Genomic DNA, 285,516 nt, shown 5'->3' with positions numbered 1-285,516 from the left:
GAGTGCCAACGAGACTCTCATCACCGGTTGAGTGATGACAGCGTCAAAGCGCTTCGTCTCAAGTAAGAGCGACCATCTTTCGATGTTTATGTCTCCTACGCTCTGAGATGGGCCAATTTACGTCGAAAGAGATATGTTCGAAACCTCGTGTGAATCTTTCGCAGATTTGCCCGCGATCTTAGCGGGGGAGCGTCGAATCCTTATCAACGTGTAGTGTTCGGCGTTCTTGCTGGGTGTGAGGTTCCAATGGACCGTAGTGCTGTAGCATCGGAAATCGAAGATTATCTCTGGATAAAACTCTGTCAAGTTATCTCGTCGACCGCAATGCCGCGCGACAGCAACACGATCACGCTGCGGGAGCTTCAGAGCCTCCTCTCCGAGGAATACGGTGAAGTACGTCACTGATTCAGCCGTTCAAACGATGTCGCATATTCCAAAGGTTTTTTTTTCGAGTGTTCACGAGGGACTCTTACTTTCACAGGCGTATTTCGATGCTTACCAAAGGCCAATCCAGTATGCGTATGTCCTGCTTCTGTCAGCCCAGTTCGAACTCGCCATCGAATTTTTATACCGGTTCGACCCGCACAAGGTGCGTTGCCCCGGTGATCGGCCCCATCCCTTTGGATTGCTCGCGAGAGAAAATCGGAGGGCGTTAGCCGTCTCTTGCCTTCGGCCTAATAATTATCAATGATTGCAGTGTCATGCCGTCCATATTGCCGTTGCCTTGAGCCAGCTCGGATTGATAAAGCACGCCAAGAATGGACAAGATCCTCTCCTTGTGAAAGACGATTCGGGATCGTGAGTTTCTTTTCCTCGATTGCCATACCGCTGATTCACGTGGAGGATGAGTGCTCCGCAATTTTTTGTAAAGGGGTAGCTTTCGAACGTGAGGTCTCCCTTCCACAGATATCTCAATTTCCCTCGCCTCATCACTTCTTACACTCTTCGTTTCGAGCACGATGAGCCGGAACTCGCTCTCGAATACTATTTCACCTTGAAGGACAAATACGAATCCGTCTGGATTCAGTGCGTCAAAGAACTCGTCTTAGACACCAAAGAGTTCACTAAACTGCTCGGTAAGCTTGGGACACCCTAGATTCCTAGATGGAGGATTCCGTGCACTCACACACAGCATTGATTTTGTTGTATGTTCCGTACTGTGGTAATAATCGGCGGTGATCATCCAACGAATGCAATGTTGCTCTTCTCATAGGCAAGCGGAATGCCGACGGTGGCATCCAGAGAGGCGCGTTGGACAAATTCGTCCAGGATCGGAGGGAAATCGTGACGATTGTTGCGGAAGCGGCTGAGGCCCGAGGTCTCAACGAAGAGGCTGTCGGACTGTACGATCTCGGTGGACAGAAAGATAGATGTGTGGAACTTCTCACGAAACTCCTGGCGTTGCAGGTGAGCATCGATGAAACTCTCCAGATTATTCCTTCTCACGGGAGGGTCTCATTCCCAATCTAACTGATGTACGTGTGCAGTTTGCGGAGCACGCGAATGAGTACCGTATACTCATGCGAAACTCTTCCTATGATTCCGCAGGTGACACAGGCTGGCCCGGAAGGCAGTAAACGTAGCCAACTGCAGAAAATGGCGACCCAGCTCGCCACATTGTGAGTAATCTCCCCTGGGCGATCCCCGATCTCCCCCGCTCGGGTTTCACTGAGAATGAGCGGTACCCGGCACCTCCAAACCGTCCATACCTCGCTAAATGGGGAACATTTCTCTTCTTTGCAGTCAATCAACCCCCTGTTTGCTCTTATTGATCGATCTCATGACTTTCTACGATTTCTACTATTTGGAGAAGAATGAAGAGGCTCTGGACCTCCTCCGTAGACTTCGGATAGTCCCGCTCTCTACGGACGAGGTCGACACCATGGTGGATACGTTCTGCGGTTTCAGTGAGCAAGTCCGTCGGGTGAGTAATCCTGAGGATAACTGCCTCGAAGAGTGGATGGATCGATCGAATGATATCCGGCGGTATGAACGTCTGTGGTCGATTTCATCACGATGACAATGAGCACCCGAGAGGGCGCTTCGGCATTTTCTTCATCATCATACTAATATTTCGATCGGCTGATGCATTTGTTTAAGGTTATTCCCGACGTCCTCGTCACTGTCATGAACATACTCACCGAACAGTACAAGACCATCAGACGTCCTAAGACGACAGCTCTGAGTCTGATTCCACTTTTAGGAGGTAAGGCTTTTCTCTCCTATCTCCAATTCGACCGCAGTTGTATTCTGGATTCCGGGTCCTGAAAGTTCGTCTCTGAGACTCTTTGGGCGGAGCACATCAGATGATTCCATTATGTCCGGGGGATTCCGGAGGGTTGGCAGAAAGAACTCCGATTCCTGAAAGTTCGCCAATAACCGGGAATCACTTACAGGGGGCTCGGAGAAGAAACTTGAACTCATAAAATCTCAAGCGAATGCCATCATCAAATACGCCGGAATGGTAAGTGGTTCGAGTCGCGGTCTCGTTCCGGGTCCCGCTACAGAGCCCGAAAGCGAAGAAATCTCCTGGGAGGCGATATCAATCGTGCTGAAGCGAATCGAATCAATTGGAGTCGATTATCAAACGACATCATTCTTTTCGCAGGTCCCTTACCGGCTACCAGCGGCCGTCAACGCCAAATTGGTGCGGGCGGAAGCGAGCATGGCGTGAAGCTCCCAGGATGATGGAGACTGTTTGTATGGATTCGAAGAGTCGATAGCGTCCTCTGGTCTTAGAAGAATGAATCAATAAATGTCAGTTGTCTCCGACCCGCTACGGAACCTCGTCAGCGTGTTAGTTTTAGAGTACCGAGGAACCTGTACCATAAAACTGAGACCCCTCCCATTGAGTTAGAGATCCTTTCCGGCGAAAAGGCTCATAGCCGCTGTTGATCTGTCGATCTGAGCGTTGAGACATGAATAAATGAAAATTTATGTGATTGTAAAGCCCAGGTCCCTCCGACATGTACAATAGTCGTCCTGGAATGAGGCTCTCCCCGCTTCAATTAATACATTGCTCTGATTATACAGCACCTGTTTTTTTCGTCTTTCGTGGTTCGAGAATATGCTGCCCCTCCAACGCTCATGCGAGCGTGGCCTGGAGCTTCCGTGATGTCGGAAGGAAACTGCTCGGCAACGAAAGTTCGCCGAAGCTCCGCAAGCCGCTAAAATGCCGGTAGCTCGTTCGCAGAAGCGACAGGCGTTCGCAGCCTCAGGAGGATTTCTCATTAGCCCGGTTCATTACGGCAGCCATTGTTGTCCTACGGGCAGGGAAAAAGCCCGACGCTGTGATCGGTTAATAATGCCCGAGGATCACCGGCAACAGCGGGGATTACCGGCTTCACTGCTGCGACAAGCGAATTCTGACTTCCTGCGTCGCAACTCACAGGAACGAGTAGATGAGCACGAGCTCATCCGGTGCCTAAGCTCCTTATACAAGACCTATTCCCCTCGTCAACCCCTCGACGGACGTCGGAAGGAGTCATTCTCCTCAATGATATCTGATATCTTCCCGAGGGCGGCATGTATCGCATATGAAGCCGTGTTTCTGAATATGATCGAAGCCGACAAAGGAGTTTTATTTTCGATTCAGCATGGATCCATGTTAACACCAGTGTGAACGCGAGGAGAAAACGCCTGAACGATCTGTCTACGCATAGAATGCGCGTAGGGGCGCCATTCATTAGAACGCACAGGGTTCCGACTCCACAACGAAGTCTTCCTTTCGAAGAGGAAGAGGCGTGGAAAGGGAAAACTCTTCGTGGAACTTCGGCTGTCCCGATGTACGGCGTTGAAGCTCAGTCATTTATGCTGTGTTTGAGAAGTCTTCTCGTGCTCGGCCTCTGGGCCACGGCCTGGGGTAAGTCTGTCCTGGTGCGCTCGACTAAAGCCTCTGATCAATGTTTCGCGGCGTAGATTCCGTTGCCGCCTGTAGTCGCTGAATTCCCTGGAAATCGCTCGACGATTCTTCCGTCGATTGGGGACTGTTTCTTTCGGAACTCGGCTGAGACACTGTAGACACGACATATTGTGGAGATCGGAATCCCATTCATTCTATCGCGAATCCTCGCAGGGCTGCCGCGAAAGCCTCCGGGACCCAGCGACGACGATGGACAGACGTCCCCCGTATCATCCCTGCAGCTGGATTCCGTCGGAAACTTCAATCTGTTCTGGCAGGTGGACCATTCAGCTAAAATGGTCACTTTCGAACTGAAACTCCAACTGCATCCGAGTAGCTGGTTCGCTTTCGGCTTCTCCGACAGAGGCAACTTGTCGGGTGCCGATTTCTGCATTCTCTGGGTAGACAGGAAAGGCGATCATCATTTTGAGGTAAGAAAAGCTCGAAATTGGTTTCCTCGGGAAAATTCCCCGAATCAAGCGTAACGAGTGAAGGAGCGAGAGCTCAAAGCAATCCACAGGGGAAATGTTTTTTTCGATGAGGGAATGCGGAAGTCTCAGCGTGATCGAACGGATTTTATTCCACCACGACGACCTCTTCCTCGGGCAGCTTCGATGTACATATGTGCACCTTTTATCGAGAACGCGCGCGGAAAAAGATGCGAATAAGTCGAGGAAGCATTCGGAGGTCCTGGATAAACCTCCCTGACGATTTTGAGTGTGGGATGCCGAGCAGCCGACAGTCGAGAGACTTTCGTCAATAATTATGCAAATTCTTCCTTCTCACATCTTCCGCCTCGCGTAGAAGGCGTTGAAGCTGTCAACAATTGTCAACGACTCCCAGAGTCGTGCTCCTCTACTTGGGAAAGCAGACTCTTCGCTGTGAGTCTCGAGAATTTCCGACGGAGGAAGGACTTTCTTTTATGGTTAACCCAGATGAGTTCTTCGATGTTCTTTGCGGAAACGGAAACAGGGCTCATCATTGAGAACCTCCGATGTCCGAGCGGAATCTCCAGGACCTCGCCCGGGGCTTTACGGACGGAACCTAGGCGAAGAGCTGTGACTCTCAGAGACACGACGCGAGGCCCTGTCACGAATTACCCTTTGCGCCCAAGCATGGAAGAAGGAATCTCGCTGAACTCCCGCAGATCACCGGCGTTCATCAGGAGGGTTCATACGACATTCCCGCTGCGAGATAACGGGGGGAAAGGATGGCGGACGGCGAGAAACTCCTTCTTCGTGAGCGCCATTCAGAGAGCAGATATTAAATTCCTCGCGCTGCTTCCATTTCCCCTGCACAACGGTTCAGGCTTCCTGATCGATGTCATCACTTTATGAGAGCTGCAATGGAACGTGCGGGGGATGCTCGACAATCAAGGGAGCTCACTGACTCGATGAGGCTTGGGATGACCGATTACCGTTCACGTCAGAGCTCCGCGGTCCAAACGTCTGTCAGGCGGCATTAGATTAAGGAATTATCCTCATGGGTTCGAGCAGGTCGCTCGTGAGCGGGCGCGGCCGATGGGCGCGGAGACAGCCGCCAGTATACCACAGACAAACTACCAAACACTATTGGAACCATTCACTGTGTTTTCAGAGCAAAATACCTCAGCGGAATCGGGGAGGAGAAAATGTCGAGGAAAATCTTCGGAAACCTCAGTTGACATTCCCTTGTTTCAGGATGGTCATACAAACTCGGAAGGATTCCTTTACGTCGAGGAACAACAACATTGTCGTCTCGACTCGCTGAAACGCAAAGGTTCTTCTCTGAGGTCGGTCTTGAGATCTTGGTTGCGTGATGATCCCGCGAATATATACATACTTACGTGATAATTCCGGTGATAGGTGGTTCTGTAATTGTAATTGTTTTGTAATTCTCGGCTGGAGAGCCCCACAAAGAAATTCCATCGAAGGAGTACGGGTCATGATTTTTCAGATTCCTGTTCTCGAGAAGTTTTGACACGTGTGATGACAAGGATTATAAGATCGAGCAAGGAACGGTCCATGTGGTCTTCGCGTCTGGACCTGGACCGCTGAAAAGAGCGGACGGACTCAGAATCACCAGGGCGGTCCACAAAGGTTTCCAACGAACGACCATACTCAAACCGACGGTTGGCGACGAGGAAGAGCCGTTGCCAGAGGACGTGAAGACCTACGCATTCCTCAACGATCAAGTGGGTTTGATTCCATTCTTCAGCGGATTCCATCGCAAGGGCAGTCCCTCCTAGCCCTACAAGCCTGGGCGATTAGCCCGAGATCTTCCGTTCCAGGTCGCTGTACCGAAACGCGAAACCACGTACTGGTGTAAAATGTTCCGGTTCCCGCCGGAATTCCGTCGGAAGCAGCATATCGTTCAGTATGAGGCTGTGATCTCACCCGACAGCGAAGGCGTCGTTCACCATATGGAACTCTTTCACTGTGAAGTGGACGTGCGGGAGGTACTCCCCGATTGGAACGACGACTGCTACAGTCCGCAGAGGCCCCAGATCTTGGGGAAATGCAAACACGTCGTGGCCGCGTGGGCCATGGGTGCGCCGGTGAGCCCAAAAAAGCGAAGCCCAGCGAAGCGGAGCTCGCTGTCGAGATCATAAGATTAGCCTTTGTGTCGAACATGGTCGAGAGAGCGCCAACGGTCTCTGGATCAGTGTGTCGTCTTAAATAATGCGGAAGCTTTTCCCTATTGCAGCCGTTGCGATATCCAAAAGTTGCCGGCCTCCCGACTGGGGGGAGGAATTATTCCTCATTCGTTATGTTGGAGGTTCATTTCAACAACCCGGAGCTCAGATCTGGTAAGAGGCTGACTTCAAAGTTAGCCCGGCCTCGTCGATCAGGAATCAATCTTCGACGAGGAGCTGGGAGGCTGCTAGGGGATACTTGCGCTCTTTTGACTGCTCGCGCCAGACGCGGAATCATTCACCGGGTTTCGATTGGCAATTGGTCGCTGATCGCATTTCTCCTGCGTCGCAGATATCATCGACAGCTCCGGAGTGCAGATCCATTATACGGATCGTCTGCGACAGCACGATATCGGGATCCTCGAAGTAGGCCTGGAGTACACGGACAAAATGGCCGTGCCGCCGGGACAACCCAAGTTCGATTTGAAGGGTTACTGCATCTCCGAATGCACTCGAGCGGTGAGATTAGGAGTGATGTTTCGACTCCTCCTCCGAACATGGGAACCCTCAGCCCACCTATTGTCTCAAGAAATGGAGGACATCGTCGACTAGGAGCTTTTTATTGCAGGGTCTTCCACCAAACGGCATCAACATCGTAGCTGCCCAGCTCCACACCCATCTAGCCGGAGTCGCTGTATGGGTCGAACACTCAAGAGGAGGAGCGTCTCTCGGCGAAATCGCGAGAGACAATCACTTTTCCACTCACTTCCAAGAAATCCGCAGGTTGCCGCGAGAAGTCAACGTTCTACCGGTAATTTTTTCCTTTATCGAGCTTCGGAGCGGCCGATCTACAAAGGCTCCGAACGAAACCCCGAGGTCTTCGATTCCGACTCTCGTTGGAACTATCCATGTTTTCCACTCTCAGGGAGATGCAGTCACGATCACTTGCCGGTACAACACAGTTGATAGAAAGGACATCACTCTCGGTGGGTTCGGAATACACGAGGAGATGTGTGTCACCTACATGCATTACTATCCCCTCTCGAAGCTGGAGGTTTGCAAAAGTTCCATCGATTCCTTCAGCCTACGCTCGTTTTTCGACTACATGAACACGTAAGTGTCTTTCTATATCTCCCTCCGGGGGATTCTTCCATCCCCCCTCCGCGGGCTTTCACGCATTCGCTGGCTTCCTGACTCCGAGAATATTCACAGAGCTCATCATGAGAAAACATCGCGGCGGTACGGCATCAGCGACAACTACAAGTCCATCGAATGGAGTCCGTACAACACCGAGTTGCTGAAAGAATTCTACGCTCAGATGCCGCTCTCGATGCAGTGTAATCGGTCAGACGGGGATCGGTTCCCAGGCAATTGGGAGGGTATGCCTACAACGAACATCTTGTACCCCCTCAGAGAGGAAGACACTTCACCAAGCTGCTCTGACCGAGAGCAAGAACTGGAGCTTGATAGAAAATGAGACTGAATGCAGCCCGACATCGAGCTGGAGAAAACTTGAGCTCGCGCCAGCGATTGCTCATTTTTCGCGAGTCGGAGGTTTCGGCTGCTCCGATCTGGAGAGGCTCCAAACGGGGCGGGTAAGGATTGAGATGAAGATTATGAAGGCATTTGCGTGCATTATCCAAAGAGAAGGACTGGAGATTAGTGCTGCCGAAAGCTGATAGAGCATGACAAAACTATACTATACCAGTAGTGAGAGGGCAGCAAGCACTTGAGAGGTTATCGGAGAGACAATTACCAATCGTAGCTGCAGGAAATATGCTCGAGATCAATTACTACCATATAAGTGAGAGAAAATATGTCCGCGTCGAATATTTCAATATCATGATTATCATTGGTACGTTAGTGATAGGATGGCAACGGTGAAGGCCAAAGCTTGTTCATGCTAAGCAAGAACTCACGAGCGAAACATCTCTCAATAATGTCTCTCTAATACCATGTGTCAACACATACCCCGCGACCACGCGGAATAGTCCACTCGTCGCTCCATTACTCAACAATATCGAACCATACACAGCGGCGGAATCGACGAGAATCTAGAGAGATAGCCACACTATATGTCGAAGCCTTCTCGACGTGAAATTATGGCAATGCCCTATGCGCGCATCCCATCCTCTTTTTCGATAGAATTTGAAGCCAAGACCCGTGAGGAATCATTACAACTCGTTCTAGTGTAGTCGTCGGAGCTCTTACTGGAGATCCAGTGAAGCTCCGATAGTTTAGCGCAGCATCGTCAATAAAACGCCATTCAAGCAATTGGAGCTCTATATCTCAAGGAGGCCCACGGGCCGAATCTAGCCTGGTCGATTCTCTCGTGTCCTGCCAATCCAGCCTGGTGTTCCAGCTTCTATTATCGCAGGCATGTCCCGTCGTTTCGGTTTGAGGTCCTCTGAGCGATTCTTTGGTGCGCCGGCTCTCCTTTGTCCTTTCCAGCACCTATCTGGAATCTACGATGATATGATCGGGGCGTAGTTTGGATCACGAGAGGGATGCACGTCCGGACGCTCAATTTCGTGATTTGAATATTGGCGACGTCAAACATCAAGCCGTCAGGTCGGGGCCCGAACAGGACCAATAAGGGGAGCTCATTTCGGGGACTCGTTATCCGACCGAATGACGGGAAGGTCTATTGTTTGCGTCCCCTCATCGTCCTGAGATGTCAATGATGACAATCTGATCCTGAGATGTCGAGCGTTTCCAGAAACGAGTCTCATACCCGTCAACAGACTTGAGAATTCCGATGATATTGTCGAGTTTCCGAAGATCTAGATCCGCGATTCCTGGACTCCGAGATCGCGAATTCCAGTCGACCGAAAGAGTCCGGGACTGAAGGCATTTGAGCCGCGAGCCGCGAAAATTTTTGTACTCCATGATTGATGTGTTCCGAATGATCGTTCGACCGCACGTGGAGCAATAGAATGAACGTCGGAAGTATGGCTTCGGTATTTGGAAGAAGCGGAGGACAAACCCGAATCGGGGGACGATATCTCCCGATATGTGCGTACCTGCGGTCCTCCTCGAGTCGACACTGTCTGCCCGATTTCTCAGAGAATTGGAGCGCAATGGGAAAAAGTATGACGGAAACCGTCCGTCAGGCCATTCCCTCTAAGATGAGTCCTATTATCCCGCGTCTTCCCTGCAAACGCTCGCAGAGGATTAGTGAATGTCCGAGAGTCTCCGTCTTTTCGAGCAAAGATCATCGCCATCAGCACCGTAAACATTCGTCAGCTGCAGCTCATCGTCGTCATCCTCTCTCCAAAACCGTAACAGCAGCAGTTACCGCGGCGGCGGCGGCAGGAGCCTTACCATCACCAAGCTCACAGACACCGGAGCAGAACGGTTCGTCCGTCAGTCAGACAGTCTGTGGAAGAAGAGAAGCAGGTGATTGTGTTTCTCTACCGAGCAGTCAACTATTCAGTGAAGGCTGCTCGCACGGAATTTCAGCTCCGATTGAGCCTAAGAGCTGAAGGCTCGGTGAGTTAGAAATCGTGGAAGTCGGAGGACGGGATACAATGGGAGGCCGCGGGGAAAATTCCACTCGATCCCGAAAAATTTTGAAAATCGATCGAGTTCTGATGGAGATCGACGAGTCATCTGCTTGAGAGTAGACCACGGAGTTCGGGAGTTGTTTTATTCGTGCGGGACATCGCCTAGAGAACCACTCGTGTTTTGACAACGCTCTTGTTCGATCAAATGGTTGTCGCATGCACGGGCAATGAGGATCACGTGGAATCACCGAGGAGATGACAAGTGGAATCCATTTTCAAGGGCGACTTTCGAAATGGAAGAGGGCCGGACGGCGGAATGAGATGCAGAGAGATCGAGGAACTTCTCCGGGAGGGCGACGGGAGTTCAAGGAAATTGAAGACTTCAGCAATATTTTCCCTCGAGGCTGAGGCATGAGTTGCGGTCTTACAATTGTCGATCGAATGCCCTACTGTCCAGTGTCTAGCGAATTATCGGAATGTTAACCTCTCTGTTCTTCTCTGTGAGAATGACAGCTTCGAACAGCTGACTGTCCGAGAGGTCGGCAAGAATCGCTCTCATTTCGGTCTGAATGGAATTCCAAGGGATAAATGTTCTGCCGGACAGCTGTGAACCCAGCGCGTGAACTTCACGATCGCGACTTCTGGACACATTAATTTTCTCGGCATTGCGTCTAGAAACCTTTGGAGCCGTTCGCCCATGGTGATGGTCGCAGGAGTCGAATTGGTCCATTGCTTTCGAATGATGCAGATAGGACGATCCTTCTTTTTTTTATCTCTTAGCAGCTCCCCCCCCTCCCCGGGGAAAGAAACAAGTCAATAGTGGAGAAGAATTGGTTGAGTGGAAGGTTTTCGAGTAAGAGGTTTTACCTCACCCGATTAGGAATTTACCGAATCCGCTACTTTCAATCCATGCCGGGTGATTCTCTTTTACGCTCGAGTCTCGGCCTCGGAAGGGAGTCTGATCCTAGGACCGGGCATTTAGGGTGATCTTTTCGTATTTTTTTGTCACGAGTCACGACGAATCGTGTCGAAGGCTTCGGAGCGAGCGGCTCTGGAGCTGATAGCAGGAATCGTTCATCTTGCCGACTCAGGCTCCGTTCTGAGAACGCTAGAATTGCGGGACATAGCAATTGTTCCACCCATGCATCCCTCTAGTATTTGTCCGTTGGATGAACTGGCGAAGTGTGTAGCTGACTGGTTGGCTAGTAGGTTGCTCCGTTCTCATAACGGGTGATATCTGGGCTGGTCAGTGATGCGTATCGTTGCGTGCTCGGCTTTTAGACTTGGTCGAACTTCTCGTCATGGAACATTTCGAAGCCGCAACATCTCAACAAAGCACAAATGTCAAGCATTATAATTGATGAATTACTCCGATCGATGGCCGGCAAAGCGATGATTTCGGCTCAACCTCAGTGACACGCCGGCTCTTGCATCGAGACCGAGCGCTTTCCGAAAATATAATGAAAGTTGAAAGCTTCTCTCTTCCAAGACAAAAGTAAGGCATTATTCTCATTATTCTCTGACGAGAAAAATGTGCTAGTTTCTCCGGTTTGGCGCCCGCTTACTGTCGGGAGTCAAATCGCTCGGCGCCTCACGATGATTGAACTTTTCTGTGAGTTGCGCTCGGGATCCCATATGATGCAGGAACAGATTCGAATCCTCGTCTCGAAAAATCGTATTCTTTTCTTCCTCCGCTCAGTCTGCGCTCCCCGGAAGCTTCCGTATATCGCGAATCATTTTCCGTGTGATTCTGATTTTTCATGTTGTCTCCATATTGCGGAGGAGCTCATCGCATCGAGAGCAGGCCACGGAGCGGGAGAAAGATTCATTTTGGCTGGCGGATCGGGTCAGACGCTGGAGCGGGATTTCGTGAGATTGCTCGGTCTGCTATCGGAGCCGATCTCAGTGTCGTGACCGGAAGCGTATCGCTGTGTCACCCCGGACAATTGTTTGCGGCTCATTCTAACCGTCCGAGGTTTTGACCCGGTGGATCGCGGATCGTTTGAGCGCTACAAATACCGCCTTCGGCCTTACCTCCATAATCAGCAGAGCGACCCTCCTATCGACTCTGTGCCACTTCTCGGCTACATTCTTCTCGGAGAAAAGTCGCGGCTGACTTCCTACCGAGCTGTCCCGCTAATTGGAGGAAAATCGATGCACGTTCCCTCTTATTTCCGAATAACCCGACTCGCCGATCTTCCTCGCTTTTGTCCCGCGAAGCGAATTTGATTCATAGCTGTGAATGTTTGTTCATCGGTCACAGGATCTGATATCGGAGACTTGGCGGCGCACTTGTGGGCTTTCTTGCGATTCCAATCCACAAGCATGTGATGCCGATAAACTGCGTAGCAATCTCGTCGAAGATTGAAATACACGTTTTTGTACTGAATAAGGGACGCTTCAGTAAATGATTCAGCCGCCTAGAAGCTCACTGTATACTTCGGGTAAAGTGCTCAATCTGATCCCTCCGATCAGAAACGCAACGGCAGTGTAGGCAGGCAGTGAGAGCCTCGATCGTATTATTCGTTGGGTGCGGAGAACCTAATGACGACTTTTGACACAGTGATTTCTCCGTTCGTACGCTGCAAGATACTTCATCTCCGCTGGAAGATCATCTTAACCTACAAGTTGCTCCGGAGTATTCAAAAAGACGCAACGAAAGCCCACGGATGCGACTCATACCGAGATCCATTGCTTCGTCGCGCATCCGCTCCGACGGATGAGCTGATGGCAGACTGCCGGATGATTCTGACTTTCCCCAAGCCTTTTACGGAGTTTTCATGCTGGCTGCAATCCAACACATGATCCGCGGCCTTCTGTAGATGCTTACGACAGTGCTTACCATCATTTTTATGTCGAACCCGGAGCGCTACAAAGATCTGTTTCAGATCATGAACTTGAACGCTGACCAAATCAATCTGATGCTCGTGCTGGGCGTTGAAATCCTCTATGGCTCCGATTGAATTTCGTAATAAAACGATTCAGCGAACGACCCCTCGGCGGACCTACTTTTTTTCGTTAGTCCGACTCCTTGTTCAATATGAAAGAAAGTCATAGAAGTCTAGAGCAATGTTCCACGCATCCGAAGATCTCTTCGACGGACTGTTTTATTCGAGAACATCGATTTCCCCGTCGACTCCGTACGCTCCAGATCTCTCCGATCTGCCCTCTTTATTCTGGGCAGGAAGAATTTTCGAGAAAAATCAGATCGGCGGTCACTGAGCCGGAGCTGAGTGCATCTTCTAGTCGCTCCTCTGAGGACTCCCATGAATTCATAAAAACCGATCTGTGGTGACTTTCAGAGCAGGTCAAGATGGCGGATCGGAAATTTTCCAGCATCCAGGAGGAGATGGAATACTATAAAAGTCGGTATCTAGAAACGCAGCAAGAGTTCGACGAGTTCCAGCATGATTCTCGGGTAAGTATTACGTCGAATGCATCGCACGCGACGCTCCTCAGGTTGCCCGATCGAATGTGGCCTCTTGGATCGAGGCATCTTCCCTGAATCGAACATGTGTTTCCCCGACAGAGCAGGTGTTAGCTATTAGATTTTCTGTTTGCTCTTGATCGTGAGCCCGTCGCGAATCATTCCCCGTTACAGGAGCTCGAGCAAGAGATGGAAACTCAATTGACACAACTCGAGAAGGAAAATGTAGAACTTAAGAGAAATCTCCAGAAAGCTCAGACGGAACGGGATGTCTACGCGGAGAAGCTGGCCTTCGGAACGAATGAGCTCAAAGATCAGGTGCGATTTTTTCATGACTCCATAGACCCACGATCACGGACTCATTGTTCGAATGCATTCGCAAAGTCGTAGGGAATTCTTCCATCGGGAAGTTCATTTCTCCGAAAATTTTCACCATTGACCTTCCTCTGACCATGCTGCTTTGCGTCGTTTTCAGCTGGAGACTTTAGAGAAAGAACTTTTAGAAGAACGGGATCTGAATGAGAGGCTGAGTCACCAAATTCGGGAGCTCGAGCAGAATAACGACGACCTCGAGAGAGCGAAAAGGGCGCTGGCCGCCTCGCTCGAAGAGTTTGAGAAAAAGTAAGAACAGATCTGATATACAGATACGATTGCATTAGCAAATGCCTCAAGAAATATGAGGAGCTCCCGGTACGCCAAGGAGTAGCTAAGGATTGGACATTTGGCGTTCGGATTGAATTTTCCGTCGCCGAGCATTCGGAACTGCGTTTGATTTGAATTCGGAAGGACTCCCCGTGCTTGTGGTGGCGTCGCACTGAGCGACGCATTTGTTTTCGAGAATTTCTCGAAACGTATAGAGTTGATGCGTAGGAAGCTCGACTCTTTTTTCCAAGTGGAGAATTACGTCTATCCACAAGTCGCTTCCGAACCGAGGCAGCTTAGTGAGTCGCTTCGCAGTTCACTCGGTCGGACGGTCAACGGATCACTGAATCAGTCAGTTGTGTTAAACATTCGAATATGGACATTGTTCTTGACATAAGGTTGGCAGACAAGCAGGTAGACAGGCGTGCCGGAACTTCTTTGTGTCCGAGGCCTCCCGATCCGTGGAAAACAAGCGATTCGCTCGCATTGGGCGTCCGTATGCGTCATTTTCCGAGAGCAAACAAGAGCGAGCATTCCCGCAGTCGACATTGAGTTGAAATACCTGCATCAGTATCCGACGACATATGCTCCCATCCATCGCTTTTCCCGATTTCTTCCCGGAGCCGGCTTGAGGAGGACATTAATGTTGTTGACGAAATACTACCTAACGATCTAATCGGAGAGAGGTTCCAATATCGATTCTTAAAGACGCATACACGTTCTCGCTCCCGTCAGATGTAATCATAATAATGAAGTTTGGCTCGACATTTACAGTGTGAATCAAGCTTTGGAACGTAACGCGTTCCTAGAAAATGAGTTGGACGAGAAGGAGGAGCTTTCGTGCATGGTGCAACGACTCAAAGAAGAAACGAGTGACCTTAAAAGAGAGTTGGCTGTCAGAACCCGTCAGGAGAGACCATCTTCGATAACCAACGCTGTCAACGGAAGCCTATCAACAGGACTGCAGCGGAAAAAGTGAGTGCAGGACGTCCCACCACTATCTTTCGTGATATCCACAAGAGGAGTCCCCTGCTCTGAGAAGCGTTTCCCCTCGAATCTCCTGGGCTAGAAGCATAGAGAACAAAAATTGCCACTAGAGTAGAATCAGCACTGAATTTCGTCCTAAAAAGAATTGTCGTAGTTTCTCGATCGGCGAGAATGCGAGAATCCTGTTTTGCGGCAGGGATGGAAGAGAAGAAGAGTTTCCAGTCAGCACCGCACGAGACCGATCCGCATGGTCGCGGATTTACTCGATGATTTTCTCGGTTATCGTTCCAAAGATTTTTTTACTTTTGTTTTTTTCCCGGTCATTGGCTGGCATTGATTTTTTAATTATGTTCATTTAGCAGCAAGACATCATTGACGTGCTGCAACGTGAGTCGGAACATTTGATCTAGTTCTTTCTGAGGTGAGGGTGGTTCACCAATTGCACTCCGGAACCATTTCGCAGCTCCTCATCTCACAAGTCGGTGTGTCCTGTTAACAATCCTGGAGCTCGTGTATTGCCCCACCTCATTTCCTGAGTTCGCCATCTTCGATCATTCATCTCGTGGAGGTTCGCCGATACACCTTCGTCTGTCAGACCGGTGTGGCACGGACGGTCGTTTGTCCTATAGTCCCCTTCAGCCTGTTGTGTCCTCGTAATACGGTTCCGTCAGCCTGTTTCTCATCCGGGGTTTATCTACGGCAGACTATCAATTAAACTGCGATGAGCAAACCTGCATGAATACGATCCTCGCTTCCTTGATACTTACGGCGTTTCGAATGGCCTCCAGCACAAACTATTCTTAGTGTGATGTGTCATGGGACTTCACTTTGGTTCAATGTCTGTGTGTTTCGTGACCTCTCTACAGATCACTTCTGGATTCCTCCCATCGTGGTTCTGCGGAGGATGTACTCGGAACTCCACGAAAGGATCCCAATCAGTACAGAGAGTCCAATCAGCAACCCAGTTCCCTTCCCCAACTATCGGGAGTCGCAGGGCCTCACCAAATCCGAAAGCAAATCAACCCGCACAGCAGAAGCAACGCTCTCAATATCGTCAACGACCTCCTCAAGAGGGTCGGGGTAGGTTTGCCGCCATGCGGTCGGGATCCGGGGCGTCCTCCTGGAATTCCCCCAGTCAGCCAGATAGGATAAATCATGACCCGGAAGTATATTTCCTCTCGCGAGGCTCATTTCTCCTGGAATTATTGTTTATACGCTTCTTCCCCAGGAATTGGAAACTAAGATGGCTACGGCACAGTTTTGTATGTGAATTCGAGCGTCACGTGGACCAAGACTGGCGAGGAACCGAATCTCCTCTGATCGGGATGGACAGGAGGATCCCGGTGGGAGTGCATCGTGCACTGTGTACTTTAAGTCAGGTCTCCGCGAGCGAGCTGCCATCAACAAACCGGACACGTGTCCGGCGCTAGTAATTTATCAACGTCCCTGTAAATGAATTTTCAATAGTTAGCAGAGAACTCTTGCCGCGGTTGTATCCCCGGGGTGAATTGATTGGATTGGTGATTGGATCATGAATTCTAAGGCGCGAGATCCTGCCGATTCTGTCGCCTGAGAACTAAATCTGATACGCCACTATCTGCCGCGAGGGAGTGCGAGGCAGAGGAGCAGAAGCTGGGAGTAGGATCTATTCCTCGGATAGCTCTGAACTCTCAGCGATGATCTGCACCGACTAGACTCCTTTCCATCGTGGAGTCAGGTTGGAGATGATTCTCTAGACTTCAATTGAATACCAAACAGACGTGAGAACGAATCTGCGAAACAATCTCGATGAAGAGTCCGATTGACCCCAGGCATCGCCGGGTACCGTAGGAGACCACTACGAGAACTAGTCAGAACGTCTCGGCTCTCAATCATCTGGGAAATATTGCTTTAGGAACAAGCTTTCGAATCGTTTCTTTCCGAAATTCCGCTGAGTACATGTATCATGTACCCGTGTACAATTTTGTTCAGTTGTTTTATACATCGTTGTCCTGTTCGAGAATTTTCCCTTGCGACCAACGCAAGGCTCTGAGTCGGAGAGAAGAATGAGCCGCCGTCTGGATCGCTCATGTATAAATTTGATTTTCGCTCCACAGCCACGTGTCGATAGCGAACTCATTTTTCGGATCTGCTCGAGCCATTTCATTAAGAAATATATGATTTGTACTGGCTAATTATAATACAGGCGCCCTGTGACTTGAAGCTTCTTCTCAGTCTAATATTAATGTATCGTCTCAGTTCTGTGATTTTGGAGCGGTCATACTCGGGAAATATTCCTAGACACTATTCTTGAGGAGCGGGGTATTCTCTGAGAAATTCTCAGTAATTCAGGAAGTCCACACCCTGAGCGAGGATAGCTTCCCGTCTCGATGAGGTTCTCGCCATCATTCGAGAATGTGGTCGTGTCTTCGTCTCGGTAAAGAGCTGAGATTCACCCCCGAGACCTCCGTGGAATCATGAGCTTGGAGCATCCCTCAGCCGACCAACATCGGGGCGATGCTTTAGAAGACTCGTTTGTTTATTCATATGTCTCTCAAGAATACCAACGAAACAGTCGTTCAAGGATTGTTCCTGAAGGGTCCGATCAGCCGATTGAGTAAGATATCTCGGAACGTCACGCCCGTCCTCGCCAGATCCCCTGGCTCGCCCGCTTTCTTCTTCGTCCCCGTCGCCGGTGTTGCTTGGCTGAGGAGGAAAAAAACAGCTTGTTTGTGATCACGGATCCGGTCGCAGGCTTCTAACTCGTGCTAGCTAGGACTTCGCCAGAAAAGTTTCTCTGCCAACGCGTCCTCCAAACGACTTCTCTCCCGGTTGCGCTATAAAACTTTTCTAACGTTTGTACGGAAGTCAAGCCTTGCGAGCATGTGCGACGTTTTTCCCGATCTCGGATACGGCGTTGACACATGAGTTGAGGAGTTCCGTCGAAGACATGTAAGTCGGAAGCAGGCGGACAAGTCCGAGCTCCGTTCACTTCCTGTATGCAGAACCTCGAGGAATATGGGCAGGATCCCTCTCGGAACAGTCGACATCAACGCACTCAAAGATATTCAGAATCCAGAACGCACCTCCGTTCCGGGATCGTTCCTGCTCTGGACTGTTCTGCCAGTTCTACCCTTCTTACTCTATCCGTAATGCTGGAGGAAAAATAATTCTTTAGTAGGGATACTCGTTTGCATCTTCCTGTCGAATGCTTAGCAGCCAGTCCCATGAAGGCTCAGGAAGGGGTCTTATGCAGAAGAACGACTTTTGAATCGAAGATGATTGTATGCATCCTCGAGCTCCACATCGCGGTGAACTTTCTTACTCGCTACCGAAAGAAATAGTGCTTTGGTCGTTAATAACTCAATGTATCGCCCAGGGATGCTGAAAACTCACTCCTCGATATGATGAGGTAAGGCCAAAGGCTGTGCGGAGCCAGGGCTCGAGGCAGACGCTTCTGGTCGAACCGTCGGCTGATGAGCTCTGCAGAGATAGTTCGAAAGATTCTTTTCCGTTATGTCGAATAACGAGATTAGCGTAATCCTACGGTGGGAATGACCGACCCATTCCTCGCCGAAAGGTGATCTTCCCTTAGGTATAAAACAATCCCACGAGGTAAATACGTCTAAAGGGCTTCGTATTGATCTCGGGATGATTCGTCGTGGAATGCTCAGAGGAAGCGTGTCAAGTCTACGGAAGGAATGGGGAGCTCACTGTGCCTGACTGCTGGGCTCCGGCAGATCGGGAGTCACCGTCCTCTGACGTGATGACTCGGGCCTCGTCGGCGGCGTCTGGTCTCTTGGAAGAGAGATACGTCGGGATGAAAAGCAGAGCGGTGAGCTCGACAATAAAGAGGAGGACGATTGAACTCCATTTTATTGAAAGTTCCCCCGACCGGTCGCAATTCGGTGGCAGATCCAAAACTCACGTTCCCAAACCGCTCGGCCCCGTTCTCGATATCGGCGTCGGCGGCGTCTGACCTCTGGAGATTTCGAGACATAAGTATCTATGTTCACTCGCAAAAATTTCGGTGAGTGGCATGCACTGTTACATTTATTTCGCAAATTCGTTTCGGTGGTAAATTCTCGGGTTCACTCACGGTTCTCGTTCGCGATGTCCCACGGTTTCGGCCCGGGGTTTTCCAGGTGACTTGCTTTGGGAAAAGTTCATTATCGTATAGAAATCCTCGGGTCCCCGAAGTTTGACGGAGGATTTCCGATAGCCGGCTATGCAACTTTGGAAATACAAGCAATTACTGAGTATCGGAGATGACTCTTACCCCTCGCCATCGTTCGCAGATCCACTCTCCTCCCCGGAGCTGTTCGAAATTGAAAACGATATCAATATATTATTTGGGGGAATCGAAGTGACCATTCGTGGGCTCGTCAGGTCGTCATGACTAGCAGGGGAATTTCTCACCTTTCATCAAAAAGCTTGCGTGGCTTAATCGACTTTGCTCCCTGGGCGACCCTGGTTGACTTATATCTGGGTGGGCTCGGCGTACGGGGACGGAATTTCCTATTTCGTTGAAGGATTATTCGGTTTCCTTTGAGAGATTCACAAAACTACACATACAATATCACAAACTATAAGAGTTTTTTCTCAGGGCGAGACTAAAATACTCACTTCTTCAGACGCCCAAACCTGGCCTTCGGAGTGCTCAGCCTAAAGGAAAAATCATACTCAGACCAATGATAGAATCGAACTCATGGAATCACTCGGTGAACGGCGGCGAGGTGCAGAGAGAGGGAGTGTGGGATAGGAGCAGAACTCTAAAGGGGGTTCACTTTTCATCGGCAGCTGATTTCTCTTCTCCTTTCCGAACGTCTCTTATCTTATCCGCAGCGGCTCGGGACCCCCCTGAACTGGAAGGCAAGATCGGTGAGTTCCCGTGTTATGAGTTTCTGAGGCTCCGATAGTCGAATAAGACTTTTTCCGAACGAAGGAACGCGAGATGTATGATAATCACTCCCGAGAGAAATCCGCACGATTAACCGTAGAACCTAAGGCGGGCGGCAAGATTCAGAATATGGAGTCGAATATTCAGGAGAATATCTAGGAGATGTCGAGTCATGAATAATGATGCGGTGACTCTCGCTGCTTAAAGAGGAATGTTACGTCGAGAAGCAGACTGCAGCATCATCTCGCGCTGGACTCCCCCTTCCCCATCGTGCAAAGTCGTCAAATTTTCTTCTATCAAGGTCCTACCGTTTTATAAGTATCGGACGCGAGAAGAGCATCGCTGTGGCAGAGCTCCGGAGCTGAACCGCGTTGAACCTTCGCCGGGGCGAGGGCACCCGAAATGGATCGTCGAGCGAGGGTAAGTTCCGATGGTTAATCAGAAAATATCGTTAACTACATTGACCGTCGATCTGCTTTCAGCGATCTGCTGGTGGATTCTCAGAGGGGGAAATTGCAAAACAAGAGAGGGAAAAGAGGATGTAAACAAGGCAGTTCTGAACCACGAGCCGATCCGTGAACTCTGACCAGCAGACCCTCGACTCTCTCGAATTCAGCAGGAAAGCGATGCGAGACTTCCCTGCATCGATTGAAGGGAATCCGTACTCCGGGATCTTGCGCATGAACTCATGACCTTCGAACATGGGCCAACTCTTGAGTTCCGGCTCATCCCGAGCAGATCTTCCTGAAAGTTTTCCCTAACCCGCTGATCGGGGATGTGGAATGATAAGTCTCGGTCGGGGTCTCTCGCAACTAGCAAGCTTTTCCCGCGCAAATCGCGCTCGAGAAACCGGAGCTATGGCTTACCCCTTCTTTCTCGCGAGCTCTTCGAGAAATTCCAGCGTGGGGTGGACCCATTTGTTTTCTTCCTCGATGAAAAGCGACACAGCTGTCTCCTCCAAGACATCAATCAATCTAGATGACGCGATCACCCATTTACCGTCGATCGGATTCTTCAAGAGTATGTTGTCTTTGTAATACTCCCTGGCGACGTCTTCGAAAGTCGGACATCTGATAATTCGCGTATCAGAGTCAATTAGCGTGAAACCGGAGCCGGTGATCATCGCATCGAATCTCCGAAGTCTTTCGGCAACATCGTCTCGTACTATTCGTTTCGTCCCATCCTTGTTGAAGAAACCTATCTTGCCGTCTTCGATAGGATTGAAAAGCTTCAATCGTCCTGATTCGTCTCGCTCGATTTCGTCCAGCTGTCGCTTGATGGCAATTATATCGTTGATGTCCTCCGACAGGGGGGTCACTCGGTCGTTTTCGTTTACGTATTTCAAACCCTCGCGGCGCTTATAGACTTTTGCCAGCATCTCCTTGAGCTCTTTCAGGCTCACGCAGGCTTCAGCAGATTCCTCTCCGCCTCTGATCTGGTAAGACTTGATTTTCCCCCGAATTTCGTCGATCGTCATATGTCGCCGGGAACCGTCAAAGTTGACCAAGAATGTAGGCTCCAAGACTTCCGACTTGGATACGGACAACTCGCCTGCTCGTGTCGACGGTCCTTGCTCGGATGGTCCGGCTTTGCTGTCCCGCTCTCTCGATCTAACAGCTCCTCCTCGCAGGTCTGAGGCATCACGTCCTTGCGTCGGGAGGTTCAGCACCAACAGAAGCGCGCATGTGCTCACGGTATAACGGACTAAATGTCGGAATTTTTGCTGATCGGGTCCGCGTCCGACGAGGCGGTTCTGTCGATGCAATACGACCGCTCCTAAAGCAACACTCCCGATCAGCGCCGGCGAAAGAAGGCCGTCCATAGGCGACCTGCGATCTCAAACAGCCTCTACTGGATGATTTCGTTGTCGGGAAATTTAAATTAGTTGGGATGGTTCATAGCTCCGTGGCTCGAATACCCCTAATTTTTGATTCCAATCTCCGGGTGTCCTCTGGGACTGTACCCGATATGAATGGTGGATCGGATGATTGCATGGACACCTATGGAAGAATCCTACCCCAATAGCTCAAGCCTCAGTCTCATGGAGGTCCTCGAAGAATGATTACCTCCTGTCATTACTGCCAGGTGAATCAGCCAACTTGCGCTATCCGGATCGGAGTGCCGCATGAAGAGGAGCCGCCACAGGCTCCTTTGCCAATAAACGGGCAGTTTTCAGAGTGGGATCCCAGGTTATCGAGTCGCATAGAGTTTGAAACTTCACTCGTGGCTACGTCAAAATTATCCGCCAGTATGAGTGACCGGGAGGAGAATGGAGACAAAGAGCAGTCTGAGTCGCGGATCGATGTCGAATTCTATCACCATGCGAAACTCTAGGGTCCCACCCCCTCCGTATAATAGCATTGGGTATTGGGTATATATCGCACCAGAGTACGTTTTGCCGTGGATGATGATTTTTTTGAGGTGGATGACGGGAGGGACGAGGCGACATATCTACGAATGAGAGCACAAGCTCTGCACTTGCTCAGGAGGATTCCCTTATGCGGCTCGCATAGCACGACGATTGATGTCGACGTACTTCGATTACTCGAGCTTCGAAACGAGGAATCATTCGTGATTTGACTCCTCCGCAGCAGATGAGACGGGAAGATCCCAAGGAATGGTGACAGTGCTCTTCCTTGTTCGCTTTCATTTCATTTCGCGCTCGCGAGCGACCCTCGAACTAGACGTGTTCACGTGTTCACTTGACCCTCTGGTCGTCGAATTTCTTCTCCGTCCCTGTTGACCGTTTTGAGACATAGACGTCAACAACGCGCGAAACGTATCACGCACTCACTGGATCGCTACCGACGGCGACGTTCAATTTACGCAGATGTTATGATTCCCGGCTCCGCCCCTGGAACGGTAGATGAATAATCCCCAGAACCGGACTCTCTGGCCGAAAGTTCACGGCGTGGCACAGCCCTCCAGGTGACATTAGTTCCGGTACGTGACAACAAGGGTTGCTCTACGCTTTCACTATCCTACCAGACACTTGCGTAGGATCGAGCTCTGCGCATGGGCAACCAGGGAGATTCCAGATGGGCGAGATTCTTGGGGGTACTGAAGGGAAGGTAGGGAGAAGAGGTAAAAGAGCCATAGGAAAAAATGCATTGACGCACTACCCAGAAGAGTGGGAAATTCAATTGGAGTGTGGGGCTCATGTAAATAATACCCACTAAAAACCTAAGGCTCTTTACCTGAAACCTGAAGGGAGGGAGCGGATAGTGTTGGTCTAATCATGGTCGAGGATCCCTACCAACCAGGCGGCCCATTGGCTACGGAGTGAGAAGAGTTCGCATGTGAACTCGTTCACGGCGACAGGGACCGTTGAGATCTGCGGGGGAGTCTCCGGAGCGAATGAGAGGACTTTGCAGAGACATACTCAGCTCTCTGGAGAGTTATACCATAACTCAAGTGTTGATGCGAAACATACGAGAGCTCGACCTCCACGAGCATGAGAGTCATTTCCGAAATTCAAGCCCCGAGACATCGCACTCAGAAGCGGGATTTATTATCGCCGTTTTTCTTCGAGATACCGAAGACAGCGTCGAGTAGAGAAACCTCTAAATGAACATTAAGGAACGATTCGGAGAGCTCCGGAATCTTTTCGGAGTCCAAGACCCGAGGCATGGAGTTCAGGCTTGGAATTCGGGCAACGAGTTAAACCACTTAATCTACTCAATCCAACGGTGGCTTCCCCTGGAATCGGGAATCGTGGAGAATAGATTACCATTTATCTGAGCTCCGTGATCTGTCGGGTCTTCTAAGTCCACCTGACAAGATTTTCGACGGGCACGATCGAAGTCCCGGCTGTGTCCCCGCTAGCGGCGTATTCGTCCTTATCGTCGTCATTGCCCTCCATATCGCCGGCAGCCAAGCTTCGAGATCGACTGGAATAGATCGCATGAAGCGGGAGCGCATGAGATAAGAAGGAGAACTGTCGAGACCAAACGATGATAAAATTCGAGGAATAACAACCACCTATTCCGAACGCCAGTTTCGTGACGAGGGGTCGAAGGGCAGATTCAGGTCGGTGCTACAGCTTTTCCGACGGACGCCCTCTCAGACTGCAAAGATGGCGCCAGCTTGTTCCATTGCAGAATCTGGACGATAATTGCATTTCATGTGCACTCTAGAATGATGGGATGTCGTGAAGTGTGGGAGACTCGACTCACAGCAGTTCTCGGAACCAGATACAGGGAATATTCCGAAGGAATCCGTCTAGAACCAACCACCGCGTTCCCCTCCAACCTGATAGTCGCCCTCCTCCTCTCTCTGTGTTAGGGAGTTAGCCTAACGTTTTCTCTCAAAGAGAAAGATCAGATCTGAATGCCAGCGGAGCGAGTGACTCATGCTGAGGAGTTTGCCTAAGGAAGTCACTGAAGGTCGACTTCTCCCGGCATTTGAGTTTCCCGCCTGTGGAAAGACAGGGTCATCCGAAATAGAAGACGATTTTAGTCCGAGTCGCTGTTGAAAATTTTCGTGGTTCTAGTCCAGGTGTTATGGAATATACGCACTGCTGGTGTAAATTGACTCCTGGGAAACCATCATTCGACATCGCATGTCTCAGCGGTCGTTGCCGCAGTAGCCTACTTTAGTATTTTCTTCTCCCCGACAATCTCCCGGATTCATGAATCACGTGGCGCCCCTGATTTCCCTGCTCTCTCAGCTAGGGAGACGCATTGGACGGCTTGGTAGGTAAAGGCTACCATCAAAAATCACGGTTTGCGTCATGCGAGATCAAGGATCTCCGCGAAGTTTCTAGATTCCTGAAGCTCAAGGGAAACTTTGCCTCATCAAGATTGGAGACCCACGCCCCAATTTTATCCGCCTCCGTGCTCATCGCGACCGTCTCCTCCATAAATCAGCAGGGGACTCACCACTGATAGAGGGAAATCCTGCTGTAGGCATCGCGCGACAATCCATCCTTTTGACGATTAACAAAAACTGGTACCCTGCAGCTCCTTCGCACCGGAGGAGCTTTCGTATAGTCCCATTTGTTCCTTTCTTTCGACTGCCGAGTACGGCGATTCGCTTCTCGGTGATCACACGGGGAGTTATGCGGTGGCTATCCCACGAGCTATACAGTCGTATATCCGCGGAGTGCCGGCAGGATCTTGTCGGGCTTCCGGCTCGAATCAGCCCGCGGAGCAGAGATTATGGGAAGCGTGAAAGATCCCCGTTGGCTTGAATATGACGGAGCCAATTAGTCGACGACATCGAGCCAATTTTCCAAAGAGAATTCAATATCGACCTGGTACGCTCGAAGATTTTGGAAGCCTGCTTGAATATTCGAGCGATTTTGGGTTCTACTCTCGGTACCTACCGATCCCCGTTTTAATACTTCTTCATAAGACTGGGATTCAGGGCTTTTCCCCCGCCATTGCGTCAGAGGAGCTGAATTTCGCTCTTCATCGAAGATGTCGGGTTTTAGACGTGAGCAGCGACTGCTTGTCATAGCGAGCGACAGCCGGTGGGTCATCGGCATCGAGAGCGCTATCGACGCAATACCCAACAGCGATGACAAACACCAGCTGGCGGTTCCCCCAAAATCCGGGAGCCCCCGGAAGGATGGAACCGACGCCAGGCAAGCAAGCAGGAGGAAACTCGGAAAATCTGAGCGATCTGAACACGGCGCAAGCTGAGCATCACAATTTCAAATAAGGCCCCTCGTCCAATCTGGGTTCTCGTCCGAAGATTTCTGCTCCACGTCACTCTCTGTACGACAAATTTAGCGCACTGTCGTTTCTCGTATCCTCGGGCAAACAGGATCCCGCTGCGTAACGGGCGTGGTAGAGCATGACGCCTCGGAAACCCGTTCCCGTAAGGCGTTCGATTTTGTGATCCTTCGGGAGGTTTCGATCTTTTTCTCTGAACCGAGCTCTCGTTATTCGCGAGAATTAAAACCAGCCCCGATGATAACCTTTGGAAGGAGGAAGTGGATCGCGATGATATTTTTATCGCTGCGAGCTCCGGCAACGATTTATGAGCGGACCGGGTTCTGAGCACCGCGTGTGTTCTGCTGCGAGGCCTGCACGGAAAACCGATAGGGATTCCCCCGAGCTTACCGAGACGGCTGTTTGGACAGCCCCTCGCCGGCTGAGCATGTTGCTTCGGAACGGAAAGTGGCGACTGAGAGAGATTTTCAATGCGGAGGTCCCCTGAGAAAATGATTCGCAAGCCAGAGGAAACCCAACCACCTCGAGCTATTCCAAAAGGACCCTCGATCTCGCTGAAACATTCGATCGCGCTCTCGAACGGATTTCGTTTTTTTTTCCGCTCATTGTGCCAACCTACTGGACTCTCTGAGACATGACAAGGACTCATCGAGCGACCTTCCTACAAGGAGCTCCCATATTCCCGTCCGAAGAGCCATCGAGGCGAACTCTTGAGCTCGTTTTTCAGCGATTCTCGAAACAACATCGACAGCATCAAAGCAAGTCGAGACAGTGCAGCCGACAGATAGCAACCGGTTGATATTAAAGGCTTTTCAACAGCGATAGCTTGTTCGGGACACTTCTCGGATAGCCGCGGGCCATGGACCACTTCGAGATCCTCTCGAACTACATACAACATCGGTTCCACGGCGGCCGCTGGCCTTACAATATCTTCCTTGCTCACACTATCCGCAATTCGAGGAGTCAGCGTATGGCGACCCAATATCAGTCTGCATGGACAAGGATTGCCTTTCGGCGATTTCTCTCGGTTCGCTTCTAGATTCACCCCATTCGCATTGGAGCTTCTGATCCGGAAAATATACGACTTGTCGCATGACGCTCATCCCCGATCCGGATGAAGGTAGATCCTCATGCTCGATGTCAGAGGATTCTCCCGGAATTATTTTTTCTCTCCGCTCATGATGTTCTCTTTATTCTGCTGTCTTTCGCGCACTATTTGTCGTTCGACCATGGTACTGGAAAGAAGGATTTATCTATTGATTCCACTTCTTTTCTCTCCATATCACCACCGCGTAATTCCGAGAAGGTCGCTGCATGCATATCTTGACGGAGCAGCTAGAACGAGATTAGCAGAAGGTCGCGCAGGGGATTCCGTACCGAATCCGTCGCATGGGAGACTTTCAGCGTAACGAGACGGTTCATTGGATGAGCATCGTACTGCTACAGGTTTCAATCTGAGTGAGTCCCGAGGCAGCTATCCTCGCTACGCTCAGTCAGTATCAGCCATGCTGGCGCGACACTCTTAATAGGCGGATACGTCACAGCAGGCGTACCGATTATCCGGGGGGGGGCGGCGAGGAGTGTTGAGGTCACTCGCGATTTTCGGCGACTATCGCGAGACAAGAATTCGGGCGGTGCTCGAGTGGGACCTCCGCGACTGAATCCGAGCTAATACGTGTTTCTATTTGTCCATCAACCTTGTATCCACCTTTCTACAGCAATCGATCCGACCTGCATGAACCATTGACGATCTTACAACGTTTCACCAGGCTTCGCCCCACGAGGCAATCTGACTCTTTGACCGGCTAGAGCGGAATCGACTGGAATTATCATCTGTTCGGTGTCGGCCGACGAAGCGAACATTATTGCTAAGGTGACTGGCTGACACGGATTCCTCGGGACAAAGAGAAAAAGCGTCGAGATGATAGAGTGCGATTCGCATAGCTGAATATGTTATCGTTCGGAGCAGCCTGTGATAAAGTCGCCGGAAGGGTCAGCCTGCCGCTGGTCGACGTGATCCGATCACGTAGCGCACAGAAGTTCTTTCGCGAGATGACGACGCCACGGACGAATCAAATATTTCCTCGAACGGTATTCTTCGGAGCGGCCTGACTTATTCTGCTGATTTCGTGATTGCGTTCTGCGTCAATCATACCGTGATTTTTTTTCGTGAAGATCAATGGGGAATCGCCGAACCCTGGTGCCGCAATCGGAATCATCGAATCCCGGGCGGACCATGACGACCAGCCCCCGTCCCTGCTTCGGCGTCCGCTCGTAGAGGAAAAGTACTCCGAGACGGGCACCATTTGCGATTCCAACTAGCTCCAGCCGGGCGATGGATTCGGGCCGACAACCTCCCAATAGAGACGGGAGACAACGTGTAGTAGATGGGTAAACGTGAATTTGCGAGAGGGAAACCGTCTGCTGAGGTGACTTGGCTCTCCGTCAGCCTCTGTCGCCTCGGAAACAAGGCGGAGCTTCCGAATAGCGCCGCATTCGACATCAGTCCGATCGAGTAGATCATCAAGGGTTGTGCTGTCGAGTTTGACAGCGCTGATTACGGGACCATAAACACTGTTTGCTCCGTCCTCTACTCGGTTTACCGAAAATAACGCGCATAACCTTGATGCAATCTGTGTCACGGAACAAAGTGTAAGGACCTTCGAGAGAGCCACGTCTGCGGAAGATTGTGCCGCTGTACTGCAGGGTAGGTGCTGCGTCCCGGCTGTGTGGAGCCTTATTGTAATTCTTTTCCATCTCAAATTCACAACATTCCACGCCGCGGATGTCAAAGCTCACGGGACGAAACTCTTTGAAGCTGTTCTCAGGGCGTGGGACTGCCCTGCGAGTGTCATCGTGCCGGATTCCCGCCGACAACCACCGCGACTAGCTGATGATTTTTCGCATGTAAACGATCCGAGACTTGGCGTGCTGCTCTCGAAACTCCCCGACGTAACTTCCGCCCGAGTCTTCTCGAGTGAAGAGTCCCGAGTGCGAGCGACGACTGCCGCGGAAAGGCCTGCCGCAGTAAGTTCAATGCGTCGGGTTTGTCTCAGTCAGTCAAAGTTCTAGTTCGTCTCGGAAACGGCGCGCTCCCTAGTGGGTTGAGTACAAGCCCATGGAATGGTCCCCCTTTCGGTGCTCGATCAAAACCTATTCCTGTGGAGAGCCGCCCGGAAACCCTCAATAAAAAAGCGACGAATCGAACCGGATTGGGGTGTCTTATTCTTGCGGGGTCGTTGTCACCGTAGCTTGGCAAAAGATTCCCTGAAATTCTCATCCGCTCTGATCACGGAATCCGCGGAGCTCTGGCGCGATTCTAATCCCCAAAACGAGCGTGCATTTCGCAGCATTTCAGCCGTGCCGCTCGTCAACGAATGAAAATACGTGAGATCGCGATCATATTGCTCAAGCATCATTTTTCCTCCGGGACAACTCACGAGGTTGGAGTCATTGTCCAGACGGAACAAGCTGAATCTGCTGGATTGACATTCTTGCGCCTCATGAAGCTATGAGCGAGTGAAAAATTTGGAGTTCTCATTTTTAGTGATCCCATTCTCTATTGATAAAATCAAAGATATTCTTTCCCCGGAGACCCATTGTGATCGAGGCATTATCGAAGCACCAACCCCGATTTAGGATCTTGCTATACATCGGGTAGCGCTAGACACAGGGTACGGGAATTTCGGGGGCTAAGCTCATTGTCATCAGCCGATATCCGCTGAAGGAGAACTTTGCGCGAAACTACGGCGCGGGGTCTGCTCCGAGAAACTCCGAAGTTTTCAAGGGAGTTTTTTTCTGGTCCAAGAAAGCGAGAAACCTTCCGTCATATCGCTTCCTAAACAATCTCACGAGTGCAAGAGCCGAACTCTCGAAGGAGACCGAGGCGGCGCCAACGAATTATTTCTTTACGAGTGGGTTCAATAATTGCGATAGCGAGTCCGTGACATTCTGAGAATGTTTTGATGCGATAAGCCGCGGTCGCACTGTTGAAGATTCGTTCGCTCTCTCCGCCGTAATCACCACCATTATAACCATAAACTGGTCCTTCTGGACCTGCTTGTTGTTGTTGCCGTGTACTTGAGATCCGGGAGAGCGCTCGCTTGACTCGCGGTGGGGAAATATATTTTTGGCTTATCTATAGATCAACCCTCTCTATTCTCCTCTCGTGCCGATTATTCACCGTCAGTCCACAAAGTGGCGAGCCGGCTCAGAACATTCCGAAGCGCGAGGGTACCTATTATTATAAACACATTCGGTTCCTATGGGGGAGTTGTTTATGCATGCCGGAACCTGCAAACATACAACCTGTCGAATCTGACTTAGAAAGACGAAAGACTGATCAACCTGGACGCTTTGACCTCCCTCCCAGAAGGACCTTGTTCGCTTCCACTGCACACAAAGGCACCTGCAGTTATTAGGGACGCGCAACTCGCTGACATCGATTGGCTTGGAGTTTACATCAGCTGATCCGAACCCGAGTTGATCGACTGACCTCGTGATGAAAACCGTCCCACAGCAGCCAGTCAAGACTGCACTCCTCAATAAAGGGTAAGTCATATTGAGTGTTCCGCCGGATATTGAGTTTTGTGTCCGGGCATTTTTCAGCTCAAGCGATCTTAGTCATTTATTCATTCGATCTAGAGCTTGAATTTACATGGGTCAATTGAGTTGACCCGCAGGCCCTAGGTCGCATTCTGTCTTTCGATTTTATGGTCGACGGTAAGCCTCTCGAAGCGAGGGAATATGCGGACAGTACGGAGTTCATAGGGTAAGCTGTTCCAAACAAGAGCCGTCTGATGCAGCGGCGAACTTTGAGTATATCGAATAAGCAGGTGGCGAGATCGGCGCTGAGAGAGAGCTAGATTCCTCACTGTCAGACAGCGGGATGGGGTTCGGTGGACTGAGCAGAACACGGGGCAAGATGGTCTGTATGTGGAGAATCGCCGTACAGGGAGGACAGCGAAACGTTTGTAAAGATGCGTGACCGAGGTATGAGTCGGTAGTCCGAGGACCGCTGCGCAAAACAACGCTTACGTGAGAGGCAGGAGTTCAATCGCTCCAACGTACGTGCACCATTTCCAAAAGATCGAGGTACCCGGAGAAAAGACGCATGCACAATGCACAACGCAGTCGGACGCTTCAAATCAGCAGAACCCGATTTCTTTTCAGCGCGGGACCCCCTTCGGGGCTCTCGACTGTGCTTGAGGCCCCTTGCGATGTCAATCCAAGAGTACTCGACGGTGGCTTCGCCAGACAAAGAACACATATTTTCCACTCTTGCATTGAGCAAGCCCTCTCGGTATGAAAGAGATTCTGACGCTTTGGGCTGGTTGACAGTCTTGAAAGCTTTGTCAAATACATATTCCCAGATAATGATGGCATGAATTATTCTCACCGACCTTTGGAACCCCCGAAAGCGGCATCTGGGACCCCCTAGAGCCAGAGGTCCCAGGACCCTCTTTGGTGAATCCCTGCTTTAAGAGATCGAGGGCGAGCGAGATCTTCAGGAGCAGTTTCGGTGGAGTACTCCGAGCAGGAACCGAAAGTCTGGGGGGGGGAAGAATACTAGTCCTCGTGCGTACAAATGCTCCAAGCTGCGACAGAACGCAACGCCCAAAGTTTCGATAAGTAAGGGGGGCTTTTTCTTAGGATTAGGGTTTTTTTGGAGAGAGGAGGGAAATTCCTTGGTGCACACCTGGGACGAGTCGTCAGACCCAATTGTAGTGTTGGGCTCGCAGCCTTAAAAAAGGGGATAGGGCTGTAGGTCAGTAGCTGTCAGGGGTATCGTCTGCTTTTTCCCCCCTTCAAGGCGGGGAATACCACCGATTTTTGAAGGCTGAAGGAAGAGGCGAGAGTCGAATAAAGCGATATTCGAAGGAGGATGCATTTTGTAGGACATTGCGAATACCCTTAACGTGGACTGCTTTGTGAAGGAGTTCTTCATGGAGAGAGGGAGCTCGGGAAAAGATGTAGAATCGTTGTACCCGAGCTTAAAGGGGAAGGTTGGAGCGCCGTAAAATTGGGGTTCGGGAATAGCTCGGACGTGGATCAACTTGCGGTGTAGAGATAATCAGCGAATATGTTTAGATGGGCCTTTGAAGAGTTTTAGAGAAAGCATATGCGTAGGGATTGCGGCTTAGGCCCACAGGACGCGTTTATACCGCTCCAAAGTTTCTTTGGCGAATGACCAAAATGAGGGTCGATGCGAGCCGTAAGCCTCGTGCGAGCAGCTGGGAAGAGTTTGAGATAGCGAGACATCGCATATACATGTTTCTCCATTATGTTGACGCGGCTTATAATGATCGATGAGCATCGGAGTTCTATCGCGATGAGGAGCTAAGCCTGATTGGATAACTCCGGAAAATCTGGCAGCTCATCTGTCTCAGTGCTAATCTGGGAAATTCTAGTAGTATCCCCGTACAAGATCGGGGAGCCGCGAAAATCTGAGGCTCGAGCTTCAGAGACTCACTGTTACCTGATATTTTTTGATCCGCATCGTTTCCGTATACCTCGCAGTGCTCAGAGCAATTTGGGCTAGATAGTTCTCCTTGTTCGTGCTTATTTGAGTTTCACTCCGTGAGTCTCTCGTCGGAGGTCAAAAGGAGACGCTCCTCGATCGGGAAGCGGAATGTCGGATTCTGGAGGAGTCCAGGGAGCCCGGTCCGTCCCCGCTCCCCAGAATACATCGACTGAATCCGTGACCGCTCTTCCTCCACACGGTTAGCTTCTATGTCCATTGCCTTTAGAATTCAAACCTCGATCTGGTCGAGTAAATCCGCTCTCCGAATGCGGAAGTCGTACCTCAGCGGCGGTAGCCGCAGGCTCGAATTCTCGTCTTGGATCTCGGGAAATGCTGACAGTAGTTTTCGGATGAAGCTGCGGGTGGACTCCGAGAAAAATGGATTTTGACTTTACTCGACCCTCCATTATGTTCACGGCAGCACGGAGCGCCCTGCAGGATCCGGAGAATATGGAATATTCTTGACTCGATCCTCGAAAGGTGCTGACTGTGTTGGTCGGGGAAACTCCCGGGCAGAATCAGAGAGACCAGACCTGGATTCCACACGACCTCTCGATAGGTACGACGGAGCTTCAGTACTCCGTAGAATCATGTTACTCCACTTCCGGTCCGCTCCTTAGTTTCCACTCGTGAGTCAAGGAGCTCCCAGATCCCACATTCCGATTCGTTGTCGAATCTCTGACGGTCTACAAACCACAGACTGAAATCTCGATTCAGGCGATCAGGGAAGGATCCAGAGGATCCCACCGAATATCAGCGGGGGATCGATAGAGTCGTACAGGGGCTTCTAGATTTAGAAACAGAGAGCTTCCGCTCAGTTCATTGTGACTCGACAATGAGGCGGAAGATCGCGGAACGCAGAAGCAGACGAATGGAAAATCGGAGGCAGAAACGCATGGCGTAAGGGAAGATACAGCCGACAGCGTCTCCCCATCCCAGCACGTAATTGCGCGGCGGATCCGTCGCGAGCGAGTACTCTCAATGTCGTCACTGTCCGATATCGCACTGCCCTCTTTGTCCTTATTCAGTACCATCGGTGCTGATCCCTCGTCGGTGTCGTGAGCAACGTACTGCCGGAATCTCAGAGGAAGGGTAATGAGTCTCGTGTCTATTGAAAATCCGCTTCCACCTGTTCATTGTCTCTAAATCTTTCCGATCGGTGTTCGGAGAATTTCGGGGGGCCTTAGATCAGATACCAGACTATTTGGATCGAGAATCTCATTTCGAGCGGAGAGTTTTCCGTCTTGTACGGAGCGTCTAATCGAACCCTCTCCTGAAATTCAACGACTCGCGCCGACGGTACGTTACGAGTCCCGGAGTTCTCCATTCGATCGATCAGTCCTAGAATCTGCTTGTATGTGAATGTCGACACGGGAAATGTCAGTCTCTCATCTGTGAGTGCGCTGTCGAACGGGTTAACTTCCCCTCTGGGCATGTAAACACGACCTTTCGCACTAGCTCGAATCTGATTAACGAGAAATTTTGCTCTTTGCGACAACAAGTCAGACGACGGCAACGCGGCGTAGTTCGAGTCGAGGCGATGATTACCGACGCGACTGTAAACACGATGAACTCGAGCGTATTTTTGAGTGCTTGTCCAGCGCTGTCCACAGAGACAGCATTATGTGTAGCTAGCGAGCCTGGCAGCACTGGCGGAGGATGAACGAATTTATATTCGTTGGCGCCCGTCACACGGAAAATACGTACATGGCACACCAGCGAGGATTCACGCTGCATCGTCCGCCGTGTTACGTAGCGCGGATTATTCTCATGCGATCTAGCTCTCATTGATGAATCACCGCGCTTCATCTCGAGTTGGGAATAGAGTGCCGGCCGGCTCGCTCCCCCTGGTACTTTGCCAGAGACGCTTGTTCGCGGTTTGCTGTTTCTCCCGCGCTCTCCATCGGAGGATGTTTTCGGAAGGGATTTCGTGACGCGGTCAGCCGAGTCCCTCCGCCAAGCGTGTTTGCCCAAGTAAGTAAAAGAGTGAGCTTGCTAGCTGGCGATCTAGTCGACGTCGCACGATGCTTTGGTTGTCATTCTGCTCGATTCATGCAGCGCGATTCATAAGCGAAGTGGCATGATAATGGAGTCGCAGGTCGCTCCAAAGAGGTCGAGATCGTAACTTGATTTCGAAGCTACCGATAGCAGCTCTCAGATATGGGTTCGCACGCGATTACCTGAGCTGAAGCGGCACGGCTCGGCGGCAGGGTAAATTGGTTGAATGGTCGGACGGCTGCTCTGTCGGGCGGTGGTTAGGGGACTCAGCGAGCTTCCAGTCGCGGAGTGTTACTCGGCACCCATCACGCCGACCACGATGATGATGCCGCCATCCGATCTAATAATAGTTTGAGAGACATGAGCTACCTAAATTCGGCGGAGAGAGAGCCACACTGGGATCAGGCGCTTCCGAAGTTCCCGGGTTTTCTGGTGTGATCTGAATAGCGGACCTTGTTACCTCGGACAATTGATTTCCGACTGTTTCAATAAATCCTTTCCGATCGCTCGCGTTTTGTTGAGGCGGTCATCTGTTCGTCCCAAACCGCTCACGGGAAACGGGAAGGCTCCACCCACTATTATTTCCGTCCGGGTATGCATACCAGGGAAGGGGGGCCTCGAAGAGTCGGTCCCGACGCTGAGGGCTTTAAGCGAGGTCGTGCGAGGCTCAACGTCGTGGTCACCCAGCACCGAATCGTCCTTCACGGCGCGGTGGGGCGCTGGACAATCGAGCAGGGTCCTTTATCTGCCCAAGGCACGGCACGGAGAAGGTCCCTGAGGACCTCGCCTTCAGCTAGCCGTGGTGGGCTTGGACGAAATCGAGCACTGTGTCCGGAGATCTGAAAATGGACCAATCTGAATGACGGAGCGCGGGGCTGCTATACGCGAGCCTAAAAGGTACGAGGAGGAAGTCACCCGTCTCCTACTATATGAACATAAAATGTGTCGTCCAAAGTGCGCTCGCGGAAATCTCCCCCTTACTCGACCGTAACTCTACGCCCCGAAACTTCGCGCGTGACTCGAGAGGCTGATTGACTGTTCCTAATACAATCAAGTCACCCCGCGCAATTGACTCTTATTTGGATATTTCGCGGACTGGGAATGGCTCCGCCACATACCCCGATGACTGGGGATTTCTCGATCCAGAATTTCATATTGGAGATCCTGAAGAGATTCCGCCAAGGTATGAAGACGAGACTGCTGGAAATGCTGCTGGAGGAGGTCTCTACAGGATTGGGAGCACTCGATCTCGGGGATCTACAATTCCCCTGGGTGGGGGCTCTGCTGCCCAAACTACCGAGGTCCTTCCCGGGACTTAGAGCAAAAGGCCTACCACGATTCTCTCGTGTTCCGAAAAGCCGGTACCTTAATTTTCATTTGCGCCCCGATCCCGCCCTCGACAAGACATATGACCCGGAACTCTGAAGGCGCTGCCTCTCTCAATATCAGAAAAGGATTCACTTGGTGTAGGTACGACTCAGATTTATTGAGCCCTCGTCCAGATTCTATGTAGCCGAACATCCCGGAAAGTTTGCACTCTGTGCCACAACTCACTCGCTAAACGAGTTGTCACACAGTCACAGGACATATTATATTTTAATTGCGGCACCATCGTATACGAACAAGAGCTAACACGCTACTCGACGAGCCGACCGAAGGTGCTCGCTGGACTCCGCTCCCCGGTTTCGCGCAAGACCGAAGGCTGCCTGAAGGATCCGATCCCGGAAACTTCGAGCGGAAGCGAAAGACGACTCCCGACCGGGATACAAACGCTCCCTGAGGGGAGAAAAGCAGCGGGCACCGTCGGGCCAGGGCAGCTTTAGGCGCTTCGAATAGGGAATTGATCATTGAATTCTCGAGGTTGCTGCCACAGAAACCGTAAATATGCCCGACGATCGGTACATTCGTTCACTAACTCTGAAGTCGTCGCAGGCTTAGGATTCGTGTAGAGGCAGTGTTACTGCAACGTGACGTCATCTATCCCTGCAATGACGAGGCCATCATTTGGAGATTCTCCAAGTTTCGACACAGACTCAAAAATATAGTCTGATTGAATCCTGCTCGTCAATGGGAAGACTATATCGGGAAGAAACCTCTTTGGGCTTCGAACACCACCGTCCGCTGTCTCCCTGGAACGAGTGCGTTCGTGTCGAGACCGCTCTTCGTTATGCATTGGACTTGCTGACGGGGACGGATGTGTCGGGGTTCCAGGGCGGTGAGCTTGGGATCGGAATCGTCAAACCTCCCTGAACAGCGACATCCCCAGGGAATCACCTCCTTGAGTATCAGATTCGAATCCAGGCAGAAGTGGATTCTGTTTTCGGAGTTGTCCGATTTTTGCGACCATTGACACGAGGTTTCGGCCGGCGCGCGACATAACTAGAGCTTGGCCGGAGCTGGAGGCTGTTTTTCATGAGATCGCAGGTGTGTGCGGAGGCTTGAGTCATTGGAATTTCCAATATTATTGATGTAGCTTGCAAATACAGCATCTGGGGCTCTCGTCCGACATCGAGGATTCTCTTGCGCAAAAGTGCTAACGCAGCGATCTAAGGAAAGCAATTGTTTCGGACGTCAAACCATTCCCGTCGGCACAGGCCTCCGAGCGAACAAAATGGACTTAGGCGTCCCGGAGCATCAACTTGGGGTAATTCTTCTTCTCGAGCACTTTTATCGCCGCCCTTGGCTCAAATGGACTTCGGGCATGGATCCCCTCAGCGCCATTGATCGCTTCCGCAAAGTTGAAGCTACCGCCGTGCAGCTTTTCCATGTCCTCTATCCTGAGCGCTCGTTGAGTTCGCCCTGTTTATCCCGTATATGAGGCTGGTTCTCTTCTATTGTCCCTGCTCGATCTCGACTGATGTCGGTGAGCTGCTCGCTGTTCATACGCAGGTAAAAACCGTGAGTCGAAGCGAAAATAAACTCGGCCCGGTCGAAACCGCTGGAGAGGGAACATATCCCGGAAAAATCCATTCCGGAGGAAAACACCTTTCAAGACATGGACGGGGGCCTTCGAAGGGTCATGGCGATGGTCACGGTACTTTTATTCCTTCCCGTCGAGCTTGCTTTTCCGTTTCCTTCGCAACCCCCAAGCCACTACCGGTGCGGCAACCACCACTGCCAACGCGACCACCCGCGAATCCTGCAGCGCCCTCTAGCGAGTGAACCTCTACTGGGTTCAAGCGGGAAAGCAGCGGGAACCCGGCAGACAGGCAGGCAGGCGGGTAAGCGAGCCAGCGAGTAAGAATGAGAACAGCGCCATCTTAGAGGCCCACTGAGCGGTGGTGGTAAAGGGGGAGAGGGCAGGATTGTCGTCGTGGTCCGCTGCGGTGCTCAGAGTCACCGACAACGACCGACGTGAAGCGCGCTCACCACGACCCGCTCTGTCCTTACACGAGGCAGCAAACCACGAAAACAGAGGACAACTATCTCGTAGTGCTTATCGAGAATCGGAGTCTTCCTGCATGTCGACTATCATCATCAGCGACTATCAGCGACTATCGGCGTCGAGCCCGGTCAAAGAGCGCCGTCGGAGCTCGATGGCCCGACAGCCTGTCACCAGCATCTAATTCTTTTCGATATACACCCGCAAACCGGAGAGCGTAACGTCTCCAGCAATAAACGACGACACTTCGGCATCTGACCCCCTGACCGGCCCATAGAAAAATTGAACGAGTCAATTTCCATCGAGAAAGCGTTCGCGCGGTTCGAAGTTTCGGAACCGACGAGATCAGTGGAGGAGAGAGTGCAGAAGGAACAACCATCCATCTGACGGAGCGACAGCAGCAGCAGCAGCGATCCACCACCAAACGAACGAGCAGGAAGACCGCTGCTGGTGCAGCCGCTGCTGCAGCCGCCGCGCCGCTTTCAGAACAGCCGAGAGGAACACACGAGACGACGAGCACGACTGACTCTCTCGGCAGAGAGGAGGAGGACTCCAAGTAAGCAACAAAAACCGCTGCAAACAGCAGTTGCACTAGCACATTGCGAGGAACTAGTTTACAGCAAACAGGAGTGTGAAGTCGTCTCCATACTGTTCCTTCATTGATCGTCGATTCCGCCGCGGCCGTCAGTCAGTGAGTAGCCTGCCTGCTTGCCCGACCGGCCGTCTGTGGGACACAAGCGAACCGAGTCGCAGGAAAGAAGGACAACCGCCAGTCTCTCCAGTTGTCGTGTCGGCTCGCTCCTCCTGCGAGCATTCGGTCATTCGGTGGAACTGCCGCTATTCTCCCGGTTCATTATATCGCCAGTGAGTGAGCGGGCGACCGACCGACCGGTGGAACAACGACGGATAGATCGATCGACGGACAGACGGACTAGCGGACGAACAGGGCGTACAGTGTGTGAATCGGTGGAATTGAGAACATCCGAAACAGTAGTGCTTATTTCGTAGTTTCCTGCGAACGAATTTCTTTTCAACGAAACGCAGAGGTAGGTTATGCCAATGATCGACTGAGATGAGGCTTCCGTCGGCATGCCGCGCCGTGCAGCTCGAGCCCGGCTCGGGTGACATCGTGGGAAGCCGAATTTAACTTCTGCGAAACTTTGAAGAACGTGACGGCCAAAACCCCAGTCGGGAGTTACCGACTGTGATCAAAACAGTCGCGGACAAAAGAATTCGACCTCGAATCGAGCGCAGTCGATGACGAGGTCGAAATGGACTCCGTTGGAGCCGGGACGCTCCATCGGAGAGGATGCTCTGAGCTCAATGAGAGTCTTTGTTGGAGCGCGTGTTCAAAAGTAGAAAGTTATTTTCGAATACGCTCCGGAGGAATTCTCCGTGTGCCGATTCGTTCCCGCGCGCGCCGAGAGGAGTTCCACGTGTCCGTCCAGTGTTCTGTGGATCCAGTGATGACGTATGAATTTTTTAGGCGCTCCAGCTCGGACCGCCTCAGCTCGTTAGAACGGGCTAGCCGCCAGTTTCCGGCCTCGATTGAACGCTCCGTAATATTCCGACGTTTCCGACTCTATCGGCAGTATTTTAAATGTCTTCGAAATGATGCCGAGGGGACTACACGGGCAGCGGTGAATCATAGCTCGCCCCAAAATTGTCGCTTTGAGGCGTCCGAATGACTTTCGGAGCTCCATAGCGAACGTCTGGCACGAAATGCCGGTCGAGCAACTGTGGCGCTTGTTGCTCGGACCCGTGATTTGAACTACTGTGAATCAATGATGAATTATCAGAATATAGCTGTGACCCTTTCTTTCGAATTCCCCCGTGGTTCCGATATAGACTCCATTGAAATGATACCTTCCCGCATAGTTTCTCATTTGACGTGACGTCGCTCAGCTCGTCTGCATCAAGAGCGAACTCTATCGGTAGTTTGCGGCTCAATGTTGCTGTTCCAGCAGATGCGCTTTTCCCTTGTACAGAGTCAAGTCGACCGAGAACCGGCTCTGGGGGACTCTCACAAAGGGTGTCACCTCGCATTGATTCGCGCGCTCGGTCTCACCACAACAAACACTCAATTGAGCAGCAGCAACCACTCAATAAGTGGATCAATGGGCGGACGCGATCCCCGTGTAGACGTCGCCGCTGCCCCTTGTCGAGTTGTACGGATCAGGTTACGATAGGCCCGCTCACAGATCCAAGCACACCCCGATAGTATCCCTCGATCGCTTGTTCGAGCCCAATTAAGGCGATCGGAGGAACTTGGCTGAGTTACTTATCGCTGCGAACTTCCCCTGTGAAGCTCCGTCTTATCAAGTTGACACTTCCATCTGAGATGAGCGGTGTGCGGTTTATTCGCTACACCTGCGACCCTTACGGGAGGCCGGACGCTCTCGGAGGTCCAGATCACGAGTTTTCCGCCGATATCATTATTGGAATATCCTCTCATGCTCTAGAAAACCGGGGCAGCAAGGCCCGAGGTTTTGGCCGCCCCGGTCATGGGGCCGGGAGCCCCGGGGCTTTGGTCGAGCCCTCGGTCGAATATTTATACGAGTGGCTCCGAGCTGAGTTTCGAGAGCACTCAGGAAGCTCGTCGGAGCAAACGAGAACCCATGTTGCATATTGTATTGATAAATGCCCTGCGCCGCTTCAAGGGCGCAGTCCACATTTGGCGAGGAGTCTTTGCCCACTTGGGGTCGGCGCCACAGCCGCCACTGGGTGGTTTTCGATCGGTCATCGACCATCGACGGTCCGACAGACCGAGGAACCATGGAACGCACAAAGTGGACAACCTCCACGAGCACAGCCGAACAACCAGGACAACGGTAGGGAGCCACTCGGCCTCAGAAGGCCGGGGAACGGGCAGGCGGCTGGATAGGAAGCTCTCCGATTGGCGGCGTGAAGCTCAGAGGGTCGACTTTTGGCCATTTTTTCTTTTGCCCTCCAGGGCTTTGTTGTCGTTGTTCTTTCTCTTTTTCCCGACGTCGTCGTTCTGTTGTTGTTCCCCTAGTCGCCGTCGCTGCCGGAGACATTTTCACGCTCTGCTGCCTCAAACTCTAGCACATCCTGGGCATTTAAAGCTCAAACGAACGCAGCGACCACGGGGGAGCCGCAGTCGAAATGACTGGCTGAGCGGCTTGTGGGAAGCACCTTGGAGGAGCAAAGGAAATGTTCGCCCTCCTCTGCACTTGGAGGAAAGCCGAGGAAGTCCCACAGCGGCGCGGCGCGCTCTGCTGCAGGTGTTTCGCGACAAAAGGTCGTTGCTTCGATCGTTGAACGTGGCTGATGACGTTGCTGTCGGTCGTTGTCGTTATCGTTGCACCGACTGGTGTTGCTGTCTGCTGGAGTCGAACGGAAGAGCTCTCTTGTCCGGAATCGTCCGAGAATCCTCCCTGCTAAGGGAGATACTCAGGAACCTTTTCTTCCTCCGTCAGAATGAATAGATCATACCCCCGGGCGGAAAAGCGTCGGAGGCTAAAATGTCCAAGGAATGATAAACAACCCGTCGGCTGGCCGTCGCTGACTTTACCATCGTCTCCGTGCGCGTCGTCCTTGCCTTTCAAAGGATCTTTGTTTCTTTTTCCCGATGCAATGTTCCTTATCCTCTTTCCTTCTCTCCCGAAGGGGGAATCCGCAGGATTTTTATCCTGATCCTCGACGGGCCGGCAGAGTCTCGGTAGATTCGTCGACCGACCGGTCGGCTGATTCTAGCTGTGCGGCCACCTGGTCGACGCTATCTTCCGTCTTTCTCCTGTGTCTTCTTAGAGGCAGCCGGGATGATAGCAATAGCCAGTGACGGCTGAGGCGTCGTCAGTCGCCGGCGGCGGCAGCAGTCTCGGTAGAACATGAGGAGGAACATCGTACAGGAGGAGGAAACTGTGCCAACTGTGCCGAGAACAGCGTGAAACAGTGTCTGTTCTTTTCACAATATATGAGAATCACCTTACGACGTGACCGCACTGCGCTGTTTGCGGAGCATAAGATAGCAAAACTCGCACAACTAACCTCGGGCGAGCTGCCAGCAAGTATTCTGCCTCTGAGGGCGCGTCTGACCCTTGGAACCTTGCCTGAGCCACCCATCAATAGCGTATACATCGGAAACGTATTCGATGACGGGGGCAACGGGCTGGGGGGGGGTCACTGCATATCCCCATAAAATACGTCTCATCGAGACCTCCCATGGACACGGGTAACCATAGAAAGCAGGAGCTCATTGGTATCTAATTCCTATCTACCTGTAAGATTTTACTCGTTGCGCTATGCGGGCTGACATATTATTATTAGAGCTACCTATCGGACTAATCCAGGTCCTGCTCTGGTGCCGGAGCCCCGGGTCTTGTCCGTTTCGACCGAAGGGCTAGGAACTCGATTGCAGAGCATGTCGTGGCCCTATGCGATTTAAGCCCGATCGGACGATAAAGCCGAGTCACTCCCAGTAGTCGAAGTTGCCTCTCCGAGGGACTCAGGGGAATCCGAGGGGACTCGGTGGAGGATCGGGGTCTGGGATCAAGACGGGACATTCGTCGGAGGTCAATGCCGAGCGGATCAGATCTAAAGCTGTGCAAGCCGAGTCGCAGTCTAAGTCTTAAGCTAAGCCGGATAGCAAGCTAGTCGGCGGGAGCGGGCCCGAGGGCGCCAGGCGGCCTTAGCGCCCAGCGAGCGGACGGCCGACCGTTCGCTCGGTGGGCACTCACCGAGAATACACTTTTAAACTGATTAAATCTTATGCGTACCCGCCTTGCACCACAAATTGCGAGACGGACGACAATTTTTAACGCGATGAGCCCGGGGGACAGGCAGGAGGAGGGGGACTCCGGCTTCCCTGAGGGGCGAGGGGAGGCGGAGACGAACCAGAAGTTGTGCATCGGTCGGCTAGACGACGCCGCTGCTGCCGTCAGTCGTGCAGGAGCCACTCGAGCTGGCAGCGAGTGACCGTAAAACGAGCACGTCTTGTTTTCGAGGGATAAGCCAAGACGTGAACACGATCCATACCGGATGTTTCCTCTGCACGCACGCACGCACTCATATATTTGCCCTGCGGTGCTCGCAGTTCGCCTAGCCGCTAAGTAACAGGCACGAAGCAACAGCCGCCTCCCAGTCGGCGCCGTTCTGAGAACTCTAATAAGAGCTGATCGTGGCTGGCCGAGGGAGAATTATCCCTCCTCGGGAGCAGAGTCCGACCCCACGTTCTCTTGAAACTTGATCCAGACATATAAGTACGTCGACGACGTCCTCCTTCACTCCCGATCAGGATTCTTCCATTGTCGACTGTCGAGCACAGTCGGAAACAGTTTCCATTGTTTCCTGTTTTCAGTCTGCCGGAACCGTGACTCCAGACCAGAACTGATCACAGCGAAGCCACTGATTATTATTACTGTGTTCGTTTCGTTTGCCGCTTGTTTTGATCCCTGCCGCAGATTCGGATCCGGTACTCCGTCGGAGGGTTTTGATCAAAGCCGTCGGCATTAAAGAGAATTTCTTCCCGCCAACCGGAAAAGACGGGAACGGAACTGGCCGGGCTCGGAGGTGATTGATTTCGATTTGAGAGGATTTCGGAGGGGGTCTCGACAAGCCAGAGCTCGGGAAGGAAGCGAGGCAATGAAGACTCCGCGTCCGCCTTCGCCAGCGCAGTTCCTGCGAGTCGTTGGTAGCGGAGTCAAAGCCCGTCTTACGGCACTCACTCAGCAGCCAGAGAAAACATTCCAATTCTCATCTCAGCCGCAATTGTTCACCAGAGGAGAACTTCAGCTATGCGATGAATGCAGTCAAAGGGTCATCCACTAGCGGCAGTGCGAACGGCTCTCGAGACGAAGTGCCCCCTGCCCTCCTCCCCCTCCTTCCGGTGCCGACGCCATAGCCGTCATACCCGCGTACTTTGACGGGACTCACGGGACGGGGAGGCGAGGACAGACAAGAATCCAGACCTCGGGAGTCTGTCCGACCCCTCAAAACCTGTCGAGGGTTCGGACAGACTGCCGTTGAATTGAGCAAGGCAACGGCGAAAATGATTTAGGTGAGTCGATCGGCTCTACATGCGAGTGACGGACTTGGGCGAAAAGACGGCAAATCACCGTGTTGGGCCAAGGACGATCGAGAGCGGAACTCTACGAGAAATACGACCGGGGCTGTCGTGTATGTTAAATCCATCGTAAATCGCCGATGTGCCTTGTCGATTTCAAGGCAACTCGCGTTCATGGCCCTACACGAGCCCTATCGTCGGCGGAATTTCATGGGACTCGTATCGTAAACTCCCACTCCGGCTGAATGTTCGTCTTCGAGTAATTCTCGATTCCCATGGTTGAACCCGCTGCCCACGAAGCTCCCCCATCCACCCGCGCATGATAATCGCCCACAATTCTCTCTCGCTCGATGGACAGTCGATAGGTCCAGTAGCTCGTTCGCTACACGAAAGTTGAATCGGAGCTACGGAATAATGGTCTGTCCGATGCGAGGCTTAACTAAGCGCCTAACCAAGCAACAAACCAAAAACGACAACGCGCTTTGTCGACGCGACACGAGAGGGAGATCGACTCGGAGAGGGCGAAGCGTTAGCGTCGAAATAACCCACAGAGCAAGCAAGCGGGCAACGAAGCAACAGCAGCTTAATCTAAGGGGCCTACTCAGGGAGCAGCGAGCGCAGTGACCGTCGCCGCAGCATCAGTCACGGTGTCGGTAGTAGCCACAGCAGTGCTCCGCTTCGAGTTGAACGTTCTCTGGACAGGTTAGTGATAGTCGAGTTCGAGGATAGTCGATGCCGACCGGTCCGTCCTGGTCACGAACGTGCGGAGCGCGCCGCCGACTCACTCACCGACTGACTGACTGAGTATGATCGACAGGAAAGGAGCGTGTTCAACAGCTTCAGGGGAGCGATCGAGATGGCAGGACGTTTTTCCGTGATGGCTCAGATGATGCGTTGTCAGCTGAGAAACAACTGCTATCGCTCCTGGGACACGCCCGGCCGTACAGCAGGATCCGTGCCCGGCGGGCGACCGATCCTGTTGTCCTACTTTCCCTGCGCTCCACGAAAACGAACTCCCCAGGCCTGGTCCAATCGACCTCTACGGTCGGGGTCCCTTGATTCGTGGGGGACAACGCTGGCTCGCAAACCGCTGATACAAGCAAGGGGTTTCAGTTCTCCGATCCTGGTCCATCTCGAACCCCACATGCGTTTCCCCCCCCGCGGAACGGGAACCTGCTGACGACTTCTGTTTCCCTATACTCAAAGGGAAAGCAGGAGCCGCGCGCCCAAGTCCGCGCTTACGTCTTTTGACAGAAGTCGCGGACGGTAGAAGTTTACGTCAGCTATCGGCAGACGGCGCCAGAGCGCGAGAATCAGATGGTCGCTGAAAGAGTCGTCTGCCGGCAGCTTTCTGCTCTGACTTGTCCGCCGGTCTAACCGAAAACGTAATCGACCGACCGAGTAACCGCCCGCTCGCCTGCCGGCTGTCAGTTTTATCGAGAAGCTTGTCTTACCATCGCTCTCTCAAACTGTGAGAGACAGCTGCAAGCTCCGTCGTGCTCATCATTTGTCGTGAGTGTAATAGGAACTCTCGCCCCACCGGATCCGCGCCCTCGACGTTGTTATAGTAACCGCTGCACGAGCTGCTCTCCCGATCCTTACTCTCTACGGAAAATACACTCACATTCACGTTCACGATCATCTGTCTCGGATTTTTCTGCTTTATCTCCGAGAGCGCATCGCGAGTTCAACTCCGAATACCCCTGGTGGAAATTGTGTGGGAACAGCTCAAGTGCCCTCGGTTTTTCTCGGAATCCTGTCTTTGATGGCCCAGTATCAATTGCTCAGGTATGACTCGTGGCTAACATCTGCCCACGTGAAAAATGGGTGTCAACACCCTTCGGAGCGAGCTGGGCGCCCCGAAGCGCTTCCCAATGGCGGACCGAAGTCTTGAGGTTCCAAGCGAAGTGCAAAATATGAGCGTCTGATTATCGCGAGCAGTCTCAAACTCAAAAGCCTCAGAAACGGGGAAAATTCCGGCAGCCTGGAAACGTTCGAAACTTTGGTGATTGGGATTGGGCTTCTCGATCGCACTTTCCGTTCGGAATTTATGGCTAGCCTCATGTCCGTGGCTCCGAACGATCGGTTGAGAATTTGATTTTCCTCGACTGATCAGAGCTGGAATTTCGGGCGCGCCGGCAAAACGGACGACGATTATGAGCCGGCGAGCCCGGACAAGGAAGCGATGCAGTTATCGAACGCTCTTCACTGCCCGCCCTTCAACCTCGACGTGGTCGTTGGGGTAATGCTATTTAGAAACCAATTTCTCCGGTCCCACTGGTCGGAGAGTGTCGCACACTGATTGTCGGGCTGATGGTCGCTCGTCCAGCGGGGAGCCGTGATGAGTTCGATGGGGGACGTTCTTTTCTTGAACAGACTTCAAATTAATTGTTTTTTCCTTCCGTCATGTCCCACTTCTTCTCGTATCGCTCTGCGGCCTTCCCCATTTCCCCGAGAAGGAACGACAATTGAAGATACTTTCGGAGAACAATTTCCTAGATTGTGTCGAAAAAGTTTTCGATGATGTCTAGGACCCGCTTCAGAGGTTTCCGTTCGTCGGTCACTGTGTCTTCTGACGAGAATTTATGCTTCTGCGTTTCTCGACGAGCATGGCTTCTTGCGCAGTTGGCTCCGGGATTCATGCACGTTTCCCGCGGATACGTCAGCTGGCCTTGTGCGGTGGAACTTGTTTATCCTGACTTGAGATCCGACGCCCTTTGAGAGCCGGAATTTCCGTATGTCCTCACGTCTCCGACACGAATGCTAGGGGTTGATCCTGAGAGAGCTCTGTGGATTGGGATCGGAGCTCTTCCGCGTCCATATTCCGCATCTCTTCAAAGACGATGGGAATATGCGACTTCGTCGATCGAGCCTGTCCCATTTTTGGAAGGCGACTTAATATTCGTATACAATTTGATTCATTAGGGATCAACTTGACCGCAGCTCATCCATCGCTGTCGGGAACCGGTCGATTCACGATGCCGTGAGCTCCGCCTCATTGAGACACCGATTAATGAGATCCTCCGCATAATTCGCTCCCGAACGGTCCCGATCAACCGGGCTCCATTTATTCGAGCTCCGGATAATCCAATCCTCCGCTTATCCGGATCAAAACAGCCAGGTCCCAATGTGCTCCTACCGAGCGGAGTTCATTGTATAGTTATGTGCGGAACCGCTAGAACTGAATATCTGGGATAAACTTCAAAACACCCATCTCGGTCTGGATTGATTACGAGTTGAATCGCCATTCTGTCGCGACTCCTGCGACCCTCCGAAGCGCGTCTTAATGCTGCGCAATAGAATTATCGGAAGGGACATACCGACGCTGTGTCTTTCGTCAAGTCTTGACACTAAATACAATTCATGCTCTTTACAGAGGTAAAATGCCAACGGATACGATGGACGATATCGAACTCCGTGGATTAGAAGCTTCGTCGCCTCTGATGAGGAGACTCTCCAGGTCAGACTCGTACACGCAGGAAGACAAGATCGAGACCCAATGGGGCACAATGCTTGTTGCCGTTCAAGGAGATCGCCAGAAACCCGCAATCTTCACGTATCATGACATCGGTCTTAACCGTGAGTGGCTTGAAACAGAATTTTCCCTCACTCCTCTCTTCCTAAGGGGCATTGATGTTGGCGGAATTCTGGGTACGGGGAAAATATTATGCTCGCCCGATCAATCGTGCGGATCTCCCATATTCGCTGCGAGGGTTTTTCTGTCTCTGGGAGGAATTCGATGGGATCAACATGTTCCACCAGTGAGCGATCGTTCGTCGCGAAAAAAGTGACCGCTTTTCTGAGGAAGACGCGGCGGCGCCGGACCGCAGCGGGTTTCGCTCGCCGCAAACAGCGGCGCCGCGTGCCCAGTTCAGTGTACGGAATGTGGGCCACCCCGAGAACAGACCCCGCTGACTTTGGCTCGAAGCATGAGTCATCGGCGAGCGCGGCGACGAAACACGTGGCGGAAGGGGCTGGAAAATCCCCATTTTCTTTTCGTCGTGTACTTCCGATGAGTGGACGGGGTTCAGCTTCAACGGGATATCTTCAGACGGGGCCCTGACGGAGAACTGTGTCGCCAGGAACGGTTCAGAAATTTTCGGAAAACATGCATTCGTACTGAATGAAAAATGCTTCTTGACGGATTCGACCTTCCCGTAATGAAAATTATTTCGAGGGATGGCTCCGGAAATCCGAACCTAAAAAAATTCGACGTGTTTCAAATTGTATACCTTTGCAGATGTCTCGAATTTCCAAGCGTTCTTTAACTACGTTGACGTGAACATGATGATGAAGAATTTCTGCATCTACCACTTGAACGCTCCCGGTCAGGAGGAAGGGGCTCTAAACTTCCCCGAAAAGTAAGTGTAGCACTTCCTCTCCACAACCGTAATTCAAACCCACTCGGGATTAGGACCCTCCACCCGACTAGACGTTCTCTGGTGAGGCCGCGCGACTTTCATTTTTCCGCTGGCCACCCGGATGTCATTTGAATTTCCGCCTTAAGGCTCTCATCAGCAAAGTTTCCGCCTTTTATCAGGACGAACGCCGTCGTCGTCTTTCGAGAGGGCTTTTGGGTAGAGTGCCCCTACCAGAATGGAAATGAGACCCGGTCTCCGTTTGAGAGGGCTTAACGAGCTCCCTGATTAGTCGGAGACGTTGCGGACCGTTTCGGGGGTGGCAACGACGAGGAACGAGTGCAATGGCGAGACGGAGGGCTCGTGTTGCTTAGCTAATTCCTAATTGCGTGCGAATGAAGGGCTTCGACGATCGATTTGCATTCCAGCTACGTGTTCCCGACGATGGACCAGCTGGCTGAGATGGTCCTCCCAGTGATGAAGTTCTACGACCTCAAGCACTTTGTCGGCTTCGGCGTCGGAGCCGGAGCGTACATCATTTCGAAGTTCGCACTCGATCATCCCGAATGCGTCGACGGACTATTTTTGATCAATTGCACCGCGAGCAAGAGCTCCTGGACAGAGTGGGGCTACCAAAAGGTCAACGCGATGCACCTCAAGTAAGCTCAACATGGCGTGTGATCATAGCTCATACCGGAGTTCAAGGCAACTGATCCGTGAAACTCTCCCCCGGAAGGATCTCAGCGATTCGGAAGGGATTGCCACGCGCGTGATCCGCGATAACAAGATCGGCGTCGGGAGATTAATTGAACTCGAATAGCAGAGTTGAGAGCTCCGAACGAATATTCGCCCGCTCCGAACGAATATTCCTGGCGATGATGATTCAGTTTCAATTTTAATCTCCGCAGGACGTCGGGTATGACTACCTCCACCCTGGATTACCTGCTTTGGCACCACTTCGGCAAACTGTCCGAAGACCGCAACTATGACATGGTCCAGATGTATCGGAACTACTTCAACAAGAGTATCAACGCTCACAACTTGTCTGCGTTCATCGACTCGTTCATAAAGCGAAACGATCTGAACATCGTCAGAGAACTCGACCCAAACAAGAAGAAGACTGCGCGAAACTTCACGTGCCACGTCATGCTCGTCGCTGGAAGTCTATCGCCCCATGTCGACGATACCGTGAGTTCTGAGACAACCGTATTCCCCCGGAGCAGCCTGCGGCCTTCCGCATTCCTGGAATTTGCGCATATGCGGAAGCGTGCCTAACAGAGTTTGTTCTCTCGCAGGTCAATATGAACGGTCGCTTGGATCCTTCGAATTCGTCGTGGATGAAAATCTCCGATGCTGGCATGGTCCTCGAAGAACAGCCCAGCAAGATTTCCGAGGCGCTAAGGCTTTTTTTGCAGGGATTGGGCTATGGTGAGTTCTCGAGAAGTAGACTAGAGCCATGTCGAAATTTCTAGTCCATAGGGTCTGAACTACTCATCGTAGCCCCGAGCTCCGGGGCTCAATCCGCTATTTACCCGACTTTTTGCGAGTTCCCTGTCTCCAAACGAATTTCCTTTCCGTGTCGTGAATATTCCTGAGAAGATGTCGGCTCCGCCTCGCTGCACTCGAGCTTCATGTGTCCTCACGGGATCTCTTTTATCCTTGCCAGCTTTGAACTCTGCTCAGAGACGCACGTCGGCCGCATCCCTGAATGAAGCTCTAGCCGAGAGAAGGAGGTCTTCAATCGCCACTAAGGAAGCCGCTGCAGCTGCCGCCGCAGGTCAGTATTAAACCTCATTCGTGGAGCTCCTGAGGCTCTTTGTCATCTCTGCAGCTTCCCTCCCACCGAAATACATACCTCCTCATCTGTCTATCTGTCCGTCTGTTTGTGCGTCGGTTCTACCGACTGACCGACCGACCGACTGACTTGATTTGTTCGTCTGTTGAACCATGTTTTTATCGGTTTCTTCATCCGATATGTTCCTTGTGTTCCTAATTACTGATTCCCTGATTAGCGGCTTCTCTCCACGTGGGATGATATCCTGTTTTCACCGCCTAGATTAGCTCTCTCCTTTTCTGCAACACCGGCTGTGAGCTCGCTTGCTATAGAGCAACGCGTACTACTCGATCTCATTAGTTCATGACAGACATCGGCAGCAAACGGATACTTCCCCTGAATTCGGGAGCAAACTCCTCGATTCGTTCTTCATCTTTCTTTCCTCTCTCCCGATGGATCGTTCGTTAACATTCTCGTGGACTCTTGGTTTTTCGAGACGAACCGCGAGATCATTTCGCTATCGCTCCGCAATTTCGTTCCTGCCCTTCCTGTTTTACTCATTCGACCGCTATCATTATTGCCATTGTTGATGTCGATGTGAGTGATGTCGTCATTGTGCGCAACTGTCTAACTCGTTCCCTTCGTATCCGTTCCCGTGCTGACTCCTCTGGTGGCCCGATCCCGCTAACAACGTTGACGGACGATGGTTCAATGGATTTGTGTGTTCGTTGTTGGTTTTTTTCGCCGATTATTCGACTTCTACTCCTGTCGTCTCCCCCTGGTACCTTGGTGAATTCTCGATCACAACTCGTCGCCTCCTCTCCCCCGCTTGCTCGCGCTACCGTACTCATCGGATCTTGCACCGCCGTTCACTTTGATCTACTGTCCGTTCTCCCACTGCCGAAACCGTGTAAATTCACTTCTTCCACGCCGTTAGCACCCTAGAGAACACGCCGCCATCTATCAAATATGATAGAGAATCCAAGAGATTCAACACGCAAAGAAAGCCGCCCATTCCAAAATGTTCTTCTCTGTCCGCTGAAAAAATGACGCGGTGTACTCACCGCGACAGCTAGACGTGACTCCCTGAAGTCAGGGAGGATTCGATTATTTATTGAAGACGCAGAAGTGTTCCTTCGCTTCCCGAGGAGCTTGGCGGGTATCATTCCCCGCAGAAGAAGTCTTCTGGAACTGCTCATCGCATTATTGACCGACGAGGGTTCCCCGAAAAAGTCACAACAAGTTTATCCCGTTCTCCTCTCACATGAGGGAGCCCGCCGAGCTCCGAGAAAGAATTATATTAAGGAGACAGGCTAAGATCTGAAAGGAACCTTAGACATAAACACTAATCACCAGAAGGCACCGTTCAGAAACGATGTGCTTTGAAAGTAGGAAAGCGTAGGCGATCGAGTACAAATCCATCCCCGATTCGCGGGAGTTCCGGACTCGGTCAAGATATATTTATATGGTTCAGGAATAATCTGCACTGAGAAGTATTTTGCGGTACTGACGGAGAGAATGAATAAACTTTTGATGCAAAACAATCAAATTCAGAAGTCGTGTTCAGTGGAGTCCTGAATCGACTGGATTCAATCGGAATGCGAAAAATGACGCGGATAGACTCTGCTTGCATCTTTGAAACCCTCATTTGAGACCTCCTAGTTGAGCGGCGTTTTGCCGGTTTTTCGCATCCATCGGGAATCCGCGCTTGCTCTCCTCGAGCTGTCCCCTTGTTCCTCTGAATTCCAGCGGTCGTCGCATGCATGAAAATAGTATGATGTATGGGTGTGATGATGTGAACGATGTCAATCATGTCAAGGAAACGAGAGCCTGCTCCTGCTGATGACCGTGACAGCGTCGCTAACGTAGTTTTTTCCCTCCTCTCCTCGCATGTTGCCGAATGATCGTCGTGAACTCGAACGCACTTCCCCCTATCGATCTGATCTGATTTGACTTGACTGGACCTCACGCTTTCTCGTCCTTGCACTTCAACTGATCTTCAACGGAACCAACTTCAATGTTGATCTCTCCCCGTCAACAACCATGCTCTCCCGTTGACCGCCTTCCGATGGGAATCGCCTCACCTCACTCTTTGCGGATCGGATCCAAATTTCATCCCGCAGTCGCCGAGAGAGCAAGACACACATCTGTCGCCGAGGAGGATGCTTCCTCAGAGAAAGTGAATATCACCGAAAACCCCATCGAGACATGTCAATAACTAGAGGTTAGTATCCTTCGCCTCCACTGATGGCACATCCTCACCAAAATATATCATCACAATTCGTTCGGTCAGACGGTCAGTATTCGAGCTGCCTCCGCGGTGGATTCGATTAGGAAATGTGAACCCGATTCTTCTCTTCCCAGGCGAAGCCGCTGCGTCGTCTGAATTACCAACTCAATCCTGCTGGTGTTCGAGCGACTCCCGCAGCATCGCCTTGTTCACCATCGTCATCCGCATATACTCTCTATCCCAGCAACAGGTCAGCTTCGAATAGCAGCAACAGCAGCATCAGTGACAGATATCTCCCTCCCACACTTGGTAGCTCTAGTTCCCAATCATCGCATTGTACACCGACCACAAGGACAACACGAAAGTCATGTGTGGCGTCTTCCACTCTTCTTCCTCAAAAAACGACGTCGGCACCAACTGCAGGAGGAGCAGCTACGACAACCCCAGCAGCAAGCGTTTCAACATCTTCCAACATCCCAAAAGCATCTTCTAATCTCGTAAATTCAGCGACGGGGAGCGAGAGCCTCCCATCAGCTGCTACAACGAACGGCATCCCTAGCAGGGTTGTGAAGATTAGCAAGAATGGAAGGGTGGTGGGTAGCTTGAAAATCGCTGACCTACACCCGGGACACCAAGGGAAAGCTCAGAGTCCGGGCTCCATCGGTGGAGCTCGAGGCCTAGCTGATCTGACAATGGGTTCGAATTCGATCGACGGATCGAGTCAAAGCTGCCAGCTGAGTTTGGATTTAGATTCTGCCAAGTTGCCTTACAAAAAAAGCCTTAACCGTTCCTCGCTTAGCTCTGGGGACGGTCGCCTGAGTAGTCAAGCTAGACATTCGGATGGGCCGACAAGCACGATAGCCGCTTCAGACGACCCACCCGCAACAGAAAATGGTACCTGCCTCAGTTCCGCAGCTCCCGCAGAAACAAAAACGCTCGCGAACCAGCAGCTTCACAGCAAAGATGGCAACGCAAAGTTGCAGCGGCCGCGAAAATCTCCTGCTCCTTCGAATACAGCAAAATCTCCGTTGACAAGTTGTCAGCATCTGAATCATCATCCACGACAGCTACAACAACAGCAGAAAGAACAACAGCAGCAACAAGTTAACGACCTCAACGATGCATTTAATCCGAAAAGTTCTCAGAACGACGCCGTGCTCCTTGGCGGTCTCGATGGTCGTGCGACCGAGATTGCCCATTCGGAAAACACCACGGCAATGCTTCCCGTCGATACGACGAGCTGTTTATCGAACATACGAAGTAATATTTTCAAAACGACTTCAAAGAATCGTAAGAATCCTGTTCAGCCCGGCTTCCGGGGAGACCGAATCGTGCCTTCCTCGCTTGGTATGGTTGGCACCGTGGTCAGTGTCACCAAGGGAGGACAATTCATCTGAGAGTGAGAAATACCTAGAATTCGATAACGAGAACGGAAGAAAACCTCCAATCACACATTCGAGAGTCTGCTCTCTCGTACTGATAAATTCGCGGCGTTTCCGAGAGTCCGCGGTACGAGCTGATCATTCGCCCAGATACCCGACTCCCTGGGAAAATGCAAGACCAATAATTGTGAAAACGACGGATCACGAGGAAAATCCGAATAATGAGTTCCATGAGAGGCGAATGATAGAGAATTCAACTCATTCTCAGTCAGTCATACATCAGCAGCGCAAAATACAAAAACGTCATCCACTCTGGATTTTACCCTAGAAAAGCTTCACTCATGCCCTGAACCCGGACGGGCGCCGGAATACGACGCGAAAAGCCGAGGATTTCAGCCGCGATGATGGTGATCATCGCAGTACTCACCGCTGTGGCCATCGTCGTTCAATATGAGCCGTACGGCGTTCAGGGTTCACCGGTTCGTGATTTTCGCCCGTAACAAAGGTGTGGAAAACGTTCTCATATGGAAATCTACGTAGTGAACAGCGTGGAATGTTCAGCAACAAAGCATCAAGTGTCTTCAGTCGGGTCGTTGCAGCCATGTTAACCGCTGCGACGATCGCAAACAGTTCCCAGATGTGATTAAGGACAGAGTTTCAGAAATCAGGGTTGACAATGCGGACCCATTTATTGTTGTTAGAGCCCATTTCGTTGTGAGAGCGCTCCCCACGATCAGAAACAATCGCCAAACGTCGATAAGGACAAGAAGGAAGTTTTCACCGAGAAGCTGCTCTTCGAGACCCAACAGCAACCAGGTGACATAGTTGTGTGATGGAAAGTCGCCTGAAGACTTTGATTGAGCGACTCGTCAGGAAGTGTCGATTCCGCCATCTTGTGATGGAGTCCTCTCGATTTCGATCGCTACCCGATCGGGCGTGGGATGTTGAATTCTAAGATAAACTTTAACATAAGTTCATAGATTTTAAATCTGTTGTGAGGAGAGAGAAGAAGGGAAATTGTCGCGCGTCATCGATCAATCAAGTGCTCGATGCGTCAATGCGTTGCCCTTGTGCCTAAATCCTTTTTTCCTACCATCATCTATACGCGACAAAAACATTACTACCATAATGGCATAGATTATTATACCCTCATCGTTGTCATGACAGCCAATTCGGGCATTTTATCTATCTTGTTGTCGTGAGACCGAGAATACTTCATAAATGCACCTCATTCTCTACTCTCTGTTATGATTATACTTCTGATGGCGCCAACTGGCGGCGATGGTGAAAAAAAAAATCCCCATAAAACCGGTGAAGAAAATTAGAAACTAAATCCCCAGGGTCAGCTTGCGCGCGGGAAAACTCTGAGCTCGCTGGGAGACCGAATCCGTTAAGGAGCGAATATGAAGAAAAGAAAATAAAGAGACTTTCTCTGCTCTCCCAACACCGGAATATGGGTGAAATTTTGAGTTCTGCTTTATTGTTTCATTTTCACGTTTTAGGTTCTCCCGAGTCCTAAGGGATACAGGCTGACTCCTAGCTTGCCGAGGCCCCTATCGATTGATCAATTCGAACATTTCGTCCCTTCCTGAGTTTTATCTGGCGTCCCCTCACCCATCGACCGAATTGTGTTCCACAGAGGCATCACTTAGGACACAGAATGAGGAAATCGAGAGAGAAACAGCGCAAACCCAATTTCGAACGAACACTGACAGAGACTGTCGAACAAACAACACCTCGGAGCATAGTGATCAAACCGGAGGAACTCGGTCTGGAGAATCGAGATCACGATTTGATTTAACCTGTTCTGTCGATGAATATGTAGTATCAGGATGGCTGTGGTTTCGGAGACGAATGTTGTATCATTATGATTGACGCTTTCGACCAATGAAGACGCTACGGAGTAAAGTCGTGTGAGTGTTCAACCACGCAGGTGGGAAAATCCGAGCGAGACACGACAGGGGCTTATATGCAGGGAAAACCCACCCCATAGTCATGATTCACACACGGGAATCGACTCGACAGATGTCGACTGGTACATGTTATCGTTAGAGAGCATTCGGTTGTCTAGAGCGCAGGAGGAGAGAAGAGACGAGGAACAGGAACTCAAGGAGAGTTCGGAAATGATCAGTAGATAAATACATGGTAAACTCTGGCGACACCAAAGAAAGGCGAGGGCCCAAGACAGAATCGAGTAGAGAAATATTTACATGACGATAACAGGGCGATATCAGAGTATTCTACTAGAATGATAATCTCTCATGAGGGAAGTGGCGCACGCGAGAGCAACGTGATAGAGGCGTGCCTGGGTTGAGATTGGTCTAATGCGGATGAAAGTCGAATGCCGGGAGCATCCTTGAAGCACTCGGTATGAAGCATGGGGTCTTCGAACTATCGAAAGATCGAGTCCGTCAGAGCCGAGATCTCGAGATTCGAGTCGTGGATTGAACCCATCGGAAAAAGATTGGGGTCTGAGCCCGGTTTCACATCTTGCCTTCCCTTGAGCCCCTGATGTACCTTTGTTATCTGCTCGATATACATTATCACTTATACAATATGAAAAGCTGGCTACGTGTTCTAAGATTATGCAAAATAATAATATTCAAGGAGCGATGTCTTTTGGGGGTCAAATGCTGCAAGTTCGACGCTTATCAAGTATCCGCGTGGAGTGTGTTTAGAGTTCCCGAAGCCCGAACTGGGAAATCACCGAGATTGTGCAGAATCGCGCGTCGAGGAACGATAGGTAAAGTGCCGACGAGAGATGAACTTGTTGCCCTATTTCGGAGGAAACATGTCCCAGCAGTCGAGACCCGTTGCGACGGACTCGGGAGATCGTGGGAACGAATCTGGCTGTCGAATAGAAAATGCGTATCTCGCTGAGCCTTTGGATGGCCTACTGGAAATCAAAAAGTCGAAAACCCGTCAAATGAGTAGGCTCGAACGCATGATTTCGCCCGGCGAATCGGGATCGGATGCCGTCGTCGTACTCTTCAGAGAGGTTCATCAGGTCGACTCACTGAAAAGTCTTCCAAGACATGCGCTATGCAAAGTGAGCGGTCTGTATCGGTCCGAGCGGTCTCCATCGTGACCTCAGCCGAAGACGGAGACACAATAGCAACGAATTTGTTATCACGGGAGAGTCAGTGAGCTTGTGCGTGAACTATTCGTAGCGTGACTTCTGCAGAGCTACAAGCTCACGCTCTAGCGGGACAAAGAGCGGCATTCCGCCTCCGACGCGAGATTGATCTGGATAATGACTTGGTATGTCATGACCACGGACGCTTCATGAAATACTCATACAATTAGGTATTCGAAGAACGCACCGAACTGAATGTTCCGGTGGGTGGACAAGTGCCGAGTGACGAAGGAGTGAATCTTATATGCTGAGTGAGAATGTGCGCGTGATTGTGAGAAACCCCAACTATGTTAGCATTGGAGCGAGGAGCGAGGAGCCTATATTGTTTAGAATGAAGAGATCTGAACGATTAAGTATTGGAAGAGGAGGAACTCTCGAGAGATGCTTACGAACAAATGAGTGCGAGAACAAGGATACCGAGAAGATCAAAATGAAGTGAAGAACAGGAGACATTGAAGGAACGCTAAATGATGCGGCTAAAATTGAATTGGAATACCGGCGATATTCGACATGGAGATCATGGCCATGCGAAGTTTTACAGCGGGTAGAGCATCAGAGCAGAAGGGGTCAGTTTTGTCTCAGAGCTTTGTCTCTCCAAAAAAAACACGATTAGTGGATTGAGACTCATTTGGCTGAGATCTGGAGTTCGAGATGAAGTTGATTTGCCCAAGTGGCTCAATCTACAATGTCAAGTCGTGATTTTGGGACGCGTCTGAATATGGGTCTGAGGAGGGAGTCAACTTAAGCAAGATCGTACGTAGACCTTTAAGGCCCTTCATTGGAGCTTTAGCTGAGACACGTCGAATGAATTGAACTTCATGGGCGTACAGCTGAGATCTAAGCAAATTATTGTCCAGGAAGCAAGAAAATTATGTGGAGGATCGGGGAACATGGAGTTTGCGTGCTCTTGTTCCCGTCGAATAATTCCTGGAATATCCGGGACCACAGCGAATTCAGGGTGGTCGCTCTCCCTGCGTAACATTTCGGAGGTGTGGACTGTGAGGCGAAATTTAGAAGGAAGAAATTTAATAAAATAAATAAAAGCTAGTCTATTGCATCAAAAGGCTACCCGCGTTCTTATATCTTCGCATCAGGCACTTCGGGATCCTTGGTGTCTCTCAGCACTGTCCCCCTCTAGGGCCATGATGCTTACTCGCCTCGAAAATACAATCGTATTTGGACTTTCGCTCTCTGCAGAAATCAGCTCACTGGTGAATCACCGCCTCAGAACGGGGGGCTAATGGCTCAGACGGAACGTTTGTCGATATGCGAAAGATACGGATGTCATTAGACATGATAACTCTGAAGTGACCTGTCTCATCCTCATCCTCTACGTTATCTATGATACGGTTATTTTTATACCTCGCTGAGGGCCCGAACCCTCGCGGATATCAAGCCTTGTAAGCTCTCCCGATGGGGTCTTGCGCCCTGGGGAGGAATCTCTAAGCATTATTGGTTGGCCATGTTCTGCAGACTGCAGAGGTTCTCGATACCGGCCGGCAGACAACGGGTCACGCCGAGATTCCCGATGTGAGGTGCCGGTGGGGACCGAGAAGAATATCCCCACTCGTCGTAGTCGTAAAATGGCACCACACGAAACCACAAAGATCTTGGAAGCAGCTCCGGACGCGAAGGTCGGGTACAGTGGCTCGATGATGGAGCGAGCTCCTCAATCAAGAAAGAAAATCCCGAGCCCGAATCCCATCGATTCCCGTCGGCAAAGCTCATTATGGAGATGCGTATTTTCTTGAAATAGGGGCATACTTCCTTGACAACACCAACAAATTTATTGCCCAGCGCCTAATCAGAAGTGGATTTGAGGGAGAAGCGATTGAGCGACAGGGTTGCACACTCAGGTCGACGGAAGCTTCGGAGATGGAGAGGCGATGCTCACCTTCCCGATTCGAGGGCGCGCAGAATTGGAGGAAGCATGCGACGTTCGCAGTGTTTGACATTGTTGGGGCAATGTGATCTGCGCTAAGGGTCAGTAATTGGCGCTTGTGCTCAGATGACAGTAATTCATGTGTTTGAAAAACTGCTCCCCGTCAGTCTGGAATTCGGTTGTGACGTCCAGATAAACGGACGGTGTTTACGACGACGAAAGACCTACTGCTGCCCGATTGAAAACGGTGAAGACCAAGAGCCACCGAATTCTGGACCGCATCATGCTCGATGTTGAGTGGCTAGCGATGCGGGCAATGGGTGAAAACACCACCTCAGGGCAGCCCTTTCAGCACGACCATTCCGCCAGGTCACCAGACATATAGGGCACTCAAGCTCACTGCACACCGCTCCGAATCAGCCCGATCCTTCAGGTCCACGGGGGAAGACGCCGTCGACCATGGACCAGGCAGTGAAGTCGAGTCCACGAAGTCCGGACTCCCGAAAACCTCACCTCACCATGCTGGTGGGTGAGGGAAGCCGGATCGGCATCATCCGGGCTCATTCCTCTTGCTTTTTCAGTTCAGGGAGGACGTCGGATATTCTCTGGAGAATCCGAGGCCAAGGGGATCCTCGCTGAAGTTATCGGCTGACTCGATATCGGGAGAGTCTACCGTGACTGATGAAAGGAAAGTCGTTCCACAGGATGTAATTCGGAGAGGTTCAAGGAGATTCCAATCAGCAAGTTTCCGCAAGTTAGCCCGGCCTGGATAAGAGGCAATGATGAATATTTCCTTCCGGTCCGGAGCCTGGAATAGGCTTGCGCACCTCACGAAATCTTCTGGAAATCTCCGGGGCCTGCTGGGGCTTCATCGTATTCCGTGGGATTGAGATTCCCTAGCTTTGGATTCCTGACTCATGAATATCACGTTCACCTCGTGCTCCAGCGACCAGATTCCCGATTAGCATCGCCTCAGTCCCAGGTGACTCACCAATGAGTCACATGTCTTTCGCACATGATTGCTAGGGCTCGTTCCCTCAAGGCCCTAACTTCAGAATCGAGTCAGTCCCGAATTCGAAGAGAGCGAATGTCGGGCAGCTCCCGGAGACTCCAGGACGTCCCGCAAACTTTTTCCACCGATTCGCGGAAGAGAGCTCCTCGACTGTCAGTTGGAGGGTGATAAGCAAAACCTCAGGTTTACGGATATGAGCTCAGGATACAGATGGATTCCAGTGGATTTCCGCGGACAGCTCCGGGCACGTCACGGAGTCGACCATGAATAAGTCGTTCATCGATAGTCCTTCAGCTTGTTCATCGGTCGGGAGAGTATCCTGCATGTCGAACTTCACTGAAATCCAGAACACCGATTCAGTGCTCAAGAGAATCACTCCCGCGGTCTCATGAGGCGACGTGGCCGCGATGATGAAATTATTTTTTCGTAAAGTGCATTCGACGCTCGCAAGATCGAGCAGACTTGACATCTTCCCGAAAGCCTTCTAGAAACGAGATATCTCACTCGAGGAGAATTCACGGCATCTTTTTGAACATCTCAAGCCATCGGCTTGTCTTGACTAGCTGGCTGACAGCTTTGAAGTGACGTTGTAGTCTGTTCGGTGGGTTTCGGCTCAACGATGTCCATCTGTAGCGCGCGTGCGTATTTCGTGGGCAAGCCACAAGCTAGTTCACAATGGGTGTGCCCTAAAAGAGTTTGGAGCGACGGCATTCAAGATACGGCTCGATATCAAATCCATATTTATCATGGCTCTGCAAACACACTCCCAACGTAATGGATCCCAGGGAAGGATCCGCGCGTCTCCGTGGAAGCGCGTCCGCGCATTCTTCTAGGTCTTGCGACGGCGGTGGTGGCAGCAACAGCATCATCAGCACTAGCACGCGATACAGGAAGCACTTCTCCAAGAGCGCTTTGTCATTCGAGGGGCAGCTGCTGGTTTGTCGAACACAGAGAGGTATGCAAGCTCCAAATCGAGGATAAGGAGCCCGAGATCCGCAAAACCATTCCGGAGCCCTAATCTACCTACATTGTACATCCGCAAGGAACCAATCGGAACAAATTATTCTGAGAAACGAATGTGTCGAATCTTGCGCGAAATGACCAGGCGCTCGGTTTGCAATCCCTCCGTGGGATTCCGGCTCCCAGCCCGTGCAACGCACGTCGACTGCGTGTGTCCGTGCAACGGTCCGCACCACTCCCCTGCGGTAATTTCCACATCACCCCACCCACGGCCTGGCGATTTTGCTGGTTCGCCTGATTTCAGTGCTCCCGATCTCTTTTTTTTGGGTTTTCCACTCCTCGTCGTCTTCTCGGCGTAATTCTCTTCGCTGCCCTCAATCTCGGGTCAGTATTTAGTTTATTCGATAATTTGGCGCCTGAATTCTGGTGGTACCGGGTAATTTATGGAGCTGACACACAGACTTATGTCTTCTGCGAATTATCTGCCTCTGGGGAAAATGGACAAGACTGATGCCGAAGTGAAATTTCAGACGGTCTTATGTTCCGCACAGTTTTATGGCAGCGTCGGCATCATTGGCAGCGACGGCACCATGGGACCTGCGGTGGCTTGACGTCGCCGTGACAGACGTCGCTGCGCGTTGCTTCATGCTTGCAGCATGCACTGGTGAGTATCAGAATGACAGCGCTGGAGTCTGCGGCAGTAGTCCCGGGATTCGATTTTCTTGCTCTTGAAGAACCCCGGGCGTGACCCATCGAGACCATTGATTTTATTGTTGTCATTCCTCGAGAGAAATCAACACACGGAGTGTCGGAGCCATCCTCAAGTAATTGATTTCGAATTGTAAATCTATTTGACTGATTGTGGGACCGTTGTAAAAAACGTACGCTCGGACCTGCATCACGCCATTGGTTCCTATCAGACATTCCGTTTTATGATTCGTCGCTCCACGCGGTATTCGATAATTCGATAAGATAGTTCGGTCCTCTGCTTATCGTTGAGTTCTAGAGATCCGGATCCCTTCGACTTTACAGAGTTTTTTTCGAATCCCTCTCGATAAAGCGTCTTCCAGTTGAGATATCCGAATAAGTCCCGGATATCACGACGAACTAGAATCACAATCATGCCGACTACAACGGGTCCAACAGAAATAATCTCTCCCGAGCCTTATTAGTGCTCTGCGTCAAGAGACCCAAGCACCTGAGAACAGAGAATCGGGAACCCAAGGGGTCGCTCTTATTCCTCTAAGCATCAGGGCGAGAATCTATTCCGGCATTCGCTCCGGATGTGACCGACGGCTGCAGGTGCTCGAGCCCCGTTATGTCGGCAGACGAGAGAATATGGGAAATGCGAAAAAAACAAAGCCAAGGTAGGGAACGTTAGCTGAGTATTCAATCAATAAGTAGGCAAATCAGGTCAAGATCATGTCTTTGTTCAGGCTGGAACAAAGGTCCATAGGCCGGAGTTAGGTCCCGCGCTTCAGCTCCTTTATCGAAGGTCCCAGAATAGACTATCCGTCTGTTGCATGCGTCAGCCGCCAGGTAGCGCTACGGTCGCTGCTTCTCACTTTCTCAAAATACTCCCCACTGCCATCCGGAGGTCCATGTTATTTTGACTGCCAGTTGGAACGTCTGTTTCGGCGAAGCTTGCCGTCAGCCGGTTTTTGAATTGACAGTGCTTGTGCGCGAATAAGCGACCCTTGACAGCTGCTCTGGAATACGTGTAACTGTATGGCATAGACACCGAGCGTGGAAAAGAGCTTTTTTCTTCGCTGGCTCCGGATTAAATCGTGATTGTTTGAAGCAAGGCGTCGATGTCAACTGTGGTATGATGTGCAACGTCGTCCTCCGGGACAGCAGGATGGTTTCTGGAAGGTGACAAATCCTGCGGGGCAATGGCCCAGAGTCCAGATTAGCGACACGTTCCCGATCGTGCTCCTCACCACGATCCGAGCGTTGCGCGCACTCTCTCTCTCTGTCTGAACTCTACGAGCTCAGAGGCGAGGCGTTCATTGTGGTAGTCTGCTCTCAGTAGAAAGAGTATCGCTTTTCTCGCTCTGAAGAAGGAAGAAGTGCGCTCACCGGAACAATAACATTCACCAACCACCTGTACATATTATTTATCGAGTCCATACCGAGAGGGAGTGTGTTCATCTTGTGTTGACATATGCCGTCTCCATCGGCGCTGGAACGGGTGCAGGTTGCTCGTGTCTCTCTGGAGTAAGTCACCCGGAATCTGGAACGAACCCCACTCGAAACATCCGTGAAAATGGGTATGCCCGCCGAACAGAAAAGCCCCACCATAGCCGAGGGCTATGTGTCGTTGTTCGAAATCCTCGACGCTTTCGGCGCACCCATGAGCGAAGAGCACGCATGGGCTCTGGCGTTCCAAGCGTGCAAAACCTTGCAAAGACTGTGGGCTGATCGAGAACTTAAAAACTATGCCAGTGAAGGCGTGCTCGCTAAGCGTCACGCATCGGGTGTGTATCTTGTGGAGAACCTTAAGGATGTCAGGATATGTCAGGACGGTACGGTTCACACTAGCACAGCCGACGCACACGGTAAGTTGACAACTAGGGAACTATAACTTAGTCTCCGAACCGAGAAGAAAAGCTTTGAAAAATTTCAAAAGGAGTTTGTTGCGCATCAACAATGGGGTCGAAACTAAAGAACGGAGATGGCGGAAACCATCATAATCGAAGCCGATTTAACATTTGTTGGGATCGGACGAAACTCTATTCTGATCAGGGTCAATGCAGGACCGTGTCGAGCTATTCGACTCTGGAGATGCGAGTGTTGGTTTCGGCCATGAGGGGGTCTTCGAGCAACCTCAAAACAGAGGGTGCGCCTGCGACACCCTTGAGCGCAAACCCCGAGCTATACTTTGGCGCCCGCCGACATGATCATGAATAGCAACAAATCGAGCGTCGCTAGTTGGTTCAGTCCATTTTGAGGCTTTAGAGTGAGTCTGTCTAATGTTAGGAGTGTCTGATGTCTCTTTGGTCGTCTTGGACACCAGGTCGAAACGGGTAGTGGTTTACCGCTGGCTCCCCGGTGACTCACACGCTTGGCCTCGGCGCTTCATTATAGAGTCAGCCATGCCGGCCGCCGTTCATTCATCCAATGTTTGGGTTGAAATCCCGACGCGGAGTCCGAGACTAGAATCACGACCCGTACTACAACTACAGTGAAGAATCGCGGGATGCTATTTCAGCTTCCGAGAATAATTTCTAGCGATCCGTCTAATCAGGAGGCAGATGCCTCTCTCGATTCTATTTATCCTCGTTTTGTACTGGATAGGGATTCTCAAAGGTATTTATTCTCGATTCTCACCACATCGAAGATCACATTTCCGCTCCTCGATCGACTGGGAAAACGGACACCTTGCGATCACATCAGGGTGGAATCTCTTCGTTGTTCCGCCGATAGCTTTGAATTGTTATCGGTTATGTACCCTGATTAGATAAAGCGGATTTGAGGATGCTCTGCAGCCCCTGTCATTCGCGTAATGATCGTGACCTTCGATGTGATCCCATTTTTCTCCGATTCTTCAACTCATCCGGATATCCGGCATAGACTCTGGGGGATGACTAATCCGAATTGAGAAACCCAGGTCGAGCTCGGTGATTCGGAGGCGTCTCTTTTTTTCGCAATACGGGTCGCAAGTATTATTTCGAAAAGGATTCTAGCGGCGCGACGTCTTAACGGCGAAGCATGAGGTGAAGCAAAGTTTGCTCGAATCGCTTCGAGAAACTTCACCCGATGAACCAGCTGCTCGCCGAGAATCCAACCGAATGCTTGGTCATCGAGCTATCAGATCAATCGATCTGATTGCTCGCTCCCCGGCCGATTCATTTTGTTCCGCAGCGAAACGAGAATTCCGGCGGAAGATACTTCATGACAAGGGGTCATCTTCTTCTCTTTCAGTGCTGAGTGAGTCGAGGCAAGATGTCTCTTCGTCAAGACATCATCTGACTCTGACTTGTTCTTTGACCGACCGGCTCCTCGGTTTTCTGCTCCTTATTATTGCATTAGTTGGAGAAGAAGAAAATCATCCGGTGCTCTTGCACTTTGCTCGGAATCCTGCCGGCGATGCGAGCTGGTGGATGCTCGACCGACTGCCTCGTCTTCTCGCTGCTCGGATAGCTGGGTGGTTGACTTTGATGCGGGCACCTCGAAGAATCCGGATGGACTTACCTCCGACTGGGAGAATGGCATCACGCGAACGCCGAGCTCAGGGTTCTGGCGTCACGTTCCTGACGGCTCTTTGTCTCAAAGAAACCTGTGGAGTAATTTTCTCCAGTCGTCCGACTTCAGATCGTTTGCGTAGAAAGAGATCAGCGACTGAGGAGCGACAGATCTGCCCAGATTCGTCCACAGATCCGTGTGAGAAGTTCCAACCGGCTACTGCGAAATTTCTAGAAGGAGGGAATCTCCTAACGAGCGCCGGAATTAGGCGCTGACGATTCGCGAAGGGTGGAATATCTAAGCGTAGGTCCTGTGCAAACACCTTGGGCTAGGTCACGGTTTTTTGGGCAGCGGATTCAACAATGGGTGGGTGGATCAATGCGTCAGATCCGATACGGCAGGGTCGGGAGTCGGCATCGTTCGTAAGATGATTGCTCATCGACACTCTTTTCCCCGAATGAGGCGTTTAATCCAACTCACGGTGTGTTGGAGTTTCGATTGCGGCTCTCGGATCGACAACCCTGTTGTTCAGATTACTTAGACCTTGTTTTCCATATTCGGTCGTCGACGGTCGTATGGATATCGCCGCTGGAGTATGAGTTCGAATTCGTGTCTCGCGGTTGATGCGGTCACTGAGCTACATCGTGAAACGGTACGGTTTCCTAGTTCCCCATTCCTTTGTGCAGCAAGAGAAGCTTAAGTCAGAACCTCCGATCCGACAATGGCGATATCAATAATTCAGAGGAGTCGATGTCAGTAGTCCAAAAGTGCATTATTTCGAGTGAGAAATGAATTACTGACCCTCCTGATTTGGAGAAAATCGCCAAATTATGTTAAGTAAAACGGCGGATTTCGGGGAACCGTTACCGAAATTCATTGGATCAAAGTACACGCAGCTGAACCCCAAAAGCCGTGGCCGAAATTTACCGGATAATTCGGACCCGAAATCCAATAGATTTACCATTTCACCGGCTGATGGACATTTCCAATCACTGAACAGCAGTGTATGTGTGTTAGATTGTGTAATGCAGCCGGGAAGCCACGGGACACGACCGGAACAATTATTTATTCACACTTCTATCAAACATTGTAAACTGGCTCAGCTTGATTCTCAAATTCTTCTCACGGCGAGGGGGAATTTCCCCTGTCAATTCTATCGTTCGGCCGAATAGCCTCCCACGTGTGTTCTCTTTTCATCTCGACCGAGGTGGTGACCTCGCCAAGCTCACACGAATGATGAAAGTGATTACGCTGGAGCTCGGAGATTATTAGCTAACAATAAGTGCGTGACAATATTATTGTCTGAATAAATTTCTTTGGTGAAATGTACGTCCGATCACCCTAGACATCGGCTGATCAAACGGTCCGCATTTGCCGACACGCCGTGAATGCGATGGAGGGGTTCGAGGAAGGAAACCCCCCGATCTGGTTCTCCTCGTTTCTGAACAACGAGGAGAACCTCGGAACTCAGCCGGCTCAGGCTAGGCCTTTAAGAAAAGAGCGATGCCGAATGAGACGCCTTGATCGAGTCGCTGGGATGAACTTGGGTTCCGAGTCCGCTCACGCCATTGTATACAGATTTTGCGGGCTCGTTCACCGCGTCGCTGATGATTAACGCGTGCTTTTTCCAATGAGTAGCCCATCCGTTCGCATTGTTTGCAGAATTCGAAGGAAGTAGAGGGGGATATTCCTTCCCACTCTCGCTTGTCCATTCTTCTTCTATTCTAGAGAGGGATTTTCCGGCAATCGATTCAATTTCGCTGGTCGCTGCCTCAGCAGCTGTCGAATGCGCTACTCGATGGTGGAGGGGGCGCATACCTGGAACGAACGAAAGTTAATTTCCTTTCGGAGCCAAAAACGCATTACGGAAGTATGGGATGTTATGTAATGTCCAAAATGCACCTTGGTAATCACTGACCGTCGATTATGCCGGTCAAGTATAAACAAGCACAGCAAATTTTTTTCGGGAGCCAAGACACCGCCACGGCTACAAACGATACCGTCGTTGTGTTCTTCGTTTCCCCCTGATCATCGTTATTGCGATGCTTCCTTTCCTTCCGAGGGATGAATCGATCGATGGGTCGGTCGGTCGCTTGCTCGCTCCGATGGTCAGACGCATAGGCTCGCTGATGTGGGGTTCGCTCGATTCATGTTCACAGTCGTATTCCTAGAAGAGATGACTTCCCTCATGATGGGTTTTGGGTTTAAGTTCGGCTGGACTTAGAACAATGTCTGAATTCTTGCTGCTCCGGAGACAAGCACTGCAGTTAACGCGTGCTCTGGCTATTTGTGTCTCTAGTCGACGCTCGAAGGTCAGGAAAGCTGGTCCAGTGAGTTTGGACGGGGCCGAGCAACGCCCCCGAAAGTGGGGCAACTTCCCCACTACCACCGTGACTATGACCACAAGCGCTCGCGCTCCGATCATACGTTGTTCTCAGCGTGGACGCGGTGGTCATTGACAAATATTTGAGAAAGACCGATCCTTGGCCAAACATCAGATAGCGGACCGCCTCAATTCCGGCACAGTGTATCGTATGCTTTAAGCTTCGGCTTAAGTTCTGAAAGGAAGTGCGACGGGCTCCTTCCGTCGCCGGTCCGATTACGTCTGACGTGGGACGTACAGACGGAAAAACATACGAGCAGACGGATGGATAGACACTTTCAGTGTCATCTGTTAGTCTTAGATTGAAAATAATCTGATCCCGCGGCCAGCTGAGTGAATCTACCGGGTGGAAAACCCCCTGAACCGTCGCGGTCCTCCATCTTCTTCCTTCTACTCCTATCACGCTGCCACTCGCTCCTCTTCGGCTGTCCTATGCTTCTCGGTATCCTTCCCAGGAAATATACGGTTTAGCCGAATGTCATAATTGAGCGAGGACTATTGAATGGGATCGGGAAGAATTCCTCAGAATGAAGATAGCGCTCGTGACTCACCATCCTTGCCCAGATCTCGTTCCTCTCACGTTTCGATCGAATATAAGATTCGATGGAAACGGGAGGGAAGGAAACTAGCTCCTACGCGTAGTCGTGCATGTCCTACTAATTGAGAGCGACGGCTGAATCTGCTTGAAAAACGAGCGCCTCGGGTCCAGGAAAATTCGTGGAATTTTGCTCCCTGAATTTCGCTGGTATTCTTTTCCAAAGAAGTCGGCTCAGAAGTTACTCGGGTCACGTTGTCATTTTTCAAGCACTTTATATACTGGGTCTGATCGCCTTGGCTATCTTGGTTCGATTCTCGAACGAGACTTCAGAGCCGAATGGTTCCTCTTGAACAATTGTCGAAAGAACCAGGGATCCTGTCCCTTCGAGCTGCTCCCGTGGGTCTCCCGGGGGCGACGCTATGCTAACTTGTCGCTCCCCACGGAGGGTCAGCATACAATCTCCGCCTCTAGCGTATTTTCCGGAGGCTCCGCATACCCCTCGTCGCCGAAGTCGGAGCCGAACTGCCATATCCCGAGATTCTCGGCTCGAGCATGGACTTTCTCGATGTTTAATTCCCGTGAAGCGATAGTCGGTGGTACGATTGCTTCCTATATCGTTTTACGACGTAAGTCAGTGTTTTTTGCCTCCTTCGGAACCAGCAGTGTTGAGCCGCATGTCGAACCGAACAATCGATCGTCAAAAATTCCTCGTACGGAACCGGATTTTTGAGGTTGCGGAAACAAAAGTTATCGCCATGGATGGGCCGACTCTCTCGGAGGCAGACGGTTGAGGGTCTGAAAGTATAAGTGAACCACTTGCTCACCGACGGGTGGACTGGTGGACCGACCGACGGTCTTGCGACGGCTGGACGAGCGAATGGACGAACGAAGGGGTGGGCAAACGTGATTATGTATTGGCCATGCAAGTCGTGCCTTCGTGGCGGAGTAAACGACGACGCGAACGTAGGCCATGAAGCATCGGACGAAACTGCGAAAAATTTCCCTTCCGGTCAAGACCGGCCGGACCAGGGGTTAAGCCTCGGTCCAGTCGAAGGAACCCACGCAGACATCAGTCGTGCGCGATCACTTAATCGATGTATTGGACAACGACGGAGAAGAGAAACACACGATGACGCTTGTAAACCACCTTCGAACAATCTGTTCGATTTCATCATCGCATTCTTATTGCCCTTACTACCACTTAAACTAATCCTGGAATTCACGTCCGTTATCTCTGCTATTCTCGGCCTGCATTGACTTCTGTCTGGAAATCTCGTTCGAATGCCGGAGACTGAGGGAGATCGGGGTCTCGTCCCACTAGAAATTTCGATTTCCAAGCAGTGCGGAGTCCGAGCCTTCGGATAGCTCGGAGACGGTCGGAAAGCCGACAAAAGAGTGAAATTCGCGGCCGATCAGATGGGATGATCAGTGCCTGCTCTGCTCTTAATCTTATCTCCCAGTGAACCACAACGTCGGTGCCGATGATCTCTCGGGACGATACCTTTGAATGGTGCCGGAACGCTGCCGATAGATGTGTAAAAACCGATTCACGCACAGATAGATTGATATATGAATAAACAAACAAGATATTTAAAGCCCCTGCGTGAGATACATACCCAGAGAAAAAAGGCGAGTTTCGCATAAAAACTGCAATTAATCGGATGCCGGCGATACTTTGCACGAGACGCTTCTGGTGGGAATTCGTACAAGCCGACGGAGCTCGGAGCTCGCTCCAAAATCCGGAAGACGAATTATCGGTGGAGTTGAGCATTCATTCAGGTGGTTTTCGGAACTTGACTTGAGAAGAAAATTCCATTCAGAACTTAGCTTCAAGTCAGTTCGATCACTCTTGCATTGGATGAAATTCGGCTCTGCGAGAAGGGGCTCGATGACTCGCACGACGAACAGGTTTGCCTCAGCAGACTGGCCATTGAAAAGTATTTGATGCTTGACGGCATGTTCGCCTGATTTCGTTCCCCCGTCGCTTTGACTTTAGTTTTTATCAGAACGTCTGAGGCTGCCTGAGAAAAAATTTTGTGAAAACTGATCTCGCTAGTCAAGTTTTTCACATGAGACGATGCATTGGGACTTTGATGGCCGGCGCGTGTGCGCAGTACAGCATGGCTTAAATAAACGTGATACCGCTCGAGAGCTTGAGAATCGGAGAAGGAAGAGGCGGGGGAATGTTTCAGAGCTCGAGTCTCAGCTCTAGCAACTTCCAGTCTTTTTGCCGCTCTTTTCGGTAGTCGTTCAGATCCGCGCAAATCCCATGGACCAGCCTCGCCCAGGGAACACTTGTCGACGAGATCCTTGTCGTTGACGACTACAGCTGGCTTTTCTCCTCACTCGCTCGCTCGTCTCATGAACTACAAATGACTCATTCCGAGTGGGAGTCAGCCTTCAGCCTCCGCGGGTTTCTTCTTAGACCGGTGTCTACGGTGGCCCGTTCTAGCGGCGGATCGTGTACTTTGCGGCGATTGCTGCACGGGAAACGCTCTGCGTACTTTCCAGAAAAACACATGTCGTCTTAACACCGTCAGGACGAGGTGCTGAAAGTCAATTGGCTCTCGAGACAGATGTCTCAGGGAACAATACAAACAAATGAACGTACTCGCAGTCCGTGCTTCGCAGTTTTCACTGGATTGCGCAAGTTTCTTCAAAGATAGATCGCCTCCCCGTGATTCGGTGAATTTTTCTGAGAATTGTACGACTCTGATCTTCGCTGACAACAGGCTGTCACATTACGCCAACAGTCCCACGCACCCGAGCCCACGAATCGGTGAATGGTTTCGTTTTGCCAATATTCGGCTAGACGTTCATTCACCATTAGATTGTTTTCTTAGGGGAAAAAAATAATTCGCAGGATAACCATGACTGCTTTCACGAGAGGTCTGTTCGCGATTTGTACATGGGAAGCACTTGAACAGGGGGGTGTTTTGAGGTATCGGAGCCGGCGATGCTTTCATCACGTTGTGGGACGCAACGCTTGTGGGAGCCGGGTATTTCTAATTTCGCGTGAAAACAGTGAGCTTTGCGATTGAAAGAGCTGAAATGGGATCCAGACTTCCCAGCACTCATTGCTCGACTCCAGGAACGCTGCTCGAAGTCAGAAGACGTGACCAAATGGTGACGGAAGGCGATCATCACCCTCGATTTCGAAGATACCGCCTCCTGGAGCTATGGTTTTCATCTGTTTCTCGTGTAGCTCTGTTTTACGCAAGTCTCCGCTGTCCTTCGCCTCGTACTTGTTCCGCATAGCCGCTCCGATTACGAATAACTGACGCCCCCGGATCCGGATGCGATTCGAAGGTTCGATTTCTCCCTTGAATAAAAATTACAGAGAAAGGAAGGAGGGGTCTGTCGTCCGGATGCGGCTAGGGCAAACGACAGTGCGACGGACCTACCAGCCGCTCGGGAGACCGGACGAACCCGACAAGTGTCGTGATTTGCATGACGATCGTGAGTTCGTTCCGATTACTCCGGATCGGGAGCAACGGCAAAAAGCGCGTGGTGCTCCGCAAGCCGGACGACAAACTTTGTTGGCGATACCCCGTTTGCCCACAGAAAATTCCTCCCGGCGGATGCCACCTCGTTAAGATTTCAGTCGCGATAATAAGGTAATAATAATAGAAGCGGCTGCTGCCGAAAATTCGCGGAATACGCAACATGGTCGGGATCCCGTGCGCGAATTTCTTCCGACTCGAAAGGATTTGATGCTCCACGAGCAGAGAATTTTGATCACGACTTCAGTCAGGAAAAAAGCTAATCGCAAGAGCACGCACAACGTAAGGTTTCTCAGTCTTGAATCCCAATCTAGCAGTGAGGAAAAACCATAGTGGGCGCACTGGAATCCCTCGTGGGGCCAGCTTCTCAACACCAGGGAGAGCATTGCGTCGAGACTATCGTTTCGGAAATGCGATAAAACGCAAAGGTCGCAATTAGGAGGATATACAAACCCCTGCGCACATGTAGATGCTGACTATGAAGACAAACGGACGAGTGATAGATTTGAGCGGTGGGAATTCTCTCATGAATACGTGTGCACCGATGCTTCCCCTCGTCCATCCGGGAGCAGCTGGAGACGTCGAAGGAGACGCAAGCGTTTCACTTAAAAAATTGTTGTAAAAAATTCGAGTTTCTCATCCACTGACGCATCTCTTTAGGTCCTTCTTGATGACCGACTAACGGGAGAGCGGAACCCGACGAGAATCCGAAGATGCCGGTTCTGCAGATGAGAAAAATAACACATTCATCTGAAAAATCACTCACGGACCCTCAAGTGCTCCAGCTGATGAGAACGACGCAGCGGACAAGCATTCCCTTCCTGGAAACTTTCACTGTCCGAGTCCTTCGGCTCTCTGTCCCATCCGTCCGTGGGCTTCCCTTCTTCCCCAGTTTGCCCCACGGTGTGATTCGGCATCTCGCTGATACCGTGAATTCTGGAATCGTGGCGTACCGTCCCCGGTTCATCAGCTCCCTTCGTTCTCGGTGCTCAGACCCCCCGGCTCCGATTTTCGGATTCCGATATTCCGTCCCAGGTGGGTTTCCCGCAGGCACTCGAATGAACGAGCTAGTGGAATGATGGGCGATTTTGGTCGGTGCGAATATGGTCGGCGACTAACTTGAAAACCGTGCGTCATGATCCAGGTCGAAATTGATGAAAAGACTCGAGAGGGCTGTGACCGCTCGCAGAACGGAACTACTGACTGACTCTGAATAGCGTTCGGAACCGGATCAGCTCTGGCAATTCAGTGCTTGCCTGCCTGGCCATCTGTCGGTCTGTCCGTCCTGCTGTCGCTCGTTGCGTGGTTTTGTCGGTCCGTTGATCTGTTCACAGCCCGTGTAGTTCTTTTCTGTCTTCCAGCTTTGCTTTGATTAGTTAGCTCGAGACTTTCCGGCTTGTATCCTTCCTTCCTGTGCAAGAACGCCGACGTCTCCAATCAATCGGATAATCCCTGAAGCCGTGATTGATGGCTGCTGCCGGACTCTGTGACTATTTCTTCGCCTCTCCACTTGGCAGTGGCGCACCTGGCCCATTTTGCGCCCGGGGCAGACGACGAGGATGCGCCGCCTCATAGCAAATTCAGTCTGGCGCAAAGACACGGCGAGGAGGATCTGAGAGGGTCACAAAGAGCGTTTTTCTCTTGGAGACACTGCGCTCAATTCGAGCGGACCAAATTATGTAGGATGGCTGTCCATATCACGGAAGGAGATAGCTTCACTGTCTCTTCTGTTTTCTCTGAATTTCGCTGCATCAAAATCAATTCTAACCTCCAAGTCCGCGCTTCGCTAGTGTGGACAGAAATCTCGATTTTGCGCCCCCCCTGATGTCGGCGCCCGGGGCACGTGCCCTGGTTGTTCCCCCCCTCCCCCTGGGTACGCCGCTGCCAGTCGGGCACCTAGCCGGATAGATGAGCGGTATGTATGAATGGAACTGCTCGGTCTCCTGACCGGATCTGGGAGTGCCATCAAACAAAGTAAGGTTCGGGCTCCAAGTGCACCGAGATGAGTCGCTTTGTCCGCCTGAACACCTTGGGTGGCTGTCCTTCCCCCAGACCCACGGCCTGAGGAGACGCTCGGTCGACGCTCGCGCGGACGGACCGTCGCGTCGGTGTGCCGGACGGCTGGTCGATGCATTCCAAATGTCTAAGCGAATCGATGATCACGGTGCCGATGAATGGAATTTTCCAGATTGATGAAATCGTGACGCATCCCGCCGGAAGAATTCGGAATTGTTCGATTCCCCCACAAATAGCTTTCTTTTCTTTGGCGGCATTTTTTGAAAACGTCAAAAGCTGTCTCGATGATTGCTGCTTAGCCTCCGAGCGAGACACGTGAAGGCGGTTTCCTGGATAATGATGAAGGGCGAAAAAACATCGGAACTAGGAAAAGCGCAAGAAACCGTGAAAAATTTTCTACTGTCTCGGAAACGTGGGGTGTTAGCGAATCGTATCAAGGTCGTCGGCGCAATCGTCACCCTCATCGTTCGTTCTTGATGTCTGAGGCGAAAGCGAATCTGACTAAGCGGAGGCAATTATTCCTAACGGGACAGAATCGAACAGAAACCGAACAGCTTCTCGAGGGTCACAGAGTCGCGGCTGGCGTTTTGTTGTCGTTTTGCGGTTGTTGTCGTTGCTGCTGCTGTTGTGGTTGGCCTTTCATCGTCTGATGGTAATTTTCGGTGAAGAATTTTGGCGGAGCGGAGGGATTGCGAACGGAAAAACCGAGCTCTGCCTGGCTATCAAGGAGGATATCATTGGAGGAAATATTTAAAGAGATTTTCTCAAACTCTCTGGGAATGTGGCGAATCACATCGGAGAGGAGCCCTCTTAGGAGGAAACGAATTTCGTCCTTAGTGTTCCGGTAGCCGTCGCTGGGATGGGTTGTTGAGGATGATGGAGTACTTTCTTCAAATCGACATCAATGATATAGAGAAAACGAAACAGCGACCGCCCGAAACAGGAAGATTGTGGCGTTTTAGTTTCTGTCGGATGATGGTCAGAAGCGGCGAACGGAGTGACCGGAGCCACTCGACGTCTAGACGATGACCAAGACGACGGGGAAGATGGAGATGAACTCCACGAGGGAGAGAAATTGAAAGAATAACGGATGACACGAAGTGACACCACGACCACCGTTCAGATCACCAAAACCGCCGGGGTAAGGGTCGATGAAGGAACCCATTATTCTGTCTCTGAATGAGTTCTAATGCAACGACAAGAGAAGAGAGAACTAGCATTTTTCCAATGAGACCCGACCCGATTCGTGGCTGCAGGGGGTTCGAGGCGGGTTCAAGTACAACGGTTCTTTGTGTGTTTCATTTTGGACGGCGTGCAAGTCTTCGAATGTTTCGGATATCTTCATGGAATCTTGTTCCCTGGATTGAGGTGACGGCGGCGGGGTGAGACAACGCAAGAGAAGAGAATTTGTGGAGCACTATTAGTCGGCAGGGGAGGGAGCGCGAATCCATCCGTCGAGGAACTCCTGGTGCGGCATCTGGAGGCGCCGCGTTCGGCAATGCACAGATCGGAGGGAGAGCTCCACCTTCCTGAGGGGACAATTATTATTCCCAGAATAATAAAAAAATGATGATTGTAATGATCGAAGAAGCTCCATATAATAATGAAGACTAAAACACGCGTTCCTCCGAAGTCAGCAAGGTGTTCGACCGAGTCAGCAGAGCTCTGGACGACCACTGCGACGAAAACGGCGACACCCTGCTCTATGTGCCATCCTCGGGCGGCTGGGACTGTTCTGCAGAAATACGTCGGGCGATGGCGTGACTTGTATGAAGTAGTTAATTGTCCCCGTGTGTACCTACAACAAAAAGTGCCATGCCAGCAGTCGCCGTAACTGCAGCAGCGGGAGCAGCGTGAGTACGCTAATGGTGGAAACGACAAGAAAAAAGTCCGAGGAAAAAGAGAGGGAGAACTTTAGACCGCGGCTGAAGCCGGTCACTCGAGCCCGCTTCGTCGTCACTGCTGCCATTGCCGTGTAGTTACGATAGCTTTCGATCTGACCGCGCCTCGGGCGATCTGAGAATACACAGTAGATGGGTATATTATTTCTCGGGAAACCGATGATTGAATGGATGGAAGAAGCATGGATTGAGCGAATTTTCCATCCATCGGTCCGAGCTTGTCCTGATATGCGACGGATAGCGTGATTGATGGATGGCGGAACGACGCCGACGTCTGAGTGAGTGCCCCTCATGACCGATTCCAGTCCTTGGACCACCGGACTGCTTTTCTAGTCTGCCAATTACCTCCTCACTGGCAATGGGGATCGCTGGCAGCTCACGCTCTCCCTCATGGCTGTCGTCCGCTTACAAAAGTGTACACTCTGCATCGATCAATAATGATGACACAGTGTTGTCTCCCAAACCGTGATGCCAAAAAATCAGAGCACCCGGCTGACCAGTGAGCCAGTGAGCCGTCGGCGGTATCCGCGGCTCGCTCGGAATTTTCTTTTTGTCTTTTATCATACATTCCGAGATAGGCTCGGAGATACTGATTTTAGAGACGAAAATAACTATTGTTTATTCTCGATGTTTTCGTTGTACCGCAACGTTCCGTCATCGTTGCAGCTGTCATTCTTATCTTATCGGTGATGACGTGTGTCCTTCCGTAGGGAAGGTCCCGGATTTCTGTATTACCCTCCGTCTCACATCGTAGGGAGCTTCCACTCTTCGGAGCATCGATCTGGGGGAAGGAAAAACAGTTCCCATGGGCTCGAGGGTATCGATAAGAAGAATCCCCCCCTTTGATGAGTTTCTCCGACACGAGAGTCCCGATTGGCTTTCGAATATGGCGCTGGTAGCGAGTACAGATCAGCGCTATCATCGATTAGGAAACGTTCGTCGTTTTCTGCCTGATTCTAGACAAATCACTTTCCTTTGCTTTCCCGCTCGTTGTTTCCCCATCGACGGTCTTCATCGCTGTTGTTCCCCGTGGCTTCGTTTGAGCTTTGAGCCAGCGCTGCAGCATTGTCACTGCATAAATCACAGACAACGCGAAGATTTCTTCGTTTCGCATCTAATCATCCTCGTGCATGCCGTATAACCGACTCTTATCGTAGTGCGCATCTTTTCCATACGTAATCCCGGTCTAAATTGTTGATAGCAGTCGGTTGAGAGTGCGTGTATACATTTCCTGAATGGTGACCGCATCAGGGTCATGTATCATACTGTCTTTGTTTTCCTACCACATCCAACCGGCGCCGCACGTAATGCACCGAGCCCGCCGATGCTTGTTGAAAGTCGGAGCAATTACCTAACTTGGAGGAAAACGAACACGGCATGAACAACGGCTTCGAGTTTCGGATTCCTTCCCACGAGCTCGTGTCAGTCGCTCTTTGTTGGTTGTGTGAGATCAAAATAAGGTCTCGTTGTCGTCTTCTTCCTCAACTCTGTCCGGTCCTTGGACTAACGGGAATCCCAGCAAACAGGGCTTTAGGGAAGACTAAAATGTGTCCAAGTTTTGGGGCCGTAAGGTCAGCTGCAAGACCGAGGGAAATATTTAGCTGCGTCTGAACTCCCTTCGAGAAGAATCTCAGCCACGACATTTCAGTTCACGGTTCTCCGGTTGGTGTCGACAACTGCTGCCGACTAGCGTTGTCTGTCCCGACGTCTAGGTGTGATGTTAGCAGGCAAATGAGTGACGACTACCACCGAGCGTCCGAAGAGAGCAAGTGTGTCTGAATTCTCTCGAGTTCCGTGAACAGCGTTGCTCACGGCTCTTCTTTCTGTCTCGCCTCCGGCCTAAGTGAACTGATGAAGCATTCTATCCGTTCGTTCGTGTAGACCTATCATTCGCAATCGCTGTCGTCTTTGTCACTTGGAATGTCATGTCCTAATTTTCACATTCTCAGGAGAGGACACTCAAATATGCATTTGCTCGACTTTTTCTTCGCTCGCCAACTTGGTGACGCTGCTTTCTGTGGAAAAGGTGCTTCCTGGAATCGTCTGAAATAAGTGATGGATAAGTTCAGCCTCCGAATGAATGCCACGATTCTTTCCCCGTTCTACCCCCTACGGGGGCAGGAGAGGCCGAGGGAATCATTCCGCTGGACCGAAGGACTTATTCTGCTGGGCCGAGGGACTGACTCTGCTGATACGATGAGTTGTGGAGACCAAGGTGGGATCGATCATGGGACTACGCCCTCGTTCGAATATGGGACCGAATCAGATCCTTCGTTTGGATAGTTCATGTGTTCGTTTGTAGGTTTGTCTGGTCTTCGGGCTTCGCTTCGAGCACGAGTCTCTTCCCCCTGTGAAGATCCTGACTATCTGTGAGGTCGACGGCGTGACGACCGATGTCAACTCATGGAAACACGGTCGTTGAAATGGATTATGCAAAATACTGTCTTTCCCGTCTCATAACAGTGCAGCGGCGACAGGCGAGACGGTCCGAAGCATGAGCAGTCTGACATTTCGTTCGCGCACGCGCTGACACAGCTTTCTGTAATCAGGTCTACCTTTCGGAGAGTCGTGCGAGCATCCTACAGTTGCTCGAGGAACTCGTTTTTTTTGTTTCCTCTTCTATCCACCGTCGCCGACTGTGCGTGTTGAGCGCGGACTCGAAGTCCGTCTTCGTCATCTTCTTCTTCCACGTCTTGTTCCAACTATTCGAAGCGGGAGATTCGCGGCATCCTGAGGGAATACGAGTGTTTTCTTCCTTTTTCTGACGCTTCTGCTATCGTCAGCAGCCAACGACAGGTCGCCATAGAACGAAAAAAGGCCGAATAGAACATGGACCCGCCCTAAGATTCATCCGTAACCGCAATGCTTCTTCCGATTAGCTGCGGTTCGCACAATCGCACGAGGTTTGTTGACCGGCGGCTCTCCGCAGAAGCAGAAGTTCCTCTTCACTCAAGACCGACTGACTGTCCGGGGTCTCGATGTTAGTGCATTGAAGTAGCTGTCCCATGCTCTTCAACAGCGCCGTGGTTGCGACGTGACGGACGCAAAGACGGGCCAACAATGGAGGAGCTCGAGCACGTACATGCGGTCTCTCGTATGGAAAATGGGACTGTACGACCGATTTCCCTACCGCGGCGTCGACGCTCCGGAGCATCGTGGGCCTCGACGTATCGTTCGGGATTTTTGTTACGGGAGCCAGAGCTCATCGCTCGCAAGTTCTTGGTCTTCAAAATGATTGACCCAGAGACCTAATTGCTTGCGACAAATGCGGCACTACGTGTGATTTCTCGACTGTCCGCTTGACTCGGTGACTTCGCGGTCGAGCGCTCGCTCAGCTGGATGGTTGAATAGCTTTGTATCCTTTCACTTTCAACGCGTTGTTCTGATGTTGGAGTCTTTGCGGCGGTGCTTGCGCCGAAGATTCCACGATAGATGACGGCGGAGGTTTCTGTACGGCATCGTCTGCGCTTTCTGGGCGTGTTGTGTCCTGCTTCGACCGCGTAGAAGCTTGTCTTCACGGCGCGATCGCCGGCCGGCCGGCGGGCGACGACGCCGCCGCCGCCGAGCAGATTGACTTCACCGATGCCACTACCTCTACGGGCGAGATGCTTCATGAAGAACGGTTTCTTCGTTCGGATATAACGGCGGTCGGCGTTATTGTTGTTCTCGGTGGTCGATGAGAGACGAAGGTCCGCGTCCCGATGACCAACAAACCACTATACCCAATGACCTACGGTACGTCCCCGCTGCAGTGAAGCCTCAATTCTCCAACAATGGTAACAACGAAAGTGTGGCCGGGCTCCAACCGAGAAATTAACAGATCCATGGATCGATACCGAGATGGATCGATGGCGCTGCTTGATGGTGCTTAAACTGTAAACCGAAGAAACGCTCGGACGGCCAAACAGATCGATGGAGGGATGAAGGAATGGTCCGATGGGTTGATGAATGGATGGCTCCGATAAAGCGGACAGACAAAAGACGGATAAGTTCACCGATGGATTCATGTTCTTATGAATAGGTGAAAAATAGTTCTATCGCAATGTAAGCCGCCTGTGAGCGGCGGGCGGGCGGATCTGGGAACCATTTGCGTAAACATTGTGTTTAAATGAACATCAACTCATCCAACGATCGACAAAGGCCTAACTAATCGGAATCATGGAACCGAAAACATGTCGTTTATGCACCGATGGAGGCGCGGGTTTGAAGAATGATCCAAACATTCCGCGAGCGAGTGAGAAGCTCGCGAGTTCCCCATCGGGCTCATCATAGATAGTTTCGCTTTTAGAGATCCGATCTGACTCTGCGTTATCGGCTTATTTCTCGCTTGAACGCCGGAGGAGTCCGTCGATGAAAACGGGTTTGAAAACTTGCGGAAAACTTGCGGTGATCCGTAATTTGGCTCGACAACGTCTCCATGCCGAGGGTTTTCGGTGCGGATCTTTCGTCTCCCCCGAAAGCGCTTCGGAGTCGTGACTTGACGCTTTTCAAGAAACTCACGTGTTCGTTCATGTAGGACATCCACACAGAGATGCAGCGTGGGAGATAGAGATCTCCGGCGAGTTGACGGCGCCCACCCAATTTTCCCGAAGATGGCCGAGTAAATCCAATCATTTATTACTACCGCGCCAGATCCGATCAGCTGACTCCGATGGTTCCGCCCTCAAGCGAGACAGAGGGAAGAAAAGGTGGACAGAGTTCAGGACTTCGGGTGAAACACCGATGCGATGCCGATTGCTCGGCGTTTGAGTGGTCGTTTGCCGAAATGCCTCTTCAGCGCCGTCGTCACCTCTACCTTTTCGACTGCTTAACCAGTCGGTCGGTCAGATGGTTGATCGGTTGACCGGGTAGGCAACCGCTCCGATGATTCGGCTCTCTGATAGTTGAACGAACGAATCGGCGTTAATCATATCAAGTGCTTCTCTTGCCAGTCATATCGGATGTTATGTCGTCATTAAAACGTTCTTCTTCATCGTCGTCGTCGTCTTTGTCCGTCATGAGTTGCGGTTGCCGATCCATCGGTCAGTCATCGATCTTTCAATGCCGATCGCACCTCCAATTATGTCGATGATGGTTTCACTCGTTATGTTCACGATATCCATGTTATCAGTGCGAAAAAATCCATAACGGCTCGACCGGATGCTTGCTTGACTGGCCGAAGACTGCTCCCTGCCGACCGGTTAACTGCCGCGGAACACAGATGGAAACAGCGATCCTCCGTCAGGGAAGGGGTGTTGAAACAAGCGGAAGTTTTTCCACCGAAGAAAAAGACGAGAATGCCTACAACAAGCCGAAAATTCCGATGGTCGTGAACCCTGGAAGCTCTATGAATGGGGAGATGAATCGGCGGATCAATGGATGAGCCAGCGACAAGACCGACGACCACGGGCACCGAGCAGCGGTGAGCGAACCAGCGATGCGAAATGCCTTCGCGAGCTTCAGCTTCTTGAAGAGGAAAAATCGAGGTATTCAAAAACATCGATGTCGAGCACTGGCGAAAACTACGCAAGATTCTCGTACAAAGATAGATTGTACGTATCTATTCATTGGCTGGCCAACTGACGGACTGACTGGCTGGTTGACTGATTGACCTAGCAAGCAAGCGACCGAGCGTCTTAAGTAGCGACTTCGGCACCGCCAGCGTCACCGCTGGGCGCTCTGAATAGACCGGGGCGAAGTCGATGACGCACTTACGGATTGTCGACAACGCGCGAGGGGTGAGCTCGCGCATTGTTCCAAAAGTGAAATCAACGTGAGTGAAAGTCGTCGGATCTTGATCTTTTCTCTATCGGTGAATCCGATGCGTTCGGATCCTCGATAGATCTCCCGATCGATTTCGAACCGGTTTCTGTCATCGCGGCATCCCTTGTCTCGGATAGAGCTCTCATTGTTTGAGCTTTCATCGGTGCTGTCGGTAGCCACGGCTACTTCTAGGTCCGGTCCATTGCTAGCAGTCGCAGTCGTCTTCGACCGCTCCTCATGTTTCGTCACCTGTCAAGTCTTCGATTAGCATAGTGGATCAGAGTGAAGGATTGGAGAAAAAATTGGGCGAATCCGACAGTTCTGGCGGAAGCCGGGGAAACAATGGAGGAAGCGGAATGCGGCTCCTTTTCCATCCACCGCATTCCGACCACTCCCGTCACTCGGAGCGGTTGAATTATGAGAAGAGACGAATGCCACCAGCGTCTGTTGATACGGTCAAGTGCCCGTATGTGTGACTCTGTTATCTTTCGGAACGCATTCGTTTGTGCCGCGGCACAATCGAGTTTTATCCAGCGACATTTTTTTCTGAAGCTCTCCACCGTGGGAGCGATTGGAGCTAGTTTCCGGCGAGGACCGAATGAATGAGCCTGAATCTTCTCATTTTTCTCGGAAGCGCTTCCGATGAATATCTGCCTCAAAAATTCGGCACCACCGAAACGGTGAATCTACCACAACGTTCGAACCCGATCCGGGATCGGATCCGAGATCAGGAATTCGATGAAGATCAAAATTTCCTCATCCTCGCGGCGGTGCCCGCTCACTGCAGAGGAGTGTCTGCGGGCGATAGCGCAGTTTCAATAGTTGATCAGCGCCAACGACGGATCGGAGCATCGGTCCAGTAGGTCAAGCGTACGAGTGGCTGCTAAATGCTACCCATTGGACACTCACTGGAGAATCACCACCAGGCAGTCGATGACCAAGACGATGGCTACCTCTCGGCGACCGCGGTGGTGGCGGCTTCGGAGCCGCGTTCGCACTTCGCTCAAGCCGAGAGCTGCGCTCACAACACTTTCCGTCGTCCAAAGCTCGGAGCAACGGATACATGGAAAATAGGCTCTCCCAACTTGAATTCAGAAACACCGGCGAGCTGTCGATAAGCAGAGTTGCGCTCGCCATTCAACCCGCTTCGCCTAATCCTCACTCAGCGGCCAGACTCGAGGACGACAGTGGAGAACGACCGTCGTCGGAGGCGATGGCCGCGTCGGCTGCGGTGCAGATGCGGACGAAAAAAGTCCAGCGTGTTTCTTTCGTTTTCACTTCAAATATCGCGGTGGCGACTCCGCACTCTGACCCTCGACCTTCATATTTAAAACGGGTTATGAGGGGGAATGGCTCCCATTCTTGATGATGCTTGTGCTTTCAGCTTCGGCACGACCCCGCTCAATGAACAAACCGAGCGAGCGACTACCTAACTAACTTGACTGACTGACTGACTGACTGACTGACCACTTAATTGATTGAGAGGAAGAGGGAGAGGAGTGAATTAATGCGAACTCTCAGGCGGACTCTCCCGCCCGCCGACCAAGCGACGCTTGAGAGTATCGATGTTCCGCGGGGGCTACTCTCGAGATGATCCAAAGGCGGTGAATCCCGCCGAGAGCTCGAGCCCGGATCGGCTTCACAGGGTCTCCGAGGGGGAATCCAGGGACATGCAGACAGCTTTCTTCTTGGGTGCGCCGTTGAGCGTTCCGTCGTTGTCGTCTGACAAGTGCCGGAAGAGTTCACGAGCTGAGAATGAGGTATGCAAGCGAGCCAGCTAGCCGAACAAGCAGACTTTGTCATCCCTCCGATCGTAGGCAGGTATAATGTTCGTTTCGTCCACTTCAGCATCAGTTCTGATTGTTTTTGTTGTTGCCATCGTCATCATCGGCGTTTACTTAATTGTTACAAAACTCCTTCTTGACAACTCGCATTTCTATTTCCATCGCGGTGCTGGATAGTCCAGCCATCAATCCTTCCGAACGCCCGCTTGGATCCGACCAGTCAGCCCTTGCTTGGCTGTCTCGGTGTCTCTGCGTGTGCCATTATCGTCATCGAAATCTTATGTTGTTGTTTTTTCTCCTTCAACAAGAGCGGCAGCAGCAGCTTCGTCAACGAGTTGTGGCTGCCCATGCATCAGAGCTGCAACTTACCGATCGAATCGACGGCCGACAGGTACTCGGGACAGGTAGTCGGTCGGTCAGTCGCTGGGTCGTTCGGACGACGCCGACGGCTCGATTAGGCGAAACGCGAGCGAGTATCATGGAGATTTCCATGATTCGATCAAAGTTGATTGCTTCAGCGAACTTTCCACCGTAGGCTACCGCGGCAGAGGCGGTGCGCTCGCGTGAGTCGTGACGAATCGGATTACGAAAATTCATATTTGACTGTCATCGGTGCTTGTGACGCTGACGACGGTGTCGTGAGGTGACCTACGATATTTGCACTTAGGTACACGAATAATATCCTTCTTCAATACCCTTGCACGTTACAAGTCCTGAACTTGACCCGAGCAGCTGATCGGCGGAAAGACTGGTTTGCCGAAAGTCTCTCCGGCAGCCGCCGACATCGACGTTTCCCGACCGTCTGACTGACTAAGCCCCCATTTTCGTCGGAGCCGGCAGCGATACAGAAAGAGATATATTAAGGAATTTTCTATCGGTAAATACCTACATTGCTGAAACGAGAAACGCGTGGCATCTTTTCTTGTTGTTGTTGACGCTGTTGCTGGTGCAAGACTCATTGACAAACTTTGTCTGCTCGAACAACGAACACAGGCGCGACTCCGACGAACGATTGTATTCCGTCTAATGGAAGTGTTCCCCGATGACGGCGACGACGGAAATCCAATGATAGACATCTTCGATGAAGATGACAATGGTGGTGCATATCGAGTTGAAGTTGAAAACTGGTTGTAGGCGAGTTTCGGAAACGCTCGTCGGCGTTGTTCCGTATGCTCGACGCTCCAACCATCGAACTCACGCTTGCGCGTGGTGAAGATCATTGCCTGTTCGCGGCCTTTCGCTCATTGCTCCCCGGTCCGTCTGCCCGGTAGTAGAGCGAAGGAACTCGCCCGTAAGTAGGGAGCACGGAGTGACATCCAGGAGTCCACCCATTTTTGTTGTTATAGTTGTTGTTGGTGCGGTGTCGGCTGAGTGTGTTGAGGTGAAGCTCTTCATTACACTGACTGAGTGACGGATGGAAGAACAGACAGACGGACTGACGGCCCGGATGGATGAATGGATGAGTCGCCAGCGTGCCGCTCAGTCAGTCCGACAGTCGTTAGATCTCGTCGAACATTCCCGAGTCACTCGTCAGTCACTTAGATTTCGCGCAAGGCTGACCGGAGCATTGTGTGCTTTCTGATAGTGTTCCGCAGTCTTCAGGTATCGCCAGACGCCATCATCCTCTGCACTATTCCGTACACATGCATAAATAAATAAATAACTTACTACACACATATTTATCTATCTGTCAATCTGGTAGCACCGTCATTGGCTCGATGTAAGTTCTTTGACGTTCTGATCGCCAATCGCTTCGGTGCTCCCTGAATCGCGGGTGCTGGAGATGGAGCACGTTTCGTTTCTTTTTCTCTTCTTAGTCTGCGGTTAGTGATGAGGCAAGAAGGGGAGCATGCGGCGGATCTGAGGGAATGCGGGAGATAACCAACAAGAAAGACACCATGAAAGTCTTCCATGGGACGTCGGCGGAACGGAAAGAAAATTTCTCATTTCTGAGGCGGTGCATCGAGTCTTCCCTTTTCCCGGATTCCTTTTTGGAAGAGTCTTACCGCCCAATCAGAAGAAACTCCTGCTTCCGGTGTGAGCTCGGGATTCGGTTTATTGCTAGGAAACGCTGGGGAGCTTCGTTAGTACGGCATTTCATTGTGACGTTTTAATGCCAGAGACTCGAAGCTAATGACAGGGCGAGATAACGCTATCGCGGATCTTCTGGAAATCGCGAAGTTGACACAGCGACCGCTTGTCCGGCTGGTCGCTGCCGGGTCAGAAGAGAAACAAGGCCTCCGCCGTATCGTGAGCGTTCATCGTCAGAGCGTGAAAGTTGTAGTCGTTGTGTACGCCGTTCATTTGTCTTCTGGTTCTACATCAATTTTTTTTCTCCCCGACTGCTCGTCCCTCCCGACGCCTTTCCCTTGATCGTCATCAAGTTTTCCGCTTTATATCCGAAGTCGTTCCATCCATTCACCGTCTTCTCGAGAAACGCAATGTTACAATGACCGCCGCGATTTCTCTTTTCCCTTGTCGTCCGAATGAGTGTGACACGAAGCCTCCCGAAGACCTGACGCAGGAAGATCATCTGGTCACTCTGCAGGACTTCAATAGGCCTTTTTTGATCGGCAGCATGGCTCCATGCGGGGAGTACCAATCCACATCTCACTCTATTCGTCCTATCCTCTCATAGTATCCACGAGTTCATGAGGCTCTTACGTTGGGCGAGGCTGCTCGCACTGTCGATTCACTCGCTGTTCCCAGTGCATACGCTCATGTCGAGTCGAGCAGTGGGATATCGCATCACCTCATTGGAAAACCACCAAGGCTTCAGAAAAAACCGAGTGTCAATTCCGACGGCCATATACCCCTGCTCGCTTGTTTGAGGTCGTCATCGACCACGCAGCTAACGCGCGAGCAGGATCAGATCGAGCCGCCCGGACAAAGTTGAAACGCCGCTTCGTTGGCCGCAAATGGAAAAAACGCTCTTACTGATACTTTGCTTCGTCGGTCGACTGGAAATTGACGGATGGATATGTGTCCGCTGCCCGTTTTTCCTCTCAGATTTTCTCGAGAGAAGCGACCAAACGACGTCTGCTTGTCCCTGCTCGATCTTTTGACGGTGGCTTCAAATGCCCTGACGGATTGACTGAAAAACAGGCGAACGAGGGAAGGATGGATGGACGAGATTGCAAGCGAGCTGCTCGACCAGCTGATACGTCGACCGTTTAGCACCGAGCGGCTTTTGATCACTTCACACCAGGGATTTGAAGTGATTCCGTGTCTTCTCCGTCTGCGAGACGGCCACCTTCATGATGAGCGTCGTCACCGTCGTTGTCGTCGCCGCGCTTCCAGCTCGCAAGGAATTCATATCATGGACCGGACGGACGGACGGATTGATAGATGAGGAGCGCCATGCTCCGGAGGTGAAGACTCACCGGTTGCGGGAACAGGTCCTATTTCTCTATTTGCTTTCAATTTTCTTCGTTCGATGCTCGTGGTCGTACATCAAGATACGGCTGCTTTGAATTAGATGAATCGGTTCAAATTCCGCGTAAACCGGTGTGGAAACGGCTCCGGAGACGAAATAATCATCACGTGTCAGAATCCGCTCAATTAGTGAAATTCGTCGACTGCGGGAGACGGTGCTCTATGATGAAGATATGAAGAGAATCTACTCCTCTTCATTGCATCCATACCCGACTACCCGCCCGCTGCTCCGCGCGCCGCCTTTCTAGCCGTTAGCCGAAGACCGGTTCGGATAGGAGGGACAACGGAGCACCGAAAACCGGGAGCACCTGATCCGGTCCGAAACTTGCTGTTCTCCGGGCACAGAAGTGATGGGGCTTCCGAAGAACCGGACTTTGTTTGAAAGTCGGAGCTTCCGAAGATCTGCTGCCGCCGCCGCCTTCAGTTCGGCGTCAATCACGTTGACAATCGAACTCAGCGTCATATTCAAGAGCAATGCGATCGACAGGGAAAGCGAGATATCCATCATGATCGACGGTGGCTGGAATATCATCCTGAAAACCACATCATCCTCATCATCATGATTGTTATTATCACTACCATTGACGGGTCGACCACTGCAAAAATTTGAAGTCGACTCAAATCAAGACGGAAGAACGGAAGACGGTATTAAACAGAAACGAGCGACTGAGTGACTGAGCGGAGGGCCGGATGTCCGAACCGAGGAAGGAACGAATGAATGAATGAATGGATGGATAAATAGAAGGAAAAACCTACCGAGGGAAGAACAGGGGGAATAAAGGGGGACCATGGTGGAGGAGGGAACAATTTCCGAACCTCGCCGATCTGAACCAGCAGCTGATTCGTAATAGAAAGTTCTTCTGAAACGGGGTCTGCTGTGGCCGCCTTGGTGTTTTTCCCTCCTGTATTCCGGCACTCTCGCTGGTTTTCGACTTCGAAAAAGAGTTCTCATTGATTTTCTCTCTAGGTACTTCCACGGTAATGTTCCTTGCCTTCGAAGCTCTCCTTTTTGGCCAATCGAAACAGACTTCAGCAGCTTCCTCAAGGGTTGGATGGGTCCTCTGATTTTTCCCCGCTCTCGCTTTTCCTCGCTCCCATTCGGGGATAATATAAATGTATATCTGGCGGGACGCGGATCCACCGCGAAGTGAAAGACCAGCCCATAATTAGACCAGTGGCTGGCCGAGTGACTCTCTATTATTGAAGGGTCGCTTTCTGCTCGAGAATTCCACCGACCGAAAGCCTCGTCTTCCCCGACTCAGTCAGCGAAAGCCTGTGGATAGCGTTCCGGACATGAATGGCGATAGCTGGTTGTGTCCAGTTCTCGGTCTTCTGAAAAATCATCAGCTGCCACGCGAATTAAACAGCTGATTAGGGGGCGCACGGCATCATCAGTACGGTTTCTGTTCTTCTGAACAGACGATTGGTGGGAAAGCTTCGGACGAATTAATTCCGCAAGACTTCTCGATCAGTATCCTTTCCCGTCCCTTCATAGGATGTCGATCGCTTCGGTTTTCAATTATGAACACTCCTATTTATCACCTCAAGCATAAGATATGACATGACTGTTCACGAATCATAACATCGGTGACTTACGACTTTGAGACAATATTTATGGCATGATTTGCGCGATAATAAGCCGTGAATTCCGAGCATGGAGTCAATAAATAATGTCTGCGGAATCAGAGCCGAGTTACCAATCGCTCCATTTGTGATAATGAGTTCCCTGCTTCAAGCGGACCGAATCTATCGCTTCGTTCTTGATTAGTAGCACGATGTCATTGAGAGAGACATATAGACATATGAAAAGTAGAGAAGGGACACGATTCGAGGGACTCCTCCGTTCAGACACCGCAATCAGGTGGGCTGATAAAGTTCCTTGTTGTCTCGGCGGTCAGATAGTCGACGTTCCATCATTTACAACCGGAATGCCAGAGCGCCGCGACGGGAGCAATTAATACATGAGCTGGACAGTCACAGCGGCCGCGCAGCTGACTGAGCGTGGCTCCGCCATTCGACAATCGCTTCTGCGCGCCTCTTCCAGCTTGAACGATCTTGCGTCGGCTGTGTCCACGATCATAATCGAACAAATCGCTCCGATTCTGCTCTTCGTTCAGGCGGCCGTTTCTGTGTTATGCTTGTTAGTCTTCTATTTTTTCCGCTGCTATATGACGAGGACGGGTTTTCGCCCGGTTGGAAAAATTGAATAGCTTCTCTCGCCATGACTTTCCAATCTATCATAGCTCTTCTGTGGAATCGACCCGCTCATTCCGCTCGGCTGTCGAGCCGACGGAGTGACCTGTCCTTTGAGTCTTGCCTCCTCCTCCGCCGCCGCCTCCAGGAATGTCCGGCTCGATTTCCTGTGGAGCTCAAATCGCTTCCTCCGGACTTCAAATTGGTTTTCTGCAGAGTTTCGCCGAGCCTTTCATCATGCGCGTCTTGGGAAAGACCGTTAATTCCATCGAGCGGATTTATGCGTGTATCAGGCGGAAAATTGGAAGAATTGAGACTCTCAGTACTCGAGGATTTTCCTCCAAATGGAGTCTTCACGGCTGATGGAGAAGAATCGAGAAATTCTCAAGTTTTGGGGTAACCGTGAATTTTCCTCTTCGGATACGCCGAATTGAAAATTATAAGAACGGAGTCGATATTCCCGGGAGCTCACAAAACCGCGCGATAAGTCTCACGCTTGCGATGATTCGGGTACCGGTTAATTCTAAATAACGGCGGCATGCCTCGCAGCGGCGTGGAAAGGAACAAGCCCGCAGGATTTCGTTCTTCATGTCGTACATCGCTCATAGCGCAGCATTGACTGTCACATTCGACTTCCTCGCTTGAATCCCGCCTGTGGGTTGTGAGGTGAACTTGAAAGGGTGTACGGTACAACCTCCCCAAGGTTACGGGGCGTAGGTCCAGCCAATATCCCCGCTCGGGTCGCCGTGTAGGTTTGGCGGTGAATTTATTCGCGGTGGAGTATGGTAGGTACTCAGAACAACACAAGGAACGAAGGAAAGTTCTTCAATTCTTCGGAAGGTTGGTGTCGAAGGAGTTGCCGAACGATTCAGAAAAAGTCGACGTCCCGGAGACGAAAACACAACTAAATGGGGAGAAAGCGCAACGGTATTCTGTCGATAGCACCGCTAACCCACTGACTCCGGCAGCGATCGTAAGCGTCTTCGTCGTCGATCGCTTGGCCGGCCGGTCGTTCGTCCGTCGGTTCGTTTAGTGAATCGCTTGAATTCGGCGGATACTCGGGTGGCTGCTCGGTAGGGTTGGTGTTGCTGCGTTGGACTTCTGAAGAAGAAGCACACACGTAACGGTGAACTTCGCTTGAACTGGAAGACGAAGAACTCCGAACAGGGTCACTCGGGATATCCGACGCGTTTATCCGTCGACTATTGACTCCAAAGACTCGACCGACCGAACGCCCGACAGACAGAGCGACCGACCGACCGCCCTTCAGTCAGTCAGCCAGTCGACGCTTACGTAAGCGTACGTACGCTAGGATTCCTCGAAAACCGTCCCCGAAAACGAGCCTTGTATTTGAGAAAGCGGCGGACTGATTGAATTGCTTCCACTCCGGCTCTCTGTAATTTGGATTTTGAAAAACTGAATAGCGCCGAACGCGAAACCAAAGGCGCGAGCGGCGGTATCGAGGATGATTCCGGCGGTACCGCGCGGCACCGAAACCGCGGTACAAATCGCGTTCCATGTCAACCGGTGACTGCTGTGGCGAAATGTCTGACTGCTGAGTTTACTTTTCGGCTCGATCAATAAATTACGTAGGTTAGCCATGTTATAATAAAGTGTCTCGGTCGGCATGCGAACCGCAGGTTGTTTTCTGCGGAACACTTCCTCAAGTTTCGCTCGAAGGGTTACGGTTTGATGGGTCTCTTCCGATCGGTTTACACAATCGTAAAGCTGACGGAATTCCATGGCGACGACGGCGGACGTTGCATGTGAGCAGTAGGGGGCGTAAATCAGTGTTAAACGCTCTTTTCATCAAGCGGCTCCGTAATCGAAGCTTACGACGGCCTTTTCCCCCGATCACAAGTATCACAAATTTCCGCTGTCATTTCACATCGGCTGCTTCCCTCGGCCACAGTACGTCGCTCGCCTGTCCTATTTCCCCAATATGGCGCGCGCTTTTCGACTTCGATAACTTTGAATGATTTTCGATAAACCCACCACTGTCGCGAGAATGCGAGGAACACTGCGACGAACGGGTTGATGGCGGCTGAGCCACTTCGGATTTTGATCGGAGCCGCGATGGCGTTCAAACATCATCATCATCATCATCATAGATCATATTATTCAAGGTTGGCGTGAATTACGGTCGGATCGCGACTACCGCTGTCCGGATTGCCGACTCGTCATCATCACGGAGATCCGCGAATGTTCCAAAAGGCAATTTTTCCGAAAAAAACGTCAGCAGCTGAAGGAACTTTGTCGGCGGCGAGACAAACCACTGTTGCTCGGAGCGTTTTCCACTGGGATATGATTTTTATGTTCATTTTTTTTCTGCTTGAGACTCGAGCCTTTGCCATTGACAGCACTCTGAACGGGAACATTGGTTACACTTGTCGGTTCGGAAGCTTTTCGGAGCAGAACAGTGAAGAGCATCCGCGCCATCCTGAATTATGGCATTAGCACGAGGATCGAGCATCAAGTTGAACGTTCTTGTTTTCTGAAGTAGCGGGAAAATCGTTGCCATCAAGTGCCGCGGCTTTGTTTCTAATCTCTCGAGGGATCGAGGTTTGTAGACAAGCGAGTTGTAAACAGCTGCATTCATGATTGCCGATTATTCCGACTACCAGCTTCAAAATCTCGCCCATTAGTTGGAAGAGCGGCTGTGCTCGAGACTTTTTTGTTGCGAAAATTCGACTTTTCTCTCCCGACAAGGGACGGCCGACTGGAATTCTGATCCACGAGGTCGAGTAGGAGATTCACGCCTCGTTAATGCGAAGTTCCCCGCGCAACGTTCAAGAATCAAAGCTGTCTTGGACTATCTGCAATGATACACAATGGAATGTTCCGTTAGATTGGTCGGATTGCTGCGGTGGTGTGTATAACGGTTGCAGGAGAACGAGGTGGTTTTTTTTGTGGTGGGCTAGGCCGGTGGGACGGCGCTCTTCGAGTGAGTAAGGGCTTGAGAAAGTCACCGCACATGGAGAAGAATGAGAACGAGAATAAACAGATAGAGGAGAGTGGACAAAACTAATTGTGTAGTGGGCTCGACACTTCTTCCATTGTTAACGTCTTGGTCTGTTTGCCGCAGCGTGTCATTGTCACGGCTGTAACTTTATTTCATCATCATCGTCGTCACAACACAAGCGCCGATAGTTCGTTCCCAGTGACAGACGGACTGAGGCAAGGGCGCGGGCTATCGTAGACTCAAGTGACGTTCGCAATCTCTCCAAACCACGATCCTCGTCGACTTCAAGTGAACCAGAAAATTCTCGGAAGACGAATACCTACCTCGTAGGAATCCCGTGGTACTGCGTGATACCTGAGGTATTTCCGCTACCGGTAGCCTCCTGAGTCCCGGATGGAGCTGAAATGCTCAAATGAGCTAGGAAAATTAAGTAAAAGAGCAGACAGATGACGAAAATGAAATACGACGACAGGATAGAACCATGGGAATCCTGAACGGTTTCCATTTTTCTTTGACGTTCATCGCAAGGTTATCGAGTCTCGGGACGCCGCGGACCTCTCAGCTGGTCGGTTCGACAGCGCGCTATCTCCTGAGCCTTATCGCACTGAAGTCATGTTTGTCATGCGCGATATGTCTCCGGACATGTTTGTCGTGATCATTCCTATCCGCGGTAAATCATAAGGTCATCCTCAAAATTCCCGCTGGCGAACGAGGAGGGGGGCTCGTTTCAGATTTTAGTCGGATTTTCGTCGAATCATTCATAGTCTGGCGTTGTTTTGCTTCGGACTTGCGAGGCAGCTCGGCTTGGCTAGCTCAGCTGATTCGGACCGAAAAGCACTGGAATAAATCCAGACTAACGTCGTCTGCCTGAAGCTAATAAATTCACGAGCCGAAGGAGATCGTCGTCGAATTCTACATTTTAGCTCCCGAAGCTAGTTTGAAATCGAGATGGGGGGTCGAAGTGAGTGCCACACGCGCAACGAAAGAGGTTCTTCGTCTGCTCACCGTCAGAATTTGAATCCCAGAAGAATTTTATCGGTTGCAATATTGATTCTGGTACCGGTATGGGCACTTGTGTTGGTGGTGGCGGTGTCATCATTAGCAACAGCGGCTCTGATCCCGTCGTGCTCGAAGAAATATCGGTCATTTTTTCGTGCGGCACTGGTGACGCTCGCTTTCATTGTGGAACAGATATGTCACTGCGATAAACTCGCCTACTCAGATCACGTTTCCGATCGTTATTTTTTTCCTCCAAGTTTTCTCCAAACCTGGAACACTTTCGCCGCGCTCCCCCACCCGCTCACTCCCGTTGGTTGCGGGGAAGAAATGTCGACCCGGAGTCTCAGAAGAGACACCCTCGTGACGCGGTAGTGGCTTACGTTTTTCACGGGCGATGCGTTGAAGGAGCACCGTTCGTTCGCGACTCACGGTTCGGTCAGCTGTGACTTCAATGTGGCACCACCCACGATTGTCTTCAGTTCGTTTTCTGTGACTGGCTTTTGATCTCTCTCGTTCGTCAACGTCGGCTGTCTAGCATCGATTCTTCTTCAGCGATGAGACTGATTCCCCCGATACGTTCGCGAATAGCTCAGCGGGGACCTAGTCGGTCGACGAGTCGGAGCAATTCAAGAGCAACTTTGCAGCTCCGTGCTTCGTTTCAGATGAGCCAACTTGAACTTCGGCGGCTTGACCATCAAACAGCGACAGTCGTAGAATTTCCGCGGATGTCTTGCTGAAGCGTATACCCTCATCATTGTTAGAGCGGGTCTTATCTCAAGCCTACTCGTACAGAGACCCCTAATGGCTAAAACAGAGTCTGGACAAAGATCCGGTCACTCTTCGTTGGGTCTGTGGCGAGAATCCGGAATCATTTCCTTGTGGTTTGAGTTCTGCTGACGCTTCTGGTCGTCGCTTCTTCTGTCGATGATAAGGCGAGCTCTTACAGTGCTTGTTGGAGGGGCGTAGAGTCCTTGAGTGAAGATTATCCGACATTGTTATCATGAAGATTCTGTTCAGATCGTCGGAAGGTCGGGGCGAGGTGTGAAGACGAAGGGAGAAAAAACGACAGCTCTTCTTAGTGCACTTGAAGCGTCTAACTCTACGCGCGACAGTCGTCGCCAACGCCGACATCTTTGTCGCCGAATTCTCAGCACAACACGTTCGCCGAGCTGGGCGTTCTTGACTAGCAATAATAATAATGATTGTTGTCGCCAAGGTGAAGTTCGCTCAGCACCACAACAACCGACCTCTCCGACAGAAGACGAATCCGGTGTCGGGATTCGGCATGCATCCGTAGAGGCGGAAAATCGACAGGGCATAGGAAGTTTTCTCGGCTCAGGAGAGAGAGGGAGAAATAGATCGATAGGAATTTCTCCACCGGCAGATATAAGCGTCGAGTAAAGTCTGGAAGTACTTACCTATGTATAACGGAGAAAACGGGATGGTTATATATCGTCCTGATCGGCGCAGATGTTGGCCATCTGACCGAGTCGGTCGAATCACTAACTATCAGGCGGAGACGCAGCAGAAGCAGAAAAAAGTGGAGGAAGAAGCGAAAATAACAGGAATAAGGAACTGCAGCCACAGTGCTGCTCGCGACCTTTCGCGCCAGAGATGTCTCCACGACAAGATTAATGGTGAACATCGCAAAGCACCGAATCGACCGGCAACCAGTCAGCTAACCAACCAGCCAGCCAACCGACAGACCAGAGTCATCTGCGGACCGAGTGATCAAAATCTTCAGAAACGAATCCAGAAACCGTTTGTACGTCGAGCTCGTCTTCGCGAGCGGAATAGACAGATTTGCCGGTGAGGTGATCGGTCGCTACCGGAGATATGTAGGTTAGGCGCGGGCAAGAGTGTGTCGTGGCTCCTGTTTTTCTTTTCATTTTGGGAGTAGCTCCTCGTTCGATCTATCTGTTGTTCTTGATGTCGATTCTCGTGCTGATAACGCTGCGGCTGTTCAGAATTGGAAATTCTCTGCAGAACAAAAAAAACTGGTTCCTCGGCCTAGTAGAATATTCACTCTTCCTCCAGCATCCAGCGACGCTTTTCACGCGAAACGTGACCCCCATGGGCAATATGTCCTCGGCCAGTCTCCTCCAACGGGGAAATGGGCCTTAAGTTCAAGCAATGCCGTGGGACGTGTAGACTGGTTTCCTGCTCTGCCCAGTTAGGGCTCCATTCTCTCCAAGGACCGGCTCATTGCATGAGTCATTTCTGTTAGAATCGCGCTGAATCTTCCCGCTAGTCAGATACTCCGGCGTCTCCCGTACATATTGTTGGACCGTCATTACCCGTTTCAATTCGAATGATTTGAATTCAAATCTTCAATGACACGGGCTCCGAGGCGAAACGAACGATCGACGGTAGAACTCCGCTTCAGAAATTGGCGAGTCTTTTCTTTCTCTATCAGATCGATAGATCAGCCCTCGTTCTGTCCATCCCGATAAACAACGTGACAGAAAATCCAGACGACTACTGCTTTCTCGTCCCGGGACATCATCAGAAAAATATCGAGCGTCCGTTCGATCGCAATCGGGGCATACTCATTAATCTGAGAGATTCATATGAATCTCTCCGAATGCCTTCGCGCGGGAAATGGGCAAAGGCATTGGGCGGACACTGGCAGCATCGCCAAAGTCTTTCCCGCCCGACCGACTTCCTTTAGAGTACGGAATTAGGACGATTTCTGGTCTTCGTGATTGAACACGAATGATGGTGTTATTCCTGTGAATAATCGCAGCAATCGGAAGCAGCGCATTCCCACTAGATCCAATGTCAATAGTATCATCGAGTCGGAAACACCGCAGGGAAGTCGTTCGGGTTTTCCTTGAATGAATCTTTCATTTTTTTTCCACAATCGTCATGAGCTCGGAATATACCATGAGCTTCCGCGTAGACCATAATCATCGACGAAACGGATGCGCATGGATTTTTTCGGTCGAATTCCCTCCCGACGGATTCCCACTGCAACCGAGATTATCAGTAACGCAAACTCACTACGACGGAGCGGAGCATGACAGATAAGCTAATCATGAAGGATATCTCAGAATGCGAGATATATCTCCCGCTGGACGATACGAGCTCGGTGGTTGATTTTTCAAAACAGATCGCGGTCGATGCCTGATAAAGATGCCCAAGCGAAATGTAGCCAGAGCTCGTGGGTTTTCGGACAGCATCTCATATATCATCATATTCATAAAGTCGAGGGCCGAAATGTGAACCGGGTGTGGTGAGCGTCGCACGGTTGACTACTAGATGGAGCATGTTCTCCAGATCTCAGGCTATAGACTCCGTGGTGGCGCGAAGAAGGATCTAGACGAAACTTCCGTTAGTCTCGAAGATACTCACGAACGGGTAGAATTACTAGATGAATATTCAGAGACAAGGGAATCAGAGGAGATCAATCATTCGAGAATCGGGAATCTGAGTGACCGGTCAATGTCTGGCGATGCCTGTCCGATGGTCATGCTCGCTCAATTCTCCTCCTTGGAGGGGATTCAGCCGACTTTGTTTTCTGCTGTTCCCTCCTACGTGTCTTTCTTCGCTTCGTCTTCGGTCACCTCTGACCCTGGATCGACGAACAACCGTTAACCGCGAAACTACTTTAGCATTCGATAGGAAGGTGGCCTTTTGTTTCCTTGCCGTTTCAATCTAGAGGTACAGAACCCACTTATATTGTTCGGCAGTATGTGATCTATCGCACGTTTCGGAGCTCGCAAGCATCTGCGAACGATTCTGATGTGGAAGGGGAATCGCTGCGGCTCCGCATCAAAATCACTGTTCGGTTCGTTCGGTGCAGAGTAAATCTTGAATCGAGAGAATGCAGCTTCATTATTGACATCGTTAATTCGGACAAGCCTCCGACCTCAGGTCTCGCTTGCAGCACTTCAGTCGCGAGTATGAAAGTTCCATGAACACGCAACTTCTATGTCTGATGAGCAGGTTTTCACGATAATCGCCCGGATGATGATGACAGCTGCGGTGATGATGTCACTGATCTTCAAGATCATACCGATAACAACGATCATCGTATGGGAGATGATGAGGACTACTCCCATGAGGGCCATGAAGGTGATCCGGATCACGACTGAAAGAATGCGCCCGAGGCTAACAGCTGATCATCTTCGTCCAACGAGCAACGGCACTTTTCATGGGTGAGGGGGAAATTCAAATAACGATAATTTATATGTACTCCTTGTAAAACTCTCCGGTCAGTAGAGATTGCATTCGCGCTATGGCGTTCCAGATAGATATGGGAATCAAGCCTGGACATGTTTCCTTGGTGTAGTGTTTCCTGGGCGAGGCCGCAGCGGCGAGACTGGCTTTCCTCTTTTCGTCGATTATCGCGAACTCATCCGAAGGTTTGGAGAGGGGCCCGAATGGCGGCTTATGAAATTTATAAAATTTTTCGTCTCACAATCATGCTCCCTTCCTGGCTCCGATCGCTGCCGGGGATCGTCGGGATGTTCGGCGGATTTTTTCCCCGTTTCAGATTGGTCTCCGTTGAACTTGGCCCTTTTGGCTCGCTCGCCTGCTTGGTGCCGGTGCTTCAGCGATAACCTTTAGTGACGCTGCACACCGATAGCAAAACGAAAAGTCGAAGTGGGTTACGGTAACAGTAACAGTGCCCGCGAGAAACGTTCAATGTTACCGACCGACCAAGCGTTCGATCGCCGCCGTGCGTTGATCCGTCAGTACATAGAAGCAGCGTCGGCGGTGTCAGCGACTACGTACGATTATATAAGTCGGGGTTTATCTTCCTCGAAAGGAAAGTCTTCTCCGAAGGAAGGGGTTCGTTTGCGTGTACGCGGAACGCCGGTTGGGCCGTTAGCTTCTCTGCTTACGATCGTACGTCTGCTGTCCTCAATCGAGGTCTCCTGCGAATTCGTGATTCGTGACATCACGGGCGATGTCAGTGCTCGGCATAGCGCCCACAAATCGCGGACGCCTCTCGTTAGTCTCCTCCTTGGAGCAACCGCATCTCTCCTATGACTTTCTAACAATTCGAGGGTGAGTCCAATACGATAGACTTCAAAATTCTCTACTCGGAGGGAGAGAGGGGGCAGACGCGGTTTTTCTACGGATCTCTTCAAAACCAAAGGTTCATCCCGGCGTGGAAGCACAGTGACTCAGATCGATAAAATCTCTTCAATCTGCCATTCGATAGCTCCGGTGGCAGTCGGGACCTTTTATTTTCCAATTTATGGGCTCCGAGGCGGGTATTAGCCGCAGGAGAGGGGAAGGATCCCCGTGTAGCTTCATATGAATCCGATTCTGAATCCCATTGGTACGATGACATATATGAACAGCCTGTCCGCGTCGGGAACGGCTGACTGTGATGTGACCGTGAGAGATTGAGCACCCGGAGCATCGAAATTAAATTCGACCGCCGGCTTTTTACGAGACCTCATTCCTTTAGGCGCCTACCTCAATTCAGAAAACACTGCTCGGACCAAAGGCGAAATCGCCGGTGTTGGGAGCTTTAATCGTTTTGGAATTTCTCTCCGACAAAACTGTGAATTATTTCTCCGGGAAGTAGTACGCGGGGAGCAGAGAACGAATTCCGACCGAAAAATCTGCTGTTAGATCTCTGAACCCGGTTTGATGGAGTTAAATAAAGTTCGCTGTGTTGATTAATCTGTTCGTGTACGTGCTCATGGTTATCGAGGAACGGGCGAATCCGCTCTGATTGGAAGCGTTCCCGGCGAGCAATGATGAATCACGTAACCATAAACGAATGCTCGATGGGGAATGTCGTTCGCTGCCTTCACCGCATCAACCAGTTTTTCTACCTCCTTCTCTCTGTTGCGATTTTCGAAACTCCTTCATGAGGTCCTTTGTTTGTTAGTGAATGGCGTCGTAGCTTCAGACGACGCCGAATGGATGGGACGATGCCTTTTAAAAAGAAAGACAAATCTCGTGAATAGAAGAGGAGAGGTCACGAGGTCTTATCAGCGGTTTTGGTGGCGGTTTCGGCGGCGGCAACGCACGATGGAGTTTGTGTCGAACCCGGTGTTTGTGGTAGTGTTGGTGGGGTGTACTCTCCCGCTGTCGGCGTTCGGACAGAGAATCGCATACAATTCTTGACACAGTGCCACAGTCTTCGCTTTTTTCAAATTTCTGATGACCACCAAATGGACCCGCCAGCCAAGCCGCCTCTCAATGCAACATCGTGTCGGTCACACTCCACGCTTGTCGGCTTTCTTTTCTTCTTCCTTCCTTTCTTTCGGAACCGGCCGGCCGATCAGGCGAACTTCCAAGTAGCGTGTTTAATGTTGACGGACATTCCGCGCTCGCTAACGCTGCTATCGATGCATCGAGTTTTTCAAATCGGGCTTGAAAGAAATTCCAGAAAGAACTCCCATAGAGACGATCGCAATGAGGTTACCCGCCCTCGGGAATATGCAGACGGGATTCTTTCCGAGAGGTAGCGTGTCTCGTGAGTACAACGTCGCCTTTTCCTGAGCCAGCGACTCATTGAGGGTTGCGTACGTTCCGCGCTGCGCTTTCCCCCGGTAATAAATCCAGGTAAAGATTCGAAGAAAAATCGCCGGCTCTGAATTTAAATCGTCCGCGAAAAAGCGGACAAGTGCGCGTAGAATAAATCAATGAAAAAATGAGACCCCTCGCGCGTTCCGAGCACGGATTCTCCGGCCGAAATTGAGTTGTAGGCATTTGTTATTTGAACATCGCCTTATTTTTCCTCCTTCGAGTTGTGAAGACTTCGAAGGCATCCAGCGATCAATGGAGCGCGAGCGTTCCAAAGTAAACTACTGGCTTTCGAAAATTCCTGATTAATTACTTCGTCTCTTTTCTGTCTCTTCCGCTCCCAGTCTGTCCAGATTGGTTCTGCAGAATGAGCTGCGGAACTCTCGATTCCTCGATCGGGAGCATGTCGAGTTCGTGGACCACGAATCGGCTAGACTCTCGGGAAAAATCTCAAAATCTCTGACCCGACTGGCCAAAACTTCCCTCTTCCTTTCAGATCCCCAATCGACAACAAAGGCTAGGACGCGGAAAATGGCAGTCTCTGAGCAACAGGTGAGTTTTCGATGATCGGTTAATTGGTTAAGTAATTGTGGGCGAGATATGGAACGCCTTCGTGGACGACCGCCGGCTGGGAAATCACGTGATTGACGACCTCAGCGACCCCTTGAATGCGGAGCTCGCCCCGCACGAGTTCGACCTGCTTGCCATTGATATCTTGCTTCATTAGGCGAAGCCTCGTCGCCAGGGATCGGACTGCATCTTCTTCGCTCTCTAGTTTGTTCCTCCTCTAGCGATCGTTCAACTGCGTCCGAAGTCAGAAGACAATCAAGCCGTTCAACAGCGCGTTCGAATGTCGGAGCTTCTGTTCAATCTCGGAAGGACCGTTTGTGGATGGTCCAAAGCGGCTACTCCGTCGCCATCACAAACACTTACTTCGGGGAGCACCATCAAACAAACACTCACATTGGGCACTTACAGAGGAGCAAACAGAAGCGAAACTGGGATCGAAGTACTATAGAGCTCCGGCTTCTCGCAAACTGAAACGTCGCGTGTTCTGCGACAGTTTCCCCCGCCGGCCGTGCGGACGATACAATGTTGATGTCTTTGCCGGGCGTCGTCGTTTATTTGAACAGATATCTCGAGGATGCCGCCGGCGGAAGATCGGCTCACTCGGGGTCATTAGGAGCGCAGATGAAATTATTCTGAAAACTCACGGAGCCCCAATCACGACAAGGTGATATACAATCGCCACGGTCGGAGCTGGATCGCGGCGAGATCACCGGAGGAGACCGAAATATACATCCGCGGAGCTAGCTCTCCCTGTCACAGACCGAACGCAGGACAAACGTGGCCCATTATACTGGAACGCATGTTTGCCAGCCGGCGCGATCGGTACCTACATCAAGCGCGCGCGGTCCGCTCATCGCTACCGTATTACAGATGCGTGGTAATCGATTTACGCGTTTGGATTCTGCGTGTTTATGTGTGCGTGCTCATGAACATTGACTCCTGAGCGTTTGAGTATCAGTATCAATAATTCTCGTTGATATCTTCATTTGCTCGCACCGGTCTGGACGAACCTGTCCGCTCGCTCGCCGCAACAGCTCTTGGAAGCGTTAATGGCTATTGATCGGAGACTTCTCTCCGTTGCGCAGTCCGATTTCCCGGCGTCGCTGCGCAGGGCTGGGCGCCGACATCGGTTTAAGTAACATGACTTGACTCCATCTCTTCAGTGTGTGACGCCTGGACTGAGCGAGTGTGTTTGGGCCGAGAGGTGAGGCCGGCTGGATGTGTGGTTAATACTCATTGCCCTGAGAGCAATCGTGGGTACGAGGGACGCAATGGGCACGCTACGCCGCTTCATAGGGATCGGGCTGGGTCCCACGACCGGGGTCCGCCTGAATACGGGTCTGCTCGGGGATTTCCCGACAAATCCGCTCGACCGGACGGGACGACTTCTCGTCCCCCGAGGCCCATCACTAGGGGCTCGGGCGCCGGGGAGTCGCGACTGAGAGCTGCTCCGAGACGGGGCCTGCCCGCGCGCTCTCGCTCTCATACTGCTGGATTACCCTACCAGCTATTCGTGACTGGGCTTGCACCTGAGACTACGGCCAAGGACATGCTGGAGCACTGTCTGGGGTTCTCTGATCAGGTCATGACAGTCTCAAAATTTAAACAACGTGAAAACCAAAATCACGCCTCCTTCGTTGTCGGGGTGCCGAGAGACTCTGCTGACACTTTCAACACCGGGTCAATCTGGCCCGCCGGCATCTGTTTCAAGCCATTTGTGGGAGTACTTCTACAGTCCCGTGTGGCGGACTTTGCCTCGCCGCCCAGTGCCTCGGGGACGGTGGAGTCCGAGGTGACGGATGGGGAGGAGTCCACGGTTGGTCGCCGTCCCGCCGCCTCTTCCTGCCTCGTCGGGGGTGCCGGGGGAGAATGTGGTGCCTCCCGCTCACGTGAATCCGAAGGTCTGACTATCGACGGCTGACTCAGACTTAAACTCATCTCTCAGCATCATCCACATCAACACCCGTTCCCTCAAACAGGTCTACAAGTTCGACCTATTAATTGCAAGGTTTTCTAAGTGTTATGATATTATCTGTTGCTCAGAGACATGGCTCTCGCTCTTAGAAGCTCCTGTCTATCAAATCGAGGGTTTTTCCCACTATCATACCTGTAGAAAATCCTCCTATGGAGGTGTCTCGGTATTTGTCGAAAACTCTGTCGCTGTTACCGGCTGGGAGAGTTTTCAGACTGACGACGAATCTATACAGGCGGTTATTGTTAATATCGGTGCTGGATCCGAGTCGCTCCTTTGGCTGCTCTTTACTCTAGTCATGTTATGCATGCTGATCGTCTTGTCAACCTTCTAAGTCAAAAGCTCTCCCAAACTCCATCTACGTCTTCAGTCCTCATTATCGGGGATTTAAATATTGATCTTCTTTCCACCCATCCACCAACCCCTAGTTTCTGCTCGAGCATGAGTGAACTGGAGTTGTCGCCATTACACAGATGTGTCACTCGACCGGCCTCTGGATCCTGCCTTGATCACGTCGGGTGACAGTCTGCGCGACGCGGTGGTATCTATTTCAAACAGCCTAGAGTTCTCCGACCATCTTCCGGTGGCGGTTAGGTTTTCCTTCACACTTCTCGACCTGCCTTCTTCGAACGCACATCCAGAGCGCCGTATCTTCAGCAAAAAGAATTACTCTTGCTTTCATACTGCTCTGGAGGCCTTCGATTGGAGCCGGATATACGGGTGCAACGACGTTGACGCTGCACATGATCTCTTTAATTCCATGCTCTATGAGTTATACGACTCTGCATTCCCCAAGGTTCCCAGTGTCGTCCGAGCCGGAGATAGGCCCTGGTACTCTAGAGCCCTTTCTTCCCTCGCGTAGATCACTCCCTGATGTACGGCCATAGCTTTTTTCTAGACGTGGAGTCCTAAGGGACAAGAGAAACTTCTACTCTTGTCTAAAGCGCTATAGAAAACTCATTTCTATAGCACGTTCAAAATATACTTCCGTCCTCGTTTCGAGAGTGGGCCGCTCTGGCGGTAAGCTCTGGAGACTCATCAACTCCTCGTGTGGTCGATCTCGGGATCGTACGGCTGCTGCCTTCCTCTCTCAGGGTTCTCCTGCGGAAATCAAGTGCAAACTGGACAGGTTCGCGGAGTTCTTCTCGGAGGTTGGGGAGAGAGCTTTTACATCAGTCCTTTCCCAGGCGGGTGCTACTCCCCCTTGTGATCCTGTCGACGGTTGTACGATTGACCCATCGTTCTCTATCCGCTTCGTTGACCCCTATTCTCTTCCAGATGTGATCGCTGGTATGAAGGTCACCTACGGTAAATCTCTCTCTATGGTCCCGTCCAAGGTTATTGCTGCCTCCATAGCCCTGCTGGCAGTGCCGATTGCCTTCGTATTCAATCTATCGATAAGACACTCGATCTATCCGCGTGCTTTCAAAGAGTCTCGTGTTGTTCCTATACACAAGGGAAAGGGGGATGTCGGAAGTCCTGGTAACTACCGACCAATCAGTCTTTCCTCTTTCCTGTCTAAGCTCTTTGAACGATGCGTCCTCCTCCAGTTACGTCCATTTCTCCTCAGTTCTGGACTGTTATCGACGTGTCAGCACGGCTTTTTGCCAGATAGGTCCACGGAGAGTGCGCTGCTTCAGATCAAGCAATTCGTCATGGACTCATGGAACCGCGGCCGCTATGTCATCGCTGTCTTCCTGGACCTTTCTAAGGCTTTCGATTCTCTCGACCACGACATCCTCCTCAGGGAGCTCTCCTATCTCGGGGTTGACGACCCTAGCTGCGAATGGTTTTCTTCGTTCCTGCGGAATCGAAGAATCCGGGTTGTTGCTGCTGGTACAGAGTCTAAGTCGTGTCCTATTAATTATGGCGTGCCCCAAGGTTCAGTTCTGGGCCCCCTCTTGTTCGTTATATATATCAACGTTCTCCTCATACGCTCAAATTCCCTCTCGCCCTCACTCAAACTCGTCTCATTCGCTGACGACACGACAGTCTTGTTCAGTGCAAATCGGTCAAATCTCGACGCGGATGTCTGTGCTTTCAACCTTCTTCTAGAAACCGTACAAAAGACATTCCGATCGCTGCGACTTGTCATAAATGCTTCCAAAACGAAGCTTTTACTCTTCCGGCCGGGAGCGTCAAGGCGCGGTGAGCTTCGGATCGAAGTCTTTCTCGATGGCATCCTTCTCCAACTGTCGAGCCGGACCACCTGCCTGGGTGTGATCCTCAGCGACTCATGGTCTTGGTGGGGTCATGCTGCCGCCCTCCAGGGCAGACTCGCTGGTTTTTCATACTGCCTCCATAGACTTCGCAGGCTAGGATTCGCTCGCTCAACTCTCTTAAATGTCTTTCGTGTGCTCTACATCAGCTCTCTCGCCTATTGTATTCCAGTGTGGGGTACTCCGCGGACTGTGTCCTACTCTCGACCTATACAGATTGCCCTGAGAAATGGTCTGAGGGCAGTTTATGGATACCCTCGTGGGGCACCGATCTCTCATCTCTTCAAAAAGCTATCTATCCCGGACATCTACGGAATCTTTGTTTACCGAGTCGCATGTCTTGCCTTTCGTTACGTCAGATTTCCTGAGACCTTTCCTCATTTCCCGGCCCCTGAGTTCTTCTGCTCGGATCGCCCTTCGCGACTTCTGATCATAAAAAGCCAACACATTGCACTGGAGGCCACAAGAGTGGCGCCTATCTCTCAAATGTCGTCAGTCTGGAACGAACTCCCCCTGGAGATCCGAGAAGCTGCAACCCTGTCAACCTTTAAACGTTTGCTCAAAAAACATCTGCTATCGATGTAATTCTTCATATTAAATTGCGGCCTTGTGCCAGCGAGATATTCTCCTACAAACTGTAAATCTAATAAATAAATAAATAAATAAATAAATAAACATTCGGCTTATCTCGTGTTTCTCATCTAGGGAGACTTGTCACTCGTTGACATCGTTAAGGAGAAACATAACGGCTCGGGGAGAGACCCGACTCAAAGGAGTTTGGATGCGGAATTTCGCGAAATAATTGTGTTCAATTGCTCCGGGCATCCACTGCAGTCAAGACAAGACGTCATCGTCGAAGTCGTCTCCGTCATCGTCACCGGTCGAACAGCATCGAGGTTCATCTCCTGGCATGGAAGCCTCCTTCATCGTCGTTTCGAGCCGTCAGCTATCGGCAACTCATGATGCTTTTCCGTTTCTCCCTTTCACGGAACGGAATCAAACTGCGGTTCTGGGTGTTCGGCTAAATCAATCTCAATTTCTGTGAGTTCGCATGAGAGTTTACGCAACCGAAAGCGGAAGTTCCTCGCGGCGCGTAACGCACAAGACGCGAGTTCCTGTAGAGGATCGCTTCTGCATTCCGCGTGGCTGCCGCAATCCACTGCTTCACTGCAGAAGCTGAAGAGGCAGTCCTGCTCGGCTCACTGCTATCCCACAATTGCAAGGGCATCGTGTAGTCGTAAATATCGTCGTCATCATCATCAGCCATTGGCTCTACCCGGATGAAATAAAAATTGAGCTCTAAAGAAATCTTTGGATTTGTCAAATCGCTCTGATCCAGACGAACGAACAAACAGTCGGATGAATATATCACCGGCTCGTCTTGTCAAGGGGGAATGCTTTCGGAGGACTTCACCCGAAAGGCATGGGATGATTAGCCGAGATGAATAAACAGCGGGCGGTTACAGGGACACGATCATAGACCGAGGTTTATCGCCAGTTTACTACAGTGATTGCCTGTCCCAGACTATTACGGTTAATTGTGGAGAACGTTGTAATTTGCCTATGCGTTCTCTCCACCGGTCACACTTGACTCGCGCTGACCCCTATTGTTCCCCGGATTGATGGTGCGTCTCGACGGGAATCTCGCGGAGAAAACCCAAGGAATACCCCGACACTCGGTGATACCTCACGAAGTCTTCTCTGTGAAGCTCTCTTGTTTCGCTGTTTTTTTTATTCTCCGTTAAGATTCCTCCGCCCGCCACGGAGCCGGCGACGAGAGATTCAATATACCGGACGGCGGACAGAAAAAACAGAGAAGAAAGAGTCCGCAGAAGGTTTCGGACGAAGCTTTTTTTCTTACCGCCGACCAGAGTTCACTCGGGTCTATCATGGCCTACTGAATTGCGCGGTTGGTTTGTCGTTCCGTCCGTCCGGCCCGCCCGCCGGCCAGCCAGCCGCGGAGCGAGCGCTAGTGAGAAGGAAAGAATGATAGGCAGCTTGCGGTCGAGAAAGTCGAATTTCACAGCGGTCCGATTTTCCACATGAACGATTTGGATCGGAATCGCTCCTTGATACTCGGCTCCCACACCCCGGCGAATCTTCAGCAGGCAGTCCCCATCGAAGCCGGCGCAACAACGTGAAGAAAGAGAAACAAAAGCCCATCATTCGAGATCCGACGGAATTCCTAAGATTCGGAGCTTCCAATGACGTGAGCACCGCCAAGGTCTGCGTCCAAGAGATCGTCTGGTCGTTACGCCGGCAACATATTATCCTTCGTGGTCGACTGCGAACGCTCGGATATCCAACTCGTCCTTTTGTCCACTTCTCGATTTCCCGCGAGCGAGACACGAACTCGAGAAAGACCTCCCGGGTCGACTTGAACTGACGCCTCTGATGTGCGTTCCCCATCCAATATGCGAGAGCTCGAATGCTCAGGGATAATGCCCACGATACCTGTGCTCAGGAAAGGGTTGTCCTGTGGACTTACAGTCTCCGTATCGTATTCTTGATCCTTGTTCCTCACTCAGTCAGACGAGGTTATTGTCTGGCTGTCCGTCGGGGTTAGCACCGCGCGGCCCGCTCGATTCTCGAATGTTGGTATTGGATCCGTTCTACCGTTACTGTCCCACCTCTGTCCGAGGTAGGAGGCTCAAGGTACGGCGGCGCAGCGGTGTCAGCAATGGTCAGTCATCGAATCGACAGGCCTGCGGTCGAGCGCTCGATTTTTTTCATCGTTTGATTCCATTTCTATGATTATTGCTTCGGCGTCCCATCTTCTTCTTCATCGGCTTTTCATCTTTTTCTGCGATTCCTACCCTCCCTTCCATCATCATCACGGTCCCGGTGCGACGTCTGTGCGTGTCTGGGACTGGAACGCATTCGATTTTTCACTTTTCAGATTCGCTTATGTATTTCTGTTGTATTCCCCTCTCGTGTGTAATTTGCGCAATTTCTTGGCTCCAATCCGCGAGATATCGGTCGAGCAAGCGGGAGAACTTTCGATCAATCGACCGCCGCGTTGGACCGTCTCTCATATTGACACGACTTTCGTGGCTTCGCGTGCTCAAGTATGGGATCGATGGACTTTCTGAATCATCGCTCCGCGTGCGCATTCGAAGAGAGGGAAGAGCGCGGGGGATCTCGCTCTGGGATATTCGGGGGGCAGCTCTGAGATTGAAAAAAAATGAATAACCAAATAAAAAATCTCAGCTCCGCGAGATTGTCCGCTTCGACTGAGAAGAGAGCATGTCCAAGCGATGAAAGTAACATGTGAAACCGCTTCCGTCGCTCAGGTTACGAGGACGACGACAGAGACACAAGAGAAGGCGATTGTCTCGGGATGAGGTGCGGTTCGATGACCTCGGATCTGAAATCGGAGTGGCAGACGACGGTTCGCGTGCGTGTTTCGAGGATAAGTTTTTTCGTACCGGCGCTTGGCGTTTTCTTTTCTCCCTTTTTTCTTTCGGATGCTCGGTCACTCGGCATGACGAGAGATCGGGGCCCTCATGCTACATGGCCGGCTCCCTCAGTCCACTAATCACCTCCTTGGGCGTCGGGGCTCCTCCGTCGACGTTGTTCACGACGACGACGACGTCGTTGTCGTGGCCGATTCCGTGGAGAAGAATTCTGACTGATTCCTGCGCTCTTCTCAGCAGTCAGTGCCATCGGCTCGAATGCCGCCGCCGCTGTTTAATCAGAGTCAACTACCAGTCAGCTGGCTGACAGTGATTCCGAATCTGAATCAGAAGCATCCGACCCGGAGACTTCGGATGCGACCGAGCCTTCGGTCGACTTGTGTCGGCTCGTTTCTCGTGCGTTTCCTCGGAGAATCGGCGATCGCCGCCCGGTCCTTACCAAACGAGATGGAAGTCGAATCACCAGTCAGGAAAGTGGCGAGCAGCGACTCTCGGCCGTTCCTTGGTTCGCTCATCAAGCCTGCGTGTCTTTCTCGTTCTGATTAGCATATTGTTATAGAACAGAGCGGCTACAACAATATCTGGATCGCGCCCGCTTAGACGAGCAGCGAAGCGAGCGAACCCGGAATGAATTTTGACTTTCACTACCGATGTTTTCACTGTTGCGATTCGAGTCTGGAATTCCGTTGCGTCTGTCCCCATCGATCGGAAACAATGAAATAGCGGGAAGCTCCGGAGACACAGGTGATGAGCGACAGCCGCCTACCACTCCATCGATGGTAGGCGATCGCATGTGAAGGTCTGTGCAGTGAGACGGAACCCACAAAAGTGAGACAGCAAGCACGTCGAAGCCAAACGCGATCGGTTTCTACCCCTCGCTACCGATCGACATTCGGTGGTTTTGTGAATAAATATGTCTGACTGGCGGCTACTCTGGAAGCGGCGGCGTGCAAGTGCTCGTTCTGAAACCCACTTGATAATTACTTCTACATGACCGGTAGATCCGTCCGTCCGTCCGACTGAATGTCGGTATGTGGGCAGAGCCGCCAGGTTCGTGACGGCGATTGCGGCAAGCATCTCGTTCACTAGTAGAATTCTCGGGGGAATTTACATCGAAGATGGAGTTTCCTCGAAAGTCGATGAATAGAGTGATGAACAGACGAGCGGATCGTAAAACCTACGCGAGAATACCTGGCACCAAATGCGGTCCGGCTGAATGTTGTGGCTCGTTCTGTGGCCTCGTGGGCATTTGTCGTCGTTAGCCGAATGAGAACAATGGTTTAATTGGGATTTTCTGTCGCGTGTGATTTCTGCATTTCTGCTGTGCTTCTGTTTATGACCGGCAATAATGGCAGAACTCGATTGTTCGGTCCTCGCGCTCTTCTTCGACGGAAACGTTTTTCCGGACAATCCCTCAAAGATCTCTTTCGGGAAGCGTGTCTTCTTTCAGAGACCAAGGGCGAAGGAATCCTGGGACCAACAGAGTATCAACATTTATTATTGTAGTACCTAGATAGTTTCTCGTTTTTCCCTCCTCCTACAATCGGGATCTTCGAACTCACTGGTCGCGCAGGATTCTGCATGGGGGAATCTCAGAGCAGGCAGAACAGGTTCGCGACGGCGACAGGAACCTGCCACAGAGCGGCAATAAAGCTAAGCAACACGTCTGCGGAACAAATGAGCCGCGGGCTCCGATGCTGTGCTTTGAATGTCCCAGTTTCAGCGAACGACGCCGGCGGATCGCCCCCACCTCACGAAGTGTGTACGCGTATCTAGCCAAGAGGAACATCCACATCCGCCACGCGATGCGGCGCCGTGTTCCAGTTCGCCCATTGCCAATCGCTCGTACACTGGATAAATTGTGGTCATGCGCGCGCTTCCAAACGACAAACACTTGAACATTTCTGTTTTTCCACGTTTTCTATCATAATTGTCGATGTCGGTCGCCGGAGAAAGAGCGTCATTGCATGATTTTCCCCCCAATCGCTGCTATCCGAATGCTTCATTGAACAGAATTCGATTCTCGCCACCGCGTCTGCGGACATATCAACTGAACGCTCGAGGGAGCCATGCTAACCGTTCTCTATACAGTCGGCGAAGATTCGAAGCAGCGACCTCTTTCACGATGGAATTGGGATGCGGCACTGCGGATATCGCCTCGGTGCGCAGGCCGAGTACCCACCCCTGGGCCCTCCGAAGGGCGAGTCCTGAATACCTCAGTCGTGACTCGGGACGCAGGGATCCCGTGGAACTCACTCAGTGTCCGGATATCGCATTTTCGCTGAGAGAATTCCCACGGTCCGCGAAGATTTTTAGCTCATGGCAAAAGAATTCGATTCGGAGTTCGAATTCTTTAGCATCGTTGACCTGTACGCTCTCATATAAATTCTGAGCGGACGAACAAAAGGAAGAAGAGGCTGTGTTCCTTTATATCTCGGAGGTTTCTGATCGCAGGTATTCCTTCTTCTTCTCCAAATAAACCACCTACGGTCGTCGTTCGACGGAGCGAAGAGGTCATTGCGTCTGAGATTTAAGTAGCTCCTACTGATACTGTTCTTCTGGATGGCTTCTCTGAACGTTGTTTCTCGCTCATTTCCACCCGCTCGCTCTTTCTCAGCGTCGTTCCGCTTCTTCGGCAGGAATCAGCAACGGTCGAGAGAAACAATTCTAACCTCTCGCTCTCTTTCGTTCCCTCATTAAGATAGCGACGGGGATAAAGTCATCGCCAAACTGAGATTGCTTCCCTCTGTCTGCGGTCGGACAGAAAGGATAATTCTCCCCACAAATTCTTCCGCGAGTCGAGAGCAAACAGAAGCGAAATCGGGCCCGGACACAGCGTCGACGTCGCCTAGGTTTTTTTCAACTGTCTCACCGGAAAGGCAGCGGTAGATTCTTCTCAGCGGCCGCCTTCGATCGATCTTCGGATTGATCCATCGATCTCTGCAGTCATCGAGGAAACGGTCAACGAGAAATGTGATCGCGTGTTGGTCCCTTCATTCGCCGCTCGTCAAGCTGACAGAAAATCTCAAACAAGCTCCAGATCCTTCCGCAGCCTTTATGACGCCATCTAAGAAAGAAAAAGATGCAACAGCATGTGAAGACAATAGGCGATTGACGAACAGAAGCTCTGCAACAACAAATAGGTTCGATGTCCTTTAGACGATGCTGAGTTGATTTGAGGCGTTTTCACTTCGATTTTCCGGAAGATGGATTTTATTCCCGATTACGTCATCCGCCGGCGTTCGACTCAGACGGAATGCCCCGCAAGGTCTAACGACCGTCTGCGGCATTCTTTCCGGAATTCTCTTGTTGTGGTCTGAATACATGTCCCGAGCAGGCTCTCGTCGTCGCCTCGATTGTTGTAAGTTGTAAGAGCCGTTCCGAGTCCCCTGCAGAAGTCTTCTGGGCAACGCGCAAGCCTTGATTCCCCATTCGACGATGGTCCCTTCGTCCAATCCTATCCGAGTTGCGCCGTGAGGGTTGGGAACCAGGGCCGGCATTAATTCTCAAACTACCGAAAGGATCATTCGAGATCGTCGATCTACTGGCGGAAACGAAGTATAGATCGACGATTGAGCCTGTTGGAACTACGGGTAGAGAGGATCTTGGAAAACTTGGCGGCTTGAAGCTGATTCGTGACGTTTCGGAACGTGCTTTCCGGGGGCTTCTCCCACGGCGCCGGCGTCATCGTGCCTCGAGAAATGGGATGATGAGAAAAATTCAATCGTGCGTGATTATCACGCACGAATTCTGTTAAAAGATGAATTTCATATTTTCCGGGTGTTTCGGATTCCGATTAATTTCTGGCGTCTCTGATCAATCAGCGCAATCGAATCGACCAAATATGTCGAAGGAAGGTTATCGAGAGTAACGCCGCTCTCGTACCTCGAGACTCCCTGAGAATCGTCCATGAAAACTCCACGAAGTCTTTTCCCGACTTGCGGCTAAACGGCTTTTCGGAAAGGGGCCGACCGAGAGGAACAGAAATTTTCTTAGCGCTTGGAAATAATGCATTATCGTCGACTATGATTACCGTGGCGTCGGCGTCGTTATGGAGGAGCGAATGAAAGCTCTGGAATTTAAGGGAGCACCGGCACCGCGGCGGCATATGGAAGGTTCCACGGCGCAACAATGGCATCGAATACAATCGAATCGAAGGCCGTGTCGCCCAATTACAGCGAGGGTTTCCGTTTCCTTTTGCGAGTGAGTGGGAGAGTGCGTTCCACGCCAGATGCCTCGTATCTCTAGAATGTGCTCTATTGCCTCTCCAAGGCTCACTCTGCATTGTGGGAGCTCGGCGTATACGATCCGGACATCGGAGAAGTTCCGAACATACATTATACGATGGTTTGATTGCGTATGCCGATGCTCACTTTGATACTTTGGTTCTTTGATTGGGAAGAGGACGGCGTCGATTCAAAGTTTACTGCTCGTGCTCATTCCCCGAACTTCAGACGACTTTGGAATTCTGCTGACAGTCCTCCTCCGCATTTGCTCTTCATGCCGTCCATTCCTCCGGAGATTACGCCTCGTTGACCCCGGAGTTGGAAACAGAGTAGCAGAAGAGGCATAGCCACCGGAATTTCATCGGCGCGACAGAAGTCGTTACGTTTCAACAGATGTGGAACGGAATCAAAGCGTAAACAATAACAGAAAAGAGAGACGAGCGATTCGGAATCGAAAGCGATACACCAGATGAGCCCCATGCGATATTCGATACTTCCTATGGCGAACATCTATTTTTCTGCCACCAGATAGAACACTTCTGCGAGAGGCTCGTTATCGCCGAAGAGGGAAACCCTGGAAACTCTCCGTAGGTCCTCGAAGTGACACACGGGGGGCACGAGATTTCCTCCCGTACGCTCGGACGCTTAAGAGGGAAGAGCTCTTCAATCATCCGAAGAAGGTCGGACCGGCGATAATGATTGTCGGATATTCGGCGAGAATCAGAAAGGACAGACTCCGTGCGAGAACCGCGGCATTCCTCGTGAGAATAATAATGTACGGCCAGGCTGGGCAGCCGGCTCGCGAACCGTAGGGCTGCTCGATCTGATCGATATTCTCTGTTATGAATCAACCGGAGACGCGTCAAACTAGAAGAAGAGGAAGGAGCGAGAGTTCTTCGCAGATCGATAGCGTGGTAGCACCAGTTCCAACAGAATTTATGGGGCTAACTCTTCTCCTCGTGCCCATCTTCCACCAGCGCTGTTTCTGGCCGGGAATGCGCTCTTCTTCTGAGACGCTGGTGAAATTTTGGCTTTTTCGGCCAAAGACATTTATGTCGACGAAGACGGGCCGCCGTATAGCTTTCCACCCGTCAAAGTGTATCAACGGCAAATTTATGCTGTCCTACAATTATATGACTTACTTTTGCCGCTGCCATATACGTTGACCGTAATACGCTTTAGCCTTCATCCGACCGGGATGCGCGGGTCGATGGGAGCTCGAACCACTCTATGGAATTTGTATTACGAACTCTTGCTCTCTGCGATTCCAAATCTTGAGGAAAGAGTTCCTCCTCGTTACCAGATGACTCGAGGCTGATATACGAGACTAACGAAGAGCTCGGAAGATGGGTTCTCGAACGTGTCGTATCTGAAGTCGGTCCCTCCGAATTCTCTCAGGGTCCCTGCTGGAAGCTTTCGCGAGAGAATTCGACTGTGGTTCTGAGGAGAATTTCGTCTCTCGGATAAGATGAACCTCAACGATGTTCGCACGGATGCAACTTCCGTACATGACGTAGTCCAATCGCTCGTGTATGATTTCGAGATACCTGTCTTGGAATCGTGCGTCATTTTTATTTTCGCTAGACAAACACAAATGATCCTCAGTCGGAAGCGTTCAGTTGGCAAGATCAATTTGATGCATCACAAAAGATTCCCTCATGATACCCGTAATAGCCACTGTGCACCTCAGTCGATACGAAAGTCCGCGCCAGTCAGCTGATGATTTCAGGATGCGTCGACTCCTCGGCAGCACAAATCGTTCCAAAATGACCATTTGACAAGCAACCGGGATGAAAGTCAATTGAACCCAACAAATTTATAAGCGAGCAGAATAATGATACTTCTTGTATGTATATTCTGCGGTTTTTCTCACAGAAGTTTTTTTCGAGAAACTCCCGAAGCCAGACCGGGTACTTCGGGGCTTCAATGATCTTAGGTGGCGAGTTGCAGCCGTGCTCTGAGGAGAGGGGCGAAAGGGAATTGAAGATGATGCACGGATTCAAAAGCAAAAATGGAGTTGAAAAAACTGTAATCTCATATTCTCTTAGCAGTCCGGGGCCCAGAGCCGCTCCCGTGGCTTCGCTTTCTGTCTGTCCGTTTGACTGACTGAATGACGTCGGAACGTTCAAGCCGCTTGATTGCCCGGTGGGTAGGAGCGTCGTAGGAAACGTGGCTCTCTCGTTCTTCTCCTCCGATTTCATTCCACGAAGGGAAGTCGTCGTCTTCATGACCACTGCCGTACGGGAGGGAAAAAGAGTGGTCACGCTCTGTCCCGGGCGGTGGCGGCTGCGGTCGATACGATTGCAGCGTTCAACTTGAAATCCCGGGACTCCTCGACGCCCAGTCGTGAGTTGAGCCTTCGGAAACGATTTGAAATTTTCGTTTTCTCTCTTCGTCTCGTTTCCGACGTTCTGATCCTTTTGCTTTTAATTGCGACCAACGGGCGGGCCGGCGAACAAACGGGCCGCGCGAGCGACCGGCGGACAGACGTATCTGCTGAGTGAGACTTGAGCCTCACTAGCATCGATAAAAAAAACAAGAGGAAGACTACTCCCAAGCCAAAGAAGCCAGAAGTTACGTTTTTCTGAGAATTATCGCCGAAGTTTCGCCGGAAAATTGCTTCATGAGTTTCTGATCGATCCATTGATCGAACGGATAAGTTGATTGAACGAGGAGGGCGTAGGGTAACCCAAGAAGAATCCAGAAAGCTCGAATTAACTTTCTCTTCTATTCCGGGAATGCTCCTGCCTGCTCCAATTGATTCCATCTCTTTCCCTGTGTCCATTCTATCGACTTCGTCAAGAAACGTGTCAGCGACTCAATGGGTTCGAAGCGGCACTGAAACTGCGGTATAACGCCGAGCCCTGAGGGCGTTCATGGCTGTTGAGGACGCGGGGTCCGATTGCCAGCGTATCCAAACCCTCGTAATGCTCTACCAGCAGTTATAATTCTTCAAATAATTGCGATTCGGTAAGCTGGAATCGCCGCCGGCATCGCCAGAGTAGGAGTGAGCTGCGGTAGAGTCCCCATATGAGGACCACCAGAATTGGCGTGAAATATTTGGCGCGGAATTTCCGATAGCTCGATTTTACGCCTCCATATCGTCATGTTCCGGCGATCGCTGATTAGAACAGTCATATGACGATTGTTTGGTTGGGTGCACGACTCTACGATTCTGTGATCGAATTCTACGATTCTTCTGTCTGATCACGCGATTATCGATTCCGTCACAACAGAGATACGAATCGAAAAGAAGTGGCAAACAATAAGAGCCTTGAATCTGGCTTCCACCATATTCATTCCTCCGATTCACGTGGGAAATTACTCGATTCCCATCAGTCCGCTTCGGGAATTCATAAACCCGCGCGTCGAGACCCATATTGTTCCTCTCCATAAGCCTTCAGGTGTTCTTGTCTCATGGTCGAGGCTTCGAAGACGCTCGTATGGAACATCTGGACTTGGCGAACGCTTGACCGACCGACTGACCATTCGATCGTACGGTTCCTGATCGATTTGATTGCACGCGGGGTGGCAGGTGGTGGCACCTTTTCCGAAGCATCCCGTTGGAGCTGTCGGCGTTCGGACCAGCTATCGTCGATTTACCTCTGTTGTTGCTGATGCTGGTATTGTTGATTTGCTTGTTGTTCTGATGGCTCCAATCGTCGTTGTAGTGAGTATTTCTGCTTCTGCCGCTGCATCGTTACCGATGTTAATTGCCATTTGTGCGGTGAAAACACTCGTTTGTCAGTTCGCAAGTCTCTCCGCCGCTCTATCGACGACGGTTCACTTGCTCGCTCGCTCGCCCATCCGAAGGTATTGTGCTTGATGGCATTGCGCCGTCGGCAGCCCAGGATCTGGGTCGTCGTGATGGCTACACCGGTGAGCACAATTTAAATGTTCGCGCCTCCGCAAATCGAACTTGTTCGATAGCAAATTGCTCGGTCGCCGTTCGTTCGAGCAGCGGCAATAACGTTCGGAGGCGGGAAAAAATAAGAAAGCTGAGCAGAAGACTCTTTCAGAAGAAAGACTCCGATGATGATGATGATGATGAGGAGGACGACGAGTTTCACTTCTGCAAGTGACTGCTTAGAGTGGCGTCCATCTTTTGATCGATGCCCGCGAGACCCTTTTATAGAATTTAACACCGTGGCTCTGGGACTGACTTCGAAAGCGGCGGCAGCGGCTGCCGCCAGGTTCTCGGCTGCCGTCGGGTCGAATGAAGTCGAATCGAGCGGCACCCATCCCTCAAGAGACAATGGGTTCGACTTGCCTTTCTCGGCGGCGGCGGCGAATCCTTGGTGAGATCCCCGTATTCTGGCTGCTTTTAGTAGTACTTAGTGCGTTGACCGTGAACTGATTAACAGGCAACTCTGTGTTAACTCCGCCGCAACACCGACGGATCTTCAGCGACATCCCACGTCCGGGGCTCTTTCACCCTTCGGCGTTTGAGATGCGCCTGGTCTCTCGTCAGCGACCCACGGAGAATTCACGTCGTTCTGTTCGGAGGACCTGCGGGGATTTCCGAACCGGGATGCGAAATATGTGTCGGTAGATTCAATACGGATGCCCCGTTTTGCGAAGGGTTTTTGTGTCATTCGATAATAATTGCCTTCCCCTCGGATTCGATGGCATGAAACACACCGAGGGTGTCGACGATGTTGGAAAAACAAGGCCACCGGTCGAGCACAGCGGGTGAAGTGCGGAAGGGGCGTATCGTATGTCGACCAAGATGTCAACAGTAAGCGATCTTATCCCGGAGCAGTAGCAGCTGACAGTGCACAAGGAAGTGAAGCTTGAGCGGATCCCTAAGAGGTTCGGACAATCCCCAGGACGCCGGCCGTCGACAATAAATGGCGAAACCAATCCCTAGTCTGGCTACCGGTCTTAAGAAAAGCTCCGGCTGATTCCACGGCAATGCAGTACCGAGAGTGCAGTGCTGCCGAGAGTGACTTCGGAGCTCGCTGTGCTCTCTGCCCCTCGTTGGGCCGGGCACGAGTTCCGAGGACCGACTCTGGGAGCGCCGAGTCGAGCTCGTTCATGTCTCCTCTCGTCGGAAATGAACGGATTGCTCATGATGTGTAGGTTCCGCACATCGGAATGTCGAAATTGGATGCTTCATCTTCTTCAACGACGGACGAAGCCTTTGGAGGAAGATTTAGCGACAGGTTAGCATTACGCGAAGGAACATCAAGAAGCAAGATGAGCCGAACAGCTCAAGTTCGACGGTCGACTGACTGCGACGCACAAAGGAACAAGAAAAACAAATCTGACCTGGCTTGTCACTGTTTCGTCAAAACGGATTGGGAGTTTAGGGTTTCCCGCGTTCGTCGAGCTCACGCTTCGACGTGTCCCGTCAGATCTGTCCTGGGCATCCTTTGCCGGGCTCGACCCATTCTTCTCGACCCATGTCTAACGCATGGTAGATCTGTATGCGATTCCTTAAGAGGGCCGCCGCGTGGCAACTTCTACATGCTTGTGAAAAACAGCTCGATTTTACCCGAACTCCTCGAGTCCATGAGACACGGTCTGGAACACCGGAGAAGCACTCGACCACCAAGACCGATGGCAGAGGCAAAGAAATGTATGGCCCGTCTTTCTGTTGGACGTCTTGACCGTCTACGTCGCGGAATCGGGAAAGCTAGCAATGAATAACGGAGCAAACATGGAATATTTCATGAAATCATTCATATTCATTCGCTCCCCATGGGGTTTATGTAGTTGAGCTTACCCGAAAAAGAATCTTGGAACGGAGAATCTCGGGGAAAAGAAGCGCATCAGCTCTGAATTGAATCGGGCATATCTGGAAGCCGCGAAGACTCGGGTTGACTCTCAACTAGAAAACCACCGACTGGTTTGAATTCAAACCTCGTCACACGCTGACTTTTCTCCTCTATTATCCACGGGGAAACGAGGAATTTTTCCGGACTGGTGGCGAAGTCTCGCCCTGGGCGAAGATCGGCGATACCTAGAGAAGGACTTTCGGCGGACCGAAAACAGCGGATTACGTGTTTCGAACTCAGAATCCCGGGAGGAGATTTCGATTCCTGGAATTTCCTTGTTCGACCGAAAACCCGGATCGGCGAGTAATGGTGCGTCCAGAGGTTCCGTCGGGACATTCATGATGATTATTCCCCTTTACGTGACGCATCGTTTATGTACGCAGCGCCGACAACGATACGTGCATTGGTAAGCGGCTCTTGAGCAGACTCGGTTGTCGAACGCTCGACGTCGAATGTCACGCGGCGCGCCGCGACTCGTCAGCTATCAGGCAGACAGAAGATGCGTCCTCGGGAGTACCAAGCGAGTATTCTCCACGCTTTATCTGTCACTCGCTGTCACCACCCAGTCCACAAATCACAGTCTGTCAGAGCACCACACGAGCAGACCCATACCTCAACATTGGGACATTTACAGACGCTTACGAACGCACGTGAACAGACGCCCAGACGGACGGACAGACAGACAGACAGTCAGTCAGTCAGAGGTCCGGAGTAGACGCGGCGCGCCTCCAGCGTCACGATACGACGCGACGTGGTTCGACTGACGACCTCGGTGACGAATCGGAATCGACGCTGGAAACACTCCATTCCGAACCTTGGATGTCACGGAACACTAAACGTGTCCTTGACCGTCACGCTACAGAATCTGCCCGTGACCAATTCATAGGGTTTGCATTAGCTGATAATAAACAGCTGTCAGATTTTCTGTGACAGAAATACTCGCGGCTAGATCAAGCTTGGAAGCCGCGCTCATTTTAGGTTTCGAGAGGTCCGGCATTTCCTCGAGGTTTTGAGGAAGAGATCGAGGAGCGTTTCCGGCGCTGGTGAAGTTTGCGTGCTGGATACATTGCGAATGATAATTCCTCTCGAGGAAGTCCAGATAGAATTCATCACGTTAGAGACGGCATCGACGGCAATGTCAACTTGATCTTCGGACGACGTCTGCCGGGGGAAATCGACCGCTGTGCCGGCGGCTACGCCAGCTACTCCAGATACGGCATTCGGAAAAGACTGAATAGGCATCTGGTGCCTAGATGCAACTTCGCGCTGATTGGCCTGATTAAGTGGGCGTGATTGGTGAACTTGATCACCTGCGAGTTTGTCGTTTCGTCGATTCGTCTCCGCTGGTGTTTACCCTACTGTGGCAGCTTCCATCGTACCCGATCGGATCACGCAGCAATCATTCGTCGCAGATGCATCCTACCGAGGAATTATTAGAGGAGGAAATTCTGTCGGAATTGCCGCAGCAAGCACGCGAAGGAAAAACACGCGCACCGGGATGCGTAGTGCTCGCCTCAGTAATGGGATTAGTACTTTTGACGGATTTGTGGGCAGTCTCACGACACAGAGCTCGTGGAGGGCAGGTATCAAGCCCCACCGATGAGCTGATGGCAAACCAAGCGGCCAGTCTTGTCACTCACCGACTGTCAGTCGCCCGGACTTCGGGTAGAACCAAAGGAGGTGGACGAGAATTAAGAAGAAAAAATCTCCGTTCGTAGCAGCGCAAGTCAGCCGGGGGAAAATACATAGTGGGAGCGAGAAGAAGAAGAAGAAAAAACGCTGAAAAGTAGAAAAAGCGCACGATTTTGCTCAAATTCTTCGACTGTGCCTCCCTAAAGGAAACCTGACCTTTCATTAAACTTCACAACAAGCGGCCGAATGCGGCGAAAGGAGCCCCAGCAGCTTGAAACAGCACGAAGAACGAGCGATTGGAGTGAGACGAGGAGGGGAAATTTAAAAAGAGAAGATACTGAAAGGAAACTTGCGAGAAAGATGACCCCTACTAGTCTGCAGTGGTGCAAAACAGCGGGAACCTGTGTTTCGGTTGTTCTTTATTTTTCACTTGACGGTGACCGCGGCAGCCGCCCTCGTAACGTCCCTTTTTCTGTAAGGCTTGATTCTCAACGACAATGTTGGATCGAAAGCAGTCTGCAGATGATCACTCCTCCAAAGGGGGCGACTACGATTACTATATTTCATTTGGATATGGATAATCTTCAGAGCCTTTCGCTGCAAATGTGAAGGTCGAAGGAATGCGAGTTGCGCTCTTGGGACCCCGGAACCTACGCAGACTCTCGAAAATACGGGATGGGACTCTTTGAATTCTCAAGAAAAACTTTTCGCGCAGACCTTACACCCCGGGCGAGCATCCGGAATCCGAAGGCAGGCTGCTCGCCTCTATCCCTCGCCCTGGATGTTGGAAATATTGAGCTCAGAAGATCTTCTCCGTAATCTTCCACGAGCTCCTGCGGGCGAAGAAGCCAAGGTGCGCAGACGAGACGTCTCGGAGCGCCAATGGACGATGAGATTCCAGGGAGTTCTGAGCAATTCTTTCGGACTTCAAAGTCGACAACCCTGCAACGCCCTTCATTTGAATTCAACAAGTAGTCTTGTGTCGCCGCTTCGTGACGCTGTGTTTACATGGGGCTTCTTCCGTGATGCGCTTTGTGAATGCTATCGGATTGGCAAGAATCGTAAAAAAGGAAACCGATGGCCCTTAGGACACTTATCTACCGCGGCCAAAGAATCTCTAATCCCTCTTACCCGTTATAAAAGACTGCCAGAACTTCGAAACCGGAACGGCCTTGCTCAAGAATCTTTTCTTTTCCGTTTCTGTATGAAGACACATGGTAGTTGGCCGAAGTCCATCATTGACTGGCGATGAATGTATGTACTACCGAAAGATCTTCCAATTGATTTCATTGAGGTGTGGTCGGTCTTTTTTCGCCTGTCTCCCTTCTCGATCAGGCGTTTCATTTTACCGCCGCCTGTGCAGAAATATGAAGGTGGAACAATGCTCCGAAACACGATTCAAGGCTCCCCGTGTACTACGGATCCCGCGAAGAAAATGTCAGAGTGATTAATACGAGCTTCATATTTCTTGAGAGATCCATTCCGTCAGCCACCTGAACGGGCCCTCGATATCTGACCATTTTCAATCCTGAAAACTTTCTGGGGAGTAACTCGCGGGGAAGCGTCCCGTCCATCCGTGGAGCGGGCGTCCCCGGAGCCCGATGCTCTTCAAGCTGTACATATATTCGCGAAAAAATATATCGATTCCGCCGCTTGCAGTCTACGGTTTCGTTCCGGTGCCACCGAAAAACTTGTGGAAGCCGAGCGCACGCTTCAAGACGTAGAGAGGATAGCCGTTATTCTGTCACTCAGCAGTCGAAACCGTAATCCATGATTTTCTTAGTTTTCGCAAATATTTAAAAAAAAATATTATCGCCGTCGTAGCCAATAAGCACTCGCGAAATCCATTGTGTTCGAATACGAAGCCTTCGAAATCGTGTGTTCGCCTAAGCTTGTACGTTCGCCCGCGAGTGCGTCCGTTAGCTTCACGCTCTGGGTCAATGCCACTGGTAAGGCTTAATTTTTGGTTACAACTCCGTAAGCTGGCGATGACACGAAACACAAGACACTCAGTCAGTCCAGCCAGCTCTCTGACCATCGGCCGAGCGAGCGATCCGGACGAACATGAGAGTTTTTCCCGGGTGGTATTCTCCTCGCTCCTTCTTGCGTCTGTTCGACGTTTCTTCGCGACGACATATTCTGTCGATGTTCGGAGGACCGGACGACTCCAGAAATCGAGCTTTTGTCTGCAACACTGAGAGCTCACAATAAGTCAGTCGGATCGTGCATGCCTCAGCCACCAGAGGGAATTCGGAGTCGGAATGACCAGTCGAGATTTCGCCACACTTCAACTCCCTTCATCGTGGGGAGATTCCGAGATATTTCTGACGCGATTGGACAGAGATCCATCCAGAAGCCTGCTAATGGGGTCTCAATACCGGAATGCCGCTCCAAGGGGGTCGGAAACCTCCCGGGCTTCTGACGATAATAATTCTTTCCTCCGTACGGAAGCAGCCTAGGTTGTTTGAAACGAGCGGAAACTTTGAAGGGAGAACGGAACACGGAGCGCAGAAGCCGAAGGAAAACGTTTGCTTGAATTTCCTAGTTCTAGGAATCACACATGCGGAGCCCAGCGGAGAATATAGAAAAAAAGCGTTGATGGCGAAAGAAGAAGATTAGCGACGGATGAGCCTAATCCCACGTCGTATTCTTCGCTGTCGTTTTCGTCGCGGTCTATTGTTTGAGGTTGGTGGGGCAGATTTAATCCGCCTTGACGCCATCCACGGAGTCGACGACAAAAATATCAGGAGATGCCCTCGCTCCTGTCGGTCATCTTTTTAGAAGTCGGAATCGACTTGAACCCTCGACGAATTTAACGGGTGGAGACTCGAACGCAATCGAAACCACCGGTCCGACAGTCTGCTTGTCCGACCCCCTCCAGGTGGAAGATTCGATGTCGGATGCACAGTGGGTAGGATCGAAAATTCGGAGAAAATTATGCTATAGCTATAGGATAAGTCTGGACGTGACCTCGGCAATGTTTCACGCCGAGCCGCTATATTCCCCGGAGACCACGGGACCATGCGAACGAAGTTGAGGATTCTGGGTGTGCAACATATGATCATGGGATGGGGTCTCAGAGACAATCCGATTTTGTCTATTGGGAGTTGGGAGAAATCTTGCGTAGAGTCGGAACTCTGGTTGAGGAACGAAAGTCTCATGCCTCCGTCATCGCTGAGAGCGCCCAACCGGTCGGCGATAAGGCCTATTCTCATCCATGGAGCTCTGACCTCTGGATAGCGAAATTTTGTCGAGCTCCAGGCTCGAACCGCGACGCTGCGAGGAAGCTGTTGCGACTTGCTCCCAGGTGCGATCGAAAAACATGATCGCAAGTCCCTCGTCCTTGAATTCATCCAGAAACAGGAAATAATACCTATTCTCTCGAATGTTTCATCTAATATATATCTAGTAGATCTAGACGTGTTACGTGAAGAACAATAACACTTCACGACAGAGATTCCCACGGATCATTCCGCCAAGAAAGTTTCGCTCTGCCTATTGAACAAGTATTCATCCTCGGCGTGATCGACGACGGGGCAGCAGAGACGAAGTGGGTACCTCTTTTTCCTTCCGAAAAACGCCTAGTGTTAGAGTCAGACATTTTGGAAGTAATAAGATAGAATTACGCTGAATTGTCTGGCTGACTGAGTGTCGGTTGTTCGCGCACTTGAATGTCGAGAAGCAAGCTGTTTTCTCTTTTTCTGCCGTGTGTGGCGTCCGATAGTCAGCAAATAGCTGCTACACTAACTATCGTTTCTCGAGAAAACCATAAAGAGTGGAGAAGAGGGGAGAAAAACAAGGAGGGTTCAACGCTTGGATGCGAAACATGCTTACTGTCGAGGTATGCAAATAAATAACGTGCCTGCCAGGCGGTGAGGATTTCAGGTAGAAAAACAACGAGCCACTGTTTATCGAATAAACTGTGTCAAGCAGCTCCAGGTGGCGATCACCATGCTGGCGAGCACGACGCAACATTTCTCCGTCCGGCTCAAAGCTCCGACCACGGTTGTAGGTAATTACCGTGTCGAATACGTCGTCGTATGCGGTCGAAAGCCCGCAAGATTGTCGTGGCCTAGAAGTCTTCAATTGAATAATTATTCTTATGATGACTACGGTGCCCATCGCTGGCTGTGCGCATTGCTCACTTCACCCGAACGAACGAGTTCTCGGGCGAAGGGATACTCGAGGCTGTCACGTAATATTTTTGATGAAAAGGAGTATGTGATGACATGCTCTCCCCGGTAGCTCGATGCGGCATCAAATATTGCACCATAAGGAAGCTCAACAACACAATTCGATCGGACAAACCGAAGGAGACGTGGTGATTGTTTAAGAATCGACGTTCGGTCCATCGTGCGGCGATTGTCGAAACTCGAGTCTTACTCGATGGCAACAGGCATTGCTCCTGATCGCTCCGACAGAATCATCCTGAAAAAAAAAGAATGTGAATTCTGGAACAACATATCTACGTCTGTCTGTTTCCGAACCGCTTAATTACATAAGAATCGATGAGAAACCTTGAGACGCAGCGCGGAAAGGCGCGTCTTGTCGACAGCGACTTGAATGGCGAATCAGGCGCGCCTCCTTGCAGATTCTAATGGAGGATTTACCGTTTCCCTCCGTCAGAGTGTTTCTCGTATCGCGGTTCGCTCGCGGCTAGAATCGAAGCTCGTGGAGTGGATCTTATTTTCCACTGCATCGGTTCCTAAACGCGAGAGCATCTGCCAGAGGTCGACACTGAATGTCTGGACCTGTGGGGCTCAGGTGCCGGAGGCGCTTGTGTGATGGAAACTTCTGATTTGAAAATCTGAAAATTTCACCACGTTCATGCTTTCCCGATTCCGTGACGCCGGATCGCAATCGCAAGCAGCTGCTGGTAACCGAAGATGGTGCCCAGGTGAATAGGTTTGGCAAACGTGAGGGATGGAAAGTGGGCTCCCATGAACTAAGCGCATGAGCTCATCCGCGTGCATGCGAGCTGTAGCGAGAAACGACGGAAAATGACCGGCTCCAGCTCAAGTCGAGCGGCTCGAGTTAGTATGATCTCGTAGCTCCGAGTTAGCGTCGAGTCCTTAGAGATACATAGATACTGGCGGCACGGCGTTGTTCCTTCTGTTCCCGCCTCCTCTACGGAATCGAATACGCAAGAGAACGTCCGGCTAAATATTTACTGACTGACCGAATGAAGGACTGGAGGAGTGACTGCATGGAAACGGATGCGAGATGAGGTATCGAAGGAATGAAAATGCCTCGATAATTCCGTCTCGTCGTCCGGCTGGTGAGCAGTCCGGCCGGCTACTCAATCAGTAGCTGACTCGAATCTTGATCACTCGTTCGCCCAGAAGCGAACGATCGACGACTGAGCAAGAGGGAAACTAGATCACAAATTTCGACCTTCCCCTCGGAGTCGAGCAGGACGAGGGAAACCCTACGCTTGAATTTTACGGATCAATCTACTGGAGAGGCCAAGCTCGCGGAGCATCAGTGAAGACTGTCGTCGTCAGCCCCGATGGGGAAGTCCGCGGAAGAGTGATCGGGAGAGGAAAACTCAGGGACAGGGGAGCATATTATGGATTTCCAGCGGAATCGATTCGAGGGAAATCAAAATTCCTCATCGATGATAGCTGGTCCACAACATTATCTGATGAAAGATCACCGGTCGCTGATACGGAGCCCCGGATGTCTGCGCGTTTGGGACAGCAGTCGCCGCTTCAGACGGTAGTCCCGACGGCGAGAAAGCTCTACCCGAGCATGCGAGCTTTCCGCAACGAACCCATTGAACTGAATGTGCGGATGAGGAGTTATGAATAATAATTAGGGGAATCAGTTCGAATCGTCATGGGCTTGTTGTCCCTCTTCGAGCGGCCGTCGGCGGCAGCGTCTTCTCGCCGACGGAGACCCGCGCGTTCGGTGCAGCGGGCGCGGGTGCGTTAATTGCGTACAAGTGCCGATTTCCACCGCCCGCGCCTTCGAATCACCTCTTCCAGGCAACGGCTCCGGAGACGGAGAAATAGAAGACAACGGACAACATCGTCGGTGGCGGACGACGGTGTTGCAGATAATTCCGATGCTGAACAATAACAATGGACGGTGGCAAAAGTTTCGAGATAACCGGTCTGACGCTGACCGACTGCTTTGGCTGCTGGGTGATTCAAAAGTTCTTCACACGAACGATTAGAAATCTGCGGTGTGGCTTTTTGTTCTTCTTCGACAGCGCATCAATCGGCCGCACAGCGTGTTGAAGGAGCTAATGCTCCGAATCAAGATGCACGCAAGCGCTGATGACGATTGTCTGCGGGTTCGCGAGCCCGCTCGCCCGACTTTCCGTCCGCAGCCGCTCGGTCCAGGCTGTAGACGCCGAAATCCATGCATCATATTCAACATCATTCATCCGCAAGGATCTACGTTTTTCCCTTGTCCTGATCCGCGGGGTTCGGTATCCGGCTGGTCAAGCGTCATATGTGCCCGGTTCCTGGACGACTAGAGTCCTGAATCGCTTCGGATCGGACGAACCCCGAGGTTTTGGGAAACTCTAAACGAGTTCCACGGCCACTTGAGGATAGGCCATAAGCTCCTTCGGGGAAATTGACTTACATGCCCCGCTGATGTTGGAGGAAACAAATGGAATGGGAAAAAAACTTTCCAAGATCTTCGTACGGGGTCCGGTCGGTATGTCGCGACGGGCCGCCGAGAAAGACCTTCTGCCCAAGAGAAATCAAGTTCCGGGTCGGCGAGCACGCGGAATGTCGTATTCGTTTACCGTACATGGTTCTCGCTGCGTTGCATCTCTATTTGTACTTGCACTTAGCAGTAAATCAACGTTTTTTCCGTTGTGGAAATCCGTTTCTCCGCCTATCAGTCACTACCACCTTCTCTCCGTTCGTCCGTCCGTTCTGCGGAAGTGTGGAGACTTCAGATCGGGCAGTACCGTCACCAAGCGTAGGGAATCAAATCGTGTTACTCCACGTTGACTATTAGACATTGGACGGAGTAATATTTTACGGCGGTTACCGCCACCAGCATAGCGGCATACCGAGTTAGCAAGCGCCCACACGCTTGTCTGAATTACTTTCTTCGTTTGTTTGAGATAATTAAGCTTTCTCACACTGCCCCTGCGTGTCTAACCATCAATCCCCGGCGAACGTTGCTGAGTAGCTCGAACGTCACCGTCGTTGTCGAGCCCATATTTTGCCGCCTCATTTATCGACTCATATTGACTTATCACTTCATCGAGCGCCCATGTGAGGGATCCAAGAAGTTTCGCATCACCACGGCGTTTTTTTTTCTCGTTTCTCGCTTCTCGCTCGCATCATGGTACCTTCAGGCTCATCATCGCACTTGATGACGTCACGCTCTCTGAGTTGACGGCTCGTCCGTCAGACCGCGCGCGCGCCGCAACCCATCGACAGGAAGGAGCGGAGTTCTTCATTTCGCTTTATCTCCTGTTCGTCTCGACTGAAATTCGCTCGACTCCAAAAGAGCGTCTTTAGCAGAAGCTCGCGGCTGGCGCAGGCACTGAGGATCAAGATTCTTGTTCTGAGCGCTCGCTCACTCCTCATTGTTTCCGTCGCCGGCTGTTGGAACCGTCGTCCGCCTCAAAGCTTGGCGGAAAGACGACTAACCAGGATTATATAAATTGCTCCATCTGGAGGAACATCTAACCGTACGTCGCGCACAAAGTGGTTGTTGTTTTCTGTCGAAAGGAGCTCTCGGGACCCAACGGCAACGAGTTTCATCAACGGATGGAACGAGAATTTGATAGTTTAGTGTTTAGTGCTCCAACACGACTTTGGCACTCTTTTATTCGTTCGTTCATTCGCCCGTCGAAGACGGAGCCGCCCACCTCTTCCATAATAAATTAATTCGCGATCTATTGTTAAGACTCGCGCTTCAGGTTCGGAGATACGACTTTCCCTTTCTCGAAATCCACTCCAGACACGCTTCTTCCGACGGATCCTTCTACTTCCGCATTGTTGTTGCTGTCGTCGTCGTTGTTGATTTCTATCGAATTCGACGCCGCGGTTCTTCTGACGTGCCTGCGCTGTCTGTGAGCTCCGATAGTTTGCTGTCTGACCGGTGAAATCAGCCGGTCGGTCGATCAATGAGCGACCGATCAATGAGCCTTTCACCCACCGCCGGCGAAGTCTCCCCGTCCGCGGCGCAGACGCAAACGACATGAGGAGATTTTTTGTGATGTGTCAGAGTCCTCTCATCCGTGGTCCTCGCGCGTCTCCAATCGCATGCATCCAGATGGCGATCCCGCAAAAAGCGTCACTCACCCTGTGCCTTCGATAGCAGGAGCCAAGGTGTATGAAATTCGAAAAAAGTCAAGACCTTCGAGGTTCGGGAAACCGCTCGCTCAAGGAATAGCGTCCGATTGAGGTTTCGAGCTCTCGCAGCTCGAGGAAGGAATCAATGCTATGTATGAGGGTGAAGACTTCTCCCCGAGATCCGCTGCTACGGTCTGTGGGCACGTTACGCGATCGATAGTTCCACTGAGATCAAGTTCCTGGTGCGGAAATACTTTCGATGTCTTCCGAATCCACCGAGGTAATTTCCCCGCGAGTCTCTGTATACGAGTCTTGAGCGTGTGCTCGACCGATACACGGTATTTAGCATTTAATCCTTAGCACGTCGTCTAAGACATGAAGTCACGGAATTCGCGAAGCGGGTCGAGTTTTCTGAACGTTGCTTCTCCATAGTCGACGGAAAGCCGAGACCTGCGGCCGGATTCCTGCTCGGTGTTATTTGTGCTCAAGTCGAATATATCTTCAGAAGATGTTCTCTCTTCCTTGTCGAAGCCTCCTTTTCGTCGCCGTGGCTGTCGAAGAGATTCGTTACAGCTGGCTAGTGTTTCTCGGTGAATCAACTTCAGCGTAGCGGGAAACGTCGGCTAAAGTAACATGGACGATGACGGCGAGCGATAAATTCTGTTTGCAATTTGAAAAGGTTTTTTTTGCTCCTCGTGGCTCTCTCGGCTCCCGCTAACGAGGCGTCACAAAGCAGATAACCAGCCACAGACACCGTCGCATGATATCTACGAAGCGAAAGACAGACGAGTCGCGAAGAGATTCGCACTACAGACAAGCTCGATTTCTTCGAGTTTCTTTTTTTCCGGTCGAACCCTCGTTCGGCTTTCGTTTCCACTTCAGCCTGAAGTCCTGGAGAACGGGTCCACAAAAGGAACGTGAAAATGGCGTCCGTGCCATACGGCAGTCTGAGACGATTTCGAGTCAAGGAACCGCCAGACCGAGGTCCAATTCACACGTTGATCGAAGCCCGCCCGTTGTCAATCACGATCGGCTGACTGTCCAACTATCGTCGGCAAGGAATGGAGGAATTCTTCCAGATGAAGATCGGAATGCATCTTCAGATTTAGTCATCAATCGAGCTGCATCTTTAGAGCGAGTTCTCGGTGCTGACGCATTGCCAGACCGCCGACTCCAGTCACTTATTCATTCACCTATCCATCAATCAATCAATCGTCTCATCCATCAAGATCCATTCATAACTTATGGCTGATATGACTGATAACTTCGATTGACACTCATGGAAAGCGGCGGCTTGACAGTCGAAGATCCAGTCGGGCTTCAAGTCCGAATATTCTTGTCGCGTGTCTCTGGAGGTGTTCCGGACAATAATCCAAACTCCGCACCTGGCATCCAATCCGCAATTTTCTCTCACTATTCTTACGCCCGATGTTTTTTTTTCTTTGCCGACCGAAAACAAACAAAACTTTCAGTTTCGAAGGGCCTTTGTTCAACCGTTGCTCCGCATCCGTGAATCCGATACCGTACGGAGATTTTGGGCGTCGACTCCTTCTGCACCTTTCACCAAGAAAACGCAGAATAAACTATCTTTCGGGGCGGAGCACTCCGAAATGGGACCGCTTTCATTCCGATCTGAAAACCGAGGCGAAGGAATTGTTTGGATTGCTGCTGAAGAGTTTATCGCGTACGAGATGAGTCTAGCCTCAAGTGTTGCTCGTTCTCCGCTGATACGTGTTGCCCATGAGGAAATCGGGGCTCGGATTCGCTGATCGTTGTCTCACCGTTTTGTACGTGTGTCCGAACGTTTTTTTCTTCGCGGACAAATACAGGGGAGGTTCGATTAAAGTCCCATGAGGTAGCATACTTGTTCTTTGTGTTTCCAGACGCGTTTGGATGGGGCTAATCCTTTGCGACGATCTGGGGCATTTCATAACGCCCGCTAGCGGGCAGGCGTGCGGAACGTTCCGACATATGATTTTTCGTCCGATTTCCACGAAAATTTGCCTCTCAGTACCCGAACTTCGAGGCAAAGGACCGATAAGCGTCATGGTTGCGGCAGTATGGTCAATGCACGTTTCCTCGAACGGCCATCGGATTCGTGTCGGTCCCCCAGCTCTCATACGGGGAATGAACGCTGACTTTCCGATTCTACTCTGTAAAAATCTCTAAAATTTTCTCTTCCCTTTCTTTGCAGTTGGTACAGAGTGTAGGAGTAGTCCTCTTCCGAGCTTTGGATTTTCGGTTGGGTCCCGACGAGCAGCGATCTCTCAGCCCAGCGATGGATCTCCTTCTCGATAAGATGACGTCGGCGTGCGAGGCCGATCTCGACTCGGAATCCCACACGACCCACGTCCCCGTGCACCATCACGCTCATCCACGACTCGGTCCGAGCGGAGCTTTCCTCCGAGACGAGGATAACGACTCAGAAGGTGGCGGAAGAAACTCCGCGGCCGATAGCGAAGGCGCTTACGATGAAGGTATGTCAAGTATTTAATTATCGCCTCATTATCACTCATTATTACTCGTATCAACTCGATTGCGACCTGAAACTGTCCCCGTGATGTGTGTTTAATGATTTCTAAATCTGAGCTCCGAAAATTAAGCGCTAGAGCCGAGGAAACTTATCGTGAATGACAATGAATGGAACGGACAAAGGGAGCTGCCAGGAGATAGCAGACTGTGATAAAAAAAAATAAGTAGGAAACGTCTTGGCGCACATGGTTGCACGCATATCCGTCTCCGGAGCATCGATAAAGAGGTGTCAAACTCTTCAGCGGATTGACGTCTGCGCCAGAATGTCGGACGTCTGGCATGGTGACACTTCATTATGGTAATGAACTACTCGCTCGGCCAATGGTTCCGAACGATCGACAATGGCAAGCGTCTTGTTATCATGCTTTAACATAACAGGGGACAAAGACACCCCTAATGGAGACACGCCACTCGAATGGACGAGTGTTCCTTGTTTCCCCTTGTCGTGGGAAGCAGAGGGAGAAAACGTTCGTCACCTTCTGAGGATTTTCATACGGATTCCAGGGCGAAGGAGAAAGTGAAATGCAATCAATCCGTCCGGGAAAGCCCGTTGACACGATCGATGAATTCGCATCGACCCCAATGGTTTTCGCTCATCATTCAATCATCAGGGACCGCTGTTGATCGCTAGTTTTTGAAGAGCCGCGGCGGCAATAGCTTCTGAAGCTTATCTTTAAACGATTTTCTGCTTATTTTCCCGTTGTGCTTCTTCTCTCTTTTTCTTGCTGATTGCTCCGCGATTTCTTCTCTCACTGGTTCGCGGGCAGCGCATCGTGACTTTTTCTTAAGCGATGCTTTTTTGGACTTACGGCATTAAGGGGCTGGCCGTCATTAGGACCGTTCCAGCTCACGGTTCATCCCTGCGTCGGAGAGAGTCATTTCGGGTGATGTTCCGAGTCGCTTTCTAAGAGATCTCTTCTTGCCTTGCAAAGCGTTCCGAGCCTTGGCAAATGGGGTAGCCAAACCAGTAACCGCGAACTGGATACTGGACTTTTTGGGAATTGCAGCCTGGCGAAATTCCTAATTCTCCCGCGCGGTTTGGCCGGTTGAGAGTCAGGAATCACCGACTGAGCGACCAGAGTAGCGATTCTCCTTCGCCGTCGACGCTTTCCATAATTTTATGACCGACCGTTTTGGTCCCTTATATGACCACGTGACCGTTTTATGTGTTTGTTGCTCTTCTCACGAAGGGTTCAAACGTGTCGAACTGTTCCCGAATCTGCGACGACAGTCATGCGGGCACCCGTTGCGCTGCTATCGATTTCTCACCGAATCAAATCAAGTCTTTTGGGCTCTGAGGAACCGGGGATCGGTTCCCCATCTAAGGGAACTTGACTCCAAGAATTTCGCCTCCGTGGAAGTTTGTTTCCTCAAGTCCCGCTATAATTAAGTCTTCTTGGATTTTCAGGAATCCACGACGTCGAACTCGATGATGAGACGCGAAGTGGCAGCCCTGACGTCGAGAGTGACGGGCTCACCCTCGAGAAAGTTATTCAAGTAAGTGTTCGCTCTTCGACTAAAGTCGTCGAGGCTATTAGTTTTCACCGAAGTCTGTTCTAGTTTTTTTCTTCCAATACTATTCCGTTCGGATCGCCCCGACCTAGAATATCCTCGACAGAATGCATTCGTTTAATCAATGCATCAAAACGCCGCACCGCGTAGTCGTCGGACGGACTGACTGACTTACTGATTGACTGCCTGTCTGAAAGACAAGTCGTATCGGTGAGCGGCCCGCGCAATGTTGCCGGTTGCGGGGTGCGGCGCGATATGATTTGAGACGTTTCGAAAAGCTTCATTATTGTTTCCTCTTCGTCAAGTCTAGCAGTCGGAAGTTATCCAAGGGAGTCCGTCAAACAACGGCGCGGCACAGCGAGCTTGAAGTGACAGTTTCTCGCATTCTGCTGTCTTTCGTGTGCCGTAAGGCTGCCGCTACGACAATGAAGGTTTTGGTTCAGATCCTGCTACCGCCAATACCAGTTCTTATTATTGTTTCCGAGGAACGCAAGATCTGACCTGACGACTTTGTCGAGCTAACCTAGTGGAACCCATATCTTCATGTGATTTTCGCGAAAAGAACTTTGATCCGCATACCTGGCTATCTTTGAATTTCCTCCCGGGGGCGCCCGCAGTTCAGAAAGTCCGACGCCTTTCGACGAGTTGGATATTTTGTCTATGGCTGACCACAAATCAATTTTCTAATGAAGAGGTGGCTCGTCTGGGATTTTTTCTGATAGTTCCTCTGTCATCGACGCATGACATGAGCTCTGGTCATTTTAGGGTGTGTCATTGCAGCACTTGTCAACTTCAGATTCCTCGGAACTTGTTCCTTGTTCGTCTCTGCCTCGTCTGTTCTGACGCCCCCTGCCGTGAAGCAAATTCGAATACCCACAGTCTTGAAACGAGGTCCCGCTGAACATGACGGTAGCCGGATCGTATCAGAAAAGTCTGTCCAACCCTTCTCTCGATCGCCTAGTTTTTTCGTATTGAATTTTCTAGTTCCGTCGCGCGAATTCGGGGAGATTCCGCGCTCATCCAGAGGAATTCCCCGCTCGTCGCTCTCGAGCATTGCTCCAGGGGTCCGTGACCAAGCTCCCATCCCGATCCGAGGCTGGATGACGACTTGGCCCGAAATTCGGAGATTTGAACTTTCGACGCTCCGATGAGCGATTCCACTCCTATGATGCTTTCGTGTTCGAGGATCATTCCATCCCAGCTTTGGATCACTCCGATTCACCTCGGATTCGGCTTGATGTCCGTGGAGCGACTCACTCAGCTGCCGACACCGATGCGGCCAGTACTGCTTCCACTCCTGTAAAATCTGTACTTTCTCAGCCCGATACTTTTCGGTCGACGCTGAGTCATCCATTGTGTTGGACACGATTCGTTCGGGATGGGCCGAGATTCAGAGGAGCGGACGTTTCGAGTCCGAGAATGATTCGGCCGACACAGCGCTCATGTGAGAGAAATCTCTCGTCTCGATGTAATCACCGGTAGAGTGACGCCCGGCTACAAATGCTGCGATTCAACAATAGGAGCCGTAACTTCATGGTGATTCGTTTAGGCTGGCCGCTCGGTCGGTTCCTTTCCATCTTCGTTTTTTGTCTCTCTTTTTCTCACACACGCAATGGCAGAAAAACGGATAGCCTACCGAAGGACTCACGGGAAGACACGCCGAGCGGCTGACCCGTTGAATGAGTTCGTTGCTGATCAAGTGACTCCGTTGTGAGATCCCGTCGGCTGAGCCGGACCGTGTTATCAAATGTGTAGCGTCCGAAGCAGCGGAGAGATGGATATCTTTGTGCTGTCGTCGTCGTCGTTGAGAATCCACGACATGACCACTCGGTCGGTGTTGCCTCGGCTCGTCTGCGGGTTAGACCGGCCCCGCTGATTCGAACCCCGGTTCGCCTCGTCTCTCTTTGACTCGACTTTGACCATGACGGAGAAGCAGAGTCACATAAGATCACAACGCCGACCAGAAAGACGACGGCGACGACGCGACATGCGATTAGGCTCTTAGTGTGACTCGCTCGGAGAAGCGCTGATTGAGTCGGGAATGGCATTTTCGTCTTACCGGTCGGCGTTCCCCGGCCGCGGAACATTCCGCTTAAGAGGGAACTCCGAACCGTTGTCGTGCCGGGCGACACTAGGATCCGCAAGCGAGGAGTGGATTCCGTCGATGATCCTTTCATTTGCTTGACTCCGAGTCGCCGCCGATACCGGAGTTGCCATCGATGCCGACCGACAAGTCATTCGGTCGGTCGAGCGGTTTGAACACACGTCGTCGTTAACGATCTGAGTTCAACAGCGGCTGCGCCGTGCGTTGCCCATGTGACCCAAAATGCTAAGTACTGAGTGTAATGGCTCGCTGTTCCTCGGCGTACAGTGTTCGGTGGTCTTCCGAAGCTTCTCGAGCCGGCTCGCCGTGTTGCAGTCGCCGCCACTGCTGCTGCCGAAGTTCCGGCCGCCAGGAGCAAGCGACGGATAAATGTACGAGAGCTTCTCTTGCTTCGCCAAGATGTTGATGATGACAACATCGACGATGATGCTACCGACGAGAGTCTTCCTCTCGTTCATCGAGCTGTCATACGCTCTCACGGGGACGACCCAGAGCAAATCGGCAATAATTTCACTACTCCACCTTCTGCTCATGGAACCGGTGGCTCACAGACTCGCCTCGCTCGGCGTTTTCTGGATCGCTCACGTTCGTCCGCTCGGTCGATGGTGATAGCCCGCCGGAGGAACTCCGATTCTCTTCGATGTCGGGACGACTTCGGCGAACTCGGAAGGTCTCAGGGGTAAACCGAGTTTTCCCTGGACAGGGTGACCTGGGAGAGATGAGGGAGCGGAGGATGTGGAAGAACGGTTGGAGGAGGCTAGGGGGAAAAGAGGAACCATCGGTTACCGGCGCGGCAACGGTCGCGGCGGCTTCAGCAATTATCCTGATGGAATCGTCGGTATGAGAAAGAGAGCGGGTGAGCGCAATGTACAAGAGGTCGCTCGTTTGATCGCGTCGTCCGAGGCTTCGTGTAGATTAATGACGTCGTCATCCATCTGCAAGAATTGCTCCCTCCTTTGGCGTTCGGTTCCAGGGCTTACCTTTATCTATTTCGACTCTCCTACTTTTTTCCACTTGATTCTCGAGTGAGATCGTGGTCACTAAATACTCTATTATTGTGATCATCAGCGTCATTACAGGTTTTACTGGGTTTTTCGATCCGCACGAATTCTGTAATCCGATGCTCATCGCTGTCCCCCCGAAATTTTCCAAAGGTGCTCATGGCTGACCTCTCTGTTGTCTTCGATGAGCCGTCTTTCAGTGGGCAGTCGATTCTACCGAATTTCCGCGGAAGCATAATCAGGTTTCTCCCCTCGCGACTGCTTGTATTCTGTAAAATCGCTCTTCTGTTTGCCTTTCGGCCCGCAAGATAATGGATAGCGTTCGATTTTTCGATGTCAGGAACTACGAGTGCCGGCGTCGTGATGGTGTTCTCTGCGCGCCGGATGAACGGAATCAGGTGTCTCTGGAACGGGATGTCTCAATATCGCTGCCGATGGTTTTTTTCGGTATTTTTCTGCTTTCTCACGGATCACTGATAACAAATCATCCGGCGATTAGCAGCGTTATCTGTTGAATACTTGAGGAGCCCACTCCACGGGTGAAGATGTACTAATTTCGATGCGAAGATTGATCATCTAGCTGCCGTATTCGGCTCATTCGGTGAGCGCCATCGCATTCCTCTCGCGAGAGAGCTCAGTTTCCACGAGGAAATTCTCGATTCCTTACGCCTGCTCCGCTAGGGCTCCTCGACGATGATATGCGTCGATAGTGGCTGGAAACCGTGTATACATACCATCATAATCATAATTCTCAATAAAGGAGGGCGATTCAGGGAGTCATAAGATGGAAGGCTCCGGGAAAAATCGGAGAGTACCGAGCGGATCACCAATTATGTTGTTATTAGAAAATATACGGCGTTGTTTGGACTCTCCGTCAGATTGTGGAAACTGCCATCAGCATCGTCCCTCGCCTCTGCGTTCTTAGTCGTTGCGTGCGTTAGGAGCTAATCCCGAGTCGGATCATTCGAATCATACGGTTGTCCACAGCCACGCTGCTCAAGGTCCTAAGTGGGAGTTTGAGCCTTCCAGACTTCACAGTTGTAGGGCATTCGGTTTCTTTCTTTTGATTTGATTGTCTCTACGCATACCGAGCGGGCGAATGACAACCGGCAGCATTCAATGTCTCCATTCGTTTCCGCGCTTCTCGCGTCAATCGACTGAAATCGACTGGATGCGAATTCTCCTATAAATCTTCGCGTCTGGTTGAAGTTTTTTGCTCGACTTCGAGAGCCTCAGCATTGATGTGGGAGTCACGCAAGGTCATCTTCCGCGTCATCGACTCCTTCACGGGGTGGTGGGACGCCTGAAACCCGCCGGTTTTCTGTCACGGAAAACTTCCGTCGATGGGACTAGGATATCTTGACCGAATGAGCGAAGTATCAGACTTGACGGACTAATGCTTGGCCAGACCGGGAGACCGATTTGCGGATACTTGTTGGGCTCCAACCACACTTCATGAATATATGAGCCGGGACACTAAAGCGAAACTTCGCCGAAGCCCTGCGAAATCCTGAATGTAGGAAATCCGCAGCAACCCGTCAGACTCCTCCGCACTGGCTTACCGTCCTGACCTGGCAGAGTGCCCTAAGGATCACGCACGATAATCGTAGGGCAGAAAGGTCAGGAAACGGAGCGGCGAAGCGCGTCATAAGTCATAACCATGCCTTCTGGAGGAAACTCTTAGAGCTCAATTCTCGTGTGCTGCTGTTTGGATCGCGGCTCCGAAAAACTTCGTTCACGCTGTCAGAGATGGAGCAATGGAAGACTCAAGCGTTTCGAGACTCCCTTCATTTGCCTCAGCTCCGGAGATAGAAAGCCTCACGAAATCAAAACCAGCAACTAGCGGTCGATGTCGACAGGGGTGAGAACCCTCATGTCAGACCATTCGATTTCGCACTCATGTCATCGATTGATAGAGATATCGGGTGTGATATAGGAGTAGATGGAAAGGAAGGAATCGAGCAGCCTATTCTGCCGATGATGTCGTCGATAGTAGTAATCATAGAAAAAAATACTCGGCCTTTGCGCAACTGTGATGAGTAGAATTCCGCTTTTGTTCATGGCAGGACGAGGCGGCGGGAGACACGGACAGCCCCTGTGGAAGATTGGATTCGGCCGTCAGCCATGCTTTCTTGTTGTTCCGGGAATACTGAGATTCCACTCCAAATACCGGTTCGCTAATTGAAGAGAGCTCTTGATCGGAAACCGAGAAGTTGTCCCATGCACGATTAATTTATCCGACGTCGGCGGGCGTTGCGTATCCGCAGTATTTCATCAAACCGTCGCGCGTCGCGTCTCGATCCAATTGTGATCCGATAGACAAACCGTTGACAATCCGCTCGCTGACCTTTCGTGTAAATCCCTGACGATTGAACCGGATTTGAAACTGCGGAAGCTGTCCATGTTCCCGTGGCGTCTGCGGGCCGTGTCAACAAGTGAGTGCCATCCTCAGTTTCGACATGCGACCGAAGCCGGCGTCATGAATCGCGACGTCAACTAGAACTGCCGCACGGGGATTAAAGAGATGGCACCGGGAAGAGCGTCGATCCTGTCACTCATCGGATCCCGCGATGAATTATTTCTTAAACTCCGTGCCTGCACCGCAAGGGAACCAGGACTCAACTTCAGGAAAGCTAATTCATCGGAAAGCTCACCGAATCGATCGATATCTTCCGTACGATTCGTTTTTCGGCTGCTTTCTCGGTGATCCCGTCGGCTCATTGACTGACTCCTAAGCCCGAATAACGGCCCTGCTGAAGGACTGGTGTGGGTTGAACGAGCCTTTGAAACAACAACCAGCCACGACAACATGACGGCCCCGCCAGCGCTCAGTCCTTCCCGACTTCCGAGCGGATTGATTTCGAGAAGCTTATTGAGAAAAATATATATCGAGCTATTCTCTTCCGACCGCTCTTGAGGATTTCGTCTCGGTTGCAGGCTCAACAGATTTGTCACCTTCACCTTCGTTCATATCATATGCCGTCACAGGTAGGCTGTGACACGGCAAAATTCATTTTTCGAGCTGAATGCAGCCTTCGATCAGAAGAAAATATGGTCCTGGGCGAACACCACATATTCTCGAGCTACTCGGACATCTGAATGCTAACTTATTCATTCGGGTCACTCGATTCATGGAGCGGCTCTCCTTGGTGATTCAAAGGCTCAGAGAGCCGTGATCTAAACGGGACTATGCTCGAAGGTCCTTGGATCACGCGAAGACATCGAAGTTTATGGAGCGACTTGTAATGTCCTGGCTCCGTCCCGAGGTCATTGAAAACTCTGTCAAAACTCCGGACGTACGTCACGTATCTCCTTCGATTCTCTCATTCGGGAACAGTCCCGTTGCCCTGTGACATCTCCGGGTGAGTCTTCTTCATCTTGGGGGCAATGAAGCAAAATTGTCCCTTCTCTTGTGTAACTTTCTGGCAGCCTTTTCTGCCGAAAAAACACACGTGCCGGTACCTATTACGAAATCTCACGCCAGCATCTGCATGAGACCATTTGTTTCAATGTGTCTGCCGTTCTGACAAAACGCAGGACAGAATCGTGGCGACTAATCATCGGAAACACCGCAGCGGCGGAGGCCTTGAGACCTCAAAACTTAGAATAGGTAATCGATATTCGTATGGAAAAGAGGAGACGTGGTCCCCAATGATGAACGTTGAACGGTCTAAGGATCAATTACACACGAAATTCAAACCGCATCGGGAGCATATCATTTCGTGCGGTAACGACATGCAGAAAATTCTGACAGGTCCTTGAATTGACCAAATCGGGGATGAGGAAAAACGTGTGACGTAAACCGGAGAAACGTTGCTCATCTCACTATCGGGTAATCATCCAATTCGTCAATCAAGCAAGTAATGCTGCGATTACTTTCGTCGTAGCTCCGCGAGCTTGTCAGCTTTCCAGACATTGAAGATGACGCCCGCCAGACGTATATCGCTGTCTGTGCGTGATCTCAGCTGATCCCGCCTCGCTGAAGATTCTGTGACATTTCTGTAACTGGTTCAACTCCGCCGGTCTGAATGGGTTCCCGATTGAAACGGTTATGGGAACGGCATCGAGAAAACTTCCGAGAAGTGCACTACACATCGCGTGGAATCGAAATCAGTTTCACGGATGGCATCAAGAACCTGTGTCGGAATGGTTTCGGGAACACTTCCACGAATGTCACTGGAAACGATGTCGTGGCGGTATTAGCCTAAAGAGAGCATTGAAGTCACGGGTCGATGCCGCGAAAATTCTGCGATTTTTGATTCAATTTCGGGAAAATCGGAATCGTTCGGGAACGGAATTTCGTGGGATGATTTTTCGAATCAGCCTCGTATTCGAGGCAGCTTCCTGCGACCGTCCGCGGGGTTGGCCGACTCCGAACCCCGAGTGGGGAGAATCGGTATCTCTTCGAGGGGTCCTGTGTTGTTCTATCACCTACCCGCACAAGAACGGATTCGAATCGGTGATCCGGTTGCAGAAAGAGTTACGTATCACGAAAAGCGACGTCTCATTCGGGATTGAAATCACGTTCTGGTCCAAATCCAAAGAAATTCTGCGTCAATTAATCAGAGTTCCTTTCAGTTTTCTGGTTCGAGTGAAAAGCCGCATGCCGCTATTTGCTTGGCCGCCGGCTACACGATTCCGTTTGCTGTAGATAATCAAAATGAAACAAAAACATAATGAGCGTGCAAAGAAAGCGACTCGCGGACGTGCGTGCTCGAAAGTACGTGCTCACGAGCTTCCTCTGAGCATACCTATATCGGAGTAAATCAAGAGGCGTCTTTCAGCGCCCAGACCATCGGAATGAGGCTCGAACTTGGGCTGGAAACGTCTGCGTGAGCAAAGGATATGCTGGGCGTTCTTTGACCGATCGGGTCCACCGTTAATCCCTCGATGCATCCGGTGCGGTGGACTAGTGATCGAACGATGGTACCTCCACGAAGTTTGCGTGCAGTGCGTGTGGGTCTGACGGTCGCTAATTAGTCGACGCCGATGATTTCACCAATACCTAATGGGAGATGCTTGCCGAGAGATTGCGCGAAGCCTTCTTCCGTGGTCAGTTTTGGCGCCAGATGGAACTTGTCGTCTGGCTTGTGTACCGTACATACACGAATTCTGTGGTTGGAATGCTTCATGTCAAATGACAACGGAGATCAGTCGATAAAGTCCCTGTGAGCGCTGACGACTGCTTTCGGACCCCGTATCTCGTTTTGCGTCTGAAGTGTGCTCGATAAGACTGTCCCTCCGAAACTTCGCTTCTTAGCTCCCGACAACCTGCGGGGATTGAGTTGCGCATCTTTCCGCATCTGGTATTCTTAGGGTCGATATGGCCCGAGAGACTGCCGCCAATATCCACCCCTCCGCGGATGATGATAAATGACCTGGGACGGAATGATAATTCACGGTGGTAGGAGCATGGAGAGGAGTATGAGCAACGATATTGGAGGAAGGAATATATCCATAGAGAATTTTGAAGATCGAGGCGAGACTGTAGCTTTGCACCCTCGATCTCAAACAATACATCCCGCATACAATTCATTACATCGACATTTTCCTTTACAGAGATGCAGTGCGCATATGTCATTGGGAAATCAGGCGGATTCGCATTATAGAGCAGTGTGCCGGGCTTTCGTAGCCGAATGGCTGGAGCTTACTACCTTCCTCAGGGAAGTTTCCAAAGGAACCAAAGTGAGTATCTCCCGGGTCCAGTTGATTAGAAAGAAATCGTTGCGAAACGCGGAGAGCTCAGTCAGAGTTGGTCTAGCGAGTTACCATAGATCTACCTGAGAGCTTTGTAATGGGCGGGGTCAGGGATGTTTTTACCTCAGTTCCCTAAGTCTAGCGGAGGCTGAGGTATGCCTGTGAGTATCCGAAGGCTCGATCGCGAAGGACTCCCTCCAGTCATCCCGCTCAGTCACCTGATTCCGCGCACTAATTTTGTCTGCTCCCTCCCTCCAACAGGAACTTCGGAGCAAATCGTACGAAGTCTGCGCAACTGGCGACGACGACAGCTCCAGCAATCTCGACGAGCTCGGATTCCAAGACTGGGCGAGACTTTGGGTGCAGGTTAGTACTCCGCAATGATTGCGACTCCCGGTGAACATACCAGAGCTCAGCGATTACGGGACCGCAGTCGGAATTTGAAATACGGAACGGTTCTCCCGAAAAGGCGGGACTTGAACTTGAGCAGAAATCCGGACTGCCCGATTTATAGCCTAGATATGGCGAGAGCGAGAACTTCGTTTTTGATGGCCTACCTTGTCCCCGGGCCTCAACGGTCGGAGTCTGAGCAAGCAGGGGCTGAGAGCATCCGTACGGAGCTGCTGGAGTGGATCATTCAGAGCCATGACTCGGATCGTCCTCTCACCCGATCGCTAAAGGGATCACCTGTCACTGACCCCTACTTCTTGAGACACTGACTTCATGGAAATCAGCGGGCTGCACGCGGGAATCGAGCTCGCGCCCTCCCGCTCGAGGGGAGTAATTAGCCGCGTCAATGTATCCCGACTTCGATGTCACCTGCTCGTCTGTTTGTCATTCTCGTATCACAGAGATATTCGCGTGGAAACCGACTCTCTGTGGGTCAATTGCTTGTCATTGGTCATCATTTGTTCGGTAGCTGCGTCGCTTGTGGCAGCATCCGAACGACAGAACCGCGCTGGTCTCCATCGTCGCGTCGGCCGGATAAACATGTGATATTTCTGTCTGTGTACGGATTCTATTTATGCACTTCTATTTGCTGCGAGCACAGTCGAGAATAATCATTGGAACGATCTATTTTCTAGTTTTCGAATAGAGATAGCTCCTCTCTGTTTGATAAGCAATTTCCTCTAATTATTTGCTTCGGTTGCTACTGCGACGATCATGGCAGGAATAGAGCGCTTTCTGGTGCACCGATGGTGGATCCGAGCGGTGGCATCAACTCATTATCATCGGCGTCATGAGAATCGTCAGCTCGGTCAATTGATCCTCTGCTTAAGGCTCCGATGGGCCGTCTCCGTCAATCGATCGCTCACTCGGAGCTCGCTCGATTTGCGTCTTTGATCGATCGCTCGGAAGGCTCACGAGGAAGCTGGATAAACATTGAGCTTTCGAGCTAAATGCGTTAATAAGTTATTTTTACTCTTCTCGATTCGATTTCGGTCCCTCGATGGGTTGAAGAAAGGAAAAAGAATCACCCAATTCCATGAATCGGAAGCGGATCGCGTCAACGAACTTCATTCACGATTCGGAAACTACTCAGAAAACGCACGTTTTTTCATTTGGAAGCGAACTGAATGAATGGCTAGATGGCCGACATCGGTCGACGTACCTACCTACGCGTCGAATCTCGATCGGGAAACGCGTGTTCCGCATATGCGGTCAATTGACGCCGGGAACATGTGGAAAGTCTCGATCACCTAGAGCTGGCGGGATTTTCATATCGTTGGAGCTATTTTCCACTTCGATCTCGGAATGGCGACGCGCCGCTGCCTCATCTGTCGCAGGTCGTTTCGACAAAGTTCTCGTCAAAGCTTCTCTCGCTGCCGGTTATCGCTTCTAGCTTCTTATTTTTTTTCTCCTATTTTCCTTCGGGACAGATAAGGGAAGCAGGGCCATCATGAGTAACACCATTCGGCTATCTGGTTCTTTTGATTAGTAGAAGACGACTACTTCTGTCCGTACAACGAGGGGCAACCTTTGAGGCGCCCGCCGTGTCGGCGTCCCAGAAGATTCCCTTGAGAGCTTCGAAGACGATTGTTGAGAGAATTTTCTCCCCCTAATTCTCTCAGCCAAGATATCCCCCCATCCTTCTTGCCGTCTCAATATCCTATGACCTCGTGGTCCAATTCTCTCTACACAGCGAGTAGCAGCTCGCACATTCAACCATCTCGATCACAATCAGAGCAGTCATCTGTTTCATTCTCAAGTTTTCTCAATCGCTCCATGTGGTGCTCGAATCTGAGCGAGTTCTTATCCTCATTTTTGCTTCCAGGTCATACGAGAACTCCGACAGGGTGTAGTTCTCAAGAAAGTCTGTCTGGATAATCGCCCTCAAGGAGAGCCGTCGATAGAGTACGAGCTCACACCGTACGAGATGCTCCTCGACGACATCCGAAGCAGGCGGTACAAGCTGAACAAGGTGAATTATTCGAAGCACGTAAATCTGGATATTCCGCGACATGAATGAAGCGCGATTCGCATCGACTCAACTCCTCACTCGGGTCTGGAGTATGTTACGAGCTCGGAAGATTTCCGCCACTGAACGAGACTGACTGACATATACCGTCCGGAGCTTTGAACTTTTGATAGCGTAGGGGGTCCACAATGGGTTTAATCTCGATTTGGATGGGAGGAAAAATCGATGATGGAGGGAACGATGGTTGAAGAAATCGTGCACGACTACTTGCTTCTCTCTGCGAAGTTCGCTTCCGAAAAAAGTAGCGACAGCAAAATTTGGATCACCTGTCAGATGCCGAGTAATGACGACGTGGAACACGAGAGTGAGATTCTCGACCGTTCAATGCATTATGTATTGATCAGCGGGTGCTTCATTGATGGATTGTTCTCAATGGACTGAACTTCTGCTTCAGCTGCCGGACGACTGACGGCGCTGTTGAGGCGCGTTTCGAAACGAGGAAAATTGAGCGGAAAAAGAACGACGGCAATAGCCGAGGATTCCTCACCGGTCTGGTGTTAAAAAGGAGCCGGTTCCTTTGGCGCCCATATCTTCTCAGAAAATATAAACTAAAAATCGAGGCGTGTGTTTGCTCCTCAACTCTTAAAGTTTTCTGCCGCCGCTTAACTGATCGACGAATGTGATCGATCATTTTCGGCCATGCCTTAGCTCGTCTATCAATAGCTCGGAATCTGTGCTGAAGTCATCTCCCCATCTGTACCATACTTATACTTATGATAATGTTGTGTGTATTTCCCTCGAGGGGCGAATAAGGATGGAGCGCAAACATGGCTGGCAGAGACTCGCGTCTGCCTCGAGTAGAGACGGAATGATTCGAGTTCCATATCTTCCAAGCTACCGTCTTGATAGGTCATCGCCTCAGTTCTTTCATAGAGATCAAAGATCGCTATCTAGGACTCTAGAGCGATCTTCTCGTTCTCCGAATGAAGGTCCTAACCCGTGCCCCCAATCTCTTGACGCAGGTTATGGTGAATGGCGAGCTTCCTCCTCGAGTAAAGAAAGACGCTTTCGCTTTGATTCTTGAATTCATCCGATCCAGACCGCCTCTTGTGCCGGTCGGTCAGCGACGGTTGAAACAATTACCTCCGAAAGAACCTCCACTCCACGAACGACTCATGGACGCTATAAAACAGCAACATCGATTGCGGCACGTGACAACCAGATATTCATCGATATTGGACTACGGATGGAGTCTTGGTGAGTTGACCCAATTGATTTTTCAGTGCATGACTTTCAGGAGGCTGGAGATGCGTCAAAACAGGAATTCGTTCTCTTGAAACGAGTGGTCGCAAGACCAATAAATCTAGCGAAGTGCCGCGATAGGAAGCCGGAAATTAGGCGATGATAATCGTACAAAGTGGATTCGCGGGCATTGCTTTGATCGAGCTCGTTAGAGATGGGCACAGTCCTGCTCCGAATGTCTCGATAACGATAGAATTCGTGAGACCAATGGAATCGGACTCTAGAGCCCGATTCGCATCCAAATATTGCGCTTCGGCCTTTGCTCCGCACCTGTGGCTTCGCAGTGCCGGGGTAGATAGACGGGGTGGACGGACTCGGGGCGAGGGCACCCGCGCGGAGTCCGAGGCCTCCGACTGTAAGCTCCGCTTCTGGCTTCAGAAATCGTTGAGATTTCTTGGAGCTAGATGAGGAGTTGTGGAACGAATGAGACTTTGCTCCGGTGTCTGCGGATGTCGGTTCGCGGAATCATTCCTCCGCATTTGGTTTAACCTCTCTATCACCGAAATAAACAAGTTACGGCTCTGTCAAAGATAAGAGTTGGTGATAAGTGAGCATTGCACTTAAGAGAAGCTCTATGACCGCTCCCAACGGGCTGCGGAAACATTACTTCGGCCCGCTAACCGTCGTTGAGATACCAGATTATCCACGGAGGGTGCAGCCTTCGTTTTAAAATCGATATATCCGTCCTGAATTGAATTTTGAATGCAGGAGCTTGCGCGACCCGAAGCTCTTCTCAGTGGAAGATGTAGAATTCTTTCCTCCGAGTTGAGCGTACTGAGGCTTATCGGGAAAGAGTAGGGCATCCTTGTCTAGCTCGTTCAGAGTACGGGATGAGGATATGGAAACATAGATGAGCATGACTGTGTTCACGTAGTCAAGTTTTTTCCTCCGTTGAATATCGAGACCTGCGCGGCGCAATGTCCTCGGGTGACAAAGGCGGAAAATACTGGAGGGCTCATTAAATTATCGAATCAGATTTGTCCGATAATCGCTCAATGTCTCGATTTTTTTCCGTGGCTCTCAAATCAGTTTTTCGAACCTTGAGCTTTGTCGCACGGGTGTCAATGCCCGGAGCTCGGCAGAAGTGCTACATAGGTGAGAGCTGGGAGCGCAGCGCCGTTGGGTTTATTGCCGCTAGCTCGAGCATAGCTGCCAACTGCTATCTGAATCAAAATCGACTTCGAGCAAGCAGCGGAAACGTCGTCAGTGTGGGTTCCCGGAATATTCGGCGGAGCCGCGTAACTAGCCTGGCCAGCCCATTCTTCCAGATGCATCAGTGAAGAGGATTCAGGGGCGAGTAAGCCCGGAGTGTAACTCACAATCAGTAGTCTATGCACGTGATTCTGTTTTCGGGCAGGCTAGGGTGCCTCTGTAAGGGCATCGACTGATATTCTAATATTTTCTGTCGGAACAGACTGCGTAGACGGTCACGCATGGATGTTCCCAGAGTGCAACGACTTGCGCCAGTGGCACAGCAGAATGGCAGCACTGAACAGGGGCGTTCGGGCTCTGCACTCGGTGCCTTGAGAGCCGCGACACCGAGTAGGGATAGAAGTCTGAGAGTGGAGGCTGCGAGAGACTAGGATCCGTATGGGGCTCAGGATATCGGGGCAAAAGAAGATAGTAGTTATATCGTCGAAGCTTGAAGCGCCTAACCTTTGCGAGGAGCCCCGATTCGCAACTCTCTTGTAGTTTCCAGACGTTCGGCTCAACCTCCAACCTCGTCAAGTGACACGATTTTTGCTCACGTGGACCACCCCTTTCTGTCGGGCTTTGTAACACTCCCCATACGCTAGTCTCAACACGTAGCGCTCTTCTCATTCGGTAAATTCAGTGCTCATCACAGGGCTTCATGGAATTGTTGTCTGATGCTATCGCTCCTATTCGTGTTATCTGCAAGACTACACAAGCGAGGAGCGGCTCCGACACGTAGTGTCATTCGCTCTCATAAGACTTTGCTATCAAAGGCTGGGAGCCGGCTAGCGAATGATGCAGGACGCTTTGTGTTGTGCCGCGTGTGCTATGAAAGAGCTTATGAAATGAGAATAGGATGATTTTTGTTTCTTGAGCTGCACTGATTGGTGGTTTTAGCTTGAAACCTTGGCCCCGGCCCTCTGGAAGCTGTTTCTTTCTTCCTTTCTAGAGGAGACTTCTTGGCAAATCAGAACAACCGACCGTCCCAAGGGTCGTCGGGTCGTTGCGACGGCTGCGACGGTAGCAGAAAAATCGCTTCCTTCGACATGAAAGGATTATTTAGCATTTTTTTTATATTTCCTGAGAAAGGAATGGGTCTGGCCCGCGTGAGGGTAGTCGGCTTCACGTCAAAATCCTTCGCAGCGATTCGTCTCTACCGCAGCTACAGAAGTCAGGAGTTCCCGCTCGTCTCAGTCGATTGAATTCTCAATGAGTGTCGAGTGGATCGAACTCGCGCAATTTTATCACAGACTTGGTATTCGATTGTTGGCGGTGCCGAATTTTCTCCTGCTCATTAACGTCCGTGAGGCTCCGACTATACTGCTGGCTTCGTTCGGTCCATTCGATCAGCCTACAGGATGAATCTAAGGGACTCCGGTACGAGTCCGCGTCGTGGCAATCCACTAAAATATTGCTAAGCGATCCTCTCGAGCACCTGTCGATAAAAGTTTGTATTCGCAACTCGGCTTGCCGGCCGGCCACCCTTCCGGTGCGGCGACCGAAAGCTGAATGAGTTGTTCCCGGAGGGGATCCTCCTCCGGAAGGTGAATCCGAACAAGATAGCTGGAATGACGAAGGTTTCTCCTGAAAAAAAACGGCTTGATAACAGGTTGACATCGACGACAAGTCGAACACCCTATTCTTTCTCTAAACTGTCTGTCCATAGGTGCATTCATGATGCGGTCAGCAAGCTAGCGACCGAGGCTCCATTTCATAGCGCGGCGACCTTCCGGATGGCCTCTGACACGAGGGAGGCATGATACTTTTTTGCCTAGCTACCATCTGCGTCCGAACGTTCCATTTTCCGGCTATGGAGCTCAGAAAGCCTTAGTCTAAACCGCTTACCATAAAATGAAGCCATAAGGGGCTCTCTCCGACTCCGACGTTTTTTTTGGAAAAGGGACGGCTGCATGGCAATCGTATCGATCGATGGTCTTTATACCGGGAAGCATTACCTATTCTCAACGCGGTCGGGAAGGCGCGGTAGTTAGCGCTGTAATCGCAACCATCAGAGGAGTCATATTATTTGGCCATGCTGGGCATCAGCTCGAAGACTACCGACAGCGCCGGCGGCGTCAGGTGGAGCTCTGTTGTTTTACCATAATGACCATGTTCCGATTGTGTTTGCCCGGGAAGACACTCCCAGACAAGCAACGGGCGAATTGTCCCGATTCTCATCGAGCAGGAGCATCAAGAGAGAAAACGGCTCCAGCAGATGAATCCTTCATTGCTCGCTCGCGCGCATGTAGGAACTTCTTCGTGAGAATTTATCGCTCTCGACAAGCGCGAATGGTGGTGATGAACGGATGCCAACTCTCGAGCCCGGATGACTCTGGAAGTCGTCATGGTCAGAGGCTAGGGAACCGGGACTCGGAGACTGTTCTCGCTGGTGAGAGAGAAAACGCAGATCCTCGGGGGCATCCATTGGGCTCTTGTCGTATGCATGGCCCGGTGAGGTCATTGGCAAGATAATCGTAAACTTCGAGAGCCAAGCCCCTCGCACATGTTTTTCCCCTCCGCACGAGACGAGCTCATCAGCGAGATGACTCGGACCCTTCGTAAACGGGGTTCACTTACATCTTGAGTGAGTTCCGGAGCCATCGAGGTTGTCACGCTTCTTTTAATCGAAACGCGTCGTCAGCTTCCGATTCTCGACGTTGGCGAACGTTGTTGGCGTGCTTACGTCCGCTTGAATCCGAAGGTGAGCACGGCTCGCTAAACCACGGTACGTGTTGATTGCCGGGAAGAGTATGCCTCGCCGCAATTTCAATCCTACTTTGGCTGCACCCCGCCTCAGTCCGTAGGCCTATATCGACTGTTTTCGGTTTTCGGTCATGAGCTCTCTATGCGTCAGCTCGTCCGACAGTCTAACTGGCTGTCACCTAGTGTAAGCGCTCTTGAGTTTGCATTGTGTTTCACGACGACCGCTCCCTTGTGGTTGGCGTTATCCGCCACGCAGGTTGTGAGACGAAGATAAAATGGCGGGTCCACCCGTTACGCGGGAGTGCCCTGCATCGAAAACATATTTTCTGTTGCGGCCTTGGCTTGGTAGTGGCGGGAAGAGATTCGGAAAACTTTTGTTTGACAAGTCGAACACCCGTGTATAATCGGGCGAAATCACTCGGCAGCGTTCAGCGACTGTCGGAACACACTAGCTCGCGATCATGGACGTCATGACGACGGCGCCGGCGTTCGCCGAGCACTTTCGTTTGACCTGCTCGCTTCCTCGAAACGATCTGAACACATGTTCGGCGACACGTGTCTTCGCTCGAGCGATTGTCAAATCTGAGACTTCGATTCAGACTCATTCGGACCGGATCAAGATGAGAGTGAAGTTAATCATCTGCTCTCAATCGATCCCCGAGACTCGCCCTGTATGACAGAAAGCTTGCAGAGTCCTTCAATCTCCGCGAACAATGAACACTGTGATTGAATGTCTTTCGATGGAAATAGCGATCTCTTCCCGAATACGAGTTTTTTGTTGTTGTGTTTCTCACACCGTGACTCGAGAGAGACCATATTGCAAATCATCGATTTATTAGCCAGATAGCAACAGCTCTGTTTTTTAGCGAAGCTCCAACGGAATCCGATCTCTTGCAAAACCGCAGTGAAATATCGTTTTGTTGGCAAAGCTTCTCGAAACTGACGAGGCTCGCTGAATGAAATCGGCGTTTTTTCCCCGTTCCGATGCTTCGCTCTGATGGCGAGAAAACGCCGACGCCGAATACAATGATTGGAAGTGATAGCCGCTTTCTGACCAATGTAAATTCGAAGTCTTCATTCGATCTAAGTAAGGAACGAAATACTCAGTCAGCGAGATACGACGGGGTACCAGGTCTGGCAGCCTGAGAGTAGCGGACGACCGTATCGACTGGCTCCTGAGTACAAGGGATTCGTCCGATGTGATCCGGTATCGAGGCATGTCGAGGGTGCCGCGAGCGCACTTTCAGATAAGTTTCGAGCTGAAATATCTGGGTAATTCAACTTGTGCCGTCGGCCTTCAACAGTATCTCGCCGATCGAATATTTTACGACTTTCCATATTGGTGAACGGGCGATGCCGAGAAGTGATTCCAGATCACTTGGTTAATCAGCTTGGCGGAAATAATTCGACCGGGGGCCATGCGGTCTAAGTGACGCAACCAGATGAATTGACAAAAGTCTCCGGTTACCACGACTTCGCCTTCAATTATCTTTGGAAGCTCACCGCGATCATTGGTGACTCGAAAATCCAGCACGTGACCGATGCTCCAACTTTCACATGAAGTCGTCCACGTTGAGGGAGCCACTGTGGACCCACCAAGACACTTTCCTTTGAATTGTTTCGAGAGGAATGCGTTTTCCACTAAGGAATCGGCCGTAGAAATTCATTGTTCGGAGACTTTTTACGGAGTCGGCAGCACACCAACGATTCTCCGAACGAACGAACGTACGTTCGTTTGCCTCGGTCGCCGAGGTCAGGGCCTCGTCCGAATACTCACGGAACCCGACAGTGAACAGGTGCTTTTCCCGGTCAGACTTTCGGTCATTTCAGTCGCCAACGGTCATGTGGACGAGCTACGGACTCCAAGCACCCCATGGACTCGCCTGGGAGATTCATTCTATTCATTCCCTAGAATCGTTCTTCAGTCACGAAGCGCATATACCCATGACGAAATTTGCTTGAGTCAAGCTCCAGATAATGTTGGACAGGCAACTGCGGTCGGGACTAGAATTTCCGTCAAAATTATTCCTCGCGGTGCTCCGATTAACGGAATGTTTGAGATATTCCTCTATCGGATTCCGATTTGACTGACTGAGAATCGGAATTGGCTGTTCGATCGCACGCGTTCGAGAAACTCTCCGTTCAGGATCATTATTTGTAACTCTCCGAAAAATCTAGTTTACCAGGAATGACGACTTATTTCAAAGAGCTCGACGGAACCATTCCTCCTACTCCATTGTTCCGCGCCTTCCTATTCCGACAGAAAACACGAGAGAAACGTCATGGCCGTGGGACAAAGGTACCTACTTGCAGTGCGTTTCGACTCGCTAAGAGTGAGACGAACTGACATTGTCTCACGATCGAGCGAATGTCACCTATCGCGGTTTTCGCCGATATTCCGACGGTGTTATCCATCGGAAAGAAATTAAATATCCGCTTTCCGAATGAACCGAGGCGAAGCGATCTATCGGGTCTAATATTATATTATTAATTGCAAATTATCAATATTATACAGCCTCTTATCTGTTCCCAATGCGCGTGTCTGAATGTTTTCTGCGGCAAATATTCATCTGCCCATGCGCGATTATAGGTAGGCAGCATGACCCATATTCTCTCAGGTCACCCTATACGTAAAACCAGCTAACCGTCCACAGGGTGTATGTAGGTATCATCGTCTCGGTCATGTGTTCTATGCCTGGGATTGAAATGCTGCGGAAAGCAGAGTGAAATCGTTTTCACTGGGAAGTTCATGCGAGCAGAAAACCTAGAATAGCTCCGAGAAGTACGTCTTCATCGTCAGACCGTGGAACTTAAGGGACGAGAAAATGAACAGCTCTGTCGTAGTATCCGTGATAGTCTCGTCGAACATACGATGGGAACGGGGTTTATTGTGTTTGCCTTCGTACAGGAGGGTATGGAGCTCGAGCGTCGCACCGCTTTCTGCTTATTCTCCTCCGCTCGGGTCGTGACTCCAGCAGTTTTGAAAGCAAAATCGTATAATCAGCGGACTTCCGTTTTGAAAGTTCCATCGGAAGGTCCTTCCGCAAATCCTCCCCACGCTCCCCCCCCCCCCCTTGAAAAGCCAAAGCATGGAACGAGCGGTGAATGTGACAGCGAGGCTGCCACGACGAATCGATTAGGAGCTCCAAAGGAGATCGTACGTATTCGGGTCCTTGGTCGGAAGGAATTGAGTTTTCATCCGGAAATTCAAGGGTCTCATTTTGCCGAGAGCCGATTCCAGCAGTCTTCGGTTCGGGTCTCGTGCCTCCGGCTGTGACAATGCGCACATGAGCGCAAATCGACTTTCACAAACAATAAAAGTGGCCAAGGGTCGACCCTAGCTAGGGATAGCTGCTAGTAAGCCAGCCAGCCAGTTTGTCAGTCAGTCAGTCAGCTCGACGGCTGGTGGCGTTTGTTCCTCTCGACTCAAAAAACTGCGGTCGGTCCGACATCTCCTCCTCATACGGATTCCCTCTCCACCGGCGTGCGAGCTGTGAGCCATCGTCGCACAACGTCTTCTCTATGTGTTCAGAAAGCGTTGAGCAAGGTTGGGCAGCATCGTCTACGCCGGATATTTCGGACATATCTCCGTAGATTTCCGCTGCGAGGCAGAGAAAATCGAAAGAAAATCGTCACTAAAACTTCAATGAGTGTTGATCGTGCGTGACACCATGGTGAGTGCGTGACGTGACCGATGCGGATGTACATAGGGTGGTGAAGTGCGCGCACGACGTTCGCTCTGACAGCGAATACAATGCTCCGTGTTTTGCATACGTTCCCTGCAGCGTGTCGATCACCTGTCGCATGATGTCTTTCGGCTCAGCATTGCCCAAAAAGAGACGCTCATCCGAATGGAGTCTCATTGTGATTAGGTTACATAAATCGCCGAGACGAATGCCGAGATCAGAGCGCTGCCTGCTATTCTGGAATCCGAGCATCGGAACGACTGTTCCGACGATCAGCCCAACCTCTCTATGAAAAGAACACGGAGTTCGATACGTGAGGATCAATAATGAGCAACACGGCGAAAGAGTGAATTTGAAGCTCCTGTGATGAGTCGGAAATCATAGGAAACGAGTCATTCCGTCGCCGTTCCAATGCTCTTGGCTATCGAGGGACGACACGGTTCTGGAGCAGGTTCGATTTTTTTTGGCGGCGAAAGCCGCTCTATCCATAAGATCGTATTCAGACTGTGCTGAAACTTTGCCGTTGTTGAAGAAACTCGTCGAGCCTTGGATTCGTCTCGACAGCGCGGCTCGGCCGATTTCTGGCGCGTCGCCGATGCCACAAATGGCGAATTCTTCGTCTCAGTTGTCTTGTTCCTTCCGGCGGTGGATAAATCTTTCGAGTCCTCACGTTCGCTCTTTTTCTGTCTCTTCCCCTTTTCTTTTCTCTGGGACCCACACACCAGGTTCCCTACGATTGAACCTGCTCTTGAGCCATAGGTCCCGATATCTTCCCTCGGAACTCTTCCGATTTCGACGAATGTTGCTCTTGAGGGTCCTCACGGATGACCAGTCTGCATTTCGTCTGCGCCAGGGAATTTGGAGTCTGACTCCCGCGACATTGATTCGTACTCATTAACGAGTTCGTAGCCTTCCGTTGAAGTTGAGAGCCTTGATGAGCCCTGCGGTTCCGAACGTAGCCAGCCTTGGTCACCATAGTAACCGAGCTCTCTCAACATAACACAGCAGTCGAACTTACGCGCACTGTATTTTCTACTCTAGAGCATGTGAGCGGTTTAAATTCCCCGTCGGATAGCGAAGCCGATCGTCGTCAGCGCATCTGTTCCGACAACGATACGATCAGACAAGGCGTCAACATGAAGCTGAAGCACGTGTCCGTTTTAATCGAGACCCCGCAGAATCAGAACTTTTTGGTGAAATCGAAAAACTCCCGCAACAACAGCAGCAGCAACAACAACAACAATCATGTAGTGAGAGAAGTGAAAGCCTCGAAAAAACGAGGCTCCAAGACGGTGCTGAAACCGAATGGATACTTCGACAGTGGGCTCATGCTAGAGAAGCATGACGAGGTCGATTCAGACATCGACGTGAACTTCGATGATCTGGAAGACCTCGGCGAAGGCATAGAGGAAACCGCGTGCTACAGTCCAGCTTTCTCAGGTAAAGTTCGTTGATTGTTTGAACTTTTTTTCCCCCTCGATACCCCCTTCCCCTTCTCGCTCTGGATGAGCCTTTGCCCCCCCTCCCTCCGTCTCCCGAATGAAGACCGGACATATGGATAAAAGACGAAGTCGGGGTACTGCCGGAACGATTCGCACCGGATCGAGGAGAGCAGCCGAGTGAGTTGCGGTCGTCGGCAGCGACGACGACCTGAACACCGAGTCGTAACCGCAAAGCGCTGGCGGACCACATCAATAGCGCTCTCAGGTGCTGGCGCTTAATAGCATTACGATGGATATTGATGCCATTCGTTTCCGAAGCAAATTGCGCGGAGCCAAGAAACAATGTCCGCCGTTCTGCTGCTACACCGATGGCGCGGCGGCGATTCCGCGATTCGTGAGGTTGCTACTCAGAGCCATCATCCCGAGAAGACGACGCATTGCAGAACGGCCATTCTCTTCTTCACTTGTGCGCGAGAGACTCGGTATTCGAAAACGGCTTCCACTCGGCCATGTAAATGAGTCCGAGATTTTTTGTGTTGGACACGCACTCATATTTTCTCGGTTTTTCGTTAAAAAACTTCAAACAGAACTCTGTGTCACGCGAGACTGTGTTCTGAGGGCTCGAGAAGAACCAGGCCACCGTTTTCTCATGCACAAACTTTGAGAATGTTGTTCTCTTTCGTCTCCGTGTCGTAGCCTTCGTTGTCGTTGACGAATTCCCCATGTGAAGTACTCGTGATTTCGTCCGAAAGCTCCGATTTTTTTTCCCGTTGCTTCTCTCGTCGCAGGAAAGGGTTCGCTGAATTTTCCTCCTGAGCATCGACAAGTTTCGAAACTACGAGCCCCGGTTGGCGGCCGACCGAGTCAGTGACCGGAAAATTTATCGCGACCTATTATGCCCCTTATTGACTCTACCTGAACCGATGAAAGTGTCGGTTCTCGTATATTGAGCCCCACCACGTGCAGTGCGTGATCGTCCGGGGTCTCACGGCGCGGAACAACGTCGATTTTTGTCTGCTCACACCGAGTTTGTCACCGCGGCCCGCTGTAATGACAATAAACTGTTGAAGCTTAAAACGCATTCAGATCCAGTTTCCTGAGAGATCTGATGCCGAATACGGTTATCAACGTTTCGGGTCAATATCGCCCAATCACTGGCCCTGGAAGAGACATGATTCAGATTATGATGTGATGCCGACCGCCAGCTCAATCGTTGATTTTCGCGCCGGAAAATATATGAGGAACGCCGAGAACAACGGAAATCAGTAGAGTAATTGAAGCGAAAGCGCTCGTGAAAAAGTTGCAGCGTCAGCTCGTCAAGGGCTTTAGGTAGCTCCCGGTCTCGGTCACTCAGTCAGTCGTTCGGTTCGAAGATCGGGAGATGCCCGTTCCTCTCCTCGGTCCGACTGGAAGTTTGAGCGAGTTGCTCAACGTGGCGCAAGCGAGGAACGCTTGAATAGAAGTTCGTTGTGCCCTGTTTGCCTCGAGCAACGAACTATGCGGAGAGACTCTTGCTGACCATTAATTCAAGTCAATCAAATTGATTAATTTTGAAAACGCGCGTTTGCCGTCACGCCTTCAAGCGACGCAGGCAGCGCATCCGCCACCGGTATGCCGTCGCCATGAAAGAGCATCTTGAAGAAAAACTCGTCAAGATTTAATTGTATGAATTATTAAGCGTGGAAGAAGCATTTGATTCGAAGCTCTCTGGAAGACGCGGAGCGCTCTATGCGTGAGCGCGTGTCGAGATTCAAGATTCGCGCATCATGTTAAATTAAACCGAAAGCAGGTGGTTCTTCAAGAGAGTACGAGCACTCATAATGACAAAAGCGGCACAACGGCCTCTGCGCGCGTGTCGAGTGGCATCAATTGAAGGATGCTGCGCTCTTCCACTGCTTCGACCGACCGGCCGCCCGCCCGCCCGATCGATCCTGCCATCCATCCATCGATCGGAGCAATGCCCTGGAAAAAGCCACAATGGTCGTGCTCTCGCACACGCCACAAGCATCATCTTTCTGTCCATCTATTAGACCGCGTGCCGGTTCGTCCGAAGACCCCTCCATCCGTAAGCTTCGTTCAATAGCTCTACAGCTTCTCTGGCTTTGGAAAAAGAGGAAGGAAAAGAAGCGGTGTCTGAGCCCAGGGTTGCCACTCGGGAAGAGGAGTAACCTGGTTGTGGTCCAAAGACACTGTGCTCGGTTCATTGGCCTTTGGCTGGCAGCGTTGCCGCGGAGCCGCGCCGGTCTCTGCGAAGTCGAAGTCGACACCGTTGCGAGACTGCGGGGATCAGAATTACGCGGCATGTGTAGCTCTGATGGTACTACATCATCGTCTTCGACGACGACGACGACCGCTCGAGTGAACAGCTGAAGATTGTTGTTCAATATGCTTGGTCGAAGTTTTTGCACTCCGAGCTATTTCTATAACGCTCTTCTCTCAACTTCGAACATTCCCCCAGCGCTGGCCGTAGCGACTCCTTGGGGAGCTTTGCCATACCGCTCGACCAACGGTAGGGATTCTGGTGCTGGGCCCATTATCGCGGCGGGACAATTCCAGAGTGATCCATCGCTGTCGCATAGGATCTGACCGGAATCCACTTCCGCGTCGTTTATACTGGCATGCCTATCTCATTACGGTTGTAGCTCCGTCGCTCCCGTCGCACTGGCTCCGGCAAATACTCAATCCAGACCGAAGAGACCGATGATCCGACCATGATAATGGTCGTTATTCGATCATCGTGTGAATGTACGCTTTCAATGGATTCGAAGATGGGATCGTTCCACGGATCTTTATCCGGCTGTGAATGGGTTCTATACTGACGCGAATCTGAGCATCGAACGATACTGGAAAGCTTAGCGGAGAGGCAACGGGAAACCGTGGATCGGCTACACGGAAAATCTTTCCGATCTTGCGATCTATCTCATTTCACGCGACGGGGAGAACAGGTCCTTGCAGATGAGTTCAGGAATCCTGGCGAAGATGTTTTCAAACCTGAAGTTTAATGATTGCACCCCGCCAAGGGAGAATTCACCGGGGTGCTCGAGAGGGGAATGGGCAGCGATATCCATGTGTTATTTAGACTGAAAAATCGGAGAATCGAGGTAGCTTCTCGATCGATTCGAAAGATGCGGTAATGCTCTCGCTACCCGGCATTTCCTCCATAAGTTCACGTATTTACGAGGAATTCTGTGACACTTTCCTTTATCGGGATTTCCCTCTATGGTTATCCACCGGCAGACTAACCAGTTCGAAGAGTGGGATGAACGATCGGTTCTGGCGGACGAATCCTTCGGTGTACCTTTGCTTCTGTGACGGAACGAAATGAACGCCTTTACCCCTGAAAGAATATCTCCAGGGATATTGTCATGGTCGTTATACGAATTTCCGTACGGTTGCCCCGTCAGCCGGATATCAGGTTCGCTAGAAATCCTTGGAAATTCGATCGAGACTTTAGGGAGAAAAAAAAGCAGCCAGCAAGATGCATGTCCTGGGACGGCTCCGATAAGACTTTATCTGATCCGAAGAGGGAGTGTCGAATTCACCGAAGCGAGCCTCAAAATCCGCGCGTAGGAAACAAAATAGAAAGTGACAGGCCGTGGGCGCCTCTCGATAGATAGATAGAAAGAAAAAATAACGGGGGAATGATCAAGATCTTTGAATAGTCCGAACTAGATCGCAGGGCCGCGATGTGAGCTGGTCAGCGAGTACATGTCCGTTTTCTGAATTTTCTGCGTGGGCTCAACAGGAGATACAGGTGTGGAATAATTGGCGTAGAACAGACCCAAATTCGGAACGTGGGTACGAACGCTGCGCCACGATGTGGTGTCGTGTCGGCGTACTGTTTCCCAGTCTCTTCGGGAGAGCCTGAGGGTGGGTGGGTTGTCTTTTAGGACTCCTCTAAGGTCTGGCTCATGCTTCAAGCGGACTCCGTTCATGAGCATTCATTTATTCCTCGGGCTGTCCGCCACCGGAATATCTGGTGGTGCCCGTGGTCTGTGCCGTATGATTACTAGTGACGGTCCACGAAGAAAATGAGAAGAAGAAGCGACCAAAGGAGCGCCAACGCCAGCTCATCGTCCCCCGCACTTGACCGAGCCGTCGGCCAGCTAAACGTAGTTAAGACAGCCCATGATTTTTTTGACCGGCAGGTGGGACGGGGTCAACGGTACAAGTGTACGAGCGAGATTACGACAGACATTGTAACCCGATTGACTTCGAAGTCACTCACCTCTCCGCTGAGGTTGTTCAAACAATGCCGATCGCGGAGAATTACGTCGCGCCGATGAGTCGTTTCGCCGTTTTGGAAGCTCTCCCAATAATTTCCAAAGCCTACAGTCCGTTACTCCTCCCAAATAATCATATCGAGGAATCTTCTCACGTACCTGGGCACGAAGACTTAGTCATAGATTTTCCTCCTTGTGGATGCCCGGTCGATTCGCTGCTTGTTTCACTGTCGACAATGAGAGGGATTCAGATCCTGGGCGGATATCGACTGAGGCAGGAATCAGCTCATCCCGCCACTGGGCCGGGAAAAACGGACGAAAAGCTCATTCTTACGCATCGTCGCGATAATTCGGCATGCAATTCGTGAGGAGGATCCGGATGAGCTTAGCCGCTGCTAAGCTCGTCCGTTATAACCCACCAACAACCGCAATGACAACAACCGCAGCAACGGCGACGGTTCGACGCGAGCGGTCCGACATCAAGAACAACAGCTATGAGCAGCCCGCGTTTGTAATTGCTGCAGAAGGTTACGGCGCGATGAGAGGGTCGGCGAATCTATTCAAGGATTCCAAAGTGTTTCTCGTAAAATCTTTCCGCCTTTTAGCTTCACTGGCTGTCCTTTCTCAGTTAGCCGGCATGATAGACTTCCAGACCGTCTAAGCTAGTGAACGAAAGAAGCGAGTGTCATTCATCCGATGAATAATTAAAAGCCTAGAGAGCTCCGCTACTGCTTTCGTGGTTACGTCGGATGCCGTAATCGACGTTGCAGTTCTTGAATAAATGGTTGCTTTTCGTCAGAAACTCCCCTGTATCCGACCAGCGCATTGTCTCGGTGCGGCTCGTGCTGATAACGCGACTCCATGAGGGTAGTTCACGAATTCCCACGTTCGGAGTTTCCCCATCGCCGTTGATACGCGTTTTGCTCGGCAGAACTGGCGACTTTGAACGATCTGAATTGACCTTCTGGCCACTGTGATTCATCATCACAATTCAGCATCGCACCTCTCAAAATCATCCGTCACAGTTTTTTTCTTCTCGCGACCTGGTCAAATGGTTCTGTTCCACCTGCAGCTCGCTCGAAGTTCCATACGAGTTTGCTCGATGTCGCTACAATGTTTTATGAGCGTCGTTCCGCGAACGGGAAATCTCGTAAATAGCTGCTCGAAAACGATTTTACAACGGCCGTGGCCGATTTGGTTAATTCCGTGTTCGAACTTGCGATATCATGATGATACGAGTGATTACTGATTACTCTGCGACTGGGGGTCTCGATCATCACGTGCGTCTCGAACCGTGATGCTTCGGAAAAAGAACGATATTCATTTAGATATCGGGGGAGAGTTTTCGCTGACTGTCATTGCTTGCCGACTTTTGTCCGTCGACAGTCAGTTCAAGTGCTGTCCGGATTGATGCGATCAAGATGCGGACATTGTAATGCTCCTTCCAGCGAAAGAATCAACCGATAGACAAGGGTCAGTTCCAGGTTCACACACTGTCGTTAGAAGGATCTTTCAATCAGAGATGATGATAGAATGAAGTCGTACGGAGGAGTCATCGGATCCAATGAGGAAATGATCCGCGAAGCCATCAGAAACCGGGTTGTTATGCCGTATATCTTCTCTGTGCCTTCTGTGAGATTCCGCTTGTATAACTCGATCGATTGGCGGTCGAAGAGCAGATGACGGAGGCTGGGAATAAAGCGACGGCGCTCGTTGCAATCGGAGCTTTTCGCCTCGGATCCGTTTCCTATTCCGACAGACCAATGTATCCGGCGAAAATCAGGGGCTGATTCTTTCGGTCAAGTACCTAGTTCCCTCATATCTTCCGGAGAAGAGGATCCGCCGCTTCGGTCCAGTCGTAATTGAAATATGACTGGGTCGTCTCGAACCGGTGAACATCTTCACGCCGTACCCTGAACCTCCGCGGAGCCGATACGCTCTTCGAATGGCGCGAAGTTTGCCCGAAGTAGACAAAGCACAAACGGCGATCCCGACAAGCCAACATGCGCCCGCAGTGGCCGAGAAAGCAAGAACTCCCGTGATCGAAACAAAACATTCACGGCAAGCGAAAACGACTGTTTCGGCATGAATGATTCGTCGTCACTGATTTTAAGCACGGGCAAGCGTCACTGGCTTTTGGAAACGTCGACAAACGACTCTCAACGAGCCAAATTTGAACGAGACTGACATCTTCCGAGCGTAGATTCATGCATAAGTGGCGTTAAAAATGTTAAACGTCCGGGTAAGAGCACAAACCTGCAGCCGGGTATGATACATCGCGGCGCTCGTTTTGAACTAATGGAATTTGCGGATCTCGAGCGGACGATGCATTGTCTCTGTACTAGCGGCACCGGGTCCGGTGGTGGTGGTCGTCGTCATCGTCGTCGTAATGCGCAATGACCGACCAAGCGGCGGCCGACGGCGGCGCCGCAAACGACAATGTAGGGTCATCCATGGCCCTCGGCTGGATCCGTCGAACCGTCGGTCGCCGTCGGGTTTGGGGCCACAGTTACCTAACCCTGATGCGTCTTGAAGATCCGCCGATTCGTCGTTTGTGCCTGTTCGTTTTCTTCCGTTGACAAGCATCTATGGAGCTCTCCGTCGATACGTCGAATCTTCGCGGCAAGCTCTTCTATGTATATGTAGCCCTTCATAGCCGCGCGATCGAACGCATCCGAAGCTTGATCAGTTGGGAATACCGCCGTTTTCGATGGTACTCTTCTATCACAGTGTCAGCGACATCATCAGTTGCACAATCCAAATTTAAACAAGCTTCCATGTCGGACGACGAGCTATTTCCATTTCTTGCTTCGCTTCGTCCTCGAAATTCCGAAGCGGCACCGGAGAAACCTGCGTCCATCGCGTCACGCTTGACACGAAATTGGAAGCTCAGCGAACTTCTAACTGGCCGAGTTGTTCGCGTTCATTCCGGAATTCGGATTCCAAGGAGTCCAGTTCGGAACAATGGTCGCAGAAAAAAAGATACCGTAAAGCATGACTTAATCGTTTCTCCGGTGGCTCTGTCCTTTGATGAGCCAGCGGCAGTGTCACCGGTATGCCATTCGGTTTGTCGGGCCGGAATAAGCGGAGCGCACGCCAGAACCCGCACCTCTCTGTATAACGGAATGCTGGCCGAGCGTGTGTTTTCAGCCGGCGACTAAGTGACTTCTTTTGAATGTACACCAGTCCAAATATCCTCACTGTCTGAAGAGCTTGTGACAGAAACACGAAGGACACCAGAAGTGCTGAAGGATCTCACGAGCAACGACGAACTGTCGGGCGGACGAGGGAGGAAGGGAAAGACTGACCTCGTACCACGATTAACAGTCGTATCGAACGCTGCGGTGACGAGAAAAGACAGCAGCAAACGAATCCATTTGAATAAACGGAGGGCCACAGGAAAACAATATTTTTCGTCGACATTCGAGACCGGCGGATGGGTCGTTGACGGTCTTTCTCATGCTAAATTCATTTTCACACGCTTAATCCGGCCTCCCGGCTCGAATTCAAGGCAGAAGCGGAGCGCCACCCGTTGGAACAGGAGCATTCCCTCAACGGTCGTTGCGCCGACGATGAAGTACCCGTTTTTCACCTTGGGAAAACGGTAAAAGGAGGAATTTGAAGTGTGGTCAAGCAGGTGCTTCCCGTAAGGAGGAAAAATGTGGATTCCCGGAAACAATGTCGCTCGCGGTTAGCGGATTTGGCCGATGATTCCGCGCGCGTTCATTTTTTCTTTGTCAAAACAAAGTGCTCGTTTCCTGAATTGATCCGCGTCGCTCGACCCCGAGTAGGTGATGTTCCGCGTCTGCGGAATCAACTTCCGTCGACGGAGTTCCTTCAGGAGACCATCCGGACCGAAGTTTGAAAAAAAATAAACTACGCGAATGAATGAGAGTGAGGCCAAAAGGAAACACTGACTAGAGCCTGGGGACGTTGTCAACAATGGATGAGGCCCAGTAGGCCTTCACAAAACGTGATCCGGTCGCAGGGTCTGCTTTTTCTTCGTCTACGACTTGTGCCGCTGCTGCAGAATTCCTCGTTGAAAGACGGATCGTACCGACTGGTTTGAATTAACATCTTTCCGAAAGCCGTAAGCGTCCGGCTAAACGAAGCGAGAATGCGAAGTCGGAGCGACTGTCCGACGAAGGAACGGTCGGTCGGCTGACCGAAGAAGTGCCAAGTGACGTTTCGGAGCAAGTGTCACCAAATGAGTGTGTTGACACATTGTCAGCGCACATCTGGTGACCAACGAACGTTTTCCGTGTCGCTAACTGGTTCCTCATCGGTGCGGAAGTTCGGCTCATCATCTAATTGCCGACTGCCGTAGGCTAAACGTGGGTCATAGTTTCGGCGTCTGGACGATAGCGGACCTCGATCCGCACGGCCGAAAACGATGTCACGTCTCGCCTATGGCGACGATGCTCCGAGAGACCTGAATCTTCGGCGAGTTTCTCCTCTATGGAGACCTGAGGGCTGTGCTGAGAAAGAAAGGGGTCAGCGTCGGGGAGGATCCGAGTGTACGGATCATAGTCCAATGAGGAAGTTCAATCGGTGAAGGAGGTGTTGGGACCTGCGGAGACGGAAACGAACGGGAAAAGTGGACACCGAAGAATTCGCGCTCCCCCGTGATCGCACCGGGCCTCGAGTCGGGATTTGATACGAGTTCTGCTGTCTTCCTATTCCATTTTCAATTCGTTCCGTTGCGCATCGCGTAGACGCCGCATCGGTCTTTCATATGTTCCTCTCGGAAACTCAGGGAGAGTCTTCTACGCGTAGGCGGTCGGATTCTCTGGTCTATGTCGCTGTGGAGCTTTCTTACAACGTCAACGGATTTCGTTCCGAGTAGCTGGTCATTTTCGATGGGAAATCCTAATATGAATGAAAACACCTGCTCGATACCGAAGGTTTTCTGACGCCCGTATCCGGGGCACCCCCGCCGTCCGTCGATACGCAGCTCCGAGTCAACAGCTCACGACGCGACGTATAATACGCATGCTCGACGATCAGACGCTTACGACCTGACATAGTTCTGGACCATCAGAAAGATGGCGGACTGGCTCACCGACACGATCGGAACACGTTGTCGCCTTGCTTTGTTTTTTCCCTATCGCTCCGAAGTCGAATGATCAAGGTTCCTCGTTTATACTGCCACGAGTGCTCAACACTTTGGGTTGGCATAGCTCATTTACGTCGCCGCCGTGTGCGAAGAAAACCAGTGCGGTATCGAAATACGCTGCTGATCGCGAATCGAAACGAGCCGAGAATTCTCTTCCATGAACTGGATAGCGCTAGAACATACATATGTCAGGGAGGAGCATTGACGAACGAGGATCAACGAGCGAAAATTAACGACGAGGATATAATCGAAAAACGGATCTCACAATAAAACGCCAAAAAACGAATCAGCGCGTGAGACTCCGACGAATGGAAAACGATGCCGGGTCAAGACACCTATTGTTTGTGGGCGCGCGATTCCGTCACTCTGATCCCGCGTGTTTTTGCTACGAGATGCATTTCTGACGCATTAATCTTTGAACTGTTCACATCGAAAGCGAGAATCGTTCACCATCTGATTTTCTCACAATACGACGATTTCCATTTGGCTATCTGCGCCATATTCCATCATCAGCCTAATACACGGTCCAAATGAAGTTCTTTCGCTTCCAAAACGGGAGCTCGCTTTGCTCGAGAGCTGGGCCCGGTTTTCTGATCGGACCCGGTAAAAATCCTGCCTCGAACGGAACTGTGCCGAGCAACCGATATGTTAATTCTCCGTTGATATGAAATGCGGAGGAACAAGGAAGAGAAGTATTTCGAACAGAAAGTCAGTGTGCTTCTTCGCTCGTTCGCCCGCTCGCCGGACTGCTCTATCCGGTTCGCTGAATGAATCAGAGGAATGTATCCGATTCTTATTCTAGATTCGAGAACGAGAGGCGAAAGAGCCGTTTGGCACCGACCTTCATGTGCTACGGCTCTTGTCAGACCCGCCTTCGGAATAGCGGCTCAGCGATTCGTCAATCCAAGCTTTCTGCAACACTCCGAAATAGCTATGGGGGCGCCTCTTCGAATCTCAGAGGCTGCGTGAAGAACAAGGAGCGTGAAAAAACGAGATGGAGTGGGTTGAGGTCGCGATGACGCTCTATGGAAGGCAAATTTCAATCAATACGTTTGAATCTTCCAACGGAATGTGAACTTGGTGTGTCGACAACTCCAGAGGCGCATAGGGTGCCTTGATGCCGACGATTAAAACCTTCGATTGAACGCTACTGAGACTGAGTCGAGCGGTCTTTCCCATGGAACCAAGACGGAGCGTCTGCCGTCGTCATCGACAACGACCGACGAGTTCTCCTTTTCGCCCGAACGACGTCCTTCAAATCACCTTGAGAGCCGTCTGCGAAGACGGCCTATCGAACACCGTTAATGATCCATCGCGTTCCCCGGCGTTGTTGAAGCCAGCCTACCAGGCTGTATGATATTTCCGCGAGGCAGCCGGAAAACAGGACTCGGAGTACACATACATGAACGATGATCCCGTCGGGTAAGGGCGATGAGATTGTAGTCGCGGACTCCCGGGTGATAACTCTCTAGCTCAAATCGATGTGAATGTTCCGAGCGCGACTCGGGAACTCACTGTCAATATTATGATAAGGCGGATTTCATCTGTCCGCGAGACAGACGTTTTCATGACCCTCTTCGAGGTCCAATCATCCGGGGTTCCAATCCGTTGTCTCCGATGCATTGAACTCGCATGGTTGTGCTCTTCTGAGTACAGGTTGCCGCAAAATGATTTTTGCAAAGAGGAGAAACATGTCAACGTTTCGGAACAATTCTGTCAACGTGCTTCGGACGCTCGAGTGAACTAGGGATGTCTCGGCTGTGATTCACCGGTTGCGTACAGGCGCGAATTCGATGGTTTTGAATTTTCTCCAGTGCAAACAGATATGCTTCATTTAGAATGGAAGAACGGGGCCGTGGCTTACGGCTCCCGGAGCCGGGAGCCAGATTCTCTTGGCGAAAAACTAATCAACGGAATTATCCTCGACCAAGTGGACATTGCTGCTGTCAAGTATTTTTTCTCCATGCGTTTCGTCACTCTATGGTCGCGGTCAAGAAATTCGTTCTGGTCACTGAGCTCAGTTTTTCGCGTTCGCATTGTGGGAGCAAATAGCAGCGACGACGACGAGTTGAGTGGTTGATGCTCGGTGCTTGCTGGGGATTCGGATGACTGCGGCGGGAGTAAGGGAAACGAGAAACGAGAGAAAAAGCTCAAAGCAAACTAAAGGGTCTAAAACTCGACGAAGCGGGGATGGAGGTTTTTTCTTGCCTACCGCGAAACCAATTCGCCGGTTTGACGCTTCGGTGGACATCTCACGACCTCATTTTTGAAATATCGCGGATCTGGACTCATTCCTCATACACGGATCAACAAAGACCACCATTCCTGCGTGAATCCACAGATTCCGCGATCTTGCTGCGATCATGATTTTCCCATCTTTACGGCACTTAGTCTTGACTCCTCTTCTGAAAATTCCAGGATCCGACACTTGCGGAGGGTTGTCACTCTCGTCAACAAACACGAATGACTCCGACGAGAGCTCACCGTCGTTCCAGAGTAAATCGCAGAACTTCAGCCAACGGAGACTCATCCATGTGGACCTCATGTTCTCGGTTAGTAAGGACTTCAATTTCAACTATTCGATGGCACACGGCTCTTCCATTGAATTTCGCAAGGTTTGGCACTCCGTTCGTGGGCTCCTTGAGCTCTGACCCTTCTCACGATGGTCAACATTCGAGCCGCGATTTAGGTTCCGATTTTCACTTCGTCTGAGAACGGACAGAAACACTGCTGGACTTTGTAACACTCGCCGCCATTCCGCGTGGCGAGTCACGTTCTCAACTTTGCAGTGTCGTGATCACGTGGTGCTAGGGTTATTTGCCGAACCCACATGTCGATCTGTGGCATTCGGCGCGACTCTGGATTCTCTTCTGGAGTCGGAGCTTTCCGTGCGGTCCCGAGAAATTCGACGAGAGGTCGAGACAGACGCGCAATTGTCCACGGGCTCACGAAGCAATTGTCGTCGTTCTAGAAAAGGAACCTTCAGAAATTTTGAGGGTTCATTTCGGAATTACCGTGGGCATCAGCGCTGACGGTAGCGATCGGGAAACGGGCGCATACAAGCCTTCATTCCACGGGTTTCTTCGCTATGATCCCGTAGCCTTCTTCCTTGACACGATCACCTCTGCTTCGGAAAACATTGGTTTCGTTTGATTTAGAATCGGTAGCTCGAACTCCCGTTCAATCAGAATAAAGTATCCCGTATGTTCCGGGCCCGGGCTTCTGGATGGGGTGTCAGAAATTGTCACTTTCCGTCCGGGATCCTTTCCCTCCTCTCAGATTTCCCCCTGATCTCGTCCAAATCGAATTCGTAATTCGAAAAATCATTAACCCGTATCGTGGTACGCGAATCTCGTTCTTGCATCGGAGTTTTTTGTTTTGATAGATATGTGCCGATTTTGGGGACTCAAGGAGTCAAAGCCGAGAGGTATTCTGTGCTTAGCTCATACTGACACCAATTTCGGAAAATTAATTCCTGTCCGCCTGAGAGAGGGTGTTTCTCGATCCGTTTCTGCCTTGGAATCTGAATGCATAATCTCTACGAGGCGGAGAGCCTCTTGAACGAGTCCATTCGATGCAAATTCCTCTCGGGCAATTTTCTAGGATAATGGTCGGGTCGGGTCCATCATCGTGGCTATCCGAATCCGTGAACGGCATTAGGTTAAAAATTACGCAAGGGCCGAGTCATGTAGCGTTCTCACGTAACCAGCCCGGAGTTGCAGCTTGTTAAAAGTTGGAAACAACTTCCCCCATCTGCGAAACAGCATTACACACGAATGCATTTATTTAGAACGACTTGCTCAATAGTTTGTATGGTAAGAAAGGAGCAATTCGGAATCAAGTGTCACAGCGATCTTCAAGCGTTGTTCCATCGCAAGTCCGCGGAAACGGTGATGAGAAGCTTTGACTAAAAATTCAGAATAAACACTCGAACGAAAGCCACTGAGACTGATTATGTCCAGCATCAACACAAGCTACAGCTTCTGGGTGTTGTCGCGAAACGGGGCTCGTCATGGGGTCAGGGTCGCTTTCGCAGCACCGGATTTGCCATTGGTCAAGCTCATTTTGTCCTGTTATATTAATTTTTCCTTCATTCCTCCAGGACGACGAGCTGGAGGACAGCGAAAGCGTTCTATCGGGATCTTCGCTCACGAAGCATCCATCAATCGAGTTCCTCAACCAGAGCCCGCTGTCAGAGCACCAGAGTCTTCCAGCCAATCTCAAGCGCCGTGCTTCACGACTGTCCTGGCAGCGGCCGAGCATCGCCAAAACAAGCGGTAAGAGGATTTCCACCTTCATTTGGATAGGTTTTGGGATTCCCTCAACTATCGAAGCATGATGGACACGAAGCACATAAACAAGCTCTCCATACCGCTGCCCTTGTTCACTGCTTCTCGTAAGAATGTAGGGGATGAGTCAGCCGGGTGGAACCATTACGCCGAATGCCAAAAAGCGTTCTTCCCGAAAACAAAACCAAGTGGTAGTCTCGTGTGCGTCTCTTCTTCTGTCGGTCCCCCATGTCAGAAGAGTCCCAGAAGAAGTTCTCTTACGCCCGAAGTAGCCTTGTATTCGGAGATTTGTTCCTGATACCTGTCTGCAAACCATCAGTTCTGACTCCTGGAAATGCGCTTTCCGATTCATTCAGCGATGTTTTCTGTTCGAGCCCCAACAAGCAACTCCCCTGTTTTGCCAGGGTTTCTTTCTTGGAAATCAGGGCATTCAGCCAATACACTTTGAAATTTCAATCATCCCTCAAAATAATGGATTCTGCCGCAGTCATTTGTGTCACGTCTTACCTATATACTTGTCTTTAACGCAGCGAAAGATTTCAAACCCCTCGCCTTGCATGCTTGGAATATTGGCGGCTTTGCCTATAGAGTCAGTGAGCTGGGAATTCGGTATCTCTTCCCTTGGGAGTTCGGAGTATTTCCTGGAAAATCGTGCCTCCAAAGAATAAGAAGGAAAACCGACGTCCCCTAGTCCCTCACGACGAATTCTCCGTCATCCACTAGCTAGATGTGAATCAGGAACCGCGAAGAGAACAATCCTCCCTTCCGCAGCTGAGGTTCCAAATCCCTGGAATTGAGGACTGACAGAAAGGGACGTTTCCCAAATTGCAGATTCGTCGATTGCTGTGCCTCCGCGTACCCGCAAGCTGTGGCGACGACATTCGATCGATGTGTGCGATGCGGAACATCAGGAAAAGCTGGTTAGGAGCGATCCGTTTAGGAAATCACTCCGTATTCGACACGAGGTCTGTCTAGACACGAAGACTTCGTCTGACACCAAAGATTCCGCGAACAACCGAAAAATCGCTATTGTAAATAAGGTAAGCATCGGCTCCCGGGAGGATGAGGAAAAGAGGATATTCGACTGCGGGCATCGAATTACCAACGGTCATTGAACGATCTATTTTCGAAAATCCCCACGCCGCCTGTTTCATAATAAGCGAGTCCCAATCGCATATTTACATCCGATTATGGTGCTGGTGGAGCTCGGGAGGCATTTCGAAAAGAACCGGGGGAGTTCCTCCGGAATCGGTCAGCCATACCACCGCGGAGTGGGCTCGCCCCGATCGAAACCGGTGAAATCGCTGAGAATCGAATTCTTGTGTTCCAGCAGCTGGAGTGCCTTTCTTTGACTCTTGAGGAGGTCGCTCACATACGCTCGGTGATGACGAAAGCTGAATTGGAGACCTTATTGGTGACTCCTCAGCTGTACGAGGACGTGGCCAAAAGCAAGGTGTGCTTCACCTGTAGGAAGAGCAGATTCAATGTTCTTTTTAGCAGGCCGATAAAGTGTCACCTCTGCGAACGAAGCGTCTGCGACAAGTGTTCCACCAAGATGCACATACCCACGCACAGGTGAGTCGGAAATCATCAGCTTCCTCACCGATATAGGCACAAACCTGAATATCGCGCTACACCGTCACTCATAGCCCAGGACAAGTCGACTTCCGATCGGGTCGAAGTTCGAACCAGGGCAACACCTCTAGAGAATTAATCATCGAATGACCTATTTGTCACCCCTCCAATCGATTTTCTTTCTTTCGTCGACAGATTCGACAGAATCCCTGTGTACATGTTGTCGCCGAGTACACCGCCAGAAGACTGTGCACCAGACGTTCCACTTCGTGAAAAGAAGAACCGTAAGAAGAAGGACGAGATTGAAAACGCCGTGCAGACATTCACAAGGTTCGTGGCATTTGAATGATTGTCGGCTGTGTCTGGATTGAGTAACAATGAAATTCGGACGTTCCCGCATCGTCTTTGTCAGATCTTGACCTCCACATCGTACGTTCTATTGGCGGTCCACTGAATATTGATGGCGCATTTGAAAGCTTCAGAAGACGGCATAGGTAGAACCATTGAGGCCATGCATTGGAACGCCGCCGGACTCATTGCTTCATACAAATAGATGTCTCGCTGTGTGTCCGTCGGCGGAGTCTTTCCTATTTGTATGGACGCCTTTAAGGATTCACTTCCTAAATCCACTTTACTCAAAACTTTCAGTGGGTCGGCGCCTTCGTCCCCGAACCTGAGTTCGAGAACCAACGGCTCGAACGTGACGACAGTGTGCCAAGAGGCAGATCTGGATTCCGTAACGCCAGAGCCCGACGATCCCGAGAAGAAGAAGAAATCGTGGCAGGACTCGATCTCGAAAGGACTCTTGAAAAGGCCTTCGATTCTACGGGTTCGGGCAAAGCTCCGAGGCTCGAAGACCCCGAGTCAAAGCGACGACGCGAAAAGCGATCTTTGCGAAAAACTCAAAGCACCGGTGTTGCCCGTGTGCCGCGATTGTAAATATCTTGTCCGGTCGATCATCCTCTCGAACCGGAATCCCATTGTGAAGAGCCACAGTGAAAACTGAGGCATCCTCTGATGGCGTTCGGGTTTCCGAGGAAATCGTTCATTTGTACATAGGAATATGGGTAGACATTGGCGTGAAAAAGGAGCATTCATCTCTCCTTCGGCGCCGATTATGATTTCGTGGTGCAATGCCGAGTGATCGGAATCATCATCTGTATCAGTAACGGTATATTGTGGATCCTCGATCACAAACTAGCAAGACCTACCCGCAGAAGGTTCCGGAACACGATAGCGTCGCTTGCTCGCTTGTATGCCGGGAAATTAGCGAATGCCATGAAATTCGTTGTATTAAATTCCTTATGTGATGCTCCCCAGCTCGGGCTTGATCGTGATGTCCGATGGCGATATCATGACTACTTCCCGACGCTCTTCTATTGTATAGGGAAGCGAGCTTTCCCTTGGAGGGTGACGATCGAGGCGTAATATATTCTACTTTTAGCCTACGAGAGACAGACAGAATAGCGTGTGACGTATTCAGACAGAGCGTAGAACCATCTTCATTGGCATGGAATAATATGATCAATAAAACGTAATACTGCTAACTGAACTAAACGGCATTCCTTGATAACATCTGATGGATTATTAGAGGTTTCAAGTGTCCATAACTTGGACATGCTTTCCGAAATTTTTGCCGGGATCATACCCGGAACGTCGCGTAAGTCAAGATTCGGGCGCCGCCGCGCCGCACAATTTCTGATCCGCCGCAGAGCGGAAAGGACAATAAGAGCCCCAAACTGAGATATGCAAATGTCGTGAGCCTGGATGAGTCTTGAAAAGTTGCTCGGCTCCATGCCTTGCGAGTAGGATCAGCTCCTGCTAACAATAAGCCGAACGAAGGGACTCTGAGCAACTATCTTGAAACTCATAGGTTCGCCATGAGCTCATGGCTGATGTTCTCTGTCGTCTTCTTTGCCTTTGCTAACCTTGTTCCTGCAAAGTATATGCACGGCAGGTTCCGCCCTGAGGACGGCGGCGATTGTCACGCACCGCGACGTCGATCCCACCAAAGTGAGCCAATGGCTTGACGAGATAATTCATAGCAATGCTTTTACCGCGACCGATGCGTGAGTCTCGTTCGTGGGCTGAGTCATGCAGCCGAAGTTTCAGCCGTAGGTCTAGGATAATGAGTCATGCTTGGGTCAACTGCGCCGCGTTGCGCCAAGGTTTCGGGAGCAGTAATGAAGAAAGAACTCGATCTGCGAGGCGATTTCGCCATCGGGATGACTCACCTGCCCTCTTCCGAGGCTGATCCGGGAATTCATCTCATCGGGAGCTCTTATTCTAAATAAATGCTGTGAATGATCCACAGCCTGAAAACTAAACCATATTCAATGGGTTTCTAATTCTCCAGGATTCATTTCCTGGAGACAGGGAAATTTTCGCCAGAGGACCTTGCCAGGATTCTGGAAGCTCGCGAAGTTCCGCGGAGCCCTTTGCGTTTCTGTAATGGCAGTCCGCCGATTGAACGGCTGTCCCTTTGCCCCGCGAGTCTCCACCCCTGTTCACCGTACGCCGTAGCGTCCTTCCACGAGCTTCGTTTTCTGTCGCTTCATAGATAAAAATCAGACGCCGTGAAGTTGTCCTCATGACATCTCAATCCACTCCATGTGTCACGTCGGCCCGAAGAGTGCGGGCGTGCCTCAAGTTCGTGGAACATCGCATGCACGTGTGCTAGTGGTCACGCTTTCATCGACCGCAGGGGCCGGGTTGTTTTGATTGCCGGGCGGTGAATCCTCCAGAGTTGCCTCCTGCTGAAGGGACCATGGAAGTTCTCGTTTGATCGAACACAGACGAGCAGGGGCCCCCACCCAGGACGAATTCTTCCGAGAGACGGGTCGCGGAGCGCTTATCCTGAGAGACCACCCTCCAGTCGGCCGAAGGAGGGATTTCGAACTCCTCGGATTCATCGAACACGCGACGAGGACGCCACAATGATGAAGGTTCAGGCCGACTGTGAGATCTCCTTCGAGCAGGTGGTGCTTTTGGTCAGGCATGTGTGCCGGATTTCAGGCTCCGTCACCCAGAAAACCTTCCATGAGTATTTTCCCCATCTCGAGGACGAGACCATCGAACGCATCCTGGAGATTTTGCTCGAAACCCGTCACATTCAGAAAGGCGAGAAAGGAAAATATACGGTCAGTCACCGCATACACTTAATTATTTTTGTTATCAGTTGAGCATTACTATCCTGCTTCACCGACGTCACCCGCCCGTACTCATTATGCTCCCGGTTCTTTGCAGTTCGTAGACATCGAGGAGAGCGTAGAAACCGGAGATTTGGACAAAGAGCTCGAAGTCCTATCCAAACTCAAACAGATCTATGTCGAAGGCTTGGCTGGGAAAGTCTGTCCCCCCGAGTGCAGCATCACGCCCGCTCGAGACCCGGGGGCCAGACCGAGAAGCACTTCTTCGGCGTCGACATTCGAGTCGAACGGATTCGGGTCCCTCAGAAGATCCCAGGAAGCTCAATTACAGAGACGAATTTCGTTCACCAGTCGTGCGAAGAACACGCAACGCTTCACGAGAGGTGCGCGGAAATCTTCTCTGAACGATTTGTCGATGCTAAGTGACGATTCCGGATACCATTTTTCCCCTGACCATGGTAAGCCTGGAAACAAAGAATTGATGGAAATCAAAACCATGGCCAGATGCCCCGATTTCGCTGGGCGAGGGAATAGCTCGGAAGGCGAGTTCGAGAGCAGAGCGAGGAGCCCTCCGCCAGAACTCAATCAGACCTTCTCCCCACGGAGAGAAACGGCTTTTTACCGTGCTCTCGGCGCAAATCCACAAGATCTCGATTCGAGTCGCTGTGAAGACCCCTCTTCTGACGAAGACGGCATAGCTCCATACGATCTCTCGTCATGTCTCGCCGCTCTTGAGCTCGAATCTATTGAAGAGAGGCAACCGCCACCTCGGAGAGAAGCGGAGCTCTCCGCGGGATCCACGTCGACGCAAGGAGATACCGAGCCGAAGATCGAGGCCGCGGATTCCGGAGCGTGTAGATCAAATGCGAATCCCATTCCGAAAGAATCATCGCCCATTCCCTTAAACAGCAAGTCAATGCAAGGGAAGCCATCGGGCGCCTCAGGAAAATCAGCAAATCTCCAGGTGCACTTCGACGAAAGCTCCCGCTCTGCTGTGCCTCGCGTTCGCGATGCATTCCATTGGACCAAGCCAGATACCGAGCGAGAATTGGAAGATCCATGCGAAGCCCTTGAAGCATATTGTTCGTCTCATGCTTTAAAACCGCCGGCCTATTCGCTGACATATATGCCGCTCGAAGAAGTGTACTATTGCATGGTTTTTGTCGGGAGGTCAAGTTTCTTATCGTATCCGATAAGCTCGAAAACCGAGAAAAGAGCTCGAGAGGTGGCTGCCGAAAAAGCCGTCAGGAAACTCGGTGTCACTGCTCAGATGGTTGCCGACGGAATAATATCGGAGCCACGGAATGAAAAGTGATTGAATCACCTAGATATGATCGAGTCGATGCGCGAATTCCGTGAATTGGTCTTCAAAAGTTGGTTTTCTTCGGGAATCTCATAAGAGCCTGTCATATTCCTTCGAGGCTCCGCGATCGAAGAAGCGTACCGCCTGTAGAGCTTACCACGCTCCTCTCGAGATCGCTTCGCCGTTGAGGGAATGGAGTGAACGTCGGAACAGATACTCGCACCTTTGATCGTGATCGACAAATATGTGGATATTTTTAAATGCGAAACTTTTATCAATTGAGTAACTTAAGGATTGATTGGAAACATTTTTCGGCGGAGCTCGATCGGACGCGCTCGAAATAAACTTGCTGAAGTGGAACGTTCTGAAGATCTTACCAACGAAAGCTCCAACCATGATTCGTCTTTCGGGGCTGATCCCGTTCGAGTTCGTCTGATGAGAACCAGACGTATTTGGATTTTACGATTCAGGAGAGATCAGGAATCGAGGATTCACTCGCCTTATACATTCACTCTCTTCGCAGAGCATTTCATAAAGCAAACAACCGCTCCGGTATCTTCGGTAGGCTTGCTTCTTTCGCCTGTGTCCGTTAGGGTCTCGGATTTGGGAGGAAGCTACGGGGCGCGACGCCGCAGAACCTCCTCGAAAGTCGTCCACTCCGATGCCCGATGGAGTGGAATCCGTCGCGAATCTCTCTACTCTTTCAAACCTGGAAGTAACGCCTCCAGATCCGCTTCCGATGATGCTTGGCACTCGGGCTTTCCAGCTTTTGTGAATTCTCGCGCCCCAGATGGCGGCGAGATCCTCGGAGCTGTGGCGAGGAGCTACAGCAGTAGCGCTATGTTTCGTTCCTCACAGCATAAGAAACGCGAGACGTTCGTGTACGTGGCCCCCGGCCCGGGAGTAGAACTCGGTCACAGGGCTGTGATCCTTGATGCTCGATTGACTTTTTTGAACGGAAGAGGTTCCTTCTGGAGTGGAATCCGCTGATATCCCCTCCGGCAGATAGATCGATAACTCTTTACATCAAGATGTGCGCCATTTCCTATGTTCCATGGGTCCAGGTTCTATTCGGGGCGTCCCACATTACTTAAGTATACGGCGACGAGGGAGCGGAGACCCGAATGCCTGAAGGGAACGAGTATGGATCACCTCGGCATCGAGGCACGAAATCAATGCGGAAGAGAGCGCCTCAACGAAACGGGAATGGTTTTAGATTTCTCTCAATGATCCGCGTTTCATCATTCTGTGATATATGACGGCAATTTTTCCGGCGATAGGAATTTCTGCGGGAGCGGCGGAAAAGCGAACTCATTCACCCCAGGAGATTGGTTACCAATGAAGATGGATCGCAGGGGATGCCCTTTAGCTCATTCATCGACTTGAGATATACAAATTTGTTATCTGCACTCCGTACGCCCCTACGGTGCTATAACGCGCAGTCCATGATACCTTCGCTTGACCCTTTCCAGTGAGCAAGTGAACGCCTCTCCCGCGCTGTGCGAACGTCAGGCATCCTGGAAAACTTTCATCTCTGGTAGCGGTGCGCCTTAGTTGATCTCCAGACTATTTGTGAACGGAGCTACATTTTTCTCATATATTCATCGAGAACTCAGCGGTGACATTTGTGCGAAAACCGGATGTCATCTTCCCCGGACTCAGGTTAGTCTGCCGACTGGGACTTTAGTCTCGAAACACCGGGTTCTCCGTACCTCATGCAGAGTCAAGTCGATTACTTTCATGAGGACATCCATTTTGTCGAGGGAAATCTTCGGTCCTGGCTCCGGAGTACTCATAGATGGCGCCCATTGAATCATCATCGATTACTATCATTACTCGCCGTTTCTCAGTCGGCACGGGAGGCTCTCTTCATATTGTAGGTATCTTTGCCATCATCTCGCGGGTTGACCTGTTCATTTTCGGCGGGGGATTTAGGGGCCCCTCGACATGAAAAGCGACAGCGACGACAGCCATCCCCCAGAAAGTCATCTCTGTCTGACACCGCGACGTTTCCATCGAGCGCTTCGGCGCCATTGAATAGCGCGCTGCGACTCCGCCGTCCGACTGATTCAATCGCTGATCAGCCAAGAACGGTATCTAGAAAGTTCGTGTGGAACTTGATGTGGCGGAACCGATCACTGAACCCCGCGGCTCCGGCAACAGCGATGACGATGAACCGTGGAGAATTGGGCCTATGAATTTTTCGAAGGGTACTGCACGGAATGTCCATCTACAAGGCCATGAGATGATTTTGTGACTCGCCTGGGGATCTTCGACAACGTGTTTTCAATCCCCGTGAGCGTGTGTGACAGAGTTGCGAGCGGCTGCCGCCCCCTGGAGACTGTCGTCATGGTGTGACATTTTCGTTACGGAACTAGTCTCGGAAGACAGTCTGCTGTACCAGTTTCACGTGACCTCGAATGGTCACGGCGCGTATTGAGCCTGACATCTATGTAGCATCGCCAAACGAAACGAGCCAGCGCCCTCTGTCAATGACTGGCTGCCTAGCGCGCTCGATTGGTGGATTCGAGCTGTGTGATTCATTAGGTCGTTCTGTGTTCCCGCAAGCCACGGACTGAATATTCCAGCTCCCCGCAATACGAAAGTAAATATCGGCACCGCTTGTGAGAGTGTAGGACGATGGGGGAATTCTAATTAGGAAGCTTCATTCGCAACTGTCAGAGCGTTTCCCCACACTGAAGGAAATCTTCCTCGTCTCATTCGCCAACGACACGGGCTACCACAATTTCAGAACCAGGCGGTAGTGACAGCGACAATATTTCGCTTCTTTTGCTGATGCTTCAAGAATTGCTGAGTTCGCAAAACGGTTCTCAGAGCGGGGCGAAGGTAACGCGAGGGCGTTGGTCACGTTTGAAACATAGCTCGTTTTCCGAGCACGGCCAGAATTTCACTTCAGAAGGCGGGAATCCGACACCTGTTTCTACTCCACCGTTTGTGTTTGGGTACAATCAATTCTAACCTCGAGCAGGTCGACCTCTTCTCTCGTAGTACCGTTGTCCTCGTCAGGGTCACCACCGACGAATCGTCCGGTGGTCGGCAGGTTTGACCCTTATCGTCGAAGCGGGTGACTCAGAAAATCCGTGGAAGACCGCTTTCACTCTGTGAGCTTCGTGATGGCAGAGGTCGGTGCTGAGACGGAACTCAGCATTTTCTTGAAAGTTCCCGTCATCTTTTCCCTCAAGTCTTCCGTCAGGTTCTCCATCACGCTTCCATTCAGAAATCCGGTGAGGGTTGATAGGGATGATCGGATCCCATGACATGGATCGAGCTCCTGTCGCAATAACCCTCCGGGAACTCTCGGTACGTCGAAATTCGGCTTTTGACGAGCTCAAACCAGATCCAGCCCAGAAAACCTGATCGTTTGCTCCAGGGTCAATTTCGAATGATTGAATCGAACCATCTTTCAACTCGGAGGTCGATAGAAGAGCGAGCTAGCAAGCAAGCGAGCGGGCAACGGATGAGTCAGAGATACGCCGCGCCGTGGCGGGTCTTATTCCGTCAGACTTGTCGACAATGCGGCTATTTTCGTCCGGCACCTTACGTTTCGCTGAGGCTACGCTGTGTCGAAGGTCGACCTGTTGGAAGTCCACGACGTCGGCAGCATCGACTTTCGTATTTCCGTGACGGTTCTCGCTGTCATCGGTAGCCCCCACCCATGTACTTACGCGGCAGGGCGAGGCTTCAGCCGAATCGTCACGGCTTCCGAGACGCGCCCATCTGGAGCAGGTGCGAGAATGAAGGCTGTGGCAACTACCGCCTTATAAAACAACCTGGTCCTAGTCCTGGAAGTTCTTCGCCTAAAAACCAGATACAAGCGATGAAGCGATGCGAAATGCGGCCGTCTTCAGAAGGGCCTTTTCAGAAGCTTATTCTTCGAAGCGTGCTTCCAAATGCAGAAATCGAAAATGACCAGGCTTTGAGCCCACGGTGCGTTGCCCCGTAAAAATCGACTCCGAGCTCGGTGTTTGTGCGCGGTGAGCTCAGTGAGGGTTAGAGAAGACTATGCAAATGACGAACCGGAACTTCCTGGATACGATCCTCAGAGTGTCGTAAGCTCGAGACTTTCCTTCATGAAGGGAACCTTGGAGGGAGAAATCCGTCAGTCGAGCCCTGAAGAGGGATTATCAAAAGGGAAAAAGCCGCGCGGGGAGTAACCAGCATGGGAAAATATAACACCGTTGCAGCGAGCGGAACGGAGCGGACTCGCGCTCCATTACATGCGCTGTGAGGTCGGGGTTCAAGCTTGCAAGAGCCTCGACTTCGACTCTCCAGGCGGCTCCCCGATCGGCACTGCGCGAGCGCATCGTTCCTCCGCTCGAAGCTTTGCGTTTGTTTATAACGGCTCTTCCGTGGCTGAGTACTGTTCGAGTAAGAAGACTTCGATCTCGGGCCTCAACAAGTTATTCATCGAAATTCTGGTACGTATTGCAAACGTGAAGTATCTCATTCCCGGAAACATTTTTGGTGCGACACGGGTATTTCGGCGTAATTTATCCGGGCTTCGCGATCCGCTCTCCTGGAATGATCCCGCGAAATTGCGCCGCTCGAAATCGAATGCCATCGAGTTCCTGGATCCTGAGGCGTATAGACTCCACAATCTCGAATTTTGAGAAGAGAGACTGCGCTTGACCCTGATTTCGCGGGCCAAGTTCGATTTCGAGTCCCAGGAGTCTCACGAGTAGGCGCGGTCTCCGGGGAAGAGGTGGCGACTCGGTGGAATGACTCATTCCAGCCGTTGGACGGGATGGCTGCCAGCCTTTAGCGATAGCTCCCGCTCACCTTGGGGATTATTGTAACTTCCGAATCCAGATTACGCTCGCGGCGTGCGGAGGAACCAGTTATCTTTGGAGAAAGCTTCCCGAGGCAAACCGATATCGAACACATCGAAGCGGATTCAGGTCATTCGATATGTCGGCGATCGAGTGAATCGATAAGAGTTGCGGCCTTGGCCAACTTCCTGCATGACGGTGCGGATTCCGGTTCCGACATCTCGGAGCTTTCGTGCATGGCCACTATGAATGCTAGAGTTTGACGACTCGAATCCCTTTATGGAACCGCGGAAACATAGCAGTAAATCTTCGGTAGAGTGATTGTCCCCTTACATTGCTCGAACGCGAGGGTGGAATCCCCATCGGCTTACTCTTTATAGAATAAGGGTCGTAAAAATTCGTGTTCGTCAAACGTTTCTGACTTCACAGGCGACTTTGGTAGAGGAGGTAAGACTCGGGGACCTGTTTCGATTCAAAAATATAGTCCGAGCCGCTTATGCGAGAGAGAAAAAAGGAAGAAGTCGGCGGCCGCCTAGATTTCGCGCTGGTCTATCGCTAACACTAGAGTCAACGCTACGCGAGAGGGGTAGTGCGATCCCCGAACTTCCTCGACTCACCTCAGTTTCCTTTCTTCTCTACAGCAATGAGTGATGACGCGAGACCTGCATCGGCATCTGCCGGATCCCCACCCGCAGATGGGGAAACGCCGTCATTCCAGGAGCAATTCAAAAGTTTCGCCAAGTTCGGAGACTCAAAATCGACTGGCGACGCGATAACGCTATCGAACTCTGACAAGTGGTTCAAGCAGAGCAAGGTCATCGATGGGAAAAAAATTACAACCACCGATACCGGTATCTACTTCAAGAAGATTGCCAAGTGAGTCCGATCTCTTCCCTGCAGATTACGATATATCCTTCTTCTGACGCTGAGTATTGTTCTTCCTCTCGAGCTCTGGGCCCCTGAACGAGGATGTCAGCCCCCTCGAGCCCTCAGTGAGCACGCGCGCGCAATGAATGCGAGAATCTTGGGATGTTCGACCTTAGCTTAGGCGGAGTCGATCATTGATGGGCTGTGGCCACCGCGCTGGCGAGAACCCTTGGGATGAGAAGAGACAGCAAGGTGCATACCCAATCCTGACCAACAGTGCGCTACCTCATACAAGGCTGGTTTCTTCAATCACTGGTGCTCGGCGGTGGGGTGGGTCCGTCCATCACCTGTGCTAATTTATCGGGTCATAACCACCGGCGATCCGCCTCATGCGTCGGCTTAGTCGACCAATAAGACTCGACGGTACTACCATTTGCCATCGCTTTTAACCCAGGGGGAATATACTCGGACCTCGGGCTATCTCGAGACTCGAGATGTCGAAGGAAAATGGAGCCTGGGGAAACTTGCGAAAACCGAATAATTCTCCTCCACGGAATCTCGAGCTGAAGAATCGTCAATGGTCCAAAGTGACCACGATTTCTCCCCAAGTTTCCCTTAGCGGAGGTTTCTTCTGTGCAAGGATACATCCCACGACAGAGCGTGGAACGGAATCAACCATAAATTTTTCCTTCTTTCCTGCAGGACAAAAAAAGCTCTCACGCAGAAAGAGTACGAACAGTTCTTGGACGAAATCGCGAAGAACAAGAAGGTTCCCCTAGAAGAAATTAAACAGAAGCTGTGCGCGTGCGGACCGCCGGCAACGAGAATTCAGGTAAAAATAATCAGTCGATACATCGATACTATTTGCCGCTCTTCGAGGGACAACGTCTCTCCATGGACCCTGTTGCCACTGCGGATGAGTTGGTTGATAGCCGGATGTTCTATAAATTGAAGAGTCATAGTCCGCTCGGGCTTTCAAAGCAGACGGGCGTCCACTTTGGTGCGTGACCCACTTTCGTGGGGGTCAAGGCCGTCGAGGCCGCGATGCGACCGCGCACTTCTCTGAAAGCCGGTCCTCACCACCGTGGATGGTCGAATTCATCACGTACATAGGAACCATTTTTTCTACAGAGCGCTACGGCAACGGGTGCGGTCGCTAGACTCACGGACCATACCAAATATACGGGGACCCACAAGCAAAGATTCGACGATACCGGTAAAGGAAAGGTATAATGCCCAGTGCTCATCATGGCAGCAACCAATCTCGCCTCACGATTCATCCCTGATTTTGAATCATTCCCTCACTTCCGACCTATCCCACACCTCGGCACGTACCACCAATTTTTTCTCGGTGTCAATTCTGCACGATGTTCGTCATAGAAACCTCAGGAATCTCCCGAAACATGTAGAAATGTCAACGTATTAATAATGAGGCACAGTATTCTACGGAAGACGTAAAAGCATGGGCCTCTGTCGCTTCATTTCCGCTCTCCGCATTCTGTTGCCTCTAACTCTGTGACTAAATGTTCGCCCGCAGGGTAAAGAAGGACGCGTGGATCCCCCCAAAGACTCAGGATACGTCTCGGGCTACAAAGAGGAAGGCACCTATGACTCCACCCACTAGAATACGTCTACGGGGGCCGTTTCTGTCATCTGTTCCAATAGCGACATCCTTATTCTGTTGACTGAGCTTCACATCGTTGTCTCCCTCACCTCGTGGACTGTACATAAAATAATCAAATTCTCCTTACTCACTCCCTCTCCGCACCAGGAGGGTGATTACTAATTACCTAGCTGATTTTTCTTGCCCCTCACCCAGCGATGTTTCTAGTTATCGATGAGCACTCCATAGGAGTAGGATGGATGTCGGCCTCCAATGCTAACAAAAGACCCCGGCGGAGCTATCATTATGGCTCTCTTCAATCGACGATGCGCTTGTAAAAACGTCACACCGTTCGGGTATTTGGCACACTTTTGCAGTAGAGGGTTTCCGATACCTCTATTTCACGTCTGTTTTGTCAGGTCCGAGCGTATCTTAAGACGTCGAGTGAAAATGAAATCGAATCATGAGAGAATTTCGACTCATGAGCCTCTGGGGGTTAATCTACGCGGGGATTTTGCGGTCGAGTATGAGCAAAGAGCATACAGCGCATAAGATCTGCTTGTGTATACAACATTTGATGCGTGGAAGGTTACGGATGAATCAGTAGAATATGACTGACTGAGCTGGAAAATTTCCTAGAGGAATGGTTAGAACCCTCAATAATGATGTGTGAGCCGTTTGATTATTGGACAATGAGTATGACATCATCAATCTTTGATAGCAGATCAATCGATAGGATCGGTACGATATCACGATCAAATTCCATGATTGGTTGGGGAAGAAAGAAAGTCATTGATATTCTCTGTACAATGCAGCTGATCTGGAAAATAAATCCGACCCGACATGAGCATGAGAAATCAAAGAGACTGTCTCCACCCTTTATCTGAGGCTTGTAGATTCGATTTTCTCACCGTTCAACAACAGGCACCATATACGCAGCTGCACGACCGCCGCTCCTCCGACGGGCGGGATGAGGATCGACTGAAGCTCCGAAGTACCATCTACCTTTATTGGATGTTGGGCACAGAATCCCAAGAACGATCTCCTCCCCCTTGGGAGCAGCGAGCCTATGGGGATTCCCGAGAACGGCCTCCTGACTTTGCGGTCTTGCCGGCCGTGATGGTCCTCTTGATTTCGCGAGATCCTTGCCCTCGGTACCGAAACGATGGGGAGAGCGCGGTGGAAAGGACTTCATCGATCCCGACCGCGGCTTATTCTCGGAAGAAGACTCTGTGGCTTACACCTCCCCGGACCAGCGGGAAGCTATTTATTCTCTGATCGGAAGGAGAAAATGGCGGATTCCAACTTGGATAAACTGTTTATTAGCTTCTAGAATAACACTCCTTAGTTTTCAAACATTGAAGGCAAGCTAATGATGTGTACTTGTATACAGTGAGAAGTGTCCGGGCGAAATTTTCAAATCCACGAATGAGTCGAACCACAACTTACAATTCATTATTCATTCAGGTGGAAAATCTGACACTACGAGCTGTCGTTCGATTCTGATTGTTCATGCGCCTCACAAACTAAAGCGCACATGAAAATTCCCTCCCAAAGCGATTACAGAGATACGCCAAACTACAGTCAGAGTTCTCTGTTTTTTTCTGCTTGAAATTCGGAAGACAGCTCGTGATTCACAATATGATGCAGGCTTTATGCGTGGATTCCGTGAGATATTAAATAGCAACTGGCAACATGAAATATATGAAGGTTCTTTCCTTAATTTTAATGTAATGGAAGGCAGGATCCGTGCAGCAGGATTGCTCAACGATGATACATAGCCAGTGCATACTCGCATTGGCATCGAGTTTTTCTGATTTGTCTCGCTTTAAAGAGAGCCGAGAACGGAAAGTCCTCGGAGGACATCCTATAGTTTCGCATTCCGGATGAAGTTGCTCAGTCCGTCCGTCGATCCCGTCAGTCGATGACGACTGTCCACAAGCCACGCATGATCGCAAATTCTCATTAATTATTTCATGAGGCTGTTGCATAGCGAATGCTATACAATACAACTAGCTCTGCTTCGGTGCTATACAAGACTATAGCCACCTGCAAAGCAGCTGCTGGCGGTGTGAGAACGAACATTTCGGCAAGCTCATTTCGTATCGAACAGACAAATGGCACTAGAGCGGCAGGACGCAGCCTGCGTGAAGAATGGCTGCGTCCGCTGCAGAGGCGCAGAATGCGCGCTGCGATACCTCGGGCGTGACTCGCCTGGGAACAAACGAATTCTTAAAATCTGGTGCATGGGCTGTACAACTTCTGCGATATTACATGGATTGCATCAACGGTGGGAGATATCTCGCTGCGAGCCGGTATGATACCTTCGAAAGACACTGACCTTTTGGTTTAGGTGTGAGACTGCGATCAACTTCGGACCTAGCCTGAGAACTCATCGAGCTCATGCTCCAATTTGAGCCCCGCCAATCGTCAGCTGGTGTACTCTAGAAAAGGAAGAAAGATATGAAGATAATCCGGTAAGTTTTCGAAATTATCCCATGGACTTCCTCAGCGATGAGCATATCGATGCAGAGTCGAACTTCGCCAGCAATGCGCAGGCTAGATAAAGACACACAAAGAGTATTGGGCACTCGGCACTAACCTTCAGGGGGGTGCTTGCTTCGTACAAGGTGGCGGTATTATGGAGCGATTTCGAGCGCACGTTCCTCTTCATGTAGACCACGTTCATGGTGTCATGCCTGCTTAGGAAATGCTCGAGGGTGTCCCAGCCACCTCCCACCCTGATCATGACGTGCTTCTCTTTCAGCAACTGCAATAAATTGGAAGGATCTTTTATCGATCGGTGACCAAGGGTGAACTGTAACTCATGATAGAAGCCGGGATACCGAGGCTTGTGACATCGAAACGGGAATTCTCCGCCGAAATGAAGAGGAATGTACTCACTCGAACAAAATAGATCCGACCCCCTATGCAGTATCTGCCTTCAGCTACCCGTTCCACCAAGGGAATCTCCTGTCTTTCGACGATCTTCTGCGTTTCATGTCGTTCGTCGTGCTTCTCGACGATTCTGCGAGCTTTCTCAGCAACGCAACGCGTGATGTGTCTCACCTGCGGACGTAGAGTTATTTCTCTTTAATTTTGTTTGAAAAAAGCGTCCCTCCCTTATTTTTTCGTTTTCCTTTCTGCGAGCGGAAAATGAGCAGCGCGAAACTAATCGGAGTCGTGCGTCAGCTGCAGAACTTCGGCAGAATCGAGGAACGGCAAACACAATGCATCGTTTCGGAGTGTTTCCATTTTTTTTTCCCGCGACCATCTCATTGTCAAATGACCGTATCTACGTGGTCATTGATCTCCCTGGATGGATGCAACTCGATTTCATACTGCGAACACGACAGACCGGCGCGCCTGCATTGTACCGTCCGTAAAGTAGCTACGCGTGGACTCTAGCGTTCAACGGGATTCCTCCTCAGATTCGTCCGGGAAATGAGAGGACAGCCATCTCACCTTTGCATCGAGGACATCGGTGCCCTCTTCGATGACTTCAGAAGCGCAACTGATATCCGCAAGATCCGCTTGAGCTGACTGCAGTCTGCTCGAATTACTGTAACCATTGGTACGCGCGTTCTCTTTATGCTCTTCGCCATTTGTCTTAGGGCTTGATTGATGGCTCGCGTGGAGATTATCTCGGGAAGCGACTCTGCGTTCGAACTTCAAGCCGCGGAAATTTCCTCCGTTGACGGGCGACTTCTTCGCCGATGCCGCCGACGACACCGGGATGAAGCTCTTTGGAATTTTCGAGGTGCGATTCTTTTTCTCGCACGATCCGCCGCCCGTAGAAGACGGAGTCGAACATCTCGACAGGTCACCAACGGAGCCGTTCGGTGAGCTCTGTAGCGATCTGCCGAGACTATCTTGGTTGCTGTCGCCACTCTCGGAACGGAGACTCTTTCCGTCGAGAATTGAAGATCCTCGCAGGGGGGTCCGTCGGAGGTTGTCCGTCTCGACCTCGTCGACTCCACTGTCGTGACTTTCGATAGAGTTGGCGATCGACGTTCCGTCGGGCGTCGGTGTGATGTCTCGGGATTCCGGGGAGGTCACCTCGAGTCGTTTGGCTTCTTCAAGTTCTCGCCTGAAATTTCCAAAGAGAAGGCGATGAGAGACGATGACGAAACTAGGCCGACGAGAGGGAACTTCTTGGACATCGATCGCTCCTGATTTCGGTAGCTCGGTGATCATGATCAATCTCAGCTGGGGGAGGGAACGAGTCGCCGTCGGATTTGTTTCCGGAGATCGGTATGTTTCTTGGTCTCGAGACGAAAACATGATCCTAGCTCTTTCGAGAAAGAGCTTCCGATACGAAAGCGAATACGGGCGGGGCTCCAATGAATCAAAATATCGGTGGGTTCAGTTATTATTACAATTCAATTATTAGTTCAATTATTACAATTTTTAGCTCTGCTGGAGCAGATTGGCGGCCGAGTGACGCGTCTCTGGTGAATTCGTCGGTCTCTGAAGGCGCCAATCGACAGCCTGAATGCAGAACATGAATCGCATATCGCCACCCTCATTTCACGACGGAGCGGTCGCGGAGCTAAACCTCCCAGAACGATAATTGGCATTCAATCGTCGGAAAGTTATGCCAATATCGCCCAGCCAGCTTCGACAAGCGATTCGAAGAGCGTGTTCTGAGAGAACCCGTCCAGCAGGGCCGAAGGAGGATCGGCCTTCTGTTTCGCAGCCGGTAGATGCACAAAAGGAACGAGGTTTCGGAGAGGTTTGCCACATTCATGAGCAGCGACAAGATCGTCAAAAATTCGTTTTTTTCCCAACGGCCCGGCGCAGTCAGGTGAACCTCACCCTTGGCGCTTCCGCGTCTTTAGATGTGAGCCGGCTCTGGATTGTTCGGCTTTCGCCGAGCACGGAATGTCATATCGTGACAAGTCATGTAGTGTTTGCACTCGTCCGTGTGTGTGTGGCATTTGGGATTGGTAGACCACCGCCGTCCTTTCGTTTCTCTCCGTTCGCCTATCCCTCTCTTCCCCTCGGTGGGTCGATCCTAAATCATTCTCGAAGTTCCGTGGGAGGCCACCACAAATGGTGGCTTTATGCGTTTTCTCATCTATTTACGGATCAAGAAACGAAACACTGAGCTAAGATCGAGCAACTCTTGACAGCGACGACGTCCGCGGCATCTGACTGAATTATGTAGCGTCGAGTTTGTGGTTCTACTGTTTGAAAAATGCCCGGATCTCCCGACCGCTCAGGAAGACAATACCCACATGTGGGTTCGAGCCGACAGCAGAAAACAGATGAGTTCTCCGCTTCCTCCCGCGGCACGAACAGAATTCGATCGAGGTTGGCCATATTTTCCATTTTTTCTCTTCTTCATTGTACCGCGAATTTCATCAAGATCGGGGCTCTTGTTGGGGTTCGGAGATGAATGCTATAATAATTCCTCATGAGTCCCCGACGGATGTTTATGCGATATCGAAGATATATGGGATGTCAACCCCATGATTGGATAGGTGCAACGATAAGCTCCGATCCGGCCTTTCGGTGAACTGCATTCCTATGTGGACTGTGCCAGATCCGACAAATTGATCGGTGATAACAAGTTTACCTTTTTCTGGCTTCCTCCTCGTCCTTCAAGCGCTTCTCCTCTCTTTCGATTTCTTTTTCCAATTCGACAAGTCCCGGAGCTTCAATGCCTAGCCTCGAGGCGATTCTGCCGAGCTCGAGGAGACACAACAGAACCGTTTTAGACTGGCTATGGAGAACTGAAACGAGAACAAAATCACGGTTTATAATATAAATAAAATAAAATATAAAATATATTCGCACTATCGATATACTTCAGTCCCGAAACGGCATGGAGCACGACGGACTCGCCTCTTTCGCTCACAACTGAAACGGCTTTAGAACATAAGGGTCCCGTATAGCTTGCTCTCGACATAGGAATACGGTTTCGACGCTCTTTGAGCATCTGCTTTGAGGCAACAAGCCGTCCGTCCAGGACGATCGCTGTTATGATCAGCGAGCTCCATTCCGAATTTCCTTCAAGGTGGATTCCGGCGATCCGGAGAGCTGTACTAGATATACTCGAGGATCGATCTCTTATATTACGTTCGATGTTACTGATCGTCGCGAGAAAGTCGTCGATTTATTGCTTATTGCCGTCGACGGTTCCAACTTGGACCCGCGACAAAGACGCGACATGATGCCACCATGACCATGTCTGGCACACGATACACACTGTCCTTCGCTCCATCAGAAAACCATCATTTCTCGGACCATTCATGGAGCCTTCCTTCAATCGGCTCGCAGACGGGCTCCGAGAGAAACGATGAGCTTGAGTGATGGCAAACGATCGCCCTTGGATTGATTTATGATCTCGTTCCCATAAATTACGTGCGAGGGAAAAAGATATAAGCGCATCATACTCGTCGATACAATACTTCAATCAAGCTCGCCCGATCGACTGGGTGTACGGAGGAACCCGTGAGCGCTGAAGCCCAGAAGACAAAGGAACGTCTCGACCTGTTCTCACCAGCGCCCACGATGAGGACGTTGATGCTGAAACGCGATGCGTGTGGCCTAGCCTCACAACGACGTCCGCCTCCGGGCAAATTATCCCTAATATACCCTCGTCGCCGTAGAAGCGATCAAGAGAAACGAACAACCACCAGGTACGGCTGGTAAATTGTCAGAGATATCAGAGGTTTTTTATTCTTCCAGATCGCGCTGTCGTGAGCGCACTGAGCACGGGACTCATTGTTTCGTTCGCTGGGCTCGCTGATAATAGCAGGCCATCAGCACCCTTAGTTGAGTAGCTGAGAGACTTGGTGATATGATGCTACTTTAGCGACTTCGACTACTGTCAGTGGCATATTTTTTGTAAAACTGCGTTCTGCCAGTCTAAGGCCATCCGAGTGAGTTAAAGAAAAGCCTCTGTTGTTCTCATCGAAGCCACTGATGTCGATTCCCGATCGGTTTCCTCGATGGTAGGACGTGAAGTCCGCGGTGACTGCCAGAAATCTTCCGCCGACCTTGACAGTCGGCACGCTGTACCCGATGCTCATCGAACATCCGACACCGTCGTTTCGAGCATCCGTGTGTACACACGGCTATGATTTCCGTTGATTTCTCATCCCGACTCGGTCTGGCCGGGAGTGGAAATTTGAAACGCCCGCCGCCGAGACCGCCCTTCGAAGACCATGGCTGCCGAGTTCGACGGGCCCGTGTGGGCGTCTTGTCGAGATATCTTTTTCAAAGCTCGTCTGTTCTCGTCACTGCGTCAGCCCATTATGAAGCTATTCGTCTTCGCGCTCAATCTCGCTCTTGGGAAAAAAAATTCAACCGAGCTCGGAAACGCTACCGTCCAGACGCTGCGTTGAAGCCCAGACCTCTCATCAGAACTGCGCCCGACCACCGTAGCGTGTTTTCTGACGTTTGTTCTAGTGACGGTCTTCTTCGGGTGTTGCGGGAATGAAGAATCACTGCTCGGGTTCTCCCACTCGGATCTTCCCGAAGTTTTTCTGCTGCCGAGATACTCCTGGGGGATCCCATCGACTCGCGCACCGCGATAGATCAGAAAAGCAGTCTCGAAGTCCGCGCTCTTCCCATGAGATCCCCCACCCATATCTATATCTCGCGATCCTCGGGGAATCGACTTACCGAGACCGTCGGACTCAAACATGATGGCTTCATTGATTCGGAGTTTTCGGCACCATTTGAGGAAGTTTTCTGTATTGTCCCTCGCGAAGAAACTCCCTTTTTTCGCGTCGGGCCAGCACTTGAAGTCGAACGGTGGGATATTTGTCTGGAAAACGAAGATTCTTCGTTGTAGTTTCGTGAACCATTATCCTGACTACGGTCGTTAATTGTGGTGCCCGCCGTTGTCCAATCGGAAGCGAAAGCCTTGTGAAGAGCGCCATGTATGTACAAGGTTTGTTAAGCAAGTGCATTGTATTAGATGAGACGGAGCCGGTTTTGACACGCGGTCGGGATGGAATCTCTCCTTTCTCGACATCAGAGGGAAGACGCCGCGCCACACCAATGATTGGGTTTGCCTCAGTTTTTTCTCGCCTTCATTTGGATCGACGCATCTCAGCTTCCAAACGGAATCAAATGATCCGCTGACGGCGATGCTATCCTCGCTCGTGGTAAATAGATCTGAGCAGGGCATCACACCCTTGATGTCATGCCCGAATTGCAACGCAAATGTTGGATTTGCCGAGTTGCGGGCGGGTCGATCGACGGGTGATGCCGGCGGGCGTCGATCAGGCGAGCCTAGCAAATTGGCAAGCCGGTAGGCGCGTGTGTGCGTCTGAGAGTATTTGTCCGTCTGTCAATGATAAACATTTATGGCTGCTTCTGTGTCCAATTGGATCAAAAGCGGAAACGCCCTGAAACTAAATTTTGAAGAACATCGGTGTCTGTCTGCCTCCCCGCCCGCCCGCTCGCTCGCTCGCTATAGGCGTCCAGGGCTCTGGCCCCCGACTTCGATCCCTGCCGGCCCACCACCGGCATGTGAAAACGCGGCGGAATTCGCAGCGAGGTGTTGTTCCTGGGCTGTGATTTGTTTTGGAATGATTTCCTCCAGAGGAGGGAATAAATTGAACGGAATGAACTGAAATATCGCTTTTATATTTACTATAATAATCTGGCCTCACTCTGCCGTCTTTGGAGCAATGAACGAGTCGAGGTAGACTCGCACAGAAGGGAGACGAAGAAGGCACAGCAATTTTCGCTGCGCAAGCTCACGGTGAGATAGGCGACGGAATAGCGGAACAGCTCGTCGGCTGTTTCTCCCCTCCCAAACGGCAGAAAACGTTCATATCAAAGACTGAAGATTAATCTGACATTCTCTCGCAACAAGGGGTTGAAATTATGTGGCCCGTCAGACCGTGCGGCTACCTACAGATCTTCTCTCCTTCATCGTAATCCTTGAAGAGATTCTCAGGCGTGACAAACTCAATAGCATCCTCTTTCGCTGGTTTTGCCGCTATATCCTCGGAGTACCCGGGAGATGGTCACCGACTCCACAGAAATATGAGGAGGGAGAGGGAGCGTCGAATTTCAAGTCTCACAGTGGTTTGAAGAACTTGATGGAATGGTCGTGAATCTCTGCTTCGACTCATGAGAGAGTTTGCTGAGAAAACGGCAACTCGAGACTTCAACTTGTCTCTCGGGTGGGTCCATGAGGTCGCGATATCGCCTCCCGCGGTACCTCCCTCCAGATCGGATCGGATTTAGAATTTCGCATAGTGCATTGCTACTCAGCTACCTCGAGGAAGTCAGATGAGGTTCTGCTCAAATTGAAGAAATTGATGAAGTGTAAGGGAATTCGAAGCGCACGAGAGGCAGACGGGAGACGGGGCGCTCCAAGAGAGCGTTTCCTCCGTTGCGTTGTGATGTCGGAAAATCCTCCAGTTTCGTCCCTTCTGTCAAAACAAAGTCCGACGCCTGCGATGATCGCACTCCTTCGGATTCCGGGGGTCTGCCACGAGATCGTTCCCGAAACAGAATTATTCACACTTCTGTGTGGATAATGACCAGGAAAGAGGGAGCTATTAATATGCTGTCTTCCCTCAGTGAGTGTTCAGACGCGTAGAGAGCCATTCACTCGTTATTAAAATGCTCGGCCTTCTCATTCACGCTCTTGAATGGAGGACTTCCAAGTTTTTAGTTTGAGCGGTGTGAACGACTTATATTCTTCCTTCAACATGAGATAATGGACATCTTCTCCCTCCGACACATAAGAATAGATGGCAAACGCGCCGAGGGAGGAAGCTAACTCAGTCGTAGAAATATCTGATGATTTATGATAGACGAATGATATTTCACAAAATATCGGGAATCGTAATGCTGCAGTGTTTTTGCTTGGACGATGAACAAGGGGCCGAGCGGGCCGCGAGCGAGCGTAACAAGTCAAAACGGAACGTGCTCACGAGATGAATGACGTCCGAAATTGCTTTTGTCGTTCGGTACCGCTGTCGTTTGCTCTTGTAAGTAGGTGTCAAGTACGTTGACCATCGGCACAGAGAGAAGAAACAAGTCCAACAAAAACCATATCGCCCACAACCGAGAAAAATGAGCCCAACGGATTTCGATCGAGCGGCGGCCGCAGAAGAACATTTCTGCGTGAGTTTTTTCGGAGCTGTGTAGGAATGGATGGGACCCGCGAAAATAGACGGATGGGGATCGTCGTGAAGAAAATGACGCAATGCTTCAGCTGGACTGAAGATGAGAGAAGACGAGAAGCATGCGATGATGAATTGACGTCCCATGCATGATGTATAATCGACGCGACGCCCCCCATGTGCACTCACTCACCTTAGTTTTGGTTTCGTCTTCAATCATCTGCGCCCTCATCTGTATGAGTCTCGCGAGTTTGCAAACTACCACACCGTTGTCCAGCTTGCTCATGAAGTTGTCGGCTGTGATGTCCTCTGTGTCTGAAACAGAAGAGAATATTCCGGGGTTGATGAATCACGTAGCGACCACATCTGATGACAATCTTCCAGTTTTTCCGCCCGATTTCATTCTCCGCGACTCTAGTTTTGGTATTCTAAACGTCAATCCCACATTCGAAGGATAAACGAGAACTACCACCTATTATGCGCTATAATCACAGAAAAATATGGCCGAAACGACCTCAAGCCGAAGCAAGCGATGAATCACCGAGCAAGCTATTACAACTGCTTCCGGCAGAAGTCGTTTCTCAAAACTTGAGCTCTTGGAGCCGGAGTCGACTATCGCCTAGCGGTTGGAATTGTTCTGACTCCGCCAGCTTTGTTTGCGCTGGCAGAAAGAGCCGATCCGGCCAGAACTTGGAAATACGGCCACAAGAAGCCAAATTCTCGAGGAAGCTTGAGCCATGGTGTCGGTCGGTCGGTCGCTTCGTCAGTCTGACGGCTCTCGGCTCGCTTGCCGAACCGAACTACCCCTCCGTCGAGGATCGGTTCTCGGTCGAGCCGTTTCTCCGCGAGATTCGAGGTGCAAGGCTGGCGACAACATCCCCAATATTTTCCGTAAGCGCTTAGACGTGAATCCACGAAAACCAACTCGGTTCTCCCGATCCCGTCTTCCTTAAAAATGAATTTCCCCTCCAGTACATGTCTGTCAACGAGGAAAACTCTCGATGGACTTTCCCCGATTGACGAGAACGATACTCACGCATAAACGTGATCTTGGACCAACGCATGTAATGGGAAACATGCATTCGCTGATTCGCCGTCTGATCGACAGAAAGGGAGGAATGAAGCCGAGGAAAAATTTCGATTGAGAGGCGGAGAAAATAAAGGATGTAAAAACTGGTCCACAATGACGACACAAGGACAATCGGATCACAGACAGATGGACTGCTTTGAGACGTGATGAAAAAAAGAAATCTGTTCGCCGCATCGTTTGCAGACCTTGAATCCTTTTTTCCCCCAAGTACCCCATCGAGCCAACGATATCTCGAGTTGTCGCTTTTATATATATATTTTTTGGAATTCAGATATCCGGTCAGTTTTTTTTTAGTGAGGATTGAGCAATACGAAGGTGAATTGTGGTGTCAATCTATGAAGTTGTTTTTCAATTCCCCCGGTCTTCGGAAACAGTGGCATTCGGGCTTGGTCCGAAAATCGCACTCACCTAAGATTGTGTTGAGCCAGTCGGCCAGATCTTCTTTCAGTGGCCAAAGATGAAGTTCTTCGCGCTGTTTCACCCGAATATACACTTCGTCGATACTTTCGTCACGCGTCCCGGTGGACGCGGCGCTGCATATCGAAGACTCGTCCGAGCACAGACTGTAGGCATCGTCAACCGCGCCTCGTTCTGGGCTGGCCATGATTCTGAAATAGAGATCCAAGTCAGTTTCCAGAGTTTCCGTAGCACACATCTGATCACCGCAAAGTTGCGTTAGATTTTTTTTCTCTGGGAGCCCTTTCCTGGGCCGAGACCAGCCCCATGCTGGGAGTGTCGGACAGATGATCGCTTCTGATAACTAATAAGCCAGTATCTGCATCGGGAGTCGGTGTCGACTCCAACGGAGATGTCTGCGTATCCAGATCCAATGAGTCCCACCATTTATATTCAAGTTCATTCGCGGGTCTACGATTTCTCGCGTCAATAGCTATCCTGGGTTGAGTCCAAAAGCTCGATCCGTCAAACACGCTTGATCCAAAAGCCACCCACACGGGGAAATGACTGTGTTAAAATCAAAAATGTCTTTCGATTCCCTGACAGACGATCCCACGCGAGCGACTCCCTCTATTCGTTGCGGTCGCGTGGGGTGCCAGATACTCTTGGAAAGTAATTTCGCAGAGGCCAGGAACCCCGATGGCCGTCAGCTTTGCAGATCCTCCCGATCGTCTCGGCGAGCTTAGAATCTCGTCTCAGTGTTTCAGACGCTGTTCCAGTGAATAGTATTTGAATCGTGCCCACGACGTTTGATGCACCAAGTCCCGGCCTCGCTTGGGATGCTCGGGGAACTTCGAGCGCAATTCGCTTGCATTGTATCCGCACCTTGAAGAGGGGCGGCTGGTGATCGGGGGAGCGACGGAGCCATCACCGCGGTCAGTATCGAGCCATCAGTTTCGTGGTTGTTACTCACTTCTGCGTACAAACATTGAATAGAATTGCTTCAGAGCTTCAGCCTTGACTTGTGTCAGATCGCCTCTCGGCCGCAGCGGATTTCAAACCGACACCGCAAGCGTCAGGAAGGAAATAAGGAAAAGACAAAGGAAAAGCCAGGCGCAAAGCATCGATCTAAAATTGTTGTGAAGGAATTTCGCATCGACGGTATCGAGGGAGGGAAAAGAGGTGAAAGTGATTCTGAATGGGAGCCATCCGGTATTCGCAACACCGGTTCCGAAAATAAATTCACGTCATGACGGCTGGAGAGATCAGCGAGTAACACTAACCTGTTCGGCCCGAATTTGGCGTTGCTGAAATCCTCCGACTGTGTGCGTAGGTGCTGTTTGTACCGCGCCCTCGGTGACGCCGTGGACTCCATTGTATTTTACTTCCGGGGAGCTCCTGGCTACGATCACATGGCGATCTGAAAGAGAATTCCGAGCTCAATGTGTATGTCGTCCATAAGCCACATTCTATGTCTTCGAGCTCAAGCTACAAATTCTCGAGCTCAAGCCACAAATTCTCGAGCTCCAGTGGGGAGCCTCCGCAGATCACAATCATCTTCCGGATTATCATCGGTGGGGATCCAAACAACTCCGGAATGGCGTTGATGGGCCTCATTCAGGGCTCTCCGCGTACGCCAGCGATCATTGTCAAATGAAGCTTGCTACTACTAGATAATAGCGGAATATCCCAAACGGGTGGCGTGCTTATTCGAAATGAGTGATCGGAAGATGTCGATCAGGTAGACGCCACGATGAGAGGAAATTTCGAAAGGACCAGGTACGTATTTTCGTTGTATGGAGCAGAAATGGCATGTCTCAGCTCGAGAAAAATCGAAGGCTTTTGCAATGAGAAGACAAGTCGTACAAGCAACAGGGCAGGAATCCGAGCAACGAATATCTGAAGGATATACTTGACAGGCCGCTGGAACTGCATTAACAACAGCGACGACGACGCAACAGTATCGCCGAGCATGTTGACCGCCGACTTCAACGTCAAGTTCCATCGGCGTGTCGTTCGGTGGAAACAAGGGACGAGAACTCATTTGCATTCATCACTCGAAACAATGCACGAAAGCGACTGAGCTCCGAATCAGTCAGCTGACCTCTCGTTGGACTTTTGATGCTGTCATAACATAACACACAATATTAATGTCTCTCCGTACGCCAGGTGGGTCACCAACCGGACTCTTGTGCGCGGCGGCAACGCCAATTCAAAATTCAACCGTCACTCCGTTTCACAAAGGTATCACGTGGAACAAAAATAATTTCTACGGAGCCCTTGCGATGACGCCGACGTTTGAGTTCGCGAATTTCGGCGTGAAGGGCCAATCACGGACCAATATTACGGAATGAACTTGTAGGAGTTCTGTTATCGGATCCACGATACACGAGGTGATTCACGTTGTCATTGGCCCGATTTCGATGCGGGAGGCGAACAGCGTCCACGCTGTGCCCGACTGAGATCGCATTTCGTTTTGGGGTCTAACCGCTAAACGCTCGATTAATATTCGAACACTGAACGCACATACCGGAGCAATCCGACACGAAAATTCATGAGGTGTGCCATTCCCTGAATCGATGTCAATCGTATCCCAGGCGGTGGAATTCCTGGACACCGGCTCAACACGCGACAAGGCATCTCGCTGATAACGTTAGACTAAATGAGGGAAGTGCGGTACCTGATGGGTTATATAATTGCTGAAGTTACTCGTCGATTAATATGTGACTCTGGTCACGGCGGCAGGCGAGCCTGCTGGACTCTCTCAGAAGCTGGAGTCGTTACGCGCTGCTGCCTAAAAACCGTTACCGCGTGGACGGCCGAAGGCGCGCATAATGAAAATTTAAATTCTTCGTGGAAATGAAATATTTTCTTCCCCCTTTTCTGTGTCCGCGTTCTTCATCCGCTCCTCGCTGGTTTGTAGCTGGCTTGTTGTTCGCCTGGTCGGTCTGGACGGTTGGTTTGTCCAAGGTTTGCTCGGTTGGTCGATCGTTCGTTCTTTCGTCTTGTTTCACTCCCCTCGAAGAGCGATGGACCGTGGAAGAAAATTGGCGCGTTTTCCCTTCTCTGCTAGAATTGAAGACGATTTTCGAAATTTCCATATCTTCGCAACCAGAGAAGAAACAGATCGCCGCGACGAATGCCAATGTAATCAGCTTGACAAATTCCAATGATTCATCCATCGGCTCGCAGGACAGAGCGGCTCGTGAATGAATGGGCGTGAGCAAAGATTTCTCGTATTTTACTCGAGATGATATCCTTTCGATCGACTAGGACTTAGTTAGTAGTGAATTGCTTCCGGACTTTTCGGGTCTTCGGAGTCCAGCAAGAGGATGCTTGCTAGAGCTGAGCCGTCGAGTATACGTATATTGAGAGGCAATGACACCTCAGCAAACGGGACACCACCGATTTCTATTGTAGATGTGTCGATTTTCCGTTTCGTCCTTTGTTCGTCTGAATGGACCGATGTAAGCGGAATGAGAACGGGAAGGCTGAGAAATTTCCGAAAGTACTTCGGAGAAAATGGTTTTATTTTTATGCCAGACGCCATCCCATCCGAAACTATTTCCATGTTGTTCGTCCCTCTCTATTCCACTCTTTTCGTTCATCATTTTCCGGGCGATCCGTTCGGTTTATCTCTCAATCCTCTCATCTACTTCCATGTCCGTCAGCGGAAAAATTCGTCATGATCAAGGTGTTCCTGCGTACGCGATCGGGGACCCTATGGGGGAGCGGCACCCGGCTCCGTCGGGGCTGTGGATCTCATAATTTCCCATTATTTTCTCTGTTATTCTTGTTACTTAACAACATTGTCTGTTGCCCCGCTGCAGCCGCAGCCGCCGCCGTGCGCCGCAACCACCACCAGTGCCGACATGCATTAGCGAGCCGGAGCGGCCGACAACGGCACGAAGCGTCCAAAGTCAGTAAGTCGGCCCGCTGACCATTTTCTCCGCAGCGAGAGCGGGAGAAGCCAGGCCGATTCAAGCGAACGAGGGAGTTCCGATTCAGGAAACAACGACTTCGACACTTCGCCGGCAGAGCCAACAACGGTGACCACGGCACGGCAGAAGCAGCAACAACAGTGACGACGACCAGTACCTCGGAGCGGATTGCGGATCAGATCGAGATGGATATCAGCATCACCGGCGACGGATTCAAAGAGACTTCACCCTTCCGACGCTGGATGATCGACTGACTGCAAATAGCTCGATTCCACCGCCTTCATTCCGCTCTGTGCCGGAACTGAATCGACGATTGTTGTCACAAAACGCAATCATTTCTAGAATAAGTTTTTCTTCGCCAGTATTTCTCTCTCTCGCCCTCGATCTTCCTGATTCTTCCGGAGTCCATTCACGCTCCCTCGCAGCCGAAAAAGTCGCGAATGATCGATCGATGAGCATCTTATCGATCAGAAAGCGCGTCCAGAATGTTGGCCCCCGGGCCCCCGGTGATTATTGCACGGGCGAGAAGAATTCCTCCGCTGGAGCGAGAGGTGGTCGATCTTCGAGGCTCAGAAATCTACTGATTCGTCGAGAGCCAGAGGGCGACGATTCGCGGACGCTTCCAAACAGGGACGTTTTCTGCGCTCGCCGTCGGAAGGTCGAGCTCGTTCGCACTCCTTGAATCCGATTTCCGACCTATCGGCTCCTCAACGGAGGCTGGAAAGATCCGGCCGGACTTTCACTACCGTTCTTTTGTACGAGCAGCGCCAGAATCATCATTCTGAAACGCACCGTAATTTGTGCATGGGTAAGGTACAAAGAAATACGGCGAACGAGAAGCACCACGATCCAAAACGACCGGCCAGCGATCAGGGGCTCGAATCGCACTTATGTGATCGACCGCCTGCCCGCTCGCTCGACTGCCCATTTTCGTGATCACGTCCCATCTCAACTTTAACCCCGAAACAACTTTCTTCCCTCCTTTTTATTTTTTTACACTTGGTATCCCGACAGTTATTATTGATACCGAGTGTCTTCCACCCCTCATTTCTCAGTATGCCCGCTATTGTATTCGGTTGCGACATGACCAGCCTGCACGGTTTTCGTCACACTTAATCGTTACATGCATGAAGAATGTAACGCGAACACGCTTCTACAATGAGGCCTCTGTTGCAAGCGTCGACAAGGAGTTGATTGACTTATCGATTCCATATGCATGCTCATGCCCGATCCGGTCGTCGCGACGTCTTCCCCTTGATGATAGTCTGTCTCGTTCTTCGCTAGACTTGGGAGACGAGAATCGCTTCGCTCCAGCACTCTTGGGCGACTTGCGCCGCCAACGTTTTGAAACCTGAAGCTCCATTTCCAGTCCCTTCGTAGGAATATTTGGCGCGATTGGTGCCATTCATTCTACCGACTTGAATAATACGTCCTCCGACTCTCTCATGTTATACGAGTGTCCGGATGTAAATACCATCATGTACACACATCGAGAGGAGCTCTATGACGTTATGAGCTGCGCTCGACAAATTACCGATAGACCGCGCATATCGACACAAGATCGAAACTCGTAAAAATTCTCGGCGGACAGGACCGCCCGACAAGCCGTCGTACGCCTCTCGTCTGCGGTCTCCCATTATTTCCGTGGGGGACTCGAAGCGAAGATCACTTAACACCGACTTTAATCCATCATTGACCGAAATGTCGTATCACGACCGTGGTCATTTTCGTGATTTCGACAATTTTGTACGACGCCGACCGCGACGACGGAAACAAGAAGCACGGGCGTCCAAACGGACGAACGAACTAATCAGTGAAAGATTGAAAAAGATACAATGATACCGAGACGTGGAAACCACGTGACTTGGGTGCCTTCGTCGCTGACCGCGCGGATCAGTCGGACCTCCTGAAAGGCTGATTCGCCGAAGAAAGGACGCAGGAATTTCAGCGCGAAATGCGACGAAGTGTTCGAATCGACCGGATTGAGGATCTCAGCGAATTACGCAACGCTTCACGCTCAGCGTCAAACGCTCGCGTGTGAGTTACTGATCACGGATGAAAGCTATTTCATTGTTAATAGACGAAAGCAAAAGAAGACGACGTCGGCCGTTTCGGAGGACTACGTTTCGGTCTTTTGTCGGTTGGCTCGGTCAGCCTTGCTCACTCCTTCGCGGATCCTCCATTTGATCATCCTTGAGCTCGCAAGACAGATGGACCCCATCGTCCCGCGCAGTCGCACGCAGACCACTCGGAAAAGAGTCTGTCAGAAGGCCCGGAGTTTTCGCCAGAAATTTGAGGAAAAAACACGAAATTATCCCAAATTACAGCGTCTCTCCCAGTCGACGGACCGAGTCCCTTAGCGATCGCTGTGCGTGCCATGGCCCCGCAAGACATCGCAGCGTGCCGAAAAAAACGTGACTCGGGGAGGAAGCGCCGCCGGTGCGGAGCTCGCGGTACGGAATCAGAATGTGCACCGCGTGTGCCGTCCGTGGCAGACCTTGGCACCGTTGCTTCGACCCGCAGGTCTGTTGTGGCCCTTATGCGGAACATCTGCATATACAGAGAATTTTCGCAAACTAGAATCATAAGATAATGACGCCCGTCGTCGAACGGCAGCTAACGCGTCCCACCACAGCACGCCGTGAACCACAGATAATGAGCCATAAACAGAGGTTTCACACCGGCTCGTACCGGGTTACGGGCACGGCGGTGACGCGCCGGGTCGATCCCGTCGCGTCGCCGCCGGGTCGATCTCCCGTCTTGCGATCGTGTCTTCGGTATTCGGTACCAGGGAAGATCTTCGACGACGTGAAAACAATTATTTTGACGGTCGAACGTTAATTCCGAAGCCGGAGTTCCCTCCTTTGTTCCGACATGGTGACAAGTACCGACGATGTTTCCGGTCCACGGATCACGAAGCCGATGAAGACGAAGGGCTCGAACGCCGCGCGAGGATCCGAAGCATCAGAAGTACCAAAGTAAGAACAAGGGGTAATCTATTGACAAGAATCCATCTGTTCTCTCTGTCTTCTTGAGCCGCCGCGACGCTCGTCGGTTTTAGGAGCTGACAGATGAACCTGTGCAAATTGTCTGACTGACTGACGGACGGTGTGCCGATTCATGATCGGGAAATCATCCCGGCTTCCCTCTATGCAAGCCCCGTCGTAATCCAAGCTCGGCAGGAGTGTCGTGATTCGTGGTTAGCCAGAGATGAGGCGGTAAGCCGAACGCTTCCAGATTAGCATCAGATTCAGATCACGACTTGGATTGAATTCGAACGCGGCACCGCGACGATCAGCCGGTGGGGCCGCGAGCTGCTGATGACTTGCGAAGCGCAGGACGCAAAACCGGCACCACCTACTCCATCATAGGAACGAGACTTCACTCCTCGTCGTCGGCTTAGACTAGGAAGCGATGGAATCGGTGACCGATAGAAATCGACGAGCGCGTGGAGCTCTCGATTCTTTCGTGGTCGCCGTTCTAAACGGTTCAAGACGTGTTTTTCCGCTCGCGTTTCCCGAAGGACTCAGCCGCTAGAGTTGCGAAGTCGCTTTTCAGGACGATCTTCGGAGTAAATTCGTGTTTCCTGAATACTAATTGTCTAGCCGCACTTGTGGAGCCGGAGGCGAGCGAGTTGGATGACCAAGAAAAAAAAATGGCGTACGAACGACGAACGGAACAGTTCTCGTGACAATGCCATCGCCATCCGGATGTAGAATACCTTAAAGAAACACAATACGTAAAATACGGGTCGAACTAATTGTCAAGTACCGGGAATGCGACCAGCTGTCCTGCCAACAAAGGACGAGAGATTGTTTCGCGATGCCTTCCGAAGCAAACTGACTCATCTTCTCGCTTATTGTCAGACGCTATCGACGACGAACCCCAATCCTCAGCAGATGGCCGTGACACTCGACACCTTGGTCACTCGCTTCGGCAATTTCTCATGAGCTTTCCTTCTGTTCTGTTTCCGCAGCACTGTGCGAGCAGACCCTCCTCATCTTGGGCGAATATTTACGGAGCGAAGCGCATGGTAGGGAAACACGCTGATCTCGCATTCGCAGACAGTTTTAGCTGGGAGGGTCCGAGAATCCAGGTTTGGCAAGGTTGGTAATGGCTGCGGTGACCCAATTCGAAGCATCCGGTCACGCGACCGCGCTCAGGTCCTTGGCTTGTCATCGAAAAGGCACGAAAATGGATGTTGGTGCTAGACTTCTTGAACTCGGGGCTTCTCCCCATGCGGAGCTATCGAATCCTATCGGACGAGTTCCCCTCACCCCCATTCCTCGAGCTCAGTCCCAGAGCTGGGGCGCAGGACTTCGGTCAGCCTTCGGCCAAGGGACCTGAACCGATACCGGTGCTGAGTGAGAGACTCCAACACCATGAACACCACCACTGTTGTGAGAGAAATAGCCCCGTGGCGTCACCGACTGATCCCCGGGAAGTTCTCGATGCAGGAAGCATGCGGCCGGATTGCGAACAGCAACCTCGTAAGAGCGGCGACCCCGTGGCTATCCGCCGCATCTGTAGAGCTTGCGATTCCGCCATCCTCGGGTGAAATATCGATATCTTCGCTTGTCTGACGAATTAAATTCCTGCGAGGCTCTGATCCGGCCTAGAAATCCGTATTTCCACGTACGATTGAATTGGAGCGATGGAGAACCAGCGATAGAAGGCATGGTCAGGATTGATCTGGCGCCGCGGCGGTTCAAAAGGGGAAAATGGAAAAGAATTGGATTTGGTACGCAAATCATTTGATACGAAGCCCTAGAGCAGCTTGATCCAACCGCGGATCGGCCCGCTTCGGGATCCAGAGTTCGCGATGACTGCCGGAATTTCAGTCAACCCCAATATGCGCCACTTCATTCGGATTTGGATCTTTGAAGGTCATTCTCTGGACTGGCGTTATTCGACGGGTTAAATAGACGGCAACCGGCTGTATCGACCCGTTCTCGATGCGGGAGCTGCCCTTATCCGAGTCGGCTTTCGCCAACGAGAAATTAGAGCTCATCGATGACATCATCTCAGTCAGTCCAATGATCGGCGATTTCATAATCATTTGGCTCATGATCGAACCCCAGATCCAGCGTGGGAAACCTACTGACTCGATTCGGCCGTTTAGGCGATCGGGTCCTTCAGCTCAAGGAATCCGAATTCTTGATGCCGTTCATTTGCGTAACGAAGTATCGAGGCGTAGCTCAGCGGCGGCAACTCTCTCGACGACGAGAACGCCCTGTGCAGTTGAGCGGTGTCGACCTTTTCTTGCGACCACGCTGTCAACGATTCATGGGATTCACGATGCAAATCCACGATATACAATATCATATATTCACGATACGGGGTCGTCATTGAATATTTTCGGAGGCATCACCTGCTCAGAGCACGTGGCTCGAACTCCGAGCCGAGTGTGGCGGAAGGGACAAGGAATTCAACTGAAGTCGCCACAGTATCGGCCGGGCCGCTCCTGGAGTGATCGGAACTCTTTCGAAAAAGCGAGTTGCCGAGCACCATCGCCGGGAATCCCCGAAATATCCCCAAGTCCTCGACGAGACCTTGGAGCGAAAATTCCCAACCGATTGTGCTGAATGTGGGAGGTCCGTCCATCCATACAAATCGATCGATAATCCGATCTTTGATCGCTTCATCTCGGGGGATGGGATGAAGCCGCATGTTCCGCTCGGTCAGATTCACTGCGCCGCAGCAGCGCAGAAGAACCGAAGAGGTACAATGCTGTAACGGAACGCAGCTCTTCTTCGGAAAGCAGTGAAGAGCCATGAAGAGGCTCGACGCACCAGGAGGTGACAATGATTCCATGTTTCACGGAAGATCCGAATGCCTCTGGACTACAACGTCGACCGTAAGTGCGGTGAACGTTACGAACCGGTGACGATCTGATGCGGCCTTTCATTGTCGTGATAGAGTAGTGAGAGCTCTATAATGTTCCGAAAACCACCGACAGACAGCTGAATGGCTCCGTTGCTGAGTGTTTCAAACATGCATGAACGACACAAAGTCAACAGTTTGAGACGATTGAAATGAACTTCGTAAAATCGCCTATGTGTGGAGAATGAGACGCGCGTCAGCTACTCCGGTCTAAGGAATAAGGCGAGCATGAAGACGCAGAGAAAATCCTCTTGATGAAAATCAGCCTGTGTCGAGAGATGATATATCTTCATGCTTGTGTGACTTCAGTTCACAGTTCGGCCGGTTCACGGAGCGGTGAAGCCAGCCATGAAGTCATGCTCACTGGGTAGTCTTCCCCATACCTAAGGGAGGGCGGCGGAATGACGAAAACGCACAAACTCACACGGAGGCACTGACGAGTGTTTCCGAATACTCGGCGTTGCGCTCGAAGCCCGGCACTACCTCCCCCGATCTATTTCGTCCCACCGGCTAATTATCCAAGACAAGCATACTGCCTCGCCTGCTCCGATGTGGATGCATATAACGAGCGACCGACTATGCCGAAGTGCTCGGGATCTCGATCCTGGGACTCGGGCTGGATAGAGGGAGATTCGAAAAGTTGGTTCTTGGAGGCTGAAACAGAGACTGATACGTCAGCGATTTCCTCGTGGAGAGAGAAGTCACATAGAGAAAGACAACAGAGGACGGATAAGATTTCGTCTGCCTTCAAAAATCACCGAGGCACCGCTTTCCTCCCGGACTCTCTCACCGTGGTTCCCTTCGTCTTTATCAGTCTCGGCCAGAATCATTTTGCTTCGAATGTCCGCTTTGTCCGTCTTTTCGTCCCTCCGACCTCACAACATCTGTTATCCACCGAATGAATGAATGACTGAATGAGGAATACTCGGTGTTCAATTCGTGAAAAATAAATTTTCCCTATATCTTCTTCCTCCCTCTGGCCATGTATGGAATGATTCGCCAGGCGAGGCCTCATGAAACTTGGGCGGGGCATCTCTATTCGCGAGAATGATTCCTCTCCAGCTCGACATCTGTCTCACTCTTAAACTCCGTTGGAAACTCGGACACTACGCTGACTGAGTGAGAGACCGCGGTGGACGTGGCAAAAATATTAAAACTGACAAACACACGCTGTGCTGCAGACACTACGATGTCGATGGGTGCTACGGGGCATCGCACCTCCTCGTCGTGAAAGACAAAATTATTCCGACGTTTTCTCTTCGGTCGACTTGACAAACATTCGGCAAGCCGAAGCATTCGACTATGACGTCAGCGAGAACGCGTTGGATGACCTCAAGAGTTTCCGTATCGTCCCCACGCGCGGTCCGCGATGAATTCCGAGTTCCAGCCGTCGAATAATTTAGCAACGAACATTTAGGATGAGCAGCATGGCTTTTTTTCTAGAGCGTGTCCACCGCGTCGAGTTGGAAAAAAGTAGTGCTGGTAAGTGCGGCTTCCGCGGCTCGGTCGACGGAAGTCCGTGTGAAGCCACGGAAAACCGCGCGTGAGGTGGGGTGCTCTGAGACTTCGGTCAAAAATCTGGCTCTCCTTTCATGTGTCTAAGCGTTTGTTATCGTGGTGTCAAGCGCTCAGAATCCTCCTAAGTGAGTGAGTGAGTGGAAGAGTGTCTCGCTAACGTGCGCCGTGGCGACGAGCACGGTGACAAAAATAGCCAGAAACGAGAGAAGATTTTCCCGACTTGAGGGAAAGTATAACTCAGAACTCCGGTGGGCTTGTACACGAGCGACATCATCGGTCGCATCAACAGCGAGATGAACGACTGTAACCGCAGTTTGAACCGCCGGGATGTCATCTCCAGAAGTTCTGATTCTTCAACTTTTCAGCGACAACCGGCGAGTGCCGGGGCTCCGAAGTTGTCCCTCGTCGCGAAGTGATTACGAAACGAAGAACACCTGGATAGGGCCATCAGAAAAAAATCAGGTTCGACATTCATCCCACAGATATTGCGTCTGAGGCTCTGGTTTTCCGTAGAATTGAATCCACGGTGAAAGATTCTCCGCTATCGGTGTCGGTATGTGCGAACAACTCTCACAATATATTCAAAATATATTGTCAGATATTCTTCCGATCTCGCTGCGGACTTCCAGGTCGCCTATTCAGTCCTCCCGTTCTTCGTAGGAATCCGTGACCGAAGTCTATGCGGGGGCCCCATGCTCGCGAATCGACCACCCAGAGGGGATAAGCGCATATGGAACGACCCCGTGCATTTTCCCTTCCCCCTCACCGGGAGGAATCCAGTCACGACTCCGACGAGGCTCACTGGTCGCCCTAACGAGAACTCTTCCCACAGGGAACATAGGCGACAAGCCCGACAGGAGCATCGTTTGCGGGTGCGAACTTCGATTGACGTCGGTGCGGCGTTGCCCTTTTCCGGAGCCAGGGCGGCGAAATGCCGTTTCGGAACGACAATGTTCTTCGGGATCTTACGCGCGCCGAAGCTCTCACAGATACATGAAGTTCGCATAAAAATCTAACGGGAACGCAACGACAAGAACCGTGTCCAGGGTGACGGTATCAAACGTTCGGAATCTTCGGAAAATTCCGCTGCCGTTGCGGTGGAATAAAAACAGCTTTCGATCGGCGCGTGTGTTCCGAGCCGCCTTATCGTGAGCTCATACCTAGCCGCGGCCGCTGGATTCTTGCGCTTACCGCGTATGGTTCCAATAATTTTCGTGAGACCGAACTTTCACGTATCCGTGTAGGCATGATACCCCTCTTTTTCGTTCGGGACCATGGGTTCTTCAGACTTCTCATTCTCCGTACTTTTGCAATGAGCCGGAAAGCTGTTTCCACGTACGTATTATACGTGGACTTTCTCCAATCCCCCGCTTTTCCGGCGAATTCTCTTCCCGGATCGGAGGTTCGCGTGAGTTTTCTCGCTGGATGCGCTCCATTTTCACCTCGTTCGTCTTTATCGCTCCGTTCCATATCCGTGGGTTCGATTGGATTGAACTAGAACTCGTCACCATTCCCCTGTCTTACGTAAATCCTGATTTGCGTTTTGATCGCAACGTGAGACAGAATAGGGAGGATGGCGTTTGGCAGTGGAACCGGGCACTAGGCACTAGACCCTCGTTCAGCCTTCAAGTTGTTTTCCTTCGGACGAATCCTTGTTGTGATTTTTTTCATTCCTCCACTTCAAATCCCACCGTGGAAAAGCGTCCATCACCTCCCGACCATTACATCGAGACGTTCGCTTTGAGAGAGATCCTCGCGAGCCGGATGATAATCGATTTGTTTGCGAATCGGATCGCATGAACGTCGACGCATTGAAGTTAGGACGTAAAACCGAAAGGCGAGAACGAAATCCCCAAAGTGACCGCCGAGCACCGGGGGTGGAATTCCGTTTCCTGAGCACTGTTCGGCGGCCCGGAAACATGAGCACGTTTCTCGACACGTACATATACAACACAGAGGGCCACGGCGCGGTGGCGGGGCAAAAATCAGAAAAAAATTGCGGGGAAAACACGAATTAAGGGTAATAGACGGCGCCAACGAAAAACATCATGACGCGTTTCCACAGGACGATTGCGAAGGAAACTTACACAAGATAGATGGCTTATATATCCGATGAGCTGAATCTTATCAACTCGCCGAAGAGTTCCGACTTCCTCGGAAGAAGAAAAGAAGTAATAAGCTCTTGGATTTCCACGCTTCGCGCAGCGGCGGGGATCACTCGTTAGATTTGGGGAGAAATCCAAAAAAGATTTACGAGAGGAAGACAGTGCCTCCGTAAAGGGAGAAGCGGATGTCGGATCGGGAGCTCGAGATCAAGCGGACATTTCGGTACATCGCCTAGTTCAGGGGCAGATGGCTGACTCGTCGTTGTCAATTTGTTTCACGAGAAGAAGTTAAAGCGTCAGTTTTCCGGGGAACTTGCTTCCTGTGGGAAGTAGTTTGCGATCCCGGGCGATGTTGTTGCTGTCGCCGGGCGTTCCGGTAGCGGTACCGTAACGGCCGATTAAGAAGACGCCGCCGCCGTCAGCGATAATTATGACACAAGGAGCAACATATTGCAACGGGCAACTATATTCCAGCTCTTCCGTTGGAGTTTTTTTCCAGATTTCGGAAATGAGGTTCTGTAGTTCATTCATCACATCTCGTGCCGTTCATTATTTCCATTCGGTCGCTCCTCGGATCGCTAATGAGCTGGAAACGTTTCCCCTACTCCCCGATTTATGCCAGAGCCATCTGTCAAAGCTTCCAAATCTGAAAAAACAGAAAAAATCATTCCATCCCCCTATCTCGGATCCAATGTCCGATCGAGGGATTCAGAGCGACCATACGCTAGCCGACGATGATCTGCCGGGCCGAGTCCTTAAAACGTCGTCATCTGATGCTTGGGCCTTCGAGTCGCTCGAAGAGCCGAAGCACACGGAATCGGATGAGCCCGAACGGGAATCGTAAAAAAATCAAAACTCTCGTGGGGCTGACCGCAGATATCGGTCAGGGAAGGAGATGACACTACACGGACAGAATTCCAGGACAGCGTCCCGCCGATCGCATAAAAGAGAAGCTTTCCGAAAGGTGGCGTCGGTCATCATGATTACGAGCGGCGAAATAAACGCTGAGGGGACGTCCCAGTTTAATTGACGCAACAACAAGGGAAAAGAAAAATCCTCATGAAAAATCGACAGAATGGGAATGGCTTCGAAAAGCTTCATAAAATGCCTCGGCTCCGAAATTCGAGGAACCGAAGCGGATCTACGTATTCGCTTCATTGGTCTATCGATATGAAGCGGGAGGCAAGCTCTCAGCGTACGAGCGTGGATAGTTTGATCAAGTGCGGTGAAAGTCGCGGTGGAAGTACCAACCGTACTGATGTTACTCGCTCGATGCGAGTGTTTGATGGACGACAGCCGAGCCCGACGCGCGGTCATCAATCTCCTGAACCGGAAGACTTAGGGCCGGATCTTAGCAACAAATCAACAGAACCTGAACGAAGTTGCCGAAGATGCAATCAATCGGCACACTTCGCCTGTGTAAGTGACCGAGTGTATGTGTAGGTCGGTCGGTCCGTGTCTCCCGCGTCCCGATACTCTGACGGATCCAAGTCGGTCGACCCTAAATGAATTCCGTCATGATCGCACTGAGCTCGTCAATCATTTTCCTTTCGAATGAGTTCAGAGCCGATTGTCTACCAGACAACGCTCCAGAGAACGCAAGTCGGCGGAGCACGTCAACACCACCATCGTCGGCGTCGCCGCCGCCGCCGTCGGTTAACGGTGTTGGATTCGACGTATTTTTTTCTTCCTTCATCTATTCACTTCAATGAGCTTAAGGTAGTACTTGCGGTGCCACTGACTGACTAAGCTTCCGTCGTCGATCGTAAGCAGGCAAGCACGACGTTGCGCGCGCGTCTATCGGTTGCCGTCGAACGGGACGGTTCCGTATGGATTTTATACGTGGATCGACGGTGAAAAGACCTCTCATCTGTTGCAGCTCGCGGGCTGCGATGATCAGCGAGCGGCACGCTTCTGCCTGATGCCCACCTTAGCTCGCTTATCTCACTCAGCTGGACTTCGCTTAATTTCGCTTGACTTCAATTCTGGCATTGGTCGGTCGACACGGGTTCTCTCTGACTTCATTCGCTTCCCTGTCGGTGTTGCGTCAGTTCCCGCCGTGGAAACGGTGCGGATATGCCGGCGCGGCCGTCAGAGTGAACACCGGTGCACAAGTTCTGACTAGAGACGCTGAAACGCTGCGTTTCTAGAGATGCGCTTTGTTTGCTCTAGCCAAGCCAACGGACGGTGATTTAAGCGGACAGTTGAATCAGACGGTCAGGGTCCCTTCGCGGGGACAGCGGGGGACAACAAAAACGGCGGTACAATAGGAAGAATCCAGAAAAGTTTTTGACTTCGGCGACAATCCACGGTTGATCCGTTCTTTACAACCGACTCTGGTTAAGGCTAGACCGGGCTGCAGTCGCCGCCATCCTCGTCTCCGGAGCTCCGACGGTGGCTTCGACGATCATTTTCGACGATCTGCTTCGCCGCCGTGGTGTGGACCAGTGTTGTCGCTGTCGTTGTTGTTATGACTTCTGGTATCTTGGTACTTGGAAATGGCGAGATTCACGTTCACCGGCACCGTAGAACAGAAATGTATGCCTTTCGCAGCGGACAATCTCGGATGAAACGTAGAATCAAGGGTTTCAACAACAATGTCTCGCAGCGTGTGACACTTCGTTGGTGCAGATCTTCTAGTGGAATTCTAGTCACTCGAAGCCGCTTCTGCTCGAGCGGAGCCGATCGCATTCGGACTTTATCGATTACTTCCTCGAATATCTCGAGTAACTATCTTGAACTGAATTCACTGGTTTCGGGAGGATTATGCTAATGTTTCTGAACGCCGATGTCACCACCGAGGAGGGGTCTCCATACGGTGAGCCCACGCGGGAACGGACGGCTGAGGATTATGATCAGATGTGGTCAAGTATGTGTCTATTGGCATTTATTTTACGTGATCCCGATCGATCAAATAAGTTCTGCATGACGCTTTATAAACCCGATCCGAGTGACGAACAAACGTATTCAATCACAATTGTCACGCACGTCTTTGACACTCAAAGCCCATGTCAAGGGAACTGTAGACTGGATCATATAAGGACCTTGGCTTACTCTCATTGTGTTTGATCAGTGTGTTTTCTATTTTCCCAACAAGAGCCCGCGCTCTGTGGCGGAGTGGCTGGCGGTTGGGGAAAATTCCGCGTCCGAATTACAGAATTCGTGTTCTTCGACGTGGACCGCTCTGAATCCCTTTGAACTTCGTTGCGGATTACCGTTGATTATACCGAGACAAACAATCTCCTTTCGGGTACCGGACGTACTATCAAGGGAGGAGGTTCTGAACGCTCAGCTGAAGACTTACGGGAATAATTCTGAGGCGGAATTAGCCGCAAAAAATACGTTCTACCTCCGTGCGTCCCTCTTACCAGGCTGGGAGAGTCGAAGTGCGAACAAACTGTTACTTGGACCGTTTCCTAAACCGCAGCTCCACCCTCTGCCGCATATTTCACAGTGAGCATTCGCAACTCGATTCAAAGCCGCTTCTCGGCCGTGAAAGCAGGCGAGCCTCGAGCCTAAGTGGCAACAAGCTTCCGACGATTCGACGTGACGGATTCGAGAATGGCTAGCTCTCGTTGCATGACCGAAGGCTCCCAGAGGTCTCCTCGAAAACTTCGGACTGAGTCGAAGTGCTCCGACGTTGTTGCCTTCGTCATCGGTGTCGACTTCGACAATGGGCGATTGTTCGGGGAAAGTGTAGCGACAGCTGTTTAAACGGTATCCACGGGGCGTGCTAACGCATCTTCAGTGACGCCACACGTCTGAACGTTCCACACACTGATTCGCTGTTGTTGCCGTTGTGACCACTTCTGTCACGGAAAAGTTACAGCACGAGATCTTTTGCTGGCAGAGTTCGTCCGTTACGAATTTGTCTGAAGACGAAGGGCGACCATCTGAAGATCCGGATTATTTGCCTAGCTGACGCGGCCGAGAGCCCGCTGCGGGCCGCGAGCGCTGGAACCCGACCCTGAACTAGCGAGAGAACTGTAACCGCCGCTCTGGGAACGGGTTGCCGCTCGTTGCAGTCAGCCTATTTGACAAAGAACGACTGCAACGAGTCGACTGAAATGCATGGACAAAAATAATGGCGACTCCTGTTTGTTGATCAAGAGGAGCGATAACAAAGAACAACAGCAACTTCGACGATTAGCTCGGATCGCAAGCGACGGCTCAGGGGCCCAGTGAAGCATGACATCGCTCACGTAGCGGTCAACCCCTCGTGGGTCACTCGTTTCTGACAAGGGATCTGTCAATACATATATGGGAACGGCAATTGTCATAATAACGAAATTACCGATGTGCCGACGAGAGAAATTACGGAGGGGGATCCGCGACATCCAGGAATGCTTGTCGTCGCTGTGGAAAAGCTTGAGGTTCCTCCGACGGAATCGGATGAGCCGCCGTTCGGCGCGGCGTATGGGACGATGCTTGCGGTCGGTTCGTTTCGGTCGATAGTTTTCTGTCTCTGCGTTGAGATCGGCGCGGCGTCGAAGGGCTGACAAGACGACAAAAGTCGAATATCGGTATCCGGTTCGACGGTGCGCTACCATGGTTGAGTGGCTGGCTGACCAAATGACTGAATGGCTAATTTCTGTCGAGAAGTACAAACGAGTTCCAGGTCGAGGCCGTATCGATTCTTGTGAAGGAATCCATGTGAAGGAATAGTCCACGAATTCCGAGGAGAGCTACGAGGATTTCCGGAGGTATGAGGCTTACGTTCTAACGGAACAGCTTAATTGGAGCTCATCCAGCGTAATCCTGTCGTTAAGAATCGCAGGAGATAATTGTTCATCTCTAAAGCGCAACATATATCGTAAGTGTACCGAAGTCGGCGTTTTTATCGTCGTCGCTGACGGTGTAACAAGAAGCTGCGAGAGAAATAGTGAGAGATAGAAGTGTACAACGAGGCGTGGGAGCTGGTGCCGATGCCGCTGAATCAGCAGTGTCTGTATAATGAGACAAAAGAAGAATCCTCAAAAAGAACTGCCGAACAGTCTAAGTCGCTCGGCAGCGAGCTACTTGGCTTGTTTTACTTCAAGAACACGACGATGACGGCGGCGACGACGACCACCGCATAATAGCTGAAAGAGCGCCGCTGCCAAAGGCTTCGTCTCTAAGGAAGTCTTTTGAAGAGGAACGCTCGCTGCATCTGTCGGTCGGTCGGACGCTCGACCGGTGGGCAGGCTTGCCCTTCCACCGAGCAGAAGATAGAAAACGCTCCAAATTAGCTTTTTAAAATTTATCATAACAGTTCCATTAACCGGCGTTGTGCATCGCTGCGACTCCACAGGCAGAGCTTCGGAGCCGAAGACCGCCGGTGTTGCACGGTGCCGCAGAGGATCGCTCTGATTTTTCCCGAAGTGAAGGCTCTTAATTCTTGAAGAATTCCAGTGTTTTCGAACTTTCACGATTTGTCTCGAATCGATGAGCGCATCGAGCGGTTGTCCGGGAAAATGTTTCGTGGACCGACACGTATGATTTCCGTCGTCATTCTTCCCCGTCTCGCTCGGAACAGTCATGGATACGTGTCAGCCTCGACGAATATTCAAATGAAAATATCGTCTGCATGTCCCAATACTCTCCTCGACAACCTCATCGGTTGCACTGTCCACCGCGGTTCCTCCGTTCTTTTGGAACTTAGATAAAGTGCCTGATTACATACCCAGAAACAAACCCAACCCGGTACCGAAACGCGGCAGATGCGCCGACGCTTCCCTTGAGGACCGTATATGGAATCAAAAAAAAACCTACAGCTCTGTACTTTCGAACGCGGCCGCCTGACGCTGCCCCGCGCAGACTCACGGACTTTCGCAGCCAGGAATCGATCGCAGTTCGGAATGGACTCGTCACTCAAACGTCAGCTTCTGTTGAAACGTAAATTGCCACTGTTCCAATCCGGTACCGATGGAAATGCACGCCACAAAAACAGAATCGAGAGAAAACATCACTGTTGCCAACGCCATCGACGTCGACGGATTATGTCGCCCTCCTCGTCGTCGACGTCGTTCACGGGAGAATTTTTGCCTCGAGATGGGCCCCGGTTTTCACTCCCTGAGAGCGTCTAGCCGGAGCCGAAAGCTTTCCGTCTCCTTCCATCTCATCCCGAATCTTGCAGCGTTTTCCAGACGAGTTCGCCGTCACGTCGGTTTTTCTGTCCTCTTCCCGATCACCATCCTCCCTTGTCCCGCGGTTTTCGTATGGTAATTTCCATGGTCTCTTCGTCCGCCTGCACACCCGCACATTCGTAAGGTCCATCACGCTGTCGAGATCGAGAAATTCGCAGACACCGAACTTCAAGTGGATCGGTGTCCACTTATTCTTCCCCCTCCCGCAGAACTCATCCTCGGCGATGGCTGAAGAACATCCCGCAAAGCGAGAAGATTTCCAAATCCAACGCTCGAATTTTCTAGAGTGGAAAATCAGAAGACACTCGCGCTGTCGACGCGCCGCCGGCGCCGGTGGCGGAGATTCGGACGGAGGGGAACAATTGATTCGACCAAAGGGTTACGAAACGCCTTTGGCGACAAATTTCTCTGGCTTCCTTGAGGATCTCTGTGAGTGCATTGAACCTTCTTTTTTCGTTCAGCTGCTCTTGATGCTGCCGGTGGTTCCTCTCCTCGGGCAGCATTCAGACACCAGGTGTTCCTTGGTCGCCGTTTCTACGAGCGACGAGTGGAGATCTGACGAGCCCACGACGAGCGCTCAAGACGCGGCTACAACAACAACAGCGTCAGCTTCCTCGTCGAGCCCGCGTCAATGAGATACAATCTCCAAAGAAATCGCCCTCTAGCATCTCGCTCGTCGAGCAAACGGATCGGTGTGTGGGGGACGGTCGGTTGGCTGGCCGGCCGGCCGGCCGGCCGGCTCGATCACGGGACGCGAGCGAACGACAGCAATGTGTTTCCAATCAGACTCTATCAGAGAGAACTCGGGATCCTCGTCCGGATCATCTTCACACCACGAGAGCGGTGGTGGATCTTAATCGGCCACCACAAGATCATGGTTCGCATGATTGTGGCTCAGCTCACTGGAATCATTCGAGTGGCTGAGAGCGCTTGCGGAAGTGTCAATTAGGTGCTGAAGAAGGAGAAGTCACACCCATCCATCGAGCCAGCCACTCCGCCGCTAGTCGACCCACAATCGCCTCGGCTTGTTTCTGCAGAAACCGCGGGCGCCTCTCCGTACGGGTTTCATTCATCAGGCACGGATCGGTCGGTTGTGGTGCGGGCGATTCATTGACGAATCACTGAGTTCCAACAGCGGACCGGAGACGAGCAGAATTGAGTGACTCATAGTCAATCAAGCAGTCGCAGAGTCAATCAATGCGGACGAATTAGGTACTTCACAGGTGGATGAAAGAAGCCTTCGAATTAATCACCGCTGTGATCATGGTCGTTGTATCAGACTGGAAACTTCTGCCCCCGACTGACAAGTCGCTGTTGCGATTTGCAGTGTAGTGTGAATAAATAATTGGCATGATGATATTGAGCTGTCGACGATCGCAATCGAAGCGCGTGATGATCTCAATCGAGCGCGAACATTCCAATTGAGCGGATCAAAACTCCTCCATCGCCGTCGAGAGCGGCTTAATTACCCGGGTATCCGGTCGACGATTGGATGTTCAAATACATTCGAGCCGAAGATTCCTCGCCATTCCCGGATGAGGATTTCCTCGTAAACGCGTCAGCACTGACACTCCCAGGGAATAGGAGAAGAGGAAGTCGTTCATAAATCAATACTGTGACTTGCGTTGAGGTTTCGTATTTTTCGCCGCTGATTGGAGCGTGAGGCTTGAAAAAACAATAGAATTGTCCGACAATTGAGCCTTGGATAAGGAAAAACTTATCTGGTCGAGATTCCTTCTCATTCTCGTTCCTGCCAGCTCGAAAATCTCCCAACTCCCCTCGCCCCGTCTGCTCCGCTGATAAGCGGCAGATAACGGACAATCAAAACATTGACGCGAGGTGAGCATACGGGAAAGTGTTCCGACTTCTATCCGGTCAATGTCAGCATGCATGTGTGGAAATGTTGCTGGACCGTTGTCCTCGGAAGTGAATCGATGCGGGCATTTGAATATCTCCGAGAATAAATTTTAGGTAAACGAGACGAGCGATTCAAATCTTCGATCGGTCGACGCGTATCGCGTCGCATTCCGAGGCGAGCCACTCGAGAAAGTTATTCCGTTTGGACAGCGCCACTCGCTGATCAGCTGACCCGTTCCCTTCGTCGCAGCTGACCCGCGGCTTTTGTGAGGTTTCTGACAAGTTTCGGGCGATTGTAACTTCTGCGCCTATTACAACACATTCACTTCTAGAAAAGCATAAACACTCACAGACAAAAGTCCGCTTGGTGCCTGAGGGCGTCGAGGCGAATTCTGAACGCCCTGGGCGACTGTGTCGTTGCCGGTGCCCAAGGGTTCGAAATAAGAGGATCGTTCACGCGGAATTCAATAGGCGAACTATCGCCTTCCTGTCTCTCATATCACGTGGACGAGAAAAAAAGATATTGAATTTCGGGAACGGAGTAATACCGCACGGACTTCGTATCTCGCATTCCGAGCCAGCCTTCGGGAGTTTAACAGGATTTTCTTTTCTGGACGGTTTTACCTCGTCGACGACAGCCGCACCGACGACGAAAAGGGTCGTCGCGCAGTGAGAGATATTTTTTCCCCGACTCATTTGGCTTTCGTGTCTCTTTCATAGTAGAGAGCTCGATCTGAAGGAGTTCTTGCTCCGAACAAAGAGAGCCCTTTCCTCGAGATCCTACACATGCGTGACGCTTCAAGTCAGAGTAGAGCGCAAAGCTCAAGGTATTGAAAAGGGTTCAGGCCCGGGACGGAAAACAAAACACTCGCCCACTGGCATTCCTTTCCAGATCCCCTCGATTTGAGCCTGTTTCTGCACGTTCAAAAATATTTTTCGCAATGTTTGAGGTTCCCGGAAGATCTCTCAAAATATCACGCCCCTCCCTGTCGATCATAGGTAATTATTTTCCCGTTGGAAAAATCTAGACACCGGATATTCTGTGCTCTGGATCGATCTTTGGGATTCCAATCCCTTCACTGACGATAATCTCTCTGTTCGTGCATCCGGATGTCGAAATCGAGACTGAGGTATATTTTCGAAATCGTATCTCACCATTTCGAGTGTTGCTCCGATGTTCAGTATCACGAATGTCGGGACGATGCGAATCCACTCCTGAGAACTATCAACAGAAACAACGTCGACACCGCTCCGAGCGGCACGTTCACATAGGCACGCCGAGCACGCACGCACGGATTCACTTTTCCCTTTAGCCGGCAGAAGATCTCACCATGCACTCCACACTGCTCGACGTTCGATTCGGTGGTAGCGGCGGCGGCCGCGTTCGATTCGTCGTCGGACACTCCGGCTAAACGTTCGACTAATTGGATGGAGGACAACTACCGACAACGATTCCAGCGACGAGAAAGTATCCTTCGGTGTCGTTGACGATTGTCGGGACGCGCTACCACTCTAAACCATGTGTTGAAGCAACTGCTGCTGCACACAGAGCCAGCTAGTGAGCGAACGGCCGCCGCGACAGAGCCCCAAGATGGCGACTGAAGACAGGCGATCCTCCTCTCCGACCCTCATCGGAGCGAGGGGAGCTTCATGAGCTTCGGAAACTGTTGCTTCCTTTCCTTCGGCCTTCTCCAGCACGCGGGCCGTTGGGCCACAGTTCTCTGGCGTTGAGCCGGCTGCTATTGTGACCACTGTCACGGCTGGACAGCCGAACTCTGCTGAGTGAGAGCGCTCCGGAGCTCCAGCTCCACCAGAAACGAATATTTTTCGAAAGGCTCGCGCACAGAACCTAGGCCGTCGGATGGTCTGGATCACGAGGAGGCCTGCGCTCCATCGCTCGCCCACCGACAGCTGGTCGTCGTCGATGTTTGGTTGGTCGCTTGGCTGGCCGACCGGAGTTTGGACGCCACTGCCACCGGTGCGAGCACAGAAGCAGCCGGTCGGAGGGTAGAGAAGTTTAATAGACAGCGATCACATACGCTCTTTTAGTGACTGTCTCTCCGTCCATCCATTCACTTGCTCCCTCCATTGGCTGTGGTTGACGTCCTTGTTGTTGTCGTCGTCGTCGTTGCTGTTGTTGTTACTGCTATTGCTTTAGAAGCGACAGTTCTCGTCGCTGTCGTTGTTGTTGTCGTCTGAGAGGCCCCAGAGAGGTGGAGGATGAGAGACAACACAACTTGGGCAAGGGAAAACTCTGTCTGGAGAGAGGGAATGCGCGCAACGAGCCGCAAGGAGTTTCTCAGCTGAATCATTCGGAGAGATTCCAGAATCGGGGTCCGCGGTGGTTTACGAAGCTCAAATGATATCACAGCGTGATTCTCGTGCGCTGATAAGTGTGACTCCGGGCAGGACAGACGCGTGACCGATCGGATGTGACGTGAAAAACTACACATACCAGAGATCAGGAAATCGACGGGAGATCTCGGAATCCCCGGAGGGAATTTCGGAATTCCCCCAAAGGGGTGTCCTCGTTTTCTTCCCAATTGTATTTCCATGAAGAACGCCTGTGGTACAGATTATGTGGGTCCTCCCTAATCGAGGCTCCACACGGATCATCCGAAAATCGGAATCGATGCACCGATCGAGTTTTGTTTAGGAAATATCCTTCAAGACTCACTCAAAGATGTCGTGAGCTCCCCGGATTCCTCGAGACGATTTTTCTGACTTCGACATCAGTCGAACGCACTGATGAGTGAGAGCATCGCGAGTTCCGGGGTCGAAAAATATTCACACATTCTGGGCTATCCGATCAGAAAATCGGTATACGCGGAACCACAGTCGGAAACTCCCGGGTGTTATCAGCTGTCGAGATGGATCGGGTCCACGGTTGTAAAAATCGATTCTGACAGTGACTGCAACAGAAAAAAACTCGCTTCGAGCTGATTTGGACTTCGTGTATCAGATGCTGTTGCGACTTCTTTGATAGAGGGGAGCATGTGGCGAAACGTCTCTCAAGGGAAACGGAAAGTGTGAGCCCGTACGCCTGAGGAACACCGAGATTTCTGCAGCGAACATGAGGCAGTAGTGAGAGATATCCCAATGGAATTGGAGAGGACAGAACAGACCGTCCCTACGCTTTCAATTGCGAATGGACATTTTCATTTCTGAGCTCTTGGATTGAACCAGACACCTAGATTAGGCATTATGCCTTTTCCCGTTTCCTGAAAATATCTATCCGGTCATAAGGGAAGACTCGGGTTATTCAGAGCCAGATCCGTTTTAGGGAAAACCCGAATTTGGGGATACGCTCGAGCGAGTATGTGTCGATTTCCGGGTCTGCTCTTCGTCTATGCTTGCCAAGCTATGAGGTGCAACCTCCGTGGCTCAGAAGAAACTTACCTATTCATCCAGGCCCAAATAGATCGAATTGATATCTCTCAACTCCCCCGAGCTCGTCGCATCTCGCTCAAAACTTCACAAATTCGACCTAGACAATTTCCGAAGGTTGACTTTCCGCATTTGACCCGCATATGTACCAGAGATTAGGGTGTCGCAGTCGACGCCTTCCTCGGGCAAATGTGATGTCGACGCATGGCTCCGACGCTGGACAGCGAAGTGAGAGCTGCTTACTCCCTGGTCCCGCAAGGCCCACATTGCGTCACATCGTCTCCAATTCCCAGAGACTGAGAAAGAGACACCTTAAAGGGAACCAAACATAATGAATTATCCTCAGGAGGGTGAATTGCGGCACATGTTATAACATGTTGTTGGGGCAGATTGCGATTTGCCGCCCCTCCCGGAGTCTGTTCCCCAAATTTCATCTTGCGGAATGCGCTGAGCGGTCCTCTGTTCTCCTCTTCTAGAATGGCAGCCAGCTTCACTACGCATACTCGAGGGTTGCCGACCCGAGAATGAAGTCAGGACGCGAGTCAGCCGCTCGAAAGCCATCGGGCGCGACCGTCCTGGTGATCGACGGATCTCTTGCGGTTCCGCCGCAACCTTGAAATCATTGTAATATGATCATGATCACCAATATAAAAATTATGAGGAAATGCGCCGGTTTCAAACTAGAGCCATATCGCGACATTGCATCCAAGACTTCAGCACGTCCACATTCCAGTTTTTGTTTAGGTTCTCATCAATAGAATCGCCATTAATTTCATGAAGCTTCTACTGTTGTTTGGTGACTTTATTTTTGGAAACGCGGCACGAGTCTTCCAGGTATCGACAATGGGATCCGTTCCATCTGCGATTGATGTCAAGTTTTGTAATCCGACAGTTGCGTTCCGAAACGAGTCTCGCCACCACGAAAATACTTCCGAAATCCCAAAATGACTTTGGAATTCAAATGAGCGTGCTCTACAAGCGGGATACGGCACCGGTGATTCTGGTGGAGTCCACTGCCTGTATGAGGCGGGCCATCAGTTTCATTCTCGGGTACCTGTCTGAGGTGGGGTAGCCTCGAGGATATCATCGCGAGCCTTTCGCGAGAAGACCCCGTAGGCTTCAGAAGATCTCTGAGCTCGCCCGGGGGTACCCTCTCGGCTAAATCTGTTCAATTATCTCGAAGAATTCTCCGGAAAGAATCGGAAGGACGAAATTAGCTGGACTCGTTAGTCACGCGAGGTGATTTAGGTCAACATAGACATTGATCATATTTATCAGGCGTGATCTCCGACGTTTGTGTTAAATGTTCTGAGGAGCCCTCCGCTACATTAGCCTGGATGTACCTGCTGTGAAAAATTCGACCGAGCACTGAACAGCGTGGCAATGTTCACCCGCGCGTTAATTAAGTCAAAAGTGACGGTGTGGAATGAAAGTCGTCGACGTCGAACATTCGGTCGAAGCCATTCCGCGATTTATCGAAGACAGATAGTACAGCAGCGCATAATGCTTTACAGTCAGAGAGAAGGTGTTTCTTCGATATCTAGTGTAGATAAAGTGACGCGGAGATATTTCTCGTTCCGTGCATCTAGGAAAGCGCGCGACCCAGTGGCGGGCGCGTCTTTGGATGCGACAATCCGTGAGAGACAATGCTTTTTGAGACGTTGCGTTGTCAGAATTTCGATCGCGAGTGTCTTCGTCTTCCCATGGAAGACCGATGGTTTCCCCGATCGGTCGGTCACAAAAGTATCGGTCGGTCGCGAGTGCAGTCCCTTAAGGAGTTTCGGGCCGTCCCGAGTTTCGAGCTATACGACGAGATGTGATTCTGTCACAGATACTCTGCATCGCATCCAGAAGGGGACTGATGAAGGAGATGAAGATTCTCATGAGCTCGAGAGCCTGGGCCTGGAGAGGGATTTGATCGAATTCCAACCAGAATATCGCTAAGCTCGCGAGTACTAACCCCGCGATGAAAAACCCAGCATTTCGCCAATTACGGGGACCGAAGAAAACGCTCCTCCGATTGAAACCGTGAAATTCCGACAGCTTCGAGGAGCTCTGAATCCAAAACCTCTCCGCAGGCGAATCCCGGAACACCTGCTTGTATTTCCGAATTTCTTCCGCATCGGGTTCGAGACGCGCATCTGATATGACTCCAGCCTCCATCAGACGGCTAACCACGGAGCTGACTCTTATCGGATTCATCAAGAGCTGTCCCTTGTCGAGGAGTAATGGCTCGGTAGGAAGGGCTCTGATGTAGAGCTTGTTGAGATTTAATTCTCGGGGATCTTTTGCTTTATATTCGAGCAACTCCCGGTGGAGCGGCAATCCGACGACAGCTTGTTGCGCGACATTCAGGTTGCAGATGCAAGCTCCATCGCTGAGGCCGCCGATGATCAGGACGCTCGAATAGCAGAAAGTACTGAAACGACAGGTATACATTCGCTCGCACTTATTGTACTCGAGTCGGTCGAGGAGACAGTGAATCACCGAAGTCAAGTGGATTCGTAAGATGAGGAAGCACAGGGCGAGAGCGCATCCCACAGCGATCATCTGTGAGAAACTCCGTACCTTCATGTCGGTATCGATCTTATGAATGAATCCGAAGGCCGCCCAAGCCAACGTATCCTTGAGGCCAGTCATGCTCAACCAAGAGATAATTCTCGCGAGAATCGGAACGCTGATGATAATAAGAACCCATACTTCTGGGGTGAGAGGTCCGGCCAGAGCTGAAATATCGAGCCGGCGCTCTCGGATCAACGAGAAACATTCGCTCTCCCTCAAGACTGTGGTGGGAAATCGGTAGAGCATGCTCTCTTCGAATGCATGTATAACCACCTCGCTCAGAAAGAAATTTATTCCGATCCGCGTTTCATTACATTCGACGCGTCCCTGGAGCCAGGCTGAGGGGCGCGCACTCAGGGAATTCCTCCGGAAAGTCAGGTCCCTGACCGCACATCTCATTTCAGGAGGGTAGCAGGCCTCCATCGACGCGTTCACTCGCCAAGCCGCCATGCGATCGAAAGTCTGGATGCATACGAATCTCCGGAAACCGTTTATGTGCCAGCGAAGGGTGTGCATGCTCACGTATACATCCTCGACGAAGATGTCTTCCACGATTATATGGAGCAGAAGTTTGTGACGAAAATTCTCGAAAGGCTTCATAGCAGGATTGATGAAATAAGGTGTGATGACGATTACTTTCATGTTGACGGCTAAAACGTCCAGGAATAGTGGCGTTACCCTATGCATCGACGCGGTGAATATGTCGCGAGAAGTCGGGCTCAAGATCAGCATACTCGCCGAAGTTCCGGGTCGTTCAAAGATGGAGAATCCCGATTGCAGGATGAGTAACTTTTCCGGACGGGTGCCACCTTGCATTGCGAATCTCTCTGCCTCTTCGAAAACATTGAACCAGGAACGGAACTTCGTGGTTTCAAACGAAATAGAGCCCCTCGTGACCGAGAGGGCCATCGCACTCAATACTAGCACGAAGAACGCCATTGGATCTGTTCAGGCCATTAGACCCCTTCGACCCGTAGCGGAGCCGCACAGCCAACGATTGGAGCCACGCTTGCGAAGAAAAATCAGACGGAGAAACTTACTCAAAGCGTGACGCTGAGATCACCTCCATTCCCGACAGCGCGAGCGACACGGAGACTCCACATTGGTCACCGAGGTCTCACCGCGGAGCGCAAGCCATCGGAGAGGGGAACCTTCGTTTTCACAATGTCTTGATCGGAGACTCTCACATGATAGACCAATCCCGCGGAGAGCATTCACGGGTAATTATTCCGCGGGAGTATCTGCAGCTCGTCGTATTCCAATGGAGTACTCTCTGCCTCAGACTGATCACTCGGAGGGACGCTCGAGTCGTGCGCTTGAGGAAGCTGGATTTGCCTTCGCTTTTAAATCTTCTCGTAGATCGCAGAATCCCGGAGCTCGCGAATTGGATGAGTTCCGGGGTCAAAAACAAGTCATTGTTGAAATGGAAGGAGCTAATCTGTATGAGAGGGGTCCGAGAAAGAGACTTTATGAGTAAGGCCGTCCCGACGACGCCCTACGGATCCGTGCAGAAGCTGACGTGCAAAGTCTTCCGCATTCATCATGCGTTTATTTTGAGTGGCATCGGCGTTTCGTTTTACAAAGAAACGAACTATTATCTGACGTCTTGTGTCGAGTGAGGAACTTCGAGAGGCATGGGATACACCAGAGCGGCTAGTACCGAAGATGGTGGAAGTCACAGGCTCATGGGACGAAATCAGTAGAGCACTGGGAGAAATGATGAAGATGAAGGAGGAACAAGAGAGAAACGCAAAAAATCGGACCAAAGCTTGATCTTAGACTAAAGAGGGGGAAATCAAATTCTCCCTGATGGTCATTGAAGAGAACTACACGTGTACCGATGACCCCGGCCTGAGGACGAGAGCACTTACGACTCAAACTCACTCCATTCATCAGTGGAGTCTTTAGAAGAAAGAGAGCGGCAAGGAATAGTATCATCATCAAGTCATCTGTGATACGTTCTACCTTCAGAGCTAGCTCGAACGCGGAAGATACACAACAGGTCAATCGAACAGGTCCCTAATGCTCAGGCGCGTGCCCAGGATTCTTTTTCTGGGAGGGGAGGGGAAGAGCCATCGTGATGGAGGGGCCAACCACCGATGATGATGAGGCGAAAATGGAGCCCTATGGGCCGGGAAGGGATCTTGGCGGAGAGTGGGGGGGTGGTCTTCTGATAGCGGGAGAGGAACTTCACGCGTCTTCGGCGACGTTCTCGCGCGTCAAAGCCTCTGAGTCCGTCGGAGCCCAATCGCCCCTGCGAGACAAGCAACATCCGAAGCATGATTCAATCGTTCATCTTTCTAGTATTGGTAAAAACGACCTTGGCTGAATTTCGCCACAGATGGCTTTTCATGAGAACTTTCATTTGGCGACTGACCATTATTACCCGGGTTTGAGGCGGCGGCTGCCCTCTCTCCCGGAGCAGTAATTGGCAACGACAGCGAACGCTTTTTTACGCGACGTACACTGTGTCACAGCGGGCTATCAGTGTCGATTCGAACTCGACCGTGATTCTCGTAGATTGCTCAGAACGTAGATCTTGGCGCTGAACATTGCAGCGGAAACATAGATAATTCGCTGAGTGACGAAACTCCTATAGACGGACATGCTTCTGCTGGATTCGGCATAGACAATTGTAAGGCCGAAAACGGTCTCAAAAAAAACAATGATCGAAGGTCTATGCTCGCGAGACTGGCTAAGGATTGCTCCCGAAAAGACACTCGTGTAAGGCCTCCAGGGAAAGCACCTTGCTCGAGATACAGAGTCTCCATTCAGTGAGTTTTCCATGAGATGCTTTAAGAGACTCATGGATTCCAAACAGAACAGAAGCTTCATCTGTTCGTAGGCCCGGGAAGCTCCCTCGAGCTTGTTATTCTCATGTGCTCGTTATTATGAGCGCATCGCCGCGCCTGAGACTCGGTCTCGAAACCGCCGTGATCGGCAGAATCAGTGAATTGCGTTCAACTCACCTGACGTTAGGATTTCGACAATTTTCTCGGTCTTGACTCTGAACCCGTCAAGTGTTTGAAGACCGTCTGGAGCGAGTTCATATGACTCGAATCACGTGCGCTATGACGTCCGGACCCTATCTTAAGCCTATCGAAGCGACATCCGACGATCTGACCCCGCTCTCAACGATCGGTCGTCTTCTGTCTGGCAAAAACCTCCTCTTCTCGGCTGAACTGGAATTCCACGGGTTTTACCCAAAAGCGTTTTTTTCGGTTCGATAGTGTTTTGTATCATCATCGTTCTTCCAAACATTCCAATCCTTTACTATCCGATGGCATGCGAATGAAGATGAAGGGATCCGGTACGAGACGAGATCAAGGTCCCCAGTGAGCCCCGCGTAAAATTCATCATTGTCTATTGGATGCCTGTTGCGACATTGACTGCGCGACTGAGTGTTGCCGGGTGACGGAATAAAATAAGCTCGAGGAACTGCTTCGATAAGTTCTTGTTTTCTGTTTTTATTTCCCGGAGACGCTCACTGTTGTTCGAACTTTCGGAACCAAGCTTCGGGGCTCGAGAGACAGCTACGAGGACGGGAGTAGCGAAGAATTCCACTCTCTCCCAACCCCCGAATCGATAGCGGCGAACTGAGTGAAATCGGTTACAGCTTCGGAAGTTTTCGTAGTGACACCTAGATTTCGTGTGCTTAGCAGGACACATAAAGAGTGATGCTCTTTCTCCGGAGTCTCTCCACGCATCCGGATTATCTCGCGTTCCTTGAAAGCTCAAGGTCATACAGAGTTTAGGGCTGGCGGTCCAACGATGGCGAGTGCCATCCTTCCGGTAGAGACAGTGAATGACGTGGAAAATCGAGCATGAAACTTTCCAACAGAGCTTGAGGGATGAAAAGGGTTGAACGTGGACTGGTCCTCTGCTCTCCTTCCATGGAACATGTCTCTCAAGGATCCGATGATGCAGAATCCTACGGTCATTCCAAATGATATTTGGAATCTCTCCGGCGGATTCGATAAGGCGCACCATCCGGAATGAAGCATCTCGAACTACGCGTCCCGCCAGCAAGCTCCTGCACTTTCCGGAAATTCCCACCCTGCAACCTGAACGCTTCAGAGGAGACTACTCAAGCGGGAGCACGCAGGTCGGAAGCCGACGATGAAGCCGGCGTCAGTTTCAGCTGTACACATCTGCCCGTCTGTAGAGCATCTCTACAGAAAATCAGGCGCGACCCTCAGCAGCGGGTGTTCCCCACCCTCCACTCCTAGGTGGGACAGCCCTACTAGATAGAGAATTCCAGACGCAGCGTAAAGCGACCACGCTGGTGCCCGCGAGACTCTGAGCTAAGTATATGTATCGTCGGAGTTTTCCGTTCTGGACTCGACAGCCAAGCTTCAAAGGTCTGGGTGAAGTTTTCCCATCACGCCCGCGGCGGATCCAGGGAGCCAGGGTACCCAGAGGGTCGCGGCCGAGTACTCGCGCTTCCCGAAAGAATATTCTGCCGGCGGCACAGATCGAAGCCGAGCCACCTCCCGCTGGAGCGGTGTCATCGGTCATCGCGGCCGTCAGACGAGACGCCCGCGTCTGCACGACGAGTGACAGAAGTAGAGTATGCCGCAGAACATTTCCAATTTTCGGGGCAGGATATCGCTATCATCTTCCTCCGGAGGCCACAGTTTAGGGCAGAATAATTCCTCGAAACTGACGGTTCCCCTTCGAAAGAATCGGAGGCCTTGTTCGGAAACCTGCCGAGGACCAAACACGCAGTCGTCCACTACAATTTTTTCGTCGCTCTACTCGCGGGACGAATTTTTACCCGAGAGAGAGCTCGAACTCCTCCACATTCCTCCGATGAGAGCTCCACTGACCGCGCGGATCCTCGCGGAGCCGTGGCTCCGTCATCCGTCAGCTGTCAGAAACGCCCAGGGTTCGCTCGGATCTCCGTGGCGCCAGTCGGGAAGGGGACCGCGTTTCATTGTCTACGTTTTGCGATTAGAACGGCTCCGTGCGAAGTAATGTTAAAAAAACTAAGAGCGAGCGTGACCCCGCTCGGCACGCTTTATCACTGTTTATTTTCTCCAACGGACAGCTCCGTGGCACCGTCGGTCGGAAGAAATCCGCGCTTGGCGGCAGTGTCTGCTCGGAGAGTGAGTAAGTGAACGAGCGATAGCGGCAGCAGCAGCGGCGGCGGCGGATGAGTGAGGAGCAAGGGCCTTGCAGCCGCAGCCGCCGCCGCCGGAGGAGACTCGCTCGCGAGCAAGCGCGCACCCGTTAAAGATCTCCCTGGTCAGAATGCGTTTATCCGGCGAGCAGACAAAGCGTTGACCGTCCGTCGGTCCGTGCGTCCGGAGCACCACCACCTTCGTTATTCGCTCGCTCGCTCGCTCGCTTGCTTGCTCTATAGGAGGCAGAGCAGGCAGGCAGGCTGCTGCTGCTGCCATTGGAAGAGGCTCCGCCATATTTGTGTTTCAGTTCTCTTCTGTCAGGCACTACTACAAAACGGGCCAATTTCGGCCTCGAACGAGCCGAACGGCGGCCCGTGTCTCAGCGCTCTGAGCGTGTAAGGCTTAGCGGATCGAGTTGAGGCCTCGCGCAGACTTCCGACCGACGAGCTCATCGGACCAGCGCTGCCGAACCTCTTCTAGGGCCAATTGTTTTGTGTGAGCTCTCGCGGCTGCTGCTCCTACCACCACTGCTTTCGCCGCCGCCGCCGCTGCTACCACCACCAACACTATTACCTTTGACTGCTGCGTGAAGTTGTGGCCTATCGTTGAAAACACGCAGTTTTCGGGCCGACGTGTAACGATGAGCTGACACGCCGTAACCCCGCAGAGAGCCACGATCGTCGGGCAGGAGCAAGCCAGCCAGTTAGCCAGGCGGACAGGCGGACAGGCAGACAGTCGGGCAGTCGGGCAGCCAGGCAAGCAGGAAGGCAGACAGACCGACCGTCCGTCCGACCCAGCCTTCGGTGAAACAAGCCACAAACCAAAGGACCAACCAAAAAACAGCGAACTTCCAGACTCGAAGCACTCGGGCAGGAGCCAGCCAGCCAGCAAGCCAACCAGCCAGTTATCCTTCCAGTCAGTCAGTCGACCAGCCAGCCAGCAATCCATCGAGCAACCGACCGACCGACCGGCCGGCCGACCAACCCGACGGACAGACAAACCCGTCAGCCAGTCCGTAGCCGACGTGCAACGTACCGACAGTGACGGGACAGATTGTGCGTGCAGTTATCCGACTGACCGGTGTGCCGTCCCGAAAACGGTCAGCGCTACCGACCAGCACGACCACCGCCAAACTTAGCTAGTCTACCAGTTCGTCAGTCAGTCAGTCAGTCGCCGCACCAGAGTCGTCGCACCACCATTACTACAGAATTACCACCCTGTGTGTAATTCGAAAGCAAGTGAACAACCAGCAGACGGACGGACAGACAGACAAGCAGGAAGGCGGACAGACATTCAGGCAGCAAGCCAGTGAAACTGGCTGACTGAGAGAAACCTCGCCAGACAGAGGGATAGACAACCGAATTTGTTTAAGAGTTCCCTGGTCGGTTACGCTCTGATCGAACGAGTCTGTCCCCCGTTGGTCCTCAGGAGGAGTTTCCCATCGTAGTGCGATCTCCATCACGTTTCATCATCATTACCACCATCTTCATCATCGGGGAGCGGCGGTAGCACCACCGCCGCCACCACCACAACAACAACAACAACCGCAACATCATCACCGTCGGAGACGACGCGTCGTGATCAACGCCGGGATTTACGAAGGTGAAGTGCAAAGTGACACCGCAACAAGGACAACGGTCTGCCCATCCTCCAGCCAGGCACTAGTCGACAACCCACTTCACATAGGGTTCGAGGAACTCTACTCTCGTTCGCTGGTTCAACTGTTTCGGGTGGTGCAGCATCCTCTGTCGGTGTCGATACACCTGCGCGGATCGCTCACCGGTCGCGAGCATCAGGGGAGAAAACAAAGAGCACGACGCACCGAAAACGAGGAACGAGCGTATCGGCTGGAAGCGACGCCTCAGCAACGGTGTCAATCAAAAAATCGGATCCTCAGTTCCTTCAGGGGGTGCGTGAGTGTGTGATGAGTGCATAAGTGAGACGTCTGATCCATCGATCGATCGATTGACTGATTGATTGTTTGAGTGAGTTGGAATTGACTGCTCCTCGATTGGAATAGGGTGAGGGGAAACCCAGAACGCCACCGCCCGGATCCCCACCTGCTGCTCCTGTCGGGCACGTCAACCAACAACGACGACTTCCCTGGATGTGCGGAGTGTAACATTGTTCGGCCGGAGCTTCCAGAATCGGCGGTCTTTCCCATCCGAGCTGTGGTTTCGAGGTCACTGCCGATTTTCACGTGGAAGGAAGGACCCTTTGAATGCGTGAAGCTGTCCACTGAGAGGTACCGGACTGGTAGCTCGAACCTTCAGGATTACAGAGAGTCAGCCCGCTGACCTACCAACCAAGTATCTAGCTAAGCAGTCAGCCAGCTACGTAGCCGTGCGAAAAAGCACGCTGCCGACCATCGAGGGAGGCAAGCACATCAAAAACAACAACGACACCAAAAATACGGACAGACAGACAGACAGACAGACAGACAGAAAGACAGAAAGGCAGCCCGACTCCAGCGGACAAGCTGTAGAAGATCCTTCTCACCGCAAAACGCTTCGAGAGTGGTCCTAAGCAATAGAAGTGGATCACCTCTCGTCGTCTCACCAACTGGAAACTAGCTACATTACGAGTCCAACGACGACGACGTTGACAACGAAGGCTCGAACGGCTCGCCGCTATCATCTTGGCTCTCGCGTCGTTAGCCACCGTGGGTTTCAACGGAAGAGTTCGAACCTCGCTCTCAATGCTGACGCTACCAGGCCTCCGAATGAGGAACGTCCACCTGTTCGTTGAAAGTTGTTGAGACAAGCGCGCGGCGTCAACACTTGCTCGACCGGATAAGAGGAATGCAGCCTGGGTTCGGTGCGATTCGAACTTTCTAATCGTCTGCTTCGTGGTGACTGTGGATCGAGGGCCCATTCACGAGGGTCGCAGCGGCGTCTGACAGACGTAACGAGTCGTAGGCGACCCGGTGGGAGGAAATTGAAGGAGCGAGCACCTCAGCTCAGAATCAGGAGACGAACGGCTTGCCACGGCAAGCGGACGTCGACGACGTTCACTGGGAGTTTTAGGTGGCGGTGGGTGAGCGGTGATAGAGAGCAAGTGAGGCTTCTGATTCAAGTAAACTGGTGGAACGAGCAGCCGACGCGGTGAATTCGCCGCAAGGGTCCCCCGAACTTGCCAGGATGGGCTGTTTCGGTGGGGGTGCTTCGAGAGATGCCGAAGAGGACAAAAAGCGGAAGGAGGCCAATAAGAAAATCGAGAAACAGATCCAGAAGGACAAACAGATCTACCGGGCAACCCACCGACTACTGTTGCTGGGTAAGTGTTTTATCATTCTCGATCAGCCGAGCTATCTGTTCGCATATGCATCCATCTGCTTCGTGGTCGATCGAGAGCACGACCCAGCGGCACGGTGAGGAATCCACTCGGCCCCAGAACGCCAATTCCCCGAGCGTTTCCTTGTTTTCCCTCGCGAATGATGCGCGAAAACTTCGATTTATTGTTCGATCGAGATCGATCGAATTTCGAACTCGTGATCAGCGAATAATTGCCGGTCTCACTCCTCATCCAAATTGATGCCTCATTGAGAATTCCGCCGTGAATCGGCCATCTCTAGACGGACGTCGGCCGTGAACGGCGTCCGTCAACGAGCGTTGTGAGGGAGCGGACTCGGATTAAAGTAATCCGAACCTTCACGCGACCGACGCGCGTCGCAGATCAGATGACTGCTGTCCATCGAGAAAGTGAGCGTGCTCTCGTCGAGCTTAAGACATCTGAAACTAATTAGTCACCCGAGCGACGATGATCTCTCCCCTTTTCTGTTTATGTAATTCTTCGACGGTCGGATTTGACTGCATCGCTGCGCGTGGCAGCATCGGAGGACCCTTGGAACCTACCGAAAATCCGGCTGGTACGCTCTCGAGTACGTTTTCTGGCCTGTCCCGAACCCTAGAAGCTTCAGTTCGGCTCATAACTCGGGAACATCCTTGGATTCGTTTGAATCGGTGTCGATATAGTCACCGATCATCCGAATCTTGGCTTGCCGATTCATAAAAACTTTTGGGGTACTCTGGGGTATCGAAGAATGACTGCGAGGAATCCGCTGCCTGTGATCTGCTCGATCAGAGCTCTGCTCTAGCCGACGTTCAAAGGGAACAAATCGGATGTTCTAGGGGGCAGAAGAGGCTCCGTCCGTCATTTCCCCTGACGGGAGCGTTCGAAGCTCGTCGACTGCCTGATGAAGTTTGTCAGGTGCGCGTACGGGTGCGTGCCGATTCGATCCTGCTCCGTGTCCCGCGTGGTTTCCCTCTCTTTAAATATTTTTTTCTGTCCCGAACAGGTGCCGGGGAGTCCGGAAAAAGTACCATAGTGAAACAAATGCGTATTCTTCACGTCAACGGCTTCAGCGAGGACGAACGCAAGCAGAAAATCGACGACATCAAGAAAAACATAAGAGATGCCATCCTCACGATAACAGGTGAGTACGTGCTCAGGGATTCAACGAGCTGGCGCAGCCGTCGCTGCTCTGGTGGTGGCGGCTCTGAGAGCTGCTGCAAAGCTCGTCTGGATAGTAGTGCTTCGATCGTTGCTCGCTTGGCGTTTGACGCTGAAAGTTGGCGTCAAGCTGAATCGATTATACATCGATGATGGTGGAAATCATGGCGGCAAGCATCGCAACAAACATCTACGCGACTGCTCTGAATTGCTCTAATCCAGACGAAATTCTGGAGTGCTCGTGAGAATTTGAACTTGGAACCCGAAAATACACAATACGTGACAGGAATTATCTCAGCAGAATCATTCAATAATATTCGAACTTCGAAAAATAAAATATGAGGCTCGTCGGAACCGAATACATTATTTTTGACCGTGCGTCTAACGAAGAATCGCTCTTCCAGGTGCCATGTCAACCCTCGTGCCACCGGTTCAATTAGAGCACTCGGAGAACCAGTGGAGAGTGGATTATATCCAAGATGTGGCATCAGCCCCGAACTTTGATTATCCGACGGTGAGTACGCACGCTCGTCAGCCGGATTATAGGAACAGTCGGGATCATCCCGTAGATACTTTACCTGGAGAACGTGACTGCCTGAGGGGGAATTCATCGAGCGGCGGTCATATATGTACGTCTCCTCGAATTGACAGTCAGCTGCTGCCACCTTTCCTCCATCGAAGTCTAAAGTGGCCTGATGATGAGGGTTCATGTTTGCTGGAACACGAGTCGGACAAAGTGAGATGTCTCTATGTTTCTGGACGCCGCTGTCGCTGGGAAGAATCGCTTTCCCATGACAACTGGGTCCGGTGACCTGCACGCTGCCGCCGTCGTTGTGACCGCATAGTGAGCCTCGGGTCGACCTGATGACGATTTGAATCACTTCTTGTAGAGCGGCCCGCCCACTTTCCAGGCGGTCGAGCTAGCGCGACTGGGAGGGAGCTTCCTCAGTGACAAACACGACAGACCAGAGAATACTAGTCAAAACTTTGTGAGGGATTTGTGAGGAAACAAGCATCGAGTGTCGATGCAGATGACTGATTTGCCGCTATCCTTTCGGATGATTTCGCTTCAGTCGATACCTGGAGGCTTGACGCACGCTTGGATAGGTCCCGATGGGGTCGGGAAATAAGGAATGCACACCGGAGGGGGTTGGAATTGCTCCGCCGATTGGGAGTCATTCGGATAATGAAAAAAATCTCGTAGAAATGTGATTCCACTTCACTATCCTGAGATTCCTCGATGCGTGAATAAACCCGGAAACAGATCTGAAGTTCGCGGGAATTTTTCTTTAGCGCTCTCCTAATCCGACCCTAAGCTTTTTCTCTCTGCAGGAATTCTACGAACATACCGAGATCTTGTGGAAAGACCGGGGAGTGATCTCCGCCTTCGAGCGGTCGAATGAATACCAACTGATAGATTGTGCAAAATACTTCCTCGACAGGTGGGTAAAAAGCGACGATTGGGTGAGCGCGGGGCATGAGCCTCGACCATGCCTTCATTGACCATCGACGTTTGTCTCGAGCGGAGGATCTCGGCTGGTGCAAGTACCGGTTGCTTGATATTTATCCACGGCAGAGTTCGCTTCGAGCTTACATAGGGAGACTTTCTGCTGCGGCGATGACACGCCGACGCTGAGTGATGATTTCATCGTTAGAGAGAGAGAAGGCGAGGTCAATGACGAATCCCTGAGAATCTCCTAGCGAGTCGGTTGGTTTCCTGGTCGAACAAGGGGATGCTTTCATTCACCGATTGAGACGCAATTCACGCTTCTGTTTTTTTTTCCAGAGTATCAGCCATCAAGCAGCCCGATTACACGCCCAACGAACAGGACATTCTACGTTGTCGAGTGCTCACGTCCGGGATTTTTGAAACGAAGTTCCAGGTGAGTCCATCGCAGATTCTCCTGAATCCAGAAGAACTATCGCTCCAGAGCTCGATCGTTAATTGCTGGATGTGGCTCACGCTTTACGGAATTCGACTTCAGGTGGACAAGGTGAACTTCCACATGTTCGACGTGGGAGGCCAAAGAGACGAGAGAAGAAAATGGATTCAGTGTTTTAATGATGTGACAGCTATCATTTTCGTTACGGCGTGCTCGTCATACAACATGGTTCTCCGAGAAGATCCAAATCAGAACCGGCTGCGAGAAAGTTTAGACCTCTTCAAGTCCATTTGGAATAATAGGTTAGAATACTCAAGAGCATATTCGAAGACGAGTTTTACTTCGCGAGAACCGATTCGCTTGCCTCATGATCGCTATGACGGTGTTCGAGGGAATACAGATATAATGAATCTGTCTGTGGCTACAGCCGGAACACCGGGAGAGCCTTATCCCGATGCGATTTCCAGACAGGAAGCTTGATCATTTGCAGATGGCTACGCACGATATCGGTAATCTTGTTTTTGAATAAACAAGACTTGCTGGCGGAGAAAATCAAAGCACAGAAGTCGAAGCTCGAGGACTATTTTCCTGAATTTGCCAACTACCAAACACCTGCTGACGGTGAGTTTTTTGTCGGAGCGCTGGACGAATTGTTCGTGCTAAGACAGTTGTCACCCGGCTCTGGGGTGACAATGATGCAAGCTTCCGCCCATTTTGATGGAGATGATCAACTGGATTGAATAGTTTTCTTGTCTGTGCTTTCCAGCTATAACGGACAGCGGCGAAGACCCGGAGGTAATACGGGCCAAATATTTCATTCGGGATGAGTTCCTTGTAAGTATCAGCCCTTTGTTGGAATTCATGTCAAGCTTCTGATCGACACTAGAGCGAAACGCTCGTATTTCCAGTCCTCTATTGCTCGGTTCAAATGATTTCGTCTAGATCCGCTCGTTGACATTGTGATCTTTGCAACGTTTACAGCGAATCAGCACGGCGTCAGGTGACGGCAAGCACTATTGCTATCCACACTTTACGTGCGCTGTCGACACAGAAAACATCCGACGAGTTTTCAACGATTGTCGAGATATCATACAGAGAATGCACCTCCGTCAGTACGAACTGCTCTAGTCCTGCCCTCGCCGAAGTATGTTGATCAACTCTCTCTTCAACTACGGAAGAATGAAAATGAATATGAACGTGTTCCCAAGCCGCAACAACTTCACTCTGGAGACTCGTGGAAGGAATTTCTTCGTTCCAACTGCTCCTGTTAACGTTGATGGCTGCTTGTTGCGTTTTAGGTATACCTCCCTCTTTTAAGCGACTGGAGAAATTAGAAAACAAAGGAAAACTATTATAATCCCACAACAACAACAATTGTGGAATCTGAGTGGTGTGATGCCGTCGCCACCACCGCCGCCATCGCTGTAACTTCTGCTGCGGCTGCTTCTGTTTTTCCTGTCACGAAAAACGTCGCCGCCCGCTACGCGCCGACGCGTGATCCGGCAATTCATAGCGGGGCCCGCGATGTCACCGAACGTCAGCTGCGGGAACATCGACATGTGAAATACCGAGGTCAGATGTGATTCTTTTTGTGTACGTATCGGAGAGAGTGCCTCTGAAGCCTGCGCCATCGACTGCCGGCGCGTGTCCTCTGCAAAATTGCGCCGGAAAGAAATCTGCTCGGGTTGAAGCATCTCTGAGCTGTTCTCCCTCTCAGTGTCACGTCGCCCACGCTGCCCGACTGTATGTGGAAGCTGCACCGGGATTCCGGACAGTCCCCGTTCGAAATCACCAGCCGATGTGTCGCGGCGTGTCTGTGTTCAATTTTGAGATTTTTTTTCGGACAAACATCGAGAGTTCCGAAGAGTGATCAGGCCTGACTCTGACTCGGTTAAGATCCGAAGGCTCCTGTTATATCCGGTCATTTTTCCTACGGATGATCATTCGACACCCAATGTTCCAAGCATCCCCGAACGATTCCGCTTCCTGACCGAGACATATGCCAGTCCCGTGGCGTCGAAGCGGAAGATTGAGAGTTCGGAAGATTTGATCTCAGAAATTTCGAAACATTTCGCTCGCGAAATCAAAAGATCATAATTTTGAAGTGAAAGGCGCGTAAAAGTCCATACGGAGTATTGTGCAAATTTTGGATGAGTTCGAAGCACGGTGGAGATTGCGGATTCGTGCGCGTGCGAGGATACGCTTTCAACTGTACACATTTTCATAGACGATCGGTTCAGATGTTTCGGAGGTTGGTCTCCGGCACGTCAGCGTGCTTGTCGGTGATTTCTGGCAGCGGAATGCGCACTCAAGGATTTCATCACCGAGAATCCCCCTCGATCGGGAGCGCGGATTCGGCGGATATCGTTGATGGCATTTCAGCCGAGAGGGATCTGTTCCAATCCCTATACGCGGGCTCTCCGAGCGACGCGAGTTTGTTGAAACTCCGCTCGAGTCGGTCGCTCATGCGTTACGCGTGTCCGTAGTTTGAGCACAGCGGAAGTGAGAGCAGTGCTTTCTTGAGTTATGGGCTCGCGGTGAGAATCATGGATTGCGGGCCCACGAACGAGATGTGCGAAAGGAAGGAAAGCGATGAAGAATTAACGAACAGAAGTTTTCCGATTGTTTTACGAGCGAATGTGAGACTGTGAGCTTAGCTGGGGATTTTCATACGATACAACAAACTTTGAAGGCAATTCACAAAATAGTCATTTATCGAACAGATCGATTGATTCATCGATTCGGAACGCTCTCTCGATCAATCGCAAGGCCCCGATGGTTCAGAGGCCTTCCGGTGTGGTGATCACGTTCGAGAGCTGATTGTTGGATCCAAGTCTGAGGAACGAGGGGGGGGGGGCGTGGGCATCAACGTGAAAAACTGAGAGCATGCATACTGTATGTGTTCCCGCCTGTTTAGATGAGGGGAGAACAGCCGAATCACTCCGAAAGTAGGTCAGACCGCCATCGCCTCCTACTTTCGTTCCGTATCCTTCCTAAGTACATAGTTCGTTCGTTCGTTGACTAATGAAGAATCATGTCGGTGATGCTGATAAGGATAAAATGATGATATCGATGCAGATGGATATGAAGTCGATGCGGACATTGACGAAAATGCTGATGAAAATCACGTCGAAGAAGATGATGTGTAATGTGTAATATGATTAACGGAACTGCTCTAGGGAATATGAGGCAAAGCAAACAAGTGGAAGACATTTCCAAAAGGATGTGTATGCTCATCGGGAAGCAAAACTCATCACACAACGGGCAAGGAGTTAACGCAGACACTAAAAACAGAAACCGAAAGTCTCCGATGAGTTCCCGATCCAGAGTCAGACGGATCGACAGTGAGTGGGTCAGACAGTCAGTCAAGTCAAGTCAGCCAGCCAGCCTGGAAATGAATCAGTCATCAATCTAGGACCGGTGATCTTGACTCCCCGGAGTCTTGGCGCATGAACGGCTCAGCACCATTTGCTGGATCACAGCCTACACCCCAAACTAGTCAAATTCATCGAACTAAAACAAACAATACAATGGACCTCTGCATTTTGTTTAACAACCGTTACGGCAGAAAGAGTGACTCTCCGATGCGAGGGCGATACCCCGGTCGGCCGGGCTCGCTGCAGGCGTCGATGAGAGGTTTGAAACACCTCATTAGGCGGTCTTTTGAGCCTGTCCGCGATGTTGAGGACATTCGGTATTCGTCGAGGAACGAGAGAAGAAGCGTCTGTCCCCTCGATTATTCGGACGCAGTAGAGGAAGTCATTCACTTTTTGTGACACTTTGATCCGACTCACCAGACAGGAGGCTTCCTCTGCGACCCCCATGTGCCATGACACAGTAAGGCGGTTTGGACGCTCGACCTGATCAATCGGATCGGACTCGAGCGCGATCCCGCATTACGAACCCAGAGGGCGACGGACGACTGTTTGTTACGAGGACAGATTTCCAAAAGGCGAAAAGCGCAGACACGGCCATCACCTCCTTCTCTTTCCCCTTCTCGACTGCTTCCTTTGGTCCCGATCCCTACGATTATGGAGAATCATTTTCTGTTGGAGATGTCCCTGTGCTGGGACCTCCCCCCCCCCTGGTTCCTCCGTAGGGGTAAAGGAACTTTCTGGTTCTTCCCCCTATGCAGGAGCTCATATTGGTTCCGCGAGGACTCGATGAGCTCTCCTCTGATTGGATTCGATTCCGTCAGACACGAATCACTTTATTCTGCAAACCGAGAAAAAAAATCATAAATGAGCATTATCTTCATTATGTGTTCATCTCAGCGAGCGAGTGAGCGAAAAAACGATTCGATTGAAAGCAACTGCTACCGTTACCGGAGGTACGACTCGATGATAACGTGAAATGTCTGTGACGTGATGTGAAGAAGTTAGGGTCAATGATGTGAAACCCAGTCGACGACGACGAGAAGGCTAGCCGTTAGCAAACGAGTATATAAGATATATATATATATAAATGAATAATAATTAGTTGACAAACTGGAGAAAAATGAAACACGAAAACACTGGAACAACAACCACAACAACAATACGAAACAGGAAAGAACGAAAGATTCAGAACGCGAGAACGTTTGAGAGACAAAGGCAGAGAACGATAAACAATTACATACTGAACGAACCTAATATAAATATTATTATACTATTACCTATTATTATTGACTAGATAATTAAACCATGAATAAACGAAAAAGATACTATGATTAACTCGATGGACATCTTGGAATTGAATAGTCTGCGTGAGATCGGATTTTTCAAATTTGCCCCGACCTGTTTCGCGGACCAGTTCGGGCTGAACTCACCGGGGTGTTCGCCGAGGCCGGAATCGACAGAAAGTTGAACCTCGGAACCCATGTGAGTGTGGATTGGCGTTTCCTGACGTCTCAGGGAGACGAATTTTTTCGAAGACTCTCCGTGGATTTTCTGTGGGAGAAGCTGCGGAAAAGTGCTACAAAAGTTGTCCCGGTTTCCCTCGGGAGGTCTTCGAGGAATTCCGCCGGCTACGCGTCTTTCTGGCCATTAGTCTCTGATATAAAACGTATATTTAGCTCCTGGACTCGACTTCGAAATCCCCGGTAACCATGTTCTCGAACCGAACTGCTGAAGTGAGACACAGAGAGCGAAGCCAGCCAACCAACGGGCAGAGTAATCTTCCGGAAAGAAGATAAACTAAGGATTCTAATTGCAAAGTTAAGCGAAGCTCTACAATCAGTAACTACTGTATAGCGACGCTTGGCTTCGGCAGAATCTTTTGAGAGTCCGGAGGAGTTGGACTATCACCGAACCCTTAACCATAACGTGGCCTCCTGCCTCACTGACTGACTGACGTCTTTGGAGTTCTGGGAATGAAGGTCCGCCCCGTTGGCCTTGAACGACGAGGGAAGTGGGTTCGGCTCTTGGGTTAGGTCCGCTTTTACTTTTTTTTCGTACTTTCTTAGATCTCAGATTCTTCCTCTGCCAGAAGTTTAGGATTTATGTCTCGTTACGTTAGGTTCCGGTTGGTTGCTTGGTCGACCGATCCGACCAGCGAGCAACGATTTCGAAGGCCTCTAGGCGATGCAGTCTGTCGACTGGCCGGCTGCCTGGCTGGCATGTCGCTCAATCGTCCGTCGGGTAGGAATTATGTTCGCATCGGGTCATAAAACAAAATGAGAGCGAAATTGAAGCGAATCTCGGATGGACTTCACTCGCCGTAGGTGGTAAGACAACAGTGTTTCTCGATTGGATTGCCACCACAAGGAGCGGAATTCCTGGGAAGTCGATAATATACGAACTTCCTCGATCGTATGAGCTCGAAGAGACGATCCAACGAAATCTACGGAATTTCTGAAATGAGATACGAGCCATCGATTCGCTCCTCCATTGGCATGCCCCAGTGTCAATGACGATACCGGAAGGAGACAGTCCCTAGTGGTAGAGCACAGGAGTGCCAGGACCACTTCCTGACTTCGACATGAGATACCCCGGTGACCTGAGAGCTCGCTTACTCAGTCAGCAAAGCGTAAACGATCCTCTGAGAATCGAATAAGTCTCTGTTGTTGTTGTTGCCGTTGACGTAGTTGTCGTGTTCATGGTGGCAGCGGCGTTGTCCTATTAGATTAATCGAACCCTGGCTTTTATCCTGTTGATCCTGAAAGGCTTCCTGTTTTGTCTAGGATTAGGTAAGCATTCGGTTAACTCAATAAGAGGGCAGTCTCCCCAAGGTCTCTTCGGAAGACCTTCACTTCCACGCGCGGTGCGGCAGATTGATTTCGCAAGCGATGCAATCCAGAAACGAATGTTCTTCGCGCAGTGCTTTTCTCTCCGCACTGTTCCATTCGATTAGAAGCTCGTTCGCTGAGAGCGGCGGCAGGGAATCAGGAGTTTCAGAATTCGGACGAGATTGAAACGTTACCACGAAACATTCGCACGTGAGCTCGGCACGGAAATGATCGAAAGCGAGCGGCCCAGGGACGGAGTTCAGGCAGGCTCGGATCTCCCCCTTTCCGGGGAGGAAGGAGGCGAAAGACACCCGGGCATCACTCAATCTTGTAGAAGTGATGATGAGAATAACTGAAGAGTATCGTAAACGAGTGAGGATGGAATTGTGCCTATTTTATTCAGCAAGCGTCGAAGAATAGCAGAGTTCCGTCGAACTAATTTGTGAGGGGGGAAGTCCAGATCTCCAGGGGCGAAACCTTGGCACCTTCGTCTTTGAATTCATTAATCCCCCGGAAATCTTCGTGAAGATCTCGTCGACTGTGTCGAGGATCTCCGAAGCTCTTCTCATGTTCCCGGATGGAATCGCGTCGAGAGGAATAACGAAAGCTTTCGGCACAAAGGGGAGCGGAGAGCAAAGACACGAACCGAATCGTCGCATAGCGAGCCGGTAGAATGCCGAAGCTCTGTTGTAACCCCTCCGGAGGTCACGGAACTCAGGAGACGTTTGAAGATTTCTGTTTTCTTGTTTTCTCGTTCTGGTTGTCGTTGACAGCGCGCGCGGTCTTCGGCCGGCGCGGCGGTCGACCGGACGGACAAACGAACGAACGGTTGTAGTTGTTGCTTCCCTCTGTTGTAGGGGTGGAATCCATTACTGTTGATTTCATAAATCGCTCAATGTGAATTTATGACCAGGTTAGTTGGTTCAGTTGTTAGCCTGTTTGCGCCCCCGGAGTGAGGCCTCTGAACCAGCCACCACTCACTTGCTTGCTAGCTCGCCTGCTTGCTCGGCTGCCCGCCCGCCCGTCAGTTCCCTTACTTCCTTCCTTCTTTGAAATTGAAGCGTTCGGTCAAAGACCTCAAGGGCCTACGCAGCGGTTATATGTCGGCAAAGATTAGCTGTGTTAGCCATGCAGCCAACCAGCCCGTCATTTACCCCACCGACCAAACAGCCCGCCAATAATCGGTGAGATTGGTACCTGCCTACGGGGAGCGCAGAGAACCGGCAGAGAACTTGGATTTCGCGCTGTCGAGATTCAAATTACTGAAACAGTTCGGGCCGAATGTGGGGCCTCCTAACCAAGCAGCCGACAACGAATCAAACGACCTACCAACCAGCGCTCCAAGGAAACTATAAGAGGAACCAGCGAACAGGCGGCCATGCACGGAACAGCCTACCGCCTTACTCACAATATGGTAGTTGGCCGAGCGACGGACCGAGCGGCCGGCCGACCGGCAGAACGGCCTACCGGACGAACAACTAACCGATGTGGCCTTGAGACTATCCACCCCGCCCGACGTCGAGCAAGGGGCCGCGCTGGGGTTCAAGTTGAATGTTACCGTCGACGTCGCCAGTTTCTTTCTGTACGGCCAGCCAAGCGTTCCCGTATACAAGTCGCATGTATACTGACAGGGTGAGCAAGGACCGGGAAGAAGATACTGCGGGAGGAAGCAGGGGGAGAGGCTTGCACGCAGGGAAGTCAGGATACACAGCAAGGCAGAGAGAGATGGAGCAGACAGAGATAAGCAGATATTCACGGGGACAGACCTTGAGCTGGGAGGGAGAAGACGTTGGGACGGGCCAAGAGGAAAAGGAGATGGGCAGCGTGGGGGAAGAGGCGCTGAAAGAGATAAATATATACAGCCAAAGAAAAAAACATGGGGAGCGATCGAGGGCGAGCGAAGGACGTACTAGCCTAGAGAGATGGGATCTGAAGCAGGGACCGGGGGAAGATGACAGCCGGGAGAAAAGTGTGAGGAAAAGGAATAGAGAGTGGAGAATAGGGGAGGGGGAGGCATACCAGGATGGGAGAAAGAGGAGAAATACTAGAACGTGGCGAGACATAGGAAGAGGCCAGGCAGGGATGCGAAATGGACAGTAGACGGCGGAAAGAGGAAGAGGAAAGAATGCAGGGGAAGAGGAAAACACTGTTGATAAAGCCCTGCGCCCTTTGGACTTTCGTGTCACAATAGAACGATCTTTTGTGCCATTCCTCTGCTAACGACAGGCGTCTCCTCTCTTCCCGACCCTCCTTCCGTTGTCCTGAGACTCTTCCTTGCAGTCAGGAGCTTCGACGGCAACGGAGCAATCCTCCTCTTCCTTGTTGTCCTCGCTGCCGCTGCCGTCGTCGTTGTCTCGATTTCCCACAGAACGTGTCAGCAGGCGAGCTGGACAAGACGAAAAGTGTTCAGCATCCCGTTTCGATCGTCGCAATTCTTCCAGGCAGTTCGTATCCTTTTCTTCACTGAAGCATTTCCTCCGTGACCCGTCTACTTGTTCCTTTTATTTCGGCTGGCGGGCTGACTCAGTGGATTCTGGCCCGGCAGGCCCTCTCAAGGCCACTCTCACTCACTCGATGGTGCCCTTTCCGAATCGGTCGTACTCAAACGGTTAGCCCGGTCTCACCAGCCCGCCCGCCAGGCGGCCTGTCTTGCCCGCCCGCTGCATGCTTTCCCGGCGCTTCCGCTCGTATCCGCTTTCGGCCGTAGGTCTCTGCCTGATCGCCGTTCCTCTCCTCTCGATATAATTGAGGACGACGAACCAGAGGTTGACGCACGGCGAGTGCATGTCATCCGTCATTCGGTTTCTCGCCTGTATCCTTCTCGACCTCATCCGGCTCGGCTCAGCATTCGATTCCTCAGGACTGTGATTCCTGATCGGACTTCCCCGCTGGCCCGTTGCCGTCGCATTGAATCACAATTAAATCTAGAATCTCCCGAGATCAGGCAGGGACGATGTCTGGGGGATCCATCGCGGCTCGGACCACGCATTCGAAATGTACGACGAGACATCTCCACGCAAGTCTGCGCTAATCGATCCCGGTCAGAGATTCGTTCGGGATATCGTTCCAGGTGAAAAACCTCGGTCGAATGCAAAATGGAGGAACTACTGTGGACTTCAAGGTGAACTGAGGAAACGCTGCAGATTTCATGAACAAGAATGTTCGTATCGAAGAGTTCGTCCTAATCGGAAACTTCCCGGAATGATCTCTCGAATTCGCTGTCCGTTGACGAGAATCGTTCGAAAATTGATTCGGTATGCATAGGGCGGCGAATCAGTCCCGAATTCTGCGAGTAAGGTTACGCATCGGGAACTTCAGCCTGAACGCTTTCGCGACCTTTGCCGGTAGGGAGAAGCTATCGGATTCTGATCGCTGGATCTCGGCCGGGATTCGCACCTCAAGTCTATCCCACTTGCCGTGGTTTTCCCAAGCTGACTCTCGCTTTCGTTCAAAGTCACGATCAAGGACTGTGACCCTCTCCCATTGGGTCGCACCCCGTGCCCGTGAAAAACTGAATAGCTCATCCCGTTGCCGGGGAACGGGCTGAATAAGTAAAATATATTCGGCGAATGAGAGAGTGTCTCTACTCGAACCGTCGAATAATCCGTACAAGGCAGTTCTTTCGTTGGATACGATGATCATCGCTGAGAATCGATTGTCGCGAGTGATATCTAGATGCTTCGAATTGATGAAGGAAGCAGCGGGCCAACGATAGGGAACAGCTCACACAAGTCAAACGAAGTTTTTCGATCTCGCTCATTTGTCGCTTACTGCGACAGCAACGATCGAAAACAGAAAAGGGGCAGAAGGCAGGCACTGACGCTGCGGGGTAGGGGGCTTCGTAGCATCTGCGATGATTCAACTTCAATCGCGCCGGTCACGGAAGCTTCCTCGTCGCCGCCGAAGTCATCGTTGTTTGTTGTTACACTTCTGTCATCGCCGTTGTAGTCGTTTCCTTCTGTCAACGTGCTGATTCTGCGTCGGGACCAGAAGAAATCAGATCCCGTCGATCCTGGGCCCAATCGGAGCCGTTTGTTTCGCGACACGACGCGGGAGAAGACAATAGCGTCAAAACTATGATTCGGAAAGTAGATTCGTCGGCAAGTCGGAATTCGAACCGCCGCATAAGAATTCGATGTTCGCTCGGGGAAATATCGAATCCAATTCAGCGAGACAGCATAACAAGCTAACTATGACTCGGATCGTTCCAGAAATGATATATGGGAGCATCTCGAACCATCCAACATTCTGCTACCGGGGTAGTATGGAGACAGAATAATTCCACGCAAAAACTGAAAGGCCTCCAGGATATACACAAGGTAGTCCCCAGGAATTCACACCCGGCAGATGTCTTTCCTTCAAGATTCCTTTCCGCTATCCAGTTTTCCACTAGAGTATCGAATGAGTCGGTCAGAATTCTCTCGTAGGATGAGGAGCCTTATCTGCGGAAGTCTAGTTGGCGGAACTCGCCGGGAGGAAGATGCGAACAGGAATAAATCTCTGAAAAACTCTCGATTGCGCGTCGCCGCCATCGCTGTCTCGCGCTCAACTCCCTATGAGTGTAGCGCCGCGGGGCAGAAAACACGGGACGAGCCTCGAGCGATCGATGTGGTCACCGGACGATGTCCCTCTAAGCCGTCTCCTGCCGATGACGGCAATTGATTCAGAGCAACCGCCCAGTAGATCCCGACGCGCCTAGAAACTTCTTGACACTTCAATATCGACCCGTTACGTCGTACGTGAGCCCAGCGCGCGGATAAAGCGCTGCACGATTCGAATCGGCTAGCCGGCCGTCACGCCTCGGGGCTAGATTAAGAAATCGTCCGGGCCTGACTGGAGGACCAAGTGGTCGGAGACCCGCGGAAAAAAAGCTGACAGAGACCGCTCGCTCGTCCGGGCGGGAGCAAGCAGTAGTCTATGTACCATATGATCCGTCTCTAGGCTCAGTGGCCGATAAGAAATGCGTCGATATCTCGGCGCGCAGACGTTCGTAACTTGATTATGCACTGGTCTCCATGGAATGACAGTGCCAGATCAATCTGATGCCCTTGCCGCGTCTAAGTCACTCAATCGTTTGCGTGTGTATGAATGTTCGTGCCTGCCCTCACGGCTTGCCTGCTTACGTTCCTGTTCCGACAGTTCATTATCCTTTAAGTGCAGCTGGCGTTCGATTCGAACGTAAACCAGGTGCTGCTTGCCTGCCTGCCGGCCTGCGTACAAGTCTGCCTGCTCGCCTGGCTCATCGTTCGTAACTGGTTGACGCTTGTGGAAGTCGCTGGCAGACATCCGTGGATGATTACTATCGCATGATTAGCACTGATTTGCTAGGTGGCTGTGCCATTTCTCTGTGTTCGTCAGACTCGATTTTTCCGCATCGGCGATCGATTACATCCATGAGAAGCATCCAGTGCTGACGATGGAGGGATCGATCCTTTCGATGTCCGCATATGTGCGATTGGAGTTCTGCATTCCCGCCTTCCTAAGACATTCCCCTCCTCAGTCCCGGTTTCTCTCCTTTTCCCCTGAACGCCGATCGCTTCCTTACGCCGTCTCTCATCGGGTTTGATCGACTGAGCTAGGGAGATGCGTAGCATCCGCCATTGATCCGGAGGCAATGTTCACAGGATGTCCAATTGGACGGCGCTCAAACTCTCGCTCACGAGCGACTGTAAGGCACATAGCGTGCCCGAAGCTCCCGAGCCTGGCCTCGGTAGCCAACCTGTTCTTTCAATTTTGGGGTGTGGTCTCCCAAATGGACCTGATTCCGGACGCAGCCGATTTGCGGACGGCTCGCTGCATCGCTCACCGATGGCCTACATCTACAAGTTTCACTTTTCATTTTTACAACGGTCCTCAGGAATATCATTGTCGGTCGTACTGCTTGCAAAGTTCGACTCAGAACCTTATACATTTTTCCATAGTAGTAAGTAGTGTTTTACTGGGTTCACCCACAATCCCATCCCTCTCTAGATTATTATCGGGCATTTCTTTGATCACTGGAAGCTTGATTCGGCGAGGTGCATATGGACATGTTTAAAATGGGTCGGCGGAATGCATCCCCGGCGAAGATTCTTGCCGGGATCTCCACAAGCGCCGCGACGCGACGGCGAGAATTGGGAGGATCGGGAATTCCGGATGGAGAACGCAAGCTCATCGCGGATCGAATTTCGAGCATTGAACCCGGCCCCCTGAGCAGGTCTTGGAGCCGATTAAACGGAGGAATCGAGTGGAGTCCACCACACCCTGATTCTTCGTGAGAGTGCGCGATTGATCTGTGCGACATATCGGCTGTTCACTATCTGAGTGGCAGAACGGCTTTCACCACACGACGGAATGATGATCTTCGAAGAGAATCTGCAAGACGAAAAAAACGGTCCCCTGTCGACTTCAGGGGTCATATCGTACCGCGAGCGGTCCGACGGATCCTTTATCACAATCCCTCCGGCGGGAGGTGCTCCTTTGCACACCTGTACGATGTGCTATGCATGTAGATCGTTTTACGATATCAACCATCGAGCCAGGGCTTCGAGACCAGGTGAGCAGGTTCGCAACTACGTCCATCGAGCCCCGACTGGGATCCGTGCTCCGCCAGATTTTACAAAAACTCCTCGAGGGCTATTTTAAAAGTTGATATAAAACCTGGGACACGAGCGATGCACCGACAGAAACGCACTTTGTTTACAAACAATATTCGACAAGGCTTTTCCTAAAGACTCGAAATCGCTCGCGGCCCCACATAGACAAGAACAAAGGGCGCGACTAACAGTGACAGACAGAACACACACTCGAACATCCGAAAAAACCGCTTGCTGACAAAAACTCTCGGACTCGCTCTAGGGAGGGGGATGCGAGCTCCGTCTCGGTCATTTGTCCCATCCGCCGATAGTAAGACGGCGAGAGCCGATCGAGAAAGCTCGTCCCTGAAAATTCTAGTCTCTTCTCGCAATTCATGAATGATGAGGTTCTGGGTCTCAGAAATTATTCCTGCTGCTCATATGAATATTCGAATTTCTCCTCTCTCACCAGATTCTCGAGGTTTTACTCAGTTCTGTATTTGAAATCAGGTCCCTGACGATATTCTTCTTTCTTCATTTCGAGAATCAAACCCTCCGGCGAATAACCACTTGAGGAGGTTTTTGTGCTAGATCAGACCCGGAGCATCGAAACTGGGGGCTCGAAATTAGGCCTGTTTTCGGTTTTTTCCCCTCGAACGAGCGAAGTACGCTCGGCTGCTCGCAGAGTCTCATCACATTTTGAGTCCCACATTCGTCGCACACAAGCTCCTCCCGGAAATTCTGTCTCAAGCGAAGAATGTAGAGTTTGCTCATGGTAAGTTGTCAACCCCCAGAAGGTACTTCGGCACGGCGAGCATCATTGCCAACGAGCATATGGTAAACCGCCAGGTAACTAGATTGCTCATCAATCGCGCGTTTTCCTTCATTGTAGGCTCAAACATCGAACGACGGAATTTCAATAATACCGGTAACCACACACGGTCGTAAATCGAGGGCACTAATGACCGACATAAATTTGTCACCGAATGATTTTGTTGTCGGAGTGGTGGCGGCGGCGGCAACGACAACAGCAGTATTTTTAGAGCCGAGTTACCCCGCTGAGCCGTTACGAAAGTATAAAACAATTCTCTTCTGCTGCTTCTCTTCGGCTTCTTCCCTGGCATCGGACACGGCTTCGTCGTCGGAGCCAGAGCCGGGCTGAAAATGATGACCATAGAGGCAAAGCTCGCAGCTCTCGATGGATTTGAACTTGTTTTTGAGGGTAGAGGACGAGAGGGAGATATAGAGCAGTCCGCTTTAAATCTTCAGCGACCAAAAGCCTCATTGAAATTGCCATTGCTGTCGTCGTAGAAAATTTTTGGGTTTCAGGACCCGGTGTTGACGGTCCATCTGCTAGCCATCTGCTTCTGGGGCTGATACTCTCGTGGACATTCCTCGCAAACTGCTGCATCACTCTCTCGTTCACTCTCCGACTGCGTAGCACACTCTTTCACGAATGACCAATCAGCCAACTAGTGAGCGAGTTAGATCATCGACCCAGTCGGTCGGTCCGTCTGTCCGTCCATCGGTCGGCGAATGCCTGGCGCAGATCAACCCGACCCAGGTTAACAGGTTGTTGGAATTCCCGTCTGTTTTGAGAGCGATTCTGAGAAATTCGAGCAATTGTTCTGGACCTGCTGCGCAATTAAATGCAAAATTCGTCCCAGATCTTTCTCTCTTTGCTGGAGCCGCTCACGATCTCTTTTTTCGCTGTCCCATACACCTGTGGGTAATTAGCTGGGTTTGCGGGTTATTCGGAGAGTACCGGGAGGCGACTCCGAATGCTAAGTCTCGATGCTTCCGTTAGATGATGACTGACTTGGTGGATCAGTCCGAACGGTCATGCGAGAGGAATGATTCGGGAAAAAAATCCGCCGATTTGGAAATTTATCCCACTCGTCGAGGACAGTGTTCAATCGATTATCTCAATTGACTTCTCGGTACTGAGCCCTCTTCGCGGCGGCTCTGATTTTTTCTGATCTGCGCAAAAACAGGTAGAGAGTCCGAGCGGTACGATGCAGTGTTTCTGACAAGCGGTTCCCTCCCTCTCCTTTTTCCCGCCTCCGGAAGCTCGATCCCTCATTATTCGCCACCATATTTCATCATTCTGGAATCGAGCTTGTCTTAGCGGCACCACTCTCTCGTCTTCATTCCGTTCCTTTTTTTCTCTCATCGCTGTGGCTGATGCTCGGAGCGTTCCTCCCAGATCCCTTCGCACACCGTGTCTTCACTTCCGCGGAGGAGAAGTCGCGCCACTCAGAAGATGTAAATGAGGTTGTTGTACCCAATCGAAGTCCTCTCCATCTAAACAGCCGCCGTGGGCATCCCCCAGCGAGTGCACTAGTGAGTCGACTCGGCTTGCTTCCCTCTGAATTCGCCTAGCGACAGCCGGACACGTCAGGACACGGACCAAGGTAATTGAGCGAATGGAGATTGTGGCCCGCTGCCAGAAAGCCAAGATCCCAACTCCACAGTCTTATTTTTTCGCTCGTCTTCTGTCTCGTCTCGTTTCTCCCTCGTCCCTACCCAACAAATCCTCCTGAGTTGCTCGTTCCTCTGCGCGACTGTGGATCCAACGAGGAGGGAAAGAGACGGCCCGTCGGCACGAAACATTACTGAATAACACACGAGTATGAGAAGTTCTTACTACGAAACGATGACCGTCAGACAAAATGGTCCGCGGACATCAGGCAGGATGCCGCACTGAGCGATAGGGAAACGATCGAGAACATCAACAAGATTGAAATTCAAGTCGAGCGGCCTGTCGAACCCTTGATGTTCGACTATCTCGCCCTCTCCCTCTGTACTGGGAAAAGTCGTAGGCTCCCGCTTGAGGTCCGACTTGACTTTGAAGCTCATGTATCAGGGATTCAAAGGGAGGGAGGGATCGGGAGCAATTATCCGAGTGATCATCAGAAGGTTGGAACTCCAAAGCGAAGTTTGACATCAGATCCTCTCTCGGGTGGAACTCTTTTAGCGGCACATCGGTCGGTGCCAAATAGAAATCCCGACTTCAGAACAGAGAAACCCGTAGGAGTCCGCAGCGAGTTCCTCTATGAACTCCCTCCGAAATCGGAGATCCACGGAGGGCTTCGATCGAAAGCCGACATCGATAAAAATTCTTCCGCACTAACACTAATCACAGCTAAGAGGATCGATGCGCTCCGATTGTGATGAAGCGGGAAAGTTCGCGTGCAGGTCGATTGGTTTAACCAGGCTTTGACCAGTCGAGAACGCCTCACGGGGAATAATAGAAATTAAAGTGCAGTATTCATGATATTGAGTGACGCAAGCTCCGCGGAAAGCGTTTCAGGTCGTCCGCATCGATAGCTCCGATGGAGGAATCTCTAAGATGCGAGCAGTCAAGCTCAGGAATGGTTTGTTTCGCTCCATTTGCCACGTCTCTTGCATGGCTGCAATAACAACAGTGTTTCCAAGCACGGGTTCATGAGCGGCGACTTAACAGCTCCATCAAATGAGATTATGGCGAGTCATATGACGAGCAAAACGATGCATAAGATCCGGAGGCCCGAGCCAACGGGGCGATTAGTCGTCTACAAAGGCCCTTTCGTCCGAGAAGGATCAGAGAGAGTCGCCCGAGCCGAAAGAGTTTCCCGGGTCAGGACGGAGTTTTCTAGAATCCCGAATAGATAAGTCCTGTCAAGACAGAGGTCGCTCACAGGGAAGCGACCGCGAATTCTGATCCGCGGCCGTTGCGTCGGCCTGGATTAAATACGTTTTCGTCCCATCAATTCATTGTGTATACCCTAAGAGGATGCTTCCGAAAATCGAACCAGAGTATGAGATATTTCGATTTCCGGGGAAATTCCAGAATGCCTTGTAGACTTTTCGGAGAATGAAACAAGTCTCACTCTGACGAGCGAGCGAGAGAGAACAAGAAAGTTCAGTCAGCACACGACACCGGAGCTTCAGAAACGATGGTGGAAACCTACCACTCAGGATCATGGGAAGCTATATCCGGGGAATAAACGGTATCCTAGGAAATCGAAGCGGGAGGGGAGGGAAGAGACGCTCAGAATCGACCGGCCTGCTGCAAGTATCAATTTCCCTGGAGTGACATCCATTATCGAGAGCTGCTGGGACGGCGCAGATCGCGAGGGGACGGCCGGGAAAAAGCCGGATGGCAACGCGACACCGTATTTAGCTGCAATTATAGCGCTCCAGTTAATCCGGCGGTGCGCAGCTGACTACCCGAACGAGCCGATGAGTCTAGGGGGTTTGCAAGCAAAATGACCTGTCATTCGACACAGGTGACTTATTCAGCCTGGCGTACCGCAAGTATCTGTGCTTGTTCACGCCTACGTCAGCCAGCGAACTTCGGCAGAAGTTTTTTTCCTGGAATTGTCGAAGCCCCTCCGGGTCTATCAAGCTTTCGCCAACCGTCGGAGCCTGTGGCTGTTCGCGTCGAGTCACCAGCTCGTCCTGCGCTCGAGAGAAAAAAATCAATCGTTATTCGAGTTTATGTTTTCCCTCGAGAGATTTTTAGATCGCTCAGTATTGCCCTACCGTCATCCCTACCCCCTTTGGCATTTTCCGCTAATCGTCTCATTGTAATGTCTTCAATCAGCGTTTTTCTCGATGCTTCCTCCACACGGTTCTCATCTCTTCTGGTGTTATCCCCATTTGAGTCCGCCCGCAGTCTCGTCTCCTCATCCTTGTTCTAGAACGTTTCCTCCGACTTCTTCCCGATCTGCTCCTCTCCTCTCTTCTAAATCCCTCGTCCGTTATGTATCCACACTCTCATAAGACCGGCGCGGCTCCTCCAGGAGGTTTTCGACCGTTTTTCCCCGTCGCATCCCTATTCCTCTCATCCTAGATCTGCAGTTTTCATTACTTTTTTTCTCCGTCGATCTCCCTCTCTTCTCACAGAATTCCTATCGCTCAGCCGGAGGACGCAGGTGTTGTCCATCCCTGGGGATTGTTAGATTTATAATGGCTTTCGCTCCAGATTCCATTGAGAGACAGGCGCTTGCTGCTTGATGGCGCTGTCGCCCTCCACAGGTGGTGGAACTTTCGCTGCTGGAACGTTCACCGACCCGGACCTCCGTTGTTTCCTTTCTCGTTGCTAACCCAGACTCCTTCCCTCAGCCTACCCGCCGCTGCCAGACGGCCGGCCAGCCGGACGGGCAGCCTGTCCCGCCAACGGAACTTACGGGTGGGAGGCTGACTGACTGACTGACTGGTTGACGGGCAGCCTGCTTAACACAGTGGGCTCGGGGCCGTGACCCGACCGAGTTCGACGTCCTCTTCTGCATCCTCGGAATACTCGAGCAGACATGTGGGGGAAAGGGAGCCGAAACGGAGACGTCGTGGAGATTGCGCCCTGTCTCGGTTGGTCGGGCGCTTTCTCGCTGTGCGGCGCTGATCCAGACATCACGCGACCTCGATGCGGCTGTTCCAGTCAGTCGAGCCTACGGACGGAGGGACGGCCCGGCCGGCCGACCAGCCGAACGTGTACGATCGATCGATCCGACAATCGAATTGAAAGCACGTCGACCTTCCTCCGCTTGAACCCATCGGAGCAGCGACCAGTCGATCCGATCGACTGCGCTCAACAACTGATCCCGATTCCGTTTATTTTCCCGAGATTGCGGTTCCGGTGGAGCCCGACGACAGATTGACTGCAATGTGTTTGAGAAGATCAGCTTCTCTCGAAATCGAGTGGAAAACGTGCGATGGACCCCATCTTGTCGGTCGGACGGCAGAGCGCTTGAGGTGGAAGATTCATTTTCGATAATTATCGATCGTCGACTGAGAATTTTCCCCCACAATGCGTTTGCTGCGAGAAGGGGCAAGGCAATGAGGGGGGGACGCAGCGAAGCCACCGTGACAGCTATGCAAGGTTCTTCCAAGCCAACCTACACAGTCTTCTTCCATTCTGTAAATATTCCGACGCAAAAATGCCAGGAATTGTAGTTTTCCGAGAGGAAATCGATTTATTCGATCCCTTCCGAGGAATCGATTCCAGAACGATGGCGGGCGAGCGAACGATTGGGATCGGAGAATTTAATCAATGAGTTCGAACATGAGTGCGAAATTCAAAGCTCGAATTTCCTCACGCAGGCGAGGAAACTGCTTTTGTCTGCCCAACTTCTTTGATGAGCCGAGGAAACAGCAAGACAGGCACACGGGCGGGCAGACAAGCGAGCCCGCTCTTTCTTTCGCTCCAGTTCACCGCCCGACTTTTCTGCCTCATGGGTCATTCAGACACCCTACGAATAAACTCGACCGGCGAACCAACGGCCATACCGAGGGTCCACCCGCTCGCCCCACCGCTTGACCACCACCACGACCCGACCGCAAACACACGCTGGGAGAATTCAGGAGGGTATCGTCCTGTCTCCTCGTGTCGGCGAGCCGACGTCCCAGACAATTCGCGAGCCAGACAGCGCAAGACGTGCGTGAGGGAGCACCACCCGGCGCGGGCCAGTACTGGCTTCCCGGAGGCGGCGGCGCTTGCGGCTCCGGCAGAGGGGGATCATGGGGAGGATACTGAGAAGCCGAAAGTTCAAAGGGAGCAGAAAGGCTTCGGGAATATCGGAGAAGACGAAGACGATAGCGATTGCTCTGTATGGCACGCAAGCAAGCAAGCATGCATGCAGGCAGGCCGGCCTGCCTGCCCCTTCACCCGCCCGCCTGTCGACCACATGGAAAAATAAACGACGCAAGTCCTGAGAACAAACGCGAGCTCCCTTCCGCTTGGTTTGATGTGGCGCAAAAATGAAATTATAAAAAAGAGCACACAGACCCGGCCGAGATATTGGATAAGACGAGCTTCAACAACAGACTGAGCGTTTACATACATAGATAGGAGAGAAAGCATCAAAGAGTTTGGGTAAGAATTATTTTGATCGGAAGGGAAGAGAAGTCTTGGAAGGCATGGGGGAAGGTGGCAGGGTTCGGGGGACGGGTTTCGAAAAAAAAGCGCGAAAACGTCGATCGAAGACGAGAGGTGGCGAGCGAACGATAAGAAGCAAGAATGAAAAGATAAACAGCAGGAGGCAGAATGCAAGGTACGACGGTGGCTAGAAGCGATACTGAGCGATGGATGAGGATCTGCTCGAGCAGGAAGAGCAGTTGCGGGAGACGGAACCGGTGTCGGGTTCGGAGAGAGATGAACGCTCCATTCTGAATCAGAGGGAAGAGGCGGAGGACGAAGAATATGCAGGAGGCGGAGAACTGGCGCGACGACGAGGATGCGGACGAGCCTTGGGAGCATCGGAAGAGGATCAAAGATCCTCATTCTGAATCCTGAGGTTCAACGGATTAATGCGACAGCGAGACGGAGAGGATGGGATGATCGAGGATTCTGACATGAACACACCTTCAGCCTGAAAACCCAGATACCTACGCGGCGACATTCTCAATCCAAAGATACATCGTACCTCCCTTCCCGATTCCCCGGAAGAGCCCCCCATCGACCTGGTCTCAGCAATCGATTCTGAGCCGCACGTCAGGATCGTGTCGACTGACGACGCGACGGCCAGAGGTCGGTAACGGCCAATTCTTCCGATGCGGGGGATTTTCTCGTGGTCGCCGCGTCAGGGATCGTCGACGCCGCGTCGCTGACTCTACCGCTCTCAAGATGACGGGAGACGATCCGTTCGAGAACAAAATCCGTCCTCTGGCATATACGATGCCTGTCTGCATTGGCTCTCGATAGGAAATCACGTGGATCGCTAGCTGACCAGCTAGTTGACAGGAGCCGTCAAGGGAAAATGGAAGACCGTGTTCGTCAAGACATGTACTCGTATCCGCCTCGGAGCCGGTGAATTATGTGCGTGGACAGCTCCGTCATCGTTCTAGCCTGTAAAGCCAGCCCGTGCTTGAACGAAAGAGAACGGGAGAGCAATAAGGCTCATGCTTGTTTGTGGCTCGCGCGCAGAACGCCGCTGTACAAGTTGCAACAGCCAACAGACAAGTTTGACTTAAAGCTTCAGACGGCACCCAGAAGTGCAATCCGACGGATAGCCTTCTTCATTTCGCCCTGCCGTATTTTCTCTCTGTACTTTATGGGCGGCGGCGTAATGCTCGAGCACACTTTCGTCCTTATCCAGGCGCCTCCTTTTTATACCAACCACTGGATGAAGAACTGTCTCCGGACACAAATGAAGAGCCAGGAATGTCAGCGCGGCGGTATCGTTCGTTGACCGAATCTCCTCCCCTTGTCATCCTAGGTTCTGAGTCGACAACGAGCAGCCTCGATTCGGACTGATGAGGAAAACTTGTGCCTGGGATTCATAGCAGGTAACATTCTCTATGATTCTCGAATCAGGAGGTATAAGTCGGGCTTTACTTCATTCCCGGGATTCCGGGAGCGTCCACAGTCCGAATTATCCGTCTCCGATTTCCCTCCGAACCCCCGACCATCCGCTCTTACCGTCGGGAAGTCGCCAATCTAGGGGCAGAGTCGCGATGACGTCGTCGAATGCCGTGGATTGAGGAAGGAACCAGACATGGAGATCAACGAACAAGGGGTCCAGGCTTATCTTCGCTCCGAATTCGGCCGAGATCAAGAGACGAATGTTCGAGATTGAACGAGTTCTCCCTTCATGGCTGGATATTTGTAAATTATCTCTCTCGAATTTCCCTACACCCCGTAATTTCCAGCTGGTACAGACCAACGAGGGAATCCGGTCATGGGGCTTGCGCACAGATCGAAGTGGACTGCCTCTCGAGAGATTCGTGGAAAAAGCATGACCCCTACAAATCAGTTCCCGCACTATTGTCCACGTGGTATTTCGAGGAGCAATCCAGTAAATTGGGCGCCTTCGCAACGGTAAACGAGTAGCAGCAAGGCAATACAGCTCGTACAGACCGAGATGTAGCAGCAGCGGTCTTAGGCTGAATTCTCCCAGACAGGAGGGCGGATTCTGAGGCTGCTCCACAGTTTGCCGCAATACCTGAGCGGACTGCAGCGTAGTAGCTTCCTAGCAGTCGTCAGTCTGGTGCGGAGACAGGAATGACATCTGGAAGCTAATACTCGAATGGTCCGCTCGGAAGTCTGTCGTCGCCTAGCTGCGGTTAATGTGCATTCCGTTTCAGCGTGACGTGCCGCGAGATCCACCAGGCTGAGTGAGCATAGGCAGATGTTCGTTGACTTTGTATGCACATTCCTCCCACTGGGACGCTGCTAGGAAGTCTCAGGAGAAGGAAGAGAGGGCAACTGGCCAACGAGAGCGCTTTGAGAGGCCTGTCCAGCCCGGGAACCAAACCAGAAAGTGGAGCTGCCTCTCCAGACACAATGGTACGCCGGGAAGCGATTTCCCGATATGAGAACCAGCGTCGAAGCCAGAAGCGACGGTTTCGCTGTTTTTTGCCCGTGTTCGTAACTTACATCTATTAAACACCGAATGATGCCCTAGCCGGGAACAGATATGCTTCACAAATAAATTGACTTGCCAGAATGTTCATGGATCTAGTGCGATGGGTGTCTGCCTCTGCGATAGCTATCGACACCGTGGCTCCTCCTTGTACAGAACTCCGTCGCAGAAGGGTGAAGCTGGAAGATTTTCCTCCCTCTCTCCCAAGACGATTTTCTCCGAGAATGGGGATATCCGAAAACGCTATCGACAAACGTATCTAATTATAGGAACCAATTCTTGCGGCTTGTGCCGTGACTTGTTCTAGACCGATAAAGGAAGGGTTGAGCGGGGACATCGGGTATTGGCGAGCTCTCGTGAGCTTTTCGGCAGATGAATAATACCAATGAACTGAAGAAATATATAGCATCAGTATATTATAATTCAGCTTATACACACGTGTCCAAGCGATCACTCATCGTCATTGGCTTGATAAATGCATATATACCATGCATTTCGTGAATACATGATTGATCCGACACATGAATAATAATCAGTGATACTCACATCAGTACGCAAGACAAGAGTCCCCTTTCATAACTCAGGGTTTCTCTTTCGTCTTATTGTATTCCTCGGCTCAGTCTAGTGTCTCCCGCACACCTTGGTCCCTATCAGTGCAGAATAGTAAGAGAGTCTTCCGATCTTCGGCGCTCCTGAGACTCATCCACACTGTCGAGTCAAAAATCTCGGAGATTCGTTCGTCGCCCCGATTCCAAGATGTACTCGCGGAATCACGGAAAGGCATTCGTCATTGACGAAGAACACATGACTGCTCTCGCGAAGCTCTCAGACCTCATCTAGGTCGCACACCGGAGCACGCTTCCCCCCTTCAGAGTCTCGATTATGATCCATATCAGGAAAATTCCTCCGCAGAAAATATTTTCCGGGAAATCCTACACTAAACTTTCACAATCTCGAATAGAGTAGAGAATTGCGTTATACGAGTACACCCCACGATCGCAGATATCGAGCCGGATACACAACAGGACAAAGTTTCCCCAGAAAAATCCTTCCCGGATTTCCTCTGGATGAAATCTACGAGCCCCAGCCATTCCGATCCCGGCGTCGTTCGTCACAATGGTAGCCGTCTCCGTCGGCCGTCCGCTCGCTCGCTCAGTCGCAGGGACTTCAAGGCCTCGATGGAAATTTTTGTCATCGCGCCTCTCGAAGACCTTGAGCCGGGACTGTTTGTCAGCTGGCCTGACGTCCATTTGTATCGCCCTTGGTGTCTAGGCTACCATGGTCGTCGTCCATGCGAACCTATATGAAAAAGAGGGCCACATAAAAGCGTCCGTCAATTTACGCGCTCGTCCTGAGAACAGCGAGGGGCATGTCATTATCGTACGCGTGAGGGGCGGGATGAGGGGATTTCCCCCATCCACAGCCGGGTCTTGCCAAGAGCAGTCAAGGGAAGTCGACCGGAGTATATAGTTCGGGAGAACTCCCGGGTCGGAGTGAGGCTCGGCACCTAGTAGATTTCCGCCCTCTTCCCCTGACGAGCCCCCCGAGTTAGCGCGACAGATCTTCTCCTTTTTCATCCTTAGCTCCTCTCCCTGATTGGCACAGAGATGCAAGATCGCAAGCGCGCCGAAGAACCTCAGTCTTATCTGCCGAGTGAAATCGGAGCGGAAGATTGCTCTTCCAGTATTCCAGCCCTCATACTTCCCCCCCTCCCCCCCCCCCCGGGATTACCCCACCAGCTGACGCGGAACGTTCCACAAAAATCAGGAAGCAAGCAACAGTGTCGGCCAGAGCTATTTGGCGACGTCAACAAGACAGAGAACAGGAGGTCGCCGAAGGAACACAACTCCATTTAGATGGTGGCATCGAAGACGACGGCGCGGTGGCAGAGCGTAGCGGTAGTAGCCGAAAGAGAAAAAGAGCGAAGAAATGGGATTGAGAAACGCTTATTTCGACACTGTTCTGCCCGCTGCCTAGGAGCGCTCTCGCTCGCAACTGCTTGCGGGGACTCAGAACAGGAGCAGCGTACGATGAGCACTTCCCCGTAATGCGGGGAAACGGTTCGGAAAGGATTGCGACCACGGAGAGAGAACGGCATTGAGAGACGGCATGTCTCCTCCACGCTGACGCAAGCTGTGGCGACAACGGGGGAACGACGATACTTTGTGTAACACACCATGCAGCGAACTTGTTGCTGCCGGTGCGGGAGCACTCATTTTTAGAGAAGGGGTGACACCAGGTTAGAATACAGGGACTCCGGCTCAACTCAACGCCGAGTGTTGAAGGAGCAATGTTGTGCTGTCTCAAACCCTTATTTCCTTGAAATCCCGCAAAATCACGGAGTCTCCCATATATATCAGATTATCAGAATATCAGATTCATACGGAAAAAGAGAAAGGTTGTTCCTTCCCCAAGCGAACGCTCATATGTAGTCGCCTCATCATGGGAGCTTATTTCCACTAGGGTTGTTCAATGTTATGCTCACCATCCGTTGCGAGCATCGAGGGACGAAGAGAAGAGGGGGGATGGGGGCTGGGAACACGGAAATTCCCAATCAATTGGCGGAAAATAGCTCAATAGCTTGTGGAGCTGAAGCCTCGTTATGTATTACAGCATTGCCCGGCCTTTATGACGCCGGCGGCTCCGCTTATTTCCTCCCTCCGTTCTTGCTTCTATCTTTCAGAACAAAAGGATCCCAGTATTTTTCCTTCCTCGGTATGGGATTACATACGTCGTGCTCTCAGTATGCCGTGCCACGATGGGCGCGGCGATTAGATCGATGGGGAACGGAGCTGATTTTCTAATAGCCGCGTACCTTTGGACTTAACCCGACAGCCCTCGAGCGGGCCGCTTGCGAAAGCCTTTCTGGAGTTCGCTGGCTAGTGGCGGTGTTATCGGTTCTTTTTTCCTCTCCTTTTCGTACTCAATCGGGAGCTTTCGGTAATAGCCGATTTTCTGCCTAACCCGCCTACAACAGCGGCGGCGCAGACTTTGATCCGTTCCGATTTCCTCGAACGTCTATAGTCCCAGCCAGCCATGTCTGTCGAGAGCCGTTGGCGGCGGGAAACGGGAAGACAAGCGTAGGGCCGCATTGGCTGACTGGCTATGACGGCCATGTCTCTTGTCGTTGCGGCGGTGGCGGCCGCTGTCGTCGAAGCCGCCCTGAGAGAGCCTTCAATGCGAAGCCGTGGCCTTGAGCCACGTGCTATAAAAGTCCCGTCCGTCTGTACAATATACAAGCGCCGCAGTACCCTGCCAGTAGCTGCACGCTGTTGGAATATGTGGTGATATTTGCTCCGTGCGACGTCTTTCTGTCGAAATATTCCACCCGGCTAACTCCCCACCGAGGAGGCTTCCAGTCGAGGAAATTGGTTTTGCGACATGGGAGGAAGCGAAAGGCTCCTGCTTCTGCTGCCGCCGGGTGGTAGAGAGCCGAGCCCTATGAGACCTTTCCCGACACCGACAGCAACAACAACAACAACACCGACGACGACAGCAAGTTTAATACTTGGACTCCCGACCATATGAAGCAGCTGCCTACCAATGAACCCACTATTCGAGAAGAACCCACATGGAGATAAGCCCAGTAGTGGATTGGTATATATCGAGACAGAGCGTGAAAGCCTGTCGCTGAAGTCGACACGGTGGTCGAGAGCTCAAATTCTCGTCGGTTCATTCCTTCGGGGAAGTTCTCAACTGTCAAGGACTTCGGGAATTGATGAACTGTCCGAGCCGGAGGACATCGCTGGAATAGGCGGCGGACCTTCGATGGGAAACCGCAGAACGAATACTCGCGTGGGGAAGTAGGAGGCACGGGCGAAAGATAACGGTCTGAGAGCGCCGAGGAACTACTACGGGGTTTCGTAGTTGTTGCGCGCTCGATGCGCGCGTCTGTGCGGCTCGCCAGCCAGCAAGACCGACCCACACACAGACGACTCGTGGGGTGACTGGCGGGTTCAATCGAAGGAGACGGATTGGTTCGTAATGGTGCGCGAATAGCGGCTCACTGTTGAAACGGATGATGATAGTGAGCCAACAACCGTTTGTCTTCCTGAGCCCGACGTGACCGTCGAACATCACAACCAGGCTCACGCCCCAGTCGGCCGGCGCCTCGTGAGAGCGTCGGCTGTATTGAACGTGAAAAACGTCATGCTCACAGTGCATTCAATTTTATGACGCAAAATGACGCACGTTCACTGGGGGCTCGAATCTCTTCTCCACTTCCTTGCTGCCGCCGCAGCCGTCGTCGTCGACGTCGCAGCAGTAGTCGTCGTCGTTTTTCCCACCTTTTTCCGCCCCCATCCTGACCTCGCTTCGATTCTAACTAGTTCAAGCGAGCACACCGGCGTCACCATCGTCTAGTCGAGTGCGGGCCCCACCCCGAAAGGAGGGCATGGGAAGAATTCGCCGCTAACGCCATAGCCGAGGCCTATCCGTACAGACATGTAACTGTGGCACATACAGCAGTGAAGCCAGCAGGAGAATGATGGATGACGCGACAATCTTATAAATTAGACGACTACATGGCGTGATATTTCCATAGCTTCGTACTCCATTTCGCTCGGGCGGCGACGATTCAGTCGACCGAATATGGGAGGTTCTGAGGGGGGCGGACGATGAATGAGAGGCGAAAATGATTTGAGCTAAAACAGCCTCGTCAGGACTGCTGCACGAGCGTCGAGGAAAAGGGGCAAGGAGGAAATAACAAAATGAAGAGCGAGGTCCTATTCGCGACGGGACTCACCTTCGGGAAGACGGCCCTCGACGGTCGTTCCAACACAACGTCTGCCTCGACAACGGGAAGTGAAAATTATAGGGTACACATGTTGAATGGAATTTTCGCACGCTTCCAGAGCGGAAGTGTTTGTTCGCGAAGAAAAAGGCGATTCGCAGGATCGTACTCTCTGAAATGTGGCGGACACTGTCCCGGGAAATCGTTTTGTATTCGGGAATCATTCAAATGCTTTCAGCTCCTCGAGCCAGTGATGAAATTAGGGGTATCGACGGAGGGCCGGGGAGAGGACCGATTAACGAGCCCGAGACCACGAAGACAGACACGAGCACGACCGATTGCATTGACTGATGAGCGGATCTTTCAGCGACTCTCAAGCTTCATTTCGCTCTTTGCACAATACAATCGGATTGTTGATGGATCGACGAGCTTCATCAGTTTTGTGCAGTATTGCTGCGACTCCGGGCGCAATTAAATCGAAATTTCGATGCCATAGAGCGAGGCCAGCCTAAAACGGCTCTCTGGGGATGCGGGCCGCGGTCAGTGCTTGGAGAAATCCCTCCGCAATTTTCCTTATTCCCCGGTGCAGAAAATGAACTCCTGAGGACTTAATCTGGTATGCGGTCTAATATGCACCCTCTTAATTCGGAAGTGTGACGCATAAAGCGGCGAGGGGCGTCAAGTGGAAATCATCCCATTATTATGCAGTTCTCCCCGACAAGAGACAAATAGTCGTAGTCGGTAGCCGGCCATCCTGAGGCTGACGATTCGATCGGGACGGGGTGTCACAAGTTCGGAACAGACCGCTCTTGCTGCATTGCGGGAGCCGTAACTGCAAAGGACTCCTCCGTCGAGGAATACGTCTGTGTTCGGGCCGGGTAACGGCGACCGATGTCGGCGACGGCAGAAGACTTCGATCTGTCCCCTCACGTTCGATATATGGAAATTACTTGGACAAGGTTGACAAACTTGAGCATCATCGCTCTTCGAATTTTTACGCGTGGAGCCATTTCGTCAACCGGCAGCGAGACCTTTGGACACCGAACTTTTTTTGTTTTTTGACGGCGTAACACCTGTCAGAATCGGAGAGTTTGCAGCTTCAATGATTTTACTCGTTTCTCGATTCAATCAAATCAATGGACGCAGGGGATCCGAGAATAAGGACTGGCAAAGTTTAACTTCCGTATATTACAAGATTCTTGTGAAATTTATACCGGATGGGGTCTCCCACGCCTCGTCAATCAGTGATCCAATCAATCGATCTCGGATCGATGCTTTTTCTGTAGCTAGCTAGTTGGCTTCCTCGTATCTATCGAAGTCAGGGAATCGTGACAATTACATAATCCGGAACCGTATTAAGCTCTGCAAGAGCATCGTCAATTGACAAAACCGTTTCTGTGTCTGCGAGGCTGCGGGAGGCTGCGAGTGTTTCTGTCACTTCGATAGAAATGAATTCACGCTCAAGACAGACGTCAATCGTCCCGTGTCCAGTGGAGTGACAGCGCCGAGAAGTTTCGCAAACTTAATTATTTCCTCGAGAGGATACGAAACCCTTCTGTCTGATATGTATGTATACATATCAGACAGATACTATCTGTCGTAATATGTATGTATACACATATATACGTATAAGCAACTAGAAGAAGGGCTGCGAAAACTAATCGCTCCGATCACACCGGAACTCCTCCGTCAAACAACGGATTGAATCGATCCTTCTGGCTAAGTCAGCGTACTAGTCCAGTCTCCCAGGCCCATGGCAGAGTGTATATTCCCAGGCTCGATGCTCTTCCAACATACTTGGTCCATAAGCGACGTCTCATTTTGATTATGATTGGATGAATTTCGTAATTCCGATTGCGATTTTTCTCGAAGGAGAGAAGCTTCCTCGATCCCTCCGGTGGGGAAATCGAGTTGCGGAAAACGTCCAGGGAGGACGATTCCGTCTCGTTCCCGACTCCAGGTGCTTATGCACTAAATATTATCGGCCCGAGAACAAACCCTCCCTGGCCGTCGGGACGCTGGCTACGATACGGAATGGCGGCTCGTCCAGACACTGGGAGGAGGCTCGGGTAATGGAAAGGATGAATTTCGGTCGAGTGGAAAACGAGAATTAATGGTGCGCTTTCGACAGATCCGAAACACCAAGTATGAGCTGCATTAGGACAGAAATATGGAAAAGAGTTGAAAGACGATGCCTTAGAAAAAACGGCCCAGTCGGCAGATCGCGGGAACGAGCGAGCGAACGGGCGGGCGGGCGACCGACCAACCGATTCTCAGGCCGAGACAAAAGGCGCTGGTCTGAATGATTTGGATCCGAACCCGAGAAGAGAAAATCAAAAGCTCAAGGAATTGCACAATTTACTGCGATGGTCGGTAGGCGCGGCCTGAACAAGCGACGGCTGAAAAGAAGCAAAACGGACAGTCGAGAATAATTTGCACTTACAAACTTTAGAAAATAACTTTCCTCTCATCTTCGGCGACAGCCTAAGCGCTCCTTCGAGTTCGGCGCCGCACCCTGCCGAAATCACGAAGACGAAAACGACGTCAACGGGGGCCGCGACCGGCAGTTCACGCACCTCCTCGTACTCCCCTGGTTCCCCGATTATTTTCGCTTTTCTTCTCGACGACCTCTTCCCCCTCGGGGCTCCTCCCAAGGATGGGGCACTCCGTTGCCTTCTGGTTGACGGTCAGGGTTTTCGCCGTTCTTTCCCTAACATTCTTTTGGCATGTTCCGCCCGCGCCAAGATAAGTTTCCCATGCGTGGGAATCAACGGATATGACGCCGACGCTCCCGGGCGAGATCCTGACTATTCGGGATGTGCGTCGACTGAGCCGGTCAGGAGTGGTAGTTACGAAAACTCGAAATACATCGTCCGAGGGCTTCGTGGTCGCGCCTGGTAACTTCCCTCATGATTTACGTGCCTCGGGTCGCTTGATTCTTCGGACAATATATTTCGAGCCACCCTCCTCGGAAGAGCCACCGTCCGAGTCGCTTCAATAAAAGCGCAAGATATGACATGAATTAGATCCAGCAACAAGCTCTACAAAGTGCCGATGACACGTAAAGTTTCTGTTCCGAGTATTGATTGAGTGTGCCGTAGAGTCTCGAAATGCATTCGAGACCAAGCCCTACCTTTCGGAACACATATTATGTATATGCAGCCTTCGAGCGAAATGAAGTGTCAGTCCACAGAGCTTGTTTTTGCTCAAGTTTAAAATCTCTTGCGACCGGTCTCTTGGAGCTTCGGTGGAGCTTGGCTCAGTATCCCGAAGTCCTCGGGAAAATCTCCTCGTCGAATGCGATTAAAGGCTGTGAGGGAGGAAGCGGTCGAGACTCAATGTGTCACTCGATATAATTCGGAGACTTCTTCTAAATCCCTCAGCTCTAACTTGCGGATTGGATCGTATGCAGGCTATCGGGGTATCTGTGGGTTTTGGAATGGCAAGGAGGATCGGACAAGGGAAGTTCGAGATTCGAAGTTCCAGGAATCCAGAGTCTTGATTAGGGACCGTAGGCGAGCGGGAATGACGTCTTTGCCGGGCAGAACTCCTCTCGAGGGCGGCACTTCAGACAATATATCGGAGGAGCTCCCACCGCAACGAATCCGTCGCTGATCGCGGGGGAGCCGCAAGTCTGCTGGGGAGAATTCATGCGATTCTACTCCGACGAGAGAGGAAAATTTCCGAGACATTCTGACGCGTCCGAACTCGTGAGAACCTCAGCTGATTGTTCAGTCCTGAGGAGGGAGGGGTCGTGTGCCTGGAGGAGGCGCCATAAGGGCGTCGAGCCATGTACGCGACATGATCCGTATCAATTACCGAGTAGTTTCCAGAGTTAGATGACGAAATAAGACTGCCATAACCTTCGTGAGTGGAGCCTCCCGTGAGATCCTTGACTGTCGCCCAGTGGTAGCGTTGCCGACAAGCGAACAGCACGACTCGGTGTATGAGCCGGCTCCGATCCAAATGCCGGATGAATGGTGTCCCCACGGTTCATTATCCATACAACGTGAGAGACGGAACCGTTGGATGAGCCGCGGGATACATGTCAGGGATTTCCGGTTTACGTTTTCGGTTGGACGCTCGACGGGTTATCCCGGTGGAGAACCGCGTCGGCGGAGATTTCAGTCAGGGATGCCAGCGTCAGCCATGGGGAAATTCGAAGCCCGCCAGGTCTCTCTTCCGATCGAGTTTGGATCGGGGGCCCACGGGATCGCAGACCGACCCTGGTGGTGCTTCGGCGCGGTCCGTTCCTGCTGCCAAACGATTGACTGAAGACGCGGAGATCAGTCATCTTCGCGAAACTCACGGACAATACATCGAGGGGAGTTTTCGTTCTGAATCCCCATATCGAATGACTTAATTAGCGTGAGGACCCGGAGATCCCGTAGTCACCGAGGGGACGCAGCCTTTTCTCTCACGAAGCGATTGAATGAAATTTCAAATAAAGGCCTCCGCCGTGACGACTCCAAAACTGGGAGCAGAGCCGTCTGGGACTGACCTCGACTGAATGTGAGCCCGAGCCGCAGGCAGAGGAGTGGGAAAAGGAGGGAAACAGGGAGGTGGAGGGCGTCCGGTGGGGAGTACAGAGCGTACGAACAATCGGGAGGTTCTGGCGGTGGCCAAGGCGGCTGCAGTAACGTCCTTGAAGCGCGTCCTCTCCCATCGCCCGCCCGTCCGCCCGAACAGGCATGCAACCTCGAGCAGCTCGATGGGTCCGTCGCTCGGGTGGGTAGTCGGGAGGGTAGTTGGTTGCCGTCTGCTTTAGCTGAATGGAGGGTAGAACTTCCAGCCAGCCGACGAGCCGCGCAACCCCCACCCAAGCTCCCACCCGAACCCCCAACATCCACCCAACCCGATGTTGAGCAACTGCAGTGTGATAGGACGTCCGGAAAGCACCGCCCGTCCCGCCATTGGTCGGTCGTTAAGCAACAGTGGGTGGTGGTGGTGGTGGTTGAGATGCAGCTCCCGTTGCTGCTTCTGGAAATGTTTGAGGTCGGAACGGTGCCGAAGGTAGTCATTGAGGAAAAGCAGAATTCGCGGTTTCATTGTCCAGGTGTCGCGAGCCTCAATTAGACCTAAACGGGAGATTGTGTCCTCCCCGGAGAATTTCGTAGCTCGACAAACAATCGACATCGAACAAACATGGCTTGTCGTAAACCCTGCGAAAACACGGTCCGACCGGATGTCTCGCATCCTCTATTCCCGCGATGGACACAGCGCTGATGGTAATAGAGATAATCATTGAGCGATCGTTCTTTTCCTTTTCCATTTTCGCTTCCGTGACGATTGGATAGACTAACGACGTCGTCCTCTTGTGCTCTCGTACTCTCGAACTGAGGATCTAGATCGAAGCAGAGTCTCCTCTTCCCTTCGAGAACAGTGAGGATCTGGTTCGATACCGAACGCTCCGAACTAACAGCCGTCCGAACAGAGTGACAGGCGTCAAGAGGGCGCCACGTGATTTTCTGTTCCTGCTCGAGAACTGGTCCAAGGTCAGCAGGACTGAGATCTCCCATTACTGCGAGTAGATTCAACACGAAGGGCGGCCGTCGTTGCTGCGTCGTCGCCGTCTGACGGAGATGACGTGCGCAGCGCTTTCTGGCATTCTGGTGTTTAGGCCGGGCTCCGAGGCTTCACTTGATCTATCGACGTGCGGGAGCCTTTGAGCGGGCTGGAGGGAGGACCGGCGGGTCGGCTGTCGGTCGGCGGGCCGGCTGTCGCGGGCCGAGCCAGTCAGCATTCATGTAAGTCTCGCCAGCCGGGCATCAGCAGTCGACTCCACGAGGGATCCGAACCGCACTCCGTCAATCCCGGCAGTCGCTGCCATTCCTCTTCGAGATGTATGGAACAAGACGTTGCTTGCGTTGCGCGTTGATCGTATTCATCACACGAATACGAAGAAGAAAGAAACGAGAACCGATCGAGAAGACTGCGTCGCAGACGAGGGCGTCTGTCAACGATTCGAGAGGGGGAGTAAATTTAGCGAAAATAATAGCCTTGGTGCCTTCGAATCGATTGAGGATTGAGACGGGGGGAGGGGGGGGGCCAAGACAAAAGCGTCAAATTGAATAGTGTGAGTCTTGGTCTTTTACGGCGCTTTTTTTTGTCACGGTCGCCACTTACGTAAGCCTCCGTAAGGGAGGGCGGCTCAGGAGAGGGTACGAATCCTCCCCCATGGACACCCACCAGCCCGCCACCCACCACCCCACGTCTACTGATGATGACCTAGTTCCGACCTTGCGTAAACTCCCCACCCGCCCCCTTCCAGAATTCTCCCTTCCCGGTTCCTCGTTCCCGCTCCTTTCCGCCACCCCCCGCCCCCATCCCTCCGACTGCCAGAAGAGGGAGAGCTCCGGCTCTCTCTTGGACTCCACGATGAAGCAGCAACAGCGGCCTGCAGTGTTTGTCTAGAGGCCGAGTCTATCGTCTCTTCTGCGTCTCCGACTACAACGACTACCACCATCAACTTCACCACAACTACTCCTTCTTCCTGCCGAGGTCGAGGGCCACTCTTCCAGCCACCGTTTGAATGCAGGAAAGAGAACAATCCCGATCGAGCAGGAACAGAAAAGCGGTGGCGCTTGTCTCCTGCAGTCAAGAAAAATAGACCGGAGTTACCACACACTCGATGACAACATCGAGATATCGACACCGAAAGCCATACAATGTCGGTCCCTCTCGAACAAATGATCTCATTTGTTACACAGTCTCACTGTTGCGCCGCCCACGACACCGAGAGCCGTCGGTTCCGACCGATGATGGGATCGAAAACGATTGGATTCGCTCGAAAATCAGGTGATGATCGGCCATGATCGCAAGAGTAGGCGACGCGACGCCTATGTACGTACTTGCGCCTCCTAAAGGAAAGCGTTCCTCGGTCCTACTTTGGGAAATAAGCACCGAACAACGCCGCTCGGAAAATCACGGGAGCGAAGGGGACCCCAGGGAAAACACGGGAGCTTCCTCCTGTTGTCTGTCAGGATACAAGCCCGAGGAAGTCCCAAACGAGCATCGAGGCGCCGCTCGTTTTTGCGCTCATTGATCGCGTTGTCGGTGATTATTTCCGACGATCTTCCAGTCGGACGCGAGCGGCTACTCACAGCTTTCACTCGGATAATTCGAATCTCCGGGAACGACTGAAGTGCTAATCCCCCGTAGTGTGACTTCCTCACCGAGCGCAGCCTTGAGCTGGAGCTCCCAAAAAAGATAACCTTTTCGAAGCCTTACAAAAGCCTTCGGCAACGTCACGGAAGCACCAATCCACGATCCCGGATGGCAGGGCTGCTCTGAGTGAATCTCGATCCGCAATACCCAATGGCAAGGATGCGACGCTCCCATACGATGGACAAAAATCAGGAACATGTCATGACAGCCACACAAGCACGAAGAATTCCACCGGTCGTTTCCAGCGACCTCAGGGGTACCACAACGAGAACCTTGCCTAGGTATCGACGACGACGACGACGGCGAGGCATGGGAAACCGACCGTGGGAACTGAGCGCGAAACTGAGGAGGCAGCAAGAACAAAAATCATCGAGTGGGAACGCGTACATTGACGTTGACGTCTGCGACAGGTGGCATCTGGACTTGAGAGCGGCTCAGGCCGAGATCCGGCAAATCCCCCGATTGCGAAAGCCCGGCTTGCAGCTTGCGGGTATCGTTTTGCCGAATTGTTTTGTTGTTGGGTAAGCCGTTCGTTCTAGCGAACCGAAACAGGCACCTGCGAGATCTGCAGGTGGCGGTTTTGGAAGGAATATGTCAGAAGGGAAAAATCCAGCCGATACTGATGCTCGTTCAGGTGAACAGACAGGCAGGCGGGCCGTCCGTCCGTCCGATGAGCTGACCGCTTTGGCAGGCAGACAGGCTCGGTCGAGCTCACCCCCAGACGAGCTTTCCACTCGGCAAATTACCTACCGGTAGAACTTCAGGCCGAATCTTGTGGTCGGCCTGAATATGCTCGCGCGGGCCGGCCGGCTGGCTGTCCGGTCGGTCGGACGTTCAGCCGACCTCCCGAAACGCCACCGCAAGATGGAAGGAACACGGCGTACAAAGGACACGTCAGGATTGACATCAAACTATCTGGGTCTGATGGAGTACCTACTCACTTTTCCAGGTTGCACCCTGCCGTCGAACTTGGAAAGACACGTCCATTTGAGTAATGATCTTTTTCAATCTCTTCATATTCCCAGACGAATGAAGTCGGATTCTCGCCACCAGTGCTGGAGCCGTTACGGGTGTGCGAGGAAGGAGCGAGGAATGGAAGTGAGACGTAAAAAGGAGCCGAGAACACTCACGAGGAAATTCTAGTCCAAGTCGAGAAACTCAACGAAATGTTTTCGGCTCCGATACGCTCGGCTGGCGGTGCCAATACTGATGTCTGATTGAAAAGGAGAACTTAGAGATCCCGATAATGCCGACGTCATAAATCTTACGGCTGGGAACGACCGTCTGAGTCCGACTTGCATGGCGAGGCGAATCTTTTCCAGGGAACATTTTCGACATTCTCGGGATCTCTTCCCGGCTCGGGCCTGGATGAGCCTTCCTTCGAGTTCATCTCCTGCGCACGTTGGGTGGCTTCCGAGGAAGCGGCGTCGATGAATCGATCGACGGGTCGATCGATCTTTCCGATAGAGGAACAGGTCCGAAACACCGCGAGCTCCAATCGCGTGATTAGCGAGCTGCGAGTGATCCTCACAATACGGATAACATTCCCAGTCGTCGGTTCCGATCGAATGAGGGATTCATATTCTGCGTAGGCAGAGCACCATTTCGAGCTGCCGCAGACAACGAGCACTGGAGATCGTTCCGCCACCATTCTGAGGGGGGCGTCTCTCAGCGAGAGCCCGAGCTCACCTTGAACTTCACTCGGAATTAGATCAGGAGAACTCTCAGGTTCCTGTTTTCCAAGATTGCATACGCTGGAGAGGGCTGACTCTCCGCGAATACTCAACAATGTATGTTACCAAGGATCGTCTTGATGGAGCGACACGGAGCAAATCCTCCAGATGGATTTATTCAGATGTCATAGCGAGACATTTGTTTGCACAGGACGATCCGACGATTGGCGCAATGTTGAACATATCAGAGTCGTGCTCGAGGATGTCGACACGTTTCCGAATCGTCCCCCTCGCTTTCGAGAGCCGTGCGTGGCTGTCACTGTATGTATATAGTTTTTATTTCAAGGCGGAAGACGTGGAGACATAGACGTCGCTCGGTACGGAGATGAGATTTTGAAGTGTCTGTAGTTTTGCTCCATCGCCATGACTTTCGTTGGACATTCGCGTTATCAGGACGGAAGACCGCTTCGAACGAATGCTCATCAGGAAATACTTCTTCGATGCGCGTTCACCCCCATGGGAAGAACCATCATCATCAGTATCGCTGCATAGAGCAGCTGGTGCACGAGGAAAGAGACGGGAAAAAATTCGTTTCCGCCTCTCGATTTCCACGCATCCAACAAAGGCTACGGATGTCGAGTCAGTATCGAGGAAAGCGTACAGATAGGATCACTTTCGCTGTCTCGCCCGCAAATCGCGCATCCGTCTGCTTCATCAACGCTTCCACATTCTAGCTACTCAGACAGCCGATTGTGTGGGAGCACCCTTTTCCTCCACGACTTTCTAGCAGGCGATCGATGCAAGCTCGTCGCAGTTTTTCGTTCATCTCCGGGAGTCGAACATTGCGCCTCCATCCCGTAGAACAGGGGGATGTCCATTCCCTCATCGGTCCTCCTCATCCAGGAAAGTAGAATGGGACCTTAATCCCCGGGATCCCAATAGAGATTTGTTCGCCTCAGGACTTCGGCACGTCAACAGCGGGAGCCGGCATCAACTAGGATGGGAACTCACATGTAGTTCCAGGAAGAGCACACACCACCTTCCAGTGTGTCAGGAAGTCAACGACCCCGCTGCCAATCCAGATCTCATCCGAGAAATACTGTGCCAGTCTGTCAGCGAAGACTGCCGAAAGTCCCTAGCAACGAGATGGAGCCAGTCGGCCCGCTCGTTCGCTCACCCGTCATCCAACCAGCCGAGCAACCCGTCCGAACGCCCAAACGCCCGGTAACACTGCACCAACACTGCAAGCGGAACTTCCGGTGAGCTGACGTCACTCATAACTGGCTCCGCTATAGGAGTGATGTTGAATTTTCCTTCCAGTGTTCATATCGTGATCGCCCTGGTCGACGATCAGATTTTCGAATCGTTCCTCTTGATTTGCACTCCCTCCCCCCCGAAACTATCAGAACTAGGGACAGCAAGTTTCATTCGTGGAGCTACAATGGAATTTCATGGGAGGGCGACTGTCGATTGGTACGAATGACTTCCCGAAGATCTAAATGAGGGATCGAATTGAATGACCGGTCCTCATCATAAATTATCCTCATCGAAATTATTCTCTGAGTTCGTGGCTCATGAAATAATATTCAGGTTTTCTTCAAAAGCTGTCATTTAGTAGGAGGGACTATGATTTCCTGACTGATTCCGTTACTCGGAGTACATTACCGGGACCCAGCGCACTGTGACTGGGAGCTGCGGAACACCGAGTGATGAAGCTGATAATTAGGCTATCTTTCCTGAGAGCCGGACGAAGCTCCCAGGGAAAATCCGTGAACCCGAAGAGAATGCATGCCACATTCCGAGAACGCTCGTATACATGGTGTGAGCTCGTTACGGCGGAGCTGACATGATCAGGTTGAATTATTTTGTGCCACGAGAATCCGACCTAGCGAGCTATCACCGAATTTGCTGTGCAGCGCGAGCTTGCCCCAGGAGAGAGAAAAAGATCTTCCAGGGCTGAGGAATCCGGAGAGTCCCCAATGCTGTCCCTCCAGAAAGTCACGGAGTCATTTCATTTTGAAGTATGCGGAAGTTTTTGAGCGAGATCATCTAAGCGGACACGTTGCTCCTTAGCAGCGCCGTAAACGGAATTATCGATTTTCGTCATGTAATTTGATTTCTCCAACAGATTCGGGTTCCCAGCGCTGCTCGGTCCTGCCTGTGATGGATCCGGCAGCACGAGAGCAGATCTCATTCCGAATCGATCGTGAAATGGAAGTCCGTTGAAGTGTCTCGAATGAAGGAATCCTTTTTCTCCCATCCCGAAAGAGGAGATATTCAAATTATTCTCTCGTCATCCACAAATTCTATCTTGCAGCTCTATCGATGCTTCAGCTTTCGAGCAGCATAGTGCTCGGTCGCTCGACTTGAGGATGTATTCACATCGAGTTCGATTCGGGCTCGGATACGGAACTCAAACTCCGAAGGAGGACTACTGTCCATTGCTGATAATAGCGCTTGTTGAAGCCCGCTGGAGCCGAGGAAACGAACCAAAACTGAAGTGATACCGATACGGATATATTGCCCAGTCACGCATTCCGCGTCAACGTTCGCGAATGCGTGCTTGCGGTCGATATGCCGAGACTCTTCGGCCGGGTCGTCGCTTGGGACGTTTGGTTCCTTTCGGCGTATGCAAATACGCGCCCTGAAAGAAGAGGGAAAAAGGATTTTTTCCCAGAAGCGCAGTTTTTAGAGGGTATCGCAATGCGAACGCTTGACATGCATGAGTGTTTTTTTTATCCTCGGTCGCTTTCCATCCGTCGATGTTCCTCTCTTTTTTCGGTTTCGCTCTTGAGAACGGTGCTTCCTTCCCCAGTCGTACTTGGGGAATCTCTTCTTCGAGGGAAGCGACCCATCGCTCGCTGCCAACTGTTGCACGATTCCACACAGCACGCGCCATGGAGACGACAGCAGACATTCTCATTTTACTGTCTCCCGTCCACCGTCACCTCAGTCTTTTCTAAGACCCACTTTTCAGTCCCGGGAATCATGCCAGAGTTCTCGGTGGGCCCTATCGACGTCTCCATCGACGACAGACTCTGTTTCGTCCTGTGACGATTTCTTTGATGATACCGGATGCCTTTGTCTGTATTCATCTCGTCTTCCAATTCAATGGGTTTGTCATGCGCATCGAGTGCCGCTCTGGGACTTGAAAATAGGAAAGTTCGTGAGGAGTGACGTTTCTTGCCTCAACGCTCAACGAATTTCCCAGCAGTCCCGGTTTTTGCCATCGAGAGAAAAATCGAACGGATACTTCAGCGATCAATCGGTCTCGAAGCCGAATTAAACGTCTGATGGATGTCACAAATAACAAAGACGTGACCAACGTCTACATATGACAAAGCCCCGCCAAGGTTCAAGGAGGACTCTGCGTCGTCGCCGTCCGTGACAAGCGGCACTCCCGCTCAGTCCATCTGTCATTCCAAGCGCTCGTCGTCCACCGGGTCGTTCACTTTCGTTGTCCAAGTGGGCAAGAAGGAGGCAAGCCACCACGGCAGCCCACTTTCGGAGGCAACCAAGCGATCCAGGTTCAACGGACGCTTTGGAAGAAGAAAACCGTGATTACGTCGACGACGGGGAAAAGAGAAAGTTGGGGGACTCGCTGAATGAGTCGATGGAAGAACGGACGAACGGATGGGCGAATGAATGAAGGGACTGATGCGAAAAACGGACGGACCGACGATTTTACCTCGGCTACCGAAAGGTCTTGCCTTGTGCAGTGTTGTCGAGCACTGCTCATCAACTCCGGCTCGTCCAGGGATTGTCGAGGAAGAGTCTGGAAAACAACGGTCGCGGCGCTGAAGCCGAAACAGATCAAGAAGAAAATCAAGACGCATTGAGCGGAGGAAGAAAGATTCCGTTCCCACATCCGACGGACGGAAAGCTCATCTTCCACCAATCTAGACCTCATCAAAACGTGGGAGGGCATCCGCGTGCGTGTGCCCGGCCAGTTTCTCTCCTCCGCATGATTCCGACGCATGCCAATTTTAACATTGTGGCCTCAGAGGTTGATCATCCGAGAGAGGCTGAGCTTTCGCAGGTCCGGGATTTCCGGAAAACTCACTGATGAGAACAGTCGAATCCTCGGGGGGCTCTACTTGCCGAGAGTCTAGACTAGACCATCAAAAACGAATCGCGAATGGAAAAAATAGGTATATGTGAGCCCCAGGGGGCGCGGAGCTCCAGTCTCAAGGAGAGAAAGCGGTTTTCCTATCGGCTCGTCTCGTTGGTGAAAGCAGAAAGGAAACGCTCAGGAGCTTGTGACTTTCTTGGAAGTTAGTCGTTTCATCAACAAATCTTTTTATAGCGGTGATGACGACGCCGATGATTTGCCGCACGCTAGCCTCTCGTCAGGGGTCAATGAGTGTCCATCAAGTTCGTTTTCTAAGCAAACCACCTTTTCATGCAGATCCAGATTACAAAGCTGACTTAATTTTCCCGCTTGTAGCACGCTATCGACGATGGGGAACACTAACAATCATGAGAATCCTCGAAGCCTGGAATAATCAGGATGAATATGAATGGGGTCTCACCGACGGGATTGTAGGACATGCCATATCGAATTCGGGTTTTCGGTTTAGATAATTCAGTCCGAGATTTCGGCTTCATTCAGATGATTTCGGATGAGCGTTTTCGCCGAGATCTCTAAACGGGAGAATAAGTCTCGGCATATTCGATGGCCCACTCCGGCGGTGCCGCGAGTCGTGAATATGGGTGAATATGAATCAGGGTGTTTTGCCCCATGGTTTTCCGGCACATGCCATGCCTGTCGGTCCCTAGACCGGCGCCGGACGAATCGACATTAGGAACAACGTATGTTTACGAGAGCCATGAGCATAGAAGATAAATAATATGTGGACGGATATCTAGATAAATAGACCTGCGTAGAACGGATGGATTAATGAATGGATAGATGAATTCCCGATCCAGGTATTCCGAGGCTGCCGGTGACGTCCGACAACGCTGGCGACCGGAGCGGGAGCGATGCCCCGCACAAACCCGCAACCTTGCGTGAAGTCAGTCGCGCTACGAGAGGGATAGTGAAAGTGAGGTCCCGGCCATTGACTCGGATGCGGGTTCGTTGCGCTCGCGACGCCAGTCGTTACGGGATCTGCGAGCGGGCTGTGACCCACTTTTACCGGAACTGGCGTTACACGCCGCGTCGCGCTGTCGTTTGCCTCCGTCGGCGAAGCGCAGAAAGGTTTTGCTTGTCAAAAAGCCCCAGCTCGCTCGGTTCTTTTTCTTCGCTTTTTTCTCTCATAGCTCGTCCCATGAGTCGATACGACATTGCTATCGGTTTTGTTGATTTCTGCAGCCCAAGCAGCAATGGCGAATGCCGGACAAGGCGATATTGTCGACTGCGACTGCTTCAGCGTAGGCAGCTACGGCGAAGATATTCTCTGGTCAGAACAGACTCTTTGAAGGATCCCCCGTGGGATGAGCTCGTGGCTGTAGATACCGGGGCTCGGGGCGTCTCGATCGACGCGCCTCCACTGATTCGCCAGATCTTCGAGCGGGTTCGAAATTCGGAGGCAAATCCTCTTCAGATGTTGGAAATTCAAGGAAGGCTCCTTGTTCTGACACTCGTCATCACGATCATAAATCATTGCCATTTTGTGTTCCCTTCGTCTTTTCCCGCCATTTTAACTACTCCCCTTCCATTCCCTCGCAGTGAGCTCCGATCAGGCACTCCGAAGCATTCCTGAACTCAAGCCGTGAATTTTATTCATGGTGAAATAGAGGTTCAAATCCGTGACCGGCGCGTGTTCAACCGCGGGTAAGGCACTCCCTATCTCGTCCGTGATGAGCTTTTCCATCCCGATTGCTGCCATCATCACGAATTATATTTGCGAGAACAAAGGTTCGAAAATACCCAAACCGCGACGGAGTTGAATTTGAATGAGCGGAGAGATGAAAATCCACAAACTTCAGGGGATCCTCGTATCCCACATTCACACGCGGAATTCCAAAGAGACTAAATCGGAAAGAATTCCGTGATAAACGGGAAAAGAGGGTATTATTGAGTGGGATCTTGCAGGGTTTCTGCGAATCGAGATTGACAGGAGAGGTTTCCCTCTCTCCCCATGACTGAAAGCGATGCATAATGATAAGTGGAATAGCTACGATGCCCTAAGACTCGAAGGGAGATGATACATTCACGGGAGATGAAGTTGTAGAATATGAAATGAGGTATAGTAATATTTCTAGTATAGGGGTAATATTTCTCGGATATCCGCAGTCATCCTAAACGGCAAAATCGTTTCGCTCCCTTCCCGAGGAAGCCGCGGAATTCCCCACGCAAAGAATTCCCTACACAGTCTGGGTATGCAATGTTTTGCAACATTCTCTTCTTTCTTGCAAAACTGTCCTCAAACTAAGTCTCGTGATTCATTCTTGAATATGATGGAATATAATAACACTCAGACTCATGATGACTGGGATGCGAATGTGGAAGCTTTCGGAAACATTCGCGGCCTTCCCAGTCGGCGCCAAATCAGCACCGTGGAAGAAGTAAATATGGGCAGCAGACATCGCTCTGCCCAACTCCTTCAATCTCTCTGGGAGCGCTCGAATGCAATTTTATCGTTCACATGACGGTCTCGGCGGAGTTCTTCAATCCTCCTGGAGATAAGGTACCGATAGAAAAGTTTTCCACAGCTGAAACCGGCGGAGAGAAAACGGGCGACATTCCGAAGGTCCCGCGTTGCAGTTCTGAGCGAGCTGCAATTCGGTACAAATCGAATGTTTGCCGCTGAGCCATCCGCCGTGGGCAAAATAGCTTGTCGCCGTTACCGAGAGGCTCAACGGCTCCACCGTTGAAGCTTGTGATGGTAAACCTAAAGACCGTTGAGCAACCCGATCCGAACGAAAAGTAACGAAAAACATTCGGAGGATCGGACAAGAATATAGCAGCCGTCGGTTTAATATAGCCGCTCGGTAGCCGTTCGATGCGGCGAACCGTTCGTGCGGCGGTGGCAACGGCCGCCCGCCCGGCCCGCCGCCGCCGCCGACCACAATGCACAGAGGGCATTACACCGCGCGCGCGCAGCCGCCGTGAACATGGGCGAATCCAGACCTAGGGCTTCGAACCCGAAGTGGGTCAACGGTGAGCTCTCGCCCGGCACAAACCGTTATGTAACCAACGCGCGGGGAACGCGAAGCGATCTGCTCTGCCGGCGAGGAGCCCTCGTCGCTGCCGGTCGCTCCGCTGGCTGGTTGGGGGCAACGCTCCGGAAACTACCGTCAGTGAAAGGGTCCGTTCGTTCACCAGCCCGCCCGTTCGGTCCAAACCGGAGTCGGCGTCGTCGTCGGTCGCTGGGAGTGAAAGTGAAGTTTCATTGGAAGAGGAAAGCTTCGGACGGCTTCGGCAAAGAGCGAATTCAACGCTCCGAAGCCGTCTAGCGCTGACATGTTTCGCGGTTCCACTGCGTTCGGCCGATGCGTCACGCGAGAAAAACATCGTTCATGATTTACGATGACTTAAGAAAGATTTTTCACTGCTTCAAAACTCTCCGGAATCATCCGAGCTCAACTCCGGATTGTATTCAGGGTTCGGAACCTATCGGAGCATTCAGATGAGGGAGCTTGAATTCAGAGACTCCTCTCGATACCGGAATAAAATACTGACCGATGCTCTGAGCTAGATTTCGTTCCCGTCAATTGTGAAGAAGCTCTCCAGACACATCCGAGCTGAGCACATAGCTGTTAGAGAGGATCTTCTTGTAGATCAGGGATATCGTTCGCGAGAAGTCCATGACCGTCCTTGGCGGTACTGGCAGGACTCGAGACCAGATGGAATAGACGGCATCTTGGAGCAGGGAGTTTGCAACCGGGCACAAAGTTTTCCGATGAAAGAATACCTCGGCCTGCAATGCTGTTTCCAAAATGGTCCATCCCGAGGAGTAGAGCTCGACGGGACCGTTAAGCTTCGGGACGATCACAGAGAACGGTAGAGCCGTCTCTCATTGATTTCATTCATTCAGCTTCTCCAGATGTCTTCATCTCTTCTCGCTATATACGCTACACTCAGCCATTCGGATCCCATGCCCTGGACATCGTTTTCGGAGTCATCGCCGAAGTCTTCAGATCAGATAAGCGAAAGTGAAGAAAAACCCAAGACGCCGTCTGACGGCGGTCAGCTGACTGTTGCCCGAAGACTCGCTAACTTCAGTGGGCCGTTGTCCGGGCACATTGAACCCGACAGCCGCGGAACGTCCGTCCCTGACTCGGGTCTTCAACCCGGGATTCTTTCTTCCTGCGGTCGTTAGCGTAGTAGTAGCGTTGCCTCCGACGGGCATCGCCGATGCGGAAGAGCTGTTGCTGCTGCTGCTGCTGCCGCGCCGCAGCCACGATCGCTGCAGCTTGGAATCGACGAAGGCTTAGAACGAACGAACGAATGAAGCGACGAACCGACTTCGGCGCGGTCTGCTATTTCGGTAGCTTTCCCGGCGTTCTTTTGCGGTGGTCGGACCGAGTCGAGAGCTTCGAAGATGACGAACCGGGATGACGAGCACGACGAAGTCGACCGTCAGCATAGGACGGCTGTATGATGTCTTCGGGTTGTTTCTTCCAGGAATAGCTGCGAATTCCTTCGACAAATCTCGGCGGACTCTCCCGGAAAGCCTTCTAAAAAGCCTCATCACCTTCCAATTGTGCAGTACGGTCGTGCTTGAATCCTGCGGTTCTCGAGCACCGTTTTTCAGACGTGGAGAAAACTCGAATCGCCGCAAACTCGACCGGATCCTGAGTTCCCGAAGTTTGCTCCCGGGGGAAGAATGTACTCGCATCGATGTCTTCCTCCGATGGAAACCTCCGACTGAGTTTTTCGTCCGAAGTACCCTACTCCCCCACATATGCGTCACTCTGAGAATTAATTGGCAGGATTCCCGAAGCACTCGGAGGCTTGCGACGGATACCATGAGCAGAACGGAAACGAGACTTCCTCCAGATTCCGTTCACGATGTGAATTACTGTCGGAGTTCCGAAGAGTCGACGCAACTTTCAAAAAGAAGCTCAGGATATTAGATTTCACAGCAGTTACTCATGGACGGATTATGGATAAAGGGTCTGGGCAAAACCTATGCAAATTCTGCCCTCAGAAGCCGATCTGATCGAGTGGGGTCTCAATCGAAAGGTAATTTTGAGAGGAACATTTTCCGCATGGTCCCGGATCCGATCGCACCTCGTGGTCCCCGTAAACGCCCGAAGAAGTTTTTTCTTCAACCCCTTCTATCTCGAGAACGGCTATAGCTACAGAGTCGTGCAATAGCGCGATCGAAAGCTCTCGACGAGAGCTTTCATTTGATACCAATATCGACCTATTTGGCCGTTTCTAAGGCTCCCAAAAAGAGAAAACAAGTTTTCGGAAGCTTCGCTTTCATACTTCCACACGAGACGCCACTTTGATACTTTGTCAGATAAACGTCCCAAGTGTCCCCCATACATTAGAAATCATATCAGGAAAATCAAAGCGTCACTTTTTGTTGAAAAAAATTATTATTTTCCCCGGCCAAAATCCGTTTTTTCCGGAATTTTCCCGGTTCGCCCCTTTTTCGCCGGATTACTCCCAAACTAGCGCCAGGAGCCCGTTTTTGAGCCCGGAATCTGAAAGCTGAAGCCGAGAGCTTTCGATTGCACCCCCTGGTTGTCCGATTCGGCCTCAGGGACAGGAGAAAACGTCCATCCTCAAAGTTTTCACCCAATCCCATTGAGGAGGCAGATGGATATTGCGATTCAGGGTGACACTCATTAGGGCTCATCGGGTATGGGGAGATGAATACGTACTATAGTCCTTCATGAAGATTACGACTTTATTCAGTTATTAGCTCCATCCGCCTCTGACTCCGTTTCGCCTCCAGACGGCAAAATTAGGTTTTCCAGGTTCGCTGCCGGACGAGAAATGGTGTCGAGATGTCTCGCATGAGCGAGATAGAAAACCGCAGCAGCAACGTGCAAAAGAAGAATTAGGATTTGCTGTCTTTGCTCAGTGAGGGCGATGTCCTCGTCGTCGACTGCGGATTCCGAGAAGCTGTCAAGAGCATGGAGAAAATGGGTTGCCGAGTGGTTTTGCCGGCAATGAATGGTAACAGGAAGCAACTACCCCGCGACGAAGCCAACAAATCCTGCCTGGTTACGAAGGTGCGGTGGATCGTTGAGGCAGTCCATGGATGGGTCGCGTAGAGGTACAAGCTCCTGCACCATAGCCATGATAACAAGCTCATACCCAAGGTTAAATCTACTGTGCCGAATCATCGGATATCTGGAGAATGCACATGGACCCCGATAATGGGGAGAGGGCGAGCTGAGCGAGGTCATCATTGACCACATGGAACATCGTACGAACATACCGAACATTCTTGAGAACGAGGGATGGAATCGACGTTGGACCCTTCTTCAAAGGATTCCCGCCCAGGACCTGACCGACTTCCCGAAGTTGACTGAAAGTCAGCTTTTCCTGTTCGTTTCTGGACCATACCAAATCAACCTCGCACGGTCCTACCTGGCGGAAATGATGGACGGCGACGGTAACATCGAGATGAAATTCGTCAGGGAGGCGCCGAACGTCGTTCAGCTCCAAGTAAGGTCCCGCCGCGTAAATCGCAAAACCTACAGGATTTACATCCCTTACCATCCAAGCGAGAACAGTATCGACGGAATCGCGAAGTATTGGTGCGAATGTCCAAATGGCAACAGGACGGTGGGCTGTTGTTCGCACGATGCTGCTGCGGTTTCCTATCTCGCTCATGCGAGACATCTCGACACCATTTCTCGTCCGGCAGCGAACCTGGAAAACCTATTTTTGCCGTCTGGAGGCGAAACGGAGTCAGAGGCGGATGGAGCTAATGACTGAATAAAGTCGTAATCTTCATGAAGGACTATAGTTCGTATTTATCTTCCCATACCCGATGAGCCCTAATGAGTGTCACCCTGAATCGCAATATCCATGTGCTTCCTCAATGGGATTGGATGAAAACTCTGAGGATGGACGTTTTCTCCTGTCCCTGAGGCCGAATCGGGTGACCAGGGGGTGCAATCGAAAGCTCTCGGCTTCAGCTTTCAGATTCCGGGCTCAAAAACGGGCTCCTGGTGCTAGTTTAGGAGTAATCCGGCGAAAAAGGGGCGAACCGGGAAAATTCCGGAAAAAACGGATTTTGGCCGGGGAAAATAATAATTTTTTTCAACAAAAAGTGACGCTTTGATTTTCCTGATATGATTTCTAATGGACGGGGGACACTTGGGACGTTTATCTGACAAAGTATCAAAGTGGCGTCTCGTGTGGAAGTATGAAAGCGAAGCTTCCGAAAACTTGTTTTCTCTTTTTTGAAGCCTTAGAAACTGCCAAATAGGTCAATATTGGTATCAAATGAAAGCTCTCGTCGAGAGCTTTCGATCGCGCTATCGCACGACTCTGTAGCTATAGCCGTTCTCGAGATAGAAGGGGTTGAAGAAAAAACTTCTTCGGGCGTTTACGGGGACCACGAGGTGCGATCGGATCCGGGACCATGCGGAAAATGTTCCTCTCGAAATTACCTTTCGATTGAGACCCCACTCGATCAGATCGGCTTCGGAGGGCAGATTTTGCCCAGACCCTTTAGATAACGGCGGCTACGGCGGCGGCCGTGTACGCTCTGCCGGAACAAAATTGAGAAGCAAAACTACACGCTTCTCAATTTCAGTGGTGAGTTCCGATATCAATTCAGCCTTCACGCACGCGCGTTTAAGATGCTTCGTCCAAGGTTAAGGATTAGGGGTCGCTAACCGATCTGAAGCCGCGGATGCTGCTATTTGGCCGAAAGTGCCGACCGACGCCGACGGTATTACAAGACCGATCTGTCGCCGATCCGTTTTCTAAACGACCATCCGCCGCCGGGACTGAACTTGGTTGTCACCATCGATAACCTTTAATGAAGTGTGAGTACCATCTAACGTTCGGCGAAAATAAGCGCTCAGCAGGAAAAATATCTCCGACGGCATCGATAAAAAAAATCTGTCTTTTCGCCATCGCCTTTCTTAATTTGTGGTTGCCCACAGGAAACCTTCACCGGTCGGATCATCTTATCATCCGCTCCGCGACAGGATCCTCTGGAAGGTCCGTTTCGCGAGACCAGGACTCCGGGCAGGTTCTTCATTCCTACGTCAAATGCTTATCTCAAGAATGAGAGCGAATCGAGACAATGAGAATCCGCGACAAAGTGGAAACAAACTATTCAATATACGGTGGGTAGCGACTTGTTGAATGGGACCGGCTTACGCAATATATCGCATGGGGACGGAACGTTTATATGACTTCGCTCCGTGCTCATGAGCTACGTGACTTCTGAACAATGCTTGTCTCGTCGCCGTCGTCTTTGATTCGGTTGTTGATGCCCAGTAGAACAAATCTCACAAAGCACTCGAATGCTAGTTTTCTTCGGTGCGATCCCCGTTGATGGCTGAAGCCTGGCGACTCTACACCGTATCATAATCTTCGACTGGGGACTACCATTCGGCGTTACATGGTAGAAATTGAATGTTCCTTCACCTAATAATAATCATTGCATGGGAGAGGGACCCGAACCGAAGGACTCCGGCCTCTGCTTGAGGGGAATAATATCGGGCAGTCTCCTCGGGGAAGATACAACTCGATCCCGTCCCTAGAGGAATTTTTCAAGCAATGAAAATCAAGTGCTCTCTCGCGGTGAAGTCCAGACGCTGCCCGTACCCTCTCATCAATCTGGGGCTGACTTTAATCTCGTCTTTGTTTACTGCCGCATATCTCAGCCCCTATTTCCCGGAACCCAATTCGCTCAACAAGCTCCTACGCCTTCTGAGCGAGCGAGTGAGTGACTGACTGACTAACTGACCCGAGCACATTCGAATGGGAAGAAAATGATGACGGGGGCTAACTGGAGACAAATAGGCGCTCTTCAGTGAATGATGATGATGTCTAGTAATGGAATCATGAGGGTGAGGAGAGTGAGTCGTTTCCGTCGGGAAAAGTTTTGCTTTTCTCTTGGCTCGTTTTGACGGCCCTGGCCTCGGAACGAAATCTTCTCGTATCGCCCGAGATGAGCCCCCTAACAGGGATCTTCCGTTGGCGGCGCGAGAATGAAAACTGTAACATTACGCAAGGAAGCTCTGTTGACGCTTCTCTTTCATTATTCCACGCCGCATTCAATACCGCATTGACCGAGACAGTGAATAATCTGACCATCCGAATAACGGTGCTTTTAGTTAACGACTGCGCTCACGTGAGGGCTTGGGCACTGCGCCAGATCACCGCCGCGAGCAGCTGTTGGCAACAAATCGAAAGTGCCACTAGGCCACTGGGCCGGAATTGCGTAAACTCAGGATGAGCATCGTTCCGTTCTTGAAACAAATGTTGGCTTCGGTTTCTGTGTTTGTGTGTGTGTGCGCGCGCGAGTGTCTCTATCCGCGGAAGCACGGAGAAGCCCCTGCGGAGACAGTCCGTCGGCGAGCGGAGGAGCGAGTCCGTGTAATATGTTATATAACGATGCGAAGCGCAAATGTGGCTTTCCGCTCGCCGCAATGAGGAAGAGACGCGCGGCCTTCTACGTCGAGGTCGTTCCAAACCCACCCTCAGATGTGTTGTTCGGAAACGGCTCGAACAACAGCGTCGCTCGGCGTGTTCTCCTCGTGGCGATGCCGGGGACTTCTGCCCCAAAAGACTGAATCCCCGACAAACGAAGAATCCGTACTGAGCACGAAATAAAAAAAGGGTTCCTCATCTTAATCGCGATTCCGTCAATTCAGATTTTCCGCTTGGCGAAAGAGAAGTTCCGCTTGTGCGCTCCCGCGCTGAAGCTTCGGACGAACTGTCGATTTGCCCGCTCGTCCAGAGCTCGACCCCGCGCCGATCAAATACAATTCAGACGAATGGTGTTTGCATGAGCTTAGACAATGGTGGGGCGAGAACGTGTCGATGACATGAAGGAGAACCCGGGTCGAAGCGGAGCGGAAATGCAAACGTGCGTAGGATGTCAACCATTCGCGAGGGTGAGAAAAAGTAAAAAACAAAACAAAATAAAGCACGTGACCACAACAAGCATCATTCTAGTCGACGGACATAAACCACGGTAGCGGAAAAGGAAACCGCGACGTCGAGGATGATAGAGTTCTAGAATTCCAGACGTGACTCCGTCCGCACCGGGAATTCTGTTCTGCCTCTCCGAATGCAGTCATGAGCACGAGAGAACGTCTCCGAACGCCCAGCGAGCCCCCCCGATCCCCTCCGTTGCTGCGTTGTCATGAGTCATCAACTTCCGAGTCGAAAATACATTCCGTGTTATAGAATCATGACGTGCTGTTATTGAGTCATGAGGTAGCGTCGCAGTCGTCGTTCTTGCTGTTGTTGTTGCCCTCGTTGTGGAAGAAGTGAGCGGAGTGATACCGAAGAGAGTTGGGATCGAGTCTGGCCATGGTCGGCGACAACCTTTCTCAAAAGTGAATTCCAGTGAATAGTCAGCGAAGATCGATCGCGGGGGTGGGAATCACCTTCCGCTCCGACGATACGATGCTGAGATATAAAGCTTTGAAAGGAGCCGTTTGAACGATCGACCCCACACACATAGACACGTAAAGACACACAAACAAACCTGCCACAGGCTAAGCGTCGACGGTTACGCAACGTAACGGCGATTGCCCCTTTGACTTCCGACTATAGATCTTAGACGGCTTTACGACTCGGGAACGGAGCTATTTTTCTTGAAGCGAAACGAAGCTCAGCTTAAAATAAAGTCGAATCCGAGTTTTTCCTCTGGGTTCACTGTCTCGAATTCAAGATCGTGACGCTTTGAGCGTTACGAGGCTCAGGTTGGGGACATGGGCATTCTTGACGGGATACGCTTCCCGATCGCAGATGAATGATACGTAGATCGTACACTTCCGAGGAAGAAATGTCGGCTCTAAGAAGCGGCCCCTACCCCCCTCCCCTCACCCCGAGAGCTCCGAGGAGCTCCCCGAGCACATCCGAACGGACGACTGCAAGCCCGACGGGGGAGCCGCGGCTTCCCCGCCGATTCTCCCTGACCTCCGCAATCTATGGCTCGGATGGAGGTCCAGGCTCAGCGACGCTCTCGGATCAACATTGAGTATTTTGATGAGGAAGGATCTCCGATCGGAGCTCAACGATTCGCTTTCCTTAGTCGAATCACACTTTGGGAATCAAATCGATCGGAAACTTTCAAGCGCTCAAACTTACGCGGACCGGCTCCTCCTATTAGATCAGGATGGACAACCGCGAGGAGAGACTTTTCCGAATGCGGTGTCGCTCGTCGGATCGATGGCGAATCGTGGCTATGTGTAGCGTAACAAATCGATGAGCAGCCCCTGAGGTTGGTGTTACAGGCTACGATTGAGAGAAAGAAACAAAGGAAGTTGAGCAACTTCCGCAAATCGATTAGATCCTAATAACGCAGAAGAGAGAATATCTCTGCAACGGCATCAACGGCCACTCGCCGAGCAATGGTCGCTCGTCGATTCGATCGAGCAAAGCAGCAGCGTTGCGGCCTGATAGACATCAGACAGACACTCCGATACATCGATAGACTGAGGGACGTGCGGACAGACTGGTAAAACGACCGACGGGTGGAAAGCCGAAGTCGCCAGATATATTAGGGGAAACATGCACAGAAAATCTTCATGATACCAAAGGGGGACGAGGGGACAATCTTCGCGATCCTTTCGAACAGCGCAACCCGCGCTCTTGCCGACGAAAACTATTCCCGATGCGATACCGCACGTGAGCGAGAGGGAGAGAGAACGTACAGAATTGTCTATGGTTTTTTAGACGTTTAGTTATATAACGACTGCGTAACGACTTTACGTCGCTTTGCGCGCGCTTTCCATCAGAATGACGGGACGAAGTCTGCGCTCAAACGAGCGCCGCTCGTATGACGAGAGATGACGCGTGGTCGGTCGTTCCGGCATCAGGACTGTGTATTGCACCTCTCCACCAGGGAAAACGATGAGGAGCGAAAAAAATTTCGAATGCCAAATTTGAATTACCACATTCACTGGCAAGGATAGAACATTTATCCATGGATTCGTGACATAAGTTTGTTCGTGTGAGATCAATCGACGGCACTTCGTAAACAAATAAAAGAAAATCTCAACCGCATATGGGGGCTACATATGACCTGCAGAGCAAGCCAGACCTGAGGGGAAGCTCAGATGGAGCCGGGCGTGGAGTCGTCGCGCGATTCACGTTGTGCTCCTTGCGGACGTCTATGATTTGCTTCGGGATACGAAATTCGAACGAATCCTATTGTTGCACGTTGATGTATGGGCATGGACCATCGTACTTTGCAGGGCAAAATGAATTGATGAAAACCTCGGGCCGGGATCGACTTCGCGCGAGGAGGGAATCGATGCCCGGAGTCCAGCCCCCGCACACTCGAGCCCTCCTTGCCAAGGTGACGATTTGCGGATGAACAAAAGGAGAAGTTCCGTCGGCTCGCTAGATGCGAAACTCGGAGTTCCATCGAGGAACCCGCCGATTCGTGGAAGGAATTTTTCAGGCTTCGTGTCGTTTGCTCAGTGAATGTCTGCTCGGCTAGATGACGGTCTGTCTGTCTGGACGGTTTGGAGGCTGGCTGGCGCACTGGCTGGTTATATGACTGGATGACTGGCTGGAAACAGAAGACACAGCCTTCCTTCCGGTCGTAGAAGGCCAACAAAATAATGTTATATAAGTCCGTCTGCAGTCTCTCCCCCCTGTTCAGGGTTGTTTGACGCGGCCGCGTGATTCTGTGCTCGTGCCGCCGCCGACGTCGTGGATCGGTCGCACATACCGACTGAGCGAGCAAGCCGGCCTCAGCGGTGGCGGCAGATAAACCAAAAGACCGTCGATAGACACTGCTCTAACAAGTCATGGAGCGAGGTTGCCGCCGAGGGCGATATGGACGACGGTCGAAACGAACGAGTTGCAACGATAATTGTTTGTTATTATATAATAACGGGTGGAGGCCGACTATCTTTCGGTGTCCAAAGCGTTTCCTGATCCGGTCTGTCGGTCGGTCGGTCGCTTGGCTCGTCCGTCCGTCCGTCTCTCTCCATACATTCATCCGTCTGTCGCTCTATCCATCCGCATGTCTGCCGGGCGCTCGGTACTCCGCGTGTTTATCTGTCTATTTTCTGCCGTCTCGACGGCGTACAAATCCTGTTTCTTCCGACGCTCTTCGCGAAAACACACACGTATTTGGATGTATTTGTCGCTCGATGCCACCGTCGAGCGTATTTGTGAGGAGTTGTTGAATCGACGGCTTTGACGTTCCGCGAGCTCCAAAGTTCCCGCTTGCGACCCGCTCATGAGAGGGTCAAGAGGGGGCGCGATGTCGCAACCACTCTCTGTCGCTGATTCCGATCGTCTCCCGTGACAATATGCCATGAAGCGGAGATTAGTACTTGTTGAAGGGAATCTGACGGAACGAGGAGCTGCGGAAGGACATGGCTCGGGAAATATGAGAAAAATTCGGGAGCCCTCTGCCTCTTCCTTCCGGAGATCCAATGCCCGGAGTAGAATGAGACGGCAGAACTATGCGGGGCTAATGGTTAGTCTGTGAGTTGGCTCGTCCAGGGTCGACACCGACTCTTTTCCTCACTCGAACCTCCTCCCGGTTCCCTCGCATTCCCGAGCTCAGACGGCGCGACGCCACCGAACACGCGGGGATCTCAAACCCGACGCTGCGCCGCTTCTCTCGTCGCTCGCGCTCCACCAGGGACGTTAAGGCCTAATGCCGGATTATATAGGGTGTCCTAAGTCAATCTGGCTTTCACGGCCTCGTCCATGCGGTCGATGCTGCCGATGCAGCTTACGTGTATGGATGAATAGATGGACACAGTATTTCTTGTTTGCTGCCGTACCCATTCGGTGCTAATGCCGCCGACGGCAAGCGTTCATGTCTATTCGTCGGTCCGACCGTCCCCTCGTTCGTTCGTTCGCTCGCTCGCTCGGGTGGTCGGGTTGGCTGGTCGCTCGTTCGCTTGCAGGCGAACGCGGCGATCGACCGACGGACCGACCGACCGACGGGCGCGTCATCAAAGCAGCACCAACAACGCGCTGTCGCTTCCGGGTGTTCCCGACGACTGCCGCGTTTTGCAGCCGCATGAGAGAGCGAGCGAACGAAGCACTGCTCGGGCCCTTGAACCGTCGAAGCCCTTGACGCCGCTCTTCAGTAACCGAAGAGTTGACTGCCGAAACTTCTAATGAGGTTCGAATATGGTCGTCTGGAAAGCAGGCAGAATAGATGACGACTAATGATTTTCTTCCGTTGGAGCTCTCTACATAAAAGTTACGTCCGAGACTTTTGATCGCTCTTGACGAAAACATGTCGCTCATTTATCGATCGGTGAGAACTTCGGGAATCAGAGCTGTGTCGGACTAAAATACTGAGCATAACGTTCCACGACGCACAGGTGGGACCATTTGAAGATTTTACGGAGAGCGTCTTTCCAGGCACTGTAAAAGCTGGAAACGAAAGTAGTTCATTTGAGACTTTGCGAGCTCCGGAGAACTTCCTGGATTCCGCTCGCGATGTTTCTCCCTTGGAGGAAAAGTTCAGCGAGCTCGAGCTGACGTTATGTGACGCTGACATAATTGAAACACTCGTCGGCTCGATATTGATGCATCATTTTCAGGGTCACGAGCGTCCAGAAGGCGACACTGAGAAGAGGAGCTCCACGAAAACGATTTCGGAAAAAAGAAATATTCGTCAACGAGGCATCGCGTCATCGTTGCCGACCGTCGCTCACACAGCGACAATGCATGGGTACAGTGTATCCAGTTTTGCTGGCCGTCCGCGGTCGTAAATCGTATGCACGCCGGCTCCCTAGCCGAGCATGGAGTTGCGACGGTTTTTTTGTGCGGCCGAGGAGACCGATTGTTTATTTGTGCGGGTTGGTTTCCTATTCACTGAAGTGAACTCACGTATGGCCGAGTATCATAGACGGTCTGTGAACACATTGAGCGGATTGGTACGATGACGTTGCCTCGAGCGGAAGATCCTTCTTTCGGATCCGGTCGCCGCGGTGCTTTCCGTGGGCATCTGGGATCCATGGTTCCCTTCGTCCCTCTGAGAAGAATCCGAAGTACCTATCCCGATGCGAGGTCGGAAGAGTCTCCTCTCTCTCTCCAATGCGCCGCCGCGCCGTAGAGCTCACGAGTTCCCCTCGGCTCCCCGCGGGATGACGGGAAAAAAAAATCGAAAGTCGAATCAAATCCGAGATTCGAGCATTGGAAGCGATCGGGAATCCGAGTGAGTCCTCGAGAGATTCCAGAACACCGTGCACCGCGATTCCGAGCCTACACCACGAGAGTGGATTGTTCGGACCCGGAACGGTTCTTGATAATGGGCTAGTAATAGGCAGAAGTGGCAACGACTGAGCGTTTCCGAAGAAGGAAAGTTTCAAGCTTCATTATCGCGGACGGTTGGACTCGAAAGATGAAGACCAATCCGAAACACTTTCTCTACTCTGGAAAAACAGTTGATCCGCGGAACGACTCTATTTCTCCGGGAGAGCGACGGAGATCGCAGCTCGTTGACCTGCACACATACATATGCTTCGCAGCCCCTATAGGTCATATGGATCAGGAATCAGGGAGCAGGAATTCATCTCCTTCCGATCATAATGATATCGGTCGTTGTACCCGGCTCCGGGATCCGATTTCGAATTTTCCACTGGAAATTCGAGCCGGACTCAAGGCTCGAGAGAGGGAGCGACCACTCGAATCCATCCATCCGAATCAGCGAATGATGCTCGGATCAGAAAGAGGTGAAGACGGAAGATATCGGCGAGCGTAAAGAGATTACCCGCGACAGCTGCCCGGCAATCGATCGCCAAAGTACAATAATGCTCGAAAGAACGCAAACGAGCGAATCCGCATCGAATCATCGCGCTGTTTTCTCATCTTGATTCTTCCGTAATCTGCTTCAACGTGTGCTCGATCAAATTGCCGTGAGCACTCCGCATAACGTTGGGCCGTGGGTTGCGCGTATGGCGGCGACAGTATAGTTGTACAGTAGTATTGTTCGGTAGACATCAGCCGACTGGCGGCGGCCTTCACAATTTCAAGAGGTCTGAAGAGAATTCAAGCTACCGCAGTCTTTTGCGGGGGCGTTCGACAAGAGATCGTCGCTTTCGCGGAAACCCTGCGATCGGGCAAGGTAAGGAACGCCGCGCTTGAGCCCATAAACCGAGGCGCTGAATGATCGCAGACGAGATTGCACAGTATGGAAATGACGTTGGAATCGAAAGCGAAAGACAAAGATGCGAATCTCTTCCACTCGATCGCTCGCTCTACCAGCATGGTCCCCGCTCTCGGGAAGTTGAATCAGCCGGGACTCGGAGATAGCGCTCGGCTACCTATCGGTTCGGCAGAGAGGCGTACTTC

General features: G+C 51.4%; 10 protein-coding genes across 10 annotated transcripts in view; 8 read left to right on the top strand and 2 right to left on the bottom strand.

Annotated features, from left to right (window-relative positions):
- LOC100902356 (nuclear pore complex protein Nup93) overlaps positions 1 to 2,938 on the top strand; it is a 4,703-nt gene extending 1,765 nt beyond the window's left edge. The window contains exons 5-15 of the mRNA XM_003743436.2: positions 1 to 62; positions 165 to 393; positions 482 to 589; positions 698 to 798; positions 907 to 1,076; positions 1,214 to 1,407; positions 1,549 to 1,619; positions 1,744 to 1,924; positions 2,101 to 2,206; positions 2,397 to 2,464; positions 2,609 to 2,938. The exon at positions 1 to 62 is cut by the window's left edge and continues 137 nt beyond it. Of these exons, the coding sequence (XP_003743484.2) occupies positions 1 to 62; positions 165 to 393; positions 482 to 589; positions 698 to 798; positions 907 to 1,076; positions 1,214 to 1,407; positions 1,549 to 1,619; positions 1,744 to 1,924; positions 2,101 to 2,206; positions 2,397 to 2,464; positions 2,609 to 2,674 (1,356 nt within the window). The 3' untranslated portion in view covers positions 2,675 to 2,938. The remainder of the gene's footprint in view (positions 63 to 164; positions 394 to 481; positions 590 to 697; positions 799 to 906; positions 1,077 to 1,213; positions 1,408 to 1,548; positions 1,620 to 1,743; positions 1,925 to 2,100; positions 2,207 to 2,396; positions 2,465 to 2,608) is intronic.
- An 853-nt stretch (positions 2,939 to 3,791) lies between these two features.
- On the top strand, positions 3,792 to 7,992 carry LOC100900452 (dopamine beta-hydroxylase). The gene is made up of 10 exons (XM_003743501.1): positions 3,792 to 3,862; positions 4,076 to 4,332; positions 5,581 to 5,672; positions 5,837 to 6,074; positions 6,171 to 6,437; positions 6,587 to 6,689; positions 6,868 to 7,034; positions 7,144 to 7,326; positions 7,441 to 7,628; positions 7,728 to 7,992. The coding sequence occupies exons 1-10, from the start codon at positions 3,811 to 3,813 to the stop codon at positions 7,990 to 7,992; spliced, it is 1,812 nt and encodes a 603-aa protein (XP_003743549.1). The 5' UTR covers positions 3,792 to 3,810.
- A 1,951-nt stretch (positions 7,993 to 9,943) lies between these two features.
- Positions 9,944 to 15,442, top strand: LOC100900308 (nuclear distribution protein nudE-like 1-A). The gene is made up of 5 exons (XM_029111501.1): positions 9,944 to 10,007; positions 13,324 to 13,439; positions 13,623 to 13,766; positions 13,924 to 14,069; positions 14,865 to 15,442. Exons 2-5 carry the CDS (start codon positions 13,335 to 13,337, stop codon positions 15,067 to 15,069), a joined length of 600 nt encoding a protein of 199 aa, XP_028967334.1. The 5' UTR covers positions 9,944 to 10,007; positions 13,324 to 13,334; the 3' UTR covers positions 15,070 to 15,442.
- A 2,193-nt stretch (positions 15,443 to 17,635) lies between these two features.
- On the bottom strand, positions 17,636 to 20,341 carry LOC100900170 (uncharacterized). The gene is made up of 8 exons (XM_018639586.1): positions 20,265 to 20,341; positions 19,844 to 19,921; positions 19,683 to 19,721; positions 19,476 to 19,574; positions 19,336 to 19,374; positions 19,156 to 19,209; positions 18,985 to 19,038; positions 17,636 to 17,762 (listed from the first exon to the last, which is right to left on the bottom strand). Exons 1-8 carry the CDS (start codon positions 20,294 to 20,296, stop codon positions 17,636 to 17,638), a joined length of 522 nt encoding a protein of 173 aa, XP_018495102.1. The 5' UTR covers positions 20,297 to 20,341.
- Positions 20,342 to 37,965: 17,624 nt separating this feature from the next.
- LOC100902215 (protein NDRG3) lies at positions 37,966 to 54,769 on the top strand. Its single transcript, XM_003743435.2, has 9 exons — positions 37,966 to 38,093; positions 46,939 to 47,141; positions 47,803 to 47,923; positions 48,349 to 48,579; positions 48,829 to 49,108; positions 49,216 to 49,348; positions 49,587 to 49,697; positions 51,818 to 51,918; positions 52,059 to 54,769. The coding sequence occupies exons 2-8, from the start codon at positions 46,946 to 46,948 to the stop codon at positions 51,910 to 51,912; spliced, it is 1,167 nt and encodes a 388-aa protein (XP_003743483.1). The 5' UTR covers positions 37,966 to 38,093; positions 46,939 to 46,945; the 3' UTR covers positions 51,913 to 51,918; positions 52,059 to 54,769.
- A 7,793-nt stretch (positions 54,770 to 62,562) lies between these two features.
- spir (spire type actin nucleation factor) lies at positions 62,563 to 168,486 on the top strand. The gene is made up of 14 exons (XM_029111500.1): positions 62,563 to 62,854; positions 98,929 to 98,984; positions 128,712 to 128,994; positions 130,458 to 130,546; positions 139,226 to 139,351; positions 139,625 to 139,729; positions 141,639 to 141,785; positions 142,805 to 143,039; positions 163,867 to 164,000; positions 165,551 to 165,725; positions 166,569 to 166,777; positions 167,068 to 167,312; positions 167,508 to 167,642; positions 167,961 to 168,486. The coding sequence occupies exons 1-14, from the start codon at positions 62,563 to 62,565 to the stop codon at positions 168,316 to 168,318; spliced, it is 2,589 nt and encodes an 862-aa protein (XP_028967333.1). The 3' UTR covers positions 168,319 to 168,486.
- A 1,534-nt stretch (positions 168,487 to 170,020) lies between these two features.
- Positions 170,021 to 172,124, top strand: LOC100899755 (uncharacterized). Its single transcript, XM_003743496.2, has 2 exons — positions 170,021 to 170,452; positions 170,559 to 172,124. The coding sequence occupies exons 1-2, from the start codon at positions 170,249 to 170,251 to the stop codon at positions 171,774 to 171,776; spliced, it is 1,422 nt and encodes a 473-aa protein (XP_003743544.1). The 5' UTR covers positions 170,021 to 170,248; the 3' UTR covers positions 171,777 to 172,124.
- Positions 172,125 to 173,273: 1,149 nt separating this feature from the next.
- LOC100902068 (TPPP family protein CG45057) lies at positions 173,274 to 179,168 on the top strand. The gene is made up of 5 exons (XM_003743434.1): positions 173,274 to 173,426; positions 177,196 to 177,430; positions 178,124 to 178,253; positions 178,553 to 178,648; positions 178,959 to 179,168. The coding sequence occupies exons 1-5, from the start codon at positions 173,405 to 173,407 to the stop codon at positions 179,043 to 179,045; spliced, it is 570 nt and encodes a 189-aa protein (XP_003743482.1). The 5' UTR covers positions 173,274 to 173,404; the 3' UTR covers positions 179,046 to 179,168.
- A 1,546-nt stretch (positions 179,169 to 180,714) lies between these two features.
- Positions 180,715 to 191,988, bottom strand: LOC100899610 (GAS2-like protein 3). The gene is given in 11 exon segments (XM_029111525.1): positions 180,715 to 181,238; positions 181,366 to 181,466; positions 181,616 to 181,794; positions 181,929 to 182,093; positions 182,490 to 183,109; positions 183,986 to 184,026; positions 184,606 to 184,762; positions 186,660 to 186,804; positions 189,321 to 189,442; positions 190,626 to 190,825; positions 191,897 to 191,988. Coding segments are annotated over 11 exon segments (1,941 nt in total). The 3' UTR covers positions 180,715 to 181,119.
- A 34,269-nt stretch (positions 191,989 to 226,257) lies between these two features.
- Positions 226,258 to 230,580, top strand: Galphas (G protein alpha s subunit). Its single transcript, XM_003743433.1, has 9 exons — positions 226,258 to 226,393; positions 227,415 to 227,552; positions 227,974 to 228,083; positions 228,902 to 229,011; positions 229,356 to 229,452; positions 229,555 to 229,754; positions 229,943 to 230,073; positions 230,219 to 230,286; positions 230,434 to 230,580. The coding sequence occupies exons 1-9, from the start codon at positions 226,258 to 226,260 to the stop codon at positions 230,578 to 230,580; spliced, it is 1,137 nt and encodes a 378-aa protein (XP_003743481.1).
- The last annotated feature ends 54,936 nt before the right edge of the window (positions 230,581 to 285,516 follow it).

Source organism: Galendromus occidentalis, unplaced genomic scaffold (genome assembly GCF_000255335.2).
Source record: "Galendromus occidentalis unplaced genomic scaffold, Mocc_1.1 scf7180000077446, whole genome shotgun sequence".
Lineage (NCBI taxonomy): Eukaryota > Metazoa > Arthropoda > Arachnida > Mesostigmata > Phytoseiidae > Galendromus > Galendromus occidentalis.
This window is presented reverse-complemented; position numbering and strand designations above follow the sequence as displayed.

What these genes read in the sequence shown, in the direction of transcription:
- LOC100900452 (XM_003743501.1), top strand. Translation starts at nt 3,811, where the DNA reads ATGCTGTGTTTGAGAAGTCTTCTCGTGCTCGGCCTCTGGGCCACGGCC. An exon ending in GAGAAGTCAACGTTCTACCG is followed by an intron (nt 7,327 to 7,440) that starts GTAATTTTTTCC and finishes TTCCACTCTCAG; the next exon opens with GGAGATGCAGTCACGATCAC. An exon ending in TTTTTCGACTACATGAACAC is followed by an intron (nt 7,629 to 7,727) that starts GTAAGTGTCTTT and finishes GAATATTCACAG; the next exon opens with AGCTCATCATGAGAAAACAT.
- LOC100900308 (XM_029111501.1), top strand. Translation starts at nt 13,335, where the DNA reads ATGGCGGATCGGAAATTTTCCAGCATCCAGGAGGAGATGGAATACTAT. An exon ending in CGAATGAGCTCAAAGATCAG is followed by an intron (nt 13,767 to 13,923) that starts GTGCGATTTTTT and finishes CGTCGTTTTCAG; the next exon opens with CTGGAGACTTTAGAGAAAGA. An exon ending in CTCGAAGAGTTTGAGAAAAA is followed by an intron (nt 14,070 to 14,864) that starts GTAAGAACAGAT and finishes CGACATTTACAG; the next exon opens with TGTGAATCAAGCTTTGGAAC.
- LOC100900170 (XM_018639586.1), bottom strand. Translation starts at nt 20,296, where the DNA reads ATGCTCTTCTCGCGTCCGATACTTATAAAACG. An exon ending in AAATCAGCTGCCGATGAAAA is followed by an intron (nt 19,722 to 19,843) that starts GTGAACCCCCTT and finishes TTTTTCCTTTAG; the next exon opens with GCTGAGCACTCCGAAGGCCA. An exon ending in GGGCCGAGCGGTTTGGGAAC is followed by an intron (nt 17,763 to 18,984) that starts GTGAGTTTTGGA and finishes TTTCCTCCTCAG; the next exon opens with CCAAGCAACACCGGCGACGG.
- LOC100902215 (XM_003743435.2), top strand. Translation starts at nt 46,946, where the DNA reads ATGCCAACGGATACGATGGACGATATCGAACTCCGTGGATTAGAAGCT. An exon ending in GCTCTAAACTTCCCCGAAAA is followed by an intron (nt 47,924 to 48,348) that starts GTAAGTGTAGCA and finishes TTTGCATTCCAG; the next exon opens with CTACGTGTTCCCGACGATGG. An exon ending in TTTGCAGGGATTGGGCTATG is followed by an intron (nt 49,349 to 49,586) that starts GTGAGTTCTCGA and finishes TATCCTTGCCAG; the next exon opens with CTTTGAACTCTGCTCAGAGA.
- spir (XM_029111500.1), top strand. Translation starts at nt 62,563, where the DNA reads ATGGGTATGCCCGCCGAACAGAAAAGCCCCACCATAGCCGAGGGCTAT. An exon ending in TGGCAGTCTCTGAGCAACAG is followed by an intron (nt 98,985 to 128,711) that starts GTGAGTTTTCGA and finishes CTTTCTTTGCAG; the next exon opens with TTGGTACAGAGTGTAGGAGT. An exon ending in GGACTACGGATGGAGTCTTG is followed by an intron (nt 143,040 to 163,866) that starts GTGAGTTGACCC and finishes TGAAAATTCCAG; the next exon opens with GATCCGACACTTGCGGAGGG.
- LOC100899755 (XM_003743496.2), top strand. Translation starts at nt 170,249, where the DNA reads ATGATGAAGGTTCAGGCCGACTGTGAGATCTCCTTCGAGCAGGTGGTG. An exon ending in GCGAGAAAGGAAAATATACG is followed by an intron (nt 170,453 to 170,558) that starts GTCAGTCACCGC and finishes GGTTCTTTGCAG; the next exon opens with TTCGTAGACATCGAGGAGAG.
- LOC100902068 (XM_003743434.1), top strand. Translation starts at nt 173,405, where the DNA reads ATGTCATCTTCCCCGGACTCAG. An exon ending in GTCATCTTCCCCGGACTCAG is followed by an intron (nt 173,427 to 177,195) that starts GTTAGTCTGCCG and finishes TCTTCTCTACAG; the next exon opens with CAATGAGTGATGACGCGAGA. An exon ending in CGCCGGCAACGAGAATTCAG is followed by an intron (nt 178,254 to 178,552) that starts GTAAAAATAATC and finishes TTTTTTCTACAG; the next exon opens with AGCGCTACGGCAACGGGTGC.
- Galphas (XM_003743433.1), top strand. Translation starts at nt 226,258, where the DNA reads ATGGGCTGTTTCGGTGGGGGTGCTTCGAGAGATGCCGAAGAGGACAAA. An exon ending in TTTTTGAAACGAAGTTCCAG is followed by an intron (nt 229,453 to 229,554) that starts GTGAGTCCATCG and finishes ATTCGACTTCAG; the next exon opens with GTGGACAAGGTGAACTTCCA. An exon ending in CTACCAAACACCTGCTGACG is followed by an intron (nt 230,074 to 230,218) that starts GTGAGTTTTTTG and finishes TGTGCTTTCCAG; the next exon opens with CTATAACGGACAGCGGCGAA.